This window comes from Erpetoichthys calabaricus, chromosome 11, assembly GCF_900747795.2.
Source record: "Erpetoichthys calabaricus chromosome 11, fErpCal1.3, whole genome shotgun sequence".
NCBI classification, from domain to species: domain Eukaryota; kingdom Metazoa; phylum Chordata; class Cladistia; order Polypteriformes; family Polypteridae; genus Erpetoichthys; species Erpetoichthys calabaricus.
In genome coordinates this window covers 130,032,862-130,321,219 of record NC_041404.2, presented here as the reverse complement: position 1 = coordinate 130,321,219, position 288,358 = coordinate 130,032,862, and the positions used below count along the sequence as shown (strand labels likewise).

The following is a 288,358-nucleotide window of genomic DNA, read 5'->3' as shown; positions in this document are numbered from 1 at the left end:
TATATATATATATATATATACAGTATATATTACAGGTATACAGTATATATATATATATATATATATATATATATATATATATATATATATATATATATATATATATACATACTAGCAAAATACCCGTGCTTCGCAGCGGAGAAGTAGTGTGTTAAAGTTATGTAAACATATATATATATATATATATACATATATACATATCTACATATACACATATCTACATATACATATATATACATATATATATATACATATACACATCCATATATATATATATATATACACACATATCAACTTATATATACACATACACACACACACACACATACACATATATACATATACACATACATACATGGTGCGTTGTAACACGGGCTGTGATTGTTACATGGGAGGGAGACGACAAATCACAGCTTCCCGGTTTCTAATTGGGCCTGTGATTGGTGCTTTGACGGATGCCCAGATCCCACAGTATCTCCCCTTAGGAGAGGCGTTAGGCAAGTGTAATTGAATAGCGGCTTATTGACTGAAAGGGGCTTTCATGAAAAAAGTTAGGGCTTTGCTACAGGATACACCCTCCACAAGTTAAGGAAGTAAAAATAAAGGTGTATATTTCTGTTTTATTTAAACCTTTTAAGTTTGTATGTGGGCGGTATGGTGGCGCAGTGAAAGGTGCCAGTTAGGAGAACCGGGTTCGCTTCCCTGCGTGGAGTTTGAATGTTCTCCCCGTGTCTGTGTGGGTTTCCTCCGGGTACTCCGGTTTCCTCCCACAGTTCAAAGACATGCAGGTTAGGTGCATTGGCGATTCTAAATTGTCCGTGGTGTGTGGGTGTGTGCACCCTGTGGTGGGCTGGCACCTTGCCCGGGGTTTGTTTCCTGCCTTGTGCCCTGTGTTGGCAGGGATTGGCTCCTGTATTTAGGATATAGCGGGTTGGATAATGGATGGATGGACATTTGTATGCATAGCCCCATTTGCTCGTTTTCGTTTTTTTTCTTTCTTCAGTAATATTTCAGTAAACCCGGAGCTTGTCAGTTCAAATCCTGGTACTGACACCACTGTGTGACCCTGAGGAAGTTACTTCACCTGCCTGTGCTGCAAAAAAACAAAAGTAATGTAAAAATTGTACCTCAGATGTTGCAAGTTGCTGGAATAAAGGCATAAGTCAAATAGATAAATATGTATTATACACATAGGAACTATTCATTTATTTTCAGTTAAGTCATCTGCAGCAAACCTTTATAAATGAGGGTTTCTCCTTTTTAGATAGTGCAAACTGTTTCTTCTTCATTGAGGTTTTCTCTTGGAGAGCTTTTTTCATTTCATTGAAACTTAAAGCAGCAGCTGTCAAAATATGTAGCTTTCTTATTAATTTTTCAACATTGTGTAAAATAACTTTATAAAGTAACATAAAAGGTTTAAATACTGGTTATCCTTTTACACTAAAATATTACTAAAGAGATACAAAAAAAGTAAAATGCATATGTTGTTTTTCTTTAAGGAGATTAAATATTACTGAAGAAAGTAAAAAAAAACTAAAACAGCCAAATGGGGCTATGCATACGAACTTAAAAGGTTTAAATAAAACAGAAATATATACCTTTATTTTTACTTCCTTAACTTGTGGAGGGTGTATCCTGTAGCAAAGCCTTACGTTTTTTCGTGAAAGCCCGTTTCAGTCAATAAGTCTTAAAAAGAGGTGTAAAGATATTGACAATAAGCTACGCAAACCCACCAAGACATGGAATCGTTTAAATCAAGGCGCGAGTCGAAAAACACCATCCCATACTATTAGTTAACGATTAACACATTTCTATATGTATTGTAAGCATACAATACAACTGATAATATGTTGCGCTTATTTATCTGGTGTACCGACATTTTTGCGCGTTTAACGGCTGAAATCCAACGTGGTTTGTGCCCTTCAGAATGAAAACAGTTTGCATTTACCTTTTTAATAAAAGGCGAGCTTTTAAGCCTGAAAAATCACCCCATAAATGCACACGTTTAATTGCACATGTGTTAATATGTATGCTTACACAGTATTAAAAGACACTCAACAATTAACGTCATTTACCTTCGTTTCCGCGTTTGAGTCGTGCTGTAAATCTCTTCCTTGTTTTCAGTTCACGTGATTACGTAGGAGGCGTGATGACGCGTAACGCGACTCTGCCTCCTCCATTACAGTATATGGACAAAAAAGAGGTTCCAGTTATGACCATTACGCATAGAATTTCTAAATGAAACCTGCCTAACTTTTGTAAGTAAGCTGTAAGGAATGAGCCTGCCAAATTTCAGCCTTCCACCTACACGGGAAGTTGAACAATTAGTGATGAGTCAGTCAGTCAGTCAGTCAGTGAGTCAGTGAGGGCTTTGCCTTTTATTAGTATAGATATATATATATATATATATATATATATATATATATATATATATATATATATATATATATAGTGCATTCGGAAAGTTGTCACAGCGCATCACTTTTTCCACATTTTGTTATGTTACAGCCTTATTCCAAAATGGATTAAATTCATTTTTTCCCTCAGAATTCTACACACAACACCCCATAATGACAACGTGAAAAAAGTTTACTTGAGGTTTTTGCAAATTTATTAAAAATAAAAAAACTGAGAAATCACATGTACATAAGTATTCACAGCCTTTGCTCAATACTTTGTCGATGCACCTTTGGCAGCAATTACAGCCTCAAGTCTTTTTGAATATGATGCCACAAGCTTGGCACACCTATCCTTGGCCAGTTTGGCCCATTCCTCTTTGCAGCACCTCTCAAGCTCCATCAGGTTGGATGGGAAGCGTCAGTGCACAGCCATTTTAAGATCTCTCCTGAGATGTTCAGTCAGATTCAAGTCTGGGCTCTGGCTGGGCCACTCAAGGAAATTCACAGAGTTGTCCTGAAGCCACTCCTTTGATATCTTGGCTGTGTGCTTATTGTCGTTGTCCTGCTGAAAGACGAACCGTCGCCCCAGTCTGAGGTCCAGAGCGCTCTGGAGCAGGTTTTCATCCAGGATGTGTCTGTACATTGCTGCAGTCGTCTTTCCCTTTATCCTGACTAGTCTCCCAGTTCCTGCCGCTGAAAACATCCCCACAGCATGATGCTGCCACCACCATGCTTCACTGTAGGGATGGTGCCAGGTTTCCTCCAAACGTGACGCCTGGCATTCACACCAAAGGGTTCAATCTTTGTCTCATCAGACCAGAGAATTTTCTTTCTCATGGTCTGAGAGTCCTTCAGGTGCCTTTTGGCAAACTCCAGGAGGGCTGCCATGTGCCTTTTACTAAGGAGTGGCTTCCGTCTGCCCACTCTACCATACAGGCCTGATTGGTGGATTGCTGCAGAGATGGTTGTCCTTCTGAAAGGTTCTCCTCTTTCCACAGAGGACCTCTGGAGCTCTGGCAGAGTGATCATCGGGTTCTTGGTCACCTCCCTGACTAAGGCCCTTCTCCCCCAATCGGTCAGTTTAGATGGCCGGCCAGCTCTAGGAAGAGTCCTGGTGGTTTCGAATTTCCTCCACTTATGGGTGATGGAGGCCACTGTGCTCATTGGGATCTTCAAAGCAGCAGAAATTTTTCTGTAACCTTCCCCAGATTTGTGCCTCGAGACAATCCTGTCTCGGAGGTCTACAGACAATTCCTTTGACTTCATGCTTGGTTTGTGCTCTGACATGAACTGTCAACTGTGGGACCTTATATAGACAGGTGTGTGCCTTTCCAAATCATGTCCAATCAACTGAATTTACCACAGGTGGACTCCAATTAAGCTGCAGAAACATCTCAAGGATGATCAGGGGAAACAGGATGCACCTGAGCTCAATTTTGAGCTTCATGGCAAAAGCTGTAAATACTTATGTACATGTGCTTTCTCAATGTTTTTATTTTTAATAAATTTGCAAAAATCTCATGTAAACTTTTTTCACGTTGTCATTATGGGGTGTTGTGTGTAGAATTCTGAGGAAAAAAATGAATTTAATCCATTTTGGAATAAGGCTGTAACATAACAAAATGTGGAAAAAGTGATGCGCTGTGAATACTTTCCGGATGCACTGTATATATATATACTGTATATATATATACTGTATATATATATATATATATATATATATATATATATATATATATATATATATATATATATGCACACACAAGAGGGAGTCAAGCTAAACTTAGAAAATTGGATTTATCAGAAAATGGAATGAACCTTAACAAAACTGATATTGTCATTTCTCAATGTAGTCTTGACCCTTCTCAGTGCACTTACACCACCTGCCTGGTAGTTCCAGGATTCTAGCAGAATAAAAGGTTTTGTCATGTTTTTACAACCACTTGTGCACCGCTTTCTTTACGTTGTCACTTATTCCGAATTGACGATTCGATGTTTGTTAAGCGGACCAAAAAGGTGGAAGTCACACGGTGCCAAATCTGGCGAATAAGGAGGATGTGGCAATACCTCAAACTTCAGTTTCTCCAGACAAGCCTTGGTGTTCTTAGCAGTGTGTGGCCGGTGGGCATTGTCTTGCAGCAAAAGGACTCCTTGACACAGCAGTTCCCGCCGCTTGAATTGAATAGCAGGCTTCACATTGGCCTCCAGTAAGTCCCAATAACCTGCACTAGTGACTGTAGTACCCCTCTGCATGTAGTGTTCCGACAATAAATTGGGTGAATTTACAAGAAGTAGGATATACCAGGAAGAGTATATAGATATGAATACTGATCAGTATATACAGAAACATGATATGAATAGATATATGAAATATTTTATGTACAGAATACTTTATGTAAGTAGGTGAAAATATACATAGAGTACAGTCAGAAGTTATTGATATTTAGAAAGGTCAGCTATTGAGTGGTAAGGGTTGACAGTTCAGAATGGTGATGGTATTATGAAAGAAACTGTTCCTGAGCCTGCTGGTGCGGAACCAAAGAATCTTGTAGCGTCTCCTGATGAACGCAGTGAACGCAGGAGCGTTTGTGAGGCAGACTCAGCATCTACTTTACCAAGGAGCCCTGTTTTCTGGGGTGCCTTTGAACCCGACTCTTTTAACTCTTTTAGGGCTGATTATTATTTTTTACCTTTTGCCCCAGGGCTGAGTATTTTTCCAAAACACTCAGTTTTCTAAAAAGCAATGGTTTCACACTTAAATCAGTATAAAATACTTATTTATGACAAACATCACTCTGTTTTATGTTCCATGAGCCCCTACAGTATGTAAATTAATATACATACAAGGGGGTACCCATAAATAACCGGAATTGGGAAACAAAATTGTTTTAATAATTTTTAATACTGAAACTTTAGTCTCTTTCAAAGTTCTCTCCATGTGAATGAATGCACTTGTCCCAACATTTTTCCCACTGGTGGAAACATTTTTGGAATCGCTGAAGAGGAACGTTATCCAGTGCCTGCAGCGATTTTTCTTTGACTTCCTCCACGGTATAAAAACCACTTTCCTTTGAGTTCTTTTTTTCACAGGCAAGTAGGGAAGGTGGCAAGAACTCCAAGAGAAACAAGTCAATTTAGAAATCTCTTCAGTAGTCCGATGACAATCTTTGTAAATTGCATTGTGAACTTTTTCAAGATTTTCCTCAATCCGAATTGTGGAAGGTCGGCCAGATCTTGGTTGGTCTTCAAGTGACATTTCCCCTCATTTTGAAATGCGAAAACCACTCATCAACCTGTGTTTTACTTAAAGCTTGCTCTTTAAAAGCAATTTCAAGCATCACTACAGTTCCAGCAGCTGTTTTCCCTAAGAGAAAACAAAATTGAACGTAGACTTGCTGTTCTTTATGATCACCCATCAAATAAATCGCAGAACATGTTTAGTAAGCACCAAGAAAAATGATATGGAATGGCGTACGAACAATACAGAGCAACGCCACTTGGCAGACGGCCACAGAATACTATAAATATTGCTACACATAGTGGCTAAATTCACAACTAAGTCGAGATTGCGCACCTCGTACAGATTCCAGTAATTTTTGGGTACCCCCTCGTATTACATAACCTGTTTGTCTCATCACTCATAAGCTGAAAGGCATTTTCTGGAAAAAAAAAGACAGCTTGAAGTACTTGAGGGGCTGGTAATCTGCAGTGTCTGACAGCATGTCGTGTCATTTGTGGAAGTCCAGTAGCCAGCTTGCCTCCCACGGATCTACGTCTGTGTAGTCTTACGAGTGCGACGTCATCATGGGCACATTAGCTACACCAGTGTGTTCAACACTACAATCAGCTCGGGGCCAGTCAACTGATGCAGTTACCTGTCTTTCATTTTCGATTTCCAGGTTGTTTGCATCAAAATCAGACTTTGGTAAGTCAGAGTCCGATTCAGCAATAATACGCAAAAAAATAAACGACATACACAGAGTGTTTTGCTTTGTGCATTCACTTCGCTCTCGTGCCAGATGTTGCTACCATTCTGTTGTTTACTCTACCCTATTCATGCACACCGCAGAGATTTGACGTCAAGTCAACAAGTCTAACAATCCTCTGATCAAAGAGGGTCCACCTGTAACGCAACGTTTATAGCTTTTATCGCCCTCTGTGCCTGAATGGCATGTTTAGTCGACATCCACCGTCAACACCATGAGTCGACAAAAGTCAACATCCGCCCTAAAAGAGTTAAAGGACCTACTTACTGTATAAGGTTTTGTAATTGATCCCCAGTCCTTGTAAAACTGATAATAACATTTTATTTACAGTATATAGTACCTTTCCTATGCTCCATGGCTAGCAGCAACTTTACTGTCTCAAATTTGTGTTCATTTTACCATAAACCAAACAGATTTTGAGCCCCAGTTTATTGAAGGTCTGAGCTGAAGCTTTTTTTCCCTATTGGAATAAATTGAGATTAAAAAGTGAAAGAAAACATGAGCTATTAAATGCCACTCTAGCAACAAATTTAGCATGAAGAAATAACCGCTTACGCATAATGCCACTGATATGATCAGAGTATATTTATATATATTTATTTTTATTATGAAAGAATTTCAACCAGGATACCAGTTATGCAAGATTTCCCTTTCTCACTGCTGTTAAATTAACCAAAGCCGTAATTGTTTAATCAAAACCTTTTAGAAGGGCGTGAGACAAATGCGCTTGTAATGTTAAGCCTCATTCTTTTCATGCCTGCATGAGGATCATTTTTCAATGTGGAGAACTGTTGTTTTAACAGTAAAATAATATTATCTCTGGGTGAAAAGAAACCCACAGTCAGGGTAGGGTTAGGTGCATGTCATAAATCCCAACTGACAAAGCACTTTAAACACTCAACAGGTTATTTGTTCTGATTTCTAGCTCCTCTTCAGAGCCCCTTTTTCTTTAATTTTGCCACTAATCGCTGTGTTATTTGCCTCAAAAGATAAATATGTGGTCGCATAAAAATAAAAGCAGTGTGCACATCACCAGATTGTTAGAAACTCTGGAAATGCAACTGGCGTTCAAACACACATTAGCATTAGGGTTTGTGGTACATTATACTACTGTACATAAAACTGACACTAATTTCTTTTTATTCAAAGCTAAAAATGTTTTCACACAAATGTATTCCTGCTACAGTTGTATTTGAAACCCAACTTCTGAATTCAAAACCTGTTTTGGTTGCGGTTTATGTGAAATGTACTGCATGTGCCTGTGGAGTTTATTTTCAACAAATTCCGAAGATTACACACAAGGTTAATTGTGTTCTGAATTAAGCTTACTATAAAATGAATGCTTATTAATTTTCTGACTTGAGTAAAATTTATTTTGCTTTATTATTTTATTCATGGATGCCACCAGTGGTGTATATTATGCTCACTGATCACAGCTGCTTATCCATGCAATTATCTAATCAGCCAATCAAGTAGCAGCAGCACAATGCATAAAGCCATGCAGATGCAGGTCATAAGCTTCAGTTAATGTTCACATCAAACACCAGAATGAGGAAAAATGTGATCTGCGTGATTTTGACAGTGGCATAATTGTTGGTGCTAGACAGGCTGTGGTTTGGGTATTTCTGTAGGTGTTGATTTCCTGGCATTTTCATACATAGCAGTCTGCAGAGTTTACAACAAACATCCACTGAATGGCAGTTCTGCAGACAGCAACACCTTGTTGATGAGAGTGGTCAGAGGAGAATGGCCAGACTGCCTGGAGCTGACACAAAAGCTACAAGTAACTCAGGCGACCACTCGGTACAACTGTGGTTAGCAGGAAAGCATCTCAGAATGCACAAGATGTCTTACCATGAAGTGAATGAGCTACAACAGTAGAAGACCATATCGAGTTCCACTCTGTGGCTGCAGAAGGTGTAGCCCCATCAAAACTGTACAGTGGAAGACTAAGTAGCCTGGACTGATGAATCTCAATTTATGCTGAGGCACACAGATGGTAGGATCAGAATTTGGCACCAACAGCATGAATTAATGCACCCAGGCTAGGCTGGTGGTGGTGGTGCAGTGGTGTGGGGAATGCTGTTTTGGCCCACTTTGGGCCCATTAATACCAATGAATTATTGCTTGAATGCAACAGTTTATTTGGGTCACTGACCATGTGCAGTCTTCTTGGCTACACTTTACCCATCTGCCTACTTTCAGTGTGATAATATCATCTCCAGACAGAGGAGCAGTTTCAGCGACAGACTGCTGTCACTGTCCTGCTCCACTGACAGACTGAGAAGATCATTCCTCCCCCAAACTATGCGACTCTTCAATTCCACCAGAGGGGGTAAATGTTGAACATTATTCAAGTTATTGTCTGTTTTTTACCTGCATTTTTTATTACTCTTTAATTTAATATTTTTTGCTGCTGGAGTATGTGAATTTCCCCCTGGGATTAATAAAGTATCTATCTATCTATCTATCTATCTATCTATCTATCTATCTATCTATCTATCTATCTATCTATCTATCTATCTATCTATCTATCTATCTATCTATCTATCTAATATAACATGTCACAATGCATAAGTCATCTCAAACTGGAGTCATGAACATGACAATGAGCAGCAAGCTGAAGCACAAGAGTGATGTCTCACACACACACATAGCTTTTCACAAGCACCAGAAAAGAATTGCCGAAAAAGAATCCAATCCCCAGGTTAAGTTCAACTCAGGTTCAGTTCAATTGGAGTAAAGCCGACATCCAATGAGGAGAAGTAACCAAATGTGCGAAGTCAAAGTCGATCACCCAGCGGCTGGTGAATGCTTAAAGCCAACAGTCTTCCAGTGATTCAACTGAACGCAGGAAGCCCTGAAACAACTGCAGAAAGGAATAAAGACTCGCTGCTAGACCTAAGTTCCATCTGTCCTCTCCCCATCGAGGACACATTAATATGTTGTGTGTCCTGCAACGCGTACAGTTTAAGTTTTCTGGCCGACAATACAGATAGCCTCACCTGCCAAAAATGCCAGGTTAATTTAGTTGGCTGAGGAAATACGTAAATTAGAGGACCGTGAGAGGAACTTGATAGTGATTAGACAAACCAAAATTAAATTGACTCAGTTTGTTTAGACAATTCGGCTACTTCTGGTTTGGCTTCAATCTCTGCAGGTCCCACTGTAGCACCAAGTCAGCCACAGGTCGAGTGAGTCACAGTGAGACAGGAGTCTAAGAAGCCAAAACTTAGTTCCTTGGCACCAAGGAAACCAATTCGGACCCAGAACAGATTCTTAGCAGACACTTGCAGCACCTGTGGATCCTGAAGACAATAAAATGTTCATAATTGGTGATTCCGTAGTGCGGAATGTTAGAATTCTAAACTATGTTACGTCAGTGGCTTATGTTAAATACCTCCCAAGGTGAAGACATCTGACAGATAGGCCAACAACGAAGTATTTATCTTTTTGCTGCATGTCGGCAGTAACGAAATATACTTACAACAATCTGAGTTTTAAAGGGGAACTTCATCTATCTGTGCACCAAAGTAAAAAGAAAATGTCTGAATTTAATTGTGCCTGGCCCCTTAACAAGATTATATAGAGGGGATGTGATTTATAGCAGATTGCATTCCCTTCACTGCTGGCTAGAAACCTGGTGTGCAAATAAAAGCATAGCATTTGTGAACAATTGGAATGATTTTTGGGAAAGGCCTTAATTTTTCAAGAGAGATGGTCTTCATCCTAACTGGAGGGGATCTTTTGTTTTCTCCCAAAATATGGCAGCAAAACTGACTGGCTGACTGATTAGAGCACCATCCAAGCCACAGTCATGTGATCTTAAATCACAGGCTGTTGTTTATCCCACCTGTTACTATCCTGAAGCTGTTACCCATAATCCCTGTTGTGGGGCATATTATAAATTTAGTCTTGATGTAAACCTTAAATTACCTGATAACCAAATATACAATGCATAAGCAGACCAAGAGATAAAACTGGATCCTACACCAGGGGCATCTGTAATGGTAGTCTAATTCTAATTAAAAAAAAATATATAAATATATATATATATATATATATATATATATATATATATATATATATTCATGGCATTCGTAGTCTGAATCACAATCTCATTGTATGGGTGGTTACCTGCCAGGTAACACTTGTGGTTGGTCAGCAAGTCGGCTAACATCCACCACGGTGCCCTCTTTTCAGTTGCGAGAAGCAGATCATAGAATGGTTGAAATAGTTTTACTGTCAAATAATGCAAAGAGTATGTGACACGTGTTTCGCCGTAATTCTGGGCTATTCATGCGTACACACTCACTGCATCCCCTCTCGGGAATCGAAACCTCGAACGTTTTAAACGAATTAAAACAGATTCCAGCACAACTGTAGTACTAGTTTACAGACTGCCAGGGCCAAATTCATTGTTCATGACTGAATTTGGCAACCTTTTATCTGATTTGGCTATAAATTATGATCGTGTAGTGTTGATGGGGGATTTCAATGTACACAATGATATGGGAACTGACACTTTTAACAAATGTCTTTTTTAAATTCAGTAGAATTTTGTCAGATTGTCAATGGCCCAACTCATAATCATAACCACAAATTAGATTTAATTATAACTTACAAAGTTGAAATTCAAAATTTAAATATTACTCCATTAAATGAAGTTATTTCTGATCACTACTTAATTACGCTGGTTCTGCCCTTACCAATACACTCACAGATTAAAACAAAGACTGTGTGCCATCTAGATTGTAATTCTGCTACAAAATGTATAGATATTTTGAGTAAATCAAGTGTAATCCTGGAAAACAATTTAGATCAACTAACATCAAATTATAATATGACCTTGAGAGATGCTCTGGATGCAGTGGTTCCCCTTAAAATAAAGTGATCAAAGCATATAGTGACTCACCCTGGTTTAATGAGAGCACTTGACCCCTTAAATTAAAGTGTTGAAAACTGGAGCACAGATAGAGAACAACAAAACTGAAAGTCTTTCAAATTGCATGGACAGAGAGTGTTAAAAAAAATATAAAAAAGCTCTCTTTAAAGCCTGCTCACACTACTATTTTAAAATAATTGATAACGACAATAATCCTTGTGTACTGTTCAGAACAGTAGCTAATTTAACAAATGGGAATTCACAATTACAGTGAAAAATACAAACAGACATTAGAATTACAGATTTTATTAATATCTTTAATGAGAACATTAAAAATATAAGATTCCAGATCTCAGCATCACAGTGCAAACCTCATACTAGTTTGGCAGACCCTGTCAAACCTTGCATTCAGCACTTTAGATATTTTAATCCTGTAGCAGAACAGGAAGTCTTAACTTTAATTTCTAAAATGAAACCTACTACTTGTTCTCTAGATCCAGTGGCAACAAAACTAATAAAAAGCGCAATGGATGTTCTTGCAGCACCCGTTCTTAGCATTATCAATAGTTCATTATTGCATGGCACAGTACCTGATGCACTAAAAGTGGCAGTCATCAAACCATTACTTAAAAGGTCAGACCCAGAACCACATATACTTTTTAATTATAGACCCATATCAAATTTGCTATTTCTCTCTAAAATACTTGAAAAAGTAGTCTCCAATCAGCTTCAGTCACACCTTAAACATCACAATTTATTTAAGAATAATACAGAAACAGCAGTAATGTGTGTGGTATACATTCTGATATCCTCTGATGAGGCCATATTCCCTAATCTAGCCCTAACCCTAAATTCATTGTAATTATGTTATTAGATTTAAATACAGCATTTGACACCATTGACCATTCTATTTTACTGCACAAGCTGTCCTTGCCTGGTTTAGTTCTTATTTATCAAATCGATCCAGTAAGTACAGAAATGTGCTGACAGTGTCCCATCATTAAACCATTATAAAATATGGTGTTCTGCAAGGTTCCGTACTGGGACCTTTGCTGTTTTCATTTTATATGCTTCCACTATGATCTATCATTAGAAAACATAACATTAATTTACACTTGTAAGCAAATAACACCCAGTTACAGTGATCCCTCGCTATATCGCGTTTCGCCTTCCGCGGCTTCACTCTATCGCGGATTTTATATGTAAGCATATTTAAATATATATCGCGGATTTTTTGCTGGTTCGCGGATTTCTGCGGACAATGGGTCTTTTAATTTCTGGTACATGCTTCCTCAGTTGGTTTGCCCAGTTGATTTCATACAAGGGACGCTATTGGCAGATGGCTGAGAAGCTACCCAGCTTACTTTTCTCTCTCTCTCTCTCTCTCTTGCGCTGACTTTTTCTGATCCTGACGTAGGGGGATTGAGCAGGGGGGCTGTTCGCACACCTAGATGATACGGACGCTCGTCTAAAAATGCTGAAAGATTATCTTCACGTTGGCTACCTTCTGTGCAGCTGCTTCGTGAAGTGACATGCTGCACGGTGCTTCGCATACTTAAAAGCACGAAGGGCACGTATTGATTTTTTTATCTGTCTCTCTCTCTCTCTCTCTCTCTCTGCTCCTGACGGAGGGGGTGTGAGCTGCCGCCTTCAACAGCTTTGTGCCGTGGTGCTTCGCATACTTAAAAGCCAAACAGCCCTATTGATTTGTTTGCTCCTTTGAAGAGGAAGATATGTTTGCATTCTTTTAATTGTGAGACTGAACTGTCATCTCTGTCTTGTCATGGAGCACAGTTTAAACTTTTGCAAAAGAGACAAATGTTTGTTTGCAGTGTTTGAATAACGTTCCTGTCTCTCTACAACCTCCTGTGTTTCTGCGCAAATCTGTGACCCAAGCATGACAATATAAAAATAACCATATAAACATATGGTTTCTACTTCGCGGATTTTCTTATTTCGCGGGTGGCTCTGGAACGCAACCCCCGCGTTGGAGGAGGGATTACTGTATACATTTTTTTAGACCAAATGACGGTTCTGCAATGTTGTCCTTAATTAGATATGTTAGTGAATAAAAGGAGTAGATGGATGAGAACTACTTGTCTTTAAACACAGACAAAATAGAGATGTTAATTATTGAAGGGAAAGATACTGATCCTAGCATTATTTTGTCATTATTTAACTTAGTTAGAATCACCATTGGTTTTACTGAATTAGCCCACAATCTGGAGGTTATCTTTGGCTCTGGCATGAACTGATTAAGGTTTGGGAAGATGGTGGTTTTAAGTGGGGAGACCGGAAGTGACGTAGGGGAACCGAAAGTGACCTTCTTTTGACATCATCATAGGCGCCAGAACCAGAAATTACTTCAGCCTAGGTGCCAGTACCAGAAGTGACATCGTCTCAGGCGCCGGAACTGGAAAGTGACGTCTTCAAGGATGGGTCAGACAGGTTTTCCCATGGCTGGTCTGCTAAGACAACAGAAGAAGGTTTAGTGCACCCCGCCACCCCCTAGCCTGGAGTGGAATTACCTTCACTTGGTCCATACAACCAACGTTCTCCTACTTGCACATGTGTGACAATATATATATATATATATATATATATATTTAGTATATATACTGTATAATGAAAGTGACAATGGCAGTAATTAGATAACTTTAAGAATATATAAATTGGGTTGAAGACAAATAGGAAGAAGACAAAATATATGAGGTTTAATAATGATCAAGATTCAGAGGTTTGCCTCCATGGAGAGCTATTGAAAAGAGTGGATACATTTGAAGATCTAGGACAGAGGTGGGCAACGTTGGTCCTGGAGAGCCGCAGTGGCTGCAGATTTTCGTTCCAAACCAGTTGCTTAATTAGAAACTAATCCTTGCCAATTTCAGACCTTATTTAATTTTATGAGACTTATTATTCTGCAATGTTAAGTTCTTATATTGCATCCTTTCCAAGGATATTAGGCAATTGATTTAAAGTGTAAAATGGATCATATTCAGTTTGTCACATTTTTTTCTTAAATGTTTTATTAAACCAAACAGTGCATGATGAACCCACAGAGATGTAACAAGTAGAAACAAGTTAGATGAAGAACTGCTGGCCCCTTTGTCATTTGCATCTTATTACTAATAAGGAGCAACTAAAAACACTGAATGCAGCTGTTTAAGACTAAAGTAAGCAATTAAGAGTGGGGAAGTTTAACAAGCAAGACCACGAAATTGAGGCAGAAAAATGTTACTTGAGCAATATTGGCTTCATCAGCAATAAATGGCTTCTCATTCAGAAACTGGGTTGGAACAAATACCTCCAGGACTGATGCTGCCCACCCCGATCTAAGATCAGAGTAGCCCAAGATGGAAAACTAGATACAGAGATAACCCACAGAGTGCAGTGTGGATGGAACAATTGGGTGAAGGTATCAGGAGTATTGTTTGTCAGAGGTCAAAGGTCAGGTTTTTAAGACAGTCATAAGACCAACAATGATGTATGGAGCTGAGGCTGGGGCAGTAAAGGAGAGCAGGAGAAGAAGTTAGATTTGGCAATTTGGCAGTCATGAGAATGTTAAGATGGATGAGTGGAGTTACAAAAAAGAATAGAATAAGAAATCAGAAGTACAACAAAAGTGGGAGAGACATCTAAGAAAATACATGAAAGTAGGTTGAAGTGGTATGAACATGTGATGAGGAGAGACAATGAATAAGTAGGCAAAAGTGTGATGGGAATAGAAGTACAGGGGAAGAGAAAGTGAGGGAGGCCAAAGCAGAAGCATATGAATAAAGTAAAAGAAGTTCTCAAGGGAAAGGGTCTGCCTGAGGAGGAGATCAATCAGGCTCATCAATCCTACATAGAAGTGGGAAAAGGTGAAACAGGAAGAAGATGAAGAGGAGAACAGGAAGACTAAGCAAACAAAGTCTTTTCCAAAATGTAGTTAAGAAATGGCTATTTAGTGAATTTGTATTTATTTTTAGTTTGATTTTTGGCTTCATCGCTTGGTGTATTTTCTATCTTTAATATCCTATGTTCTTGTTAAACCCCGTTGGCTCCTCATTTCCCTGTCCTTGTACTCAATAATTTTAATCTTTTGTTCAATTATTTTTGTACTCTGGTCACCTTAAATTGTCTCAGTATGCTTGGATCACCAATGGTGGTAAGCAGAAGGAAATTAAGGGGGATCAGGTATTAATAAAAACATCTTTAATAAACAAAAATTAAAACCAGGAAGCAAGTCAATCAGATGTCTGTCCAAAAAGGGAGATCAGATTTCAAAGTCTAAGGAACAGAACGTTAGGTTGTTTTCCAGAAAAATCGTTGAGAAAAGTCACACAGAGTATTCTCTGTTTATCCACAGACTTGGACAGTGACATCAGTTTATAAACTGTCACACCAATAATGTCATCTAAAGTGACTTCCATGAAGTAATAAAGCTGGGTTGCATCTTAGCAACAAGACATCAAAATGGTGACGTACAGTACATGAAAGAAAAAATGGCTTCACGTTCTAATTAATCAAACAAATCAGCACAAAATTTTAACTATGAGATGACCTACAATCTTGAAAAAAATGTTACTCTGGATTCCCTGACATTTAAAACATAAATCCACCGAAAGGAAATTATAAAAATGTATAGGGCCGAGAAAATGAATTAAAATGTAATAAAATCATGAAAATGTAGAAGTGAAATTGGGGAGTACATCACTGTGCTAAAGCTGTAACTCTGCGTCTGTCTGTCCCTGAATGTGTCACCACATGGAGCCATGTTACTAGCTAGCTAATGTATTTCTTAATAGCATTTACCTCTCTTTAAACCAGAGATGACTTTACTTCAGAAATTAAACTTAACAATACATTTACAGCATTCTTTCTCCTTGGGCTTTTTTATTTTAAGATCTTTTACTGAATTTATTAAAAACATATTGTATAACATTCCATACAATCAAGTCAAAACTTAACAAAACTAAACTCAAATCAACCTCCACCCATGAGAAAGAGAGGAAGGCCAACAGCCAGAGTAAAACTTTTGAGAGTAGTAAAGAGAGACAGGAGTCCTTCTCCCCAACATAAGTGCTTATTCTAAAATGTTATTGATTAGATTCTGCCAGGTTTTAAAAAAAGTTCTGCACAGATCCTCTATGTGTGAATTTGATTTTTTTTTTCCAATTTCAAATAGTATATAACATCGGTTATCCAGTAACTTAGAATAGGAGAGTTAGGATTTCTCCCATAGGAGCAAGATAAGTCTATGTGCCAATAGTGAAGTAAAGGCAATTCCAGCTTGTTTGTCCTCCTCCACTTTAAGCCCACCTGGGAGTCCACCAAACACAGCTGTTAATGGATTAGAAGGATTGTGACATCCAAGGCTGTCTGATAAGCATTTAAAACGTTTTGTCCAGAATGATGCTAATTTGGTGCAGGCCCAAAACATGTGGCCCAGTGAGGCTGGAGCTCGATTGCAACATTTACACGTTAGATCTTGCCCTGGAAACATTTTGGACAATTTTAAGTGAGAGAAATGTGCTCAATAAAATTTTTTAAGTTGAATACTTGAATGTTTTGCACATATGGAGCTCGAGTGAATTCTGTGCATGGGTGCCTTCCATTCCGTTTCTGAAACTTCCTTGGGCTCTTTTTAATTCTGTAGACACAAGCACTACAGCACTGTGACAGTCGGGGTTGGTTCCACACTCCTTGACAACTTCTGGGAGCCACTTGAACCTGGAACTGCCAACAATGTAGCCAAGGATGAGCCTGGCAAATGAGGACACACACAGTCAGCAATAGGTGGTGCAACTACTTAGTACTTCAATTTACAAAAGCAAACAGTATTCAAAGTGCAGTGCAGTCCACTTAATAATAAATAAATAAATAATCCATAAAAATGATGTGTATAGTGGAGGTTAATAAGCTGAATAAATAGATCGAATAAATAAACCTTTAAAACAAGGTTAAAATCATGCTTAAAAATTTTCTTTTAAAACCTTCTTTAAAAACCAACATCTCCTAACCCTAAGCCGTTCAACACGAGGAGACATCCACCAACATGTGCAGACAACCCTAGTTCACGACACACGGGGCACTGCTATTCGTTTCCCCTGACCCCTGTATTTATTTTGATTGACCTGATCACATGTGAATTTACTCTCAATCCCCCCCCCAACTACTCTCCGATCACAAGCGGGAGAAATTGTGAGCTGAAATACGGCTTGCTCTGATCGACTCGTTATTTTATTCAGATTGTGTTACATCTGAACGTATGTGCGTAAATCCGTATTATTGTTTTAATACTCCATGTTATCCCATTATCCTGTGCGTGTGATACCTTCATTATTGATGGCAGATGCTTAGTGTGACTACCACAGCACACATAATTTCACCCTTTATGCTCATATAGTTGGATCGATCCCGTGTTGGATCACATTCATACCCCATGCCAACTGCTCCAGAGTTTGATAAGTATGTACTGCACCGAGACCAATTCCAAAAGTTCTCTGTACGGTTTTTTCAGTCTACAGCAGAGTGTGAATGATGTTCATATCTACATAAATGAACAGAACTTTTGGGAAATCACACCAGAGTTTGTAAAAACTGGTCCAAATGAACTAAGCGTGAAAACAACTCCACTGAAAACACAAATGGATCAACTTCAGAACAAATTAATTTGGGGACGAAATTCGATTAGATAAACCTTATTGGGGAAATCCAAATGCATACAGCTGCAGAAACATAAAAAACAAGAGTATAGATACACAGGACAAATAATACAGCCAATCAATCAATAAATAAATAAATAAAAATAAAAAAAATAAAAATGTACTTTTTTTTTTATAATTCTGTATCTGGTTTTTATTTCTTACTACTAACTTTTATTATGTGTAAAGCACTTTGGTTAGCTTTTACTTGTTTTTAATGTGCTATATACATAAATAAAACCAGCAAGTACATCAGGTGGAAGTATTGAATTGCCCGATATCAGTGGGCAGAAAAGACCCCCAGTGGCACTTCTTAGCACACTGTGATGGAATGAGCCTGTAGCTAAGAGTGCTCCAAGGGCACCTCCTGGAGGGGATGGAGGAGATTTTTCATGATGACATCCATTATTGCTCTTATCCTCTTTTCCACAACAGCTGCCAGTGTGTCCAGGGTTTACCTGGAGATGGAGTAAGCTTCCCTGATAAGTTTCTTCAGACATTTTGTTTCTTTTATTCTCAAGTTGCTTCCCCAGGAGACTGTAGTGTAGAACACCACACTGGTAATTATGGTAATTAGACCACGAGAGGGCGACCGCTATTGGTTGTGTTGGGGACCATGGGTGCAGGGCTTGGAAGCCCAACCCTGTAGGGGCCCGTGGTCGCCACCAGGGGGCACCCCGGTGCCTAGAGAGCCCTGGACCTCAGCACTTCTGCCACACCCGGAAGTGCTGAGGGGGAAGAAGAACGGGGACACCCGGAGTCCTTCTGGGTGTGCAGCCAGCACTTCTACCACACAGGGGAGTGTCAGCGGAGGAGTGTCGGGAAGCACCTGGAGCCCATCCGGGTGTGCATAAAAGGGGCCGCCTCCCTTCAGACAGTGACTGGAGTCGGGCGGTGGTAGATAAGCGGAGTGGAGGTGGCCTGAAGAAGGCAGGCACTGAAGAGAGAGGCCTGGACTTTGGGGCATTGGTGCTGGAGGCATTGGGTTTGTGCAATGACAAATGCTGTAAATAGTGTAAATAAACGTGTGTTGGGTGCAAATACGATGTCCGTCTGTCTGTGTCCGGGCTGCTTCACACAACTGGTAGAACATTTCTAGTAGCTTACTGCACACATCAAAAGACCTGAGTCTCCTTAGGAAGTCCAGTCTGCTCCGGCCCTTCTTGTTCGGTGCCACTCTGTGGTCAGGCCAGTCCAGTATTGTTGTTCACGTGAACCACCAGGCTCTTGTAGCTCCACACCCATTCCGTGCCCTTCCCCTTAATGGTGACTGGTCTCAAAGGCTTCTTGGCACCCTGGAAATCCACCACCAGTTCATTTGTCTTGCTGATGTTGAGTTGCAGGTTGTTGTTCCTGCACCACAAGACAAAGTCCTCCCTGACTTTTCTGCACTCTCCATTATTAATGCAGCCTATGATGAATACCTTGAAATGCAGAAGAGATTGGTATATTCTACGTCCTCAATCTCAAATAATTAAAAACAAAAAATAAGTATCATAAAAAAAGAAAATATCACCTTCTAATCACAACAAACTTTGCTAAAGTCTAAAATGAGCTACCATGTAGCCTTAGAGCAGCACTTCTGTTAATTTCGGTTATCATTTCTCTTTAATGGCCTGCCAGTAAAACGTACCACCTGACAGAACAATCATAGGTTCAAAATGATTAATAAAATGTTGGTTTGTGGACCTTACTCAGATTTAATTACTAAGCAAAGAGAAACTGCAGATACAATAAATGGCAACTAGGTTTGAGTACAGAAAGCTTCAATAAGGACAATTTAAGAATTTGTGGTTGCCCAACACACAGCATTTTTTTAATTGATTTTTTTTCCTTTTCTTTTTATTTATATATTTTTTTTTCTCAACTTGCAACAGAAAGATCCTGGGCCTCTGATCTGGGCAGGGAGCCAGCATCATATTCAATGCTTGCCGCTGATGTGGAACGGAGGGAATGACAGCTACCAAGAAGCTGTCTCTTTTTATCGGGAGAGGGGGAAGTGGCAGAGCTTTAAGAGAGTTGCTGATGAACCTGATGGGTTCCTGACACAATGACAGTCTCTGTCCTTTCCAAACGCTGCCTTGTTTATTAGTTCAAGGATTTGATCTCAGCCCTGCTGTCTGAAGTCATCTTCATGACACAAAGTGAACTAATAATGAAAATAATCATAATACTGATATAAGCCGTCAGCACGATTGGCCTCAACGCTTCTTTGTTCATGCTATGCATACTTATTGCTGTTCTTATACACGTGTTCTTTCTTTTTTTGTGGAAAAACATTAAAAAAAATACTTTTTGCTCTTTTGTAATGTGCACAAATAATGGCTTCTTATGTGCAATTAACACAAATGTGGAAATGGCTGTAGTAATTTTTTTGATGTGAATTTATTGTAGCAAAATATATCTCTCTATTATATAAAAAAATCCTGGGATGAGATGAGACTGTTTTCAAGAGATTTCCTGCGAGACTTTGGCCATGAGATTTTTTCAAGTCACAGCCTCTTCGCTACCATATTCAACCATGCACACGATACCCTCACCTCTCATTTGTGTGAATGCTTTTGACAGACACAGTTCCTGCTCTCTCAGCTCTTATAAATTTTAATGGTTCCTCACTTTAAGTTCCCAATTAAAGAAGACGTATTATGTCCCAATCTTATTGAAGAGTTTCATCACGAAGGGTTATCAACAGTAAAAATGAGTACACAGGCAATCCTAGCAATGAGAAATCAGGAAGTCAAACGGATTAACGCCAAAACTGTTGATTGGTTACACGGCAAATTGGTTAAATGAGTATCAATAGACAATGCTGAAATAGTTGGTGGTGATCGTGTGGAAGATGAAAACATCAACTTACAATATCCCGAAGAATATCTACAACCGTTAACACCATCTGGTCTTCCTCTGTACGAATTACTGTAGAAAGAAGGATGTATCCAAGAAAGGTAATGTAGTACATCTTCAGGGGATAACATTAGACATCAAAGGACATCTTGATATGCTATTCGTATTAAAACGTTAACAGTTTCTGGTTAGAATAACTTTTGCAAAGACAATTAAATCTCAGAGGCAAACATTCAAAAAAGTCATTTTATTTAATAAAGAGAAAGAAACGAAATTCAGACAAAGGCAGTTATACGTTGCATTGTCACAATAGAAAGTCCAAACACAGAATCAAAATTCAATGCGATTTTAATGAAAATTGAATTCAAAACATTGTTTTTACTGAAGTTTTACAGTAAAAGTGTAAGTTTAAAAAGTATTTGTGTATTCATTTCAAAGCCAAACAGAACAAAATTGTATTAAGAAACAAATAATTCTAACGCAACATGAAACAATATTTACTTTCAAATTATTATGTTTTACTATTTTTTAATATGGTTAATTACTCGCTGTAATGTAAAATAGTTAGGTCTATTATGCAAATGTTAACAATTCCCATGAAAATAACAATCTGTTTAAATTGTACATCCACATCCCCATACACAAGCGGCAGAATCGCAATGAGACTAGCGCATAGCGCAGGCACGGGGGTTGGCGAGCAAAGCAAGCAAGGGGCAAAGCACCCTAGTATACATATGTGTATATATATATATATATATATGAGAGTGGATTGTCCTCAGCTCCTGATATTTACCAAAAGACCTTTTGGAGTTTGGGACCAAAGGACCCGGAGTCAGATTTATAAAACTTGTGCACAAAATGAGGCTTGAAATGTGTATACTGTACACAACTTCCCATGCAAATGTCAGGATTTCTAAAAGAAAACTTGAAGGGAGAGCATATTATATTTTGGGCAGCTATGACCCATCCGTGCAGAGCAATTCAGAGAAGCTGAATAATGACGACATCCCTGATTTAAGTAGGGAATGCTGCAAACCAGCTAAATGACGAGTCACACGTATAATAATTCATATCACGCAGACATTTCTTGAGTGCTGCAGGTGACACAACAATGAGAGCTTCAGATTTATCACAATTTGGCTTCAGAAACCTTTCAGACACCTTATTATGAAATAAACAATCTGTCAATACATGAGGAGGAACCAATCGAGTTATCTTCAATGAGAATCATCAGAATCAGAATACTTTATTAATCCCAAAGGAAATTACTTATGTTACAACTGTACATGAAGAGCAAATATAAAAAATGAGCATATAAAGTAAAACAGAATAGAAATATATAAAAAAAACTACAACCTGGATTCCAAAAAAGTTGGGACACTGTGTAAAATGTGAATAAATTATTTGCAAATTGCCCTAACTCAAATTTTATTCACAATAGAACACAGAAAACATATAACATGCTTAAAGCGAAACATTTTGCTATTTTTATGAAAAATATTAGCTCACTTTAAATTTGATGTCAGCAACACGTCGCAAAAAAGCTGTGATGGGAGAACAAAAGGCTGTAAAAGTAAATGGGACTAAAAAGAAACACCTGGAAGAACATTTTGCAACTAATTAAAAACTACTAAAACTGATAAAACCCCATTATTTTAATATGGCTTTTTTATAGCTTCGTTTTAGTGCAACCCTGAAATTCTGTATATACATTTAATTATCCTTTTTATCATGGCTCTGCAATCCGTACTAACCCCTACTTTCTTTGCTGTTCTTTTTCTGTTTTTCTATGGTGGTGAGCTGCGGCACCATGCACTCCCTACATTGACAGATTGAAGGCCAGAGGTCCACATGACCATCATCATGTAATTCTTCTACGTGAAGCCTGAAAACCATGAGAACTTATTGAGGTCATTTATGTTAGGTAGCATGCCCAGTAGGGGCTGGGAGGTCTCGTGGCTTCGGAACCCCTGCAGTCCTCCATGACTTTCTTGCACTGTGACTCATCTCCATTTTTAATGCAGCCTATGATGGATGCCTTGAAATGCAGAAGAGATTGGCATATTCTACATTCTCAGTCTCAAACAATTCAAAACAAAAAATTATATTAACTTAAAAAAAAGAAAATATCACCTTCCAATCACAATAAACTTTGCTAAAGTCTAAAATGATCTACCAGGTAGCACTTAGAGCAGCACTTCTGTTAATGTCGCATAACCATAAGGTCTGATTTAGATAATTTATGTTAGATAGAATGCCCAGTAGGGACTGGGTGGTCTTGTGGCCTTGGAACCCCTGCAGATTTTGTATTTTTTCTCCAGCCCTCTGAAGTTTTTTTTTGTTGTTGTTTTTTTCTGTCCTCCTGGCCATTGGACCTTACTTTATTCTTTGTTAATTAGTATTGTCTAATCTATTTTTATATTTTTCTTTTTTCTTTCTTCATCTTGTAAAGCACTTTGTGCTACATCATTTGTACAAAAATGTGCTATAGAAATACATGTTGTTGTTGTTGTAATTGGATTAATCAGCAACAGGTCAGGAACATGATTGGGTATAAAAAGAGCATCTTAGATTGGCAGAATCTCTCAGAAATAAAGACTGGCAGAGGTTCACCAATCTGGAAAAAACATCATCTGCAAATTGAGGAATGATTTCATAATAATGTTCCTCAACGTCAAATTTGAAGATTCTACAGTACATAATATCAGCAAAAGTTTTAGAGAATCTGGAGAAATCTCTGTGAGAAAAGGACAAGGCCGAAAAATCAGGCACTGCATTAAAAACAGGCCTGATTCTGTCATGGAAATCGCTACATGGGCTCAGGAACACTTCCAGAAATCACTGTCTGTGAACACAGTTCACCGTGCCATCCACAAATGCAGGTTAAAGCTCTGTTATGTAAAGAAGAAGCCATATAAACCCTCATTTACTATGCTGTACAGGTAATGAGGTGAATTAAATTTAATAGATACAGTATTATACATTTGAGTCTCTTACCAAATTCCTAGCTTGGAAGTGTTTCACATAATAATATTTGCACATATGGGTGCAATATTCCACATTTTGAGAAAAAAAAAATGTTAAAAGATATGAGGAGTAACAGTTAGTTATTGCTTATCTAAGCAGTTGGGGAAAATATTCTGGGAGGTCCATTAAGGATAGAGACAGCTCATTGTGTGGATAAGGGACTGGAAGAGAAATCATATAGTCTGATGGCTGTGGGGAGGATGGATTTTCTGTAACATTCACTGTAGCACTTTATGCTAGCCAGTTTGCTGCTGAAAACGTTCCTCTGTCCAATAGTAACACTATGAAGTGGGTGATTAGCATTTTCAATAATAGTCCAAAGTCTGGACACCATTCTCAGATCTACCACAGTTTCCAAACTGTTCTGTTTCTCTCCTACCACAGAGCCAGCCTTCTAAATCAGTTTGTTAAGCCTCTTAATGTCTACTACCTTCATGTTGCCCACCACAGCAAAAAAAATGGCACTGGTAACCACCCACTCATAGAACATCTGCAGCATAGTATTGCTGACCCTAAAGGATCAAAGTCTGTGTAATTAATACAGCCTACTTTGACCATTCTGATTTATGGCCAGTAAGCTCTTAGACCAGTCTAACTTACTGTTCCTATGCACCCCCAGGTACTTGTAGTCTTGTAATCTCCACATCCACACCCCTAATAGACAGGAGAGTAGCTGGAGATTGTGTTCTTCTCAAATACACCACCAGTTCTTTAGTTTTACTGGTGTTGATCTGCAGCTGATTTAGCTCACACCAGTCAACAAAACCGTTAATATGGCTGCTGAAGATACAGTGCCTATCCACAACAAGTGTTCACCCTATGGAAAGTTTTCAGATTTTATTGTCACACAGTGGATTTAATTTAGGAGTTTTGACACTGAGCAACAGAAAATGTCAAAGTGAATACAGATCTCTTCAAAGTGGTCTAAATTAATTACAAATATAAAGCACAAAATCATTTATCATTTAAGTATTCACCCACCTCAAGTCAGTATTTAGTAGTTGCGTCTTTGGCAGCCATGACAGATTTTCCTCTGTTCTTCTTTGTGCAACTGCGCTGACATTGTGAATGAACAGCCTCTTTTCATGTCCAGCCACAAATTCTCAATTGGTCTGAGATCTGGACTCTGACTCAGCCTACTCCAGGGGCCTCATGTATAACGCCGTGCGTAGAACTCACACTATAACATGGCGTAAGCACAAAAGCGTGAATGTGCGTACGCACAGAAAAATCCAGATACAGTAATCTGTACGTACACAAACTTTCACATTCTTCCGCTACATAAATCCCGATCAGCGTGAAAAGTAACGCACGTGCACGCGCCTTCTGTCCCGCCCCAACTCCTCCCAGAATTATGCCTCTTTAAATATGCAAACCAATATAAATAGCCTTCTGTGAAAAGACAATGGGAAAAGCATGGGGGGAAATATAAGAATTTCAGCGAATACCAAGTGGAGGCAAAGGAAAAACGTACTATTTGTTGGTTTAAACAGTGGTATAATCAACAAAAGGAAGTTGATCGAGTGACAGAGTGTCGGAGAAACTTGAAGGCTCAAGTTCACAAAGTCGCACAGTGCCCGAAATAAAAAAGAAATCACATATCAAAGTTGCCGTGAAAAGGCGACTCGCAGCCCACCGTCTGAGTGTCATATGAAAGCTTATTAGGGTACAGACAAAAAAAATAGGCACACAGTGGGAAAAAAGAACGAAATGTCAACTTTAATCTCGAAATTTCCACTTTAATCCACGTAGTTTATTTTGCCATTAAAGTAGAACATCATAAACTTCATCTTAAAATCATTTAATTTACTAGTTTCTCAAATCCCATTGTAACTAAAGTAGCACATTAAATGCTTTGTTCTGTATTTGATCTTCTATGTGCTCTATGTGTGTGAATCACTACCTGCTTCTTAAAAGGGCTTTCTCTTTCTCCGACAGGACACATAATCCATTACATTCATGATATTACAGCTCTCTGAATAATTAAAATACTGAGATGTATACGTGATATCTTTTTCATGATGATAGGAATGAAAGCATGTTATTAAACATGGGAACACGGTGGCGCAGTGCTTGTTCATGTCTCACGCAAGAGGCTTGCTGCGCCATGCGCGACCTTCAGTGAAATAATTTATCACAGCAGTACTGTCTCTTTCAAACGTACTAACCTCCAATTCCTGTCCTTACTTTTCTTTCTCCAAAAACCCAATCGCCACACAATCAGCTATGTAATAGACGTAAAGCCATTTGTAAGCTTAAAACTCTGATTCTTCAAAACTTTTAAGGAACATTGAAATATCTTCGTAGTACGTGTTTAATTATTATATCCATCTATCCTTCCAGTGTCGCGTCAGAACCAGCAAGAATACAACGCAATGCAGGAACAATCCCTGAACTAGCTAGCGCTGAGGCACCGTGTCCTCACATGTTTAATTATTAACAATACAGATTATTTAAATGAAGTTCAAGTTTTATCTGTATAATATAATCAACATATTTTGCTGCATTTCATCTTAAAAATGATATCGTCATCATATGTAAATATGCGCTTTATAAAGTGGCGCTGGTTGTGCAATATTATAACTGTAGTGCAAGTTTACAGTGAGGAGATTGTACTTATAAGTACAAACAGTTCTACAAGGAGCACTTGATGGACTGATTGAGTGTGTTTATAGTTCTTGTTGTGAAACTTTTTCTAAACCGCGAAGTCCGTACAGGGAAGTCTCTGAAGCGTTTTGCTGTGGCTCAGGCAGCATCTGCTTCATGCTGTATACCGATAATTCTCTTTCCAATCAGCTGCTGCTGTGATTCCCCACTCAGATACAGTGATATAAATACTCCGAGTGGTGCAGTGAGAGTAATATGGAAAAAGATGATCTGCTGTGGCAATCCTTAACGGGAGCAGCTGAAAGAAGAAGAAGATGCAGTGAGAATTACAACGCTAAAGCAGTTATGGTATTTGGAATACTATGGCTATTCCCTGGACCATTATATTGCTACAGGTTAATTACAATCAGATGCATTACACTAATAAACAATATGCAGTTAGTTTCAGTGTATTTACAAAGCTGCGTCAGGAATGTGGATCTAAGAAAGGAAGGGTGACCACACAGGAACAGTAGCACTGCTTTGACGCTGGGTGCCTCTAGTCTGCAAAACTGTGTGGAGAAATTGCGTACACCATGGTATGAGGTACCATGGAAATGTGCGTGGCTTTATGCCAAGTTTAGGTTTTATACATTGCGATTTGAGCGTGGAAACGTTCATACGCAACATTTCTGTGCGTACACACCGTTTATACATGAGGCCCCTGGACATTAACATTTGCGAAAGCTACAGGGTGCCACCTGTGTCAGTGCTTTGCCTGTTGGAAGTACTTCCAGGCCATATGGAAGTCCCAAAGAATAGGGAGTGTAACTCAATGCAGCAAACCCTAGCCGCACCTAAGGATACCAGCAGTGTTGTGCTACCGGACTACAATTCCCAGCATTCCCTGTGGGTATCCGAATGAGTTCCGAGACCCAAGGATGCTGCCACCTAGTGTATGGAGGGAGACAATATCCTGTATAAATTGCTCTCCCCTGTCCTACCACACTATTGGTGTCCTGGTCAGGTAAGAATCCCAACTCAAGTCAGGCTGACATGCCGGTCCTCACATGTCATCCTTCACACGTTGTTTTTAAGCCATTTCTACATACTTTTGGCTTTATGCTTGGGTTTGTTGTCTTCCTAAAAGCAAATCTTCTCCCAAGGCACAGGTTTCTTGCAGACTCCATCAGGTTCAGATTTCTCTTTATTTTGCTAAATTCATTGTACCCAGTACCCTTAAAAGCATTCCAGGGACTGCTGCAGAGAAGCATCCTCACATTATGGTGCTGCCAGCACCATGCTTCATGGTGGGACGCTGGGACACTGCGTTTTTGATAATGTGCAGTGTTTAGCTTACACCAAACATGACATTTAATCTGATGGTTAAAAAGCTCAATTATGTTCTCATCAAACCTTTGAACCTTCTTCCAGCTGACTTCAGAGTCTAATATCTAGCAGACTGTAGCTGAGATGTCATGTGCATTGTTTTTTTAACAGTGGCTTTCTCTTTCTTGCTCTCTCATTAAGTACCAAGACAACAGTTCCGGACAGGAGAGAGGACACTGTTGTGATTTTTCAGCTTATTTTCTGGTTATTTTTGTATTATAAAATGATTTCTTTTGAATTTTCACTTTACCATTTTGAATTATCGTGGGTGCTGCCATTTTCCTGCATTCTTTTCTGGGCACGTTTGTTTTCCAGCCAGTTGCCATATGTTACATTTCTGCTCAAGTATGTCTGTTGTTTTCTGTTTAAGGTCCTTTTCTATGTGTTTGTTGTTTAAATTCAAGTATTTTACATATGTCATATGTTTATTATGTTCATTTACATTTTGTTTATAATATTTAATCAGTATGTAGCTTAGTTTCTTTGTGTGGTCATGTGATCTGTTAAGTTCCTTGTACTTTGTGGGTGGAGCCCCAAGAGGCCGCCTGATGTCACTGCTGAAGGACCGCCCCCAGTCTTTGCCTTTAGGAGGCTGAGAGCAAATCCTCCATTGATTTATTGAAGTTGTTTGGAGTACTAGATTTTCTGTTTTTTGGGTCAATTTTTGTTTCTGTTCTTAGTTTTTAATATTTGGATTGTGCATTGGGACTTGATGTCCTAGGATTGTCTTTTTAGGCAACAATAGTTTTCCTTTTTTGTCATTTTTGTTCTTTTTGTTATTTCCTAATAAATTGTTGCCTTTATAAAGATTTTTTTGTCAGCCTTTTCTTTCAAGCCAAACGTTTTAATGGCTCCTTTTCATAGAAAAGCATTTATATTTATGTATATTATAGTTTTGGGACATTTCAGAGATTCTTTTGAATATCTGAAAGACACTTGCTCATTTTCAGCTTTAGTAGGCCAAAGCCTCCCTGTGGCGCTGAGAGGTCAGACTGGTTAGGGTGAGGCCTATTCTGGGCAGGCTGGGAAGGCCTGGCCTGGCTTAGCTCTTGGAGTCCTTACAAGGCCTCACACCCTTTTTGCTATAGACGGGCACTTGAATCATAACACCAGGATTGGTCAAATTTTGAATTTCAAATCTAACCTTTGTCATTGTGATTATTAATTAACTGCTAGGGGGCTCTCTTCTTGGTAGCAGTTAGGTCTTTTCACTAACTCATTTGGTCTTGTGTTTTAGTACAGTTTATTAGGCATATTTGACAACAGTCCATATTAGCATTTTGACTCTCTTTTGACCTTACTCTTTATTTTCTGATCCATATTTTTCTTACATGTTTCTTACAGAACAACACATTCCTACAGGCACAATAGTCCATGACCCTCATGCAGGATTCTATAAATCACAAACATTCTACTAGTAAGCCAGGAACAAAGATACTGTATTGGTCAAATGGGCTTACAGCTCTGCATTGTGATTTTTATGCTATTCTGTGGGATACAACAAATGCCTTTTCTTTGCTTTCATCTCCTTAAGTTTTGTGATTTGTGACATATATGTGATTTATTATTATTATACTAGACATTTAGCCCGTTACAATAACGGGCGCTAGAACAGTAGTGCATAAACATTAGTAGTAACAGTCTATATTAAATGGCAAGGGACTTTGACCTCATTCTTTTTGTTGATCGAATTTTTCTTTCTTTCAGCCTTTCTTTTGTTGATGTTTACTTGCTGAGCTGACCGTTCTTCATGGGCTGCCGCCGTGTATTGTGTGTCTTTAATTTTCTGTGACAGTAATACTGTCTTGTACGGCTCTATTCAATAAGGGCGTGCACAAAAAGGCGAGCTTCAAAAGGGCGACCTCAATTGAGCGCGGCGAATAAAGGCGTTCGTAGATAATTTAGTTCAAATGGCTCTGGAATATGTGAAGAGCAACAAAGGTGCAGATCTTTATTTACGCTCGCCTTTATTCGCTGCACCCAATTGAGGTCTCCCTTTTGAGGCTCGCCTTTTTGTGCGCGCCCTTATTGAAGGATGCCTGTGCGCGCCCTTATTGAAGGATACCGTCTTGTACGTCCGCTGGCTTGTATGTCCGTAATATGCCTTTAATCTCCTCTGACAGTAATACTGGCTTGTATGAGGCTGTAATATGCGTCACTGTATTGTGTACCTTAAATTTCCTCTCACAGTAATACTGGTTTGTATTTCCGTAAAACGCCTCTAACTTTCTCTGACAGTAATATCGCGCATCGCACCGTGCCCCGTGCATGCGCACTTCACCAGAAGACACCCATACACGGACACCTGTACGCACACAGGGATTTTATATATATAGATTATTACTAGCTGTGTAAGCCTGTGCTGTAAAAATCGTTTGTCGCTGGTTTCACTTTGTCGATGGAGTCGCTTTCTTTCAGCTACATGCTGTAGCCTTGCACTTCTTTCTTCTTGTGACTTGTTAACTTGGGGCTGCCTTGCCAGCTCTTTGAGCTTCATGCTGTAGCCTTGCACTTCATGGCCAGACAGACAGACAGAAACACACACTTCCATGCGTAGACATTTATATATAAGACTAGGGGGCTTTGCCCCCTACTCGCTACACTCGCCCAAAAGGGGGCATGCTACGTGCCAGCCAGTTCACATCTCTGCCGCTCGCGTTGTGAAGGGGGGGTTTTGAACGCACGCTAAGGAGATGCGGACAGATCAGCTGCTGCCTTGCTGCTCCTGCTGCCGAGCTGTGTGTTCTGCTTGTCGCGCTGCATGTCGATCATTTAAAAGCCTGTACAGCAGCTGTCCTTGCTATGTTCGTCCACCCATCTCCACCCCAGGGCGCGTTACACACCAGCCACTTCGCGTCTCGGCCACTCATGTTGTGAAGGGGGGGGGATGAACGCACGCTAAGGAGATGCAGATGGATCAGCTGCTGGCTTGCTGCTGATGAGCTACGTGTTCTGCTTGTCACGCTGCGCGTCGATCATTTAAAAGCCTGTACAGCAGCTGTCCTTTTGTCTCACCGCGAGACAAGGCACAAGTCTTGTTTCCTAAGGTTGTAATGTCTAGTCTCGCGTGACGTCAAAGTGTCTCTCCAAGATTATCACGTCTCGACCCAAGATTTTTTTATATGATAGATTGATGTTAATTTAATGCAGTATGTTTTGTTGTTTTACACACTCTTTTTTTCAATTATATACAGCATTTTTATTTGCTGCACTATTTTTTAAATTGTTTTTGCATTTTGTTCTTCAGAGCCATCATACATTTCTCTCATTTCATACTGTACTTCTGTTCAAGCGGTACTTTAGGAGTGTTGCAAGTAACCATTTCATGTATTCAATACAATTCAGTCTTTCCAAAAGTTTATTTATACTGACAAAATCCTCCAAAGCGCTGTTGTCTTTATCTTGAACTATTGGCCTCCAGGATCAGGATCTTCTAAAGTGAGACATAAAAGACTTGTTTGCAGTTTAATGGAGAAAAGAATGTAACAAGTCTAATGTCTCTGTAAACATTTGCAAGTGTTGTGTAAAGCCTGAAATTAGAGGAGAGGAGCAAACAGATTAGAGCACATTTCTCGGTTTGCAGAAGGTGCCATCACTATGGAAGGAAAGCTTTCACCTCTGCTGCTGAAACTGATCTCTGCAGACTACCAGTTTATGTACTTTGTCTATTAAAGTCACATTAGATGACCTAATGCTTGTTTTTCAGATTGATGATTTACAACTTGCAAAGTAAACTTGTGGCTTGTGTGTCAGCTCATCACTGGATAGTTCAAAACTATTTTGCCATTTTAGAGAACAGGAAGATTTAAACATCTATTCAAGGTTACATTGAACTGTAAAAACTAAAAAGCAAAGCTGCAACACTTCTTTCCTGGCATTTAGGTGGCATCCGGGAGTGCCAGTAAGGAAAGACTGCAGCAGTATTTTAGGTGATGGTATGGCAGCCCAGGAAGAGATTTTAACAAAGGAAGATGAGGGGTATTAGGTTCTGTTTTCTCCAGGGATTTATATATATATGATGTGAGTACAGCGAAAAATGGAGATGCTGTAGCTATACTGAACTGCTGGCACATGCATTGAATCATATAAACACACACAATCATTCATATTGAGACACATGCACACATAGACATTTGATGGTAGGTGCATACACAAGCAAAGAAAGACGACTCTTTATTCTTTCATTTTCATACATTATTGGGTCTACTGTGTCTGTGAAAACGTGAGCGCACCACCATCCAGTTCTGTGTACTTCACTCACCAACCATAATGTGCCATCTTGCATGTTCTCCATTGTTCACGTCAAGGTGATTCATGCATGTGTACTTTGTATACTTGCAACTTTACTGCTATATCAGATTCTTGGCACACATTGTGAAGAACTGCATCATGTATTATAAGTAAGGGCAGACATACCCACTGATGAAATGTTGATGCCTTTTTACAGGAAACTTGACACTTTTGGATAGCTGCTGATGTAGATAGCAAATATATACCAAATGCTATATCGTTCCCTAGAAAGTTCCCAGTCGATTGCCAGGGAAAGGTAAAATATGACTCTAGTAAGGGAAATTGTTGAGCCTTTTTCAGGCAATGGGAGAACCGTCAATAAAACACAAGCCTGCTCAGTACGGTGAATAAATTGAGACAGGAGCTGCCTTCTCCTATCAAATACAACCCAAGAGATGATCAAGAAGGCAGACACCAATCAACGTTCAGAGGGAGCGCCATGTGAGAGAATGCAACAGAAACAAAACAAAAGTGGATGATGTGACTCTGTTTTTGGAATGGGTGCGGCTCACTTATTGTAAAAATGAGTGCGGAAAGTTTTTTAATCAGTGTTTTGTGCTGCTTGTTTGCTGTTTACATAACATATTCTGCAGAATATGTATGTATGTTTGTAGTTTTTTTATACGGTTCACATATAAAAATATTAGTTAACTAGGGTGGCAAGCCCCCCTACCGCCTTCGCCACCCAACCCCCAGTTGTGGCGTAACTCGACCTTCGGCTAACTAAATCACGTAAATACAAACATTGATGTTATGAATAGATTATTTTTTTTAATAGTTTGTTCCTGTGAAAGAAAGTTTACTCGATCAAAAATAAAAACCACGACTTTCTTGATATTTTAGTTTATAATTTAAAAACGGAATAAGAATCTAAAAATCTAACAACATCACATTAAAGTTCAATAATTTCTGAAAAGAATGATACCAAACATATATATGTAGGTTTTAAAATAAGCCGATTTAAGGTGTGACAAAAAACATTACATAAAATCGTTGCACTTTTAGGCTTAGGATTTTATACTGTATATACTGTATATACTGAGGAACATAAGTATTTGAACACCCTGCGATTTTGCAAGCTCTCTCACTTAGAAATCATGGAGGGTTCTGAAATTCACATTGTAGGCGCATTCCCACTGTGAGAGACAGAATGAAAAAAAAATTCAGGAAATCACATTGTATGATTTGTAGAATAAACTACCAACTAAAGTGAGTAGCTACAGTAGGTTTGGTCCAGTCTTGCATAGAAGTGACTGTCTTGGGGGAAATTTTATACTGGTGTACTGCTGGCAACGCAAGTGGTGCAACTCCAATGCATCATTTTATATATAAACGTCTACGCGTGGAAGTGTATGTGTCTGTCTGTCCAGCCCGAAAGTGTGAGGCTACAGCATGAAGCTGAAAGAAAGCAACTCTGTTGCCAAAGGGAATCCGCCGACTTAAGACACACTGGCATAGCCGCTAATACACAAGCGAGGCGAGCACATCGGCAAAACGAAACCATTGAGGAGAAACTCGCTTAGCTGCTTGTGGCCCACCAGGCTGGCACCGCCAGCTGAACCCGACACAGACACGCGTGGGACACAAGTTCAATGCACACTTTGATTCTATTTTCTTTTTCCCTTGTGGGAAACACCTTCCCCGTTCCCCACAAGTATAACACAGTACCGGCATAAGCACAGCAAAAACAATGGATCCCTTCCTTTACTCTTTTCCTTCTCCTCCTTCACTCCTTGGGTCAAGCTTCGTTGCTCCTCCTCCCGACTCTGGCTCCCCGAGTAGTGGCTTCTGGCTCCTTTTATAACACACCCGGAAGTGCTCCAGGTGCTTGATTACTCGTTTCCAGCAGCACTTCCGGGTGTGGCGGAAAAACTGCTGCCGCACCCCCTGGTGGCACCTCACTCCAAATCCCATGAAGCCCTGCAGGAGTCCAAGGCACCGCTGCAACTCAGGGGTGTTGCCATCTAGTGCCCCGGGGGAGGTAATGCTATGGTCACGCTTGCTACCACAGTCCTCTCAGTGTGGGGGCGTCCTACCTGGGCAAGAGCCCCGGCCGCACACTACAGCTGAAAGACAAGGGGGACGAGCCCATTCGCAGAATGAAAATGTCGACTCCGCATTTCAATATTTTTTTTCTGATGATTTCAATAGGTTCTAGTAGTCCAGGATTTTTACAGCATGGGCTTACACAGCTAGTAATAATATAATGATAATTAATCACATTTATATAGCGCTGTTCTTGCTACTCAAATCACTTTGCATAGACAGAGAGGAACCATTTCATCTACCAATGTGTAGCATCCAGCTGGATGATTCAATGGCAGCAATTATTGCACCAGTATGCCCACCACACATTAGTTATTAGGTGGTGAAGGGGTGAGACATATTGTTAGCCAATTTGAGAGAGGGGATGATTAGGGGGGCAGAATAACCAGGCCGTGATGACAGTTTAGCCAGGACATTGGGATAAATTCTACATTTTCAAAAGATGCCAAGGGATCTTTAATGACCACAGAGCATCAGGACTCAGTTTTATATCTCATCGGAATGACTCCTCCATATTTACAGCACAGTGTCTTTAGGATTCACACACAGTGCCCCAAGTCTCACCATCACCTCTTCATGAAGCAACCTAAGCCTTTCCTAGATGGTCTCTAATCCAAGTGCTGGCCAGGCACATTACTACAAACTTTTGTAAAGAGCCATCTGTTGGAAAGACAAATGTGACGCATTTTATTAATACTAATATTAAGACAATAAGGTACTAATGTGTCTGATGCATTTTTCACAAAGTTACAGTTGTGCCATCTGTACCTTTGTAAAAAATACATCAGACACAAAAACAAATATGACCACAGAATCCCCAAACAGAGGTGCTGATGATTTTTAATTGGCCAAAGAAAAATTCTATTAAAAAAAATCCTAATTTTGACAGCCTGTAGGTTTTTTCAGGCTGGGATCTGGGAAGTGGGGAGGACGCAATGTTTTGTTCAAGGACAGTGAGTTGTAAACTTGGGGTTCGTCCCCGTGCACACACAAATAACACAATGAAAAACTGAAACATAGAGACTTTCTGCTAGCTTCGCTTCACTATGATTGCTGCTGCTAAAACCAGGCCGGGTCTCCTTACTGTGAACAGTGCGATACTTTTTGCACCACATTGAAATGTTGTTAAAAAGGAAAGTAATGATGCATTAATCTATTTGCTTTTTCAGTTGTAGGGCTGCCAGGAGCTGGAGTCTGTTTTGACAAGAATGTGGGAGACCAGTCCATCGCTGGGCATAATCACTCATACCCTGCCTTGTTAGCGGAACACACACATATTTGGGATGTGGGATAAAACTGGAAACCCCAGAAGAATCAAACTCCACAGAGGCAGCCCTTGAACCCTCTTCCCTGGAATGGGGAGGCCGAGAGTGTAATTGTATTCTCAGGCCCTCCAAAAGAGTCCATCAGGTGTGCCCAGCTCGTTCTTTTAAAAGCCTAAGCAGATCAGTGACATTTGCCTTTGTGTGGCTCGCTAATGGAGTTCCTGCATTCAAGGTGAAGTCACTAATTTATGAATCTGTGGCCGCTTCTTGAGCGATGTGAGTCAACGGATCAAAGGCGATGTGCCGATACCTGCAGCTGCACACCTGTCCAATTTGCCTCTTTAAATCAACACCATTTTCACGTCGGGATCATTTTAATTCCTCTCCCTCCATGCATGAGCGGTGCTTGGCTAGCGCAAAAAAATGTAAACTGCTTTTCGCCGCCTCTCTTGCCACTTTGAAGTCTGAAGTGTGATTGCTTTTGGACTCTGGCCGCTTTCTCTTGAAGGTTTTGACATGAAAAGCAGCTTCAGCTCTCAGGGTTTTAGCTCATCGCCAGTGATCCAGGACTAAACCAATCAGCCCGGTGACTGCAAGATACAATTACATGAGAGAAAGGGGGGAAAAAAAAGTACTAAAAAGTGCAGAAACAAATCTGGAGTTGCAGTCTGGCCACTTTGCTGAGTTCTCGTTAGTCTGGCCGCTGGATTAGAGCCCCCTACAATGGTAACTGGCCATGTTACACTAGCTTCTGTGTGTCTCAGTAAAGTTACTTTTTAATTACCGTAGGCTATGTAGCAAAACAGCATTTAGTGTTGGATTGGGATTCAATCCCTACCAAAGAAGATAACCTTCCAAAGTTCAAACAACTACGGTCATGTCGATTGATGTGAACGTGGGTTGTGACGAGTTGGTGTCACCTCCATGATGGCTTCCTGCTTGATAGGCCGCCTCTCACCTACTCACACATATAGAGTTGTGGTAAAAGAGACGAATTGTAGACACTATGCTTGTGTTCACTGGATGAAATGCAGCAACATATCAGAGTCATATACTGTAATAGCACAGGAAGAACCCATCCGTCTGTTTCCTGAACCCACTTGATCGAGTATGAGGGCCTCAGGGAACCAGATACTATCACAGCAGCTCTGAACACAACAGAAAGGGTACCATTCCATTTCAGGGCACCCTCACACATGCAGACATACTCCCCAGAACTGGTCTAATTGAGAGTCAGCCTATCACACGCATACTTTAGATGTGGAGGAACATCTGGGGAGCATAGTAAAAAGCCATAGTGACACTAGAAGAATGGGATGTGTGATCTGAACGTGTCACTGCTTTCATGTTTCATGTAAATGGGTGGCACTCAGATCCAGCATCTTAGGTTTAAATCCCATCTCCAGTCATTATTTACATGTTCTCCCTACGGCTGTGTGGATTTTCATCTGGGTACTCTGGCAGTTCTCCCAAATCCCAAAATCCCTATTTGTAATAGGTGGGTTAGCAACTCTAGCTTGACTCAAAGTAGGTATGCGTTGTTATAGACCTGTCCAGGGTTGCTTCCTTGCTTTTGTCTGATGCAGGTTTTTGTCAGGTTTGACACTGTAAGAAGCATGTACGAGGTGTGAAGGGTAGGGGGCACCACAGAGCCCAAAATCCCAAACACAAACACACAAAACATATTTCCGGGTTCAAATAAAGGGATTTTATTACCAGATACTTTATTCCAACAATAAACAGGTGTTTCTTCTTCTTTCTCTCTCTCCATCTCTCTACACCGCACCGCAGCTCCTCCAGTCGAGCGTTGCCTATCTCCGTTCCCAGCTCTGACTCACCTGGACAAGGCAGCACGGTCCCTTTTATTAAGGACCCGGGACTACTTCCTGTGCCAGGGCTCTGGTCCATTGGAAGCACTTCCGGGTCATACAGAAATCCCAAATAACAGGGAGTGTATATCCCTGTGGCTCCCTCTTGCAGTACTCATGGACCCCAGCAGGGCTGCGTTACTGGACTACAATTCCTGGCATTCCCTCTTGGTTTCCAATTGGGTACCAATATCCAGGGCCAATGCCACCTAGCATCCGGGGTAAATAAATATCCCCCAGAGACTGTACTTCCCTTTTATCCTGGTCAGGGAAGGCATTACAAATATGTCTGGATGGGGCACCTGTCCATCTGCCTGGGGTTTCCTGTCTGAGTAAGGAACCTTGTTTTCCTTTGACTGGGATGTTCATTCCTCCACCTGGGGAGTCTTGTTTGGGTATGGCACCTTTCTCTCCCTTGCCTGGATGCCTGTCTGTCCACTTAGAGCCTCTTGTCTGGGTAAGGAGCCATCCCCTATCCTGGTCAGGATGCCCATCCATCCCGTGTGGTACTTGTAAAGGGTAAGTGAGAAGTAATGAATCAAACAATTTATGAGAAACTGAATTTGAGGTGGGTGGCACAGTGGCGCAGTGGGTAGCGCTGCTGCCTCGCAGTTGGGAGACTTGGGGACCTGGGTTCACTTCCCGGGTCCTCCTTGTGTGGAGTTTGCATGTTCTCCCCGTGTCTGTGTGGGTTTCCTCCCACAGTCCAAAGACATGCTGGTTAGGAGGATTGGCGATTCTAAATTGGCCCTAGTGTGTGCTTGGTGTGTGGGTGTGTTTGTGTGTGTACTGTGGTGGGTTGGCACCCTGCCCAGGATTGGTTGACCCTGTGTTCGGATTCAGCAGGTTGGACAATGGATGGATGGATGAATTTGAGGTGAAAATGTTTTTTCATTTGCAGTGGAGTAAGTGGAATAAAATGCATTTCTCATCCAATGAAATTTGTGCCACGTACCACGGACCAGAAGCCGGCCATAGTTAAAGCTGTTTATAGCACAAGTAATGCTTAAATAGCTTGTAGGAAAGTGGCGCACTTAACCTAAAAGAAAAGGAGGTGAATTGTATCTCCAGAGTGGTTGTAGTTTCACAATGGTAGAGAAGCGTTTGCATGCAGTGAGCACAGAGAGATACAAGAGTCAGACTAAGTGCTCGTCGCACCTTGCCACTGTGGAGAAGGAGAAATGGCAAAGGAGTGTAGCTGTAGGGGTTTAGTGAAGTCCCGAGAGAAGAGTGTTACAAACTTGAAGTACTTACTGGAGAGAGTGCATCCATTAGAGGAAGAGAGAGTGAGGCCAGCATAGTCACTTTAGGGGTCACATGCTGGCCAATGCTGCACTTAGTAAGCCTATTCTGGGAGACGGGGAAGCTCAGCGTCAGCAGGGTCAGCAGGGTCACTCCGTGCCCCCTGAGTTAAGGAACAATAAGACATCGACAAGTATTGGACACCACAATCCCCAATGACATATAAAACCGGTGGATGAACACTAGAGGTTTTCTTTCTTCATCATGTTGAGTGTCTGGTATCCTTCAGAGCAGCAGCATTGTGAAGGGGATAGGCGAGGACAAAAGCAAAGTTCTAGAGTAGAGAAGAGGGGACTTTGACAGGTTTTTTTTTGTTGGTTAATAGTCTTTTGATTTACTCTTCCTCTGTTCCTAGGAGCAAAGGGAAGGATCATTTTCTTTTTAGTTTCTGTATAGAGCATTTATTCACTTTTTTGTACAGCTGTATTTTTACCCCTTATCTAATTGTTACTAAGAGAAAGGGAGGAGGACTGGTTATTTTTATTGTATATATTTATTGTCTGACATTTTGTTATTTTTGTTTTTCTTTGTGTGAGTATCATAGTTGACTGAATTTGATTTACTGACGCCCCATTGATTTGGATTTTGTAATTTCATTTCTGCACCTTTTGTAATTTTATGGGAGCATCTGTAACAAACAACACTTATATTTTGATGTCTGTGTCTAGGGAATCCATTGCCGGAAGGGTTTATCCATTCCCGGGAATTTGGGAATCCTGCATTTCATTCCCGGGAATCCCGGGCTCCCGGGCATGACACAGTGCACGGGCATCTCACATGTGAACGGTTTTAGAACGACCGATACTTATTTTTAATAAAACTACTGCAATATGTTGACACAAATAAAAGACTAACCTTATCTACAAGCAGTTCATGCTGTCATAGAAGTACATGTGTCTTTAGTTGTGGTAATAAGAGCGTAGAAAGCACAACGTTCTCACAGGTGGCACAGTGATAGTGCTGCTGCTTTGTAGTAAGGAGACTGTGGAAGATTGTGGGTTTGCTTCCCAGTTCCTCCCTGTGTGGAGAGCTCTTTGAGTACTGAGAAAAGCGCTATATAAATGTAATTTATTATTATTATTAACGTGTCCCGTGTGCGGTCGTCCAGGCAAGAATGCACCTTTGTGCAGAAGTACGCCAGCCGCTGAGAAAGCACGCTCTGCCTCCACTGAAGTAGACGGCACAATCATCAGATACTGATACACTTGTTTTAAACAATGCCCGCACTTGCCGTTGCTCTGAAACACCGCCATTTCAGCTTTTACTCAGGCATCCAGTTTCTTGTCACTATTCTGTGATGGCAAGTTTCTTGGCACAGATAATGCAGATGCAACAGACAGACGCATTGCAATTTCAAGTTGCTGTTCAAATCTGTTGTCTGATGAAGTGCAATCTGCAGCAATGGCGCCACCTTAATTATTTTCAACTATAACTCTGTTATTTCTTGATCGATTTTTACACGCTATATATGCGAGCTTGGCCGTTCCCATTTTCCCGGGAATTACAGCAGTTTAATTCCTGGCAATGCGGGTATGAAAAATGTCTGGGATTGGATTCCCTATCTGTGTCTTCCAGTCCTCTTACCATCAATCCAGTCGGTTCATGAAGTACCAGGGCCCAGAGTGTAGCATGGTGCCAACTCCCTCTACACAGGATCTCACATTTCTGCATCTGCCTATCATTGAGTATTTCACTGATAATCTCTAGTGAAGAAAAAGAAAAATACTGGAAGTGTGCGTATCCTGAACTAGGATGAGACAGTTATAATGTAATGGCGATAAAGTGGGGATCAGCAGCAGCGACTATCCGTGTGCTGAGATTTCCTGTGATGAAAACTCAGTAATGTGCAAGATGGTGGATTTTAGTGTATCTTTGTGTGGAAAACATGCAGCATGTCAAATTTAAAAAGAAAAAGTTATATGAACGAGAGTCACATATACTGGGGTGGTTCTTAAAATAACACACGTCAACATGAAGTGTGAATGTGGCTATAGGATGTAGCATCCATTGTTCTCCACCCAAAAAACATATAAACCCCCCAAAAATCTTTTTATAATGTTAAACATTTCAGTATTATGAAATGGCTTGCAAAACAATTTTTTTCATCAGTTTTGTGAAATTGTAGCCAAAGTCCAACTTACCTGTTTTGCTCATCAATAATGAAAAGTATTTTCAAAATGTCTGAATTAGCACAGGCCACCCTCCCTAATTCAGGGTGTTCATAACAAATGTCATGATTTACTTCATGAGGTGAAAGTACATAAAATAAACAAAAACGGTTGTTTCAAATATTTGAATTGTTAAAATGTGGGCTTCAATTTAAATGTTTAACATCTAAAAATTCTTAATTTTAAAATAAATTTGTTGTTTTTCATCTTTGGACAAGGTCAATAGAGGGCTAGATCCCTAGTGGAGAATTGAAAATCAATAATATCATCGTATTTAGAATTACTGATTACAATACCCTGCATGCTTATGTTAAACATTTGCCACTTTTAACCTTCTTGGAGTGGCTCTTAGATGGCTAAGCCAACGGTAAAGAATCAAATGTCAAAAATATTATATTCTTGGTTAGCAACCTCGAAATTGCATAAAATGACATCCCACATGTCTATATTACTGAAACCCATTTTCTGAAGTTTTATGAAAAGAAGTAACTTTAACCTTCATATTCCATTAGGGTCATGTCCCCGGGGTCAGTAGATGTGGCAGCACAACTTCAAGTCTTTCTGAAGACACCTATTGGTTTACGTGCACCAAGAACTGTAATAGTTGTTTCTGGTTACCCCCTAGTGTTCCCAACACTCCAGAACTATTGAAAAGATCTAAAGTGCCACTCTAAGTAAGGGGAATACAGGGGCTGTATGCTCTCTAGTGGTCAGGTGGTATTGTAGCCTCTAGCAACTGCCTATCATTAATCAGATACAGTGAGGGTCTTGAGCTACAATGTTATGTTGCCTGTCCCCTAGCATCTAGAAGCAGAATTGATTGATTCTTCATTTTTATCAATTTCTCTTCTCTTCATGGACTGCAGGCACAGAGCATTGATAACAACTCTGAGTTAAAATACAAGTATAAATTATATTAATTACTAAATATATAATGAGCACACATATAAATGCAGATTTATTAAAACACATGGATAATAAGATAGAAACTTATTAAAGGTAAATGGAAAACAACAATATCTCTCCATTAAATAATTGATTTACTATGCCCAACTGATAATGGTGGAGAATAAAATTCTAAAACTCAAAGTCAAAAATAAAGTCCAAGCTAACTGCCTACCTCATCCTTGCATTCTGGATTTAGTGGAATGGAGTCTTGTGCTGGCCGTCCAATCTGATGAGAGAATCTTTTCATCCGGTGATTCCAGTGTTCCTGTATCTGTGATGACTTTTCAAAACATGGAAGAGCAGACACATCCAGATACTGAGAAGAGAAACTGAATAGAGGATGTTTAATAACAGTTTATAAATATTATTTTACTTATTTTTGTGTGCAAATGGCTTACAAACAGAAATGTCGTATGCACGGCTAACAAGCAGCTCTAGTCAGGGTATACTAGACTAAAGTAGTGAGTCTTTACGTAAGTAATGATAAGTTCAGATAAATAGGCATTGTCTTAAGGCTTTATATGTTAAAAATGAGCCCAATGATAAAATTGCTGCATTTGGAGCTCCTTTGCCCACAGACTTATTCATGTGATATAAATTAGTTTGAAGTTGTTTGATGTTGGTTGCACATAGCATGGACACGTTTTCCCACTACCTCCATTTTTTCCATGAAAATGTCTAAAATCACCAGTGAACTGATGAAATTATACTGATATATCTATTTACACGGGACTAGTTTAACCTGGAGTTATTTTTACAGACTTTTTATAGAAGGTAAAAGACCCCATAATCTTTACTGAGATGTGAACGTGCAGTTACTGACATGAGTGACTCAAAAGGGACTGAAATTACAGAGATCATCCAGTAATTGTTAGTTTGATCCACCTCCTTTTATAAAACTTATCCTGTGCAAATAGGGCTTAAGATCGCTTTCACCTTTGCCTTTAACTCCAACAGAAGCGAGGCTTGCTCTTCTTTATCATTAAAACCCTGGCAGGGGTGTTTTTGGTCATTTTTCTTGTTTGTTTTATTAAAATGTGTTACTCTTTCTTCCCTGTTCTGTTATTGTATTTTATTGATGCCATTCAATGCTAACATCGTTCTAGTTTCTGGGGACACTTGCAGGACCGATGATATGCATGTGTTAGTTGACGTGTTAGGTTTCTTGGTCTGTACTTTACTTGAAAAATAAAGAATCTCTCTCATGAAAATAATTAAAAAGTAAATTTTGGTTAGAATTTGAGATTCACTTGTTAAGTTTTCATGATTATGCATGCTTTTCCCAAGTATGAAAGTTCACCTGATTGGTCAATTCCAGTTTGTCTTTAGGTTTCAGTTTATAGTTTTAATATTTCTGCCTCCACACTTCAGAAACAACATAAAACCCACTGGTTCTTCACTTTGAGGACATAATAGACTTTGGGGTTGCTGAAGTATTTGTTGTTGTAACTTCTCTTACACTGCTAGAGATTGATGTCAAGGTATCATTGTCATTATACTCACTTGGTCTGTTTCACCAGAAGTATCACCAAAGGTATATGATCAATTCTTTTCTATGGCACAGTTCATTTAAAAAACATTTTATGTAGTGAATGTATTTTGGACCCCTTGAACCAGAATTATGAATGATTTATGACTGCAAATTCTGCTGACATCTCAGACGTCAGCTGGCCTGTTGGTATTTTATTTAGGAGCGTTATGATTGGCCAGTGGATAAAAGCATTGATAAGGAACAGGAAAATCATAATTGGGGTAAGACAAAAGGTCAAAACACAGAGATAGAGAATGAGACAGATATTGTACATCTAAACCCAAATGAGAAATTAACATATTGAGGTCAAAGAAAAAGCATAAAGACCTAACACTAAGTCTTCATTGACATGCAATTTAGCTTCCTCTGTGCTAAAAAGATTCGAGGAAATTGAGGAAGTGATCCAAGAATAGGATACAGGGAAATGCACACTGCCATCTTAAACCTGATGATACTAGCACAGATAAATTTGAAAATGTGTTTGTATTCATTTTGACTTTTCCTCCACAGTGAAATGCCATTTTTGATAACTGAACATGTAGCATTTCTGAAATGTTCTCCATACCGTGTAAACTTGAAAATGCTGGGTCTCGTGTAGCAATTTGGATGAGGATAACGGGGCTTTATGAAAATGCTGACATATATTTGTCATAGGATCAGGCACTGACTTCTGTTTGTTCTGATAATTCCCTTTGTGATCTCATTTTTGTCATAATGTCATAGATCCTTGCTAACTTCTCCACATTACCTGACGGGTACTGTGCCTTGAAACGCTAGAACATTTTGTAATACTTACAGTATTTTAGCAGGTCTCTAGTTTCAAAAGGGTTTGACAACCTTATATTCTCTTAAAACTTTTCAAGGCAGTTGTACTTCATCGTTTTGCTGACAAAGAAATATGTTTTGTTTTTAACTCATCTGATCATTAGGTAGAAATCCATAACCATCTGAATACCTGTCTAGAATAAGTGTGTGATGATTTGAACAAAACAAATGTTAGTTACAAACAAAAATGAAATATCCATAACCAGTGATGAGTGAAACATCTGAATTTCTGTTATGACTATCGTTTGTATTACATTTTTGTGTTTTTTTTCTAGTTTTGTGGACTCTATATGCCTAATTTGAAGAAATGTTGGGGTGCCAACTGGTCCAAAACACAACAACAACAACAACAACATTTATTTATATAGCACATTTTCATATAATGTACAGAACAAATTTGAGCAAATGGTGCAGCTTCTCAAAACTTTTGCCTTTCTCGATTAGGTCTGTGTCGAGACTGCATTCCTCAGACTGAGATGTCATCAAATTTATGTTGTCTTGACCCAAAGAGGAGTAATTTAGCTGAATGGAGGTGTGGCTTAGGTGCCCTCACTGAGCAGCTTCTAGAAGCTATGGAAGAGTAAAGAAATGGCCTTGTTAGTGTTGGCACCTCCTGTTGCTCCGGCTGGGTACCCATGAGGGGGATTTTACTAAACTGTTTTTTTTAACCCAAGTAATCCAAATTTGTCTTTCACTAGCTGTTGTAAGTTGTTATCCTACAATGCAATTTTTTGGATTTTTTGCTTAAGGGCTTTGCTATTATTACTGTAATCAATCCCATAATCACCCAGAAAAGCATGAGACGTGATGTAATTTGCTCGACCCTATAAAGGTTGGTACATGCTTTCCCGACTTATCCAAGTTTGGATAAGATTAGCGTCTGCTGTGTGATTCTTTGAAATAAAACCTTTTTTATGATGGATTCAGAGAAGCATTTTACCAAAGGAGACATCATATGCTTAATAAGGCAGGTATCTGGGACCACACTGTGGGATCCTAAGAATGACAGGAAGAGTGAAAGCAAAGTAGAACATCCTGGACACAGATAACAGTTGGCATGGAGAAAGAACGAGAGACAGAGAGAGCAGTGGGAGAGCACAGGGACAGCTTTAGGAGTTTAGGAGAACAGAACCTTCAGATCTGTTATGACCCGCACAGCCAGAGGAGGAGAGATTGGTGCAGGGGCTGCAAGAAAAACAAACAAAGGCGACGGACGCCTTACTTGCAAAACTCCTTCATTCTGTTAATTGATGCAATGACAACATAATGAACATTAATGAATAAATTAAGCAGTGAATGTTCTGGAAGGAAACATATTGAAGCAGGTGAGTCTGTCCCATAGATGCCTTCTCTCCTACACTTTCCAAATGGAATTAAATAAATAAAAATCAAAGTGAGGCTCCCCTCACTCAAATGGCTCCTCTCATTGTTGTCTATGAAAGATGCTTGCATTGATGTGATGTTATATGTTATGTAAAAATTATTGTGCGACATCACGGTACCCATCCTTCTCATTATTGAAGTGTTTGGAGAATGACAAATATCATCATCTTCTACATGTTATGTACAAAACTATCTAGTGTATTTCTCAGCATTTTATAGATCTCTAACATCAAATTAGATTTTCACTTTGGTTTAGCCTTTCAGTTTTGGTGAAAGATTTGTTTTGATGCTATGATAGTTTCACCTCCGTCTGCCTTTGTCTATGCTTCTGCATCTCCCATTAACAGATCTTTTGTCAGGCATTCTTTCGAGAATCTTTGTGTACAGATGGGAGGAGGAAAACTAGCAGTGGAAAAGGCTGTGACTGGGAGAAGAGATGTAAACAAAAGAGAAAGCAAAGACTGAAACTGGGAAGTCAAAAGAACTGCGGTCAAACACTGTATGTGAACCAAACATCAGAATGGTGGAAATGTGTCTATAGAGCTGAAAACAAGAAGATCAAAATGGGAATCTTTAACACAGAAAGATTAATCCTGGGAATGTATCCACAATCTGAGATGGTGATGAGACTTCAGAGCTGGGTGCATGACATCATGGATCATTTTAAAGACAACATGAGAACAATGGCTTTTACTGTATGAAACCAAACATGGTATTTAAAGACAAAGTAAATGAATAGCTTTAATGAAATATCAAGGTAACAAACAAGAACTAAATATAAACTGAACCCTAACTCAATTAACATGGCAGCGCGGATACACGCAGCGGCTCGGTGGCTCTCGGCTTCGTTTTATTTGTAATTAAGTTTTTACTGTTAGTTAAACCACTCGAAGCGTTAATCCAGTATGAAAAGGCTGATTTAATTAATATTGGGAAGCGGTTCAAGCTCCACGCATCCCCAAAGCTGGACTTTATTCCACCAAAGGTACGACGGACTACTGAGGCTTTTACCATTCCCTCAATTGTGGCCGAGACGGCAGAGGAGACACCGTAAACAGAAGCGGGGCAGAAGGAGTGGCATACGTGCTAGGCTACATACTAACCCATACTGACTGGCTCTTCCCAGTCTCTTCCTCACGATCTCCAGGTCTCTCGCCAATAAGATGGACGAGATTCGGCTGAGGATCGCCTCACGTAGGGTGGACTTCTGTGTGGCAGTTATTACCGAGACCTGGCTGGATAATGACATCCCAAACGCTGTGGTGGAGCTAGAGGGGCGAGCTCTGTTCCGGGCAGACAGTACTGCAGCTTCCGCTAAACAGGCCCGGTCTTAGGTATTATGGGGCCCTAGGCGAAAGGGGGGTCCAGGGGCCCCCCTGGAAGCTCTGTGAAATGCGTGAAAATTAGACCAAGGAGTCGATCCGGGGCCCCCCGGACGCCGGGCCGTAGGCGGTCGCCTACTTCGCCTATGCCTAAGGCCGGGCCTGATTGGGACAAATAATGCTGTAGTATATTTAAGTATATATGACAATTGCTCACTCGGACAATTTGTTTTGGGGGCCCCCAAGAAGGCGGGGGCCCTAAGCTATAGCTTGTGTAGCTTATACGTAAATCCTGCACTGCCGCTAAATATAAAGGTGGAGGTACATTAATAAATCCTGGTGTACAGCTACAAACATGATTGGAACATACTGCTCCCCCGACTTGGAATATCTGGCAGTGAAATGCAGACCATTCAAGACGGTAAGAGAGTTCTCCTCCATCCTGATAGTGGCTGTTTATATCCCACCACGAGCTAACGCTAAATTAGCATTGGAAGAGCTGTACTGCCTGATTACCACAGCAGACAAATGAATGCCAATCCAGACGCGGCTGTGATTGTGGCTGGTGACTTTAATCAGGTAGAATTAAAAGCAGTGCTTGCCAGTTTTCGAGGATTTATAAACTTTCCAACTAGAGACAATAGCATTCTGAATCAAGTTTATTGCTACATCCCAGGAGCATACAAGGCTGTAGCAGCCCCACATCTGGGCATGTCGGACCACATCTCAGTAGAGCTGATCCCAGCCTATACTCCTATGATCTGCAAGATAAAACCGACTACCAAAACAGTAGAGGTAAGGACTGAGGAGGCATCTTCAGCATTACAGGACTGTTTTGAGCATACTGACTGGGGAGTGTTCAAAGAGGGCTCAGATCTAGAGGGATACACATCATCTGTCCTATCCTATGTGCAGTTCTGTACTGATGCTGTCTTGCCCACGAAGACCTTTAGGGTGTTTCCAAATGAGAAACCGTGGCTGGACAGTACAGTGAGGTCCTTGCTTAAAGCCTGGGATGCTGCATAAAGGTCAGGCGACAGGCTGGCATATAGCAAAGCCCAAAAAGAACTAAAAAAAGGAATAAACCTGGCAAAATACAGATACAAACAGCGTATCAAGGAGTATTTTGATAACAACGACCCACGGAACATGTGGAGAGGCTTAAAGACCATAACGGATTATAAGCGCAGCGATCAGAAGATCAGCTATGACCCTAGTCTCCCTGACACCTTGGACGGTTTCTTTGCATGCTTTGATACATCTAGCAGCAGGGAGACTGTACATCTCCCTTGGCTGGAGGAGCAGCAGCAGCCTCTAGTCCTGCAACTACACCAAGTGAGGTCCACTCTGAGGAGGATCAATACCAACAGAGCTGCAGGACCGGATAAGGTGTTAGGTAAGACACTGAAAATATGTGCTGATCAATTGGCAGGAGTCTTTCTGGACATTTTCAACCTTTCTGTAGAACTTGCAATGTTGCCTCAAATCCTCTACTATTGTGCCAGTGCCTAAAAAATCAGCGGTCACCTGCCTTAATGATTACTGCCCTATTGCTCTGACCCCAGTAATAATTAAGAATCCTCCTAAAGTACATCAAGGATGCCTTCCCTGCTGGATTTGACAACCATCAGTTCGCTTACAGTAGGAACAGGTCTACAGAGGATGCCGTCTTAACAGTACTTCACACAGCCCTGACTCATCTGCAGTGCCCTAACACTTATGTTAGGATGCCATTCGTCGATTTTAGTTCAGCGTTTAGCACCGTATATCAGACAATGATGAGACTCACTACAGAGAGGAGATACAACACCTAGCAGTATGGTGCTCGGCCAACAACCTCATCTTGAACACCAGCAAGACCAAAGAGATCATTGTGGACTATAGGAGGTCCAGAAGAACAGAACATGCTTCTATATTCATACATGAGGAGGCTGTAATGTGTGTGGACAATATCAAGTTCTTGGGTATCCACATCACATCTGATCTGACCTGGTGTTTGAACACATCTCACCTGGTAAAGAAGGCCCATCAAAGACTCTTCTTCCTCAGGAAGATGAGATGTGCTGGATTCTCCTCTTGGCTCCTCACAAACTTCTACAGATCTGCTATAGAAAGCATTCTCTATCACAGTATGACAGTGTGGTACGGCAGCTGCACAGCACAGGACAGGAAGGACTTGGCACGGGTAGTGAGATCAGCACAGGAGATCGTGGGAAGTCCTCTTCTAGACCTGGACTCTGTATATGCTGGAAGGGTGCAGAAGAGGGCCAAATGTATTGCTGCGGATCTCACCCATCCGGGAAATGGACAGTTTGTACCACTGCCTTCGGGAAAGCGGTACAGAAACATAAAAACACGTACCAGCAGACTGAAAGACAGCTTTTTCCCCAGAGCTGTGAAGTCCACACACATACATCTACCCCTAACCTACTCCCCCTGTAGACATGCACACGCACTTACCCTCGTAATCAAACACACACACTCGTATTCCTCCCCTGCAGACCCATGCATACAGATCACTGGTCTCTGCAGGCATACTACCTCAGGAAAAGTGTGGACTTGATGATGTTTTATTGCTGCTGTCTTTTATACTTATGTTTATTTTATTATTTATAGTGTATTGTGTATTTAAGTATTCTGCCTTGAAGCTGAGTCCTACTCACAAAAAATTTGGTTATGTAAATGCTTATTGACAATAAAGAATTCTATCTATCTATCTATCTATCTATCTATCTATCTATCTATCTATCTATCTATCTATCTATCTATCTATCTATCTATCTATCTATCTATCTATCTATCTATCTATCGCAAATCCATAAATGGGTCACAGAAAAGCAAAGAAAACGTAATAGGAGGGTCAAAAACTACTACATTCGAAATATTATTATTAATAATGAGTACTGACATCGGGTTTGGTGTGGCTACTGATTCTTAAGCCCCTAATCTTTTTTGCAAGCATATACTAGAATAATAGAGGTAAGCCTCTGTTTTTTTTGTCCATCATATACAAAATAGCCCCTGATCAATGTTACACCACAGGTAACACACACATGAAAATCCAAGGGGAATGTGCTCTTTGACTTTATATCTGTGTAAGACCTTGCATGGCAATCACACAGGGGATTCAGACTCTGATACCTGAAAACCCTAGAAACACCTCTGGATGGGAGCAAATCCTGTTGAATTTGCTTCATCTCAAGTTCAGTAAAATTGCACAAAGGTTCAGCTTTTTCATATAACTCAGAGAAATGTTGAAGGAGAAACTGAACTGTGAATGGATTAGAATGGTACAATGATATTTTAAGTGTCCCTGAGCGCTAAGGTAGCATCTATGCTTGACCGGTTACTGTAGCCAAAAATGTGACCTGAGCTCCAAGGCAGCAGTGCTAACTGTGCCAAGGTGCCCCCATAAAATAAAATTAATAGAAATAAGGGACTAATCCACCCAAAAATTACATTTTTTTATATGTTCCATACCATCCATGTGGTTTGTAGTGATGGTCAAGAAAAAAAATGTGTTGTTATGTTTTCATACAGAATGGAGATAAAAACTTTATAATGTAATAGAACCCAATGGTGATAAATGCTGTACATTGGCATACGATGTAATAAATATCCGTGGAAAAAAGAAAAAAAATCTCATATTACTCATGCAGCTGAATCCACATGTCAATCATATCCAGGTCAGAAAATCAGCACACATCATAAACGGGGAACACATTCCCATAATGACGCACTTTTTAACTGAAGATAGGACTCTTGATCTGTGAATGAGAGGAAGAGGAAGATCTTCAATTCAAAAACGCGGTATTATGGTAATGTGATATGCGCTGATTTTTTAGGATGTATGAGGGACGTTCAAAATGTTTCCACACTTTCGTATTTTCGTTGGAAACAGTGATGGCCGGAGGAGTAGTACCTGGGCATTAAAAAGCTGGCATGATGCTGGGGAAACTGCATTGCAAAGGAAGATGATTATGTAGAAAAGTGATTTCATTTGTTTTTGAAATTCTTAATAAATAGAGTTAAAAATAAGTGTGGAAACTTTGTGAATGTCCCTCGTATCTATTTATTTTATTGTATACTTTTTACAATATGGCTGGATAACTGGGAGGGAGCTTGGATTATGAGAGTTGATTATTACTGAATACAAATTCATCCATCCATCCATTATCCAACCCGCTATATCCTAATTACAGGGTCATGGGGGTCTGCTGGAGCCAATCCCAGCCAACACAGGGCACAAGGCAGGAAACAAACCCTGGGCAGGGCGCCAGCCCACCGCAGTGAATACAAATTGATTTTCGCAAATTGATTATATATTGTGTGAAATAAACAGACTCAACACACACTGAAAAGAAGGTTTGGGGCAGCCACCCATATAATATCCCTGGCTGCAAAAGGGTATGCAAATGGCACTGATGTGCATAGGTTGGAGTCCACAATTGAACTGACTTCTTAGTAAAATTATGTCAGCTTTAAATGCCAGAACTGGAAGTGACATGGTGGAACAGGAAATGACGTACTTCAGGGCGCCGGAACCAGAAGTAACTTTCTTTGGGGTAACTGAACTGGAAGTGACGTCATCAAGGGTGAATCATGCAGGTTTTCCCGTGTTTGGATTGCAGTGGCAAAAGAAGAAGGTTTAGTGCATCCTGCCACCCCCTGTGGAATTACCTTCTCTTGGTCCATACAGCCCCTTCCTACTCACATGTGTGTGACAACTGATTATATTGAATGACTCCTCTTCTTGATAATTATTAGCTTTTGCCTTTAGCACTCTTAGGAAGCATTTTAATTAAAGCCTCTTGTTCTGTGATCTAGCACAAGAACAAGTATTGTTAGGAGAACCAATATAATCTAGTGTGGCAGAATCCTGACTCCAAGGGTCCTGTTTATCAGTAACTAGCAAGGACATCAGAAATGTAACAGATCATGTACTTCTGTAAATGACAAGTGCATTTAACAAGTGTTACTACCATCTGTAAGTCAGTCATCTCTTCACAGAGTGATTCCACGTACATGGAAATAAAGGTATTCTTCCCATCCTGGACTGGCTTTATGATTTAACTTTGACAGGCTGAACCATCCATCCATCCATTATCCAACTCGCTATATCCTAACTATAGGGTCACGGGGGTCTGCTGGAGCCAATCCCAGCCAACACAGGGCGCAAGGCTGGAAACAAACCCCGAGCAGGGCGCCAGCCCACCGCAGGGCACGCACACACACACCCATACATCAAGCACACACTAGGGACAATTTAGAATAGCCAGTGCACCTAACCTGCATGTCTTTGGACTGTGGGAGGAAACCAGAGTACCCGGAGGAAACCCACGCAGACACGGGGAGAACATGCAAACTCCATGCAGGGAGGACCCGGGAAGTGAACCCGGGTCTCCTAACTGCAAGGCAGCAGCACTACCCACTGCGCCACCCCAGGCTGAACCAGCTTGTTGGTAATAATAGGATGGCTACTACAGCTCTGGGGAAAAAAAAAGTTTGCCTAACCTTGCTGCATGGTGAATTTTCAGACACAAATCCAGCAAATAAGAAGAAGAATATCAATGTGGATGCCTTGGCCTTGGACCTTACATTTCTCTCCTCTGACTTTATCAGCTCCCTCTCTGTTGCTGACCTTGTGGATTTTTACAACCAGTCCCTGAGCAGTCTCCTGGACTTCCACGCCCCTTTAACATCTAGGTCCGTCTCATTCTCGTGCTCAGCACCTTGGTATACCTGCGAGCTGCGAAAAATGAAGGCGGCTGGGCGTGTCCTTGAGCGGCGGCTCAAGGCCTCTGGGCTGACTGTCCATAAACAGGCTTACAGAGAACACATGAGAGCGAATGCAGAAGCTCTGAAGGTTGCACGGTCCAAGTTTTATTCCACCATCATCAGAAATGGCTCCAGCAACCCTAAAAAACTTTTTTCAACCATAAATCATCTTGTCAAACCTCCTTTACCTGCCCATTCTGAGACCACTGATGACAGATGCAACATGTATATCAACTTTTTTAAACAAAAAGTTGATAATATCCATTTACACCTCTCTACCAAGGATATCTTGCCCTTCCCAACTGTTGACTCATTGTCTGAGACCGTCCATCCTCTTTGCTCTTTCTCTGTTGCCACACGGGAAGAGGTGGAGGATGTCATCAGGAAAATGAAACCGTCTACTAGTTCCCTGGACCCTTTCCCCTCACCCTTGCTGAGGGCCAACATTTCTGCCATCTCTCCACTTATCACCAGGATAATAAATCAGTCCCTCCTGGCTGGCCATATTCCTTCTGCACTAAAAACTGCTGTCATCAGACCTCTACTGAAAAAATCCACCTTGGATCCTGAAGTTCTCTCCAATTATAGGCCCATCTCCAATCTTTCATTTCTCTCCAAAGTCCTGGAAAAAATAGTTGCAGCACAACTTCACGATCATCTCAAACTGAACAATCTGTTTGAAAAGTTTCAGTCTGGTTTTCGCCCTGTCCATAGCACTGAAACAGCCCTGGTCAGGGTCACCAATGATCTTCTGATGACGGCAGATACTGGTTCACCTTCACTACTTATCCTCCTTGACCTGACAGCTGCTTTTGACACAATAGACCATAACATCCTTCTTCACCGCCTGCAATACACTATTGGACTCTCAGGAATTGTTCTAAATTGGTTTACATCATACCTGACTGGCAGAACTGAGCATGTCGCCCTTGGCAGCGCAAAGTCCCACACCCACAACATCGCCTGTGGTGTTCCACAGGGCTCTGTGCTGGGCCCTATCCTTTTTACTATCTACATGCTCCCCCTTGGAACTGTCATTGGCAGACATGGTTTATCGTTCCATTGCTATGCCGATGACACTCAGCTTTACCTCAGGACTACTCCCACCTCCTCTACTGCTCCTCTGCCAACATCTACATTGTCTACCTGCCTGGAGGAGATAGAGGCTTGGATGAGGCTCAATTTTCTTCAGTTGAACAGATCCAAAACAGAAGCCATCTTAGTTGGTACATCACATCATCTTCGCTCTTCTACCATCACCAGTATTACTTTCTCTGGCCAAAATATTCCTCTTTCCACATCTGTTACTAATTTGGGTGTTAGAATGGACTCCCAACTTACTTTTGACACCCACATCAAATATCTCTGTAAGTCATCTTTTTACCATCTCAAGAACATCGCCAAACTCCGCCCATTACTCACCCTGGCAGATGCAGAGAAGCTCGTCCATGCCTTTGTCTCTTCCAGGCTGGATTACTGTAATGCACTCCTCATTGGGATTCCTGGCAAGAGTATCCAGAGACTCCAGTATATTCAGAACAGCGCTGCCAGGATCCTGATGAGGGTGCGAAAGTATGATCACATCACCCCAATCCTGAAAACCCTTCACTGGCTCCCTGTTTCATTCAGAATAGAGTACAAGGTCTCCCTTCTTACCCATCAGTGCATTTATGGACATGCCCCTCTTTATCTACAGGAACTCCTTACCCCCCATAACTCCTTACGTTCCCTCCGCTCTGTACTCACTAACACTCTTCAAGTCCCCAGAACTAAGCTCAGCAGCATGGGTGACAGGGCGTTTTCATCGGTGGCGCCGAGGCTGTGGAATGCCCTCCCTGATTACCTGAGAGCCCCACAGTCGACTGAGGCCTTTAAGCGAAACCTAAAAACTCATCTTTTTAGAAAGTCATTTTGTTAAAGTATTTTATAGACTCTTCTGTTCTTTTTTTTTATTTTATTATTCTATTTTTACTCTGTAGCACTTTGGGATTGCTAAAATATAAAGTGCAATATAAATAAAATTTATTATTATTATTATTATTAAATAAAGTCGCTGAAAAACCCACCAATTTTGCTGTGAAAAATGCTTGGCTGAATTTCAACGATTAAAACTACTTATAACACTTTGAGGGGATAAATGAAGATGGGTAAAAAGAGAATAAGTAGAAGTCGGCATGGGAGCTGTGCTTGTTTCTTCTTTCCTCTGACCCATAACAATGGGAAGAGGGAGTGGGCGCATTAGGCTTTCAACACTGTTTATTTACACTGCATACACCCAGTTTGGGGCTTAACTACGAGTATATTCGATATGTATTAATACCTCACTCCCGTCATCTCAGTGATTGTTACATTATGTTGTACTACCTAACCTCATCTCACCTTATGTTACCTAACCTCTTCTTACCTTATGTTATGTTTCCTTAACAACCCAGCAAATTAAGTTCACTATTATAAACATTTTTCATCTGTTCATAATTATTTTCAAAAAATAGAGGGAAAGATCTTGGGGAGCTGGGGTCTGTTCTAGCAGCAGTAAGCACAAGGGAGGCACCAAGCATGGGGTGGCCATCAGTTCTTCACAGGGCTCACACAGTCTGTTACTAATTCTGGACCAGTTTTGATCTGCTGCTTACTCTAAAATATACATCAGGTGGATATAAGGTTAACCCAGTGTGCCCTGAGAAACTCCATACAAATCCATAATGAATCCATGAATCCAGTTTCTGTATGTAGTCTTCTCTTGTTAAAGCAGTGGTGAGCCTGTACTGATAGCCTAAGAGACTCAACAGGAGCTGACCACCTTAATTAAGAAATCTTTGTTTCGTCTCTAAATGCAAGCTCTATCAAAACTCACTTGCAAGAATGCAAACAAAACTACACAGAAAGAAACAAAAAGATGTGTGATACTGAGAAAGAAAAATGGGATCTGTGTGACCAATACTAGTCTCCACCAGTTCATCCCTCTGAGTCATTTTACAGATGCACTTTTCAATTTAATAAAAAATAAATGAACCCAACCCAACTTTCTTCAGTGTCTTAAGATTGAATAATTGGGGGGAAAAAAAATCCCTCTCTTTTGAACAGCTGTGTTTGAATGTATACTGAATGAATTTCACACATCATTGTACTCATTGAGTCACACACACACACACATCCCAATTCACACTGGCACATGAAGATCAAAGTGGTGCATGTAAGAGCGAGGTGGTGATAGCAGGGGTAACCACATTTGTGCAGTGTGGTTTGAGCCGATTAAGTTTTCAGCTGTTGTGGGGTATGAAATGTATAAAACATTAACTGATTCGCACACCTGCACAGTATGCAGAAGTGCCACTCACATCAGGGCGAGACGTGAAAGAGCTCACCAAATCCTTCATCACTGCAGCTCCACCTCAAGTGGAAAAGAATGGACCTTCTCAGCTTTGTATTAACATGCGCCGGCAGTGTTCACGCAACGGCTGCCGTATTCCTCCACCTACAAACCCCCCAAACCCCCACCCCCACCACTGATAAGATTCCTTTTGTTGAGGATTTGTTTCTCAAGTCTCCTGAAGTCAAACTGTGGAGTACACAGCAGCTCTGAGAGGGACAGATGTTTTTTACTTCTACAAAAGTAATGGAAACTAAGCTACAAAGTTGTAAATTAGTTTCAACCAATTCCTAGCAAAAAGAACACTGAAAGTTTAGGAAATATAACACACATATACACTGTACGGCCAAAAGTTTATAGACACGTGGCTATCACGCCTATAGGAGCTTGCTGCGTATCCCATTCCAAAACCAGGGGCATTAATATGAAACCGGGTCTGTGACTGTAACAGCCTCTGTCATTCTGGGAAGTTCCCCAGAAGATTTTGGAGTGTATCTGTTGGAATTTGTGCCCATTTGGCAAAAAGAGCATTTGTGAATTCAGATATTGACGTTGGATGATTAGACCTGCCTTAAAATTAGTGTTACAGTTCATTCCAAAGGTGTTCAGTTGGGCTGAGGTCAGGGCTCTGTGCAGGCCACTCAAGTTCCTTCATGTCTTTTTGGATCTGGATTTGTGCAAAAGGGCACAATCATGATGGAACAGAAAAGGATCTTCCTTATACTGTTGCCACAATGTTGGAAGCACATGACTATCTAAAATGTCTTTTTGTGCTGTAGCATTAACTGTCCCCTTCACTGGAACCAAGGGGCCTGGCATAAACCCTGAAAGACAGCTCCAGGCCATTATCCCACCTCCACCAATCTTTATAGTAGGCACTATTTAGTTCAGAAGGTCGTGTTCTCCTGCCATTTGCCAAACCCAGATTCATCCATCTGACTGCCAGATAGTGAAGTGTGATTCATCACTCTAGAGAACAAGTTTCCATTGCCCCAGAGGTCCAATGGTGGCAGGCTTTACACCACTCCAATTGATGCTTGGCATTGTGCATAGCAACTTTAGGCTTGTGTGTGGCTGCTGGGCCATGGAAATCCATATCAAGAACCTCCTGACCCACACTTCTTGTGCTGATGTTGCTTTCAGAGGCAGTTTGGAATTCTGTTTGTGTGTGAAGTAAAAGAAGATAGGTGTCACAGGTGTCTGGTCACACTTATAGGTAATCTAACTTAGACACCATTAAAATATCAGACTATGCCACCCAGTTTTATTAAGAGACTGGGAACTCCTGAAATTTACCAATAATAGCACACAGGTTTCTTTAAATTGGGCGGTGAGTAAACACACAATGAAAGACACAACAGTAATTTCAGAAAAAAGCAACAGTAAGTTCTATTGTACAAGACAATATAAGGTACATTAAAAAGATAAACGAACATAACAGAACCTAAACATATCAGGAATTAATTTCCTTTTTTTAAAAGGAAAATACACAGTCCACACTCTAAAAGTCCGTAAAAACAAGAATTGGAGGATACAACCTTTAGTGGTGCAGAGTCCAAGTTGCTCACTGTGTTACCCCAACACTTAATCGTTCAACTGTCCATGGATGCACTCTGTTCCCCGGACACTCGTTCCCCTACAGAAGTTGTGTCAAATTGTTGACTCCCTGTCAGCGTCTCTTCGTTGTTCCTTTTTCTTCCACTCTGGGCTCCTTGTGTTGCTGGGACCTAGGCACGCCTCATTTCTCGTCTGTCAGCTTTGCTGGGTACTTTCATGCAGATTCCCTCTCTCGCTGAACCCACATCCGGCGTCTCTTTGTGGAGCTGTCTCTTCCTCCCTGGAAGTGTTGCCGTCTTTGTGCCTCACGTCGTGCCAGCCAGGTACCCTTGTCTGCCTGCAAGCCCCTGTCCGAGTGTCTTGGCAGCGTTTCCTGTGGACTGTCCCTCCTGCCTTCTGCTGGCCAGGAGTTTATATTTACTTCAGTCCCTGCTGTTGTCAGTCCTGGACAAGCAGTTTAATCAATGACACATCTAAATTGCCTGGGTTTAACAATTAATGAAAACACAAGTTAACAAAATGTATGGTTACCAAACATTAATAAGTACAGATATGCTGATTAGGAACCAATATTTCCAAGCCAGGTAAATACAGGCATCCTCCAAGGCCAGACTTCAAAGCAGTGACTCCCTTGCAAGACAGCAAATACCATTAATAAGTACAGACAGCCTTTTAACTTCTCACCCCCCCAGTCCCAACAGTGGGTGCCTAATGGAACCACCCAGTGCACAAAAAAATGTAAAAGTGTCCCCCTCTGACATCGGCACTCAGTGGACCAGTTCCGTAAGTATGTGTGGTCTACCACATCATGGCTGAACTGTTGCTGCACTCTGCCAGTTCCACTTCATGATAACAGCACTTACGGTTGACCAGGGCAGATCTAACTCATCAGAAATGTCATATGACAATGCCACGTTTAAAGTCTCTTCACTACAACCCATTGTACTACCAATGTTTGTCAATCAAGACTGCATGGCTATGTGTTTATATGTGCTTATGTGCTAAATACCTGTTAACAATGAAACACCTTGGAGGGTTGTCCACTATACTTTTAGACAAATAGTGTGCATTAAAAAATAACTTTTGTGACCTTCTACTTGTTCTTAAACAGTCCCCCTGATTGATGTTTACTTAATTACATTGCACTCTTTCATAAGTCACTTTGGATAAACGTGTCTGCTAAGCAAATAAATGTGAATGCAATGTGAATGTAACTCATCATCTAATTAGACATTTTATTTATTGACAAATAGCTTCTTCTTTTACGGATATCTGATAATTAATCTTCCATGCATCTGTAAATTCCATGGAACATTTAAACCCAATTCAAGGTTTTTTTGAGTCAGACACTTGAGCAAAGGACAAGACCCACCCTAGATGGACCACCATCCTATGACAAGGCACAGCATATGCACAATCTCATTCACTCATTCTAAGGAAATTAAGGGTAAATGCAACCAAGATTTTTCATTGCACTTTATATATCTGGTCATCCTCCTGCTCCTACTGCTACTGCTAAAAAAGAGATCATCAGCATTACCACAGGAAAGACATGTGACTTCCATACCACCTGCACTTTAGAACAGGTAATCCACCTGAAACTAAGCATGTTTGAGCCCTGCCAGTACTTAGAGTGGAGACCATCTGGGAAGATCTTGGGTTGTTGCTGTGTTGGTGAGGCGAGCGGGAGAAGTTTACCCTTCTGTCTGTGTGTGGATCTCTATGCCCCAGTGCAGTGACATGGACACTGTGCTGTAGAAACTGTCACCATTCTTTGGTTGAGACCGTGTTCCTACCTCCCTGTGGTCATAGATATTCAAGAAGAGTTGAGTCTTTCTCAATGTCCTGGCTGAATTGTCCACCATGGCTTGGTCATTCAGACTTCCTAACCATCCCCTGTCCTTTATTGACTAATTATCTCTGTTACCCTTTCACCACCTAATAGCTAATGTATGGTGAGCATACCGATGCAAAAATGGCTGCCATCGAATCATCCAGGTGGATGCTACCTATTGGTGGTGGTTGAAGTGGTTCCACACTTTTATTTAAACTGAAGGTTTAGAAAAGCTATATATAATTGTACTAGCTGTTCCCCGCGGCTCCATCCACATAGTAGTGAAACAGGACAAACTTTAAAAATCAATAAACAAAAAGGTATCGCTAGCTAAGTGGAGGAAAGTTACGCTCCAAAACACAGAGGTAGCCCAACTACCCACTCCTGACATCACTCTTCCCCGTCCCCTCGGCCTGCAGCCTCTGTCTTGGATTAGTGCATATATATCACTCCTGCAAGCAGACTATGATTCTTAGTGCGATGAGAGAAGTCGCAAAATCAACCAAAATGTTCAAGCAAATTAAAAAAAAAAAACAGATCTAAATTCGTTAAGTAGTTTTCTCGTTCACTAGCTAAGCAGATTTAAGATACGCCCCAAGGCTGGTGCATGAGTGATGAGGGCCCCCCCCCCCTCCCCTCGGCCCGCTGCGTCTCTCTTGGATTCGCGCTAATGAATCAGTAGCATAAACAAACTATGATACTTAGCGCGTTGAGAGAGGTCGCAAAATCAACCGGAATGTTGAAGCAAATTATAAAGAAAACACGATCTAAATATGTTAAGTCGTTTTCTCATGAAAAGCAGACAGACATAAAGACAGACAGACAGACAGACAGACTTTGGATTTTATATATATAAAGATTAAATTACAGTTAACATACAGGCATCAACTGAATATTGAATTGAATCCTCATCTCTGGAACCATGAGTCTTCACTATACAACTGATGCCTACTGTGGACAATAGAGGGCGCTGTTGCCCCATGAAACCCAACAGACAGATGCTCTGGACACAAGTTTAAAAGCACTAAGCAGATTTAATTATTCTTCTTAAATATAGTGCCTCCGAAGCACCACATCCACCAAATACACCACAAATCAATATAATAAATTTCCTCCTCTCCTCCCAGCAGCTCTGTCACACTCCCTGCCAACTCCAGCTTCCCTTTCTGGGTCTCCACCTGTCCTTATATAGTCCTTGACCCGGAAGTGCTTCTTCTCTTCTGTTCACGTGACTTGTCAACACTTCCGGGTCAGATGGAGAATTACATTTTTCTTCAGCTCTGAAGTACTTCTGTTCTTCCGTCCCCGTGACTTGGGAGTACTTCCGGGCTATATGGGAAACGAAAATCTCCCTGCAGCGTCACATGGCGGCACCCAAGATACCCAGCAGGGTTGTGAAGCCAAACTCCATTTCCCATGATGCCCTGCGGGAATCTGGGGCACCTCTAAGGCTGCAGGGAAGTCGCCATCTAGCATCCTGGGTGTGTCGGCCGGGTTGAGCTACTGGCCGTCCATCACACTACACATTCTTCTACCATGGCCGTCCCCTTGAGAGTAGCTTTTATACTGTAGAAATGAAAGAGAAAGAGCAAGATGTAGAGCTCCTCTTCTGGGTCGTTGTTTTCTGCTCTGAAGGTGGAAGAGGAAAACCTATGAGATTGTGCTACAACTAAATTTTTTTCCTGTGCACCTTTCAAATCAGTCCCAGTAAAAATGGCAGTAATTAACTGGAGCACGTAGCAAAGACATACAGAGAGGATTTGGAGCACTGTACCGGTGGGCTTGACAATACACAAGTGAGTCTTACGTTAAGGCAATTTGATGCAAATGAGTACCTCCACAGTTTTCTTTTTAACTGAATTTTAATTAATTTTCATCTAGCGACTTTCTTGGAAGAATACGTCTGAAGTGTCACTAATAGTGAGGAACAGTACTGCACACTGCCATCTGCATTTTTAATTATTTTATGCTTTTGTGCACACATGTCGCTGAAGGTGCCGTGATGTAAGTACAGTCAGAGGTAAGCAGCTTGATCAGCAGCTGGCCATTTTTGATGAGTGGTAGAAGTCGCTGCTTTTAATTCACAGCGTAAGGAAGTGTCACAACCATGTCACCTCAGACAGTATGACTGCTGGAAAGGAAGAGTGACACTCCTAGTAATCCCACAGCAAAGAAGACATATCTCTGCTGAGGGGTCATTCAGCAGTTAATGATGGCATTTTATGTTATCAATGTGCCTTTCCAATTCTGTGTGGGATGGTGTCATTATCAAAAACTGAATGATGTTCAGGCGAATTCTGTAATGTAACCCTGGTTCATTTTAATTAAAATAATTTGTGTTTTGTGGTTTAAAGTACAGTAATATTGTTTCACATTTTACTGTAAAATAAGTAATAAAGAAATATACTTTTATCCGACATTTACATGAATGGACATTTTCAGTTCAAGTTCTGACTTATGTAAAAAATGGAGTTACGAATATCAGCAGGAATAGAACTTGTTTGTTCCACAAGGGCCACCTGTATATTTTTAAATAATATTTTGACTCAATTGTATCTTGATTCTCATGGAATTGAAAACAATCACATGCTAAACAAAAACTCATTTACAGCAGCCTAAAGAAGAATGCATCATGGTGCCACCTAAATGTCTTTTCTATTACTGGACTGCAGACATACACACTCTGAGACTATGGAGGAGGGCAGACGTCAATGAAAAGACACCTCGCTGCTCTGCCATTGAAGTGAAATTGTGCTCCAAATCCTCTCTGTATGTCTTTGCTACGTGCTCCAGTTAATTACTAGCGACCTTGACGTCCATCACTCACTTAAGATCTGATAATGCTGTAGAACACACATTAAAATGGGATGCTGGACCAGTTACTCCATATATGCTAATTGTATTGGCCCAAAATGAGACAGTGAAGTTTTCAATGATTGGGATCAGGAGGTGAGACATGAGTCAAGAATTTGAGCCAATGTTGTAGTCAAATATCCATCCAATTTGTCATTAAATTCAAAATGCTAGTCAAAAATCAAAAGCAAGTTTGTATAATAGTAAAGATTTAGTCAAAAACAGAATTACACACCAACACTGTTTTTTCCTAATCTCGGATACTTAATGGATGAGCATGGAATGAAAGAACGTCCTATGGTCACTTCAGTGAATTCATGCATAGTGAAGTCCTGGTACCTTTTGGGGATGATCATCATGCTAGCCATGATGGTAAATGCAGAAAGCAGTGCTGCAATAGTATTAATAAGAGTGGGAAAACCATAAAATGGACTGTAGAATTTCCACAGAATATTAAAGTAAATAAGAATAATCATAAATTCCATCCTTCTTTAATGCATACAGTATTCAGGTTAAGAAAGCCACTAACTTTCCAGTCTTTTAAAAATCACTCTGTAGACAATGCCTGTTTGTCCTTTGATCTGTTATGTCACAAGTATAATCTTCTACCAACACATTATTTTTTTTTGTATACAAGCTAGATATTTTATGAAAACTAATCTGCCTAATCTTCCTCATGCTCCATCCATATCTGCTCCTGAAGTATTACAGGCTAGGTTTTATGAATATACCAGTAGTATTTTTACATTTTGCCAACACAATTCAAGGAAATTTGCAGCTTCGCTCACTTAACCCAGATCATCCAGAATGAGCACCTGCCTAGTTTACAAACTGCTAATACATACCAAACCACCATAATAATGAAAGAAAAACGGCAAGAAAAAAGAAAATATGTAAACAAGTGGGCAAAACCAAAGCCATCGTTTTCATCCTGCAGAAACACACTGAGCCCGGCTAACCAGGCAACTGCTTCCAACACCGAGATTCTCTGAGTCATCTGATTAATACAATCCCTGAAGTATGTCGAGGGTCTGCTGCTAGATTTTTTCCAAGCAAGCCATGCCTTGAGTGCCTCCCAAAGGGAAACCAAATGGGGGATCCTAACTGAATCCTTAAATTCACCTTCACTGTCTCCACTCAGTCCAAAGAAATAGTGGTTCTTCTCCACGGTCCCCCCATATTGCTGAGCTCGTCACTGTTAAGGAACAAATGATTAATCCAAAAACTATTGTGAGTAATTAAAGACAAATTGATGGTAGTAGAAACAAACATATTGGGGGCAAGAAACATTAACAAGGAAATAAACATGGACTGAGAATAAACAAGCCAGGAGGAAAGACAAACATCAAAAGGATATCACTGAGAAATCAAAAATCAACTTCGCATTAAGGCCTACTTAGAAATAAGCTAATTACGCTAAACCAGAAGTTATTTTATCTACCAAGGATGGTGAAAACTGAAACCTTTGCATATTTATAGCATTAACACTGCAGCATCATTAATGTGACGATTGAGGTCATGTGATAATGTCAATGGCATCACATTAAACTGTTCAGAACATCCATCCATCCATTTTCCAACCCGCTGAATCCTAACTACAGGGTCACGGGGGTCTGCTGAAGCCAATCCCAGCCAACACAGGGCACAATTCAGGAACCAATCTCAGGCAGGGTGCCAACCCACCACAGGACACACACAAACACACAAACACACCAAGCACACACCAGGGCCAATTTAGAATCGCCAATCCACCTAACCTGCATGTCTTTGGACTGTGGGAGGAAACCGGAGCACCCGGAGGAAACCCATGCAGACACGGGGAGAACATGCAAACTCCATGCAGGGATGACCCAGGAAGCGAACCCAGGTCCCCAGATCTCACAACTGAGAGGCAGCAGTGCTACCCACTGTTCAGAACAACATCAAAATAAAAAAATACAGAAACATGATTTAAAAGTAAGGGGTGGCACGGTGGCGCAGTGGGTAGTGCTGCTGCCTCGCAGTTAGGAGACCCGGGTCTCCTAACTGCGAGGCAGCAGCGCCACCCACTGCGCCACCATGCCGCCCTGTACACTTTATTTCAGATGTTATTTTTTATTCTTTTATTTCCTTTATGGAGTTGTTTAATTTATTTGGTCTATTTTGGCCACCATCTTGTATTTTAACGATTTACACTATTTTGGACACCTGTCATTAGGGCAGTGCCTCATGTTTTCAGGGTGTGTGCTCAGGGGTCGTGATATGACAGGCTAAAATGTTGGATGAAAATCACTTCCTCATACAAGTTGTGGATTCAAAACCCTTTTACATATCCTTGTGGTTCTGACCTTTTTCCTACCATTTTTTTTAACTTTGATTTTTATCTCATGGCAGGACTTGATGATTGTGTCTTTTTATGTCCTAGTTTTGTCCTTTTTATATTATATGTCTACCTCCTAGTGCTAACAAAAATTACTTGCTGACGTAACACCTGGGGCCTTTTGTCTAATTAGGGGTCTGCCCATCAAAAACCATCAAACAATTAACAAAATAATTAGTCACAGGTTAGAACTTAAATTTAATAAAAGAAGTAATTGACAATAATCATTGCTATGGATGGCATGCATGGGTGAGAGTTCCAGCCAGGATGGGGTAAGTTTCCATACCTAGACAGGAGGCCGGCACCTCAGAGGCACAAGAAGGAAGGTGAGGACTGTCCTGCCTTGGCCAGATGCCAGTGCAGAAGTGGGTACGCTGGCATCCCAGCAGGACTGGACCGGGGAACAATAACCAACCAGGAGACCAGTGTGATGGAAGCACAGGGGAGACAACTTATCAGGGCTGCATACTCCTCCAACACATTAGGCAGCAGCATCCCTGGTTTGTGCTACCAGTTCATACACCCACAAGGCATGCTGGAAACTGTAGTCCCATGGGACAGTCCTGTTTGGTACCGTGGCTGCCTCCAGGGGGTACTGCAGAGATCCATGATCCGTACTTTGAAGGGACATGCCTTGGCATCACAATACCTCCCAGGTCACCAATAAAAGGTGCAATTCTGCCCCATCCAGATGAGTTGGAGTCAGGTGGACGATGGACAAAGCCTATATGGTGGAATGGAAAGAAGAGAAGAAGAAGTAGAATGAGAATGAAAGAGAAAAGAAGAGAATTGTGGTTGTGTTTATTATTACGAAGAAGCCTTTTTGTTAAGGTACTTAACAAATCAGCATGACTTTGAGGATGAGCTCAGAACGTCTGCAAAGGAACCTCAATGAGTCCACTAGTGCTTGAAATCTTATTTTATTTGGGTGCTACTGTAGGTGGAGAAGGGAATGTAGACTGATTGGTAAATCCAAAAGCTTCATCCAAAGATTTGGCATGGTGCAGTGAGCAGCAGAGTCAAAGACTCCATCAAGGTATCAAGGACATAAAAATATGGTACCAGGGTCACTGGGATGTCAGTATGATGGTGGGCTACTGCTGGTTGATTCACAGAATTCTTTTATATAGCTAAATGTATGTGTGTTTGTCTGGTAAACAAATCTACATCTTATTTTTTATGTTATTATATTTTATACATATAATATACAGTACATATATATATTTTTATATAATATAATTTTTAATATACTATATATATGTATATTACAATTGCCCCAGAAGGGGTGAGGTTTCTGGAACTACCCCAGAAGGGTGGTCACATTTCTTCATTTCTTTGCTCATTCAGAGCTGTGAATGGAAAAGAAAAGTCAGTTAGTGGCAGCACCTTCTCTTGTCCTGGAGTAGAAATGCTTACCTCACAGTAGCTTTGTCCCCTAAGCATGTGTGTGACAAGTATTTCTCTCAATAATTCTTCTAAATGACATTTATGAAGCTAAATGAAAAAATACAGAACTCTAAATCCCTTGCCTATCTCTTCAGTCTGCTATAGCACAGATAGAAGAATGGCCTGTGCTACAGTAACTAAGACAGACGTTATCGTGTACAGTACATACAGCGCACAGAGTCTGCAATTGTAATGACACTGCTATCCACTGATACCCATCGGTAGTCTCTCATCCTGCAGACACACTTCATGATGAAATATTTAACCGTGAGGGACATTTCATGCTTGATCATTGACAGACAGATATGTTTCTGCATAACTTTTAAGATAAAGTATTGTAAAACTATGACATTGAAAAGAGTTCTTTGTGTTAAAAATATCAAGAACGTTTCAGTTTTTTCCCTGTAAGATTTCTTACTAATTCCCCTAAATGTGCTGTGCAGAAGTGATAGCTTTGTTACAGTGTCAGTAATCACCCTCCAGGGCCCGCAGCCTCACAACTCGAACAGCAACAAACATTTCACGTTGCCAGGAAAGAAGAAATGTGTTTGTGCAATAATCTAACCATCAGAGCATATCTAACAAAAAAAAAAAAGGATAATAATAATAATAACCTCTATAAAAGGCTGTGTCTGTCAAATATGTTTTTGAATACCTGGAACATTATGAGATCTGGGATTTCAAACAGGGCAAGTAATCTATGAAAGTAAAAAAATAGATTTAAAGCAACAATCTGTTCTATGATTAAAAATGATGGAGTGAAAATGAAGTTTTAATAATGGATCATTATTAATAAGTTTTTATGCTTATGTAGCTTCTACAACTAAGAACCATAGATAGATAGATAGATAGATAATTCATGTTACTGCCTAAACTTCGAGTTATGTTAGGTAGAATGCCCAGAGGGGACTGGGTGGTCTCGTGGCCTGGAACCCCTACAGATTTTATTTTTTTCTCCAGCTTTCTGGAGATTTTTTTTTGTTTTTTCTGTCCACCCTGGCCATCGGACCTTACTCCTTTTCTATGTTAACTAATGTTGTCTTATTTTAATTTCTTATTTTGTCTTTTATTTTTCTTTTCTTCATTATGTAAAGCACTTTGAGCTACTTTTTGTATGAAAATGTGCTATATAAATAAATGTTGTTGTTGTTTGTAACGTACATTTTTCTTGAAGGTTGTCTCTTGTTACTGCCAATTTATTTCATCGATTGTAGATTGAAATTATTTTGAACAGGACAATTTAATTTTTTATGGGGACATTCACGTATTCGTATGAAAGCTTTCCTTTTCCAAAACAACGTTAACCGTCACTCACATTTCTCCTGCCGGGTGGCACTGCACCTGCTGTGCCCGAGTCATATTTGGTAAGGGACATGTGAATGTAGAAGTGGCAAAACCAGTCTGGCACCAACCTTGGCCTCTTTGCTTAATCAGGTCCTTTCGGCACTGGGCCCTTACCCTCAGTGGCACAATACTCTGCCATGCTAACGCCAAATGACCAGGACCAGGGCCGGATTTTCCTATAGGCTAACTAGGCTTCAGCCTAGGGCCTCAAGATCAAGAGGGGCCTACATGTTAGCAAAATTTTATTATCTCTCATGTAATTTACAAACTTAAAAATGGAAGGTGAAAGGGCCTCATAAGTGGAATAGCCTAGGGCCTCTTTTCATATAAATCCGGCCCTGACCAGGACATTTTCGGTTTTGTCTTTTTCCTTCTAATTGTCCGACCTCAGGTGTTCCAAAGTTTCCTAATAATCTGTTCTACTCGGTAATTGCATAAACACTGTTAACATCTCTCCCACTCCTTTACAAAATCGTGGTATCATTTTTAGCAACTTGTTTGATCAAACATGAGCGCATATGAAGAAGCATTTTCATATATGAATATATTTTATATGACTTATAGATTGCAGGATATTATATCCTAGAGGTGTTAAGTTTAATAATTCCGAATAGACAGACATACAAAAGAAATAATGGGTAATGTTAGAATTCCTATAAAAAGATAGGCGCAGTGTATAATCGAACAGCAGGCTTTGAAACAGGAAGGTTTCTGTAGATTATTAGAAATATCAAATCAAAAAGCCCAGTCCTTGTTGTATTTGCTTCGGACAGACAGACCCTTAACATAAAAGTATCTATCTATCTATCTATCTATCTATCTATCTATCTATCTATCTATCTATCTATCTATCTATCTATCTATCTAAGTGTATTCAATTCATAAGTCGCAGCCCAGACATCGCTATTTCCGTTTTCTTTAAACGTAACTCCGGGCGATTTTATGGAGCGTACCGAAGAGTGACGACTGACCGCGCGCAGTCTCGACTGAGGTCACTCCCCGGGCTGATGCACGGGGTACAGCGGCTGTCCACGGTAATTGGACATGGAGAGAATAATCAGTTAATGACTCACTCGTTCGTGTTTAAGGATACAGGACAGGTGAGAGAGACAAGGTAATGTGACCTGGCTAAACCAGGTAATTAAATTACCTTGGCTGCCTACCTGGGATGACTTAAAATATCAGCCGTGAAATTCCGTTCTGCCTTTAAAGAAGGGAAAAAACAGAGAAAGAGAAAAAAAAAACAACATTTAATGTGAAAGTAATCGGCCTTCAAAGGTTTGAAATCTGTGACCCCTAAAACCAGGTTCAACGAAGTGATGGTGCAATGAACCCTGCAGACAATAGTCCTGCGATATGGTTAACGCGATCTGCCAGTAGACACAGGACAACTTTTAAAACCCGCTGACTAAAACATAAAAGAAAAAGAACGCTTGTCCTGGCCGCTGTAATTGAATAGCTACTCCTCGTTTTGTGTTCAGCTCCTTTTCTTCTTCTTTTTAACACTTTTATGGTGACAAAAAATACCCAGTGGTTTATTCCTCCTCATTCTTCCCCGTAACCGTAATCAGTGAACTAGTAATCCGGTTTTAGGACCTCTCTTGCTTACAGACACGTTACAAAACAATAAACAAAATAACATGTTTAAGAAACGAATACTGCAATGCGAAGAAGATTATTTCTGTAATGTGACACATATAGTAAAAGCTACTTGAAAAATGCCTCGGACATTGTGACATAAGGTAGAAATTACAAATGTTAGAGAGTACAAACCTTTAAACTTAATGTCAAACAGCCCCCTCGCAGAAGCGTTTAAGAATGGATGGACTGGCCTCCCGTCCAGGGTGGGTCCCCGTTCCAATCAGCCCGTGACCATAAAGCTCGACTAAACGGGCATAGCAAACAGACGGGTTGATTTTCATGGTGCATATTTTGTAAGTAAAACGCTTTGCAATTCTCTTTACCATATTATTAATTCAGTTAATTCGATATAAGCAACAGCAGCAGAGAAAATAATAAATGCAATGTAACTGAATAAATTAATACAACTAATCGTTCAGTGAGGTTGGGCAATTTACAAAGAATAAAAGTTTTCAAAATTCTAAAATCTTTACTCCTCTCAAATTTGAAGGTACGTTTTGACCGTTTAATTCTCGTTGTTCTTCGTTTACTGAAATCAAGAAAACAGTATTCTTCCAAAGAATCCTGTAGCAAAATATTTCCATTGTTGTCTTCTCTACATACCCGCAATCAACAAATGGACTTTTCTCTTAGTGAAGTTGTGTGGCAATTCAGGTGCTAAAAATAAAAATTAAAAGAATTTGAAAGAAATGAGTACCAAAAAAGTTTAATAATACTGAGCTCCTCAACACATATGTGAGTAACTAAAGCTGGATACGTTCTTGTATACTTTATAACCTACTATATACTGTAAACACAATACAATACAATTTATTTTCGTATAGCCCAAAATCACACAAGAAGTGCCGCAATGGGCTTTAACTGCAGGCCCTGCCTCTTGACAGCCCCCCAGCCTTGACTCTCTATGAAGACACGGAAAAACTCCCCAAAAAAACCCTTGTAGGAAAAAAATGGAAGAAACTTTGGGAAAGGCAGTTCAAAAAGAGAGCCCTTTCCAGGTAGGTTGGGCGTGCAGTGGGTGTCAAAAAGAAGGGGGTCAATACAATAAAATACACAGAACAGAACAAATCCTCAATACCGTATAAAAATAAAAATTTTGCAAGTACAGACCAGAATTTAACAGTAGATGATATCACATAATATGATTTGGTAAATGTAAATATATACTGTAAATTAAATAATGACATTTATTTATTAAGTGTATGCCTTATGTATGTATGTATGTATGTATTTATTTTAAATCACACCATTTTTACAATTTTTTTTTCAGTTCAAATGATTGAGCTCAAGAAAACGAGGGTACTGCAGGACAATCGAGAAATGAAAAAAACCCCAGCTCTAATGCGTTATTTGCTTATTAAAAAAAAGCCTTCTGGGTTGCAAAAATATACACTAAAGCTTAAAGAAGGAAAGACTGTCTTAACGCTTAGATGGTTTTACTTATTTTTCTCCATGTTGACGTACGCTTTAGTAAATATTCTTAGAGTGCAGTTTTGAACCAGGGTTGAAAAATGTTATGAAACCGCACACTTAAATATGCCGAATCACATTCAGCCAATTGCTTAAGTAACGCCACATTCTTCTCATTTACATTTTTTCTGAAAAAAATATTATTTGGAAAAATATTACGCAACGTTTCCATATTCACAAAATCATTTATGAATAATTTGACAAAATGTATTTGAGAGTTTGGCGTATTTTGGTGTACTGTTAATGAACATATGCATGAACAGTGCGAAGTGGAAATGATTTACCGATGCTGGTAATTTACGATAAATAAACGCAAATTAAATTAAAACATTTTGCAGGTTTGACTTTCACAATCAAAAATATTTAAGTTCCACATGTTTCTGATAATATATCCTATACATTTTTTAAACCTCATATCTCATTATTTTAGCACCGTGAGCCTTCCATTAACGGAGGAAGCTTGTATATTCACGGTGTACTGTGTTTCTTATTATTTCGTTACGCCTATCGATATGGTGAGCTGATGCATTCTTAATGGTTCTGTAATATACATTGGGATGTGTTGTTTCTCACAGAACCATTGCTTGAGAAAGAGCCACTTCATTCTGGGAAGACTTTTTTGGATACGAAACTGGCTCTTTTGGCTTTGAAAAGATTCCTAAAATGTGGACAAAACAGAAAATAGGTTAAGAAAACGTGAACTGAGCCTGTTTTATTGTGGACATTAAATGTCTTTTAACCCGATGGTATGGTCATTTATGCAGCCTATAACGGGTCTATTTTGTTCTGGAATCTTCATGTGGATGTTTCTTTTGAAAACCAAATATGGTTCCCCTATGGCATCACTTTGAAGAACCACTTTGGGTTTTTTTTTAAGAATGTAGAGGATATCAGGTTAAACTTTTCTTTGGTATTGTTAGTTCATTTCACAAACTTTCATGATCTTCAGTGTTTTCACCCATGAAATACTTGTTCTCAGAGTGTATCCCAATTTTTTGTTTGTTTTTTTTGTAAAAGGATATTAGGCTTGGGTTACGATAAGTGAAAAAAATACAATTAACATACAGCGAAAAAATATTGCAGAAAAAAAATTTCAGAATGTTGCACCCACCTAGATTCAGTGCATCCGCCAACAAACTAAGCAGATTCAATTAATGAATTTGCGGACTTCAGTCGATATATATATATATATATATATATATATATATATATATATATATATATATATATATATAGCATTCGTAGTCTGAATCACAATCTGATTGCATGGGTGGTTACCTTAACCTACCAGGTAACGCTTGTGGTTGGTCTGCAAGTCGGTAAACATCCGCCACGGTGCCTTCTCAGTTGCAAGAAGCAGATCATAGAATGTTGCATAGGTTACTGTCTCTCTCTATATATACATCCCATTCTAAGTGTTAAAATTCCAGGCGTGTTATTTATTCCGTATGATGTGAAAAATTCACTTTGCAATTTTTCCACGATGCCGTGTTTTATACTAAACGAAAAACATTTTTTTTAATTATTAACATACAATAAATGTTTGAGAATTTGAGTAACATTTACAAACATACCGCTAAATGGACATTGCCAGTGAGTGGGATTTGCCTTCAGTTTGATAAATTAATTTTTTTAATACATGAAAACGAAATTATCTGACCTTACTTAAACAAAGTAAAAGTTAAAAATTAGCAAATTAAAAATAGTGTAAAAGAAACACAAATTTCAGTTTCTATTCAAAACTCCTCATTTGTGGTGTTCTGCCTGAATGTAATCATAAAGCTAGAAATAAGTACACTATGTAGACGGCTAATCCCTAAAGATAGCCTCCTTGTGTGTGGAGGAAGTAAACGATAAGTCAGGCTTTCCAAGACAAAACGCACATTAATAAAGCTTTTGTGATAAAAAGTAACTCTCACTGATTGAAATGACGGTCACAGTTTGAATACCTCCACGAAAGTTGTAGCCCACCCCCACATTCTAGATGTAAGAGTTAACGTACTGCTCACGTGACTCGGAGAGGCGGCGCTTGTTTCAGAAAGCGCAGGTAAACCCGTCTTGTTCCTTCATACCTGCCTTGCTTCTATTGCTGAGCGCAGCTGATTTTTTCAACTAAATTTCTTTGCATTATATGAAATAATTCATATTGAGTCAGCACCAGGTAGGACTCGCAGTTCACAAGTTTTAATTATTGGTCAATTTCATTCTCTTAAGTGAAAGGTTATTCTAACGTGTCATGAAAAGTTATGAGCACCAAGTCTTTAAGCTTATTTCTTTGGCAGATGCTGCTCACTGATTTTAAGACATTTACTAATTTTGCAGTAACAGTGTGTACAAATAGAAACGTACATCGAGTTTTTTTTTTTTTTTTTTTTTACCGAGCTTGATCTTGTCAGTATTACTCTTAGATTACTGCTTTTTGTAATTTTGAAAACTGATTTCTGTTTTGTTATATTAGAACAAAGCAGAATCAGAATAAAGACTTGGTAAACGGATGCTTCAGTTGTCACAGATCGTAGGGAGTCCTGAGGTGTAGCTAACTGAAAACCTAGTCGTGTGGCCGATAAACAATACGCTGCGCTCTTTGGCGCCGAATCTGACCGAGAATAGCACGTAGCGGAGCAGGATGTTTAGCCCCAGCCAATTGATGTCCGCCTTGCCAACAGGGATCCTACCTGCTTCTGCCACTCATTTCTACCCAGCTTTCTCTGCACGCTTCGGCACCCCACAGATTTCCAGTCTCTTTTTCCCAAGCCCCTTATTCAGCTATGAAATTCTGCAAAACTACCTCCAACCAGAACCTTGCAAGCAAGCACTGCTGTTGGCCACTCAGGCAGCTGGATTAGCCGGAATTAATGAATATACAGGTAAGCGGAAACGTTTCATTTATAAAAGAGTGAGGTGGGGCTTCTATTTGTCTAAGTGCAATACTTGTATTTCTGTCTTTTGGCATTCTCTCATTTGTTTGTGACTAGTTCTGCGTTTTATGCATGCTTACTGATTATAACTGCGTAATTCCCTACAGCTTTAGGGGACAAATTTCAATTTCTGACCAGGCCACTATGGGGTTTGCAGATTCTTCCTATGCAAGTGTTCAATTGTTACTACTCTGGTGTCTTTCCACATCCCAAAGACATGCCAGTTACATTGGTGAAGCTTTATTGAATGAATACCTGTGTTACCCTGTAAAGAACTGGTGCTCAATCCATAGTAGGCTCCTGCCTACTGCTAATGCCACACAACTATGGGCTCCTTATGACTCAGAAAATGAATGGATGGCCATTTATTGGAATTTATATTTTCATGGGTGCATCTCAGGAATTTCAGTCTGTACCATTCTGATTCAGGTTTATGTTTCTCAAATGAACATTTTAGTGAAGTGGTTTTCCAGTATTATTAAACATTAAGAATAATGGTGTTCTGTTTTTTCTTCCTGCAATTTTGCAGCTAATCTGCTTTAAAAGCCTACATTTTTCTTCTACTTAGAAAAGTGAAGAAAAACACACACATATATGTATATATTCTATATATTATGAAGATAGAGAGAGAGAATTTATTATATGGGAACAGGCACAGGTGCAACCTTCTCTGAAGAGTAAGCCACTAAGTCAAAGTTCTTTAAAAAGAAATGGGGGAGAAAAAAAAAACTTTGTTATCTTCATACAAGGCTTTACATAATGTAAGTGAAATTAGCAAAAGTTCAGAAGAAATTGTGAGTAGATGAACATCTAGAACATTTTCTCGTTTAAACTCTTGCTTTATATAATTGAAAGATGGAGACATTCATTTCAAAAGACACTTATTAATAAAAGATTGTGACACAGACAGGTTACACTGAATGTGACAGCCTCATGCCTGCTTGATCCACCCGAGAGGCCCAGGGGCCTATCCCAGCAGTACTGGGTGCAATGCAGGAGGCAAACCTGGAAGGGACAACAGTCCACCTTATCACTCTCTTACATCCACAGAAAACGGCAGTGTATCTGAAAGAAAACCCGTGTTGACACATGCAGAATGTGCGATTCCATACAGACAAGAACCAGACATAGCATTCAGATCTGCCACGCAGGTTCTATTAGTGAGTGGGGTAAACCCCCTTCCTTAGCTGGGTTTTGGTAAATGTGGACATCTATTGTGAAAACTCTGAAGTTTGTTTGATGTATTGTATACCCCTTCATCATTGGAGATTCCAAAGTTTCTGGAATCCCCAGACGCTGAAAACTCATTCATTTGGGTGGAATGGGGATATTTATTTACTGTACTGTGCAAATTTAGGTTAGGAACTAATAACTGTATTTGGATCAAATTACCATACATTACATTGGGCCCCCTGCCCGAGTAAACAGTATAAATTCCAAACAGTTTACACTAAAGAACTAGATGGGGCTATCCACTATCAGCAATGCTTTTTTGCGAATTGCTATTGAAGCTTTGGCTATCTATCTTCAGCAACAGTTGGTAAATAAAATCTATTATAAGGGAAAAAAACAAAACAAAAAATATCCCAGTATGCAGACAACATGATTCTTTTCATTACTCATCTAAACATGTCATTGACAATTGGGCCTAAATCTGCTAGATGAAGTTTACAGGATCTCTGGGTTTGTGCTTCTTTCAGTCAGTTCAGGTGAACACCATGTTACATTTGAGTACTTTCTGTTGATTGTCTCAGAACAGTTATTTGGGATGCACAGTCACAAGGACATTTAATGATCTTTGCAAATTTAGTTTCTACAACAGAATGCAAAGTATTGAAAAGAATACAATACAGGTAGTCAGATCTTCAACTTTCTTTAGGAAAGGACAACTGATATTGGTAACATCCTTTCAAAACTTTCACTTTATCTTTTCAGAATATTCCTATATATAACACCGACACAAACAGGCAGCAGACAGATTTTGCACACAATGCACGGTTTATTTATAATTGGGGATCATTTCACCCTGCTCCCCACAGCACAGTACCTAAAACACACAGCGCCACACAGTCCTTTTTTGCTCCCAGTCCTTCCGCCTCCACTCCTCCTCAGGCTTTGTCCTCTCCTCCCAACTCTGGCCATTGAGAGATAGATAGATAGATAGATAGATAGATAGATAGATAGATAGATAGATAGATAGATAGATAGATAGATAGATAGATAGATAGATAGATACTTTATTAATCCCAGGGGGAAATTCACATACTCCAGCAGCAAAAAAATATTAAATTAAAGAGTAATAAAAAATGCAGGTAAAAAACAGACAATAACTTGGATAATGTTCAACGTTTACCCCCTCTGGTGGAATTGAAGAGTCGCATAGTTTGGGGGAGGAATGATCTTCTCAGTCTGTCAGTGGAGCAGGACAGTGACAGCAGTCTGTCACTGAAACTGCTCCTCTGTCTGGAGATGACACTGTTTAATGGATGTAGTGGATTCTCCATAATTGATAGGAGCCTGCTGAGTGCCCGTTGCTCTGCTACAGATGTCAAACCGTCCAGCTCTATGCCAACAATAGAGCCTGCCTTTCTCACCAGTTTGTCCAGGCGTGAGGCATCCTTCTTCTTAATGCTGCCTCCCCAGCACACCACTGCGTAGAAGAGGGCACTCGCCACAACCATCTGATAGAACATCTGCAGCATCTTACTGCAGATGTTGAAGGATGCCAGTCTTCTAAGGAAGTAGAGGCGGCTCTGTCCTTTCTTGCACAGAGAATCAGTATTGGCAGTCCAGTCCAATTTATCGTCCATCTGCACTCCCAGGTATTTATAGGTCTGCACCCTCTGCACACAGTCACCTCTGATGATCACGGGGTCCATGAGAGGCCTGGGTCTCCTAAAATCCACCACCAGTTCCTTGGTTTTGCTGGTGTTCAGTTGTAGGTGGTTTAAGTCGCACCATTTAATAAAGTCCTTGATGAGGTTTCTATACTCCTCCTCCTGCCCACTCCTGATGCAGCCCATGATAGCAGTGTCGTCAGCAAACTTTTGCACGTGGCAGGACTCCGAGTTATATTGGAAGTCCGATGTATATAGGCTGAATAGGACCGGAGAAAGTACAGTCCCCTGCGGCGCTCCTGTGTTGCTGACCACAATGTCAGATCAGAGTGGTGGTAACTGGCTCCTTTTATAAGGCACCTGGAAGGATTCCAGGTGCCCAAGAAGCTTCTTCTGGCAGCACTTCCGGGTGTGGCAGAAGTGCTGCCAAGTAGGGCCCTGTAAAAGTCCAGGCACCCCCTCATGGTGACCATGGGCCCCAGCAGGGTTGAGCTTCCATGCTAACAACCTGTGGCCCCTCTGTCAGTCCGGGGGAGAAACTGTCTTAAAAATACACACCCTCCCTTGTCTTTCCGCACTCTGGGATGCCCAGTCAGATAAGGGCTCCAGCAGTCCGCCACAATATATATACTTTTTTCAAAAAGCTTAATATTATTAATATGGAAAGCTAAGGTCACATGTTAAAAGGAAAATACAGCAGAAATGTAAAGAAGAGAATGGTATGGCATGGCCTGACGCTTGGCTTTACTGGACATGCACAATTGGGCAGATCTGACCACAATTTGTCCATCTTACTCTTACCTACAAACCTGTTATTAGACAGCATCAGCTCTCTTCTCATCATCCAGGTCAGAAGGTCTTGTGTGTATTTGGGGGTTGTTGCCGTTGTTCTAAAATTTAGATTTTTGAAGGTATGCCTGCTATTTTAGCCTTGCTGATACATTCTTCTGTGAATTATTTTTCTCTAAACAGCCATCAATAGTTGTTATCAGTTTACTAACAATTCAGTTGTGCACCACTATTTTGGAGGAAGATATCTGCTTATCTATGAGAGTTTTGAATTTACAATTATTCTTCATCCTCGTAACAGCATTTTTTGGATCTCCAATAATACATTATCTGCATGTTGACTGAGATTTCTTAACTGTGAGAATTGTAAAGCACAGTTCATAACTCAAAATAAAATAAAATAAAATGTGTCTGGAACTGTACGCAATACTGTACAGTGCAAAATTTATTAATTTAATTTTAAAATAAGCCTGCTGGGGTCCTGTCTCTGTTTCTGTTTTAAACTTTGGCACTTTAATCAACAACATATGATGATCTGTTTAAAAATAGGATTTTTTATTATAATCATGTTTCCAAATTGAGTAAGAGCGATGCTTTATGGTTTAATGTACGTTGTATTTTAATTATCTCACTGAAATGTTTATTGTATTTTTGACTGGATTTTATTTAATATATTGAAAGTGACCTTAATAACAGTGTGTGCCTGATAGTCTGGTTATAACTCCTTTATTGAAATACATATTTCACCCACCATTTCATTTTTTATATTGTATATAAACATTATTTAAAAAAACAGTATAAATATATATTTATTTATTAAGTTTGTAAACAATTTTTATAACAATGTCAGATTTCATTGAATTTTTATATTCCAAGTGATGTATTTGTTTATTTTTATTTTAATTATTTACTTATTGATTGATTGGCTGTATTATTTGTCTTGTGAGTCTGTATCCTTGTTTTTTTATATTTCTGCTGCTGTATGCATCTGATTTTCTTAATGGGATTAATAAAGTTAATCTAATCTCATCTAATCTGAAGTTTAATGAAAATCTTAAAGTAATTTTAAATAGTTTGTGTAACATATCAATTAGATCACAATAGTGTAGACCTTTCCTAAGCCTCTTAATCCAGAGGAGCTGGAGCCTATCTCAGCTGGCATAGAGAGCAAGGCAGGAACAAACCTGGACAGGATGACAGTCCATTGTAGTGCAAACATACACACACACACACGCACACACACACACACATAGTGTTTAAATTAAGTATGGTATAGCAAAAATGTTAAATAACATCAATGAAACTGATTCATGCAATATTCACAATACATATAGAATACTCTGTATTAATAGACATACATTGTAAATTAGGCAAGCAGCAGAGTGGTGCAGTGGTAGTGCTGCTGCCTCACAGTAAAGAGACCACAGTTTGTATCTTGGGTCCTCCATATGTGGAGTTTGTATGTTCTCCCTGTGCCTGTGTGAGTTTCCTCTGGATGTTCCGGTTTCCTCCCACTGTCCATTGACATGCAGGTTAGGTGAATTGGTAATCCTAAATCGGCCCTGGTGTAGTTGAGGTGTGTATGTGAGTGTGTGCATTTGCTCCATGATGTGTCCATGGTTTGTTCCTGCCTTGTGCCCTTTGCTAGCTCGGATAGGTTCCAGCAGACCCCCACGACCCTGTTCAGGACAAAGTGGGTTAGGCAAATGACTGACTGACTGTATATTACAACAACAACAACAACAACATTTATTTATATAGCACATTTTCATACGAAAAGTAGCTCAAAGTGCTTTACATAATGAAGAAAAGAAAAATAAAAGACAAAATACAAAATTAAAGTAAGACAACATTAGTTAACATAGAAAAGGAGTAAGGTTATATTAGGTATTCAGTCTTCAAATAGGACTTAATATAAATAAATAATAATGTAAAGACCATTCTGATAAAGCCATCTCCCAATTTAAGAAAGGAAAGCAAAACTCAGGATTACACTGATGCCAGGGAATCTCTGGAAAGGATCTTTATGGTCATTCTGACCTCTGCCAACTTTGGCTACTCTTCAGTGTTGGACCGCTACAGGCTAGTGTCCATATTTATCTGATGCTAGGCTTATTTCTGGTGAGTCCAACGTCATCCAGTAACTCTGAGGTCTCGTTCAAAAGCTAACAGTTAGAAGGAATTACCACTGTTAGGAGGTTGGCACTTTCACACATATGATATTGGCAGTTTCCATGATAAATGTGTATGCACTTGTAACATTTTTCAAACATACATTGCATATATATATATATATATATATATATATATATATATATATATATATATATATATATATATATATATCCATCCATCCATTTTCCAACCCGCTGAATCCGAACACAGGGTCACGGGGGTCTGCTGGAGCCAATCCCAGCCAACACAGGGCACAAGGCAGGAAACAATCCTGGGCAGGGTGCCAACCCACCGCAGTATGTATATATATATATATATATATATATATATATATATACTTTATATATAAATGTTTGTGTGAGTGTGGGTGTGTGTGTGTGTGTTGTGGCTAAAGTCTGAAAAGTGAATAAACCTAGCATTACCCAGGTAAAACTAATATTATCCAAGAGACCTGTTTAAAGATGGAATAAAATATGACTTTCTAACTTTACCCGGGTAAGTTTAGGTTTACCTTTTAGATAATGTGAGCTTTAATAAGGTTTGTCCAGGTCTTTCGGGTAGGTAATGGTAGGTTTATCCAATATCTGGCTGTTTTATCCATTATATATAAATTATATATAACATATAAATCGGCTAAGTCTCCAGTACTGTATGCACCAACCTGATGTTAAATTTTTAATTCAAATGTTTAATTTTTCATACTTTTTATATACTTATATGAAGAACTTCCCTTTACACTTATTAAGATTTTTTTTTTCTTATATTTGGTACTTTTTATGCTTTTTCTTTTTGCAAAATAATTTATTACAGTGTTGGGAAAAGCACCTTATAAAATGGCGATGGAGTGTCAGTGTGAGTGTATCAATATATCTATATGATTCACTCATGCTTTTAGTGGTCCTGCTAAACCCAGTGTTTAGGGTCCTGGAGAACCAGAGCATAGGTTGGTAATGTTGGGTGGAAGGTGAGAACTAACACTGAGCTCTCCGATGGTGTTAGGCAGCAGCACTATCTGTTGTGTTTCTCACTCTAGGGTTTTGTGTGTTGCCTTTTTTATATTGTGTTTTGTCCAGCTTGTTTGATTTCAGTTCAAATTATGTTAGTTGGTTAATTGTTTAAAATATGGGGAGGCCCAGGGGTGTTATAATTAGGTCAAGCAGCAGTACTTGAGGCCTAGTAAATCCTAGGTTGTCTCTGTTTGGGAGCAGCACCATTAGCGTCTCCCTAGTTTCTTCTGCCGCCCTTATGTTCTTGTTGTCTCTGACCACTTCATTTTGGTTAATAGATTTGTGGAATTAACGTTTTATAAATTCAGATTTAGTATTGCGAATAGTTGACTTTTTGCTTTGCAATTAATTGTTTGCTGATTTCTGCCTTTCATTTTCTTCTTTTCTTATTTTAGCAATTTGAAGTTTTGCACATTTTATATTATGAATTTTGACCTTTGTTCCTATTTTTTTCATTACTTTTTTAGATTTTGATCCTTTCTGCTTTGTAAGGGAGTGCTTTGAAATAATTTTGTTTTTCTTTACTGCATTTAACGTTTAAATTAAATTAAGTATATAAACGTTTTGTTTGCGGCTAGTGTTTTTTGACAGTTTCTCTCCCCTTTTGGGCAATTCATTTCACTAACTGCTGTGCCTTACAATATACCGTATATAATATACATATATTATATATATTGTAATAAAAAATAGGTAGTGGACAGAAAAAGTTTGGGGATGGCCAGCCCATGTACTGAAAAATCAGCAAAATAAAGAAAACACATCTTTATAATCTGGAGTTCAAAACCGAACTATCCAGCAGGATGAATCAGAGCACTAAATATGCTGGATTAGAGGAAGAGGTAGAGTCAGGGAGGGCAGAACAGGAACTGATGTGGCAGGTAGATAGATAGATAGATAGATAGATAGATAGATAGATAGATAGATAGATAGATAGATAGATAGATAGATAGATAGATAGATAGATAGATAGATAGATAGATAGATAGATAGATAGATAGATAGATAGATAGATAGATACTTTATTAATCCCAATGGGAAATTCAGATGGACTCTGGGTACCAGAAGTGACATCATCAGTGGATGGACCAGTGGTGATGTCACTGAGAGGCATGATCTTCAGCTGGTCTGCAGAGGAACAAGAGGAGAAAGGATCAGATGACAATGCCAACCCCTGGCCTGGCTGAGAAATAACACTATTTGAGCCTGTAAACTGTCTCCCATGCGCATGTGTGTTGCTATATATGTGTATATCTAAATGTATGTGTGATTGTCTGGTAAACAAATCTACACCTTTTCATCTCATATTGCCAGATTTTTGCAGATTTCTCATTTGTACAGGGGTGGGGGCTATAGGTAATGATTCATTCTCAGATTTACTTGGTGCTGCCACTCATGGTAGTGCCAGGTATACCTTCTCCTACATGTTTTCAGATAGGTTTGCAAAATTTATTAAAAATAAAAAACTGAAATTTCTCCTTAATTAAATATTTTGCAGAAGCCCCTTTGACAGCAATTAGAACTTTTAGTTTTCTTGGATATGTCTCTACAATCTTTGCCCACCCGGATTTAGGCAGTCTATCCCTTTCATCCTAGTAGATCCTCTCAGTCTACATTAGATTGGATGAGAAACACCGTATTTCACCATCTTAAGGTCTCCCCATAGATGTTCTATGGGGTTTAGGTCCGGGCTTTGACTGGGCTACTCAAGGACAATCAGAAAATTGTCCCATAGCAACTCCAACATTGTCTTGTCTGTATGTTTTGGGTTATTGTTATTCTGAAAGGTGAACAGTTGCCTTATTCTAAGGTACACTATAAAGCAGGTTTTCTTTAAGGTTCTCATTATGTAAAGCACTTTGAGCTACTTTTTGTATGAAAACGTGCTATATAAATAAATGTTGTTGTTGTTGTTGTTCTTGCGTCCATCCATCCACTCTGGCCATTCTTCTCAGTTACCTAACTGTGAGAAGCACCCTTACAGCATAGGGATGGTATTAGTCGGTGATGAGCAGTGGTTGGTCTTCACCAGACATAGTGCTTAGAGTTCTGTCTAAACAGTTCTAAGGTTGCCTCTTCAGACCCGAGAATCTTTTTCTTTGTACTCCCAGAGTCTTTTAAATGCTATCGTATGTGTTTTACTCAAGAGTGCTTTCCATCTAGACCTTCTATCAAATGCATCATATTCATGGAGTGCTGCTGATATCATTGTCCTTCCAACAGGTTCTCCCGTCTCAGCAAAGGACATTTGAAGCTCTCTTAGATTGACCATTGGTTCTTGATCTTTTCCCTTGCATGGTTACACATATTAGCCAGACAGCCATCTCTAGTCCTGTGGTTTCTGAGTCCTGGTGGTTTCAAAATTCTTCCATTTCCCAATTATTGAGGCCACTGTTGTCCTGGGAACACTCAAATATTAAGAAATACTTTTATCCCCTTGCCCTGATCTTTGTCTCACCAAAATTTTATACAGTTCCTTGGATTTCATGGCTTGGTTTTTGTCCTTACATAAAGTGTGAATTGTTGGACCTTACTGTATATACACAGGTGTGCTTTTCAAAACGATGTCCAATGAATTCAATTTTACACAGATTGACTCCAATCAATTTCTGGACACAACTCAAGGAGAATTAAAGTCAACAGGTGTACCTGATCACAGTTTTGAGAGCCACCTCAAAGGGTCTGAATACTTAAGTGAATGCAAGATTTCCTTCTTTAATTTTTAATACATTTGCAAACTAAGCCCCAAACCTCAAATACAGTAATACTCAACACAATTCTAGGTTTAAAGCAATAATATTTAGTTAACCAAAGCACCCTTATAATAATCACCCATCAATAAAAATCAATCAGCAATACACAATTCAGTCAAATTCTTCCTCCTTCCTTCCTTCCTTCAAGAGTGTCACCCACTGCCTCTCGACTCCGACTCCCAATGTGAGACAGCAGGCTTTTTTTCAAGCAAAACTGGGGATTGCTTCCAGTGCCAAAACATTGCCAGTTCGGAGCATTTCCATACCATGTGGAAACCAGTATTGTCCTCCCCCAACAGCATCCTCTGGCAGTACCCAAGAGTTGTAGTTCCGCACTCCAATTCCCATGCAACCCTTTGGGTGTTTCCTGATTGGGATCAGCCCTCAAGGAACACTGCTACCTTCTGTTTGGGGGTATGAACTGTTTCCTGAAATCCATGTTGAGCTAGTCAATCCATATTAGACCAATCCCAGCAGGGACAAAGAATATAAAGCATTCCGGCTGGGTTGTGTCTCCATTCCAGTGGCCCTTCTATTAAGGCATCCACTCCAGGCAAAAAACTATCCAAACGGGATGCCTATCTTTCCTCTCAGGCATTTACCATATATACAGTATATTGTGAAAGCTCTATGGGGGTGAACCAGCCACCAAACACAGACAGACACAGGGGGCACACCTACAAAAACACAAATGTTTTTTTTTTTCTTCACCTCGTGGGAAACACCTTCCTCGTTTCCCACAGGCACAACACAGTCCAAAGCACCAAACACAATACTTTTCTTTTCTTTCTTCTCCACTTCTCCTCGGCAAGTCTCATCCACCCTCCACCTGACTCTGGCTCACTGACTAATGTCCGCTGACCCCTTATACAAGGCACTCAGAAGTGCTTCAGGTGCTTGTTGCCCCACTTCCGGCTGCACTTCCACGTGTGGCAGAAGAACCACACACGCAGGCTCAGGAACAGAGGCAGCGCCCACTGGTGGCACCCCCAGATCCCAACAGGGCTGTATTGCACTCCATCTCCCATGAAGCCCTGTGGGAGTCCGAGGCACTGCTGCCACCCACGGCGACTGCTACCTAGCGTAATGGGACAGGTAATGCTCTGTTCACACTTGTTACCCCGGTCCTCCAAGAAAGAGGCGTTCCGGCCGGGCAAGAGCCCCAGCCATTCATAACTATATATATATTTACCATATTCTGACCTAAGTAAATTAATTTCATTTTTGTGGTGCTGTTTTTATCATCAAGAACACTCTAAACAAATAAATTCAGTTAAAGCTAAGATTCTGTAAGCCAATTGTAGCTTGGCTTCAGTGGATAAGTGGATAAGCCAAGTATTTCATTTTTACAACCTGCTTTATCTGTTCAATAGCTTAAGCATTTATGTAAGATAAATATTCTTGTTTTTTTAATATTCAAGATGAAACCCGGCCAGTAAAGCAAAGGCGGGCTCGAGCCAACTACAGCAGCTGGCAGCTGGAAGAGTTAGAAAAGGCCTTTGAGACCACCCATTACCCCGACATCTTTATGAGGGAGGCATTGGCACTGAGGTTGGATCTTATTGAAGCAAGAGTTCAGGTAAGAAATTTCAGTCTTCCACTAGTGGTTTTGGATGCACTGGGAATTGTGGGCAGATTTTTTAATACAATTTGTGTGTTTAGCACTTCAGAGCCAGAGGGTTCAGTCTGAAGGTCTGTGTTTGTTCTGAGGCTACCTTCTTCCTTCATTCTAATGCTGAGTAACCTTGAAGGTTGCTATGTGAATTAACATTTTTCAGAAAATTGAAGAGCATAACATATTTGAAAAATTGAAAAACGAATGCAATTATGTATTCACCGCTAACACTAAAGTCAACTGTTCAGCTTGGTTCATACATACTAATTTAAGTTAGACAAGAGGCTGTCCCAGAGGAGGTGGTGTAGAGGACACATATTCTTAACCAGATGCTAGTTTTTCATGGGTGTCTTGCATGACACTGGAGGGGTGTGAGGGGTGCTATACTGCTGATTGAATTTAGAGATTTCTAACAGTTGGCGGTTTTAGTGATGTGTGCTGGTGAGGCTGATTCTAGGTGTCTGACACTGACAGGATCATGTCTAAACTTTGCTGGCCCCAACCTCTCTTCTCCCTTCGTCTAAATGTGGATTTCCTTAAAGGAATTTATTTTTCCTCCCACATACTCTCTGTGTAGCCAAATTCTCTTCATATGGGTGGCGTTGCCATTCTGGGCATTCTCCACACTAAGTAAACTTAGATAATCACTCTGTTCAAAGACAGAAAGCAACTGTCATAGCCAGTTAAATCAAATGAGTGCTCCATTGGCTCAGTGGACTAATTGGACTTCTGAATGCATGGGTGTCTTTTCTCAGCAGACGGTTTGCACCATTTGAGCGCAGCCATTCTCTCCCTTTGCAAAACTTTGGCCTCTATGACAAGGTATTTCTTGCACCACCAATACTTGGTGAGTCTTGGTCATGGCAACAATATAACTGGGTTCATTTTTCACAGAAAACTCTGCTGTCACGAGTCATCCCCATTTATAATAATAATAATAATTTCATTTACAAAAACAGCAGTAGAATGATCCCAAATTCAGACATGTTATTATTATCTAAATGATTCTATGAACAATTTATAAAATGCCTGCACACATGGATAAAGGTTTCTAAGTCCTTGTTACTGACAGCTTGCTTTTAAATTGTAGATCATCTTAAATTTGTTCATTTATGAACAAGCACATTGTCTCCACTCAAAGAAAGCCCTTAGATATCTATATATGGTATGGTATAATGCCATTTAAACAGCAAAACATCACCCATGATTAACTTCATTATATTAAAGTGAACACCAATTTCAGAAAAAAATATTTAAAAAATAAAGAAGCTTCTGATGGCAGAGATAGATGCCATAATAAATATGTTCTTTGGTACACTGAGTACTGGTGTTGCTAAAAAATCAAAATATATTGCTTGGCAGGAATTGGCAAAGTGGTGGTAATAATTAAACTGCACACAAGAACAGAGGGCTGAAAAAGTGCCAAGAAGTGCCACCTGAAGCTTAGAAACTGTCTCTGCCCCAGAGCTAAAGGGGTTCTATTTCTATTAGTCAGTGAGACTCAGGAGTTTCTTTAGTGGTTTGTGATTGATGGAGAGAGCTTAGACCCAATATTACAAAGCAAATTCCTGAACTAAGACTGTTAGTGGTCAATAAAGCAGGAGACCAAAATTAGGCCAGCTGGCAAGCTTTAACTAAGAATAATAGGCTGAAATACAACCAACCGCCTGGCAGGAACTCTTTAAAAGATCCCTGTTGCAAAGAGCCCAAGCACAGGGTGAGTTTGCATCTCCACGGGAAGAGCGTGATTGCACGTAGAGCTATAAAGGGTCACATGCAGCTCTTGGTAGAGGTCCAAAAGAATGGCTTGAAGTAGGTGATAATGGCTCATGAACCATTCATCATAATTAGCAAGAAAAGTCTAACTGATCTCTGAAAATCTCTCTCTATGCAATACACCATTGTATTGTGGAGGTGAAATCCTCATAAAATCCTCTAGTAGAGCAAATGTAGTCATGGCTCCTTAGCCAAGATTTCTGTCTATAAGTAAAGGCATTCCTCTAATGACTGATTAACAACGCTAGACTATTGATGTGAATTGTAGTGCCCCTCCAACCTCTGTGTCAAATTGACTAGATGACATGAAATGGGATGGGTTTTTTTTAATAATAGAGAGAGAAGGAAGGCAAAAATGCATATTAGCCAAACCACTCTGGACCAGTTCATGTCTCTGACCATACTCCCCAACACCTTTCAAGTGACCGCACTGCTTTCCATTACTACAATGTGACAAGTGAACTACAGGGTTTATGGTTTCATTATTGTCTCATGTACAGAATACTGTGAGATTCTTACTTGAATGTCCTAATTAGCATACCAGCACCATGATTATCAAGTGTAACACCTTTACTTTGAAACTAGTAGTGGGTGACCCGCTGGTTGTTCTAGTATATTGGATGGCATTGGTTTTGATGAAACTGTTTTGCTGCTATGCTAAAATTAGTGGAAAACAGGCAGAAATATTTAATAACTAGCTGAATGGCGTGCTTTGCTACGGGATAGCAACAGGAAAAATGTGATCTAAAATATATAGAGTGACAGTATATGTCCTGTAAAGGTCATAAGGCAAGATTTAGCACATAAACTAATTATTTATTGAAATGGTTTACTCAGATATAAGCTGTTTTAAGCATAGAGGTGATGCCATGCACAAGGTAGGCCAGCGAGGAGAACAGGAACGCTTCGTCACCGCTCATCCGCATCATGCGGTGAGGGACCATTACTTCATGAATATAAATTCTTTCTTCCTTGGTCATAGTTTTACGGGTTTATTTAAAGAGGTATAAACTTAATGGAAGAATTTGTGAAAAAAGTATGAAAAAGAATAAAATAAAAAAAGTATGAAAATCAAAATCCTCAAAAGAAAAAATAAATTTGCTTTAACATGCCTTAGCATAACCTAACTAAATTATTTTAAAAAGATAAATAAATGACAAATTCTAAATGCTTTGTGGAAACTCGAAAATACCAAAACAAAACTTGTACTCTGCAGAAAAATGAAAGTATTTTTAATTTACTTTAAAGAAATCCATCCATCCATCCATTTTCCAACCCGTTGAATCCGAACACAGGGTCACGGGGGTCTGCTGGAGCCAATCCCAGCCAATAAGGCAGGAACCAATCCTGGGCAGGGTGCCAACCCAACGCAGGACACACACAAACACACCCACACACCAAGCACACACTAGGGCCAATTTAGGATTGCCAATCCACCTAACCAGCATGTCTTTGGACTGTGGGAGGAAACCAGAGCACCCGGAGGAAATCCACACAGACACAGGGTGAACATGCAAACTCCATGCAGGGAGGACACGGGAAGTGAACCCAGGTCCCCAGGTCTCCCAGCTGCGAGGCAGCAGCGCTACCCACTGCGCCACCATGCCGCCCACTTTAAAGAAATGTATTTTAGAAAGAAATAGAGTGAATGGGTCTAAAAAAATAATAAGAAATTTCACGCTTGGACCATGAGATTTTTAAAACCGTTTCTTAGCGAGCACCTATGGGCCCAAGGGTAACCTACATTCCAAATTTCAAGTCCCAAGTCCTCATAGTTTGGGAGATTTTGTGATGAGTGAGTCAGTAGTATTTGGCTTTTATATATATAGATTAAAGAAAAAAACATGTAAGTGTATTAGTGTCGGCGGCATGGTGGCGCAGTGGTAGTGCTGCTGCCTCGCAGGAAGGAGACCCAGGTTCACTTTCCGGGTTCTCCCTGTGTCTGCGTGGGTTTCCTCCGGGTACTCCGGTTTCCTCCCTCAGTCCAAAGACATGCGGGTTAGGTACATTGGCGATTCTAAATTGGCTCTAGTGTGTGCTGGGTGTGTCCTACGGTGGGTTGGTGCGCTGCCTGGGATTGGTTCCTGCCTTGCGCCCTGTGTTGGCTGGGATTGGGTCCAGCAGACCCCCGTGACCCTGTGTTCGGATTCAGCATGTTGCAAAATGGATGAATGGATGTATTAGTGTCTTAATGGTGATGTCTTTGTACATGGACATGAATGTGAATGGTGTGTAATAACTGAGTCCACACCTTCAAGAGCATTACCCAGAGTGCTGTGCCGTTTAACTTGATTGGTGAGTCAATGCAAAAGGAAATCATAGCAGGCATGAGCTGTGTAGGATGAGAGTATGAATATGGAATAGTTTCAATTGGACATGTGCACTAAAAGCTTAAGAGCACTCTGTGTGCTCATTTTGATCTTATGGCAATCCTGTTGTCATTTAAATGCTACAATAATATGTCAGTGTGTATTTTCTACAATAACATAATGTTTAAATGTGTAGTTCTAAAGATATATTTTGTTGCTATGTTGCCATGCCAGCAAGCATTATGAGCACATTGTAAGCCATCACTGATTTGTAATTTTTTTCACGTGAAGGAATTTTTACTATGAAAGATTATTATTTTCTCATCAGTGTTTAGGGACTAATAGTAGTAAGAGTCAAAAAGAAACATAATATGTTTTAGGATTGTGCTTGTAGAACAGAGATTTTATTGAATGTGTCTACAGTTGCCAGCAGTATTAATGACAAGTTATAAGTGTAAGTACAGAAGAGTTGCCTAGTATTTACATTATTTATCAGATAACAAATCAAAATTTTCCAACACTCTTGATCGATTTTGTCCAATTCAGCAAAACATATTTAATTCACTATCATTTCCATATAAAATACAACGAGTAGTTTCCCATCTGTTTTATAGTTTGTGGCGTGTAGGACAGCACAAAACTTTGAAGCAGTCAGAGCGTTCCCAGTGTTTCAGTGATATCATACATAGTAATGGGAATTTTACGGAAGCTTTGACATGCTGTGTCGACACAATGTACTTCAGAAAAGTCAAACGTCCCAACCCTAGTGTCTTGTGCTATGTTTGCTTGGAAGCGGCAGTGGTCTGAGTGTGCAAGTGAGTTAGTGAGTGAGAGACAGCGAGAAAGAAATTGCGGAAAAGAGCAAGAGAGAGAAAGAGAGAGAGAGAGAGAGGCTGTCCTTTTATTGGTTCGAGAGAGGTGAATACGGCAATCAAATCTGTTTCAATAGCAGAGTATTTATAAGCATTTTAATGCATAAAAGGTACATTTGTGTTAATTACATTAATCATTGCATTTAATCATTACATTTTTTTCATTTTTTAAAAATAAGTTTCATTCAGAAAGTATATACAAATACATAATACCAGTGTCTACCCAAACCACTAGAGATTTTTAATTAGTTTTCAGCCATAACGTCCACTCCAACTTGAAATTGATGTCTTTTTTATCTGAAAATTCTCAGAACATAATCATTATACTATTGTAAAAAGAACTGCTTTACAATATGTTGCTGCTTTACAGCTGCAGGAGACTTGGTCTGAATCCTGGGCTCATTATTCGTGTAAATCAAATCAGCTCCCATTGGAGACTGTTGTTACACCCACATGACCAAGACTTTCAAATGTGAAAGATAACTGCCCACATGACCACAAGGTATACTTTCCTGGCACTTGTCCCAAAATGTTTTGTAAAATTATTATTGCAACTCAAGACGTTTTTGCCCACTAGGAATTCACACCAACATCACCATTGTCTCCTCAGCCTTACTTTACCTCACTCCTTGTGTCATGGTTAAAAAAACAGTTGGTAAGTGACATTTCATGCCCATCAATGCAAAACTTTTCGCCATCTTCTCTTGTTTTAATCAGGTTTGGTTCCAGAACCGTAGAGCCAAGATGCGCCGGCAGATGAAAATGCAGGGCAAACCTGTAGAAAGGTCACCTGGGAAGGACACAGAGTGTCTCATCAGTATGGCACATGATAGACAAGAGGAAGAGGAGAGCACTGAAGCTTCTCACAGGGATGGAAAAGCAACAACGTCCACCTACCCGTGGCTTGGAAGTCAACCTAAAAATCAGTCGTCCATGGTGCCTCCACCATTTAAGAGTGTTGTTCAAGACACAAAGGAGCAAGAAGACAAGTCAAACACAGAGCAGTTTCGCTTTTCCAGCATCGCCAATTTACGGGCAAAGGCAAGAGAGCATGAAGCAGAAATCCACAGTTCTGTGTCTAAAATGGCACACGAGCAAACAATGGAAATTTCCAGACAGGAGACTGAAAATAAATAGCATGGAATGTCTTCAAAAATAAAAATAAACATTAATAATCCTGAAAAACAAGATGTCTCCAAGACCCTGGAACATTTCTGCAATGGGGATGCTGCAGATACTGAATGTGTATTTAAGGACATAATGATGAAAGCATTGAAAGTGTGGTCATTCTGCTTGTGCCACCTCTCTGAGTGTGGTGGTGCTTGGCACATGTAAAACCAGTCCTGGTGTACCAACATGAATCCCAGAGAAAGAGAGAGAGAGTGAAGGCAACTGGCAAGCAAGACAAAGCAGGAGAATAAAATTGAAATATAAGATGCATGCGAGTTTCCTTAATAGTACACAGTATTTAACATTCTCTGTACATTAAGACATTTTTTTACAGTTTTTTTAATGATGACTATGTTCTTGAATATTATTGTTAAAATGATACTGTCCCTAAATATTATTAAATATTATATTATTTTTATTGTATTTTACAAATCCTTATTTTATTAACCATTTTCACACATTCACTTCACATTTTGCACAAAGGTTATGCAGTCTGTAGTAAAAATAAATAAACGTCTCACAGCCAGATCCAGCTAGAACTGTTTAAAGAAAAAAGAATCAATTCAGCAGTGAGAGTCTCAAGAAAAGTCAATTAAAATAAAGGGAAATAGTTAATTAGCAGGAAAAACTGGTCACTAATTAAGAAAAGAGTTAGAATGAAAACTTGCAGCCACAGTAGCTCTCCAGGACTGGAGTTGGAGACCCCTGCTCTAGAGACTGCTGAGTGTGAAAATCTCAGAAGATCAGCAGTTACTGAAGTTCTCAAACTAGCCTGTCTGGTATCAACAATCGTGCCATTGTCAAAACCACAGAGATCATGTTTTTCCCTATTGTGGTGTTTGTTGTTAGCATTAATGGAAGCTTCTCATTTGTAATCTCGTGCATTGGTCAGCTGCCACGTGATTGACTGATTAGATAACTTCATTAATAAGCAGATGTACGGGTGTTCCTAATAATTTGTTTAGTGAGTGTAAACACCTACTCTCACTCATACCAGGGACACATTAAGGTTGACAGTCCACCATACCTTCATTTGTGGTATTTGCAAGAAAAACCATAGCACCCGTACAAAACCCGAGACATAAGGAGAAGATGTAGACACCACTCAGGCAGTGATCAGATATTGGATTTAAACCGAGTCTGCTAGAGCTTTGAGTCAGCAGTGCCCACCACTTGTCAGCAAGCAAATGTCATTCAGTTTCAGAGTTTTGGGAAGATAAACACTGTGTGCTGAGCCCATCTCTGATGTTAGTTTTCTGTTCCACTTTCTTTTAATAGTGTTAGAATTTATTTATGTGTTTTTCCAAAGTCATTTTGTTTTTGTTAGGTCCTGTGACAATTACCGCTCACTTTTTTTGACATTAGTTTTCCTGGCATTTGATTCCTTGCCAACATCATTTTAACTGTGATTTAGAGTTTTGTTTCGGTTTGACAATCGCTTGACTTTCTAGTTTAAGAACTTTGCATGCTTCCTGGCTTAGATTTCATCTTCTGGCTCTAAACTGAATTTTGTATTGTCTTTAAAGGAGATACAATTTATTTATTCTTTTTTATTAGAGAGGACTGGGAGATAAGCTTTGTTTAATAACAGGTAATAAAAGTCATAACCAAGACATCTATCTTAAAGCCAAAAAGAAATGATGAGAAAGTTGATAAATCTTAAATAGAATTGCAACTAAAATGCACAGGAAGTTTATTGGATAATTATAGGATGAATATGCCAACCTTTATATGGTCGCTCAAAGATAACACATGCAGCACGTCCCTGTTCCTTCTGGGAAAGTTTCTCATGACAGCAACTAACACAAAAATGAATGAAATGGTAACAGGAAATGATCTATATACGTAAAATGCTAATGTCCATCTGAGTGTCACGTGATTTCTTGCAAACTAATGAGGCTAGAACATCGATGGTGGTCTTAATATAAAGCCTATAACATAATATGTTCTGGAAATTCAAAACATTTAGGTAATAAACTACAAACTTCATTTGCTTGTTATTTTAGAACCATAGGTCCACGTTTCACTAGTTGTAAATAAAGGCTGAAGACTTTTATAGCAGACCTTCTTCTTCATCTTTGGCTGCTCCCGTTAGGGGTTGCCACAGCGGATCATCTTCTTCCATATCTTTCTATCCACTGCATCTTGTTCTGTTACACCCATCACCTGCATGTCTTCTCTCACCACATCCATAAACCTTCTCTTAAGCCTTCCTCTTTCTCTCTTGCCTGGCAGCTCCATCCTTAGCATCCTTCTCCCAATATATTCAGCATCTCTCCTCTGCACATGTCCAAACCAACACAATCTCGACTTTCTGACTTTGTCTCCCAACCGTCCAACTTGAGCTGACCCTCTAATGTACTCATTTTTAATCCTGTCCATCCTCGTCACACCCAATGCAAATCTTAGTATCTTTAACTCTGCCACCTCCAGCTATGTCTCCTGCTTTCTGGTCAGTGCCACCGTCTCCAACCCATATAACAAAGCTGGTCTCACTACCGTCCTGTAGACCTTCCCTTTCACTCTGTCACAAATTACTCCTGACACTCTTCTCCACCCATTCCACCCTGTCTGCACTCTCTTTTTCACCGCTCTTCCACAATCCCTGTTACTCTGTATTGTTGATCCCAAGTATTTAAACTCCTCTACCTTCACCAACTCTACTCCTTGCATCCTCACCATTCCACTGACCTCCCTCTCATTCACACACATGTATTCTGCCTCAACCTGCTCCCTACTATCACTACAGATCACAATGTCATCAGCAAACATCATAGTCCACGGGAACTCCTGTCTAATCTCGTCTGTCAACCTGTCCATCACCATTGCAAATAAGAAAGGACTCAGAGCCGTTCCCTGATGTAATCCCACCTCCACCTTGAATGCATCCATCACTCCTACCGCAGACCTCACCACAGTCACACTTCCCTCGTACATATCCTGTACAACTCTTACATACTTCTCTGCCACTCCCGACTTCCTCATACAATACCACAGCTCCTCTGGAGGCACCCTGTCATATGCTTTCTCCAGGTCCACAAAGACGTAATACAACTCCTTCTGGCCTACTCTAAACTTCTCCATCAACACCCTCAGAGCAAACATCGCATCTGTGGTGCTCTTTCTTGGCATGAAACCATACTGCTGCTCACTAATCATCACCTCACTTCTTAACCTAGCTGCCACTACTCTTTCCCATAACTTCATGCTGTGGCTCATCAATTTTATCCCCCTGTAGTTACTACAGTCCTGCACATCCCCCTTATTCTTAAATATCTGCACCAGTACACTTCTTCTCCACTCCTCAGGCATCCTCTCACTTTCCAAGATTCCATTAAACAATCTGGGTAAAAACTCCACTGCCATCTCTCCTAAACACCTCCATGCTTCCACAGGTATGTCATCTGGACCAACGGCTTTTCCATTCTTCATGCTCTTCATAGCTGTCCTTACTTCCTCCTTGCTAATCCATTTCACTTCCTGATTCACTATCTCCACATCATCCAACCTCTTCTCTCTCTCGTTCTCTTCATTCATAAGCCTCTCAAAGTACTCTTTCCATCTGCTTAACAAACTCTCCTCACTTGTGAGTATGTTTCCATCGTTATCCTTTATTACCGTAACCTGCTGTACAGCTCTATTTCATGGTGTTCATAAGAAATAACGATTTACTTCATAAGGTAGAAGTAATAATAAGGAAGAATAGCTGCATCAGATATTTGAAATCTGTTGTGTTAATAGTATGCCTGAGATAAGCAGCCTAGGCTATGCTTGATCATCTTCTGTGCTGTTGTAGCCTTTTGTAATACAAACAGCAACAGTTCCAATGTTGGTCCTTGGTGGAGTCACTCCTTCACCATATAGATTCTGTAGGATGGTCAAGTGAGTGGTGGTATCTTCTGGGTTTTCAAGTGGGCACTCTCTTTCCTCGATGTTCTGCTGATAGGCCCATGACACCTCCTATATGCCATGCTCTCACTTGAAGGCCCAGGTGGAGTCCTTCCTTTTCATCCAGAGACAATGACTACCCTACTCAGTAGAGATGTTTTTGAGAGCTTTGCTGGTGGGCCTTCTCTCACACCGCCATTTCCCAAATTAACTTTGATGCTGATGTGGCTATGAATCTTCTGCAGGCTACTTCAACAGGTCAGACCTTTGCTTTCCAGCCATGTTGCTGCATGTTGGCTACAAACTTGACAAACCTCAGCTTTTTGCATTCATGAGCCTCCTCCACTGCATCCTCCCAGGGAACTGTAAGCTTGATAATATAAATGAGCCAGAAGGCAGCCAACCATAGCACAAGGTCTGGTCTGAGTTTGGCTGCTGCAGTTTCAGCTGGGGAGCAGAGCCTTTGGCCTAAGTCTGCCACCATCTTTCAATCACATACCCCATCTATCTGGCAAGTGTCTTCTCTTGATGTGATGAGTCTGGCTTTACCCTTGTCTTCCCAGACAAACTTTATTGCCAGACCATGGGGTGAAGGGGCAAGAAGGGTATTGAAGCTTATCCAATGACTCCCCAGCACTGCAGCAAGACACCATAGCACCTGGTTGTGCTGCCAGGTGTGTCAGCCTTCAGTGAGGCTGGTCTTGCAGCCCAACTGGATCTATGTTTGCACTTAACCGTTTAAAACATGTAAATATTCTTGATTGTAAAAGCAAATTGTAATTTTTCATTCTGATATATATGTCCACAGAGAGCTAGATCCCAATTAAAGGATCAAAAATCATAAAATAACATCATATTCGTAATCTCTTACCTTGAAATAGTCTAAACCGATGCTCCACAAGCTTATGTTTGAAATTTACCATTTTAAACTTTCTGGGAGTGGCTCTTAAACAGCTAGTACCACTGGTTAAGTTAGAAATATCAGAAATCTGACCATATTCGTGATCAGCAACTTTAAAATACAATAAAACAACACTCCACATGTTTATATTACTGATGCCAATTTTTTAGAAGTTTTGTGAAAAGGAGTAACATTAACTCCTCATCTCTCATTAAGGGCTGAGCCTCTTGGCTAGGTTGATGTGGCATGAATTCCATGGCAACTCTTAATTTTTTTTGTCTAAGATGCCTATTGGCTTACTCTTTATCACAAAGATGTAATTTACTGCAGATAGTATGGTCCAAAAATGATCTAAAAATTGGACAATTTTAAATACAGAGCACCAAAAATAGGAGGGAACCTCAAAAACACAGCATCTTCATAACCAGACATCAAGACATGTCAAACGGCATATCATATGTGGGGGGTTTTCTCAAATGGGTGAGTCACGAGGTGCTGATGGGGAAAAAAAGCAGAGTTAATTTCAAAGCATTTAAAAGTAATTCTTAAAAACAGAAATTTAAAACAGCACCAGATCATGTCAAACTTCTGCTGTTTTTAGTAGAACAAAGTGCTGCACCCTAGGGGAAGATTTTGGTATTTCTTATATATTTCTCTATAAATGCAGGCTTTGTTTTATTGTCATATTGCTGAAAACAGACACAATAATAATAATAATAATAATTAATAATACATTCTACCACAGTGAATATAGTCTGATCCCTGTCTTCAAGCTGTGTTTCATAATGCAAGCTTGTTGGAAAATGCAATATCTTTATTTTATATAGTGCCTTTTGGTCATTATATTAAAGCAGTATTTGTATTAGAACTTTGGGAAACATGAAGCCTTTAAGTAAATTATGTTGCATTTGGGCTTTGTATACTTATAATTTTAGTCTGATTAGTTTTTTACATTAGGAATTCTGTTTTTGTAGTTTGTTTTATATTTCTATTTGAATTTAATAAGTTTTATTTTATTAACGTCTTGTTTCTTTTCTTATTTGCAATGGTGATGGACAGGCTAACAGACGAGATTAGACAGGAGTCCCTGTGGACTATAATGTTTGTTGATGACATTGTGATCTGTAGCGATAGTAGGGAGGAGGTTGAGGAGACCCTGGAGAGGTGGAGATATGCTCTGGAGAGGAGAGGAATGAAGGTCAGTAGGAACAAGACAGAATATTGTGTGTAAATGAGAGGGAGATCAGTGGAATGGTGAGGATGCAGGGAGTAGAGTTGGTGAAAGTAGATGAGTTTAAATACTTAGGATCGACAGTACAGAGTAACGGGGAGTTGTGGAAGAGAGGTGAAAAAGAGAGTGCAGGTAGGGTGGAATGGGTGTAGAAGAGTGTCAGGAGTAATTTGTGACAGACAGGTATCAGCAAGAGTGAAAGGGAAGGTCTACAAGATGGTAGTGAGACCAGCTATGTTATATGGGTTGGAGATGGTGGCACTGACCAGAAAACAGTAGACAATGCTGGAGATGGCAGAGTTAAAGATGTTAATTTGTATTGGGTGTGATGAGGATGGATGTGATTAAGAACAAGTACATTAGAGGGTTTGCAGACAAAGTCAGAAAGGTGAGATTGTGTTGGTTTGGATATGTGCAGAGGAGAGATGCTGAGTATATTGGGAGAAGGATGTTAAGGATAGAGCTGCCAAGGAAGAGGAAAAGAGAAGGCCTAAGAGGAGATTTATGGATGTAGTGAGATGCAGGTGATGGGTGTAACAGAGCAAGATAGCAAGGACAGGAAGATATGGAAAATGATTATCCACTGTGGCAACCCGTAATGGAAGCAGCTGAAAGAAGAAGAACAATGTCTTGTGCCATGTGACACATTTGGTTGCACTATGGACGTCATTGGATATGGTGCTATAAATATGGCAGCATTCGTATCACTTGCTATCCCTTGTTGGGCACACGCAGAAGAACTGTTAGTTTCCTTTCAAGTAGAAACTCGTGTTGTATTTTTTGAGATCCTTCTTTGCTTCTTGAGTCTCATTTTTGTGTTTGTCTTTGGTTTTGGTGTTTCAGTCTTTTTGCTTTCTCATTAACGATCTCTGCCTACCTAACCTTTTTGCATTTTCTGGTCCATTTATAGCTCACAATAATCCTGAGACAGCACATCTTATTACAAATCCTTTTCAAAATTAGCACAGTTTCAAAGTACTTTTGTATCAAATGAACTGTTGTATTATGAATTGCATTTCATATTTGTGACAAAGTACTACACCAAACATCCATCCATCCATCCATCCATTATCCAACCCGCTATATCCTATCTACAGGGAAACAGGAGTCTGCTGGAGCCAATCCCAGACAACACAGGTCGCAAGGCAGGAAACAAACCCCGGGCAGGGCGCCAGCCCACCGCAGTACACCAAACATTTAACAGAATTTCTTAATGAACTGTAACCAGTAACTGATTTTGCTTTCTTCAGACTAAACAAACCTAATAAAGTGAACTGAATGGTAGAGAGCAAAGCAAAGACAACAGACAAAAACTGAAGTACATCACGATGGGAAAAAGAGCGGCTTCAAAATACCACCGACAAGAATTGCATCTACAGCCTTGGGCTTCAGTACTGGAGTCACACAGATATATATCCATTCAATGCTCATACAATGGAACTCCAGCTTAGACTATGCCCTGGGTATCTTGCAGTTCACCAGCGAAAAAGTAGGAGACATAGATAAGCAAAGCATTGTGAAAAACAGCTGTTTCTTTATTGTAGCAAGTGCCACACTCAGAAATCACAGATTAGTGTCATGCAATCTTTTGAAAACAGTTGACAAACAATGACATAAATGAAAAATTAAAGAATAAGTAACTATTTAAAAGTAAAAGAAAAAAAAAAATCAAAAATCGTTATTTTTTTTCAAACAAGTAATTTTATAGTCCAGGAAGGTAATTCCAAAAAGAACAAACAGCTCATCGCCTCTTCCCCAGCAGCTCCTCTACTCAATTAAACCAGAGGTTATCCTTGTGCTGCTCTTTCTCTTACAATGAACATCAAAGAAAGGAGATGACTTCTAGCATCTGCTTTAGAGTTTGAGGCTTTCACAGGGTTTCCCAGTTCAATTAAGCACTGGTGTTATTTGAAATTCTCAAATTATAATGCATGTCATGATGCTTGCCAAGCAGTTAGGAAAACACCATATCCAATAGTTCAATCATATGCGCTCATGCATGTGAACATGCAAGTAAGTTTCACCTATTCTCTAAAATGACTTTCTAAAGGTCTTTTGGGCCAACCAAGTTCGCTCCCCTTTTCTCACAGTGGCAAACCAATGCCAACATGAAGGTCCCTTTTTTCCTGGAGATGTACAGAGACATGTAGGCCTCTGAGTCTCTCACGCTCTGGGCAAATCTCAGCTCAAAGGCGCCTGTGTGCCACTATGGAGCCCTTCCCTAACAGAACTCCACTTCATAGCACCCATTTACATCAAGTAAGGGCTTACTTAACTATTTACATTTTGATAGAAATACTTACCAGTAACTACAACAAAGAACAACTTCCAACTAATGTTTCGTTTCAGTGACACAGTCCTTTACTATTGGCAAGAACTGATTAGTGAGAGTAACATACCAAACCAAGGAGCCTAGCTTCAGAAGATCCTGCTTGTTTTGGAGATTCATAATAGAGAACATTAAGTACACACAGATGATATGTTGTTGTTGATGTTTATTTATGTAACACAACCTTCTGGTTGCTCTCATAAACAAGAATCCAGAATTGTGGTTACATAATGTTTGATGCAAGCTTTACCTCTTGAAAAAGTTTTAGAACCACAGGTGATGGTTTAATTTCAGCTGAAAGGTGGCCATGTAAGTTAAGTTTATGAAAACCTCTAGTGCTCTGAGTATTTTAGGACCTTTTGTAATTTGTTTTTACACTCTGAATTATTGTGTTGCTATTCTGGCTTCACCATCTTCTACTCATTTTTTTATGTTCTCCACGATTTTGGCTTGTTAACTGATCATGTTGTTTCTAGTTACTATGTCTATTACCAATCATGTGATATTGCAATCATGTGACATGTTGAATCATCTTGTCCCACCAATATAAGATGGTGGGGAGAGCTTCTGACAGAGCTTCTGGCATCCAATTATTGGATCTCTTTCATAATATCTCTCAATCCTTTTCTCATTAGTGTTAGTGGGAGCTAAAAGTGCATTCAAGAAGATTTAGCATTTGAACCTTTTGTTTTTGGTTTGATTTTGACTTTAGTTTTGTTTTCTTTCATAGGTTTCTGATTCTCCTACCTGTCTTTTGACTTATACCCTACCATATCTTTGCTCATTGTTTTCTGGTCACACCCCTCTATACGACCTTCTAACAAATTGTATTAATTTAATAACAGGAGGCAACAGATTTTGAGGCGTCTCCTCTTCTGGTAAAGGTAGGACAAAAAAGTGAATAGTCAGCAGGATCACATATTACATTAAAAGAAAAAACAGCTAAATATGGGTATACTGCAGTTCCATTTTTTATGACTTTACTTGTGTTCTGATCATTGATAAGGTAAAGCCAAAACTTTTATGAAAGAATCCAAAAATATACAAAAACTAGCAAAATAATTTAAGAGATTTATTTATTGTATGAAAAGTGGATTTAAGAAGAAATAATTTGCCTTAACAAATCATATAATGTAAGCTGAACACCAAAAACAGAAAAATCAGTAAACTAAGAAAGATCCAAATAAACAATTTAACCTTTAACAAATTAGATTAAATTAATAATTGCAAGAACAAAGAACATTCAAGGACCAGAATAAAATACTGTTACTATTAGACATTTAGCAGAAGCTTAATGCCAAGCAAAGATGAAACACCAAATCAAGAATCACAGAACTAATTTAGTATAAAGAAGAGGTCTTGTAAACTCAGGTCATAATTAACAAAATTAACCAGCTAAGAGATCAGGGAAGAACAGTGTCACACACACGTGTTTAGAAGACAACTAAAGGGCTTGAGTACATGTAATTCCATGCTGGACCAGGGGGTGGCGAAGTGCACTAATTCTCCCTCTTGATCTCTTACAGGCCATTCTAGAGAAATCCCGCCCGGCTCTGGGGCAGCCGACAACGTCACTTCTGGTTCCGGTCCTGCAGACATCACTTCCTCCACTGGTCTTTAAAGCCACCATCTTGCTCCCAGTTAGTCAGTTCTGTTTTGGACTCTGTTGTATGAACATGTCTGTGCTTTGGCATCAATTTTGCAGCCGGGAAAACAATATACGGGTAGCTGCCCCAAACCTTTGCAATGTCTTATGGTCGTTCTTCTTACAACAGAAAACAACAAAAACGAAGACAGAGCAAGGCAGAGAAGCAGACCTGACAGCTAAGTATGCTGCTGTCACTGCCTTGAGTGTTAATGATAGGTTTAACATTATGGAGGCAGGCACAAATCGCCCCAATGAGCAATTAATGAGCAAATAATTTGCTTCTGATTATAAATGTTAAACACGTTACACAGAGGCAGAATATCAACAGAGCGCCGTCTTCTGACATACTATATGCACACAAAAAGAGTTGCACTGTCTGATTTATGTGTTGATATCCTCACATTGTAGAAGCACATACATTAACATTCTCACCCAGCAGCATTGGGTGAAATGTGGGAACCCATTCTGAATGGGCAAATAGTTCATAGCAAGGCCCACTCTCACACACACACATCATATTTAGTAGTTTGTGTAACAACTTTATGAATGTGGAAGAAAAACCACCCAGACAACAATTGGATGCACAATTTGAATCCTGGATGCTGGGTCAGTGAGGCAGCAGCACTAACCAATAAAGCAACTGATAAGTGTCTAAATCCATCTTCATGACAGTATGTGCCAGAAGAAGACAAATTAATTCATAAAAACATTTTACATAACTAATTTTACCAAAAAACATCATCACAAGACACATTTAAGGTCCAGTATGCTACAACTTTTTTTTGCATATTTGTACAATTGAAGCACTAACAAGTAAGATGACCCACCAAGGATCAGGCGGTAATTTGATGGTATGGATGAAACTAACAGCTTTGTGAAAGATAAACCTGGTTCAGGTATCTAAAAAGTATCTGTGAAGGCTCCTCTCTTATTAATACAGCTCTGTGCATCAGGTGTGCACTTTGATTCACCAGCAAAGCTTCTAAAGTGAGTATGGAAATACGGCAGACCTGCAACCAAGGACCTAGGAGCTTGTTGGAAGATGAGTGGGTTAAACCGAAGTGCATGAAGATTTATTGACATTTTGAAAACTGGTTACTTATGATTATCCTGAAGATGGTCCATAAGGTCAGTTTACTCCTATTCTGTTATGTTGAGAAGTATTTAGTCACTTAGTTCTGAAGTGCATGAGTGTTTTTTTCCATTTTCTCCACTTTGCCATAAACAAAAAGGATGAGGGAGTTAGTAGGACTATATGGTAAGTAATAAAAATGTAAAATGTGTTCTCAGTTCAAAGACAACATACTCTAACTGTATCTCATACTGCATAATTCACTTACATACATTCATTTTGTTCTTTTTGTACCCCCCCCCCCCCCCCCCCAAATTCAATCAGACATAATATTAACCATTTCCAAGCAGGATCCCCAGAGCAAAGTAACAGCCCAGTGGCAGTAATGCCCTATAAAGAGAGGGCAATCAGTCGGTCAAGCAGAGATGTGCAGGTTGTGAGTTATTTTTAGAGAACTGCTGCCACCTGCTGAAGATTTTCTTCAATGACAAACAGAGCAGCCTGCTTTCTATATGAACAAATAGCTTATCACTTCAGTCTCCACTTACTTTTCTGAAGCCCATAATTGAAAATATTTGGAAACATATATGGACTTTATTATGTAATATATATACTGTATATTCTATGTTTAGTATTTAACTTTTACAGTATATCTGCTTGTGTGTACTGTATGTCCGCTTTTACTTAAAAGACAAATACACTGTGTGATTTTTCAAGTAAGGAAGACTTAAAAAGGGAGGCACGGTGGTGCAGTGGTAGCGCTGCTGCCTCGCAGTAAAGAGACCTGGGTTCGCATTCCCAGGTCCTCCCTGCGTGGAGTTTGCATGTTCTCCCCGTGTCTGCGTGGGTTTCCTCCGGGTGCTCCGGTTTCCACCCACAGTCCAAAGACATGCAGGTTAGGTGGATTGGTGATTCTAAATTGGCTCTAGTGTGTGCTTGGTGTGTGGGTGTATGCCCTGCAGTAGGTTGGCACCCTGCCCGGGGTTTGTCTCCTGCCTTGCGCCCTGTGTTGGCTGGTATTGGCTCCAGCACACCCCCGTGACCCTGTGTTCGAATTCAGAAAATGGATGGATGGATGGAAGACTTGAAGTGCGAGGTAATTATTCTCAGCAATCATTCCTCTGTATGTGTGACAATAATGACCGTATAAACCAAGGATATCAAACTCAGTTCCTGGAGAGCTACAGTGGCTGCAGGTTTTCATTCCAGCCACATTCTCCATTATAAACAATTATTAATAATAATGGAACATACTATGTTGCCTTGATTTTAATTGACATCCAATTTAATAATTTCATTTATAATTTTATCAACAGCCAACCAATACTGAAATACAAAGCAAGCCAAAAGATGCCCAGGCTAACTTAGATCTCATTTGCACCCGTATATTTCATAAAATCAAATCAAATCAAATCAAATAGACTTTTATTGTCAATTCACTATATGTGCAGAACATATACAGGAGAATAATAAAATAAAAAAAAAATAAAAAATCTGTTTAAAGAAAATATCTGAAAAGAAACAAATGAGGATATGAGGACTACTGATCTGCTCTGGTCTGGTGGCCTCAGAAAGACAATGAGTGACTAGTATGGCGGAATGAGAATATTAACAAGCCACAGAATTAAATAGCAGTCTTAATTAACAGCTAATTAGGAATTTACTTGAAACGAAAATGGAGGCCTACCAGAGACTGTTTGAAACTTCTGACTTAGCTGGTAATCTGTTGGCTCACTTTGTATCTCTTTATTGATTGTGTTCCAGTTAAGGAAAGCACAATTACGCAGGTCAGTCATAATTAAGGTCCTTGGTATAAACATTTAAGTTCAAATCCTACACCACACAGTGGCACTGTTGGATCTAAACAGGTCAAGGACAGCAGCAGTGACTTTCAGTGAGGTAGCAAGACCACCTTGTCATTCTTGTGTAGTGGCTGTCCTGACTGATGATCTTTTTCTGATGAGTCCAGGATAAAGCAAGTAAGCAGAGCCGCCATAATGCATTGCAAGGAGGCAAAAAGTTGCACGGGGCAGTGGCCAGTCTAGAGTGGAAACAAAGTTATATTCAGGCTGAGGCTTTCCTCATTTCTTCTTGTGACTAAAGGTTGGGTGTCACTGAAAATTTGAAATACACTGGAAGCCAACGTTCAACATTCATTCAATTGTCTAAAGTATATTATGTGTTGTAACACAAGAGTTTGCATATGCGTTGCTTGAGTAGTGTGGCTATGTTTTTTGTGTGTTTGTGTGTGTGGATGCATGCAAATGAAGATCTTGGTTAAGCCTTATTTGGATTTTTTCATCAACCTCCCTGGATTTTACATTCTTTACCCAAAGGGGAATTTCACACACGTAAACTGATGGTGCCAACACAAGAGAGAAGAGGCTGTTTAGGAAATATCAGAGACTTTAGTAACAGGGAGGGATAATTTCTTCCAGATGTATGAGTTTTCCGGAAGAGCAGACCATCTGTGCTGCTGCAGACGGTAGTGGCGACAGGTGCCGCAGCTGTTTCTCAAAGCGAGGGAAGGAAAGAGACTGCCGCTAGTTCAAGGTAAGCTATATGCCTCTCCACCCACCCCAGCTCTGAATACAAATAAGAGGAACTACACCAGTGACTGACTCTCTGAGTCGACTTTTTAAATATTAACTTAGTGTAGCAGATGTCCGCGTAAGCAGTCAAATGAAGATTTCTTTAATCTCTATTATACATTAGGAGCACTCAGAATACACTAAGGAATTGTCTTATTAAACCACAAACAGGAATCAGAATCAAAATCACTTGTATTCACCAGTACTTAATGTACAACAATTTGACTTGGCAGATTCGGAGCTGCATATAACAGAACACAGCATCACATGCAAATGACATAAATGGCATAACTTAAAAAGAAAAACTTCATACAAGTTTGCAGAATAGTACAATTATAAAGAAGATGTGCAAATGATGATGTGCAAGTGAAAGTGTAAGTGTGTAGTGCGTATGCACATGCACACATATACATGTACACATACTGCACACACACACATTCATGCAGTATCTGAGAGAATGCATGCATGAATATACAAAGAAGTCAGGCTAGGTTACTGGTTTGAGAGGGCAATGGCTCTGGGAAGGGTGAGGTGTATGTTAGTTTTAGTTCTAATTGACCTGAAGTGTAACCTCCCAGAGGGGAGGTTATAGAATAAGTGATGAGTGGGGTGAGATGAGTCCGTGGTGATCCTTATGACATGGTTAGTGAAACAAAATGTATACAGGTTTTAGAGTGTGCTGTTGCTGAAACAAACCAGGCAACAATGGAGAATGTAATCACACTTTAAATTATGGCTTTGTAAAATTGAACTGGGATTGGTTGGAAAATATTTAATTTCTTTGGTTGTACATAAGGAGTGCAATCGCTACTGCTGTGCCTTTTTAGTGATGTAGTTGGTGTTAAGGTCCCAGCCGAGAGTGTTTGTGATAGTTATGCCCCAAAATATGAAGGATTCCACCATATTGACTGCAGAATCATTCACATCTAGTGGGAGAGGTTGTAACTGCTGTTTGCAAAAGTCAATGAGCATTTCCACTGTCTTGGAGGTATTGAGCACTTGGTTGTTGGAAGCACACCAAGACACGAGATGAGACACCTCTTTTTGTTGCCATTAGTAATTAGAGCAATAATGGTGGTGTCTTCAGCAAACTTGATGATTTTAACCTAGACCTACAGTCATTGGTGTTCAAGGAATAAAATAGGGGAGAAAGTACACAGCCTTATGGGGCACCTGTGCTAGTATGGAGACAGTCAGAGAGTTGGGAGCCCACACGAACGTGTTGTTTCTGGTTTACCAGAAAACTGTAAATTAATAACAGTTCAGGGACAATGGTGCTAAAAGCTAATCTGAAGTCAACAAACAGTATTCTGGCATAAGTTCCTTTACTATCCAGATACTCCAGTAGGAAGTGAAGACCCATGTTGATGGCATGATCCACAGATCTAGTTGCTCGATATGCAAACTGATGAGGGTCAAGAACAGTAGCAGTAACAGACTTCAGATGGGTTAGAACAAGGATATCATGTTCTCCTTCTCAGGGGTGGGGTTTGATTTGTTTTCAATCCTATTTTTTGTAAAAATTGATCTATATGTACTGTATGATTACAATAAAATAAAATTAAAAAAAAGGATATCAGTACGCTATCATAGGGATTATAGAGAGAATGCAAAGTAAGAAAGATATACAAAGAAACAAAATCCTCACTGAGCCTAACTAATCAGATCTAAAGGGATGGCTCCCCAATTTGCTCACTTTCCTATCACCACGCAAGCTTGTCCTATCTCATCATAACCATGTCATGTTCCAGCCAGGGTGTGTTTCCTGGCTTATGTTTATTTTGCTTTTCTGTGTTTTACTTGTTTATTATAAAGTATTATTTTCCATGGGTTTATTATATTTATGGAATTTTTGCAATCATTGTTCAACTTAATAATTATTGACTATCTATGTATCACATGTTCCCCTGTGTCCATCATATTTTTAGCATGAAATCCAAACAGACAGAGCCACTCTAAAGACCACCCTCAGCTTGTATGTTGGGAGGCTGTGAAGCGAATCATATTTCAGCCAGGGTTCCTACCCTAACTGGGGTTCAAAGTCTTGTTTCATGTTTTTTTGTTTATGTTTGTGCCATTTATTTATATCAATGTTGTTTTTTTGATTACACTCATTATTCTTTGTTTTTGATTGTGTCTATAAGCTTCCTGTGTTATGTTCCAGGTGTTTTGTGGGTTGACCACCAAGAGATGGGGCCACTGGCCAATCACCACGAGGAACTGCCCTCTGCCTTATATATCTGGAGGGTCTTCTACAGTTCCCGGAGGCTTATTTCAAATGTGGTAGGTAGATAGTGAATTCATTTATGTTTCATTGATTTGTTGGATTTCTGGATTTTGGAACCATGTGGCTCTGTTTCTGGATTACTGTTTTTTTGTTTTGTTTTTTCTGTCCACCCTGGCCATCGGACCTTACTCCTTTCTATGTTAACTAATGTTGTCTTATTTTAATTTCTTATTTTGTCTTTTATTTTTCTTCTCTTCATTATGTAAAGCACTTTGAGCTACTTTTTGTATGAAAATGTGCTATATAAATAAATGTTGTTGTTGTTGTTGTTGTTTTAGGACTTGTATTAGTATTATGGATTGTATTACTGTTTTTGGGTAATACATTTGCTTCTTGTGCTCCTCTGAGCTTCTCACTTATTGAAGAGCCTTATGAGAATAAACTTTTATTTTATAAGATTTGATGCTTGTCCTTATTATTAGCCAGGGTTTGACTGTGATATCCCTCTCTAGTGGGCATTCTTGGAACTGCTTTTAGAACTTCTTGGGATATTTAACTGCAGTGACTGCAAATAAATGAACACATTAACTTGAATTACATAAAGTCTTCAGGCTCCAGAACTACTTGCTAAGGTGTGTTCCTTTTCAAAGCACACATGGCCACCAGTATGCATGCTTATCTAAGTCTTTTCTCAAGTTTTACGTCAGTGATTTTAATGTTCACTTTCACTTTTTCATCTCACATCACTTGACAGAGCCCTGGAGCAAATGCGTCATTTTTACTTCTTACAGCAGCATTTCACAGAAGCTTCCATACAATTTTTATTTCAGTGAAAAATATTCTAGTCACTTGGATTCAATTCATTTGCATATGGTTCCATTCACCATTCAAACCACTGCTCAGACTTTTAAATGCAAAGCAACTCAGAGATTATAAATTATCAGAGAAAAAGTAAAACTAACACACCAGAGCCAGTGGCAACACGGGAGAGGAAAATAAAATCTTCAGTGTGAAAGAAATGGCAAGGACTGCTGTGGGGGGTTTGGATGATGGATGTCAGGGGGACTTAATTATGGTGGTTTAGGCATGAAGTTTAATATCAAAGTCTAGTAGACAGCACTGTAGGATGAAGCTGGCATTGCCCCTTTTGCTATGCCATATTTTGCCTTTCTTCTTGACATCAGGGCTACAGGATATAAACTGTCCACTGTTCCAGCAGAAGGAGAGAATGTAAAATGATATCAACATAAACCTATACAGTACAACATAACACCAATATACATGCTTAATGTTTTACAATATTTATTTATTTATTTTGATATAGTTAGATATTTATTGATATTTTTAATTGTCACTGTGTTGTTTAATAATTTGTATTTGCCGTGTTGATTTATCATGTACTGGATTATTGCTGCATGTTTCTGCATCAGTTGCACTAGTCACTTTTAATGGTACTTTAAGGTAAAAAGTCAATTTTATTTTAATGTAATTAATTGGTTGATTGATTGACTGATTAGTTCATTTTATCGTACTGTGGGGTAAAATGAGAATATGTTTAATTGAATTAAAGACAAAATTTAACAATCACCAGTCTCCATTACACTGCATGATGACTGCATGACTTTTGCCCACACTGTGGAGGAACTTCTAACTACCTACCTAACTACTCTCAACAACAGACAAAGCACAATATCCCTGCTAGGCAAGTGAGCTCCTAGCAATCTCCAGCTCTGGAAAAACACTAGAAGACCATGATTTTTTAATTCTCCTGTCAGCTAACATATACTGAATATAACATTCTCAGGCCCATGCGGTGTGATTCATGGTCATGGGGTTGCCTTGTGCCTATTCCAGGGAGCTGGGACTCATTTACACATTACCACCACACACAAGTCCAGTGTGAGTTTGCACATTAACTTAATACACACGTCTTTAGGGAATGTTTGAGAAAATCTGAAATACTCGAAAAAAAATGCTTGCTGTATAAGGCAGGTGAAGAACAGTACCTGGTTTTGAAGTTCTGCCCAAAGAGTTGAATTTCATCTCATCAATCCAGAAAATATTTTTTCTCCTTCTCTCAGAGTTCTTTAAATGCAGTCATTTTCCTTTGACTCAAGAGTGGCTTCCATCTAGCCAGTGTATCATAAATGTCTGATGGAGTGCTGCTGAGATGGTTTTCTTTCTGACAGGTTCTCCCATCTCAGCAATGAAAGTCTAAAATTCTGTCAGAGTGACCATTGGGTTGCTTGTCACCTCCCTGATCAAAGCCCTTCTTGCATGGTTTGGCTGAATGGCCTACTTTAGGAAGAGTCCTGGTGGTTTCAGATTTCTTTCATTTCACAATTATTGAGACCACTATGGTCCCGGCAACACTATTTAGAAATGGTTTTATACCCTTTTTCTGATCTATGCCTCACTTCAGTTTTATCATGGAGGTCCACAGAAAGTTCCTTGGACTTCATGGCTTGTTTTTCATCCTGACGTGTAGTGTGACTTGTAGAACCTTCTATACACCAGTGTGTGCCTTTCTACATGATGTTCAGTCAATTCAGTTTGCCACAGGTGGACTCCGGTCACGCTCTAAACACAACTAAGGACAACTACAGCAAACAGGATACACCTGACCACATTTGAAGTGCCACAGCAAAGAGTTTGAATACTTGAATGAATAAGTGATTTCAGTTTTGATTTTTAACAAGTTTGTAAACGTTTCAAACACATGTTGCCATTTTGTCATTATGTGTTGAATTTCGATTAATGGACAACAATGGAAAAATGATCTATTTAAATTGATGTATCTATATTTTTATATATATTGTGGGGTGGAGCGGTGGCGCAATGGTAGTGCTGCTGACTCGCGGTAAGTAGACCTGGGTTCGCTTCCTGGGTCCTCCCTTCATGGAGTTTGCATGTTCTCCCCGTGTCCACGTGGGTTTCCTGTTTTCTCCCACAGTTTCCTCCCACAGTCCAAAGACCATGCAGGTTAGGTGCATTGGCGATTCTAAATTGGCCCTAGGGTATGCTTGGTGTGTGGGTGTGTGTGTCCTGTGGTGGGTTGGTGCCCTGGTTCTTGGGATTGGCTCCAGCAGACCCCCGTGACCCTGTGTTTGAATTCAGTGAGTTGGAAAATGGATGGATGGATGGATATTGTGACACACGTGCGATTAGGAGACAGTTTACAGGCTCAAATAAGTGCATTTGCCTGCCGGACCAGGGGTTAGTGCTGTCCTCTAACTCTTTCTCCTCTGTTACTGCAGAACAACAGAAGAACCCTCAGCCTAACCATCACTTCCGGTCCCCAGCCAACATCACTTCCAGTTCCGGTCCACCAGATCCTGATGTCACTTCCGGATCCAGAATGCCACGTACAGAACCCGTGATGTCATTTCCTTCCGCCGACCATATATGCCATTTCCTTTTTTCTTATAATCAGTTCTGTTTTGGACTTCAGTCTGTAAAGATGTTATTCATTTGCCTGACACCTACAGTATACAGGGGGATCCCCCAAACCTTTGATGGTGTCTTTGTGTTTAATTTATGAATATATAAATAACTGGACAATGTCAAAATTGTATATCCGTCTTCTTTTTGTAGTTCTAATTCTTCAGCTTTTTTCTTTTGCTAGTCAAGCACACTGAGTCTTTTGTGATCTTACGTTAAATATAGTTTAGCTACTTACCTGAAACAAAAATATCAACAACTACTCACTTGTTTAATTTTAAAATATGGATGTAGTTAGTGTGTTTTAACTTCAGCCAACTGCTGCTTTTGTTTCCTACAGAAGTCAGGCAGAAGAATGAATCACTTGTACATCTGCAGTGTTGCACATGTTGGATTTCCTCTGAAAATCAGTTGGTTTAACATCATCTATTTCCTCAGTCATTGTTCTTCCAAGATATAAATAGAAGAGTGTTTTGTGGGACCTAATGTGTCTATTGTTAGCAAATGGGAATGAAATCAGTGACAGACGCTACTGACCTGCCAGTCTTTACTCACTGGCATTCCTGTAACACAAATGGTAGTATGGTATAGATCAGGGGTGTGCAAAGTCATTCCTGGAGGGCCGCAGTGGCCGCGGGTTTTTGTTCCAACCCAGTTGTTTAATTAGAAAACAATCCTTGCCAATAATTACATTTCATGGCTTGTTAGTGCTTTAACTCTGCTATGTCAAGTCATTCTCAAATCCTAGATTTTTTTTTTCCATTCTAAAGATATCATCCAAATATTTTGAAGTGTAAAACGGATGGGTAATTCTCAATCCTTCACTTTTTTCTCTTCTCTTTCCTTCCAAGTATTTAATTAAACCAAATAGTGCCTGATAAATACACACAGGCGTAAAGGGTAACAAGCAAAATGGATAACTGCTGGTTTCTTTTGTCATTTGCATCTTATTGCTAATAAGGAGCAATTACAAACCAAGAATGCAGCTGTTTAAGACTTAAATAAGCAATAAGGGTTCAAAATCTTAATGAGGGAGATAACTAAAATGAAGCAGAAATGTTTCTAGAGCAATTAGTGCTTCTTATTAAGCAATTGGGTTGGAACAAAAACCTGCAGCCACTGCGGCCCTCCAGGAATGACTTTGCACACCCCTGGTATAGATAGATAGATAGATAGATAGATAGATAGATAGATAGATAGATAGATAGATAGATAGATAGATAGATAGATAGATAGATAGATAGATAGATAGATAGATAGATCAAACAATCAAAGGAGATATGTTGCAAGCAAATGTGAATAATAAAACTCAAAGTCATTAGAAAGGTGAGAATATCTCACAAAAGTGTCATAAGTGAAGTGACTCAGAAATCAGTTGATTTATGGCTCATAGTTGTGTTTTGACTGCACACTCAAAAACGTCACAGCTCTTCTAAATCCTTTCTTCACAGTTTTCATTACCTCACCTTCTGTGTCTTTCGTACTGGCTTCCTTTTAGAAAACCACCATTGTGCTCTTGCTCAACATTTGGCAAGCAAACTTGACCGTGAACTGTAGCTCCTATTCTGAGAAAATACAGTATGTAATTAAATGAAAATAAATCATGTGAGCTGTAAAATGTGAAATGTGTGGAAATTCAATTCCTTCTTTTTTTGTCTGTGTGCTGCTACAAATCCCAGGGCGGATGTTGTTGTTGCCCCACTGGCCTCTGTCTGTCCCACTTTTACTTCATTTCTGATATTTGGCCTTCTCTTATATTCTCATCACGAACACAGATTTGAAGTTCCTTTTTTCCCATTTTCGCTTACTAGACTTTGGCAAGGACTTTATGTTTACTAATTTTGTGGTGGATTACCTTTCTGTATTGGTTGGTGGTTTTGCATTTTGGGATCTATGCAGTTCCTCAAATCAATCTCTGTGATGAGCCTGAAATAGCAGTTTGAAGCATTGACAGCTGCTGCTGCTTTCTGATTGAATGTTCATTTTTTTCTTCAATTATCTGTATGACCCCATTCACGCTCTATGCAGACGTGTACACTGTTTGTTTAGTGGGAGTCTCTTAGTTGTTTTCTTGATATCCTTGTTAAGTTTCAGGGTGTTTTTCACTTCCAGAGAAGCTGTAATCATAAGATATGCCAATCGTGGATTTGATGGCAATTGTCCCACATTTTGTTGGAGTATGTAACAGATTCAGCATGTTATAAAGCTTTATATACATAACACATGATTCATGAGTCAAAAAACAATTCATTACTTCTTCAATAAAAAGTGCATCTTATTTTAACTGGTGACTATAAACTGGGTTGGGTGGGTTAGTTGTGGGTTGTGGGTTGTGTGATATGCAATCAAGTTGTGCCTAATCATGGGTAAGTGTCTTTCTTGTATGTGACACTAACAAACTCTCCATTTCCTCTTTAATGGATGAATGCATGGTCAGAGTTTTAATTTTTGGTCTTGTTTTGAAGCCTGAATATTCTCTCCTAATATGAGTGGGTTTTCTCTGGATTATCCAGCTTCTTTATACTGTTATGTTACAGACAGGTTTTGTTCCCAGTTTATGCTTAATTCCCCTCTTATGGTTATTATCTTTCATGTTTTAAGCAATGTTTGTTAATATTGATTGCGTAAATACTGTTTAATTTTTATGTATTATGTGTATGTACTTTAAAGCCATATTCTTAGTGTTTTGTGGGTGTAATTTCAAAAGGTAGGGCCTCCATGACTTCATTCTATGGGATCACCTTTAGCCTTTATATTGAGGTTGTGGAAATGAGCTCCTCAGAGATTCATTCACTGTTATGTGGTGCATACTGACACAAGTATGACTTTTGGATTTACTGGTTTATTGCAGAATTTCCCTTTATCTTTGGTTTGTTATTTTTGGATTATGGTTTTAGTCAAACCCTTCTCACCTCATTTTTCCTTATTTGCCCATACTGCTCATTAAATAAATTCTTTGAATTTAAAGAACAAAGTTTTGCTTTTGTTCTTCAGGCAAGAAGGTGTCTCTGCTTTCTGTCCCTTGAAGGGCATTTTTGTGGGATTGGAACATTTAAAGGTATTTTTGAATGTTTAAAGCCAATTTCCTATTTCAGGCTAAGCAGGTCTGAAAGTCTGCCTTTTGAGTTTGGGGTCTAGCTGCCTGGGGCGAGGTCTCTTACTGAAGCTGACCAGTATAGTCCTGGTCAGGTTTTCATTTATTTTGAGGCCTGTTCACTGTTTCTGAATTCATCATATGCACATTCTAATGAATGGCAAAGGCTTTCTGTCCATGGTTATGGTATTGCTTGTTTTGTGTATTTTAATGCCTTTTTGTTGTTTCTGGGTTGTTATGTGTTTTATTTCTGTTTAATTCCTATTTTTGTTTTATAATGATGTACTGTCACTTAAATTTTAGTATGTTTCATCTTCTTTGTGGGTGGAGCCCCTAGAGCCAGGGACACTGGTACATTTCCATTTAGGTACTGTCCCCGGCACTATAAAGATTGCGGTGTGTTGCAACAATACGTGACGTGATTCCTTGTTGCTCTCTGCTAGTATAGCAGGGCTCAGATGGAGTCTTCTCTCCCAGTCAAAAGCCCACCTAGTCACTTCAGCTGAGGGAGTTCTCCTTTAACTCTGCTGTATAGGACAGTTGTTTTCCACAATCTATGTTCATATTCTGGGTCCCCACTGGGGAACCTGGTTACACCCATACAGTAGAAATCATATTTTTCCAGGGTTTGCAGAAATACTGAAAAATGAATTGACCCTAATGTCAAATGTACTGGTACAGCAGCCAAAGAAAAGTTAACTGAAAAATAATGGATCAGATTCTTAAAAACGGTATTGTCCGCACAAATCCCAAAGTGAGCAGCAGACTGAAAATTACATGGGAGGCAGCAAGCCTCACCCAGTTCTTGTTCATGTTTCATGCAAAAATGAAAACAAATGGGTTTGAAATTGCTTTCTGCCTTTTCTGTGTTTTTTTTTTTTGTGGAAGGCGGCCAGTAGCATATAACTTTTTGTCCTATTGTGTTCTCTTTATCCTGCCTTGCTCTCTGTGTTGGCTGGGATTGGCTCCAGCAGACCCCTGTGACCCTGTAGTAAGGTTATAGCGGGTTGGATAATGGATGGATGGATGTTTTCTCTTTATTTAGCAATATGCACTGTAAGAGACACATGTTCTTTTTGACACATGAGCCTGTTTTAATACTCACTAATGTATCTGCCCCTATGTGTTTCTTGTATGGGATTTACTAACATGAAGGTTGTCCACCATGTCTGCCTGACTGCTTTTCAAACAAAGCCATTGAACATCAAAACCCTTCTCATTGCCTTATGCCTTCTAGTGTCTGAAACTGCCTGTGGAAATCAAATGTCAGTTTTATTTTTTTATAGAAATAAATAAGAAAACTATTTTCTGTTTTGTTTATGTGTGATTGTAGGAATTGGCAAATTGATGAGCCTGTTGGTAGGCTTCAGTGAGCTGATTCTGTTTCCTGCATTGAAGGCCAATAGTCAGGCTGCGCCCTTCCTCTTAAGAGCAGGAAAGGAGATGGACAGACCTGCGCTGACAAGAGGGAAGCCTTTTTAATTCACTAACATTAAAAAAAAAATCCAAAAAGGCATATTGCTTAACTGTTAATTGTATGAAAAATTACAAAGATTCTTAACTCATTTTAATAATTAATGTTTTGGAGATAAATGCATACTATTGTTATTGTCATGATTTATTTTAGAAACAAACAACTAATTTTTTAACACTTGTTTTGTTATTATTGTTGTTTTACCTATTATTTTGAAATTCATTATTATGTCATATCGGGTTAATTTTGTATGGAATTTTTATTGCATTCATTGGCATGTTCAGACTGGTTGCCATATTGTTGATAGTAATGACTACGTGATTGTCAATGACCATATCACGTTATAAAAGATGACGGTGTGACTTACCAGGGGCCAAGTCTTGGATTAAAATCCTAAAAGAAATATTCTTGAGAGTTCACATTGTAGTTGGGCAATAGAACTATGACTTTTTCTAAGTCTTTTAACTTTTGTTCTTTGATAATTGATTTTCTGGTTTCTACCTAGTTTTCTTCCTGATTACTAATTCACCCTGCCCTAAACATACACTCTTTTTTATCTCCTGATCAAAGTATGCTCTGGCTCTGTTTCTAAATTTGACTACATTTCAACCTTCAATAGGTATAATTTTGGAGTAGGTACTGTATATTTTACTTTAATTTTGATTTTATTTTTATTATAATTACTCAGTATTATTACACTACATATATTGTGACAGATGTCCAGGGCCCCTGCACCATATATACCAGGGGGACAAGGGTGAGAAACCCCAAATCTCCCCCTGGACGCTAGATGGCAGCCTCCCTGGGTTGCAGCTGTGCCTCGGACTCCTCCCTGGCAACCTCTTCCTCCCAATTCTGGCTGCTGAGTGGTGGTCGCTGTCTCCCTTTATTGGGTACACGGAAGTGCTCCAGGTGCTTGACTACCAACATCCGGCTGCACTTCCGGGTGTGGCGAAACCAATTCCCAAAAGGGGCCAGCAGCTCCAGCAGCAGCACCCCCTGGCGGCGCCTGTGGAACCCAACAGGGCTGCACAGAACTCCAACCCCCATGAAGCCCTGGGGGAGTCTGAGACACCACTGCAACCCAGGGAGGCTGCCATTTAGCGTCCAGGGGGAGATACTGGGTTTCCCACCCTTGTCCCCCTGGTATATATGGTGCAGGGACGTCCCGGTCAGGCATGGGCTCCGGCCATCTGTCACAATATATATACATAAATATATATCTTATCTGTTCACACAGTCCAAGGAATGGTGACAAACCTTAAACACAAATGCCAGACCTGTACTCCATTACAAGTCTGTACCAAAAGAGTAGGCCTCACTAAGCAGCCTAACTCCAAAATGGCTTGCTCAGGCCCAAGAGTGGGACAAAGGCAAAGTCTTAAAATATCTTTAAATGTATAGACATAAAACCGTAAAATCTATTAATTACTAAAAGCAAAGTTCCTTTAAAATGTAAAGGTTTTTACATTATAAGAATTCAAAACTTTCAAAACAGATGAATTATAAGAATTCTAAATCTATGAACAACAAAGGAAGTCTGCCTGAAGCAAACAAAAACCAAGACTAAATCCAAAATCAATACCTTTAATAAATGACTAAAGTCGAAAGCCAGAAAAATCCAAATATCTATTGCAAAAGACAAAAAGAAGGTAACCTCAACAGTGTATACAGTACACCCCCAAAATTTGCGGGGGTTACATTCCTAGAGCACCCGCAAATTATGAAAAACCGCGACTTTAAATGTGGTTAAAAAATGCCTTTTAAATACCTATTTTTATAGTTTAAACCCTAACTACAGTATGCCGCCAAAGCACTTTAATTTCGTTGCAAACTTAGCTTAATACATTACAGTGATCCCTCGCTATATCGCGCTTCGTCTTTCGCGGCTTCACTCCATCGCGGATTTTAAATGTAAGCATATGTGAATATATATCACAGATTTTTCACTGCTTCGCGGATGTCTGCGGTCTACAGTACGTGTTCTTCCTCAGTTGATTTGCCCATTTGAATTCAAACAAGGGACGCATTTGAATTGAAACAAGGGACGCCATTGGCGGATGGCTGAGAAGCTACCCAATCAGAGCATGCGGTTAAGTTCCTGTGTGCTGCTGATTGGCTCAGCGACGGAGTGCTGCATTAACCAGGAAGTCTAATCTCACTCATTCAGCGTTAACGTGCACAAGCGCCAACAGAAGATGCAAATGATTGCAGAAAAGGTAAAAGTTTTGGATATGTTGAAGGAAGGAAACAGCTACACCGCTGCAGGACACCATTACAGCATAAATGAGTCCACGATTCTTTTTATTTAAAAAGGAGGAAAAGCATATAAGATCTACGGCCGCAGTGTCTTTTAACCAGGGCGAAAAATGAGTTGCAAGTGGACGTTGTAAGGCAGTAGTCTGGATGGAATCTTCTTTAGGGATTTGGATTGAAGAGTGATGGAAGAAGAACAACGGCGGTGCTAAACAGTTGCCTGAAGAGGCTCCTTTAGAAGAGCTGTAATGCTATCCTTTGTTGTGCAGTAAAATTAAACCCATCGTTATCGAACAAGTCGTCGTGTCATTGTTGGTGAGTAACCATAATTAATTATTTACGTACAGTACTTATTACATGTACATAGTTTAATGTCACTGTACACACATTTTACTGTATACAATTTTTCTTGCATTGTACGTATTTATTGATGGTGGCCTGTCTGTCGTAATGGCTGTAACATATGTGATATCGGAGACACTCGATATCTTTAAAATAATATTTAGGTTTTACTGTATGTAAACTTTCATACAGTCTGTCTGTCTCCCAGCACAATCTCAAGGGTATGGAGGAGAATCCAGGAGCCAGGCAGTTATTCAAGAAGAAGGTCCCTAACCCATCAGCAGGACTGGTATCTGCTCCTTTGGGCAAGGAGGAACAGGATGAGCACTGCCAGAGCCCTACAAAATGACCTCCAGCAGGCCACAAGTGTGAATGTCTCCGACCAAAGAATCAGAAACAGACTTCATGAGGGTGGCCTTAGGACCCGACATCCTCTAGTGGGCCCTGTGCTCACTGCCCGGCACCGTGGAGCTCGATTGCCATTTGCCATAGAGAACCAGAATTGGCAGGTCAATCGCTGGAACCCTGTGCTTTTCACAGATGAGAGCAGCTTCACCCTTAGCACATGTGACAGACGTGAAGGGGTCTGGAGAAGCCAAGGAGAACGTTATGCTTCCTGTAACATTGTTTAACATGACCGGTTTGGTGGGGGGCCATATCCATGGAGGGACTCACAGACCTCTACAGGCTAGACAACGACACCTTGACTGCCATTAGGTATCGGAATGAAATCCTTGGACCCATTGTCAAATCTTAAGCTGGTGCAGTTGTTCCTGGGTTCCTGATGCACAACAATGTCCAGCCTCATGTGACGAGAGTATGCAGGCAGTTCCAAGAGGATGAAGGAATTGATACCATTGATCGGCCCCCACACTCGCCTGACCTAAATCCAATAGAACACCTCTGGGACATTATGTTTCGGTCCATCCAACGCCGATAGGTTGCACCTCAGACTGTCCAGGAGCTCGGTGATGCCCTGGTCCAGATCTGGGAGGAGATTCCCCAGGACACCATCCATCGGCATGCATACAAGCATGTGGGGGCTACTGAGGGGGCTACAAACTACTGAGTACGATTTTGAGTTGTTGCAATGAAATTTTGGCAAAATGGACTAGCCTGCCGCATCATTTTTTCACTTTGATTTTCGAGGTGTCTTGGAATTCAGCCCTCTGTAGGCTGATAAGTTTCATTTCCATCAATCAATGTGGCATCCTTTCATTCCTAACACATTACCCAGTCCATATCAATATAGATATCCAGGATTTTTTTCCCCATTGAGATCTGATGTGTATTCAAAGTGTTCCTTTAATTTTTTTGAGCAGTTAGCATATATACACATTCTGTAGAGCATGGAGGAAATACCAGGAGATGGACCATTACAGAAGGACAGGCCATAGAAGTGCATAAACACAATAGCAGGACTGGTATCTGTTCCTTTGTGCAAGAAGGAACAGGAGGAGCACTGCCAGAACCTTACAAAATGATCTCTAGCTGGCTGCTGATGTACATGTTTGTGACCAAACTGTCAGAAGCAGAGTCCACGAGGGTGGCATGAGGGCCCAATGTCATCTAGTGGGACCAGTGCTCACAGTCCATCACCATGCAGCACAACTGGAATTCGCCAGAGAATACCACAATTGGCAGCTCTGCCATTGGCACTCTGTTCTCTTCACAGATGACAGAATGTTTGCACTGAGCACAAGTGACAGATGTGAAAGAGTTTGGAGATGCTGTGTTGAATGGTATGTAGCATGACCAGTTTGACAGTGGGTCAGTGATGGGAGGTGAGATATATCCTTGGAGGGTTGTACAGACCTCCATGTGCTAGGCAACAGTACTGTGACTACTATTTGGTATCTGAATGAAATCCTCAGAGCCATTATCAGACCTTACACTGATGCAATGAGCCCTGTGTTCCTTCGGGTGCAGGACAATGCTCAGTGTCATGCGGCCAGAGTGTGTAAGGCAGTTCCTGGATGACAGAGGCATTGATGCCATTGACTGGCCCATGTTCTCCAGTTGAGAACCTCTGGAAAATTATGTATCAGTGCATCGAACGGCATTAAGTAGTTCCATAGACTGTCCAGAAGCTCAGGGGTGCATACAGGCACATAGGGGCCATACACACTACTGAGTCACATTATGAGAAGTTGGATCAGTTTATGATTTCAATTTTTGACCTTGATTTTCGGTGTGATGTTGAATTCAGCCCTCAATGGGTTGGTGATTTCAGTTTTCATTGACCGTTGTTACATCATTTTATTCTCAGCAAATTACACAGTATTACTCAGTAAAGATTTTCCGCTTCAATATTTCATTCATTGAGATCCAATGTGTGAATTACTGTATATACTCACATATAAGTTGGGTCTTGTTACCCAAAAAATCGATAATAAAATGAGACCCCAACTTATATGCCCATTCAAAAATGCAACATTTACATTTTCTTTTTATACATCTTCTTGCCTCCTCCAATCTCGCACCAGTTTCTCAGATGCATTGAATTGTGTTGCAGTAGCGCAGTTACCAATTTCTTTCGCTACTTCAATGACTTTTAATTTAAAACCAGCTTCATATTTTCTTCTGATTGAATGGTCCATTGTAGATAAGGGATGCTCTTACGATAAAGGTATATGAGGATGTGAGATACAAAAAACACAAATAAGTGCAAACGTTGCTTCGCAATAGTTTGGGTATTACCACGTGGTCATGTAGGCACAATACATAGAAAAAAAAAGGCAGTGTGCTCCGTGGTTACTCTCTCAGGTGGGCATTAGCATATCATAATCACTTGGACCAATAGCGTGAGTTTTACGCATTCAACTTATACGACCGACATTATAAAACACCAGAAATTATACGGTAAAATCAAGTCCCGACTTATCCGCGGGAGAACTTATCTGCGAGTATATACGGTAAGTTTTTTCTTGTTTCAGTTTCTGGTTTGATATTCAACCTCTATCATACTAACAAGAACAGAGGCTATTTTGAAAGCAAATGGAGTGTCTGTGTGTTCATTTTTTGACTGAGGCAGAGGGCTCTATGTTCAGGCCTAAATGTTCTAAGGGTTAACACCCTTTCAAACTAAGCTTCAGCTTTGTAAAGAGTTAGCCATCTTTATTTATTCCCTTTCACAAAGTTCTCATTAAATTTCAGGAATCTTTTAAGACAAAGCAAACTTCTATAGACCGAGTGTTGTAAACATACAGGTAAATAATATCCTTCCCTTTTTCTGTATGAATTTTCTTTTTCCATTACAGGATCACAGACGTCTGGAGTCAGTCCTGGAAGAATTTGACACCAGTCAGAATCCAATCTAGGAGGTGATGCCAGTCCATCACTGGGAATATTCACATAAACTTACTTAAGTGGCATACCAAGGCCACTTAAACATGCCAACTTTCCTTACTTGTCTGTAAAAAGTGATGTGGTGAAACCACATAATCTCACATAATCAGTGAGAGTTTATTTTACTTTATTGCATTTTTCATTGTCCATGCAGGTAGAGTTTCCGTGTCACAACTTTTTGGGTCCTCTCCCAGTTCTGATATCCTCTTGTGCAGAGATTGCCATTCCTTGTTCATCTAGCTTTACTCCACAGTATAAAGACACCCTGGTCTGGCAACTGTACACCGTCATGGTGTGAGTGTGTAACAATGATGGTGTGCACCTCAGAGTGAATTTTCATCCCATCAGATACCCTTAACTGTTTAAGTGGAATAGGACAATATAAAGCATGGATGGACAGATGGAATCTGTAATTTGTGTCACTTTGGTTTTAAATATTAGTTCACTTTGTTCAATTGTGTTGCATTGTGTATTTGTACAATGTTATGGTTTGCATTTTCTAGTATTTGCATTGCAGTCTGATTTAGTGCACTATGCAAATGAACTCTGTGGACAAAGGTCCTTTTTCAGCTCTATTATAAATGTGTTTAAATCCGAAAGGGCAAGCAGAAAATAAGAAAGAGCATTAGTACTTTAAGAGTACGATGTCCTACATTCTCACTTTGGGTATTCCAGGTTGGCTTCTACATCCAGAAGATGTTAGATGAACTGGTGATTTTAAATTTGCCTCCTGCAGGTGTGTGTGGGAGTGCGTCATGTATGTGAATGGTCCCAATGATGAACTCGTGCCCCATTCATGATGTGTTTCCTGCATTACACACAGGTGGTTCTGGAATGGGTTTTGCCTGCCTTACTCCATACTGGACTAACAAGTTTTATAAATGGTATACTGTGTGCATTTTTTGTCATATTACCATATCACCTTAAAACACATTTTGCAAACATGCAATAACAGCAGACATATTACTAGGGCATAAATGTGAAAAAACAAAATTTGAAAGCTTCCTAAGGATCCTTGTACTTTTGTAAGACACTTTATTTAGAAATATACAGTATTTGATTGGTGTAGAGTGGTGGCTCTGAGACTAAAGATCTGTGCTGGCATCTGGAAGGTTGCCGGTTCAAATCCTTTTACTGTCAGATGGAATCATACTCTGTTGGGCCCTTAACCTGAAAATTGCTCCAGGGGTGCTGTACAATGTCTGACCATGTGCTCTTACCTCCAAAGGTTATGCAAAAGGACAGTTTCCTCTTGGGACTGAAGAAAGTATATCAATGTACATATATAGAATCCTCCTAGGAGAGAGATGCCCAGAGTAGTTCCTTTCAGTTACCTGACATCTCTAAATTTCATTTTTTTTTCTGATGATTTCAATAGTTTGTAGGACCCTGGGGCTTTTTACAGCACAGGCTTACAGGGCTAATATATATATACTGTATATATATATATTGTGAGCTCGGTCCAAACACCATCAGGCTAACACCAGCACTTTCCATAAAACACACATTTATTATCTTATCTTTCCTCTCCTCCCGGTGGCTTCTTTCTGCTCCCGCTCCCGACTCTAGCTCCCTGATTGTAGGGAGGCGACCCCTTTTATTCCTACCCGGATGTGCTCCAGGTGCCTGATGACACTCTTCTGGCAGCACTTCCTGGTATGGCGGAAGTGCTGCCCTTGCACCCGGAAGCACTCTGGGCGTTGCTGGAAGGATCTTCCTCCGCCTTCCCAGGTGTGGTGGAAGTGCATGTTTCCCAGGCTCTCTGAGGCTCGGGTGCCCCCTGGCGGTGGGCACGGGCCCCAATGGTCTTGAGCCGCCTTGCTCCTCTCCCGTGGTCCTGTCCCGATCCAGGACGGTTGCCCCCTCATGGCCCAGGGGATGTATAAACCACCTCCTGGTCCTTCCAGGCATCCCGGTTGGGTCTGTCCCCAGGCCTCCTGTGACAATATATATATATATATAGTGCACACGATATATATATAAATATATATATATATATATATATATATATATATATATATATATATATATATATATATATATATATATATATTAGCACAGTGTTTTTATATAATGAGTAAAGTCAAAAAAGCAAAAATGTATGTGTTTTTTTCAATATTGATCCACCCATGATCTACATTGCCTCTTGATCAATTTCTATACTCTCATGAGTCGAGAATTAGTCTTTTTGTTTATAAATGGATTCCGTAATTGTGGTAACTCTTTGCTGGGTTGGTATCTTGAATGTTACTTCTTTGTATTTTCTAGTTTAGTACAGTTTCACAAATACACATTTAATCCCATATTAATAAACTGGATGCCTTCTTGAACAATTGAATGTATGGATGGTGGAAACCTTCTGTAGTGGGGGGAAGCCTATATTAAAACAGGAGACGGCACTAATGGCAGTATTCTATAATGTTATGAAAATTATTCAAAGTTGATTCATTCAATGTTGATTTAAAATTGCTGCAAATCGCAGTGCTGCATTGGCATAAAGCCTAAAATTATAACTGCCTCATAAATGGGATAAATTCTGCAATCAAGAAACAGTAAAAGTTATTAACACCATCCTCAGTTGTTCTCTTTCCAGCATATTCTGAATAGCACCTCAGTATGCATTAAAAAAATCACGTTTTTCCATTTCATCATGGCTTATCTCTATTGTAGTTAAAAACAATATGGAGGAGTACAACAATGTTGGCTTTTTCACAAATATAAGCTTTTTCTTTGATAAAATAAAAAGTGTCATTAGTATAATTTAGAGTTATTTGTCACCTGTACACATTTTGATGAAATTTCTATTGCACCTTTTGACCAGCATGGAACAACCTGCCACTGTCTTTATCCAGCAGCATAAATCCTACTCTGCTGGTTATGTATAACATCCATCCATTCATCTATCAATCCATTTATCCAATTTCTAAATCCACTTAAATATAATGTCATAAAGTAATTGGTAATGGTGAGTGAAACAGGGGAGTTTCCTTTTGCATGTAGTTTCACAAAATTGATGCTAAACTTCATTTTGCATGCTTTTGTGCAACCACAAATCTCCCTAAAAAGGGTGTTTTGGAGTTTTAAAAGTTTTTTTGGGACTCGACAGAAAGAAACATTAACCGGTATCTGCAACCCCAGACACGCCTTTTTGAACCATATTATTTCTTAGCAGAGTTTCTAGTTGCAACATCTCATGGTGACACAAAATAACATAATCTTACACAAAAGCTGTAATGCAGAGAGAGATAATGAAATTGTTATCCAAATTACTGTAGAGGAGAAGAAAATGCTGCATATGCAGTCATAGAGATACCTTTAGCAGGTACAAACCTTTGTACTCACTGATAAAGATGCCCTCCCATCAGCCCCAGTGTTCTTCTGTGGCTTGATGGCAAATTTACTCCCCATATCAGGGCTGCCTTTTTGGTTTCCCTCCACAAACACAAATGTCCTCCCTGATATTCTATACAGGCCAGTATTTTAAGTTGGACCAACAGCAATGCACATGCAAAATATAGTGAAAATCGATTCAGCAGACACATGGGTGATTTTATATTTCTTGGCTGGCATGTGAACACTGCGGAGGAGTTAGGGAAAAGAGATGTCGGACCTAGAAAATGGAGAGATGCACAAAGAGTTCACCAGTTTTCCTGCCAAACAGACAATATATATATTGTCTATATATTATAGAACGTATATATATACTGTATGTGTATATATATATATATATATATATATATATATATATATATATATATATATTGTGATAGTTGCCCGGACACCACCAGTCTGAGACCACATCTTTATAAAACACGCACGTTTATTAAACATTAAATAAACAATTCCAACACTCCACACAATGCACTCAGCAATAATCACCCTTCAATACTCTGTCTCAGTCCTTTGCCGCCTCTACTCCTCCAGGGAGCTTCGTCCTTCTCCCACTCCCGACTCTGGCTCAATGACTGTAAGGAGGCTGCCCTTTTTATTCCCGCCCGGATGTGCTCCAGGTGGCTAATGACGTCCATCCGGCAGCACTTCCTGGTGTGGCGGAAGTGCTGCCCTTTGACCCGGAAACACTCCGGACGTCCCTGGCCGATCTCTCCGCCATCTTGCAGAGTGTGGCGGAAGTAACAACATCCGGGCCCCACGAGGTGTAAAGCGCCCCCAGGCGGTGGCCACGGGTCCCAACAAGTCCGACAGTTTGTTCTCCTTTCCCGTGGTCCTCTCCTGCTCCGTGGCAGTTGTGCCCTCGTGGCCCGGAAGTTATTCTTGCCACCTTCCGGTCCTTTCTGGCGTCCCGGCCAGGTAATAATCCTGGCCACCTGCGACAATATATATATATATATATATATATATATATATATATATATATATATTTATATATATATATATATATATATATTTATATATATACAGTATATATATAGTCACGCACATGCACATGGGAGATAGTTTACGGGCTTGAATACTTGTATTTCCTCACCGGATCAGAGGTTGGCGCTGTTCTCTAACCTGTTCTCCTTGTCCCCTGCCATCCAGCAGAAGAATCCCCCTGATAAACCCTTCCATCACTTCCACTTTTGCTGTTCAAGATTCCATCTTACCCTGATGTCATTTCCAGTTCCCAGGATTCCAAGTTAATTACATTGCTTTCTGTCTGCCTTGTATATATATATATATATATATATATATATATATATATATATATATATATATATATATATATACAGTGGTGTGAAAAACTATTTGCCCCCTTCCTGATTTCTTATTCTTTTGCATGTTTGTCACACAAAATGTTTCTGATCATCAAACACATTTAACCATTAGTCAAATATAACACAAGTAAACACAAAATGCAGTTTTTAAATGATGGTTTTTATTATTTAGGGAGAGAAAAAATCCAAACCTACATGGCCCTGTGTGAAAAAGTAATTGCCCCCTTGTCAAAAAATAACCTAACTGTGGTGTATCACACCTGAGTTCAATTTCCGTAGCCACCCCCAGGTCTGATTACTGCCACACCTGTTTCAATCAAGAAATCACTTAAATAGGAGCTGCCTGACACAGAGAAGTAGACCAAAAGCACCTCAAAAGCTAGACATCATGCCAAGATCCAAAGAAATTCAGGAACAAATGAGAACAGAAGTAATTGAGATCTATCAGTCTGGTAAAGGTTATAAAGCCATTTCTAAAGCTTTGGGACTCCAGCGAACCACAGTGAGAGCCATTATCCACAAATGGCAAAAACATGGAACAGTGGTGAACCTTCCCAGGAGTGGCCGGCCGACCAAAATTACCCCAAGAGCACAGAGACGACTCATCCGAGAGGTCACAAAAGACCCCAGGACAACGTCTAAAGAACTGCAGGCCTCACTTGCCTCAATTAAGGTCAGTGTTCACGACTCCACCATAAGAAAGAGACTGGGCAAAAATGGCCGGCATGGCAGATTTCCAAGACGCAAACCACTGTTAAGCAAAAAGAACATTAGGGCTCGTCTCAATTTTGCTAAGAAACATCTCAATGATTGCCAAGACTTTTGGGAAAATACCTTGTGGACTGATGAGACAAAAGTTCAACTTTTTGGAAGGCAAATGTCCCGTTACATCTGGCGTAAAAGGAACACAGCATTTCAGAAAAAGAACATCATACCAACAGTAAAATATGGTGGTGGTAGTGTGATGGTCTGGGGTTGTTTTGCTGCTTCAGGACCTGGAAGGCTTGCTGTGATAGATGGAACCATGAATTCTACTGTCTACCAAAAAATCCTGAAGGAGAATGTCCAGCCATCTGTTCGTCAACTCAAGCTGAAGCGATCTTGGGTGCTGCAACAGGACAATGACCCAAAACACACCAGCAAATCCACCTCTGAATGGCTGAAGAAAAACAAAATGAAGACTTTGGAGTGGCCTAGTCAAAGTCCTGACCTGAATCCAATTGAGATGCTATGGCATGACCTTAAAAAGGCGGTTCATGCTAGAAAACCCTCAAATAAAGCTGAATTACAACAATTTTGCAAAGATGAGTGGGCCAAAATTCCTCCAGAGCGCTGTAACAGACTCATTGCAAGTTATCGCAAACGCTTGATTGCAGTTATTGCTGCTAAGGGTGGCCCAACCAGTTATTAGGTTCAGGGGGCAATTACTTTTTCACACAGGGCCATGTAGGTTTGGATTTTTTTTTCTCCCTAAATAATAAAAACCACCATTTACAAACTGCATTTTGTGTTTACTTGTGTTATATTTGACTAATGGTTAAATGTGTTTGATGATCAGAAACATTTTGTGTGACAAACATGCAAAAGAATAAGAAATCAGGAAGGGGGCAAATAGTTTTTCACACCACTGTATATACTGTATATATATGTCAGCCATTTTTATCACATTTAGTTCTGTCTGGAGCTCATATGTCTGTATAGACCTTTCTTTCAAACACATATTTCAAGTTTACGGGATCCCCAAACCTTTTCCCTTGTCCCTGTGTTTATTTTACTGTATATAAATATGTATATATCGGATATCCCTTATATCCCTATATATATACACTAGCTGTATCTGATCGTGTTCAGCTCTGATGGGGAGTGTTTCCCTCTTGGTTGAGAAAAGCATGTGGCTGTGCTATCTCTGGCAATCGTCAGCTACCCTTAAAACACACATAGTTGTGATCTCTCTCTCAAAAATGTCAAACATTACTCCTTACAAATCTGTAGATGATTATGTTTATTGAACAAACAGGTATCGCTAGCTAAGCGGTGGAAAGGTATGCTACAACACTTGGTGAGACATAGACCAACTTGGATAGAGGCTGACACATGAGTGAGGGGGGCCCTCTCTCTTGGATTTGCGCAAATAAATCAGTACCACAAGCGAACTATGATACTTAGCGGGAAAATCAACCAGAATATTCATGCAAATTATAGAAAAAAACCAATCTAAATCTGTTAAGTATTTCTCTCATGAAAAGTGGACAGACATACAGACAGATAGACAGACTTTGGATTTTATATTTACCCGTGTACCACGTGCACATTTTTTCCTGAAAATAAGCATTAGAAAATCAGGTGCGCGTCATACACAAGGAATTTTTTGCTGTAATGTTTACTTCTTCTGCTTGGGCTCTCTCGCTCGCTCTCTCTCTCTCTCTCTCTTGCTCGTTCGTTCGCTCGCACACGCTCACTCTCTCTCTCTCTCACTCGCTCGCGTGCGCTCTCTCTCTCTCTCGCTCACTCGCTCTTTTGTCATGCAACAAAAACAGAAGGGCATTTCGCGGAAAACGTGCCCTAAACTCTTCCTATACAATCACAATGCGTGTTGTACACGGGGCAAATTTTTTTCGTGATTTTCTTTGTAAAAATTAGGGTGCGCGTCTTACACGAGGGCACGTGGTACACGAGTAAATACGGTATATATATATATATATATATACACAGTACATATATATATTGTATATTGTAACATATAGATATATATATATATATATATATATATATATATATATATATATATATATATATATATATATATATATATATATATATATATATATATATATAGTAACAAGACGAGACTTCAGACATGGGAAAGGTTTGGGGCAACCACCCATATAATATGTTCCTGGCTGCAAAAGTAAAGAATTGTAAGACCAGAGTAGTTTACAAGACTGGGTCCAAAACAGAACTGAATTGCAGAGGAAGGGAGTGAAGCTTTATAGAAGATCTGGAGGAAGTGATGTCGTCCTCAGGCCCGGGACTGGAAGTGACGTGTCCCGAGTTGAACCAGTGTTTCCTGGTGGGATTTCCCAGGAGACGTCTGCAGGGGACTTAGAAAGAGAGTTAGTGTACCCCGCCGTGCCCTGGGCAGATGTGTTACCATTATTCTTTAAGCCCTTCAGCTGCCTCCTATTCGCACGTGTGTGACTATATATATATATATATATATATATATATATATATATATATATATATATATATATAGATAGATAGATAGATAGATAGATAGATAGATAGATAGATAGATAGATAGATAGATAGATAGATAGATAGATAGATAGAAGTACACTTTATCTGTCTTTTTTTTTACTATCTGCTTTTCCATTCAGGGCAAGTCCAATTTTCTTCAATACATCTAAGATACAAGAGTTTTTTTCAGCTATGAGGAAAGGGTTAGATATAGACAAAGAAGTCCTAATAATTGGAAATCATATCCAGAGAGCTTATCTACTTCTTGTTATTATTCTTTTTTTATCAAGGCCCAACTAAAACAAGCTTGTTAAATCCCGAATTGTTATTTATTGGCATATTACAAACTCTTTGACAGGTTTAAATGCCCTTAGCAAGATGCCAAATTGGCTTCCCAGGCAGAAAACAATTTGAACTCAATTAAGAGATTTGCATTTAGGTCAGCGCCTTCATTAGCATAGATAAAGCAGCACGCGCATTAGCATAGATAAACTCAGCTGTGCTATTGGTTATGAAGTGGTATCTGAGCTGATTCAATGCCAGGGTTCAATAAAAGGCACATTAATATTGTTTAAATTGAGAACGAATTACAAGTTCAAAAGGTGGATGCATTACCTTGGAAGATGCCTGGTAAAATTATTGTCATAAAGTGATGAATGCCAACTGTCTCCGGCAGGGAGCACATTCATGGTAAAGCAAAAATGCATCCAATATTTTTGTGGCTTTTTGTGTGTGCAGTTTAATGTAATACATGACTCTGTTAAACAAGCTCTTCTTCTCTGTTGCTCAAAGTGATTTTTTGGCTGTCCAAGCCTGTTGGCCAGACACTTAACACATATACTTATGAGTTTTTTGCAGTTGCTTTTGCCAGAAAATGATGACTGATTTCTTCTGCCAAGTGTATGCTTTCTCTTCAGCCTGACCCTGCAAATCTGGAATAAGACCCTCAAAGCATCTCGTTAGTTTTTAAGATTTTTCTAATTGATTTGTGCAATAAATGTTTATTGTTCTGTAGCTAAAAACACAACCCTGCTTGGTAATGAAATATTAACCTCGTGCATTTTCTGTCCTGCCATATGGTGTATCTTTAATGTTTAGGCAGGGAAGAATCAAAACTTGGCAGCTCAACATCCTAGTTTCAGAGCAGTATTTATTGCCTTGGCACTGAGCTCTGCAATGTGTTTACAATGCCTAATGAATTTACTGGCCAGGACCAACTTGCAAGCAGGAGACAGCTGCAGTTGGTCTTGCGCCTTGCTAAAAAGTCACATTTTAAATTCCTTAAATGACTTCCCACAGCTTTTATTAAATGTTTTAACTGTAGTTTTATAAGTAGTTGAGAGTATTTTAGCACCTCCTCCAGGATGACTTTCCATATTACACCTTTTCCTTCTGGAATAGGCTCTAACTCCTCAGTACTGTGATGTGAATACACTGAAAAAGAAAATTGGTCGTTTGGTGACAATGAAGGAGTAAAAACATCATAGAAAAAGATTAAACAAAACAATAATCCAAAAATGCTCCATTCTCCTTCCATTATTTACTGAGCCTTGCTCTTTCATGAACATTTGCAGATTAGAGGAACAATTACAGCAATAGATCACATCTCCTTCTCCTAGATTACCAGGTGATGAACTGGATATGGATCTAATTCGAGAACTAAAGTTATTTTTTGATTGAATTGCTTACCATCCAGGGTTGACTTTGCTTTGCGCTTGATACTGCCATTTATTATGTCCAAAGAGAACAAGAAAAAAAACTCCAAAAATTTACAAAATAGCAGAAAGCCTAGGAGATAAAAAGTCAAAGGGATTATCCAAAAAGTAGTTGATAAAAATGTGCACGATCAAAGCCAAAAGATCAAAATGAGCCAGCAAACAAAACCAAAATGTTAATCCAAAAATATATAAATAAGATCCTAGCTTGTAACAATGATTCCTTTTCCTAACTATTAATTGTTGTCAACATTCTTCACTCCTTTCTTCTTATTTTTCTATTTCCAACACAGTCCTTGAAGCAAACAGTGTACAACTATTCTCCCTTCTCACATACTTTATGACAATCTGTGTTTGGTGGCTGCAAACATAAAGCCAGCTACTTATTTATATGCATATTTGAGTAGGGTTTTTGCTAGACTCCTACATTTATTTTCATCCTGGCAATGTGACTTCCCTCAGTTCTTCTCTTCCATCTTGTGGAAAGCTATACAAGCTATTAACAATGTTAGTATTCCCTTTTTGCCTCGTAAATCTCTTCTCCTGGATCTCTCTATGTTTAACTTAACTGTACTAAGGCTAATATACCCTTTCACAAAATGGTGCCCCATCCAAGATTGTTTCCCCACAATTTCACTAGATGGTGCTGAGATAAGTGGCCCTACAATGGAAAGTGTGCACAGGAAATGGACGGAGGATGTAAGGATGGATGGATGACTGCATTTGAAACTAAAGCAGTCTTCCTCAAGGCCTTTCATACCAGCTCATCAATCCATTATCACTTTTTATACCATGACTCACCCTTACTACAAACAGTGTTTTTATGATCATTTAGAGACAGTTATGGCTGGATAATACACACTGATAAGAGAGTGGAAATGCAGAATCCAAGGTTTCAAGAGAATTCATGATTTATTTTTGTATCATGCAGTTCCCTGTCCAAAAATAGCTCTACTGTCTATTAAGATTAGATGCAATTTGAGAAGGTGAATTATTTGGAAATATTGGGATAAAAACTAGCTAAGGGAATATAATGCACCAGTCAGTAACAAATGCCTTTGCACATCTCTTTTAGAGACATAGTGATGGAACAGTTGTGGCAGCTTAGAACAGTGAGTAATCAATCCTGTTACAGACGTTCCAGAGAAATAAACATGACAGTGGCGCCTGATAACTATTGTAGGTGGTACACACAATGGATGGGCATCCCGACAAGGAGATAGGAAGATTCCTTACCCGGACAGGAGGCCCTGAGTGGACAGAAAAGTATCCAGGCTGAGAGAGGGAAGGATGTCTTAACGAGACAAGGCTCTCCAAATGGATGACGGACATCCCAGCCAGTAGAGAAGATGGTTCCTTACCCAGACAGGAAGCCCCAGATGAATGGTCAGGTATATGTATAGCACCATCCCTGGCCAGGATAGAAGAGGAGAACATGGAAGGACTGTCTTGGTAGGGGGTGTTTATTCCCCAAAATTGCTAGGTGGCAGCAGCCCTCGATATTGGTGCTCATTCGGGAACCAGCAGGGAATGCCAAGAATTGTAGTCTGCAATTTCACAGTCACCTAGAAATGCTTCCAATGACCAACAGAACCTGGCACCAATTGTACTCCCGGGTCCTCAATAAAAGGGACCGCACTGCCTTGTCCAGTCAGAACTAGGAGGAGGATGAGCAACATTCAACTGGAGGAGGGCAATGCAGTGGAAAGAGGAGAGCTGTTTGGAGGAGAGATAATGTGTACTTTGATGCTTTTTGTGAGGTATTGTGTAATAAACACCCATTTATTTGAACCCAGGACTCTCTTGGTGTGCTCGTGGGTCTTAGGGCTCTCTGGTGCCCCTGAGCTTTCACACTGTTTAAATTGACCACAGCATTTACTATATAAACTGTGATGGAGACCCACTCTATAATGGAAAAAAGAGAATGAACTTCTAAATCTTTATCAAAAACAGGTGTTCTGTTAAGCATGAAATACATGAAAATGTTAGCTGAAGTGAGATTTGGAACATATCAAATATCTGAACAGAAAAACAAAGCCTTTCATCCCCATTAGGCATCTCTCTTCAGGTTAAGATCACTTTATCTCAAGTAAAATGGATTGCTCACTTGCTCACTGTACAAACTTTAAGCACCATATACTCCATGTAAATTACTTCCCAAATTCTGTCCTGATCTGTCTGTTTTTAAGCTCTGAGTGCAATAATTCACTGTTGTTTAGATTCCTGTTAATCTTCATCCCTTTGTTAGTTTTCTATTTTTCATCTTCTTCCGCTCCCTTGTTGCTATTCTTTTCTGTTTTTCTTTGCATCAGTAATTTTGCCCTGGTTCCTTGGCATCAAGTATGTCTATTTTCTAAGTACTGTGTACTGGTTGGCAGACAGGGCTCTCGTGTACTTTGGATAATTGTGCCACGTACTAATTGAGAGTCCTATTGAAGAAACCTGATGCCTCAGCCTCAGTACTGTGGCATTGATAGTTTAAAATCATGCCCTTTAACTTCCCTTTTTGTGGTCTTCTGACCATTTAGTACTTTTGTTTTTTTAGTTTTGACTTTTGGTTTTCTTATTTTGAATTTTAGATTTTGCACTCATTTGGCTTTGATATCTATTCAGTTTTTATTTTTGGATATTTGTTTTGAAATCTGTATTTTATATTATTGAACTCTGCTTAAATAAAATTAGGTATCTTTTAGTCTTTATGGTTTTGACATTCTCTGTTTTGAGGAACAACTGTCATTTAAACACTTGCCCCAGTTCACCTCCTGACTCTGAGTTCTCTAAACTATTGAAAAGGAAAGGCCTTTAAACTTCAACCTGAAGATATCTCTGACTGATACTTCTCAGTATGGCTGTCTGAAAGTCCTCATATTCTCAGGTATCCCTATGTTGTTCATTTCTAACTGAAGAGCTAGGTACCTTAGCAACTCCTTTGCTACCTGTGTCCCATAATATTAGGCTGTTACAGTATATGACCAGAAGGAACAAACTGCTGGTTCTGTGGACTAAGGAAACTGTAATTGTCTTCTGTCATTGCCCTTCACGTATTTACTATGTCTGTGCCTATAGAGTAATACTCTTTTGGTATTATTAAATACTGTACATATGATTTACTGCTCTGTGGTTACTGTTTACCCACACAAGCACTTAACTGTGTGGGCTGTTTTGTATTGTAAGCCTGTTGCCCCTCCTGTTCCATCATAAATTCTTGATGCTGGACATTCTGTTACATTATCAGCATATAATTCACAAATCCCTGGGATTCAGGAGGGAAGAGTTTTTAAATCTGGATGTGACTGCAGTGTAAATACACCTCATCAGCAGTAGATTATATACTACTAGTTATCATTGGAACAGAAGAAAGAAGAAAGAGGCTGCCAGCAGGTATCTGATAATGTGGTGTGTGTCAGAACAGTGTCTGATCTCATTTGTCTTCCAATGGAGGTAGTTGACCTGCATTATTAATTATTTTATCTATTTATGAATCTGGTAATGGGTAGGGTACTGCAGAACACAGCAGACACTGACAAGCCCCAGAATGTTATAGAGTGAGTCCTGTGCCTGGTATAAAAACATAAGAGCCTAGTGTTTAATAAGTTTAATTAGTTTAATAAATGAATGGAGACCATCTGCTCCATTAAGCTTCTTTGATTAGCTAATCGGTTGTCCCAAATATCTCAATCAAGTACTTTGTAAAAGTTGTCACGTTTTCTTCTTCTACTACATGGCTTGGTAGTTTATTTTCTAGATCCTCATAACTGTTGGAGAAGTATTTCCTGGTATCCATGAGTATGTGATTTTTCAGGTATATTTCAGGTATATTTTTCTTTTCCCTGAAGTTGCTTAACTCTGGAAATATGGTTTTTATAAAAAATATTTATCTCCTTGGAAGTTTTCACATTTACATATTACAAAACATTGAATCACATTGGATTTAGTTTGGCTTTTTTGACACTGATCAACAGAAAAGACTATGTAATTTCACAATGACAACAGCTCTCTGCAAAATGGTCTATCTTAGTTATAATTATAAAACCCAAAATAATTGATCACTAAGTATTCACTCCCTTCAAGTTAGTATTTGGTAGATGTACCTCTGGTAGTCTTGAGTCTGTGTGCACAGGGCTCTACCAGCTTTTCAAATCTGGACACTGCCATTTCCCACATTGTTCTTTGCAAAACAGCTCAAATTCTCCCAGGATGCATGGAGATTATGTGTGAACAGTCTTTTCCAAGTCCAGTCACAAACTTTCAACAGGCTTTAGATCTGGACTTTGACTTGACCACTCCAGGACATTAAAATTGTTGTTTAGAAGCCATTCCTGTGTAACATTGCTTTATGCTTGAAGTCATTGAATTGATAGAAGAAAAATCTTCCCCCATGGCACAGGTTTCACAGGTTGCACACTGTTTCAGACTGGAGCAGGTTGTCCTCCAGGATTTCCTTGTCTTTTACCCTTAAAATCCTTCCAAGGCCTGCTGCAGAGAAGCATCCCCACAGCATGATGCTGCAAATGCTATGTTTCAAAATGAGGATGGTGCGTTTTGAATAATGTGCAGTGTTCAAACATGGTAGTTACTATGATTGTCAAATAGCTCAGTTTTGTTCTCGTCAGACCACAGAACCTTCTTCCAACTAACTGACTCCTGGCAAACTTTAGTTGAGATGTCATGTGTGTTTTTTTTAGCTGTGGTTTTCACTTTGGCACTCTTCCATAAAGCTGTGAATGGTGAAGCAGCAGGACAACAGTTTTTGTCTGCAGGTTTTTCAATCTCCGCCACTTTAGATTGTAACTCCTTTTGAGTTCTTACAGGTCTCTTGGTGGTGTCGCTCACTCATCTCCTTTCTTGCACAATCACTTTTCTTGGATAGCCTGCTCTGCGTAGATTTCGACTCTTTTCCATTTCTTAATGATTGATTAACTGGACTCCAAGGGATATTCAGTGTCATGGATATTTTCTTAAATCCCAAACAGGTGATATCCATGGAACTAATTTTGTAGCTTCTAAAACCAATTGGCTATACCTGTGATGATTTAGGTGTTTTATATTAAAAGTGGTGAATAGTTATGTGATCAATTATTTTCTCTTTTGTGTTTATAATTAACTAGCCATCCCCACGGCACCACCCACATAATAGTGAAACAAGACAGTGAGGAGGGTCCAGCCCAGCTCCCCACTTCTGATGTCACACATCCCCCTCCTCTCGGCCTGCAGCCTCTGTTTCAGATTAGCATGAATATATTGCTCCTGCAAGCGAACTATGATTCTTAGCGTGATGAGGGAAGTTTCAAAATCAACCGGAATGTTCAAGCAAATTATAGAAAAAAAAAAAAAAAACAATCTAAATCCATTAAGTAGTTCTCTCGTTCGCTAATTAAGCAGAGGTAAGGGAAACCTTGAGGCTAGTGTGTGAGTGAGGAGGGTCCCTCCCCCCACCCCTCGGCCCACTCGGATTATTGCAAATAAATTGGTACAGAAAGCAAACTATGATACATAGCACAATGAGAGAGGTCGCAAAATTAACCAGAATGTTCAAGCAAATTATAGAAAAAAATCTGATCTAAATCTATTAAGTAGTTCTCTCGTGAAAAGCGAACAGATATACAGACAGAGAGACAGACGTTGGATTTTATATATATATCATAGATTTAGACAACTTTGAAGAGATATGTTTTTACTTTGATATTAAAGAGTTTTTTTTCTGTTGATCAGTATCAAAAAATCCAAATTAAATCCATTGAGATTGAGTGTTGTGTAAAAATAAAATTCAAAAACATCTACAATAACAACATTTATTTATATAGCACATTTCCATACAAACAATGTAGCTCAACAAGGTAGATGTCAAAGAGAAAGTTACAAGAAAAGAAAAATAAATAAAATTAGGCAATAATAATAAAGAATAAGTAACAAAGAATATACAAATACAAAATCTTGAAAAACAGATACTGTATATATCAAGTAGAAGAGTAGGGTCCTTATATACAATATCATGATGTAAGTCTCTAAGAATGAGTTCAGTGATAAGGTCAGATGGCCGGGAGGTCAAAAAAAAAACAACCAGTTCGGCTGGAGTAAAAATCAAAATCTGCTAGGGTTCAATGGCCAAAAGGGCTGCCTAGTCCCCACTGGGCATTTTATCTAAAATAAATGTTCTTAAATCAATCTCCTTTGTTTCCAGGCTTCATTATGATAGAATTCAATGAAGTTGGTCTCGTGGACAGCTGAGGTACCCGACTTCCTTCCATTGTCACAGGTGGCTGTATGGTGCCTTGACCAGGTAGTGGTGGCACAAATCGCCATCACTGAAGAACCTGAAAAGACAGCAGAGGAAAGGAGAGATTAGTAAAGATCGCAAATCCCTCGAGAATATGATAATTCTATGTCTATATGTTCTATTAGGAGTACAACTAAAATGTAGCTACGAAAAAGTCAAATTAAAATAATAGGTTTTTAGCAGTTTTTTAAAAAATGTAATAGAATGTTTAATCAAATAATCATTTAGCTGCTTAAAAACTGCCTTTTCTACAATTTTACTTAAGAAAGGCAGGTTAGAAACTGGTCTAAAGTTGTCAAAAACAGAAGGAACAAGATTTTTTTTCTTGAGCAGGGGCTTAACAACTGCAGTCTTTAGACAGTTAGGGAAGACCCCCATATCTAATGATGAGTTCACTATGTCAAGTACACTATCAGCTAGCACATACTGAGACTTCTTTGAAAAGCCTTTTGGGAGTGGGTCAAGGGTACAGGTGGATGGTTTCAGTTGAGAAATTATTTTACGTAGTTTGGATAAATCTATTCCATTGAAAAAATTAACCTACTTAAAAGGGCGTTTTGGGGTTCAACAGGATTAACTTTGGGGGGTTGTGCTATATTATTTCTAATATCATTTATTTTATGTTTAAAAAATAAAGTCAAAGCCTCACATGTATTACTGGTAGTAGGAGGAATTCCATTGAGTGATCTGGGTTTAGAAGATGATCAAAAGTTGAGAAAAAAAACTCTTGAATTACCAGCATTATCATTAATAATTTTGGAGAAACGGGACTGCCTCTCAAGGCAAACTGTATTGTTATATTCATTTATTTTATCCTTCAATATTTCATAGTGGACTACTAGTTTATTTTTTCTCCATTTATACTCAGCTCTCCAGCATGTTCTCTTTAGATCAGACACGCTATGTGTCTTCAAAGGTATTATAGTGTTCTTAACAATCTTTTCAGGGGCCACTATATCAGCTGCAGCTCTCACCTTAGCATAAAAATTCTCCATCTTACTGTTAACACTGTTAGCACTATTGAAGTAAGTACTACAATTGGAGCGATCGTTTAGAATATTGGCAACTCATTTGTGAGAAATAAAATTGTGAACATATAATAACAATGTATATGACACAAAATTATTACATGTTCAAACTGAGCATGAATAAATAATAACAAATATTATTACATGGTTAAAAGAAACTTAAATCTCAAGACAACTTGTGTGTACTCACAGTTGTAGTGCGGCTTTAGGACTGGAAGGTGATCCACAAACATGGTTGTTTCCCTGCGTTTCCTTCAAAAGAAGTACTGTGAGCAGAGGCTGCCTCTGCATATTGACAAAAATAATCTGACAAAGGACTTTCATCTTGTTAGCAGAAGAGGCCTTTTTAAGCTGCTCCAGAATATTATTTGTTCTCTAAGACATTGTTACATGCTCATATTCTTTCACAAAAACATGCAGGACACTGTCCAGCATAATGACTCATCCTATGACTTCCCAGTCGACAGTTAAATAAAAAAGTTTTGAGCCCTTGCTCTACTCCTTTTTGGCACTTTCTTTTCCCTCCGGTTGCCATATTCCTTAAACTCCTCTAAGTACAATGAATACCTTCACACAGGAAGCAATGTAAAGCTATTCAAAGAAGAAAAACTAAAATTCAAATGATCTTCATTAGATAAATGATTTTTGCAGATGATGGTGCTGCTCTGGCCATCCATTCCAAGGAAGACCTCCAAAAAATCATCATGTTTTCCACATGAACAAAAGCCACGCCTGAAGAAGACGGAACAGATGATCCAGGAAGTCATTAACACTGCTAGCATCTCCATGGGTAACCCAGTGCTTCACTGGCTCTTGCAGCTTGACCATTGATGCTCAACTGAACAATTATGTTGGCAAAACAGCAACAAAGGGAGCACAAGGGACTGGAAGAACACCAATATGTTCATCAACACATATGATGAGGGTATATCAGGCCTGTGTACTCTTAAACGTTCATATACTACTTTGAGTCATAGTAACTTTGCCTATTTGGAGCATTGGCTCCATGCTATCCATCTTCATTGTCTCAGAAAAAATTCTAGGATCACATGGTAGGACTGTAAGTTGTATACTGAATAAAGATATTCTCACAGAAGCAGACATTAAAAGCATTTGGAATCCCAATGACTTCATTGGCTCAATAATAACAATAGAATGGAAGATGGAGCATATGGAGAGATGACAACACACTTGCTGAGCACTTGAAGGATGTATGCAAACATGACTCCAAGGCAGGCCATAATGGGAAGGGGCAGGGAGGCTGACACAACAAGCAGCAAAAAAGCAAGCAGAGGTAAAATGAGCTGTAGGGAGAAAAAGAATGTAGACAGCAGAAGTAAACACCAACACCTGACGACTCTTCATTTGCTTGTAACAACAAAGCAGGTTGGTTGAGCCCTGGACTATTTAGTTACAGCAGGTGCTGGAATACAGTGACAGATTGACTTAGGTGCTGAACTCCATAGTCTTTCAAAACAGAAGAATACCAAAAAATCACTTCTAGACAAAGTCTTCATTTTAATGAGAAACATTCTGAAACATTTTTTTAAAAATATGTCCATTTGTGAACATACAATTGTTTTATTATTATATTGTTTTTCACTCATCCATTGCCTAAATCTATTAATCTATCTATTTTTAGTATCTGCTTTTCCAGTTTCAAACAGCTGAAGCCAGAGTGTATCCCAGTACATTCACATTATATTTACATTTACTCATTTGGCTGACTCCCTTATCTGAGGCGACTTACAACATTCATGATACAATTGGTTACATTTCTTTTGGTTTTTCAGTTGGAGCACAAGCAAATCAAGTGACTTCCTCAACGTCACAAAGTTTTAGTAGCATCAATTATGATTTACAATCCATGTCTGGATGAGGTACCAGCTTATCGCATGGCACAGTCACACTTACATCCAGTTTACAGCTGCTGATTAAACTTATATTCATGTCTGCTGGCTGTGGAGCAAAACAGGAGTATCCAAAGAAAAACCCATGTGGAAAAAAACTTGCAAACTGGACAAATACCTTGACCAGGCCAGGATTCAACTCTGCTGGAGCTTGGGTTCAGAGGTGCTCATCAATACGTTATCATTCCACTGCTCAGCCCAATTCCGGAGTTAAAGAAAGAGGAGGCTATCTTGTAAGTATAAACCAATTCATGTTATAAAGTCTAGATGTCTGCTTGAAAAAATAATGAGATCTGTTGACGGCACGATTATATTCAGTTTTAAATGTTTACTTTAATTGCTGAAATTAAAGCAAAGCATTTCAGCATGACAGAAATATGGGGAATGAATATGCAAGATTTGTATTAAATGCTCATTCTATGTAATGGAATGTATGAGATATTTTAAGGAATAAGTTGAGTATTTTCCAAGTTGAAGTTATTTCTTCAAAATCATAGTATATATATTAATTTGCAACATGAAGTTGCATTAAGAAGTGAAGTATATTTTAGAAATTTAAAAAATAACTAGCCTGTTATTGTGTTTTATAATTGGGCTAATTCATACTGTGCTCCCAGCCTGAAAAAACTTTAAAACTTACATATTATTTACATTGTTATAGCCAAATCTGTTATTGAGTATTAATCTGTGTCTTCAGATTGTTCACATATTGCAAAACAGTGTATCCAAGTAATTTTAAGAAGGGATTAAAGTAAAAAGCAAAATAATACTTTTGTGAAACAGCCATTTTAAAAGAAGATGGGTTGTGCTGCTCATTCTCCTCCACATCACCCTTTTAAGGCCAAAGGTGTGGATTCACCTCAGAAAGTCATCACCAAGCACTGCTATTGACATTATTGTATGTGAATGCCATAATGTGAATTTCTGTTGCTGTTCTGTAGACTAGACAATAATAACTAAAAAGTCACACTTAAGATTGCTCACAGTCTTTCACTAAATGAAAGTTTATTTCATTATTTTTAAAGATACAGTGGTGCTTCAGTGGTCTAGCAAGAGAAAGATTGAGTGTGCGCATACCATAAAATCAAATGACAAAAACTGAACAAATGTTATAGGCATATATATAGTCTAATCAGGCTGAAGTTTAGTAAGTTCAGTACAGATGTTTTAGCATAGGCAGAGTGGTAGCGCAGAGTTGTCATTCCAACCTCACAGCACCAGGGTTCTTCATGGAGTTTGCACCTTCTCCTAGAGAATTTACAAATTGATTACTCTCAGTGTATCAATGTTACATGTGAGTTTACTCATTCTTAAACATTCTCCTCATTTCTTTTATGCCATATCCTTAGCAAGAGCGACTCATCACATGTTCAAAGATTTGATAATTCATTCAGTATCATCATTGTTTGGCTCTATCACACACTCTTCCTTTTTTATTTTCTCAATTTTTGTCTATAGCACATTCACATAACACGCTACGGAAAGTACATAATGCTGAGTGTTGTGAACTTAGTATCAATGTGCAGGTGGCTTGGCTCTTCCAAAAAATCTAAGATCTTTATTAAAAATACAATGCCATATAATCCATTCAGGTCAGATTCATTGTTATGTGAATTAGGTTCAATGAATCTCTCATGTGTCCTTGGTATGAACATGCATCTGTCTGTTGTTGCAAGCCATGGCAGAACATAACCTTTGAAGAAACAGAATTACAGAAACAAAAGTAGGCAGAATTTAACCTGGCGAAGGAAGAGTGTCATAACTCTACCCACGATAGCCTCTGAAAGCAGAAAAATGAGCAAGAAATGTATCCTTACCACAAAAAAATAGTACCAACAATCTGTGATAAAATGTATTATTTCCAATTTATTTTTGCTGTCACAGGCACGCCTCATGAATGTGGAAGTCACATTTTCTTAAAGTGAAATCATTGCTGTTTCAAAATAAATGTATTTAGTAAGCTTTAATGCTTTTGTTTTTCACATTGGGACTCTAATACTCCATTACAAAACACAAGAGAAGGCTAGTTATATTTTTAAATATATAACATATTAGCAACATTACCTCTCAAAGACAGGTAATACATTTTAAAATATTTGATATCTCTTGCCTTATGTGTACCTTCTGCATGTTTCCCCCATGTGTCTGATCCTCTCTTGACAGGGCTCCCTCTGTCGGACATGTTCCTGTAAAGCCTGGTTCTCTGCTTCTGTCATTTTGAGGCAGCTTTCTTGCCTCCTGTTCCCTTTAATACTTCACTGTCTTTGGAGGCGACTCTCAGCATGCCTTCTATGCTTTTACTTCTACTTGTGTGTCTCATACTGGCACTTCCTCTTTTAATTGCATCACCAAAGCCAAACTGACCAATCATATCAAAGCTAAACTGAGCAATGAGATTGGCAATTGAGACACACATAAGCAGATCTTAGCATGTATTTATATAGTAGATAGATGCTTCACTTTAGAATGTAATTTCATGTGGCAAACTAATGTATACCATGATTATGAAGAAATAGCTTTGACTTCAAAACTACTGAACTTATCCTTTAAAATAGTTGATGAGGCCAAGCTGTAGACCATTTCAGTCTAATATGTACCATAAATGCTCACATTTGAGGTACTGATTAACCATTCCTATCAAATATTATATATTTGCTTATGCTACCCTCTGTCTTTTAATGGATGAGTATGTAAAATGGAAAAGTCATTTTTAAGTATCATTCCTAAAATTCTGTTTTCATATTATTATAATTATTATTTTTAGTAGTATTAGTATTGTTACCTGTACATAGCATAGTAAAATTTTTATTTGCATGTCTGACCAAAATGCAACACTCTCTGGTGCCATGATAAACAATAAAGTAAATGATATAGTGTGTATTATTCAGGACCGATACATTAAACTAATGTATCAGCATCTGCTTGGCACTGTTACAGTCTTTATATCTTCTACAGAGTTTGCAAAATTTTAGTTCTTTTTTATTGTGGCTTACTTAATTATAAAGGTTACTATGGACATTTGTAAATAATTATAAATATTATTAAGGAAATATGAATTTTAATACTGCCATTACATAACTATGCCATGTCGTTGACTAACCTGCTTAAGCCAGACCACAGTCCCGGAGGAATTTTGGGGGCAGGAACAAACCCTGGACAGGACGCCAGCCTATCGCTGTACGTAACTATGCAGTATTCATAATTCTGATTCCAGAAGTTATTATATTAGTTTTCTTTCCTGCCTACCTGGCTGCATCTGCACTATATTAAAAAGAGAAAAAATTAATCAAGAAAAAGACTAATGTAAATGCTATATGGCCAATACAAAACATTTACAATCCTCACAGGTGGCGCAGTGGTAGTGCTGCTGCCTTGCAGTAAGGAGACTGTGGAAGATTGTGGGTTCGCTTCTCGGTTCCTCCCTGTGTGGATAGCGCTTTGAGTACTGAGAAAAGCGCTATATAAATGTAATGAATTATTATTATTATTATTACAATAATATACTTTGTTTTTTTAGCGCTATATGGGAGCTGGAGGGCACTATTGAGTTTATACTTATACAGATTAACAAAAAACACATTTTGGTTGGTCTCTGTTCTCTGACATTTGGCTTTGAAAATAAGCAGTTACGATGGAGTGTAACCCCTGTCCAAGGATGGCTGTCTCCTTGCCCTCAATACTGTTAGTACTGGCACCGCACCCCCACTACTGTAGACTGGGATCATTGGGTTAGACAACGAACGGATGGATGGATAAATGGAGGAATGAAATAACCAGAAATGCCAAATAGTACATGTAGAAAACGCGATGAGAAATTGAAAGGGATTTGGTTTATAAGACTGCAACCCCCATTCAGGTTTATTCTTGTCTTACGCCCAGTAAGACTAAGTAAAGAGTGGATTACTGAAAAACTTACATTGGGTTAACCATGCTACGTAAATGAATGGATGAAGAATTTACGATAAAAATAGGTTTTAACAAAGCCAGCTGAGTGACTTACCAAGACGCGCCCACAAACTTCGCAGAACTGCACAGATTCTGCAGTCCAGACTGCAGCGACGATTAACCCTAAGAATAAAAATTAGTACCGTATCCACTTTTTTAAAATCACGTGGCAAATAAAAGTGCTGGTAAAATGTTACACATGTGACTAATCAGAGTAACATCTAGCTGTGATTGTCATTCAAGGATGAATACATATGAATGAGGAACAACTCTTAAGATTGTTGAAGAAGTTGCTAAGTCCCCGCCCACTTGGGTGACGTCACGGGAAGGGCCCCGCAGGTATGGCTATAACACACAGTTCGCTCTGGCTTGGATGAGCTGCACTTTCAGTTTCTTCTGCGGCGGACGGAGGACTTTTTGTTCGTTTAGTTATTTTTTTTTCTCTTTTTTAAAAATATATTTTATGTGTATCCGAGAAGATAGATATACTTGAGTTCGTTTGCCTTTCGTGTTTTATTTTTTCCCTTGATTTCGCTTCGACTCCAACAGGATGGCTGCTAGCATTAAGGCACTCCAGCAGTGGTGTAAAATTCAGTGTGACGGCTACCGGGACGTGAATATTACCAACATGACCAGCTCTTTCAGGGATGGCTTGGCTTTCTGCGCTCTGATCCATAAGCACAGACCTGATCTCATGTAAGGAAAACTTGTTTGTTGTTTGAATGTGGGTTTGTAAACTATTGATCACAACGCTACTCTGTGGTAGCTGTAAAAAAAAAGACGTTTCTAAACACAGAGTTAAAACTAAAAACACAAGTGGACATCTTCGAACGGTCTGCAGCTATATGCCTTTTCATTTACATTCTGTTATATTTTTGATTCGAAAAATGCCGGCCAAAAAGTGTGACAAACTTGTAAAGAGCCTGTTTGCGCCATGTAAACTTTAGGCAAGAGTCCACATCTGCTTATCATTTAACTTCTCCTTTGCTTTCGTTTTCTCCACACTCGGTTCAAGCCTGATAAAGCTTTATGCCCGCAGTGTTCACAATACACAGGTTTCTGCACAGCACAGGCAAGTTTGCACAGCCTGGGGTGGCGGTGGGGGTTTTACGGTTGTTGTCGTATTTACTGGAATGCTGCGCAATATAATTCTTTCTGTCATTCTAATGCATGAAATCCACTCGGAGGGGGACTTTTTTTTTTTGACTAGCCGTTCTCCAGTCATGCCTGCCCACATGTTGCTTAATTTTGTTTATTCTTCCAGCATCCGTTCATTTCATTCGTTTCAACACGACATCTAACCCTTCATGTCTTCAACGGCAAAGAGCCCAAGCAATGACTAATTATGTGTAGTTTTATTTGTGTTCTTCTTAGATTGGAATGTTTCAAGTTATTCGTTAAAGACGTAGCATATATTAACTACTGCAACGTATTTTGGGCCTCTTGCAGTGATCCATGTACTTTTTTGTTTTAATCAGCTTTTCTATATGCTGAGCATCCAGTGTATTTTTATTGGTCTGCTAATGAACAAGTAGGGTCAAGAAGTTTTATTCCGATTTCTGAAGCAGCATTTGGTCATGAGACTGATATCCATTCTTAAAAAGATCATTTAGACACAAAGCTTCTCCACTTGTGTCATGAGAACAGTAACTTGCCTTCCTTTTCCTTGGCCAGTGGAGTTGCTCAGTTCTGGTTTTCATTCTTACTACCTGTTAAGTTTTCTCTGTCTGCCTGCCTAGTGTCTCTATTGTCCTTTCCCATGCTTTACTCATTCCTTGGTCTGCCCAAACCTACTTCCCATTTCCTTTCATTTGTCTTGCACGTGTGCCCTCCTGCAAGTTTTAATTTTTCCCTCTATTTCCTTTTTGTTCACTTCCACAAAGTGTTTCCCTTTTCCTGTCAGCTTTGTTTCTGTTTTTCTAGCTGACACTCTTCAGCTGTCATCTCTAAAAGGCTCCCAGTGCTCCAATTTCCTTTTTCATTGTCTGTATTTCCAAACTACATACACCCCCCCCCCCCCCCCCCCATACATTTAATATTTTTGTGGACTTTGCTGGAATTTGTTGTTCCTTTTCACTGATCAGGACTGATTCCTGACTTGTGCCTAATGAGGCTCCTCTGTAGCCCTGAACTGAATAAGTGGATTAGAAAATGAATGGATGTTCTTCTGATTTATCATTTAATAACACCTCAGTGATTGAAGGTGCTGTTGTGTGTACAGTTGTCACGAAGTTGTAAAGTGTTCTTTAAAGTAACTTTTTTTCAGTCATTGTTTAAAAAAAAACTAAAATAAAATGAGCACAGTTGGTTTTACTGATTCTACCTTCCAGTATATGGGGTAGTGGGGCAAATTGTTTTAAAGGTCTGTGGATGTGCTACAGCTGAAGGCACCATCCTTCCATCTCCTGCTTAAATCCTTTATGAAGATCAAATCCAGCTACGCCATTGATTATTCACCTGACACAAATCTTTGCTTTGCCCAACCAACAAAAATAATTGTGTACAGCATATGGCTTTTCATACATATATATTTTTTCTTTTAGCACTTGTCTTGTTGAAAAATAAATACGGACAATCTTCAGTTGTATTGCAGATGCACATAAAGAAAAACAAATTGATATATATGTTTTGCTCAAAATTGATGAACTTAGAGCATTCTGTAATGGTAATAACCATAGTAAGTTTTATTCTGATTGATTTGTTTTAGAGCTGTTCTGTCTACAAGCTCACATCGTGACACAGATAGACACACATATACACAACTGGTGGTAAGTGAAAACCAAACACCCAGTATGTGTCACACTGTGGAACTGAGAATCTTCTAAGCATGCTAAGAATATGATCTCGCACACAACTTGATAGGATATGGTCAACTCGGTACAGAGTATCATGCGTTCTAGTGTACTCTGAATAACATTGGGTGTAATCTTCCAATGCTGCAGTCCAGGCCTGTACACTGGCATGCAAACAATCATACAAGTTGTGAAGGTCCTCCGATGTAATGTCAGTCAGTTGTCTTTTGACCTGGCTGTGTGCGAAAGATGCATTGTCCAATCTTCTTCTATATGTGCATGGTTTGGGAGAGGTCTGGTAAGTGTTCCAGCTAGAGCAGTTGATGAACAGCCTCTAGTATATGTTAAACTGCATGGGCAGATTGTGGACTGGTGTGCTCTTGTTGGAAGGCGAATCTGTCATTTCACACAGGAATGGGATCAGGACTGGCTGAAACATCACTCCTTATTGAACACTGCAGTTGACGGCATCCTACACCATCATGCCAGGTGTATATATCGTGGAAGCAGCCACTTGTCAGGTCTTCGTCAGCAACATACACAACCATTCATCATTTCAATGTAGAATCTGCTTTCAGGCAGACTGACATTCTTCCGTCTAATCAGCCTGTTTGAGCCATGTGTGATGATAATGATGACAAGTGAGTTGCAGTAGCACCAGGGGAATGCATGACCATAGTCCATCTTCAAGAAGACTGTTATATATGGACATAGTGGAAATTAGTGGTGTGTCAGTGGCTCCATTCAGACTGCCATGGCATTCTTTCTGATGCGCCAGTCTTGAAGTGCATCCCATATGTTTGGGCTGCTTCAGATCCATTTTCCAGTTGTAGACACCCTCCTCTTCCCATTGTCACCAACACTGAAGTATCGCATACACCATCTACCTAATCTGTTCCACAATTTGAAGGAAGGAGCATCTGGCTTCTTGTAGGCCCACTATATAACCCTACTCAGACTCTATTAATTGCATGAATGGTACTTGGTGACCAGGCGTGACAGACTTGTGTACAGTCAGTAACACAAATGACTCTTTTGATAATGTTGAGCCCTGCCTATTAATGACTGTGGTGTGACCTTTGCTGTACTCTGTATTGGTATGGGGTGCCCCAGTGACCGTAGATCTTTAATCACAAAAGTGCCTTACCTTCTACATTTACTTGCAGGATTCCAAACTGGATTCCTTCTGTGTGTCCTTTTTCACTTTCCCCTAGTGCTGTGTGCGTGTGTATGTGTATGTGTTTTATATAAAAATAATTTGTTGTCGGGAGATAGCAAATGGATAGATATTGTTGGGATAATGTCAAACTCCTTACAACCTATCAAGGTAGGAGGTACTAACCCTGCTCGGGACACCATTTCATTTTTATTGGCAGGCACAATGCACACACATTCATTAAGCGCCAATTTGAAATCGCTATGATTCTTGGCTCTCTATTAGGAAGTGTGTGGAGATTGGCCAAGATTTATTGTTTAAGCCTTTCTGCAACCAGTAGCCATGGAAATTGAGCAAGATTGGAAAAATTTCAACATTTTCTTTTGTTAGCAACCTTGAGTATTCCTAAATCTTTTGCTAATCTGTTCATGCTTGTGTGTTGTTGATTCTTATGTCTTGATTCCATACCCGGCCAAAATCATCTTCTGTTTTTCAATAGTAATAAATCAGTACCTCCTGTATACTTGAGGTAGAAAACTCTGAGAGGTGAGATCCTAAATCAACTTTTGGGTAGCTTCTGTAGGTAAAATATGCTTGTTCTTTCCATGCAGAAGGCAGGGCTGCCATGTCTCTGAGCACATATCTTCCATCCATCCATCCATCCATCCATCCATCCATTATCCAACCCACTGAATCCGAACACAGGGTCACAGGGGTCTGCTGGAGCCAATCCCAGCCAACACAGGGCACAAGGCAGGAACCAATCCCGGGCAGGGTGCCAACCCACCGCAGGCACATATCTTTATAAAACAGAATTATGTATTATAAAATACAGTTTTTACAATGTTTTAGTTTATTTTCAAGTAGAATTCTTCATTCTGAATCATGACAAGTAAATAAATGTCAGGTTTGTGTAAGGTGTGTTTTTTTTTGTTTTTAATTTATTGCATATAATGAGACTGAGAGCGATCACATAAGGCATTTGGTTGGGCTCATTTTCTTTTGGTTTAAGTAATTACTGCTTACGATGCTATTTTGCCTTTTCGGAGGAATTCGCACACATGCTCACAATATTGTGGCTAATCTTGCCAAGTCTAATTACAGCGCATCATGCAGACGTTCATTAGCAGATTACATAGGATTCCTGTGGAGTGCCATCCCCAGCATGCTATTTATTCTATAAGCACTATTAAAAGCTGCAAAGGATGCTGCTAAACAGTCTGTAATGTAATAACATTCTTTTAAGTGTTAATGATGCATTTCCATCCAGTCTGATGTGTTGATATGTCATCAGTGTCGCATGTTAATGTGTTTCCAGTCCTCAAACTTGGGTGATATTTCACCTTGTAGGCGCTAGTCTGGAAGGAAAGACTGGCACGTGATTTATAGTTGGATCGTTTTTTTAATAGGGTTCTTTGAAATGTAAACTGCAGTCATGGATAAAATAATTTTGGCACATTAACAGGTAATAAATAAGGGGGGAAAAAACTTGTAAGTTTCAGTGATTGACATGTAAGTGATTAAAATTTTAATGTGTCAAAGTCCATCTAACTGATTTAGATACTGTGATCCTCAACTGGATATCTGGCATCAATGAGCATAAGCAGGAGAAAATCATGAATGGAGTGCCAGTCAAATACTCGCTCATGAGCTGACAAATTAGGGTCTCCAGTTAAACTAACCTCACATATTTAAGATGTAGGAACAGGCATGGGAAGAACATGCAAACTTTATAAAAGTAATGGCTTTGCCTTGGTGGTATAACACGGCACACTGGAGCTGTGAGAAAGTAATGCCAGTTACTGGGCCACTTCAGGTGTAGAAATGTGATGTGTCTGGCGAATTTATTTCTCTACATAAAGATGTGATTTTTAAAAAATCTGAGTCTGATATATCTATATATAGTGCAAGGAGCTATATCAGCGCCGACCTGACACAGACTGACACCGGAGGCACACGTAAAATAAAACGCAAAGATTTATTTTCTTCACCCGTGGGGCACGTCTTCCCTGTGTCCCACAGGTACTACACAGTCCCGCACTAAGCACACCAAATAAATCCAAACAAAATACTCTTCCTCCACTCCTCACAGGCAGCTTTGTTGTTGTCGTCATCCTCCTGACTCTGGCTGCAGGCTCTTCTTATAGCCCACCTGGAAGTGCTTCAGGTGGTAATTAGCCTAATTAGGCTGCACTTCCGGGTGTGGCTGCATCACAGCACACAGAAAGAAATCCGCAGTAGTCTAATTCGATTCATGTAAATCTTCTTAATAACTTTGTGTGTGGAAAATATACTCTGCACACCTACAGCATAATAAGGAAAGTGAAAAGAAAACCTCTTTAAAGACAAACTACATTGATTAAGCAAGGCAAAAAAAAATTAAAAAGGCAAATAGGATATAGCATAAAAACTGTTGAATATAAGTCAAGGGGCGTTATGTTCAAACTATATAAAGCACTAGTGACACCACAACTGGAGTATTTTGTAGTTCTTTTCACCACAGTTGAAGCTGTGTAGAAAAGAGCAACCAACTGCATCCCAGGACATAAGGACATGTGCTACTGTGGGAGACTCTGAGAATTACATCCGCTTAGTCTCGAGGAGAGGAAACTGTATGGGGCCTAATCCAGGTACTGTATTTAAAATCCTCAAAGGCATTGATAAAATAGATCCAGCAACTATCTTTCAGCTTAAGGGTGAATTGCATAGACAGTGTTTCCTAAACTTTTTTTGTGGTGGAACACTTTTTATAACCAAAACCATTCCAACACACACCACCTTTCTACTAACCACAAAAACATTACATCTCATACATGTCCTCAGCTCTCCGAAAGGATGGGACTAACAGAGATGCCAGTTATAAAGCAGCACCAAGATCAGTGTTCACAGACATGGCACTTAGTGAGCACTTTGGGCAAATCCCCAGCTGCTTCTTCCCTTTGACCACCACCTCCCTTCAGAGGACAGCTTGTATGACCACTATCCTCCAACCCTGTAAGATTCACTGGTGACCACAGACCGAGCCAGATGGACTCTAGGAGAGGCATCCAAAATGCTCCAAGTGCTGTGACTGCAACATCTTCTCCAGGTAGTCCTGTCCTCCTATGACAGGTCTCGACCGCCTGAGGACCTTGTCTGTCTCATGTTCAGATCCAGGTGTGCTACACTGTTATTTCTGTGGAGCACCTGAGAAGCTCTCAAGATGCACTACTGTGCTGTGGCACACATGGTTAAAAAACACTGCTCTAGGACATCAGTGGGAATTAAGGGGAAGTGCATTTAAGACTGAAGCCAGGAAATACTTCTTTATACAAAGAGTTATGGGACTCTGGAACGAACTACCAAGACATGTAGTTGAAGCAGAAACCTTAAGAAGGATTTAAGAAGGATTTGTATGAGATATTTGGAGAGCTTAGCTATTGGCTAAACCAGGGGTCGGCAACCCGCGGCTCTGGAGCCACATGCGGCTCTTCAGCCTCCTTGCAGTGGCTCCCTTTGGCCTTGACAAAAAAATAAAAACCATGAAAATAAATAATGGCAATTTCTTAATTTAACTTGTATTTATATATATATATATATATATATATATATATATATATGTTTATTTACTACTACTACTACTGTTATACATTTTAACATCTAATTTAGAGAGTTTAATTCTGCGTGGACAGAAGCATTTGCCTTCACCGCCAACGACGCTGGCTTACCGGTGTGCTTAATATGTGGCGATAAATTATCGAACAACAAAAAATGTAACGTTGAAAGACATTTTCAAAACAAGCTCTCAGCATTCACTGAAAAATACCCAAGTGAAGATAAGCGAAAGAGAGCAATTTCGGAACTGCAACGGAAAGCTGAACAGAGCAAACATACTTTCAAAAAGTGGATCACTTCTACACAGTCAACTACAGCCGCTAGTTTTGTGGCAGCTCAACAGATCGTAAGGAGGGGTAAGCCGTTCACAGACGGAGAATGCATGAAAGAATCGTTCATAAAAATATCAGAGCATCTATTCTCCGACTTTAAAAACAAACGGGAAATTGTTCAGAAAATGCAAGCTGCATTTAGAGAAAGATTCAGTGAGTTCAGAAAGGAAAAACACACACTCTCTCCTTCCCTGTCACACCCCTGGACATCGACCCATCCCTGCTGAACACATCCGCATTCACTAGAAATTGAACTGGACGACATAGCAGATAAAGATTAATGGGTGTCCAAGTTCAAATGCCTGACAGCGGATCTTGAAGAAGTCACCCGTCAGAAGGCTACTCTCGCTAAAGAGCACAAATGGAGTGATATTGAAAACCTCCCCAAACCCGACAAATTTGTTTTCGACACATGGAGTGCCATTCCCGAAACGTATATGAACATGAAAAAATATGCATTTGGAGTCCTGTCCATCTTTGGCACAACATACTTAAGTGAGCAAGTTTTCTCAAGCATGAACTTCATAAAGTCCAAATATCGCTCCTGCCTCACACATGAGAGCCTGCAGTCCTGTGTGAAGGTCAAAGTCACATTGTACAGCCCCGACATAGAGATGATCAGCAGCGAACTTCAGAAACAGAAGTCACTTTAAACAGGTGACAACAATAGCATTTAATAGGCTATTATTTTTCAGAAAAACAAAACACATTCATTTCGGACCCGGAGCTGATGTAGGTTTTTTTGTATATTCAGGTGCTTCAGTTGATTCAGCACACTGAAATGGAATTTAATGTTTACTTTTTTTAAAGCTGCTAAGCTACAGCTAAATGTTTTATTTATATTAAAGTGGGCTAGTTTTTATTTTAATTTTACACAGGTATAGGAAGGACCCAAATAGGCCTGCATAGTTCAGTTTAATTTATTTCAAAGTAGCCCTACACATGCACACTGCACTTCTGTTTGTTGTATTCCGTGGTTGTAACATGTAAAATCTAAAAAAAGATTAAAACTTTTAAAAGTTTATAAGCTGTGTTATGTTTTGCGGTTCCAGAGTATTTTTCTTTGGAGGAAGAGGGGGCAAAATGGCTCTTTTGATAGTGAAGGTTGCAGACCCCTGGGCTAAACAAACAGGCTTGATGCACCGAATTGTCTCCTCTTGTCTGTCAAATTTCTTATGTTTCTGTGATTCTTGCATAGGGGAAATTTTTAGCAGTAGAATATTACAGGACGGTATTTTATGTTAAAAGGTCTTGTTGGGAAAAAAAAATATATTCATGTTTCCAAGTTGTTTTTCATTTGGGGTGCAAATCTCCACAAAATCTTTGTATTTGTAGAGAATAATCTACTTGAATGATTTTACATAAAATCACTAGGCTTTTAACGTTTTATGGTGCTGTTTAATGGAGCCAAATTTACCTAGGAATGAGTGGCTTGATTTTGAGTTCTGTCCACAGTCCATCCTGATACACAGCTAGTCACTTTGAAAGTGGTCTCGTTCTATTCAGGGATGCTGTTTTTTCTTCTTCTTCTTCTTCTTCAGTTATCTGCCATAGGGCATACCCTTTGATCACCAGTTCCTTTATTATATCCTGGCTTCTGCTCTTCTCTTCATTTATTAGAATAATTAACCATATTTCAGTCTAGCTGCATGTGGTCTTTGGGACAAAAAAACATCCCAAAGACTCCCTAGCAATTCTCCTCTGTGAACTAGGAGAGGCGTCGGCTAACTCTTAAGAATTACCCAGTGCAGAGGACGTGGACCCACTTTGTGCTTGCTGCCCCACTGGCTTTCATAAGAAGACACTGGCGATACCATATCTTGGCTGTATCGCTGGCATACGAGTCCTATTAATCTTTGTCTTGAGAAAATACCTCCAGATAGACAATGTTTTTAGTGAAAACTTCAAGCCTTGACCTCCATTGCTGAGGTGTTTCACTTGCACATTGTTGAGCCGCAGCGATTGCTTCGTTTCAACATTGCGTCTCCATCTGTGTCATTAGCACAACATCGTCGTTGTGCAGCAGCATTTGCTGCATACATGTCCTTCGCAGTGAAGTGAGTTTCATGCAAGCGCAGAAAAAATTTTAAAAGTTTATGCATGCGCCATCTAGAGGCTGTAGTTGAGCGTGAGCAGAGTGGACTGCTCCACACACACAAGCTCAGGTCTTTCGTCTATATATGTCTAAACTGTCTTGCCATGTTTAAAGTACAGGGTGTTTGTGCAGTCTAAAAGCTTATTGACCGTGACCTGCTGGGTTTTCAACTCTAGATGGATGCCCCTTTGTACTCGGGCTCAGGATGACGGATTAACTACAGGAAGCTTTTGCCGTCAACCACAATGATTGCTAGCATGTCCTGTTACATCATTGTGTGATTTCTTGTGATTTCTGGTCATCGCACTGTTTGCGTGTTAGCACCTCTGATTTGGTATGTTGCTTCAGTCTGACCTCCAATAGAAGCCTAACTAAAATTTAATTATCATGGAATTTGTGATGAGAGTAAACTGACGTGAGCTGTCTTAAACTTTTTTTTTTTTTTTAACTTTTATTTAAAGTAACCTGCATCTCTCTATATGTCACAGCCTAAATTTTAACTGTGACTAGCCTGGCACAAGCTGAAAGACATTAAGTTAAACTGGAAATTTTTCAAGTTCAGGATGTGACTTCCTTTTGCACAGGAGTCAGTTTGGCTTCAGCCGGTGTCTGCTGTACTTTTGATTTGTTTTGGCTGCATTTCATATTCACCTGCTATAAGAACACATGACTAGGTAACTTTGGACCCGGTGAGCTTTTACATTCTTGCAATTGCAGGCCCAAAATAAAAGCAGAGTATATTTGTCCCAGACAAATCCATTTTAATTTACTTTAAACCAAATAAATATCAATGCATTTCCAGATTCTACTTTAATCCATTCTAGGATTGAGCCACTCCTGACAGCTTTTGTCTGGGTAGCACTAGTCTGTCTCAGGATACACCTCTCCCACTCTCCACCAAGGAAGTGTCAGGTCACCAGTCAACTTGACCTATACAGTCTTTAGGATGTTGAAGCAAACTCAGAGTACCAGGAAAAAAACATGAGTGGATTGGGATTCAAACCCAGGACTCTTGAACTGTAAGCTACAGTACAGCCTTTCCATAGCTGAATGAAATGGAACTTGAATCCACTATCTCATAGTCAAATGTTTTCCTCAGTCATATTTTCTGTGTAGGTTTTAGTTTCTTCCTTCTTTCTTTGACTTGCACAGATCCTTAAAAGATTAAGCACTGAGAGCTTTCATCTTTTCACTCCTGATGAACTAAACATTACGGAAGCAAGGAATTTCCTTTAAGGTCTGGGTTTTGTACATCTGTTATCTTTTGCTCCTTAACGTTGCCGCAAGGTTCACAGGAACTCCCGCATGACAAGCTCATTCAAGTTTATTGAACCTGAAGAAGCTAGTTAAACAAGGTGAGGTCAGATTAATGAGATTTAGCAAATGCCTTTTGAAAGCTCCATATGGTATGACCTATGCTTGCGTCTCTGGCTCTCACACTTAAGCCATATTACTGAATTTTTAAATTCATTAATTTTAGATGTGTGCATGCTAATCCTGGCAGAATGGTCCACTCCTATATATTAAACACTGTTTGGCTTTCTGTTCAGTCCTGAAGTTCAGGACTGAACTTCCTTGTTCTGTTGCATGAGCCACCTAACCTGCTGGTGTCCAATTTTAGAAACTGTGAAATGACTGAAAGTTAATGAACCTGAAAATTACCTAATGGAATGGCTTCGTATATTTGTACCAAAGTAATGGTCATATTGGAATTACCAAGAAATGCCTAGCATTATTGTGCTATGTCGTATTGGAACTATTAGTTACAGTGATGGTCTCATACGTAAATGAAAAATTATGTTGCCTGCCTCAGTAAAAAATTTATAGTTTGTTGCAAGAAAATGGGAGACTTTGACAGTTTTCGATTTTACGTACATTTAAGTGTACCTTTAGCATTCATGTAGAGATATCTGCATAAATGTCAGCAGTGTCCGATAAAGTAAAAACACTTAAAAGACAAGAATGCAGACCTCGCGGATCATTTCTGTGGTGGTCATCTGGAAATTGCCTCTGTCAAGGCAGCAAAAACAAAAGCGATGTGCTTGACACAGAAAATCCAAGTGTGACAATTGGAACAATGGCAGTTAAGATCAGATTAGGGCACCATGCAGTCCAGGAGATGAAATAATTTTTGTGGAATGAAAAAAATTGCCTTTTGGGTGTAATGCTGGCTGACTGAAGAAAATATTTGTCAAAATGAAGTCAGAAGGGGTGATTTTTCTTTAGAGCATCGTTATGGCTACCAAAAGTGGTATTTTCACGTAAATCTTGAATCAAACACCACAGCATGAAATGATATCACTTAACATTCCTCAAAAGAATGTGAATCCATGTTCTCCAGTACCACTGGTTGTTTTTATCATGAGGAAATCCATCATTGCTACTCTCCAAAAGCTGCATCATGTATTCTTAACAAACATCCAGTGAGGAAAGATCTCATCCTGCAATACAACAATGTACTTGCCCATAATGTTCTGCTATTTTTAAAGATCCAAGAATAGCTGACAGTTTCTCCTCCTTAGACCTTCCAGTCTGGGCCTAGCCACCTGTCCAATCTTTTATCCAGTGAAAGTCCAGCTCTTTGAGTCGTCTGAGGCTGTCCAACTGTGTCACTGTTTACACATGGCAGCAGTGGAGTTCTACTACAAAGGGGTCTCTACAGTGCATCAGTCAAAATGAGCTTTTTGTAGGCACATACATTTGATTAACATAAAGTGCTGGGCTTTTTGCATGCAGCATTTAATGTCTTGAATCATAGAGCATGTGGGTGCTTTAGTGCATGCCACTGACTCCCTGTATGATCTTGAGCAAGTCCTTTTAAAGTATAAATACTCCGGATAAATAAATTATGGAAGGAATTTTTGAAACTAATAATATAAGTAATGGAAATGCATCTGTTATTTTGGAAAACATGGCATTATTTGTTTAATTTGCTTTATTTTTGGTGCCAATTGATGAAAGGAGAGCAAAACCTTCATTTGGGTGCCTTTTTTTTTTAAATTTTAATTACTAGATGTTTGTAGTCCTCATTTCAAGTTTTGAGTTGAAAGTCTAGTTGATGTAGGTCACAAGGCAGGTTTAAGTATTTTGGTTAAAGCTGTGCTGGTGTTCTGTGATACATTGTCCAGTAAATCTATGTGGTTTTTCTAGTCATGGTGCTTAAACACATTGATTCTCAAGACCTAAGAGGAGGTTTACGGATTTGGTGAGAGAGGACATGCAGGTGGTGGTTGTGACAGAGAAAGATGTAGAGGACAGGAAGATATGGAACAAGATTATCCGCTGTGGCGACCCCAGATGGGAGCACCCGGAAGAAGATTCTCAAACCCGTTTTAATTCAGTTAAAGGTCATGGCAGGTTAGAGCCAATTCAGGCCCAAGACAGGAGCAAACCCTAGACAGGGTACCAGTAGTCTGAAGGACCCACTCACTCGCACACCCACATTGGACTTATTTACAATGGCCAGTTAACTTGCATTTGTTTGGGAGGTAATCTGGAATTCACAGGTGAGCACCCATGCAGACACAAGGAGAATGTTTGAATGGAGTTTGCACAATTAGCATGTTTACATTTGCTTCAGAAACCTGGCTTCTAAAATGCCATGTAAATGCTTATTCCGCTTAGAGAAATCGGGTTACTGGCCTCTGAGAAACCTGATTAACAGAGATGGATTTACCCACAAATAATCAGATTATGTGGCCTTGTAAACCCTTAACCGGGTTACTGTTAAGGATTTTGAAGTCTACACATGTCCATTGCACTGTTTCCACCTGTTCATGTATTTACTTCGCACAATCTTTCAGCAGCCATCAGTAGAAGTGTCCACAATATAAATTTACAGAAGTAAATATTTGGGCAGCCGTATTATTCCTCCTCCTGGCTAAAATAATCTGTCTTAATATTTCAGGAATTGCTACATTTATGTTGGTAAGATGAACATACAGTGCTAAACTCAGGAACACAATCTTGAGAACATTAGGGCAGCATGTTACAAGTAACATGTGTTACATAATCTAATTACTTTTTTAAAGTAACCAGTAACCTAACGCAATATTTATCTTATTGAAGTAAAAATTCCTTCATTGTTGTTTTTCCAGCAGCACTTGGTGTAAGGCAAGAAACTCTAGTTTCAGGTCTTTCAAGGCCTCAAGTGCACTGAACAGCAGAAAGAAAAGTGTGCTGTGGGCAATCCAGTTTCATAAACCTATAAATAAAATGTTAATTTGACTAAATACTGTATATTTTAAAAAAAAAACATAGTAATATTATCACAAGTGTCAGGCTTATTTTTGGATTCACAGTGGCTGATGATGGCACTTATGTTTGGATTTTTTTTTTGTGTACAGTGTAATGACATTGGAGTGTTTTCACAAAGGAGAACTCCAGAAGATTACTTGTACATATAAATGCTGATTTATTAAGAAATCGGTTTTCTGCCTTAACTGGGTTATTCTACTTAAACTGATTATGTGTGTTCATGTAAATGTACTCAATGACCGGCATTCCAATAATGCCCTAATTGTGTATAGCACTATATACACAGCTTAAAAAAAATTAAGAGCATACCTAATCATCACAGTCTAACACCAAGTCAGTTGAGCTTCAGGGATATCAATCTGACCAGTTAGGATGTATAAGTGATTGTGAATGAACTTCACCTGCTTTGGTGCAAATGAAAGTGACAACAAGTACACTACAGAGGCAACAGCAATACAACCCCTAAAAAGGGAATGGTTTTGTAAGTGGTGGCCACAGATAATTGCTCTCTTCTTATTCTTCCTGACTGATTTGCGTTTGGCTAGTGTCATTGTCAGTACTGGTAGCATGAGGCGGTACCTGCAGCCAATTTAGGTTGCACAGGTAATCCAGCTCCTCCAGGATGGTGCATCATATGTGCTGTTTCAAGGAGGTTTGCTGTGTTTCCTAGCACAGTCTCAAGAGCACGATGGAGATACCAGGAGGTGGGCTTTAGAAGAGTATCAACCCAGCAACAGGACTGGTGTCTGTTCCTTTGTGCAAGGAGGAACAGAGAGAGCACTGCCAGAGCCTTACAAAATGACCTATTTGCGGCAAGTTTCTGACCAAACTGTCAGAAACAGACTCCTTGAAGGCTCGACATCCTCTATCCTCTAGTGACACTTGTGCTAATAGCCCATCACAGTGCAGCTTGATTGGCATTCGTCACAAAGTAACACAGTTGGCAGCTCTGCCATTGGCACCCCATTCTCATCACAGATGAGAGCAGGTTCACACTGAGCTCATATGACAGCTGTGAAAGTGTCTGGAGACACCATGATGAACGTTATGTAGCCTGCAACATCATCCAGCACGATAGTTTGGTGATGAGTCAGTGATGGTCTTAATGACGAAGGCATTGATGCCACTGAGTGGCCTGCAGGCTCTCCAGACTTGAATCCAATTGAGAACCTCTAGGATGTTATATATTGGTACATCTGACATGACAAGTAGCGCCATAGACTCTCCAGGAGCTCACTGATGCCCTGATCCAGGTCTAGGAGGAGATCCTCCCTCAGGACACCATCTGCCTCACCAGGCTTGGTTTTGAACTTGGGTTCCTAGTATGTCTGGCCACACTGACAAAATGGGGATGGAATGAGTATTGTTAGTATTGGTTGATGTCCCCAGCTTCTCCAGCAAGTCCTTTTATGTATAGGTAGAAATTGCTGACTCATTTAGGTCATCAGTACCTTTTTTTTTATGCTGCAACCTTGTTAAGAAATGTGATAAAATATTAACCTCATCCTTTCCCATGTTTTGTTTCTTTTTATAGTAAATTTGATTCTCTCAGCAAGGAGAATGTGTATGACAACAATAAGCTGGTAAGTAGCGTTTATTGTATTATTGTGTTGCTCCTGTTTTGTTTCCCCCTAAAATTTCATTTCAGCTAGAAAGCTCCATTTTATCCTCTCTGTCCAGTGAATGTATGGGTAATACCTGTTGCTTATGGAATGGGCAGTGTTGGACTTCTCTGATTGGGGAAAAGACAAAGAATATGCAGGAGGAAGTATATGTTGCTGCCTGACTACAGCAGTGAATGCATTCAAAGAGGTTAGGTAGCAGTAGACATGTGTCCACAACCTGGAAGGATTATAGCTACAGCAGGATGGAGAACAACTGGAGCTTCCCAAGGTAGAACGTTAGCCATTTGCTGATGACAGGTTGTCCTGGTTTGTTTAGCTCTAACACCTCAACCCTAAACCAGATGATTGAATCGATACTGGTAACGGTTCTTTTTTTAATCTCCTCCCGTCACACTATTCTTTGTGGTTACTTCATGATGAACTCGAGGAAGAGAGGCTGGCAGATATAGGTTTTCTTTTTGATTTCTTGAATTTGTTTCATTCCTTGTTCTTGGTTTTTCTGGTGATCAAACCTGGAAAGATTACCAGTGGTGAAGACGTTTCTCTGGCTGGTGGGGGCCAAAATGGTTCTGTAGTCTTTTCAAACCTCATGAGAATTTACTGCCCCTTTTCAAATGTACAGTTGTGGAAAATGCTTTTTTTAACACTGACTGTAAATTTTGTGTTCTTAAGTGGGAGCATAAACCCCAACACCTTCTTCTGGAGAAACCACAGGCAAGAATAGCAATGAAGGCAAGCTGACTGTTCATTTAATATAACATAAGTAACTAATACAAGAAGAAGCATAAGTTTAAGTACTACATAAAGTATACAAGCTGTACTCTTGTCGCTATAGAAGTTTTAAGATGGTCTTTCACTCAATGATGTGCAATTCTGTTACACAACTTCTCAACAGGCACACAGTCGTTTATGTAATTCTCAGATGTAAAGAAGAGAGAACCTCTCGCTAAAATATTGTTTGTTAATTGTGTTTTTTTAATTTTTGGCTTCTGTCCATTAGGCATGACCATCCTGGTGGGAGTGCCAAGCCATGCCTCCTTGTTATGCTTTTAAAAACACTCCGTAAATAATTATCAAACCTTTTGTGGGACATTAATTCTGAAACCTTAACCTAATTAAATAAGAATGCTAAACAATAAGAAACCAAGTCAAGCAATTCCAGTAAAGTCAATACAGCAATTCAATCTGTTCGTTTAGCCTGTACATCAGAGTCCATGTAATTCTTCCAGCCAGTGCACCTCTGTCATCAGAATGGCACAGTTCATTTGAAACTATGAAAGTTTCAAAGTGTTCATTTACATATTACTATGCTTGTCATACGGTTGATTACGTACCTGCTAGACTTGAATGAATGAATGAATGAATGAATGTTGGACTAAGGTGTTCAATAATGTACATCTCTACATTAGATCATCCAAGACCTAATTATACATAAAGACCTAATTATATCTGTGGGTCAAGATCATGTAGGGCTTAGTCTGTTGCCAATAGAAATATTACTAGTATTTTTGAGTTCATGCTAGAGACCTGTCTCTAAATCAAAACGCTGGCATAGGAACTTGAAACTGGTCCTGAAATTTTCTGCTAGAAACTAGGGACAATGTGCAGGAGAGCAGTCCATTCTAGGACACCGTGACATCAATTTGTACTGGGTCAATTTTAGGCTTGTTCACAGATGCAGGAAGTAACAGGTGTACCCTGAGAATTAGCAAAATTGATACCTCATGTCTCAGGAGCTGCAAGTTGCTAACCAATGTGCCACCTTAATTTACCTATGGCTGATCTCAAGATTTGAATCCAGGCTGATGTTTTGAAAGCCATGCTGCTTTTAAGATTTGTCAGTTCTTGATTTCCAATGTCTGTATTTGAATTTCTGCAACTGCGGTGTGCAATTTTTTTTTTTTTTTTGTGCTTTGCAAATTCAAATGGCTGTGTAATTAGCTACTTCTGTGAAAGATGCTGCATGATGTGCTTTGTACGTTTGTTGAAAAATCTACAGGGTGGCCCACGAAAAAGTGGCCCTCCTCCACCGAGATGATAGGCGGCTCTGGTAATGTTGCCTGCCTTGTAGAGATGTATAGTCGCACAAGGAGATCACTTTCAGCATCTTCTGTAAATGTGAGTACCAAATTTTGATAATTTTTCTCTTCATCACATAATGCAGTTGTCTCGATGAAGGCAGGCCACTTTTTTGTGGGCCACCCTGTAGCTAATCCATTTAGTGTAGTTCTAGTCCAACATTGATCTATCATTCATTCGCTCAAGTTTTAGGTGAATATATCAGATGTTCATTTGCTGTAATTATAGGTATAAAACAGAAGTTTGACAAAGACGTTCTCAAGCCTGCTTAATTGATCTCGGTGGCAGAACCCATGCACACTCTGATGGAGTTAATTTAGGGTCTCCTTTCAACCAAAACCCATGCAAACATGGTTAGAGCAAGCAAACTCCATACAACTCTGGGTTAATGAAGGAGTAGTATTAACATCAACAACCATCAGAATCCACAGATGATCTTTTCATTAAAAGTTGAGTCTGTAAAGTGCCATTTTAAAGCTAGATCCATCTTCACTGTCCTAAGAGTTTGTATTTGCATTGGATTGGCCTCAAATCTTTCTTTTTTTACTTGATTGTCCTCAAAGTTAGGTGAGGGTGCTAGGTTAGATAATGGCTGATTACATTTACTGCTTCAAGTGTTGCTAAACTCTCTCTTTACTCTGACTTTTGAGTTCAGATGGTTACAAGTATTTCCCTGCCCTGTAATGCTGGTAATGTCTCTAGACTCTAAAAATGTGTTACCTACTGCATTTGTGGGAAATGTTGCTCTGTTGATGTAAAACCACTATGCATATAGTCCTTTTTCAATTTCACCTATTGAGTACTGGTTATTAGAGAAGAGTTCCAATGTCTTTCACAGTCTCTAGTGCTAAAAATATTTTCAAGTGTTTGGAACTGAAGAAGACAAGTGATCTAGGCAGGAAACCTACTATCTCCAAATATGAATGACTTCAGTTTGAGCTCACATTACTGAGCAGCTTGGATAGAATCTATGGTTGGTCAATGTTTAGGAGCGACCTGCTCATTGACGACTTAATATCCCCACATGTTTGATAACTTGGAAGAATACAGATGTTGTATCTTGCTTGTACTTGTTGTGAAAGATGTTTTATTAAATGGATTTTTTCAGATCAGGTTTTGTTAAGGAGTAGAAAATCTGTTGGCTCTGGTCACCTTCAGGAAGGCTTCTCCTGGCACAATTACTTGCATTTCTGATTAGAGTGTACTGAGTGGAACGTGATGCTGAAACTTACCCGCCAGCTTGGAAACTCGAGCTGCTCATTTGAAAGGCAGAGTCGTTGTTGTCTGAGAGACGGGGGGAGGGAGGGGGGGGGGGGGGGGGGGGGGGGGGAATGTGGTTGGGTTAATCTTGTGTGCATTTGAGTTGAAGACCAAATGGACAATACATTAGCGTTACAGTCTGTGGGGTGGGGGGTGGTGAGCTGTTACCTAGGTTCCATGGCACGGAGTTTCTTTTGTATGCTTTGCCACCGACATGGCCTAAAGCTGCCCTGAGCTCTTCGTCATAGGCAGTATGTTATCCTGAATATAGACAACATTGGAATGTTCGTGCAGCCTGTGACACCAAAGTTTAATATTTTTCTCTCTTTTCAATGTAATTGGAATATTCATAGGTATTTTCTTTTTTTCCATTTTTCAATTTTTATCCGTACCTAATTAATCTGGCTTAGTATCAAGAGACAAGAGAGACTAGAGTCTGTACTAGCATCATATGCCATAAGGGCCGGACAAAAAACTGTTTTATGCTCTAAACCTTATGCAAGTACCTGACATTTTCCTGGATGTATTTGTATAATACATTATGTGTGGTTAGTTTTTTTTTTTTTTCCCAACTATTTTTTCAACTATTTTTTCAATGCAGGTTGAAATGCAAATGTCCCATCTGTCATCTATACTACCTCTTTTATCAATTTCATAATCAGAAATTTGTTCTTTTGGTGTATGACTGAGTTTCATAATTTTAGTAACTCCTTGCTGGGTTGGAACCATAATTCTGCTGCTTTGTTTTCTCTTGTTTACTGTGGTTTGACAAATAGATGTTTGATGTGACATTAGAAACTGAATGGTTTGTTGAATAATTGAATCTTTGAACCCCTATTCATGGTAAAAGCCTAATTTATTAACTTGTTTATACCTGCATGAACATCCATGTGTGCTTTTTGTGGTGTTGGTCCTCCTATTGCGACTTCACAGTAAAATTCCTAAATCCTATATTTTAAATTGTATGAACAAGAATGTTAATATTTTGTGAAAGTAGACAGGGCCATTTTTGAGCCATTTTGGATCACATGATCCCAGTTACTGGTGTGGATTGTAGCCTACACTGTAAGTTGGGACAAAGCTAAACAATATTCCAGATTCTTTAACTTCGGCTGAACCAGCCTAACCAGAAGCCTACTGTGACAACAAAATTAGTCTCACCAAAGCAGCCTCAAAAGCATTAAACCTATAAATTGAAATAGGATCCCCGAATAAACTGGCAAGCCCAATATAATCGCAAAACTTGATGTGATTGAAATATAAAAATCATCTTTAAACATTGATCCATGTTTGTGGTATTCATACCTTTTATATGCAAAGAATGCAATATCACCACCTGCTTGGTGCATTATGTCTGAGCCTTTCAAACGAGAAACAAACAATAAGAAAGCAAGCCAAAGATGAACATGAAGAGTGCCTTCAATTAAGTCATAGATGGTATCTGGCAATCAATGATGAGTCCAGGTGGGAGACATTTATATTTTGACTTTTGATTGAACAGTTTTAGCGGTGCATTCAAATCCAATGTTACAATCTTAGTCTTGTGTTGATCTTAGACACCGCAAAATGAAAGTTCATGTCTCCTATGCTACTTCAATTAGAGGATTCTTGTTATTGCTGTGGTGGTTGTTTTTGTTTTATGAAAAATGTTTTCAAGTGAAGAATTTGTTATTAAAAATAGAACAAATGTTTCCTGGAGATCAAAAAAGTAGAAACATCCAAAGTAACCTACAGCGCCCTTCAAAAAAATGGAAAATTCAACTTGACTGCAAGTTAGTGCTGTCAGTGGTAAGCTGTAAAATTTGTCCAAACTGAATTACTTCTATTGTGGTCCCCCATTTTATGACTAGTTGGTGCCCATGGTATGCATAATGGATGAAAATTACCATGGGGAAATACAGTAGTTTGTATGCGTTATCCTCTGCAGATCCTGCTTATTCACTTATGGCAATCATTAATTCTCCTCAAAAGTGTGCTTTGTTCTTTGGGTGAGAAAAGTGTTTTTATTAGTGTTGGTGAAGACATGCTGGATTTTCAGAGGACTGCAGTGGCCACAGGTTTTTATTTTAAGCAATCACTTCATCAAAAGCTGGTTTTGTGTATTTTATTGAATGCCATTGTTCATGTAGCAAGTGGAGCAGTAAGGAATGATGGAGGCCTTAATATCAGTAGTATAAAGACCGAATAGCTAAGATGACAAGAATAAGTTGGAGAAGTTAACTTCCAGGGAGAATGACTAAAAAGTGTGGAAAAGTTCATATTTCTAGTAATGGACGATGAAGAGCTAGATTTCAAAATAATCCTTTGAATTCAATCAGGTTGGGGGATTTGGGGATGGAGAAAGGTATAAGAAATGTGTGACCGAAGGATCCGAGCAAGAGGCAAGTGTATGAGACACAAGTCAGACCAGAATTATTGTATGCATCAGAAACTTGGGCAGTTTAACAGGTAGACGAAAGGATACTGGATGCTACAGAAATGTGGATGTTGAGATGGATGTGTGGAGTAACAAAGCTTGATTTAAATTGGGAAAATACGGGAAAGATGTTTAAAGAGGTATAAGCGTGTAATGAAAGATAGTTAAACAATGAAGGGAAAAGAATCTTTGATGTGTAAGTGATGGGACAGATGAGAAGAGGATGACTAAAAAGAAAGCAGATGGACTGTGTGAAGCAGGGACTGAGAAGGAAAGGAGTAACAGGCAAGGAAGTATACAAATGTGGAGGAGACTGGTCCAATACAGCAACCCTGCTTGAAAGGGCGAAAAGCTTGAGAAGAAGAATTGAGTGCCACTCTAATTAGAATTTTTCCAGTTGTACATGTTCACAACTATCATTTACACATTGTGCTTAAAGTAATAGCCTTATGCGACTTAATTTGATTGCACTGTGTACACATGCCAATAAATGTGACTTGATTTGCATTAGCCTGTGAACAAACAGACGCTGCCATCTATATGTAGTAAATATTCGACTAATGTAAGCTACTGCAAGAAAACAGGTTTACCTCATAGCCGCATCTAGAAGGCTGCAATTTTTTTTTCTTCATTTGACAACTTGTACGTTCTTCTTCCTCTTTCGGCTGCTCCTGCAGCGGATCATCTTTTTTTCATATCTTCCTGTCTTCTGCATCTTACTTTGTTACATCCATCACCTGGATGTCCTCTCTCGCCATATCCATAAACCTTCTCTTAGTCCTTCCTCTTTTCCTCTTCTCAGTATATCCAGCATCTCTCCTCTGCACATGTCCAAACCAGCACAATCTCGCCTCTCTGACTTTGTTTCCCAACCGTCCAACTTGAGCTGACCCTCTAATGTACTCATTTCCAATCCATCCTCATCACATCCAGTGCAAATCTTAGCATCTTAGCAAATCTTAGCATCTTTAACTCTGCAACCTCCGGCTCTGTCTCCTGCTTTGTGCTCAGTGCCACTGTCTCCAACCCATATAACATAGCTGGTTTCACTACCATCCTGTAGATCTTCCCTTTCACTCTTGCTGGTACCCATCTGTCAAATATCACCCCTGACACTCTTTTCCACCCTGTCTGCACTCTTTTTCACCTCTTTTCCACAATCCCTGTTACTCTGTACTGTCGATCCCAAGAATTAAACTCATCTACTTTGTCAACTCTACTCCCTGCATCCTCACCATTCCACTGACCCCCCTCTCATTCACACACATGTATTCTGTCTTGTTCCTACTGACCTTCATTCCTCTCCTCTCTAGAGCATATCTCTACCTCTCCAGGGTCTCCTCAACCTGCTCCTTACTCTCGCTACAGATCACAATGTCATCAGCAAACATCTTCGTCCATGGAGACTCCTGTCTAATCTCGTCTGTTAGCCTGTCCATCAACATTGGAAATAGCAGATGGGTTGTATTGTCAATTGTTGTTTTTTTTCTGATGCTCTGGGTCTTTATGGCTATAGTCATTAAATGCACCATGATTTCATACTGATTAATAAAAGTTGTCTTTAGTACAGTTTTAATTTGACACATAATAATACAAGACTGTATATATTGAACATACAGGTGCACATAACTATGTTTGACTCACACATTTAATAATGTAACTGATTTACTCCATGCTTTCAGAGTTTTGAGTCTAAGACATTTCCAATTTGAGTTGCTGCTTTAATTCAACTAGCTTTGGGTGCTGTCAGTTCTGCACTCTAGCTTGTTCCCATGTCAGTTTTTTTTATGTGTTCATGTTGAAATGTGTGGTGTGGCCAAACATTCTCATCATGGTATATTTAAATGTTCTGACAGTTTCATTGGATACTAGTAGAGTGTTTGTTTTTGTACATATTTCTTAAATTGAAACATATTTATAACAAATGTATTAATGACTTATTGTATACACAGGCACTCCTCTTATTTGCTGTAACACTTGCTATTGCTCTGCCACTCAAATGAATTCAGTATCACGTATTCACCTTTTGGGCTGGACCTCATAAAAGTGCAGCTTCTGTCACTCTTGCTCACAATTTAACCAAACAAACAAGGAGCAAGATATCACTGTTCCTGTCCTCCCTGTCTTTTATAAATCACTACATACATTGTCAAACCCACTTAATTCAGTTGTGGGGGCCCTGACAGAGCATCTGCTCAGTGATCAGATTGACCTGCACATCACTGAGGATAATATTTTTAAATGGGTGGGTTTACAAATTACGCACAATCTACAAACAAATCCAAACACACTACCTTTAAGATGCTAATACACACATGTAATGCAGTATAAATACACACACACACACGTGTTAAGTATTCCACAAGTTTTTAGCATGCCTGTTCCTCAGAAAATTTAGAAAAATTTTGATTAGAACAGGTCATTCACCCCAACAAATCCTGCCAATCCTATCCACCTATTTTCTCTAAAAATAACAGCATGTTGTGTTTTGAAGCTCCCTAAAGTCCTACTTTTGACCACACTACTTGGTTATTTGTTTAATGAGTCTATGGTTCTCTGTGAGAAGAGAAACCCAACGTTTTTTTTGTGCAAAATTTACCATAAACCGTTTTCCAAGTGTGCTTCCATGTTCTTTACTGAACGCATTTTGAAGTAGTCGTCTTCTTCTTTCGGCTGCTCCCGTTAGGGATTACCACAGTGGATCATCATCTTCCATAGCTTTCTGTCCTCTGTATCTTGTTCTGTTACACCCATCACCTGCATATCCTCTCTAACCACATTCATAAACCTTCGCTTAAGCCTTCCTCTTTTTCTGTTGCCTGGCAGCTCTATCCTTGGCATCCTTCTCCCAATATACTCTGCATCTTTCCTCTACACATGGCCAAACCAATGCAGTCTTGCCTCTCTGTCTTTGTCTCCCAACCATCCAATTTGAGCTGACCCTCTAATGTCCTAATTTCTAATCCTGTCCATCCTCGTCACGCCCAGTGCAAATCTTGGCATCTTTAACTCTCCAGCCTCCGGCTCTGTCTCCTGCTCTGGTGTCAGTGTCACCGTTTCCAACTCATAACATAGCTGGTCTCACTACCGTCCTGTAGACCTTCCCTTTCACTCTTGCTGACACCCGTCTGTCACAAATTACTCCTGACACTCTTCTCCACCTATGCCACCCTGCCTACACTCTCTTTTTCACCTCTCTTCTAAAATCCTCATTACTCTGTACTGTTGACCCCAAGTATATAAACTCATCCACCTTCTCCAACTCTACTCCTTGTATACTCACCTAAAGTAGTAGCCTGTGCTAAATCTGGAAAAGATTCAAATCCTTCAATCTTTCCTCTCAACTTATACCCTGCAGACCTGGAATCATAGTTCACAATGTCCATCTTATTTCCTGTGAAAGGTATGAATGGTTGATTTGGGAAGCAACCTTCCTCAGCATTTTCCAAAGTAAAAGTGTCAGTAAGTAAGCACAGAGCCAACACAAAGCCAGCACTTTTCAGAACACACTTACTTCCAAGTAGCAAACAGAAAGGCATCACGTTTCATACAACACAAACTTGCAGGCAATGTTTGACCATACAAATGAGCAAGTGGGATGGGGATGACATTGTGCACGGGGGTGGGTGCATCTCCTTATGGTTATTTACAGCACAAAGTGTTATACTAAGCCAAAGTGATGCAGTAGGAAAATATGAATAAGGAGCAGGAAGTGGATGAACAAAAATCATGGTCAGAAAAGTATGTGGTCAAAACCATAAGTAAAAAATTAACCCTGCACCAAAATTGGAATATAACCCTAACTAAAATGTATTATAAAAATGAAGTCAAAGAGGAGTAAACTAGAGTCTAATACTGAAGAAACAGAATCGCATGCAAATCATTTTGCTTTCAAGACTTTCCATTCGGAACATCACAATTCTGATGTCCTACTGTGTGACATACACCTAATGAACCACAATTGCATCTAAGCAGGGGTTGCTAAAAATGATAGTGTACACAACACAACAAAACAAAAATTTGTTGCAGGAACCTTCAAAATAAAATGTTAAATTAAAAAATAAATAAATAAACAAAACTGTAAAGGAATTAATCAACTCGGAATGTTCCTTAACTCCAGCAAAGAATAAACTTTAAATGGTGTATGGAAGAAAATGTATTAAAGGAGAAATATCTTAAACGAACCACAACCATTACACAAAGGAGTGCAACCAGCACGTTTTGAAAGTCCTCCTATTTCAAAAGATACCGTGTGGGAGCTGATTTTATGATTCTAGTTTGAAGAGGATGCCGTGGTTTGATTGATTTTATAATTATTGAGACCAGTGCTTTTATACAAGTTAAAATCTTTAGAAATTAGTTTTCATTCATTTGTTATGAGCTATTAGAATTAAATTTTATTTAGAAATATAGTGTGTGTGTGTGTATAGATATATATATATATATAGAGAAATAGATAGTAATTAAAAACAAAAAAATCTGAATCATAATTGTAACTGCATACATATGAATTATTTTTACACATGGGTTTGTCTTGTAAGTAAGTGGTCATTATTAATTATTTCCTAAAGATGTACAGGCCCAGTCCTGTCATTTCTTTTTGAAATGCTGTTTGTTTGGTTGTGATGTGCCTTTTCTGATGGGGGGGGTGGGCTGCGGTGGACTTGGAGGGGTAAACATTTGGGTAATTAATCTTCATCTGTTTGACAGAAAGTTTTGTTTTTTAAAGTTTGGCAGGAAATGGTTCCCAGCAAACTGAATTCCTAACCCAAGAATTTTTAAAGTATTTTATCATTTATATGTGTTAACAGTGAAGACTATCCATGAAATATATTAAAAACACATTTTTTTTCAAAAGTAAAACCATGGGAAAATTAAGATGTCAAGGTCTTCTGTTACTTCTGTGGAATCAGACTCCGAACTTCAGGGCTGTATAAATGCTTTCCCTTGGATAAAATGTAACTTCAGAGCCCAGGCCTGAACTGGTGTTTTGGTCTTTTATCTGTTGATAAGTCAGTTTGTAGTTTCTTCTTAACTGCACTTTCATGCCATCTGTGTTGTGCCGATGAGAGGAGATCTTTGCAGACCACGGAGTACTGTTGAGTATTCGTTTAAGCATTCTTCTGTGTCTGTAATGCTGCTGGAATTCAAACCGTGTCAGCTTTGATGGCCAGTCAGCTACAATTCTTATAAATGTTTAATGCTTCCCAGAACTTCATACAGTGTTTACGTGTAAATGGAATTGAAGCCTCGTCTTCTTATTTTGCGGTGGTAGTTTATTACTACAAACCGGACCAAACACTTTATATGTGTGTTTTGTGTATTTGATCTCTTTTTAACTTAGATTTAATTTCAGAAGTTTATTACCCATTCAAAATTGGTCTTACTGGGTCAATCTTTGTTAATAAGAATATGTCAAATGTTTTTTGTATATGCAGTGGTGTTGGGATGTGTCATGTGATCTTGATTGCTGCACTTGTGACGTCACCAAAGTGTCTCTATAAATGAGTGAATTTGTTTCATTCCTCTTTTGTGCAGTTAGCTCATTTCCCAATTAGCCCCTAACGTTTTAATTGAATACAAGTTTTTCACTTTTTTGTTTTAGCTTTCATTCATAATTAACATCTTGCCCCTTTGATTCTTATTTGCCTGATTATTTTTTGATCTTCAAATTTTGACCAATTGTTTATTTCCATCTTTTGTCACAATAATCTTTGTGTTGTGTAGCCCCATGATGGATTGAAGGTTGAAGTTTGAGGATTTAATCCAGAAGAGTTCAGTTGTCCAGATTGTGCTGCCACTTGTTTAACTAAGACAGAGTCATATTGTTCATACAGTGAAAAAATAAGTTGGCCAAGTAGGGGGTGCCTCAAGGCCTTCAGACTCTTTACACAACCTCATAAACATGATTTTGCTGCAAACAGGCTGTTCTCTTTTACAACTATCCAAAAACAGTTAATATTATAATGTTAAAGTATTTGCTACCTCTTGCCCTGTGTGTACCTTCAGTGCCTTTCCTCTGTATTTGGATGTGTGAATGTATCTTACCTGGCGCTTCACTCCTTTGAGGTGAGCTTAGTACAACTGACTCCCCAAAATCTCTCTCTCTCTCTAGATAGATAGATAGATAAACACTGGCTCCTAGAAACAATGGATTCTGGCACTTCAATTAATCAATCAATTGCATCAGTTTGTGATGATGCGGGTTATGCTCCATGCTCCCATCTGGTGTTCGGGAGCCCTTGAACCCAACACCGTCGATAATGTTACCGAGATGAGCTAGAAAGTGAGGCAACAACACAGCAAGGGGATGATGAAAATGTGCAAGGGTGCTTTTATTTAAAACAATCCTCAAAACAAAGTGTTCAAATAAAGTGCAGTGTCCAAAGTTCAATAAATAATCCATAAAACAAAACATGGAGGTAAAACAATAGAAAGACAATCCTTTAAAACTGAAGTTAAAACGTTGCTGGAAGAAGTCCTTCAAAACAATTAAGCCCGGTGCTTCTTTTACATTAGCGTCTCACCTTCTTCTCCTGTTAGGGCCCTGCAGCAGGCGAGATGTGCTCTCTCTCTCTCTCTCTCTCTCTCTCTCTCTCTCTCTCTCTCTCTCTCTCTCTGCAGTTGTCCTTCTTTCTCTTTCACAGGTCTGGAGGCCCCCTGATCCTGGCTTCGGTCGCGCTCTCATCCCAGGCCTGAGACTTGGAGTCCTTGCCAACCAGGATGCTCACAACAAGAACTTCTCCTCCAAGCCTCCCGACTCCCGCTGCTGTCCCGGCCTTACGAGGACAGTCTCTCTTCTTCATTGGTCACTCCCGCTACATGCTCACTCAGCGGGAGCGACCATTATTACAACTCCCGGGTGTCGGCCTAACACCCAGGCTTCCCTTCAGCTGCCTGCGAGCATTCACTCTCTCGCTCGCCCACACCGGCTCTCTCCTCTCCTGCTCCATGCTCTCCAGCAACCTCCATCTTTGGTTCTCTTTCGTCCTTAGGACATAGCAGCTGCAGCACATCAGCAGCCCCAGGAACAATCACGGATGTGGGCAGTCTCTCACCTGTGCACTTCGGTGAGAAACGCCCACACCCCAGATCGTCCTGAGACCCGCTTTAGCCACAACTACCACGCCCCCTCGCTAAGCCACGAGCGCGGTGATTATTTATTTAAAACGGCCTTTTGAACGGGAGCTGTGGACCCACAACACCACACAGTTGTGCATTAGCAGTTAAGGTTGTCTTTTCTCTGTGGTTTCATTTTGCCATCGTGATCGCCTCCGTTGTCTATCAGTGGCTAAGTGAGTTTCTCTCTCCTCTGAGGTTTCATTTTGCCGATGTGTTTGCCTCGCTTCTGTATTAGCAGCTAAGCCAGTTTCTCTTTGCTCGGCGGTTTTACTTTGGTGACAGTCACTTTCTTTGAGCTTCATGCTGTAGCCTCACACTTCTGGGCCCTTCTTTGGGCTCATTTATACTTCACACTCAGAACGCGGATGTGCACTCATCATGGCTGCCACACGTTTCCAGCGTTCCTTTGACGCGTCCTCTGAGCAGGTCCTTAGAAATGAACGCGACGCGTGCACGAGTTGCAGTACCAGCAAAAAGTCGGGGGGCACAGTGTGGTAAAAGATGGAATGTGACGTCAGAATCTCTGTTTACTATCTACATGTGACATGATCCTACGGGATCAATGTGCACGCTTTGATATTTGATGAATGGTTCGATGTGGTGAAGCAAAATACTGACATACAGATGCATTCGTGGTGCTTTTATATTTAAGTGTTGTATATGCCTGATTGTAATGACATGATACATTTTAAAAGTGTCACATACAATCTTTTGTACCATCTTTTTTTTTTTTTTGCAACTTCACAACAGCAACATAATGTACTGCCATAGAGAGAAAAAATTAAGGACACAGTGAAAAGGTGTATTTTGTGAATTAAAGTGGAAATTTTGGCTTTAATCTTGACATGTCCACTTTAACCTCGTAGTTTACTTTATCATTAAAGCGAACCATCATAAACGTCATCCCAGTTTTTAATCGCTACGAGCTTCTGGGACTTCCTCCTGACCTGACAGCAGCAGCAAGCAGTAATAGATCACCACACAGAACACATTAAATGAATGATATTACAACTCTCTGCAAATTTAGAATCTTTAGATTTATATTTGATATCACTTTCATGATGAAATGCATTAAAGTATGTATGTTACATTTTACAGATAAATCAATAATTTTGTTTAAATAATGAAAGCTTTTAATAATTACACACATGGGGGTGTCACTGTGGCGGAGGCATAATGCTGCTGTCTCACAGGGAGTCACGTCGCTGGTATTCCCTACCTGAAGTTTACATGTTTTCCTGCTGGGTTTCCACAGTGAGCTCCGGTTTTCTTCCAAAGATATGCAGGTTTAGTGACACTAAAATGACACCTGTGTGTGTGTATGTGTATGTGAGTGCTTGTATTCAGCTTGTGATGAGCTGATTCCTCATCCAGGGATTGTTTCTGCTTCTTGCCCAATGCTAGCTGGAATGTGCGCATCCCTGGATTGATGGATTTAATCATTAACTCTTTCAGGGCTGATGTTGACTTTTGTCAAAAGGAGGAGTTGACGATGGTAGTCAACTGTAAATTGTGAAAAAAACAACTGTTATGTTTTAATTGGACTCTCGTTGCCTGAAGGAAAGTTAGATTCATTGGTTTGACTGAGATTTCTTGCACTCGTGTGAGTAGCAAGGCACAAACAACGGTAAAAATGGGACTGACATCTGGCAAGAGATCAAAGCGGATGCGTAAATCAAAATACTCCGCAGACGACATTTTGCCTATTATCTCTGAACTGGACTATGACTTGTTGGACTCCGATTTTGATACAAGTGATCGAAAACGAATGTGAGGTTCCAGGTTCAGCTGATTGGACCCCAGCTGATCGTGGCACTGACAATGTTTCGCCAGGTAGGACTGCCACTTAGCAATGATAGGAAGTAGAAACCACATTGCAATACACTGCGACCATGATCGCTGCTGCAGCTGCCCCAGCCATGCGAAGACAGAATGGCAGCAAGCCTGCAGCACATTCTTGGCAAACTGGCAGCCACAGCATGCAGCAACAGACGTTTTTTGTTGATTTCTGTGTGCAACCATTGCTTTTCAGAAACTGATTTTTGGAAAAAATATTCAGCCCTCAAAGAGTTAAACATCCTTTTCAGAGATATTGCGGTAAGGTGTCATTGGAATTTATTGGATGTTCCAAGCATGGTGGTGTAAAGTACGTGCGCAAGTATAAACCGTAAAAACGTTTGCGTAGCAGGAGCGTCCGCTGCAGCATGCGCCACATCACATGAAGTATAAACCCTTAAATAAAAGCTTCATGCTGTAGCTGGACAGACAGACACACACACACTTCCACGTGTAGATGTTTATAAGATATGTGTGTATTTATACACACGAACGGTAACAATAGTTTAAAATACTTGTATATCCATCAAGTAGTTACCCGAATATAATTTACATAAACAAGTATTGGTATTCATAAAGATCAAAATGCAGTGTGAGGCTTGAATTTTTAATATGTAGCAGAAGTGGGGATCCCACCAGTGTAACAATAAAAAAGTCTGATAATATGAAGGGATTTCAGCATAGGATTTCTAAACAATGATCTATAATGAACTACCTGATTTACCTTGGCGTGTACATATTTTACATTTATTCTGACATGTTCTGTCCAGTAATTGAAAAACTGCTGCTTAAAACCTGTACTACATGTAAAAAATTAAACATTATATATTTACTGTTGAATTAGTGATTTCCAAGATAATTCAGGCTATTACCATTTAAATCACCTCTTTAAAAGAATGTTGTTAAAACAGCTTTAAAGTCTGGTTTGCCAGTGAACCAGTCTGTTAGGTTTTAAATATTTGCTGTTGTAAGTTCTATTTGCATTATTAGCTGGTTAAAAAAATATTACTAAAGATAAATGGATTAGTCATTAATTCAAATTTCAAGTGCCAAAAACTCATGGCGCTTTTATTTTCCAAATGTGACCCTCCTTTTAACTTGAGGACTTCCTGTGTGAAATCAAGCTTTTCAGTTCTACATGAATTCTTTATTTCAGATCTCCTGTTAAACAGCCTTTGTTTTGCTGTTTTAATGGTCACTTGTGTGAGTGATTACACTTTGTTATTGCTTATGCCAGTGTACAAATCCAGAACTTGAAAATGACTCTGCTGTCATTATCTGTACTCGAAAGTTTAACTGTGAGTTAGCATTACATTCTGCAACATAGCATTCAAATATGTGCTTTTACTTATGGGATGCACTAATGAAAATTAGTTTGCCTTCACAATCCATAGAATGATACATATTCAGTGTTTGCAGATTCATTTTTATTAGATATGTTTTACTTTGGCATTAACAAATGCAACATGTCATTCCAGTGTCGTCAGTTCAGTCATTTTCCAATCCGCTATATCCTAACACAGGGTCACGGAGGGTCCGCTGGAGCCAATCCCAGCCAGCACAGGGTGCAAGGCAGCAGCACATCCCCAGGCAGGGCACCAGCCCACCACAGGGCACACACACATCCACACACTAGGGACAATTTAGGGTCGCCAATGCACCGAACCTGCATGTCTTTGGACAGTGGGAGGAAACCGGAGCACCCGGAGGAAACCCACGCAGACATGGGGAGAACATGCAAACTCCACGCAGGGAGGACCCGGGAAGCGAACCCGGGTCATTCCAGTGTAGACAAGCCAAATAGCCACTTCTTTTGAATATTGCATCGATGTTTACTTTTGCTACTTCTGTTGTTTGTGCTGGCAGCCCTCCAACACCCCGCAGTCCTATATGAGTAACTGAATGTGTGTGAGTCATGCCCCAAGAGGACTCTGAACTGTATATATTTGTTAGAAAATAAGCAGTTCCTTGGAATGATGGACATTTTGTAGAAGTACCTATTACAATCAGGGTAGATGGAGACTGTCAGTAGGCCGCTATTTGCAGTTCTCTCCAGTGATACTTGATTGGGTTCAAGTCTGGGCTGTGGCAGGTATAAGCAAGAACATTCCCAGAATTGACCCCAAGGCTTGTTGTCTTCGCTTTGTGCTTAGGGTCATTGTCCTGTTGGAAGGTGAACCTTCAGTCCAGTTTGAGGTCCAGAGAGCTGTGGAACAGGTTTTCATTTAGAACACCGCTGTACTTTACTCTGTTCAGCCTACTGTTAACCCCGACTAGTCTCCCAGTCCTTGTCACTGACAATGTTGCCACCACCGTGCTTCACTTTTGGTATAGTATTGCGCAGACAAGGAGCAGTGCCTGGTTTCCTCCAGACATTATGGTTAGAATTGAGGGCAGATAGTTCAATATTGGTTTGATCAAATCCTTTTTTTTTTTTTTTCTCCCCCCCTCCCCCCCCCCCCAACTTCAAAGGGGACCCATCCTCCAATTTCCCATCACCCACCACCTCTTGCTCTTGATTAGTGGAGAGTGGCATAGCAGGTTTGTCAGAGAAACTGGGCAAACGGCAAGTCAAAGAATAAATTTACACAGATCTCAAATTAAGCATAGCAATAGAGATTTCCTAGTAGGAACTTCCTTCACCAGCAGTGGACGCTGCAAGAATGATTTTAAGGTCACTGTGCTTATGCACAACAGGAGAGTAAGGAATGGCAAGTTAAACTGATGCTAAAATTTAACACATTATAACATGGTTTGAGTAGAGACAAGAGAGTTTTATGACCAGACATGAGGACTGTTTATATCACTGACTGACCCAGGAGATTTGATAACAGATCCACATTGTAAGCAAAACTCCTCAAAAAAGTTCAAAAGCCTTTGTTGAGCAGTTATCTTATCACATGGTCTGGTTCATACATTGTTGTCCTCTCTCTTAGTTTGGAGAAATCTGTTAATATTTGACACTAAAGATGTCTTGCATAAGGGTTTTAGCATCATGTTTCTTTCCTAGTGCATACATAAACAGAGGTAACTCCCATTTCTTATTACACCTTGCTTGAAGAAGGTGCCTGAGCTCTCTTGAAAGTTTGCATATTGTAATCTTTACTTGGTTAGCCAATAGTACTAGGGTATTGTACCGTGTTAGCCATTATGAATTTAGAGAAAATCCAAGCAAAATGACACCTTTTATTGGCTAACTAAAAAGATTGCAATATGTAAGCTTTCGAGGCAACTCAGGCCCCTTCTTCAGGCAAGATGTAATGTTTACATCTTGCCTGAAGAAGGGGCCTGAGTTGCTTCGTAAGCTTGCATATTACAATCTTTTTAGTTAGCCAATAAAAGGTCTCTTGGTTAGCCAATAAAAGGTGCGATTTTGCTTCACTTCTCATTATCCTTGAGTGAGCAGCCTAAACAAATAAAATGCATAAACTTCGGGTAATGATAATATACTTGAATTACACATTATACCTACTGATTACCCATTTTAATTCAAAAGAATACATTTTACTGTAAAATTAAGTTTTGTAATGACCATCAGCAAAACCCAAGTCACTAGGAAAAGCAGAAACAAAAAGTAATGAATCTGATGCAGGAATGCTTTCTTCATGGGCAATTGTGTATAGCATGTTCAAGAGTAAGTAACTCCAGTGACCTAATATTAATACTGTTATTACTTTGATTGATGCCTTTATCACATCTGTATATATCGTATTTTTGTATGCATGCATGCATGTATGTATAGTATGCTGTGGCCTGGTGGGAACGACAAACTGCCAGATCAAAATCTGGAGCACCAACTGGGTCATCCCGTCTAATACCAAAGAAAAATTAATCAAAATAAACCTCCATCTTGGCATGAAATGCCCAGGTTTTTAGGCCAAAACAGAAACCGACTGTGTAGGTTACTTTAATGGGAGCAAAAAGTGGCTACTTTGATAAATCATAAACTTGAGTAAAATTTTGTACACATAATGATTCCTTGACTTATTTTATATTTGTCACAGTTTATTTGTTCTATGCAATGTAATATTTCCAAGGGTGTAATATCGCAGTCTGTTCCAACTCTGCTTTAAGATGGAAGAGGATTTTCAAGTAATCGACAGAAGCTGGGACACCTGTACAAATTGTTTGCTTCAGCTTGCAAAGTTTAATTTAATTGCTGCAGAACATCTGTAGGTTGTAGCCTTAGGTTTTTCCCTGACGAAGAGCGATTTATAATATTTTGAAATTCTTTTTTTTTTTTTTTTCTTTCAGTTTTATAAAACCTTTTTCACCATTTTTAGGTTTCAATTCAAATGATTAAATTTGAAGAAAAACTGAGGTGTTCTAGATCTTTTTACCGGAAGTGTACTGTATGTGTGTGTGTGTGTGTGTGTGTGTGCGCATTTATGTTAGTATGAGCATAATATACACAATTATTTATAAATGATGTGCAGGTATTTTTTTGTATGTGTTTGTAAATAAGTAGACAACAGTGACATCATCTATTTTAACTTTATCAGCACAGTACAGCTGGGTGCTTAGTTTTAAAATTAGACCGAGACAACGAAAGGAAACACCCAGGAGCTTGTTGCTTGCTGATGGAAGTGTGTCCTGCAGGAAATACTCATGTGCTGTGGTCAAATGTTTTTTTTTTTTTTTAACAAGTATATTTTGCCAAAGTTAAAAACAGAAATACATTTCACTCTGCAATTTCCCATACTCTCCCAACATAAAAATGACAGTTGCCTCATATTTAAAATGACAAACTATGTTGTTGGCAGTTTCATAACAATTGCTTCCTGATTCTTATTCTTTAGTGTATTACGCATATGCTCAGCTGACCTAAGACCCATTCCCTGACTCATCTATTTTGCTTTCTTTTTTTTTTTTTGTTTGTTTGGAAAAACAATTCCATGTGCAAAGTGGTGACCTTTTTGTGAGGCACAATGAAGCCCTCTATGGCGTCTGGTAGCTGTTTACAAAGGAATCTGGAGCATTAGGAATGAACTGCAGTTTTAATGTGCTTTTATTGTTGTATTATAACTCTTCTATTTTAATGCATATATGTGAAAATGAATACATTTTAGAAACTTGCTTAATTGATTGGGGTAATGTGTAAAAAAATTACTGTTTATTTCCTATGGTTACTTTCAAGTTGACATCAGTTTTTTCTTTTGAACTTTTTAAGCAAATGACCCATGAAATGATTTTTTTTCACATCTTAAATTTATAGCTCATTTTCTTGTCCCATCTTCTGTTACTTGCATTATTAATGATGGCTGTCTATTGGTTCCTTTTTAGACAACATGTCCACAACAATTCTTGTTTGGCTGTTTGACAGTGTATTCACTGTGTCTGCACAGTGCGGCTTTGTTCAAGATTCGCCAAATTGCTCTTTTTCTTCTTCTCCAACTGAAGGCGGAAGTCTTTCAGCTCCTTTTTGTCATCATTTATAGTTTGACCCACTGGCCTCGTTTTTAAATGGCTCGCCTTTTTATATTATGGACTGTTAATGTGGTGGACAAGCCCACTTGTTTTGGGGCAGCATATGAGTGCTTTTTTTTTAAATATATATAAATTGTGTATTCTAAGACCATGTATTTATGATAGGTTTCAGATATTGAGTTATCACAGTTCAGTCAAGAATACAATCATTATATTAAAGACATTAATGTTAAAAATTAAGATGCATCAATTCCCCATTCCGACAGAATTTACAAAGCTGTTTGAACAAAAAGCTTATTATGAGAGAGTTCCTCATGTGTATTAAAACATTAACAAGAGCGGCAGAAGCCCAGCAGGCTTATTTTAGAACAGCAGTAATGAATTTGTGCCAAAATCTGAGAAACTTTACACCATTCCTCTTAAGGATTTTTTTTTTCTAGTTTTAGATAATGTAAGATGTAAACTTCCCATTTAAGTTATGGAGGGTAGGTTAGGGTTCTTCAATTTGAATAAAACAAGATGACACAAGAGCAATGTAATGTTTGAGCAGGTTTTTTTTTCTTCTTTTCACTACATGATCTTAACCCATCTGGTACTAGTCCAAATAATGTCAAAGAATTAGGAGTAGCTGTTAATTCATCCAACAGATAAACAGGCAAATAGTTCTCCCCAAAATGGTTTGAATGTGGGGCAGTCCCAAAACACATGTCATAGTGAGTCTGGTTCACAGTTAAAACAATAGATCATATTAGTGGTGATTTAGATATGTGCAATGTTGACATTTTTTTGAGATTATTGTTTTTTGAATTCCATTCCTTATCAGAGATTCCAAGTCACTTTCCATTCATTGCTTAAGATTGTCTAGATATTGATAGTCATAAAATATTACCAGGGTCTTTATCCATGCTAGCTAGTATGTATTCAAGTAGAAATCTTCGTCTTTTCTCGCTTCTATGTTGGGTCGATGTGCCTGATCAACGTTCTCAAAACCGCTCAGTCCTGCACCTCCTGTTCAGTCAAGCCCTATTCCTTCAGAATCTTCTTTTACTTTACCCATCAACCTCTGCTTTTGCCTCCCTCGCTTTCTCTTCCCCTGTACTTCCATTCCCATCATTCTTTTGCCCACATATTCATTGTCTATTCTCATCATGTGTCAGTACCACTTCCTGTGCTTTCTTTGATATCTCTGTTATTTTTTTTTGTAACTCTATGCATCCATTTCAACATTCTCATTTCTGCCATAAATGACCTCCTGTGCTCCCCTTACTGCTCAGCTGCATACATCATTTCTGGTCTTACCACTGTCTTAGTAACCTTAACTTTAACCTTCACCTTAATTCTTCAATCGCACAATACTCCTTATACCTTTTTTTTTCCTTTTGTTCCATCCACACTACACTCTATGAAATATTGTCGCAATTCCCTAACTTTCGCTCAAGGAGTGCGCTTGCATACAGACAACCGGGATAAGGCGAGTGTCCTGGGAAAGGAAAAGACCTGGTTTCTTAAAAACCTCAATTTACACGCTCAATTATGGTTCTGGAGTTCTTCTTTGGCAAAACACCGTGGCATCGTTAAACGTCCTCATCGATCACCATGAATTGGAAAACGAGTATGAAGTCTGTGGTAATTTTCTTTTGCTTTCTAAATACATTTAGTCCTAAAAATAACGTCCATCCCCTTTTTGCATCCTCGACCTGAACCATCGAGGATTATAGATATGAACGCTGGCTTCTGCCTCACCCAATCCGCACTGTTTTAGCATATTTGTAGCAAAGAGCTGAATGAAAACCAAACTAAAACTTCATTTATAGGTTCCTGTTACTGGATTGCTCACAACACAATCTTTTATGCTTGGCTGTGTTATTGAGCTCTGTAAGGGAATGGTGTACAGTTGTGTGCTACTTGCCTTACACCCACTCATAATGGAAATGCAGGTATTTTTACTTTAGTAGAATAAGTATTCCATTAGTCCTATTACTTTTTAAAGTAACAAGTAACCTATATAGTGCGTGTTACTTTTTAACGTGTTACCCTAATGCACTTCATTTTATGCTGCCGAGATTACCACTGTTTATCCTGCTCATCAACATAAATTTAGTAATTTCTGTAATACTAAGAGAGATTATTTCAAGCAGGAGAAGGAATAATGCGATCGCCTGAGCATTTGTGTCAGGAAATTTATTTTGTAAAAACTTCTACCCCTGGTTGCTGAAAGCTGTGACGCTAACATGTGCACAGGCGAACGGAGTGAATCGAACATGCACAGACTACAAAATCCTTAACTGAAACTCGGCTAGGGGTATACAAGGCCAAATAACCTGGTCACTCGCAGAGAAATCAATGTGTTATCACGGTTTCACTAACTACAATAATGGGTTACCTGGCATTTTTAGAGCCCAGGTTTCTGTAATTCTGTTATTTATACATATGTTAAACTGTTTTTCTAACTTGTATAGAGAAAATGTGTTATTGGAACATAATATTTGAGGTCCAGTTGTTCAAAGGATGTTAACATATTGTCTATAATATTATAGGTTTCTAAAGATCTGGGTACCAAATGACTGTCAAGAGTTGAACATTGTCTAAATTTAGAACAAGGTGAATTATGTGGTTATTTTGCACTGGAGTAGCAGAGAATATTCTGTATTATAAGCAAATGATTCACTACAAATCTGCAAGAAAGTCGTGATAGTTATGAATGGAGTACAGAGTAAAGCAAATAAATTTGAGTACAATTTAATTTGGCAGAGCTGCCTTTTAAAAATGGCCTTTTTTGTGGATGAATGAAATTGCAATTGAGTATAGAATTCTAAATAAGGATGTATTTAACTGTGTATAGACACACTCTGTTAAAGAGATGGGAGCTTTTGATGTATATTTGTTTTAACAGTTTGAATTATTATTATTATTATTATTAATAAATTATAATTAATAGTTATTAATAGTACAGAGGTCTGAAGAGATGTCTGTCTATTAACATCTTGCTTGATACTTTTTGTTTTGTAAAAAACACATTTGAAAGTTTTTTTTGTGACTGTAGCTTTTAGCTGTAGATAAGACGATCAATGAAAAGTGGACAAGTTTAGTATGACATACAAGATGACTCACTGGAAAAAGTATGCCCTAATTTGAATTAATTTTGAGCCCAGAGATCTTGTGAAATTCATACAACAGATGTAATAAATTTCCCATTGGGATTAATAAAGTATCTATCTATCTATCTATCTATCTATCTATCTATCTATCTATCTATCTATCTATCTATCTATCTATCTATCTATCTATCTATCTATCTATCTATCTATCTATCTATCTATCTATCTATCTATCCTATCTATCTATCTATCTATCTATCTATCTATCTATCTATCTAATATGCTTTTTTCCCCTATGTATGTATGTATGTATTTATTTATTTATTTAAAAGTTTTTTCTTTTGTCCCCTTTTATATCCTTCCATTAACATCCCAGGGTTCTAATGGCAGTCACAAACAGCATTGATAATAATCGTCCGGTTTCTAAAATGAAATAGTTAAGAGTTCATATTTCTTATATAAACTGAGTTTTCTGATTTAGAACATATACAGCAGATTCAAAAAGTATTCAGACTCCTTCATTTTTCATATTTTGCTGTGTTGCTTCCTTGTTCTAAAATCATTTAATTTAATTTTCCCCCACATCTGCTGGAAACCCCAGAATGGCAAAGGGAAAACAGATATTCAGAAATTAGTCTTCATACTAGTGTCAATGTGATATTTGTTTTTTATTTTCAAAAATGTCTAAAATTCTGTTTTTACTTTGTTGTTCAGGAAGCAAACTCTTTGTAGTCCTATTTTATTTTTGTTTGTGTTTTAAAGTAGTTTTTTAGACTAAGTAGTATAAATTGTTTGGGATGCAACTTTGTTTCAGTGGGGGGGACGGGACAGTGCTTTGACCTAACCACTGTGGGACACCGTCTGTCGGGGATGGGCAAAAGTAGGTTTACAGTTGTTTGTATCGAAAAAAAACATCTGGAATCAAATGAAGTGCTTCCCAGATGCAGCTAAGCCTAGTTTGCATTTTGGTGACCATAGATTTTTTTTTTTTGATTCCCACCCTTGCATTGCTGGCAGCTACATCTTGCTGTTTAGACAGCCTTGTAATGCATGTTTTGTGAAGCTTCAAATTCCATGCAGTGGCATTGTCCAGCCAGCATCATTGTCTACTTTCAAGGGACGATGAGACTAACTTTACTGTCCCTTACATCCCAGTGACTGCACATATTCATCCACTTTTCGGGGCATTATTTTCTTTTTCACATCCATATATCAGATTATTAAATTACTTTGTGTGTTTCCATTCATTATCCAAACAATAGCCCATTATTTTGGCTTGTTATTTATTTCTTCTTTTGAAGGGATAAAGAAAAGAAATAAGCTATTCATTCCTTGTATGCACTTGTCTGGCTTGAGTCCAAATTCAGTCAAGATAAGGCCTGGGTGTTTAATTGACCACTGATGCACAATTTTTTACAATGCAGTTTGGGAAAGCCAAGCAGGCTGTTATGATGCACAAATGGATAAGGAGGATATTTTAAGTGTGTGACTTACAATAAAAGAATAATCCATCTGTCCATCTTGTGAATTCATTTCTTCAGTTACAGGATACTGGGTGGCCAGAGTCTGTCCAAGCAGTACTGGAGTTGTTCCATGGCTTATATTTAATTTTCATTTTGTGGTTATTTCTGTTTTATTTTTCATGTATTTGATTTTATGTAATTTTTGTTAAACAATTTTTACCTAAAGAAATATTCATTCTTGTGTATTGTGTAGAGCTCAATTTAATCTATATTGCTTGTGTTTTGTGGGTGGATCCCTAAGAGGTGGAGTCACCATGACATCACTGCTATGGGACCGCCCTCAGCCTTTACATTGAGTTTGAGGAGAGCTTTCCAGCAGAGGTTGTGAATTAGATTGTTTTCTTTGGATTTTGCTTGTTTATTAAATCTATTTTTTAGATTTTTGTTGTGGGATTACAACAATTGTTTGCCTTGGGTTGCCTTTCTAGGCTTTCCCATTTTGTCTGTTTTTACCTTTTCCCATGTTTTTTTTTTTTTTCTCTTTTATTTTTGATTATTTCATAAATTCTTTGAATTTAAACACTATTTTGTCATCTTATTTTTAAAGCTGGACATGTGGTTTCTGGGACATATGTCCATTGAAGTACATTTTTTGTATGTGTTGAACATATGTTTTGAATATGTTTGAACTACTAAGCCTGAAAACTTTTTTTGGCCTGTACAGGCCTTGATATACATGCCCTTTAAATTTGAAGCCAGGCTGCTTGGTTAGATTTTTTTTTTTTTCTATATTTAGAGTAGGTATGTTACAGTCTAAGACGTTTTGTAAACTTTTTATATATTTAAGAATCGAAAGCAAGTAAATGTTTCCAAAGAAATCTGAACTTAATAATGTCAAATTGCAGTAATTTAAAATAGACTGATTTAATGTTCATCTTATTCTTGGCAAATTCTGCTAAATATTGGAAGGCCACTTGAACCACACTGTGCCTCTAGAATTCTACTAGCATGACACAGAGTCTCCACAATTTATTCAATGTTTCATACTAATGTAGGAGGTAAGTGTTTTATTCATTGCTAGCTGAGGGTTTAAGACATGTAGCATCTGTTTTCCTCTTTGTTATTACAAGCTGTCTTTTTTTTTTCCCCCTAGTGTTTCTCACTTGATGTGCAGGCAGTCTTTTCTATCTCCTTTGAATGTCCTGTGCCAAGGCAGATATGAAGTAACTGATAAAGTAGCTTGATTCTGCCTGCTTCTGTTTTGTTTTTAGTCATTTCAATTCAGCGTGCAATAAGAGATTAGAATGGTGGATGAGGTGAACTTTGTCCAGCTAGATATGACCTACTTATGCAACTCAGAGTAAGACGATTCTCCGTTTACATATGGTGGTACTTCCTTCCCATATAGCAAATGCCAAGATCTAATTCACCATCTTATAAATATTGCTTCTTATCTACCCATACCGATTTGCTGAGAGATTCTGCATATACTGAAGTGGGACTTCTAAAACAACAAGAAGCCATGTCAATGCTCAAGTAGGAACTAAGAGAATAACAGAAACAACTTTTCGTGCACAAGCCCTTCTGTTTTGAACGGAACGTTTTGAAAACTCACATAATTTACCTTTACTAAAACTAAAATCCTGAACAATATACTGGTCTGTGCACCTCTAGACTACTGACTTGTCTATCGGCAGAATAAGTAGCCCAACTTCAAGTAACACCATCAGTAATTATTAATGCAGCATGTGTGAACTGACGTGGACATCTGTTTTATAAAGGATGATAAACATTGCAAATTAAACTCCTCATATTGTGTCCTGAATTCTTCGAAAGTTCTGACACCCTTTTCTTAGTCTGAACACCCATACTTTTAGAAGTCAGTATCTCAGTCTTAAGGTACACTATCACTCGACTGTCCTTGCTCGCTGCTTGACTCTCCTCACTTCTGCTTCTTTGCCCGTGTTACAAAAGATGCAACTGCCAGCGAGGACTACTTACTGGATTAATAAGTTCTGATCATGTATGTCATTAGAATGTGCAAAATGGGGAGGACTGGTGAGGAAGGGTTTCAAAACCTATTTATCAGGGTCTGTCAGAGGTCGCTTTGTTGTTACACTTGATTATATTCAGTTGTACAAATTTGATTTATAGAATCGACGTACAATTTTTGACAAGAAGACTATGTTGAAACTTTGTTTTCTTCATAAACCGCACTATTGTTTGGAGTATATGGGTAGGAGAGGGTGGGGCTTAGGTACAAACCACTTTCTTTTATTTTCCTATCTGCTTTTCAGTTTAAATTTCGTTAAACATTTTTCACCCATTTTGTACAGGAGCTTCGGTATTGTCAGTGTGTTTGTCTATCACAGGGTCACTCAGATCCACTTAATGATATTCCTTTGAAATATGGGAGGATTCATTAAATCAGAAGAGTGTGTGCTGGCTTTACACTGACTGTGGACTGTAATGCGAATCGAGCATGCTGTTCAAAAAAAGATTCTGTTCAGTGTATTTTTATATAGTACATTTCCCATTTAGGGTAGTATTTTTGCGTACATCATTTAGGGAGTAATTTAGGGTAGGATTTTTGAGTACATCACTTCAAGGAGAAACAAAAAAACACACTTTTTTATGTATTCTTGTATAGCCTGGATACTCCCTCACTCAAGAACACTTATTTGTGCATGATACTCTTGAAATCTTGCAGGCTTTTGGTGTTGCAGAGGAGAAGCTGGGGATTCCTGCCCTACTGGACGCTGAGGACATGGTGGCGCTAAGGGTTCCAGACAGACTAAGCATCCTGACCTACGTCTCGCAATATTACAACTATTTCCATGGCCGCTCTCCCAGTAAGTATCAATTGTGATTGTATTCTTGAACCTAGGTACTTCCTCTGGCATATGAACATGATATCTTTTTTATTATTTCAATTTTACACTGTTGTTCTCAGATGTTTTCCTTGCATAGTTTAAATCCAGCTGTAATCTGAGAGGCCTATTCTATTCCCTGTGGACATGGCCTTTTCCAAACACTGAGCTCGATGAGCTGTAGCCTGACTTACTAATTTTTTTCAGTTCCAAAACTAATGTGGCATGCTGCACTGCTGACATGATCCATAATATGTGTAAAAATACATAAATAAATAGTCCTGCCTACACTTTTTCTATTTGTTTTCTGTTAAAAGTGTAAGGGTCACACCTGAAAACAACAAGGGAAGTGAGAACATTGTACTGTAAAGCACACAATTTATTTTAAGCACTTGCTACCTGCCTTGTGCTTCTGACAGTATTTCTTTTTTTCTGTGTTCAATTTACCCTTGTATAAAACTATGATGGATTGACAGAATGAGATTGAATGTTCACTTTTATGACCAATATAATGTCAGTTAAAGAAAAAGAAAAAAAAAAACGCTGTCGGATCCAGACTGCCAAAATCCAGAAGCATCCAGATTTGCACCGTTTATATCAACTTGTCCACAAAGAGTGCCATCTTTTACTCTGACGTGAATACATATGCCATTGAGCTTTCTGTAGAGTTTTGGAGGTGGCAATAATTTTCTGTCAAGGAGTTCAGATAATGAGACTCCTGTAAATATTTTATCTCTAGTTCTTTCTCGGATCGATTGTCTACACATAACGAATTTATAATGCCCAACGTACGGTATGTAGATTTTATATAATTTTGATATAGCTGCAAAAATGTATTGGAGGATGGCTTGGGACCAGAGATGCATATCCTTCATGCTGACTGCTATTTGATGATCCATGTTAAACTACAGCCCACCATTGGTAGACAGTAGAGGTCTACTTCAACTTGTATTTACATCTTTAGTCACAACCAGAATGAACATCCTCGAAGATCTGATTATTGTCCTGAAAATGCTGTATGGATGTAATTTATTACAACTGCCCTTACCTGCATTGTTCCAAATGTTCACCTTTAGATCATCAGCTCTCCATATGTCTGCACTTTCAGTCCTTTTTTAATTAGTTAAAGGTACAGTCAGACACTACTCGGTTTTTGGTGATCCCATGTGTTAAAGGATTCCTGGTTTTTATTTATTTATTTATTTTTAATTCTACACAGTCTGGTGCAAGATGTGCCATTACCATGGATGATTGCTGTTGCTTCTTATATGTTCTTCTGTTTGGACAGCACTTGAAGTTTTTAAGACCTAACAGCTGTTTATAATACAGACAAAAAATCACAAAAGTACAAAATACATGGAATCCATAGGTCAAAGACAGATTTAGGTGCAACGTGGAGTAGTGTTCCAGTCAAGGTCTATCAGCCAGGCTTCATACCTTCACTGTCAGCATTGACTAGGACAGAATGTTATCAGGAGTACAATAGACAGAAGTGTGCCAGACAAAACAATACGTCAGTGACCTCACTGCATACAACTGCCCTTTTGAAGTCGATATCCCAGTGAAGCAGTAACTTGATAGCGATCATGTAGACGGAAGGAAGTGCTTAAGAGAGTGAGGCCAGGCAAGGATCCAGGAGCTGACATGATTTGTCCGGTGGGAGTGCAATGGGGAGAAAGTTGTCATTTTGTGCATACTTTACAACTATTTTCCTCAACTTATTGTACCCAGGCTATGGGAGAACTGCAACCCATTTAAACTGCTTGGAAAATGCAGCAAACAAAAATCCAGGGTAAATTTAAATGATCAGTGACCCATTGTGTTAATATCTGTTATGGCCAATGCAAGGGACAACAGATAGAGCTCTTACTCAAACCACACACACACACGCACACACAAAAAGGTTGATACAGATTAGCTGGTTACCTTCAATTTTGGGGTTACTGGAAGCAAAGCGTTTTAAAGCTGGGTTCTCTTCTAAACACAAGCCTCCATTTGTTGCCTTTTATGACAGGCAGGAGGCACAGTGACCTTATTCTAATTCCAGTGGCAACCCAGTTTACCCGTGAGCACCTGAAGTAGTCTGAACCAATTGAGGCATGGACTTGATGTGCTTTTGAACAAATGGCACAGGGATGAAGGCCCTTGTGGTCTCTGAAGCTTTCCATTACACTCAAATTTATTTTTATTGTGATATTTTCATTTCAGAGTAGTGACACTCAGAATTATATTTCCAATCTGATACTAATAGAGAAATGAAAGGAAATAAGGTAATGTACATGCATAAGTATTCCGTCATTCAGAAAAATTACAGAATTGGTTAAAGGATTGAATATTTCTTCAAGGCACTCTTATAAAATATAAAAATTGTGTTAGTCTAACATCATAAAATGTAATACAGCATGAATTATTTATTTTTTATATACATATTATATACTCTCTGTGTGCATATGTAATCATCTATTTACATGTATATATGACACAGTATCTGCCAAATAATACAAAGAGTACACAACACATGATTTGCCCTTATTGGGCCTTGTTAGGTGTATGCACTTTTGTATCCCCTTACGGGGATCGAACCGCGGATGTCAGCATCTGAGGCGAAGCTCTGACACTGTGCCACGGCCGCTGGATCGCTTATTTGGCAGGGTGAAGATCGGAGTATTACATTCTTTTTTTGAGTCTGAATTATAATCTGCTTATTAGGTGGTTACCTACCAGGTAACGCTTGTGGTTGGTCGGCAGACATTCACCATGTCCTTTCGGGTTGTGAGAAGAAGTTTGTAGATCTGTGATACAGGAATAAAAAAGTGGCAAAAAAAAGTGCAAAACTGCATACACCTGACAAGCCCCACTAAGGGTAAAACACGTGTCGTGTACTCTTTGTATTATTTGACAGATACTGTATCACATATCTATGAACTGCTTCTTGCAACTGCGAGGACGTGGCGGATGTTTGCTGACTGGCAGACCAACCACAAGTGTGTAGGTGATGACCTAATAATCAGATTGTAATTCAGACTTAAAAAAATATATATATTGTGAACCACTAGGGGGCACACCAGCCGCCCAAACACCTGGCATGACAGACACAAGTGTGATACATCTGCCCTTTATGCATTGTACCTACTCTCGTTAGTCTGTCTCATGTAAGGGTGACCAAAATGAAGCCATACATGACCTCAGTTTCCTGAAGGAGTATTTGAGTCATTTGGCTTTGCTGAACAAATTTGTCTTCCCGTCATGAAAAGGTAGCTTAATTCTAGAAGGTCAGCTTAATGCACACAGCCTGTCTCCTTTCGCTCTCAGGACGAGCTACAACATGATGGTTCTCAAACTTGAGTGTGTGACCCCAGGTGGAGCCACAAGCTGGTTAAATTGGAGTCTGCAAAGATTTTTCCTATGAATGCCAATTTTTAGGCTGTTATTTTATTTATCTTCATATGCAGTACATATATGACAATACAAACCCACAGTTACCTTTTGTATACAACTCCAAAATTCACATTATTTTTTCAATCTGATTAGAATCTAATGTGTGAATGTGCTCATCAACACTTGTTCTGTGCCTTTCAATTTTTAAAATTTGTAAGTGTTTCTGCGATTGAAGATGTATATAACATATTAGGCATTATCTATTGTAAAGAACAGAAAGATTAAATTGACAGGTTATGTGCACTTTCAGGATTAGTAATGGGATACAGATCTTGCAACTTCTCAATCAAATTTCCCAACAGAAAGCTGCAGATTTAACACTTAGTAGTTGTACTGTCATTTGTACAAAAGTGTGGTGGAACTTATCTATCCATCCATCCATTTTCCAACCCGCTGAATCCAAACACAGGGTCACGGGGGTCTGCTGGAGCCAATCCCAGCCAACACAGGGCACAAGGCAGGAACCAATCCCGGGCAGGGTGCCAACCCACCGCAGGACACACACAAACACACCCACACACCAAGCACACACTAGGGAAGCGAACCTAGGTCCCCAGATCTCCCACCTGCGAGGCAGCAGCGCTTGCCACTGTGCCGCCCTGGTGAAACTTATTAATACTTCATAAAATGTACAATGTGACTTTGTTTTAAAATGGCATATTATTAATATTTCAACATTGGCACGCACATGGTAATATGATTTTACAACATACTGTATGTTTTGTCATAAATACATATTTTTTTATATGTTGTTTTCAATTAAAAGAGATCCTACAGGGGCAGAAGAAGTTTGTCAGTGTCATTTTGAGGACTTTTCATGAAATTTGATTTACAAAAATTCAAACACAAATTTTGTTACAATTTTATGTTATGTACAGTTCATGAACAACAACAACAACATTTATTTATATAGCACATTTTCATACAAAAAAGTAGCTCAAAGTGCTTTACAAAATGAAGAAAAGAAAAGAAAAATAAAAGACAGAATAAGAAATTAAAATAAGACAACATTAGTTAACATAGAGAAAGAGTAAGGTCCAATGGTCAGGGGGGACAGAAAAAACAAAAAACTCCAGACAGCTGGAGAAAAACAATAAAATCTGCAGGGGTTCCAGGCCACGAGACCAACATGAACATCTCTAAATATGATAAAATTTGTTAGCAGAGTAACATAATCTGAAACGATTTAGTTGCAAGCCTATGGAAGAAAATAATGTGTAGATGGGGTTGCCATTTATTTATTTATTTATTTATTATTGAAAATGTGGTTTAAATGTAAAAAAAAAAAACTTTGAGAAGTAGCATGTGTTTTGTGTTTGTGTATGTTGTTGTGTTGGGCTTTTTTTTTTTTGTGTGTGTGTGTTTAACCATTACATTTAATGTTGCATTTTTTAGTTGGTGGAATGGCTGGCATCAAACGGCCAGCTGAAGATGCTAAGGAGGAGCCAGCTGGAAAGAAAAATTCTCCTGTAGCTGGAAAAACATACCCTTCTGCACCAGTGATCGAGAACAAACCAGCCATTGCCAAGACTGCTGTTCCAAACAGACCAGCTCCAGTTGTGACTCCCGTTCAGCCAAAGTCCGAGGAACCGGTGAGTGTGCAATGGTTGATGCTGTGCCTCGCATAGCTTAATGATGGTGAAGTATATTTGACTGACAGCACTTGAGTATTACCTGCATATTACGCTAGTGGGGTACTGGAATTAGGGTTGGTTAGACTTTGACTTGACACTGGTTTATCTCAGACATGCACATTCCATATGTTGATTTAAACTAACATTTCAAATCATGCAAACCTTATTTTCTAGTACCTTCCCTTCCCAATTAAAAAAAAAAAAAAACAATAAAGTATAATATGTATTCATTTAGACCACAGATGGTTCCAAATATCCTAATGTAGGTTAGTTAATTAAAGAGCACTAGTTTGAGTATCTGAATGTCTTGTTTCATGTTCAACACACTCACATCTGTGTTCCCTAACCTCCCATCTTTTTGTGTTTTGCATGATGGCCAACATGTCACTTCAGTCGTCTGCTAGAAGTTTAACTAAAAATCCCACTAAAGACGTTTAATATTTATTACACATCAAAAAGCCCTTTTGTTAACTGGTAGTTGATTCAGCATGAGTTTCGTTTCTAGTTAAAATATCCTTTCATGTTCATACCTGCCTGTTTCCAAAAATATTCTGCTCCTGCCCTTCCACCTTTTTTCCTGATAAGAATCGTATTCCATTTCTGAATATCATTAGAATGTGTTTGTGAAATGTGAAATTAATAAACGGGTATTTTAACACCTACGCTACCAGTTTTTCAGCCTGTTCCCGTTTGAACCGTCTGGAAGATTGTCTGCAGGATAGCAAATGACTGCGTAATAAAATTAAGATTTGTAGTACGGCTGTCACAGTGATGGAATGGAGTAGGAGGGAGGGCGGGTAGTGAAAATGAAAATAGTTTTTGCTTTATATAGCCACTTCAATTGCAGTGTGTTTTGCTAACCCTTAAATGGACACACAGTCATCCATGAATTTACTAATCCACCTTAAAACTAGTGCCATGTGGACTGAAGTTGGTCAATGTACAGTCATGCTTTGAAATATACACATGAAGACGCAGAAAACAGAACTTCAGAAGTAAAGATTGCTGGAGATTTGGGTGAAATTTGGACATATACGGCCCAACTGGTCTATACTGGCTTGTCCAGTTGAAATGGACAGTTCATAGTGTGCTGCTCAGTAGAGATGAAATAAAACATACACTTCATAGGCACTTAACAAAGTGATCCCACATCACCTTCACTCTCTGACCAATTCATTTTAATACTGTGTTAACTTCTATAACGCCTAGCCCTAAAGATTGGCTTGGGGCATTTGCAAAAATTTACAAGTTAAAAAAAAAAAATTAAAAAATAACAGGTAAACACCTAACTAGGCAACCTCTGTATACATAGACCTATTTCTGTTTAACTTAACAGCGCTATTGTCCGTCTTATTAAAATTCAGACCTGCATGATAAACCACAGGACAAGCCACTGTTTGGTGTTTGTGTGGAGAAAATGTCATACTCGTATGCTGCATCTGTAGTACCAAATGTAAGTGTGGAAGAACAGTAATCCCTGGCTTGGCAATCATCTCAGGAGCTAAGTAGATCTCATAATCTAAAGCCCACTCAATTCACATCACAGTTTTGGGGATAGAGCCTCTCCTGATAACACTGAGGATCCACCCCTGGATAAGACACCAGTACTTCAGTCAGAGTTCTATCTAGGCTGGTTTGGAATTGCCAGTTAACCTAACACCTTTACCATTCTGGGTTTGGGAGGAAATTTTGCCCCTTGGGACAAATATATGCTGTAGAAGTTTTCTGTCTGGCCTTCTCTTAATTCAGAAAAATGTGCATCTAAGGATGTATCTGCTATTTTCTGGTTTAGAACATAATAACGATTTAGACGAGAACAGGCCATTCAGCCCAACAAAGTTCACCAGCCCTATCCACTTAATTCTTCTACAAAAACATCAAGTCGAGTATTGAAAGTCCCTAAAGTCTTGGAATAAGCTACCAAGTAGCGTGGTAGACTTAAGTGTCTATGGTTCTCTTTGTAAAGAAAAACTTATGAATGTTTGTACGAAATTTACCCTTAACAAGTTCCCAACTGTGTTCCCATGTTCTTGATGAACTCATTTTAAAATCGGTCTCGATCCACTGTTCTGATTCCTTTCATAATTTTAAACACTTGAGTCATGTCACCTCTTAATCATCATTTATTTAAAGGTATGCAATAAAGATGCAGCAGTTTTTAAATAGACCACATGATCAGTAAAATTAAAGAAATTTAAAGTTGCACCCACCTTTGATCAGAAATTTTGAAGGGAAGCCACCTCTAGTCCACACACCCTTGCTGTTTTATGTAGAAATTACACTGAAAGGCACTAATTTGCTAAAGGAGATGCTGTTGTCAGGAGAGCATCGCTTATACAGTTATGAGCGACCCTTGTTTAAAATTTGGCCAAATTCACACAAATCAAAATACTGTTTTAGCTTTTAAAGGAATATTTAACTCCATTGGGGTTATTTGTTTATGTTGTATAACCAGTATAGTTTTTTTGTGGAGAGAGAGAGCAGTGAAAGTGAAAAGGAGTGCTGTAGCTAGTTCATCAGTTAGAAACTGATCTCTACAGAACAGTTCTGTCAGGAAACTGCTATTCATATGCTTCAGCAGTGTTTTCACCTCAATGAAACTATGGGACTTTGAAGTATACTCTTCTTCAATGTAGGACAATCTGTTTCAAAGGTGAAAACAGCTAAATGTGAGATGTACTAGTGTAGCTTGTGTAGCACTTAGGAAATGATCTAAATAGTTTAATTTCAATTAGGGAACTACTATTTATATGTCACATCAGTGTTTTCACATCAATAGTTTTTAATCTCATGTTTTTATAGGGAAAATGCATAACAAAGACCATTGAATGGGACCAAACGGTGACCATCTCTGAACATTAGCAAATAGCAAAATATTCCTGCGTAACTTGTGTCACATAATCCACATGACCGTTCTCCTTTCATGTTCTCAGAATGTGCAAAACACACACATTTTTTTGTGAAAATAAATTTTAATACTTACTTTTGGTAATGCCTACATATAAGAAAAATACGATCTACACATTCCCACAATACTATGGATTTTGAATTTAAGATCCTTTTCTCCTCCTCATTCACTGGTCAAGAATCCTGTCTTCAGTCAAAGTGAACAGTATTATAGAAATGCGTCTTTCCTGTTTATCTTCCACACTGTGTTTTCTGGAAGTATTAATAGTATTTTAGAAAAACGTGCATGTATTTTGCACAGTCTGAGAATGCAAATGGATAATTAAACATGTGGCTTATGCAACACGAGTTACGTGAGAATTTTTTTTTTTTCTTTTTTCCTTGGATGTTTTTCATAAATGCTGTTTTCCAGAGTTGGTCACTATTTAGTCCTGTTCAATTTGAGTCTTTATATTGTATTTACTACATGAAAATATGAGAATACAAATTTTTCTTGGCCTACAACTATAAACTACGTTGGGTAAGTAACATATTAAATAAATAAAAAAATCTGGGGTCAAGTATGTTGTTAAAATTTCCTTTACAAAAGGCACCGAGGGATATGTGCATATTTAGCCAGCCGTGTTTGGATGAAAGGACCTTCATGAGGACCTTGAGTAAAGAGTTGCCTGCCAAAAACCTAAATTAATTGGTTGTGTTTCATTACAAAGCTTTGTGCCAAGAAGAAGCGATTTCTCTGACTGAAGACATGTTTCCTCATTTATTTATTCAAGGAAAGCTGTGTAGAATGGGACTGTTGAATGTCTGAGTTCAGAACTTTATAGATGAATACCAAATCTTAAAACTGACTGACTGAACCATTGTTTTGGACATGTGTTTTGTGCTGAAAGTTTTACATAAGCAACTGACTGGGCAGTAAAAAAACAAATTTCCCATGGGGACAAGTAAAGATCGATCTATCTATTGGAGTTTTTGGGTCAAACTCAAAGAGAAGAGTGTGAAGTCTCCTTTATATTGAGAACCCCAAATCCATTTACTAGTTACAGCAACTACTAATGGGCCTGCTAGTAGCTGAGTGAATGTTTCAGGAGATGTACACAGCCTAATATCAATGTAAAGGCAGCATTTAATTGATTTGCTCTATTAATGAGTTGTAAAACTTTTTTTTGTACAAGTTTAAAACCATACTATTATTGTTCTTCTCATATCTAAATTTACAGTTTCAAATAATTGGTTGTTTTTGTCTCCAAATGTGTGGACAAAGTAACATTTAAATTGAAATTGTGGTAGAGTGGGTTGTGGAAGAAGAAACATGGACGTCCTCATTTATCCAATTTAATGTGTTTTTTATTGAATACAGTTCAATTCAGTAATTTATTTATGTATTTTTTCAGTGTAAGCACTTCGTGGCCACCAAACTTAGTGAGTGGTCCTTGGCATTAATGACTTATCCCTCTAAAATTGGATTTCACGTTTCTCTGTTATATTTGATTTTGGCAGTGTTGGTGAGCTTATAGTTTTAAGCACTCTGCTACCCTCTAGTGGACAGCCTGCAAATCTGCAATATTTGATCTTCGAATGAAGCCCATCACCTTAGGGCCAGATCATCCACTGTGATAATTCTGTTTTCTTTGGCTGCGTCCATCCATTTTGATAATGGTCATATGTAGTGCATTCTTGCTGTGACATTGTTGTTCCAGTACTAGGTTTATTCAGAGAAAGATAGACTGGAATATTTTCACAAGAACAATTTTACATTTTTGAATAGAAAAATAAGCTTATGGAAATTATTTTTGGCTTTCTTCCTATGACAGGCTCTTTGTCTGACTGACTCCTGGCAGGATGTTGCTGGACATGACATATTGTTGGGTCAGCATGAAATGGGAATTGTGGTCTATTAGGCTGTAAACTCCCTACTGGCATCCTGGGTGGGATTCTAAGCAGGGTGCTTTACCTCGTGCTGTTCCAAAGTTGATCTGTTACCTTGCGCACAAAGATCTGTCATGCTGAACTTTACAAAGCTGGCAGTTTTTGATAGGACTTAAAGTAGAAGCACTTAAATCATGAAGCTGCTAATCAAAGACTGGGAGAAAATAAGCAGGCAGTATTTCTTTAATATAATGATTTTTATAGCATTTGAATGAAAATTGCAGTGGAAGCAAAGTGGCAAGAATTTTCAAACAAACATGGTAAAATGAAAGGAGAGGATAGCTTAAGCCTAAACATGGAATTCCACTGCTCCAGAACTCAAAGGCTGATAGATGAAAGAGTGTAGGATGGGTTGTAATATTTAAAATGGTGCTTGATGTTGAAAGCCAGGACTCTGTCAAATAAAGCTTGGTTACTGAAAGCTCAAGCTATGAAAATGTATTTGCCTCCTTCCTTATTTACTGTGTTATTTTAAATTTAATACTGAGTGTTTTTAGGTCCTCCACCAAACATGAATTTTAAATAAAATAAAATATCCCTGAATGGATAATCATTTTTTATTATTTATTTTATTGAATGAACAAAATTATCCACTGTTAAAAACACAGTGTGAAAAAGTAATTGCCCCTAAATCAGCCCAGTTTAAGGGATAGTTAGACTCTGCTGATTAAACGCATTCAACCTTGTTCAATGTACACCTAGTTTATTTTGGTCCTTAAAATCAGAGTTAAGTTGACAGCCGCAAGATTCAAAAGATTCAGAATGCCTGAATTAAAGGAAGATCTTTTGGTATGAACAGGCCTCTCTCTAAAAGAAAAACATTTCAAACAGTAGTGCAACTCCTCAGGGGTGGCAGGCAAACCAAAATTGGCATAGAGTAAAATCACGCAGAAAGTCACAAAGGATTCTAAAAAAACATTAAAAAATACTTGAGGCTTCTGTTGCCTCAGGCAAAGGTAAATAGCTCCACAATCAGAAATACTCTGGGCAAAAATTTGCTTAATTGAAAAATAGCAAAGCGGAAACTGCTTGCCATCAAAAAAGAACATAAATGCTTGTTTTTCATTTGACAGGAAGCAACATGGTGATCCTTAAGAGTTTTGGGAGGAGAGCATATGAACGGATAAAACAAAAGTGGTACTTTTTGGACATGAGCCCAATTACTATATTGTCTGTCACAAAGCAAACCTAGCATTCCACAAGAAGAACATCATGCTGACGGTCAATAATGTCATGCCGTTTTCTAAACCAGCCCAAGGTCACAGGGTGGGGCTGGGGCCTAGCCCAGTAGCATAGGGTGCAAGGCAGGAACAAACCCTGGAAAAGCCACTAGTCCATCGCAGAGAGAAAACGTGTGTGCACACACACACACACACACACACACACACTATAGGGGCAATTTAGCATCTTCAGTTCTCCTAAGCTACATGTCTTTGGACAGTGGGAGGAAACCCATGCAGATACGGTGAGAACATGCAAACTCCACACAAGGAGGAACAGTGACACAAACGGTGTCCTTAATTAGTTTGATTTAACTAGGATGAAATTGCTTTATCACATAATGCCAGTTGGTTCTGGATAGCTTTGTTCGTTAAATCTAATGCTACTCACTGTCCTTTCCGGTTCCATTTGATTCATCTAATTTTAGATATTCATTGAACACCTGCAAACATTCATGGTCACACTTGTGGAAATCAGGAAAGGGGCAAATACTTTGTAATGCCATTGTAAATGAAAGACTAGACAAAGTATTTGCTAGACAATGTCTATTTTTTCATATGAGCCCCGGGTTAACAACGACCGCCACCAGTACTGTTAGCCAAAAGGGTGCTGGCGGAAATTGGGCTACTGTTGGCCGAAGAAGGAGAAGAGGGTGGAGACATGTCCGGAGGCAGGAGGAGAGGAGGAAAGTAAAGAGTGGAACTGAGGGTAGGAACTTTGAATGTTGGCAGTATGACTGGTAAGGGGAGAGAGTTAGCAGATATGATGGAGAGTAGGAAGGTTGATATATTGTGCGTGCAAGAGACTAAATGGAAGGGGAGTAAGGCCAGGTGGATTGGAGGTGGATTCAAATTGTTCTATCATGGTGTGGATGGGAGGAGAAATGGGGTAGGAGTTATTCTGAAGGAACAGTATGTCAAGAGTGTTTTGGAGGTGAAAAGAGTGTCAGGCAGAATAATGATTATGAAGCTGGAAATTGGAAGTGTGATGATGAATGTTGTTAGTGCATATGCACCGCAAGTTGGGTGTGCAATGGGTGAGAGAGAAGATTTTTGGAGTGAGTTGGATGAAGTGATGAACAGTGTACCCAAAAGACCAAAAATGGTGATTGGAGCGGATTTCAATGAGCATGTAGGTGAAGGGAACAGAGGAGACGAGGAGGTGATGGGTAGGTATGGTGTCAAGGAGAGGAATGAAGAAGGTCGGAGGATAGTGGATTTTGCCAAAAGGATGGACATGGCTGTGGTGAATACATATTTTAAGAAGAGGGAGGAACATAGGGTTACGTACAACAGTGGAGGAAGATGCATACAGATAGATTACATCCTATGCAGAACAGTTGATCTGAAGGATATTGAAGACTGCAAAGTGGTGGCAGGGGAAAGTGTAGTTAAGCAGCATAGGATGGTGGTCTGTAGGATGACGTTGGAGATCAAGAAGAGGAAGAGAGTGAGGGCAGAGCCAAGGATCAAATGATGGAAGTTGAAAAAGGAAGACTGCAAGAGGCTAAAGAAAAGGCGTATGATAAGTTGTATGAGAGGTTGGAAACTAAGGAGGGAGAAAAGGACCTGTGCCAATTGGCTAGACAGAAGGGACCGAGCTGGGAAAGATGTGCAGCAGGTTAGGGTGACAAAGGATTTTAAAGATGGAAACGTACTCACAAGCAAGGAGAGTGTGTTGAGCAGATGGAAAGAGTACTTTGAGAGGCTGATGAATGAAGAGAATGAGAGAGAGAAAAGGTTGGATGATGTGGAGATAGTGAATCAGGAAGTGCAACGGATTAGCAAGGAGGAAGTAAGGACAGCTATGAAGAGGATGAAAAATGGAAAGGCCGTTGGTCCAGATGACATACCTATGGAAGCATGGAGGTGTTTAGAAGAGATGGCAGGGGAGTTTTTAACCAGATTGTTTAATGGAATCTTGGAAAGTGAGAGGATGCTTGAGGAGTGGAGAAGTGTACTGGCGCAGATATTTAAGGGGATGTGCAGGACTGCAGTAACTACAGGGGAATAAAATTGATGAGCCACAGCATGAAGTTATGTGAAAGAGTAGTGGAAGCTAGGTTAAGAAGTGAGGTGATGATTAGTGAGCAGCAGTATGGTTTCATGCCAAGAAAGAACACCACAGATGCAATGTTTGCTCTGAGGATGTTGATGGAGAAGTTTTTAGAGAAGGCCAGAAGGAGTTGTATTGCGTCTTTGTGGACCTGGAGAAAGCATATGACAGGGTGCCTCGAGAGGAGCTGTGGTATTGTATGAGGAAGTCGGGAGTGGCAGAGAAGTACATAAGAGTTGTACAGGATATGTACAAGGGAAGTGTGACAGTGGTGACGTCTGCGGTAGGAGTGACAGATGCATTCAAGTTGGAGGTGGGATTACATCAGGGATCGGCTCTGAGCCCTTTAGTTCGCAATGGTGATGGACAGGTTGACAGACGATTAGACAAGAGTCCCCATGGACTATGATGTTTGCTGATGACATTGTGATCTGTAGCGATAGTATGGAGCAGGTGCGCATTTAAACAGGTACACACGTCGTAAATGTAGGAAGGACGGGTCCTTGCGTGTGTTTGAACGGTTAACATTTGAATCTGATGATTGCATATAGCGCTGAACTGACCTCTCTGTACTATTGTTGCCTCTGCATGTCCTGGACTACAAAAGAAACAGCAACATGTGGGGACTGGCAAGATCGGGGGAAAAAAAAAAAAAAACATGCGGTGTTATGCGAATGAATATGAATAATGTTGCATCCGTGCCACAGTGTTTTCCGAAATGTATTATACAGGTCATAAAATGAATAATTCCATCATATATACCTATGTCTATGTTGTTTTTTTTTTTTTTTGAGACATCATAGACCATAAGGTGCATACTAATTCTGCGTGAGCAGGAACACTCAATAAAACTGAATTAAAAAAAAAAAATCAAGTGACGGTGAGATACGAAGAAGGCAGATTCACTAGCGTTTGTGTGTCATCTTTTATCCCTCCAGATCAGAGAATGTCCAGTTCCATTGCCTCAAAACACCACTCACATCTACAGTTACTCCCAGTTTCAAATAAAAACTAACAGCGTCCGATCCCTAGGGCGGTAGTATGTATCGCGATCGTGGCTGAGAGAATAAAAGTGAAAAAAAAAAAACTAACTTTCACAAGTCCTATAAATGTACACCGTCTGTTACAGACGCAAACCACATGTATGTGTGTACTGTATAATATTAACAATAAGAGCAGCTCCCTACTGAAAACGGCAAATACAGGAGGCAGACGGGATCGAACTGGGGACTCTTAATTACAAGTCAGCAAATCTTACCGCTGCGCCACGGAAGCTTTTGCTTTACCCTTGAACCTTTTGTGAAGGTGTTTGTTTGATCTTTGGACTTCAGGCTTCACACATCATAGAGTTTATGCCAACATTTTGTCATTTACTACTAAAATATGACAAACGTTTCTGTTTTAACAATGTGTTTACACAGATTATTATAGAAACGGAACACACATGAAATGCATGTGTTCCAAATAACGATGTATTATTTCCGCTCTAAAACTCCAGTACTTAATTCACTCCCAGATAATCAATTAAGGCATGAGCTGGGAGAAGTTTGTGCATGGTCTGCGGTGGTGGGGGATGGAATAGCAGGCCGCTTGCTGCTTGTCTTAATCGGCCCATTTACAGGACAAAAGACGCTGAGGGAGAGGTGTGAACGGATTTAAGGTGTGCCGGATCTACAAGTTTTTTCGTAGATTCTGGTAATTCTAGTGTTAACAAAGTCTGAAAACTCCTGTAGGGAGCACTGAAAACAGAAAAACATAGGCTGTTTTCAAGAAGTTCTGAAATAAAGGCGATAAATTCAAACAAGGAGCTTTAAAGTTGGGACAAATGTTAAAAAAGTAGGGACTGATTTAAAAATCAAAGCGCTATGAGTTTCTGACCTTTGCAATTTGAATTAATTTGACTCATTTGTGAAATATTACTCTTTAGTTATATTTCTGTAACCAGCTAATGATGCAAATATAAATCTTACAATAGCAAATATTACAAACCCAGCACAGTGGTTCACAGACAAACCCGACTTCAAAAGCTTGTTGTTACAAAAAACGGCTTTAAAGAGTTGGCTTAAATGGAAATATCCTGAATTATCTTGGAATTCATTGTACTAACAGTACAGATCTAATAATGTTTTAATTTGTGCTTTGTTTGGATTTTTAAGCAGTATTTTTCAGTTACTGAACAAAAAATCTCTGAGGATAAATGTAAAATTTACACTTGCTACGATAAATTGGTTAGTTCATGATGATATCATACTTTATGAACCCTATGCTGAAATCCCCTCCAAGCAGTGGTGGCTGGTGAAAAAAATTCGGGCAGCGGTGCAGTTTTTGAGTGAGAAAATTGAAGCAACACTTATCTATCTGGTCATTCTACATGCACTCGTGGTCCTCGTACTGTCAATGCACATCTTAGCTTGTATACTACACCTGTTTCTAAATTGCCTAATCTTCTGGCAGCGTGGCCCTTTTCCCCATTCTACAAAAACCAACACCATAATGTCCGCACTCCCACCTCAATTATCTTCCAGTAATGTTGGCTTCCGTCTGTCCTATAACACATCCACAGCATAAGTCCAATCCAAATGTTATACTGCCTGTGCTAAGAGTGCCCATTCCTTGGCCATTTCCCCTGTATTCCATAAATCCACATCATTCAATCACTAGTTCTCTCATTTTTCTCAAATCTTGCATCCCAGTTTATTTACTACACCCACAGTCATTCCCATCCTAATTTTATTTTACACTTGCTGCTAGTTGTCCCAAGTTTTATGCAAGCTTCACATTATAAGACCACAGATCTCCACATCTTAAAACATAACTCCCCTCCCAGCCTGTCTTGTACTATACCCACTGCCTTTACGATCAGTGTACTTGTATCTCCTTGAACATAAATTTTGCTGTCTTTCCTGTAGGCCTGAACGTTTCTCAGCTACTTTCAGATTAAATTGAGTCATTTCACTAATCCTGCCAACGCAGTTTAGCCTCATGCTAATGTCTAGATCATTGTTCCACAACCGTTTTTCTTTGGTGGCACACTGTTTGTAACCAAAATCATCCCAAGGCACACCACTATTTTACTAACCACAAACAAATTATATCTTATACATGTGCTCAACTGTCCGAAGGGGTGGGACTACTGGAGAAGCCAACTATCTATTGGTCTTGAGAGACTCGCAGGTGACCACACACCCAGGCAGTTGGACTCTAGCAGCCTGGAGACATGTCCGCAACACAGCGATCATGGAGCTGCTTTTATGCCAGCTTCTTCTTCAGGTAGTCCTGTCCTCCTCGGAGTGGTCTTGACTACCTGTGGAGCTTGTCTCTCTCAGGTTCAGACCCAGGTGCGCTACACTATTTCCACAGGACACCTGGGTAGCTGTCAGTGGTTGAAAAATGCTAGTCTAGATGATCATGACTACTTGCATTTTTCAGAAAGATGTTTTAGGTCTCGTAACCCCTGTCATTGTCCACAAAGCTTGTATACTAACACTTTGAAACAACAAACGGAGAAGGTAGAAAAAAAAAATGCATTACTTGCACCACATCCAGTGAAACAACTCAGTTTTCATAGCAAGAGCGGGAAAAAGTCTGTGCGTAAGCTTAACCTCAATCAGTTGCCTGCTGCTGAATTCCTAAGTCAGATTGGTCCAGTCCAAGGTCCTTTATCTTCTTCTTTTCTTCAAGTGAATGATTTCTGAAGGGATTTTTCATTAAAGAAATAACCAAATTTTCTTTGATTTCTGAAGTTCCACTTGAAGTTGCCATCTCTGTAAAGTCATTCTCACTTGTCTGTAGTTATATTAATGGCGGGTGTGAACTGTGAACTATGGATGTAAATGTGAAATAATCTAAAGTGATTGGACAATCGTTAAAAAACTAAAAAAATTCTAAGACAATACTCTGCCCAAAAAAAATGGCGCAGGGAACTGCGTCCCCAGAAAATCTGAAAACAACCAATTAAAGGGTAGCCTCCGGTCACCTGCTTGCCTAAAGATCAAGGACTTAAATGCACTCTCATTTGGCTGACATCCTTCACTCAGGAAATCTATGTATTCATGCAGAAATTAAACATACAGTAAAAGTTGGAACCAATTTTTAATGGATGTTGACATGTGCTGACACCAGGCACATTATGGAAATAAATTATTTCATAATTATTTTGCATCACCCAATAAATTTGAGTTTTGAAACTATTTGTAGGAGGGGGCAGTGCCCCAGTGTCCGCATTACAAACAGCCACTGCCCCCCAAGATTATTAAACCCATATTTGTTGTTACACTGATGGGATGCCCATCTCTGCCACACATTAATGTTCAAGCCCTGCATTATATTTTGATGTGTATATATGACAATACTTATTTATTTAAGTGACATTTGGGTAACTACTTGATGGATATACCCGTGTTTATAGCTTTTGTTACTGTTGGTATTTATATATATTTTATATTGCATTTCAGAAAAAGTCATATTATTGTGCACTTTAGTAAAGGAGTTACTTTAATAAGATCTCTTTGAATGGGATTTCTGTATTTACCAAGGTATTATAAAATTTCACTAGTTTTCGTATCAAATACAAAAATTCTGATATCTTGGCATCCTTAGTGTCAAGTAAACAAATTAAATATGTGGTTCCTTATAAGGTAGTTATCATTTGTTGCTTGGTTGTTATCCCACTCCATAACAGGAAACGGGTGACATTGTAGGGAGCGTTGACGACTTGACAGGTGTTTAATAGTATAAAAAGGTATGCTAACTTATATAAAAGTACTGTAATCCATAATATAATACATAATAAAATCCAAATACATGAGTATAAGCAAATATGAGCATATAAGACCCTTCACACAATGGATAGATAACGAAAGACACTCTATATAATGGAAGGTGTTTTGCATATATAGATATAAGAACATTTCTTCCACAGTTCCTTCCTTTTTGTTCTTTTAGAATAACCAATTAAGAGTACAGTTCAGGAAGATTATAGAAAGGCATAAAGAATAAGTGGCAGGGGCAGGATAACGGTAAGTAGGATAGAAGGACGGAACTAAGAGGATAGTAATTTAATTTTTGGTGCTTTAAGGAAGTATGGAAATAAAAAGACTCTGGGAGGGAGGGAGGAAAGGAAGGGTGCCCTAACTCTAACCCCATTAGTACACTGGTAACAGAAATGGGCCTCGCATATACAGCCTATTTTAAAAAATTGAACTTAATGGTTAATTATTTTTATTTGCTCTTGTATGTTTTAATTTCAAATGTGCAAACAAATGTCAACAGTTACTTGTCCTCTCTTGTTTCTGTTACTAGAGAGTTCTCAGGTGTGTCTGTGATACCTGTAACTCATGAACATTTAAAATTGTTTAAATTGCTTTTTTTCTCGTTATGTTTACTTGCAGAAGAAAGTATTGGTGGAAAGCACAAACAAATCCGGCACCCTCAGCAGTACCTGTGTTGTGTGCAAGAACCACGTCCACTTGGTACAGCGACACCTTGTGGATGGGAAGCTGTATCATAGAAATTGTTTCAGGTGGGGAAGATTCTCTTTTGTGTGTGCATTCTTAGCTGACTCTGCACGCTTATACCACTCATTTCAGTATCAACCCTTGCAATCTCACAATGTGAAAAAGACCAAATTCCAGCCCTTGTTGAAACTTGTTGAACGACTATGCAGTATGAAAGTGTCTAAACATGGGATGGGTGCTATGATGAAATACTTGGCTGTGTTTATTTCTTTCATTCCTAACTTTATTTTGAATATGGTACTACTTTTAACAAACCTCATTGATTACAAGTCTATGTGTTAATCTTTTTTAAATATTACTGACTTCTCATTGCATCTATGTTAGCTAATTTAGTGCAACACCCTACTAATACATTCTTACTTTGAGAAATGACAGTACATGACAGTTAACATCTCTGGTTGAGTGTTTTTCAGTATTTTAACTTTTCATTGTGATTTTATAATTGAGTGATGTGGAGCTGTCAGACAGCACCTTTAAATTGAGTTGTTTGTCAAAAAAACCCAAACTGGTGTATGTTGATACCAGCAACATCAGGGAGTGGTTTTGTTTTTGGTAGTTTAATGAACTACAAAGAACTCTTCCTGGCTCCAACTAGAAGAATACTTAAATGCTTGCTGATACTATAAGAGACAAACTCCACAAAGTGTGTGTTTGAACCAGAGGAGCATAACTGGCTCTGTATTCAGTGAAGCTATTGTGAATGTAACACTGTCAAATTGTCAGGAATCAGAGTTTTTTTTTTATTTTTGTCAACCCATGCATTATTGATGAGGATGTTTTCCGCAGGAAACAGGCAAAAATGACTATCGTAGACACAAAGTAAATATTTCGCAAAGCCTTCAAAGTTTTCCAAGAAAGGGCAAATGGGAAATAGGAAGGTTAGGTTAGGAGCACGTGCTGATACAGTGCATTGCTGCACCCACCACATGACAAACCAACTCAGGATCCCCAGATTAGGACCCGACTGCAGCCATGCAACGGGTGACACCTCAGCACCACACTAGTTCAGACGAAATGGACCAGTGTGAGGTTTTTTATGGTGGGTGGAGTGCCAATTCTGCCAACAACCCCCAAGTTGTTCCCTGCAGGTTGGAGGACCTACATGCAGGAAATAGGAAGGTTAGCATATAAAGTTTTAATTAATTGCATTCTTTTAAAGGACAGAATGTCCAAATAACTTTAGATAAGAATTAAAATGTTGGCAACAGCTCCTTTTAGTTTGATGCCATATACTTATGTTGTTTTTTCTTCTATTTATCCAGTTCTAAGCTTACTTAATCCCACCCAGGTTCATTAGTAGATGGACCTTGTAACAGAAAGCATTCACTTGATTATGTAATGTGGTTGCATAGAACGTGATATTACCTTTTAAATTTCATTCATTCATTAATTCATTTTACAAAGCTAATTAGGAAACAGTGCGTCTCCAAGTAGTGCCAGGTATAAGGTTGTTGAATTAATTAGACCAGAACAAACTCCACATTGATAGTGACCAGGCAGTGTTGGATTTGAACCCAATCTTTTGGAGGTGTTTTAAAATACCACCCAAAAATGTTGTTAATCAGCTATAGAAATAGAAATGTACATAAATATCTTTGGTAGGCAGTAAAAAGTTGCAAATAAAAAAAAAATTATATAAAAAAAAAAAAGCAATAAACCAAAGTGGAAGTGGGATATTTGGAAGTTCACCTTTATATAAGTATTTCTGGACCACAAGCTTAATGTCAGGCTCATAGTTTTGTTGTTCCTTCCACCCACTCGTAAACCTTTTGCCTTTCTGAGCAGTGTGCCATTTTTTCCCATTACATACACAGTGATGGTACCAGTCGTATCTCTTCAAAAAACTGATCACATGACCTGTAAATACATTTACATTTATTAAATTTAGTTTTTCAGTTATCCAAAGCAAGATCACCAATGAAGTCAACGTCTTGTATCCTTCCTTAACCGCGGTAATTTTCAAGTATGATGAGTTTGAATACGAGTCCCTGAGATTTGGTATTCCACAAAGCGTGTTCTCTTGAGTTAATGTGAAACATTTTGTGTTCATGGAACCAGTTGAGCCTCTACTGGAAAATGAGACTTATTCAAACAGGGCTTACTCAACTAAGTTTCGATTTCACAAGTACATTTTAATGGAACAACCCCCTGTTGTTTGGTGTGTTTGTGTCACAAGTGTGAATGTCACAACTTAAATAAACATCCATAGTGAATCACATTTGTCTCCTCAGGTGGTGACAATGTGCTGTGAAAATTTATAAAATCGAAACTGTTTTATGATTAATTTATTAATCTTTACGACTCTGCACTCCACATTGTTTGTTTTGGAGATGCTACTTTTGATGCTGCCTTCTATACTAGGTGAGGTTATTGTTTGTTTCCCATTCTAAAAGGGATGTGACAAGTCTGGTGGGGGGAGGGGGGATTGGAATAGATTGAACTCTGAACACATTTTTCTCTTGTTAATAGACAGTTCTTTCAATCTATATACACAGTATATAAAGTGAAACTTTTGTCTGTCTGGTCAAGCATCATGTAAAAACCACCTCACATATTTCTAGAAAACTTTTGCCGTTATTTCTGGTTTTGTCAACATTTGAATGTGGACTATTAAAATTTTAGATTTTCAACATGTAAATATCTAAAAAAAAAAAAAAAAAGATTTTAACTGAGACAGCCTCGTTAAAAGTTGCCATTTTCGCTGGATTGTTCCACCTTTTAAACTCAGTATCTGCAGAACACAATATGATGTGTTGTGGTTGTGCACGTATGAATTTGAACCAACTATGTAATAAAACAACAACTGTTGCATGTGTTTGTCTTGACAAAGTATTTACTGAAAGTTTCTAAACATTTAAGCAAGTTTAAAAAATATTTTTACTTGTGCCAGTCTAATAAATTTTAACGGTTGATCATATCAAAAATCTTTTCTCTTTTTTCTAAATGCTCATTTTATGAACAAAAAGGTCCTGTTCAATGTTTGTCTAGTGCAAATAATAATAAGTGAGTTAATGACCCATTTGTGATGAGATCCGTGCTTGAGCTGGAGTAACAAGTCTTTTGAGACGACTGGAGTGAAAGTGGGCAGACGCTTTGTGGGGCTCCTCCAGGAGTGCTCAGGGAGGAGTATTAGGAGGTCGTATGTGCCCTCATTTCTTAGCGATGGAGTTGTACGTTACGACTGAGGTGCATTCTACATGAGATAATTATTATTGCTTAGCAAATTGTTCTTAGCTGCAAAATTACTTCTATTTCCCTATATCCTACACTTAGGTTCACAGTAAAATTTTGCAAGAGTGTAATAAGCTCTGAAGCACTAATAATAGTAAAACAATACATCTTGTTCTGCCACGATGAAGTGATCATGTCAGATGTTTTTTATTTATTTAACGCAAGGTCCATACATTATATTGCTTCCAGGCGAAGCAGGGTAGAACACATAACGATTAGATAAATTTGAAATTTAGGTGAACTAAGTCTTGAATATCTTCAATTTGTACCTCTGTGGACAGAATTGGGTACAGTTATTCCTGTTCTGCCACTTTGGGGACTGGTTTACTGTAAGTATCTCCCCATGGAATTCTGAGACTAAGTGGATTACACAGTCCTGAGTTTAATAGGTATTTTACTGTGATTGGCATGTTTCTGTTTGGATTAGTGATCAGTGCTTGGGATAGTGACCACTGTTGATTTATTAATTTTACTTATTTGTTTAAATGATGTCCAGGTGCAAACAATGCTCAGTAATCCTGCTTGTGGGAACATACCGTCCTGGGCCTGAACCTGGAACTTTTGTGTGCACATCTCATCAAAACAGCCTAAACAAGCTTAAGTCTGCAACAGGGTCAAGTGTTCAGCCCAGTCCAGTCTTCAACTCTGTGGTACCAACCAAACAAATCACCCCTGTACCTACGCCAGCACCACGTCAGTCAACAGTGTTGAACATGAACCTAAAACCAGCTGATGTAACGTCCCCAGCTAAACCGTGGTCCTCGTCAGCTGAGAAGACAAAGGCAGCAAGGGATAAATTTTTTGAAACAAGCCCTGCCACAGTGGTCAGTCCTTCAACTAATCGGTGGTCGACTCCAAGTCTTCCCATAGACATCACCGATAAAGACAAAGCTCGATCCATACTGGCTAAAAAACTTCCTATTGAGGGAAACAATAACAACAATGCCACCATTACCAGTTTGGGTGGAAACAAAACCCCGAATGTCCAAGTTGTAAAAGCGTAAGTAATTACATCTTTGTTCTTTTTCCTCAACATGTTCATGATGTTTTCAAAGAGTTTTGAGTCTTTCATCTACTAAAGGAAGCCAAAGTAATGTAGGTTTTATTTTTCAATGTAACATCCACAACACTTTACTATGCCAGTCAGATAAATTTGTGTTGTGAGTGTCTTCATCATTTGCATAGCAAGTCCAATGGATGTAGCCCTTCACATTATGGGACAGAGTGTTATAATGGACCATGCCTGTTCAATAGGGTTGGTTTTGTTTTGTTTTGAGTCCTCAGTTTTGCAGAGCAGTCTTAGCTATCCATCTCTTGTTAAAGTGGGCACTGTCATGAAGTAGAATAGTGTTAATTGATAGATTTAATCTCCACTTTTTCATGATTCACTACTGCCAATGCCAGGGAAGATAAGTATAATACTGACTGGTTATATGGGCATTTTGTGGGATGTAAGCAATACGTACTACACCCTGAACATAATAAAATAAAATGCACACGTGATATAGGGGAAAACTCACTGAGTCAGAGAGGAAGTACAAACTACACTGGGACAGTGACTGTGCCTGACCTAGAACACTGAATCTGAGGTGGCAGTGCTACCTCCATTTCAACCTTTGCTCTGTAACAAATTAAAGCTAGTAGACCGACATCTCCTTCTTACTTACATGTTACTTCCCAGTCCAAGGATCTGCTGTTAGGCTTCTTCTTGACGCTCGAGTGTGTTCTGATATGGACTTTTTTTTCTTACACCTCCAAGTCTGGTTCTTGCCTTGTACCTGTTGCATCTAGGATAGACTTCATTTCTCAGTGTCTCAATACTGATTATTTTGGAGTTCTCCTCCTCATTCGTTGGTTAAGAATCCTGTCTTCAATCCAAAAAGTCAATCCCATGAGGCTTTATTTTTCCTGTTTTATCTGTATGCTGATAATTCTGCAAATAACTAACAATATTTTTGCAAAAAGCATGCATTTTGCACATTTTGAGAATATGACTAAATAACAGATATGTGGATAATGTGACACGAGTAACGGGAGATTTCTTTTCAGTGGAAGTTTTTCACATTGTTGTTCACAGCACTGGTTGCTATAGCCTTATTTTATGTCAAATTTCTTTCTCTCCACATGAAAACATGAGGTGTGCATTTTTTTTTCTGTGTTACCACTATCAAGTATGTGGAATAAGTAACATTTAAAGAATATCATTTTTGGGTGGAGTATTCCTTTAAAGGATGTACTTATCTTCCTTACTGACGGGATGCTGCCACTAAATTATCTGGCCCCAGACAATCTACTGCCACACATCCCATCTGTTGAAGAGCTCACAGACAGCTGCCATCCAGTCCTATATGTACAAAGCTTTCTGCACTCTACTACAATATTTTCCTGTAGACTCCGTCATGGGCACTAAGTAATTTATAACACTTTAACATATTCAAACTTTTTTTTGTTTTTTGTAGAGCAACCAAAAATTTTTATTTTTTCAGACTTTCGGGGTGTCTGTGGAGTTTATTTGGCACTCTCAGGCCTCAACCCAGGTCAATGTTCTTCACAGCTTAAATCTTACACTGCACTGGACGAAGTCCTGTAAATTTAAGTCCCCTAATTTACCACATTAATTAGAAAATGGGAAACATAAGAAAATAATCTTATTTAGATTGTAATGCATGTGAAAATATAAGCTCAAATACCCGCAACACTGCCCGGTTAAATACATCTATTCATATTTTCTTTTCTTTTAAACACTATTTCTTGATTTGTGTTTAAGGTTTGGCAACAATACTCCAGCAACGGAAACAACAAGTTGGAAGTCTGAGAATAAAACACCCAAGAATTCTACGCCCAGACCGTTTTCCGCCATTGAGCCTTCCTTTCGAATGCAGACTCCTGTAATTGAAATCACTGGGATAAAGAAACCTTCAGAAGAAACTCCAAAGAAACCTAGTAACATCAGCGATACTTCCGGAAAAGGGCTGACGCAGTGGTCTACTAGTAAAAGTAAGGTTTGCTTTTGTGACAGTGTTACCAGACAGTCTGTTGTTTGACTTTTATGTACATTTCTTCCGGGACTCGCCTTGTGTTTGTTGCATTGCCTGGTATACCACAGAAGTAATGCTAACCGTGACAGGCACTCTTGTAAAAGAATCCTATAATAACTAAATCTTGTTTTCCTGTCTGCTGAAGATACTCCTCGTATTATGGACAATAGCATTTCGGAGTCACCTTCTGACTGGAGGTCCAAACTGAAGCCGGTGCTAAAAAGAGAGGCTGTAGGGTAAGTGGACCAAATTCGGTTCCCTTATTTTTTATTTTTAATGCCTTCATGCTGCAATACACTTGCATGTCAGTAGGCACAAATAATCATATAACCCCCCCTTCCCTTCAATTAATTTTTTTATTCCCAATGATATTGTACTTGTTAATTTTTTCCCAGTTTCTTTTAAAACATCTTTAATTTCTCTCAACTGAACTTGAATGGACTTTTTCTAACTTCATTCCTAGCCTTTCACTGCCTTCCCCGGGGCCTGTTTCAGTACTGACTGGCTGGCTACCCAGACAGCAGCTTTGCTTCTCTTCCCCAGCTTCCAGAATGACCGCGAAGTTCTGCATCTGAGTCATCTGCTTTCTTCCTTCCTTTAAACCCCCTGTCCCCCCAAAAAATATCTGGGGGATCTTTGGGGAAAGATCCAGCATCTTCTGTGCCTTTTCAGTCAAAACTTCTATATTTAAGAGGTGAGGGGAAGAGGGAGTTGTAGACTTTGGAATGGGTTTGGGAGGGGCAGAAATATTATGTAATTAATGCTTTTTATCTTGCAGAAATTCCCTTTTTAATTACAAATAGTCTTAAAATTTTGATGCTTTTAAAATAGACTATACCTTGTGTATCCTATTTAGGACAAATGACTCTGAAAAAGTTGATTTTTGCTTCTTGAGGACTTATATTTATTTACTTCTTTAGGACAATAGACATTAAAAACAAAAATCCTACAGTTAATCCTAATGAAAAGAAGAGTAAAGACCACTCAACACCCAAAGTTGAAGATTCCTTAAATCCTCCACCAAAGCCTGAATGTCCAAGTGTCCCCAAAACTATTCATGTTCCTCAGCCTCCTGCTCCGAAGAAGGAAAACCAAGATACTCCATCTATTAAGCCAGAAAGCAAAACTCCAGTAATATCCCGTAAGTCTCTTAATTTTTAATTCAAGAACTAGCAACACAAGAAAAACTAATATAATATTCATGACTGGCATTGCTGAAGCCCTACCACTACAAACTCTTCTGACATTAAAGGTTAATTTTAAGTACATTTTGCAATTCACCAATATGAAACGAAAGTTGGAGGTCATGGAGCTGTGGCCCCTTTTAACTCCTTCAAACCAGAAGTTCAGTTTAACGCAACACAACCTTATTTAGATAACTTGACATTTTCACTTGTTTCTGTAAGAAACATCTTAAACTCTGATCTCAATAACCTGTCCACATTATAGTGTTTTAGGTTTTCTCATCTATTTAGAAAATTCCTCAATAACCATGTTTTCATTTCAGCATTATAGTTTTTTACTTCCCCAGAATAGGTTAAAACACAATACAAAGAAGCAATCAACAAGCTAGAAAATAGTCTTAAGTGACCATTGACCAGTGGCACGACAATGAGATAAAACCTTTCCATTATAAAGCCTGATGATGGAACAGACAGTCCAGCATAACATTCCCATCTTCTTTCTGCTATAAAGTCCTCTAAAAAGACCAGAGGTAAACTGTATGTACTGCATGTTGAAATGTAAAAGTGGCAGAGACTCAACACAAGAAGTCATCAACAATTTTTAGAGTTTGCCTAAAATTTAAATGGTTTGTCTGAATTCCCATTTCAGTGTTTTCATATAGCCTTGGCTTACAAAGCAGCAGACCCCTCTGCACTTAACACTGATGGTCAAAATCACCCTTTTTGTGCAGCACTCCCATGAAACACTGCATTCACAGTCTACCGAACCTTTTGGCATTCTATCTTGTCACATTTCACCTTCTCACATCTGTGAATTTCCAGTTCGACTTTTAATAAAAACGCAAGGTTGCTGTTGATTTGTTACTTTATCTGCAAAAAAAAAGCCAGATATTTTTTGTGTGTGTGTATTAAACTAAAGTGCAAACTAAACATGTGAGATATGTATCACTTCGCTCCAAATGCAATTTCACCACAAAACTACATTTTTGACTGAGTAGGTTATATTTCTGATTTTATACAATTCACCTTTAACTGTAAAGTTCTTTGGAATTGTGTTAAGTATGAAAAAGTCAGCATTATATAAAATAATTTGGGTAGTTTTTTTCTTCCTCTCTCTCTGATTTGCCCTATAGATAGCTCTGAGTTTCACCGAGTGTTCATTCAGAAACTCATATTTACGGTCTGTCTGATGGCACTTGTACACAGCAAGACCATCAGTAGATTCTGTAGCCCCTGCAAAGCTTTCAGCATTACTAGCATACTGGGATAGAAACATGGAATGATTACCTTAATAAAAGGATAAGAGTCTCTGTGTCCGTCCAGTTGCTGTGTCTCTGTCATTCCAATAGATGGCGCATCACAAACATGTTTAGTAATAACATGCATTGCATTTGTCATTCCAATAAACTTTGCATCACAAACATTAACACTACTTTTTTGAATCCCAGAACAATTGGCATATAACAGAGTTATATGCATTGCATGATGCACTTCAAACGTTTAAGCTGGGGTCTGCGTTGCTTACTTAGATTTTAGCCTGTCTTAGACAGGTAGCACAGCTAGTCATCCACACATATAATGTTTTACTTATATATGTAGATAGACTGGCCTAGTTGCAAAACCATGAAAATAGGAAAGTGCAGGTTCAGATTGCATTTCTGTTTGCTGTCTTACTCTGTGCATATAGTGCGACTTTTATGTAAGTGTGTTGGGTTTCAGTAAGGGCCTTATTTAAAGTAGTTCCATAAATATTATGATGCACACTTATTTGTATTAAATGCTTTTCATGGTGTGCACCTTTGTCTGCTATTTTGTCATTTCTGTGTACTTTTATCATATTGGTATGATCCATCCATTTACTTAAACTACTCATCTAGGGAAAGGTTAATGGGCAGCTGGAACGGAACCCAGAAATCACTGGGTGCAAGGCAGAAACCGTCCCAGGATAGGGCACTAGTCCATGGCAGGATGAGCACACATGGATCTGGGGAGAACATGCAAATTCCACAAAGGATTCACCTTGGGGGTGGACCCCCTAGTCTCTGTACAGTATATTGTTATGATGATTTTCCCATAAGTGAACAGTGAAGGATAGTTTAATATGCGATTTGATCTTGCATTCAGCACCAAATTTGGGAAGTGTGTTTATAAAATGCCTTATGTGTGCAGTATAATATGCAATGTTATGTAATATGTCATGTACATATATGTGTGCATGTATAAATACCAGACATAATGGATTTTTTGTTTTTTTTAATAAATGTTTTGTTGTGCATTAAAAAATGCAGTTAATGGCCCCTATTGTTGAAGAGTCATTAAAAATAATTTAATGCTGAATTACTCCATAGAAAACACAACTGCATTCCCCATGTGCCTAAAGGCTGCTGATACTTACAAGTGCTAAAGACGATTGCATCATACGTTCTGCTGTTGCATCACACTAATGCTGATAAACAGTCCCACAGTATTGTGGTGAGACACCTCTGATCCCATTCCAATTTAACGTGTTCAATGAATTACTTTTTTTAATTTGGAAACTTCTTACATGTCTGTTGATGCACTTAAGAGGCCTCTGAGGGCTGTGCCAAATTAGTGTGTGACTCTTTATAGGTTTGTTTGCATATAATGTGAGAAGTATTTACTGTGGGTTGCCATGTCTGTCTGGCCATCTTTCTGTCCGCATGAAACAACCTGGCTTCCAGTGGAGTGATTTTTAAATGTGGCACAGTAACTCATCAAGGAAATTTATCAGAAAAGTTCAGTTTTTGTTGAGATATCTCGATTAGAGCATGCTGTGTAATTTTTTTTCTCCCATTGAAAAGCTTTTGTAACTTTGAAGTATTCTGTGAGACTTCAATTACAGATTAGTTTACTGCTTCAAATGTACCTTGAGAAGGTCACCTCAATCTTGTACATTTTGTATATTTTCCTCTGTTCCTTATCCATGTGCAAGCCACTTGTACACCAGTTCACTTTCCCTGTAGTTAACCATACAAGTTAATGTAAAGTCACTTATCCAGAAATTAATGTAAGATGAAAGGTATTAAGTGTCACTCTGTGTGCGCATTGAGTTAATAAGTATGTGCTCAGCCTTTATGTTACACTAAAAACAACGAAACAGTGCTTTATTGACAAAGCTCCAGAGCTGTTCTCCATCATGGTTGAAAACGGCTAACAATTTTTGTTTGAGACTCGAGAGATTTGAATGCTCCATCAAGTACCTTTTTAAAAAATGTTATATTTAATAAATTTGAACTACAATTAGTCATAGACCCTCAACAACCAACAGCTAGGATAACTTTTACGCAACTTAAATTAAAATCTGCTGTATATGAAAGCTACTGAGCCAGCACAAGTATATTTGGGCTACATTTATAATTGCATGAAATTGTAAAGTGCTGTTAAAATGCATGGGTTTAATGAGGTCTGCATTCTATTGTTGCATTTTTATTAATGACTCACTGTTAAAGTAATTTAATAAACAAAAATGTGATAACTGACTTTGATGAAAATAAATCCTATATTCCATCTGGTTAGATTTTCTGATACTTTTTACTTTTGCTTGTCAGACTCAATGGCTTAGCTGTTGAGGTGCAGGACTGTAAATCATAAGGATGCTCCTTCAGACTTCCTTGGTTACTTCTGTGACTGTTAGTCTGTGAGGTCCAGGATTAAAAAATATTGAAGGAATTGTTTTATACCTGTGAGGTCCTTTGGAAGTGTGTTCTGTATGAAAATAGGCTCTATAATATAGTGTGCATCTATAGTGTTCTGCGTTTGTATGGTACTCTTTGTAAAAAGGCACCATCTAAAGATTGATAATGCAAAATTAAACCTTAATAAAATGACTGAGGTGATAGGGCTAGTCCAAGTAAAACTGGAAAACTTTATGTAAACCCAATATTACTAGATAGCCATTGAGAGTTTGTGCAGTCAAAAAGTTACTATTATTGATGTATTTATTTTTTATTCTAGCAAATGTAAAAGTGGAACACCCGAAAATTACATCTCCTGAACAAATCTCCAGTCCTGGACTGAAATCTCCAAAGGTAAATGTTTATTGTGAGAAGCTGACACCTTCACCCCTGCAGTCTAAACAGAAATGTCTTATCCCCAAGTGTCTCCCCTGTCCACAGAGATGTAAACTTGCTTTCTCTATCAAGGCACAGACAGCCAGGGGAGTATAGCAGTCAAAATCCTATTAGTCAGTTTAACCACATTAAGTTCTATATCTTCTTTTACTTGAGACAAACCTTTATATTCATTAGGAAAAAATGCATGTGCATATTTGGTGGTTATATATATGTATATGTATATTATTATTATTTTACTAATGCCTGTACTCAATGCAACTCACAGCATTTGAGATGCAATTGTTTACATTTCGTTTGTTTTTCAAATTGGAGCATAGACACGTGAAGTGACTTGCTTATAGTCGCACAGTGTCAGTAGTGGAATTTGAACCCACAACCTCACGGTCTGAAGTTCATAGGCTTAATCATAATATGTATATGCATATGTAATTGGCCACAACATTAAAACCATCTGCCTAATATTCTGTAAAAATCCCCCCCCCCCCCCCCCCCCCCCCCACCCCCCCCCCCCCCCCCCCCCCCAATGCCACTAAAACAGCATTCACCCATCGAGGCAAGGTACTCTGAAGGCATTCTGTGGTATCTGGCACCAAGATAGTACCAGTAGATCCTTTAAGTCCTGCAAGTTGTAAGGTGGGACCTCCATGGACACGTACTGCAGATGTTTCATTGAATTGAGGTCTGGGGAATCTGGAAGCCAAGTCAACACTTTGAACTCTTTCTTATATTTCTCAAACCATTCCTGAACAACTTTTGCAGTGTGGTATGGTGTGTTATCCAGCTGAAAGATGCCACTGTCATCAGGAATTGCTGTTGCCATGAATGGGTGTATGTGGTCTGCAACAATCTTTAAGTAGGTGGTACATGTCATAGTAACATCCACACTTAAAACTCATCTATTTAGGAAGGCTTTTAACTTAACTTAACATTCTGCCCTTTCTTTCAGTTTACCTCTCTTTCCAGGTGCTCAGGATATGTGTGTCTGTTTTATCACAAATTAGGTTATTTGTTAGGTTTTTCTTTTAGTATTGAATTTAGTATTTTACTCTGGTTTATTGTGTTTTATTCTATTTAATGCTTTATCTGTTTCATTGTTCGATTCAGGAAAACATTTGTATCCAATGTTACATCTACCCTGCTGTTTGTTTTTCCCCTAAGACTCTATGAAGCGCCTTAAGCATGGGAAAGACGCTTTATATAAATAAAATGTGTTATTATTATTATTCTGAATGCCAGGACCAAAGTTTGCTCAGCAGAACATTGCGCAGTGCATAACACTGCCTCTGCTGGCTTGCTTTCTTCGCTTAGTGCATCCTGTTACCATCCCTTCCCCGGCTAATAAATATACACACACCTGCCCAGCAACATGATCTAAAAGAAAATGTGATTCATCAAACCAGGTCACCCTCTTTCATTTGCACCATGGTCTAGTTCTGATGCTAACATGCTCATTATAGGCACTTTTGGTGGTGGATAAAGGTTAGCATGGGCACTCTGACTGGTCTGAGGCTACACAGCCCCATAAGCAGCAGGTTGCGATGCACTGTGTGTTGTGAAAACCATTCTCTCATGGCCAGCATTAAGTTTTTCATAAATTTGTACCTCAAAAACTCTTCTGAGGGATCAGACCAGACCAGATCAGACCAGACCAGACTTCTCTTGCCGTGCACATCAGTGAGCCTTTGGTGTCCATGACCAGTTCACCAGTAGCCCTTTATTGGACCAGTGTTGCTAGGTACTAATCACTGAATACTGGAAACACCACCACAAGACTTTCCATTATGAAGATGTTCTGTCCTAGTCATCAAGCCATCACAGTTTGGCCCTTGTCAGAGTTGCTGAGATCCTTGTGCTTGCCTATTCTTCCTGTTCTAACACATCACCTTCAAGAACTGACGGTTCACTTGCTGCCTAATATAAAATCCCTGCTCCTTGTTGACGGGTGCCATTGTATTTAGATAATCAATGTTATTGACGGGCGGCACGGTGGCGCAGTGGGTAGCGCTGCTGCCTCGCAGTTGGGAGACCTGGGGACCCGGGTTCGCTTCCCGGGTCCTCCCTGCGTGGAGTTTGCATGTTCTCCCCGTGTCTGCGTGGGTTTCCTCCGGGCGCTCCGGTCTCCTCCCACAGTCCAAAGACATGCAGGTTAGGTGGATTGGCGTTTCTAAATTGGCCCTAGTGTGTGCTTGGTGTGTGGGTGTATTTGTGTGTGTCCTGCAGTGGGTTGGCACCCTGCCCAGGATTGTTTCCTGCCTTGTGCCCTGTGTTGGCTGGGATTGGCTCCAGCAGACCCCCGTGACCCTGTGTTTGGATTCAGCGGGTTGGAAAATGGATGGATGGATGTTATTGACTTCTCTTGTCAGTTGTGTTAATATTGTAGCTGATTGCTATATACAGTACATGTACTCTATGTATGAACAATAGAAACAATCAAAGCGAATAAGAAATACATGTCTGTGCGCTTATTTTCTCATACCTTTGTTCAAATTATGATATTTAAGACAACTTTAAGCACCTTTTTAATATTATTACGATTTTTTTTTTCTTTCCTTTGTGCCGTGACTCCTGTGCTTTGAAGGCCCACTAGAGTCACTCGTTTCACAATCCCACACTGGTTTTGGTAATGGAGTTTGCTTTTAACAAACATTTAGGAAAATGTAAGTTTAAAAATCTCATTAACTGATATACAAACAGGGTTAATGAGACTTTACGAGATGGACTTTTTTGTAATCTTTTCCTTTTATTTAATGGGCGAGATTGTGAGTGGGTTTCAAAGAAGAACTCACAATATGGAACCAAGTATATTTAACCAGCAGGCAAGGTCACCTATTTTATTTTTTCCCCCCCCATGAACTATTTTTTTTATTTTAGGCTGAAAAAGAAGCTATTTCAGTTAAGCAACAAAAGTAAAATAAATTACAAGCTTTGAATATAACTGTCGTGAAGGAAATCCTGCCGAGTTCAAAGGGCATTTTGTAACCCTCATGAGCCTTCATTGAATGGTGCGGAAAGGCTTAATGAAAGGCAAAGATCTCAGACGGAAATGGATTTGTCTTGCTGATGAGAGTTCTGCTCTTTGCCACTCCTTCATGCTAACCAGTCCAGCAGCTGTGACAGCTGTACAGCCTTAAGTTATAAATCATTTTTTTTTTTTGTTTATTATTTCTGATACTTAAGGATGATATTTGTGTCACTGCTAGGTGATAATCCCTCTTAAATACAAGGTATTATCAAAGACCATCAAATCTGAAGTTGCCTTTGTAACAAATCATGGTATTCCAAGCATAAATATGACAACTAAGGATGATCCGTCAAAACTTCAGCCAATTTCAAGACTAAGATAAATGTTCACGACAAGGCCAACATCAAACAATCTTGTTTCAACTAAGTCCTTTATTTAACTATTAAATTATGCCGTGTGAAAAAAAATTCATGAGTGTTAAGCACATCAAGCAATCCACAGTATATTGACACCAATCTCTCAACTTCTTCTTCCTCTTCATCATTTCCCATTTTTGCATGGGGTCAATACGCTTCATCAGCCTTCTCCAAACAGATCGGCCCTGCACCTCCTCCCTAGTCAAACCCTTTTCTGTCAAATCCTCTTTTAATTTGTCCATACCCCTCCACTTTTGCCTCCCTTGTTCTCTTTTCCCCTGTAATTCCATTCCCAACACTCTTTTGCCCACATATTCGTTCTCTCCTCCTCACACATCCATATCACTTCAACCTACTTTCCTGCACTCTCTTAGATATCTCTGCCACTTTTGTTGTATCTTTGATTGTTTAATTTCTTATTCTGCCCTTTTATATAACTCCATACATCCGTCTCAACATTCTCATTTCTGACACATAACTTTTTCTCCTGTGCTTCCTTTACTGCCCATGTCTCAACACAATACATAATTTCTGGCCTTACCACTGTCTTAAAACAAATCCTTCAACACACTCCCATAATAATCCCCAAAGTTATCTGTATACATATATTTGCATATTTTGCTGAACTAAAAGACAATATATACAAAATGCACTTTAATGTATGTTGTGGTATTTTTGAGTAGGGATTTGCTGTTTGTTAGGTCTAGATTAGAAATGGTCATTGTTTGGTTGGCCACAGTGATGTATAAATTCTGGGAAAAAAGTTTTCTAAAAAACCATTCCAATATTAGGCCAGGGGGAAAGCAGTCCAAGGCACCGGATTATAGGGGTCTGCATGCTGACACAAGGAGTTGATTTGAGCATTTGAGTTTAAGATATAACCTTTTTGTTTTTAAAATATTTCATAAGTATGCATGTAATAAAAACGTGTATTGTAGCTAAATATGTGTATCTTGGAATTTATCGACATTGAAAAACGTCTGTGGTCATATGGCTTTACTCTGTTTTTTTATGTTTTTTCTCATTCTCTCACTGAAAATAAATGGCCTGGTAAATATTGACCGTGCTGGGTATGGTGTGTGACTTGTGAAATTTTCAAAGGCTTACTATTGCATTTTCCTGTAATGTACTCTTAATTTTGGAATAAAACCAGTCAGTTTGTAATGCAGGAAAAGCAAGCTGCTTTTATCACAATGTATGTTTAAATGACTAATAAATGTAAATTTATGGAGGCTGTTAATGTTTCCCTATAGTTGCATAATAACATTTTAAAATCTTTTGGCAAACATAATTCTTAACAACTCTTTTTGTTTTATTTGTTAGAATCGATCAGACTACATCCCAGAGGAAAAGATTCAAGAAGAGCTGCAAGATATTGAAAAACAGCTTGATGACCTGGAGAAGCAGGGCGTGGAGTTGGAGAAACAGCTTCGCAGTTGCGAGGGAGGTGGGTTAAGCTGGTGCTGGCATTGTATCTGAACTAATAACTGTTGGTCAGGTAGTACGCAGGTGTGGTGTATGGGGTTTGGGGTTCTTTACATGAACGTATTATAGTGCTCACTGTTGTTTGTTAATGCACAGAATATGTATGGCTACTGTATGTTTGCACTTGCCATCTCAGATAGGTCTATGGAAGGCTACAGACATAGTAAAGTATAAGAAATCAAAAATAATCGTAATCACAGACCCTGAAATAGTCTAAAATGCGAATCCAAAAAAGCTCAATGTCTTGCATAATGACATCAGTACGAGTCGAACAGCACATAATACGTACCAGGGAGTACGGAGGCAACAGCCAAAAAAAAAAAAACTGAAGTGATTTCAATGCATTCACAAGTCATTCTTATGAATACAATATTTATTACAAACAAACAACACAGAGATTAGGGATAGTCTTGTGCAAATTTTATTGATTTGCTACCTTATAACAAGCACACAGTGTCTGACATTACAGGTTGTGTAGTTGTGAAGCTCAGTATGTTCCACAAAATGTTTTACACATTTTGGTTTCAAGCAGCAACTAAACAACCATGGCTGCTCTGATGGCCTGTCATGTTGTATTATGTTATAAGCTGCTCCAAAGCAACCATGTTAAATTCACATACATTAAGTACTTGCGAATAAAAGTTATTCTGATTCAAACCAAACAATAAAGAAGAGACAATGAATTTAAAAGATTTGATTTGTCGGTATTACTTCAAGAAGGTCATCGTTAAATTCTCAAATGTAACCAACATGTGGACACTCTTAAAATACAATCACCCCAATGATTTTTCACGGTTGGTGGCCTCTGCGTCTTTGTTGTCAGCCTCCTATTCCACATCTGGGGCACAGTATTTGTTTGTTTTTTTATAAGCACTTTATAACCTTAGCCATTTATTTATTTATAGACTACCATTTGCAGTGGGGTTAAAAATATTGCTGTTTGTTTACATATAAAAATGTACCATATGCACATTCTATAGGCTACTGTTAGTAGTGAAGTCATTTGCATTGTTCAAAAACACTTATACTATTTGTTTAAAAAAAAAAAAAAATAATCACACTTTTTTAAAATTAAAACTGCATTCAGCCCGTTTGCTTAAATAAAAGAACCAATCAACCACAGCAGTACCTTCTTCATCCCCTCAGACCTTCTGGACAGCAGCCGTATTACTGTCTACTAGTGTATGGTGTTATTTTTTTTATTAGTTTATCGAATAACTGACCCACTCTACATGTGGAAGCCCTGTACTGCCACCTCATCGCTTTGTAGAGTTCTAACCACCTGCTGATTACCCCCATCCCCCACTATGCCCTCTCTCTTGGATTAATTCCTGAGAATAATTACACCTGGTATGCTTTATTACTGTATGAGATACACAGACCACTAATCACTGCTTACCCACATGGTTCCTATTTAGCTGGTCTTGTCAGATCTGTCTCATGCAAAGCTCCTGCTGTCACTGGCACCTCCTTGCCATTCTGGCGAACCGTCACATGGGTAATAACAGTTTTAACTACCATGATAGTACTAGGGTGTTGTACCGTGTTGGCCATTAAGGATGTATTGAGAAGACAAGCAAAATGACACCTTTTATTGGCTAACTACTAAAATTACAATATGCAAGCTTTCGAGGCAACTCAGGCCCCTTCTTCATTACATTTCATTCATTAATTGATTACATCTTGCCTGAAGAAGGGGCCTGAGTTGCCTGAAAGCTTGCGTATTGTAATTTTAGTAGTTAGCCAATAAAAGGTGTCATTTTGCTTGATTTCTCACTAACTACCATGATGAAATAGAAGATTATAAAAGAAAGGTGCAGGAGCCAAAGCTGAAGGTTTTTAGTGCAAATGTCTAAGTAATAAAAACTGAGGTGTATATGTTCCCTCTTGCAATGCTCTGCTACTTGTCCTCACCCCTAGGTGGTGCTCCAAGAAGAAGAGACAATAGAGTGGAACTGTATTTAAGTTTGCTTTTTATTTTCTGTTGCGCACACATGCAGACACACACGTGTATGTACAAGGTCAGGTTGCCCCTATTTTTACAAAGTGTACCTGGGAAGCCTTTGAGGGCTAGGTAGCATTCAGTTCTTTTCCATGGGGAGATGAGGTAGCCACATTGGAGGATTTCAAATGGGGTTTCAATCCAGCCTGAAGGGGTATGACCCAAAAAAAAAAGAAAAACAGTCAATTTATTACAGCTCAAGCTAAATGAGCTGTGTGCTACAGAACTCTCGACAACAGCTTCTCTCCTTCTGATGGGCTTTACGTCTCTCGAGAATTAAGGTGTGGAATGGAAATAGAGTAAGGCGCTAGGCAGTGCGGCCTGCATGGAAAAGGACAGACAAAAAAAAGTCGCTTTGTTCAACTGATGCTGACCTTGAGAAGAGTGTAAGAAGGAAGAGTTTTATTATTATTATTATTATTATTATTTTAATCTTTAAACCTTTTGCATGTCCATCTCTTATTACTTTGACACACTTAGAGAGGTAATAAAAATTGGTGAGGCTTGACAATAAGCACGGTCGATTGCTTACAAATTCATATTGTGAACTGCGCCTGTCTTTGTTTCCTTACAGCACAAGTGAAAGGAATGATGGCAAACATATTAAACAGGCATCTAATTACCCATTACTTAAACAAGCCAATAATGGCACTTAATATACTTTAGAAATGAAGATGTGGACAAATTGCAAATGAAGCACTGACTTGTAAAACTGTGTGTAAGAGGCTCACGGCTTGCTTGGTATTGAATACGAAACGCTTTGAGTGTGTCCCATTGATGTCCTTGAAACATATAATTCGAAAGATGGCCAGGAAGGAAGACAATGTAGACAGTGTGAGCTTTTGGGCAAAACTGGGTTACAGCTGTGGAGACCTGAGTTCATGGCCTGTGGCCCAGTGATCATCTACATAGAGTTTTTATGTTCTCCCAATGTTGGTTTCTGTTTTCACTGGTTTTCTTGACACATCCCAATAATATGCAGGTAGTTGTGCCTTAATCCTGTGTGAGTGAACGGGTCTCATAATGGACTACCCTCCTATCTTTGACTAGATCCTACCTTGTACTTAATGCTACAGAGATAGGCTCTGTAATAGATGAAGTAAGCTCAGAAAGCTACATTGTAAACTTTGGAAACCGCAGAGATGGTTTTCTGGTCAAAGGTTGGCTGCTTGAATATTGGACTTGAAAGGTTCAGGCACCTAATCACTTGTGGATGTATTTCTCTGTGGCTCATATCTCACTGTTTGCTTGCTTTATGATGCTGCGCCTTACGTTAACAAGAATGGTTTCTGCCTTTTGTGCTATCATGTCATCTCTAAACCTTCAAGAAATTCTTAACCATTTATAGTGCTACATAGCAAAATGAAGATGAAACAACACATTCTCATACTTGCCTAATCTAACCTGGTGCTGCATGGAGCATGCTGATGGAAACAGGAACCAATCCCAATGGAGCATCAGTTCACTGCAGGGTACACACCAACACTAAGCCAATTTAGATTTGTGCGTCAGCCTGACCTGCGTGTCTTTGGGATGTGTCAAGAAATGAAAACTGCAGTCAGAAAGACATTAGCATTGGCAATTAAAATTGAGAATGCTGGTGAGGAAATTATACTAACCACTGCACTACACACCATGGCCACTCAAAATAAAGGTAGATTGACTTTTATAAAATTGTGGATTTTGAAGTTTTCTATAGTTGCACAAGTGAGAAAGTTGAAGGGTAAAAAGTTTTTATATAAAAAAAAAAAAAGTAATTACAAATTATATGTTCGCATACTATATTACCCTTAAACTTGTTGATTAGTACAGAACTTTTGTTAGTATTGAAAATCTTTTTGTATCCGATATTCTTGTTTTTTTCCTTCTAGTGTAAAGAATGCTCAAACTTCAAAAAGTCAGAATTGGTGTGAGCTGTCCTAATTCGTGATATTAATGAGAAATATAATGATTTACTTCATTAGGTAGAAGTACTTGATAAACAAAAATAGTTGTCAGATATTGAAATGTATGCTTCAATTCAATGTTTAATGTCTATTGTCAATTGTAATAGAAACTAGTAATTTTTCAACCACTGATAGGGGTCCATGGAGGGCTAGATCCCCTTTAAAAGTTTAATAATAAAAGATGCATATTCATAATCACTGATCTTGAAATAGTCTAAAATGATATCCCACATGCATATGTTTGAAATTTGTCATTTTTAACCAACTGGCAGGGGCTAGGACCACCTGTAAAGACTCAAATATTACAAATATTATCATATTCATGATCACCAACCTCAAAATCACATAAAACGCCCTACATGTCTATATTACCCATGCACATTTTTACTCACTTTGCCCTTTATAAATCACAATCACCTTGTAAATGTGTGTTTGTGAATATGCCTCGATGCTAATCAACCTCATACATGTGTAATCGCTGATACAACAAATGGTATAGAACATCTGAAAACCTGAGGTCTGCCTAAGCTAGTTTGCCTATTAATAAATGCATCAACGGTTAACACAGGCCATGGAGATGTGATGTTTGTAAGCCTCATCTTGGCCTCACATATAACTTGTGTGTTAATGGAATGTAACGGCTTATAATTAAGAAAAGCAGCCTTATTCTCATACAAGTCACCATTTATATGGTTTGTCTGCATTTCCCTACTATATCATGGGTGTCCTCATTTCCCAGTTTCTCCAAAATGTTGCGTATGCAAGGTACAGAGTTGCTGTAAGTATATATACACTTCACCTGTCAAGTTTTCTTTCTTAAAATTCTGACGTTTGTGTGGGAAGCTTTATAAATGAGACCCCAGGTGAATTAAGTAATCTACTGTAAGGGTTATGTGGTGTGCCACAGATGTGAGTTAAAAAAATGTAGTCTGAAGTTTTCAAGCCCAGCTCAGCTAGTGCCCAGTTTTCATTATCAAACCAAGCAGATTGGATACAAATTGGTTGTGAACAGAAGGAAGGGCCTTCATCAATTTAGTGAGTGTACTTCTGTGGATTTCTTCACAGATTCAAAAGCCTTCCTCATTTTTGGCTGTGGCTAATCTAATTGGATTAAACCCAGTGAGTCTGTTTCAGTGTGCTGTCAGCTCGGTTTCAGCATACCATGAAGATCAGGTCTTGGCACGTATTTATGGTAACAATACTAACTTTTTGTTTTAGAACTGTTGCAGTGAGCCTCAGAGGTGTGACCTAGCATCCAACCAAGACTAAGACTAAAAGTGCAGTTGCAGTGTACTTCTTTAAGTCTGAGAAGGAGCAGAAAGTTGTGTACTAACTTAGACCACCTCATGAGCGGGTTTAGCTGAATTACTAAGGTGACTAATGTTACAAAATGAATTCCTCACACATAAGACAGACTGGTACAAACTATATTTTAGATTTATATTTCAGCCGAAGTAGGGTTCAATATTGAATCAAATGTTTTTATTTCAATACCATAGAAAAAGACAAGTGATTCTTGTAAATATTTATATTGCATTATATTACAAAACATAAAAATATGGATCAACATACATTTAACTGTTAATCTTCAGTAAAAAAAAAAAAGATGCAAAGTTGGACTCACTGATTAGGAAATCACATGGCCGCCAGTTCAGAAAGTACCTTCTTCCATGCTTTATTCCTTCGGAGTGGCATCTTTGCAGCTATCCTACAGATCTGATAAAGGATCTGTCACAATATGCTTTTGTTCAATAAGTTTAGGTTTGAATAAGACATTCTTTGTGTCTTACCCAACTTCTGACTAGGTATTTTATACACTTTGGTGACTGCTGGATTTATTCACTTATTAGGACAATTTGGCCGCATAATGAATGGCCAGTATGAACTCTTTTATATTATCTATGTAACTGGAAAGTAAGATACAGAGAAACAATTATGCTTCAGATATGATTCTACTCACACGTACCTCTCGTTCTCATTACTTTCTGTATACATATTTCAGGGCCTTTTCATATGCTCCTAGTGAATAATGTTTACAATAACGACATGATACTCAGTTTGATCTGCTGTAGCTTAATGATTGCCATTATTTTTTTTTATCTAATTTACTTGAGAATGTACTTATTTCCCTGGGTTCTGTCCCTTTAAATCAAGAGGAATGTGTAGTGGCATGCCATTAATTGAGAGAGGGCAAAGATGTTAGCTACTGGTTCAAAGGCCATTAACTGACAATTAGACAGTCAGCTGAGCAAAGGAAGAAGAAACAGTCAAAACAAGACTAGCTACGTATCGGTTAACCTTGGGACTGATGTTGTTCCGCTTTTCACTGAAACCGCACTTAGACCTGAGGATCATCTCCTCTTAATACCATACTGCATAGTCTGGTCTTGATCTGCAGCTAGTTGGTTTCTATCTCAGGTACACTGCAACTGACCCAGTGTGTTTATTTCTATGCACAGCTTTTCAAGAATTCCATTTTAAAAGTGATAGTGATGCTCGTGATCTACGGTTCTAACTGATTGAATTCCTCTTTGCTCTTTTCCTTCAGATGAAAAGGAAGATGTCCTAATGGTGGACTGGTTCAACCTAATCCGGCAGAAGCAGCTCCTCATGAGGCGGGAGTCTGAACTAGTTTACATGTAAGAATATGATGCATGTGATCTCACTTTAAACTGTATTTTATCTTCTGGAAATTAGTTTTTAATTAGTAATTAGTACAACCAACAGAAAAACAATTTAACAATATTTTTTTCAGCATTGTGTTCGAGATTGCTACATAGATACTGAATGCATATATGTGTGTTTATTTGTACACCACCCAAAGTAAATGCTAACACTCGAGTTTGAGACGTATATTTCTTTCCCCAATTTGCCACCTTGAAAACATTTCAATCCTAAACCATCAGGGGTCAGTGGAGCTACTGTTTCAACTTCTCTCTTTTAACACTAGAATTACCAGAGTCTACGAAAAAACTCGTAGATCCGGCCCACCTTAAAACCGTTCTCGCCTCTCTTTTGTCTTCTAAATGTGCCGATTAAGATGAGCAGCAAAAAGCCGGCTATTCCATCACACACCATCGCTGAACGTTCACTACGTTTTCCCAGCTCATGCCTTGTTTGATGATCTGGGAGTGACTGAACTGGAGTTTTAGAGTGGAACCGTGTGGCTCGTTATTTGGAACACACGCATTTCATGTGTGTTCCGTTTCTACAGTAATCTGTGTAAACACATTGTTAAAACAAACTTTTTCATATTTTAGTAATAAATGTTACAAAATGTAGGCATAAACTATAGAATGTGTGAAGCTTGACGGCCAAACATCAGATAAACACTTTCACAAAAGGTTCAAGGATGTAGCAACACCTTCCGTGGTGTCACGCTGAGATTTGCTGACTCAGAGCATGGCAGGCCTGCCGCGCCGTAGAGACCAGAGTTTGATTCCCCGCTGGGGAGGAAGTGTGTTGTTTTTTTTTTTTTTCTTTGTAGCCTCAAACAGACATAAAATTTATAAATTGGTATGCACTGTAAATCGTTAAGTTTAAAATGTCGATCGTGGTTATTTCTGTTGATTACTTCATGCTTTTTTACTTAGAGTCAGAACAGAAGCTTATTCAACTTCTGATCTGACTCTAAGTAACAGCGCCAGTATAAATCACACCCAATCTGACGCTGTTCGTTTTCAAATAATATTGCATTACTTCGACAATGTTTTCTGATTGGTACTATTCGCGTCATAAAATGATTTCTTCAAAACGTCACATACATTTGTTTTGAGATAATGAATAGATCTGCAAATTACAGGTGCTTGTTCAGTGTAATAGGAACCATAGCACAGAGAGGTGTGTACACTGCAACAAGTACACATGTTATAAATGTAGGAAGGGTGCTCCTTGGGTGAGCTATAGCGCGTCTTTGTGAAAACAGCAGTGTCAGATGGGGAGTGTCTGATGATTGCATATAGCGCTGAAGTTACTGCTCTTTACTATGCTTTCCTCTGCATGTCCTGGAGTACAAAAGAAACGGCATACAGCAACATGTGGGGACTGGCAAGATTGGGGGGGATAAAAACACGTGGTTGTATGTATAGTGATACACTGCAGAGCTATAGCGCGTCTTTATGTGAAAACAGCAGTGTCCGATGGGGTTGGGAAGGATCCTGAATGCGACTGAGAGAATGAAAAGTGATAAAAAAAACAAAAGGGAGTCGTTCATGATCGAACTCATGACCTTTTGATTCCCAGTCAGCAACTGATACTGTTGCGCCAAGCGCCACGGGGCCGTCATATGAAATGAGCGTCGATGTCGCACACTAAGGCAGTTTTTTTTTTTTTCTTCTGCAGTTATATTTTTGAATAAAAGCGCACTTGTTCTGTTATATTTGTACCTTTCGTGAAAGTGTTTCTTTGATATTTGGACTTCAGGCTTCATACATTATATAGTTTATGCCTACATTTTGTCATTTACTACTAGAATATGAAAAACGTTTGTTTTAAAAATGTGTTTACACAGATTACTGTAGAAACAGAACACACATGAAATAACGATCTATTATTTCCACTCTAAAACTCCACTTCACTCCCAGATAATCAAGCAAGGCATGAGCTGGGAGAAGTTCGTGCACGTTCTAAGTCAGTGGGGGGATGGAATAGCTGGCTGTTTACAGCTTGTCTTTATCTGCACATTTAGAAGACAAAAGACGATGGCAGAGAGGTGCGAACGGATTTAAGAAGCGATATAAGGTGGGACGGATCTACGAGTTTTTTCGTATGCTCTGGTAATTCTAGTGTTAATCACTATTTTGTGGAATTCACCTCTGTTATCATTCAGCAATCAACACAAAGTGCGTCTAAACACACGGATTACTATTTTGGTCTGACACTTATGTGCAAAGCAAAGTGTTAAAATTTAAATGTTCATATTACATAATAACAAAGTTTATAGTTGTGCAGTTATTTATGTGAAGAAGTAGTACTCTGTTTTCCTCAAAATATTTTATGTTGAACGAAACAAAAATGCTTTTAGATAGATAGATAGATAGATAGACACTGGATCGCACAAATAAAATATCACAGAGAATGTAAAGCAACTAAACATTTAGTGCTCAGCCTGGAAACACTGGGAAATTTTTTTAAAAAGTGGCATACCAATCGGTTGATCAAATAAATTTGAAATATAAATACAGCCTTGTAATTGGCTACCCCTGTATTAGGATTTTCCTCAGTCCAAAAAAAAAAGTTTTTTCTTTGTATTTATTCAGTTGCTTTCTTTTTAAATTCATTTTAGAAGCTTATCAAGTCATTTAGTCTAAGCTGAAATGTTTGACTTTTGGTGGTCTCCAACTGCATTGTTATTGTAGATCACACTTTTAATGAAGTTCCTTTAGATACATTTGTTCCTATTTTTTATTCCCCACACCCCACAAACTTTGAGATCCTGCAACTTTAACAAAGTAAAGTGAAAACCTTCCTAATTATTTGATTAGTCTCTATTTGACCATATATTTTCCACAATAATCACATTTTATCAAAAGTATTTTTTTTTCCATTTTTTTACTATGTTGCTTTCATAATAATATAAATGAGTACAAATGGAAAACATTCAGTCCATCAAGTTCACCTGGTTAGCTAATGGCTAACTTATTCAAATATATGTTCAAAATTTGCCATGGTCTTTACATTAGCTGCAGAACTTGACAGTCCGTTCTGTATTCTCCCATCCCATTATTCAGTCTGAGATGCCCTCTCCTTTAGTCTCAACTAGGTGTCCTTGGAAGTATGTGGTTCACTATTTAATTGAAGAGGTCTAATGGATCCCTTTTTTTTTTTTTTTTTTTTTAAGTTAGTGTCGTTTTTTTCGGTTGAGCAGTTCAGATCCCTTAGCCTCCCAGAGTAGCACGTGCACTTAGTATATGAATGTGCTTGGCTGCTCTTCTCTGCACAGTGTCTAGTTCCGCTGTGTCTATAAGAATTGTAGCATTGTTTTTAGTTGGAATTTATAGTGGTGTTTAAGATTTTTTATTAGAGACGCACGTAACACAGTCTGCTTATTTTTATAGATTTAATTTTGTTCGCTAATTTTTATGTTAAAAAAAAAAGGTATGATCAGGTTTTTTTTTTTTGTTTTTTTTTTTAAACAATAATCATGTGGCTTGATAGGAGGCTGTCTGCTTACTGGGACTGTCTTTTATTTCTAAATCTTTACTTCAACCCAGTTTTACCATTAATAGAGGGATTTGCAGAATCCCCCTGAAATGCCCTTAAGAGAACCCAGCCAGACAAGGAATGAACAATCTAGCCTTTCGGCACAGTAGTAATAATTACACAAAGGCATTGACTTAAGCTTTTATTTATAAATTACAGTCAATACTCCACATTTACACATTTAACTCTTGTGACTTCAAACATTCCCACGATTTTATTTGTAACCTCTTTGTTTATTTTGCATTGGTAGCTTTGTGCATTTGTGGGCTTCATGACTATGCGCAGTACAGAAAAAATTGGAGGCACAATGCAAGCAGGTTTGGGCAGTGGCTACTATTTTACTAAGCGATTCACTAGTCTTGTTCACCCTGTTCTCGCTGAACAAGACATATAATATGTACTCTCATTTAAGAATCACGTTTGTTCCCACAAGATTATACCATTGTAGAATAAGAGCTCTCTGTGCATTCGATGCATTTTTTTTCATTCGTTTGCTTAACAGAATAAAGTTTTATTGGTACAATTATGCCCTTAAAGCACAGTTCAGGGGCCTCATGTATAAACGGTGCATACGCACAGAAATGTTGCGTACGAACGTTTCCACGCTCAAATCGCGATGTATAAAACCTAAACTTGGCGTAAAGCCACGCACATTTCCACAGTACTTCATACCCTGGCGTACGCAATTTCTCCGCTCGGTTTTGCAGATTGGCGGCACCCAGCGTCAAAGCAGTGCTACTGTTCCTGTGTGGTTACCCTTTCTTTCTTAGACCCACATTCCTGACGCGGCTTTATAAATACACTGAAATTAACTGCATATTGTTTATTAGTGTAATGCATCTGATTGTAATTAACCTGTAGCAATATAATGATCCAGGGAATAGGCATAGTATTCCAAATACCATAACTGCTTTAGCATTGTTACTCTCACTGCATCTTGTTTTTCTTTCAGCTGCTCCCGTTAAGGTTTTCCATAGCAGATCATCTTTTTCCATATTACTCTCGCTGCACCACTCGGAGTATTTATATCACTGTATCTGAGTGGGGAATCACAGCAGCAGCCGATCGGAAACAGAATTATCGGTATACAGTTTCAAGTACACACTTCCTCAGCCACCGCAAAACGCATCAAAGCCTTTCCTGTACGGGCCTCGCATTTCAGAAACAGTTTCATCCCAAGAACTATAAACGTACTCAATCAGTCCATCAAGTGCTCCTTGTAGAACTGTTTGTACTTATAAGTACAATTACCCCACTGTAAACTTGCACTACAGTTATAATATTGCACAACCTGTGCCACTTTATAAAGCGCGTATGATGACGATATCATTAAGATGAAATGCAGCAAAATATGTTGCTTATAGTATACAGATAAAACTTTAACTTCATTTAAATAATCAGTATTGTTAATAATTAAACATGTGAGGACACGGTGCCGCAGCGCTAGCTAGTTCAGGGATTGTTCCTGCCTTGCGCTGTATTATTGCTGGTGCTGACGCAACACTGGAAGGACAGATGGATAGAATAATTAAACATGTACTATGAAGATATTTCAATGTTCCTTAAAAGTTTTGAAGAATCGGCGTTCTAAGCTTACAGATGGCTTTACGTCTATTACAGAGCTGATTTTGTGGTGATTGGGTATTTGGAGAAAGAAAAGTAAGGACAGGAATTGGAGGTTAGTACGTTTGAAAGAGACAGTACTTCTGTAATAAATTATTTCATCGAAGGTCGCGCATGGCGCAGCAAGCCTCTTGTGTGAGATATGAACAATCACTGCGCCACCGTGTTCCCATGTTTAATAACATGCTTTCATTCCTATCATCATGAAAAAGATATCATGTATACATCTCAGTATTTTAATTATTCAGAGAGCTGTAATATCACGAATGTAATGGATTCTGTGTCCTGTCGGAGAAAGAGAAAGAATGGAAGCACGTAGTGATTCACACACACAGAGCACATAGAAGATCAAACACAGAACAAAGCATTTAAAGTGCTACTTTAGTTACGATGGGATTTGAGAAACTCGTAAAATAAACGATTTTAAGATGAAGTTTATAATGTTCTACTTTAATGACAAACTACATGATTAAAGTGGAAATTTCGAGATTAAAGTTGACATTTCATGCTTTTTTCCCCACTCTGTGCCTATTTTTTTTCTCTGTACCCTAATAAGCTTTCATATGACACTCAGACGGTGGGCTATGAGTCGCCTTTTCACGCCGACTTTGATATGTGACAACTTCTTTTTTTATTTCGGGCACTGTGCGACTTAGTGTCGGAGAAACTCGAAAGCTCAAGTTCACAATGTCACTCGATCAACTTTCTTTTGTTGATTATACCACTGTTTAAACCAACAAATAGTACGTTTTTCCTTTGCCTCCACTTGGTATTTGCTGAAATTCTTATATTTTCCCATTGTCTTTTCACAGAAGGCTATTTATATCGATTTGCATATTCAAAGAGGCATAATTCTGGGAGGAGTTGGGGCGGGACAGAAGGCGCATGCATGTGCGTTACTTTTCACGCTGATCGGGATTTATGTAGTGGAAGAACATGAAAGTTTGCGTACGCACAGATTCTTGCATCTGAATTTTTCTGTGCGTACGCACATTCCCGCTTTTGTGCTTACGCCATTTTATAGTGTGAGTTCTACGCATGGCGTTATACATGAGGCCCCAGGTCTTTTGGGCTCCAAGACCTGCAATGCTGCTGCTGTGAATCAGGTTCGACTGTTTGAGCGGTTGGTGTTTCATCTAGGGTCAGCCACGATCCAACTGTAGTCAATGTCACCATGGCAAACCAGTGAACCATGGCCCATAAGTTGAGAAGCGCTGGTTTAAACAATTGTACAAACACCAGATACAATCCTTTGGAAAACCAGCGTTAAGTTATCAACTACTGTATAGTACACACCTCAGCTATTTATACTTGTATCTGAAATTCTTTAAGCCAGTTGTATCCTCACCATGCAAACTGCCATGTAATCAAAAAAAAAAATGTGAAGGGGGAAAGCAAACAGCATACTCTCAATAGGACTACCAGCTTAACTGAGCTTTATCATGCTAAAGAATTGTCTGTAGTGTAGTAATGTATTACAATAACTAATCTGTGAAAGGCATGCACCCAAGAACTTTATACTGTATATATGACAATAAACTTAAACTTGAATTTGAATATAGAAGCAATCCAAAAAAGAACAGGATTAAATCCTGTACCCATCACACTCTTATTTGTCATATTGGAAGGGATACAAGAGCAGTAAAGCAATACAGAAGAGAAGAAGTTTGCCTTATTTAAAGTTTTTTTTATTTTTCTATTATTCTCTTATTTTGTTTCTCCTTAGTGCTTTGGGAAAAGAAACATTTAAGATTTTATTTGTTTTAAATTATTTATTTATAGACCCTGTTGCAGTAAAGAGAACGTGTATGACAGCTTTATTAAAGTTACAATGATTCAGTAGTTCAATAAAATAGGTCAAGAGTTCCATTTTATATATATTTTTTTGCCATTTAGGTTAACACATTATTTCGTCAGATGAAGTTTTTAGGAGAGAGCTCAATAACTTGAACTTGAAATCTCGCCCTTCTAACTCATATTCATCCATTTCACATGGAAATCTCATGGGGTAGATCTTGAATGTTTTTTTTTTTTTTTTTTTTAATTTCCAACTTCAGATATAATCACACTGAGATTTTATCTTTATTCTGCAAGTTTAGATGTGATAGCAAATGACCCCTGGACCCGCTACTCTTTTCTATTCCCTATAACCTGCCTATGACACTATGGTAATATATGTCATAAAAGTAAAGAAAAGATCATTACCAACAAGATAATATAGTTAGGAAGATACTGTAAGTAACTGTTTTCAGTTGCATTCAAGTAAAAATTTGGAACTTATAAAATGCAACTAAAAAAAGAGCAATGATTCTTAAATTTACTTTGACTTTTATTTTATTGCAGACAGTATGAACCCAAGATATTTCATGTTTTGTCTGGTCAACGTCACTTCATTTGTTAATATAGATCCATTCCTGCATTTCAGGCCTATAGCACATTCCAAAAAAAGTTGGGACGGCAGTAAATTAGGGCCAGTAATGAGATTAAATAATGATGTGATTTCAAGCAGGTGATGTCTACAGGTGATTGTAACCACGAGTTGGTTCAAAAGCAGTATCCAAGAAAGGCTGAGTCTTTGAGGAGCAAAGATGGGCAGAGAATCTCCAGGTTGTCAACAAATGCATGAAGTTATTGAAATGTTTAAAAACAATGTTCCACAAAGAAAGTTTAGAATTTCATATTTCTCTCTCTGCAGTGCATAATATCGTTAAAACGATTCAAGTAATCCAGAGGAATTTCAGTGCATATATAGAGCAATGGCACAAGCCTAAACTGAACACCCATGACCTCTGATCCTTCAAACGGCACTGCATCAAGAACCGTCACTCATTAATAGCTGATTAAACGACATCGGAAAGGGATTAGATTGTCAAACCTTTGTCAAGCACAACAGTATGGAGTTGCATTCACAAATGGCACTTAAAACTTTGCTGTGGGGAAAAAAGGAAGCCTTATGCTAACCATGTCTGGAAGTGACATCGACTTTTTTGTGCTCTGAGGCATCTGGGATGGACCACCACAGATCCTTTTTAGAAGAAATGGATGCTGTGTCCTCCAGACTAAGACAAAAAGGACCATCCAGACTTATCAGCAACAAGTCCAAAATCTAGGATATGTCATGGTATGGGGTTGTGTCATTGCTCTTGGCAAAGGTAATTTATATTTCTGTGATGACAGCATTAATGCAGAAAAGTACATCAAGATTTTAGAGCAACATGCGCTGCCTTTAAGATAACATTTTTTCCAGGGATATCCATGCATTTTTCAACAAGACAATGCAAAACCACATTCTGCACACATTACAAAGGCATGGCTACAGAAGAAGATGGTACAGGTACCGGATTGGTCTGCCTGCAGTTCTGATCTGCCCCAATATAGAATATGTGGAGAATTTTGAAATAAATGCAACAACAACCACCTCATACTGCTGCACAACTTAAGACATGTTTGCAAGAGTAATGGGACAAAATAACTGAAATGCTTCACATTCCATGCCACAACGTCTTTTAAGGGTTGTGAGAAGAAGTGGAGACAATGCAAAGTGGTGAATGCTTTACCATCCCAACTTTTTTTGGAATGTGCTGTGGGCCTGAAATGAAGGAATGGATGTATGTTAACAAATTAAATGAAGTTGACTAGACAAAACATGAAATATCTTGGATTTATACTGTCTGCGATGAAATAAGCAACAGGTAAATTTAAGAATCATCGTGTTATTTTCTTTTTTGGGTTTGTATCTTAAAATATCATATGCTATAACAAAATATTATAATTTTTTAAATACTTTCAGAGTGAGTCGAATCATCCACAAAAATTTTGCCAATAGATTTACTGATTTGCCCCAAAATGGGCAAGCACAGTAAGTAAATCTTGGCTGCAAAGGAAAAATAATGTATAATTGGAATTTGTCATAAAATCCATAATGATGCATCTTTGCTTAGTTAACATCCTTCCTATCTTTCTTCAGTCACTGACTTGTCTGCTACGACCTTTCTGAGTTCTTGGTGGTCTCTTCCAACTTCTCCTACAGCCACACCTTTGCTATCTTTTGGCCTCTACTGCAATTTTGTCCCGATGGTAGTGCTATGTCAAATTCAGGAACTCTCCTACAGTCGATGTTTTCACTTCTCATTGATGTCCACTTTCATGTGGGTCTTAAGGTTGTCTCCATAGTTTTATGTATAATTTGGTGTGTTGCATGAACATTATTAAACAAGGAGTACTTACAAAGGAAGCTCACTTTTTCTGGGAATTTTTTAATGAAAACTACTTTTTCTTTTGTTGTGAGAAAGAACAGAACAGTGAAACATCAGCATTTGTAATGAATGTTAATATTTTTACACAATATTTTTCCCATTTCCTAATAATTTAAAAAAAAAAAAATCATACATTTTATGATATTACTGCAGTTTGCAGTTGGCATTTTTCTGACAGGAAGAGTGGTTTTTAGTGACAAAACAGTGGGAAAGACTTTCTGCAATATAGAAGGTGCTATTGTGTGATGGGGAGAAATATGAAATGTAATTTGGAAGACTAAACTACTTCAAAGTAAGAGAAGCAGCATCGTAGTGATTTAGAACAAGACACAATTACCTAGTCTATATAAGGGACCCATCTAAACCCAAATGGGAAATATGTGATATCATATTTCTCCTCAGATTCACTGACTTCTCCATTCTGTCCCTTCATCCATTGTGTGTTGCTGATATCCACTACAAAAGAGCTCTGCAATACACTACAATATAAATATTGACATTATTAAAAAAAAATGCTGAGTCAAGATGAAAAAGACAAGTAAACAGCATTGTGGGTGAGTGCAAACCCTTGGCCAGGGAGATGAGGCAGCTATACACAGCATCAACTGCAAAGAAAACAGTGGTGCAGCTGCATTTGAGGCAAACTGTTCATATCAGTCTTATGGATGAGATGGTGAAAACTTTGCCATTTACGCTTACATTTATTTGCTTCACAGATGCTTTTATCAAAAGTGATTTACAAAAGGAGTAAACATAATCGAGTAATATTAGGCTAGGGCCTGTTTGTTCAGCAAGTGAAGCAGGGCAGGTAACAAAAGTTGATTGCAACAAGTGAGAAAATTTAATAACAAATTTACAATCATAGATTAACCATCGATAAAACAATTAAACTTAATGTAACAACAAATCAACCAACAATATGAAAGATAACTGAGTAAAGTTTTTATTCTTATTATGAAAAGAAAATATCCACCTCATCATAAGCACCACATTATGTGGTTTGTAATCGTTCTTTGCAACAAAGTAATGGCAAAGACTTAGACAGTAGAGTACATTAGCCAAAGCCCTTGAAATTAAAGAGTTATTTTGAGAACATTCACCCAGGTAGGAATCTCAAGTTTATTGAAGATGTTAAGGTGTTAAACTGGACCATTTTAAGGGTAAAGCAAAGAAATAATCAAAAGAGAAACGCAACATCAAGGATTTCTATAGAATTGGTAAAAGTTAACTTTGTAAAAATATGTCCTTTATTTAACAGTGGGGGGAAAAAGCCTTTTTGTTCATTCATTATAAGAAACAGGCCAGGTTTATACTTCACGCGACGCGACACGACGCGACGCATGCTCCAGCGGTTGCTTCTGCTACGCAAGCGTTTTACTGTTTATACTTGCGCGCGTACTTTACGTAAATCTGGAGAAATCCAGCAGGTGGCAGTGCGAGGTATTATCACGGTGAGAACAAGTTCGGCTTCTCTGTGTTGTGAATTGCCTGGAACACCCATTAAATTCCAATGACACCTTACTGCAATTTCTCTGAAAAGAATGTTTAATGATTAGATCCATCAATCCAGGGATTGGACACGAGGAAGAAACAATCCCTGGATGGGGCCTCAGCTCATCACAAGGTGAATACAAGCACACATACACTGGAGTCATTTAAGTGGCACCAAATCTGCATATATTTGGAAGAAAACCGGAGCACACTGTGGAAACCCAACAGGAAAACGTGTAAACTCCAGGCAAGGAATACCAACAACGTGACTCTGTGAGGCAGCAGTGCTACTGCTCCTCCATTGTGTCACCCCCATGTGTGTAATTATTAACAGTATTCATTATTTAAATGAAATTAACGATTTATCTGTAAAATGTAACATGCATACTTTAATGCATTTCATCATGAAAGTGATATCAAGTATAAATCTAAGGATTCTAAATGTGCAGAGAGTTGGAATATCATACATTTAATGTGTTCTGTATGGTGATCTATTGCTGTTTTCCGCTGCTGTCGGGTCAGGAGGAAGCCCCAGAAAAAAAACACGGCACAAAAGATGGTATGTGAGACTTTTAAAATGTATCGTGTCATTACGATCGGGAATATGCAATGCTTGAATATAAAAGCACCTTGAATGCAGCTGCATGTCAGCATTTTGCTTTACCACATCGAGCCATTGATCAAACATCGAAGCACACACATCGATCCCATAAGATCTGCATAGCGGCTTTCTGTCACATGAAGATTGTAAATGGAGACATTGATGTCACATTCCAACTTTTATCACACTGCGCCCCCCGACTTTTTGCTGGTACTGCAACTTGCGCACTCGTCGCTTTAATTTCTGAGGAACTGCTCAGAGGATGCTGGGAACACCTGACAGCCATGATGCGTGCGCGTCTGCGTTCTGAGCGTGAAGTATAAACAAGCCCTTAAGCACCATCGATGGTTGCACTCCTGCCCAGTAGATGCATTCTTGTTACCTGTTTACCTTGGTTAGCAAGACCAACTCCCCACCTGGTGGTGATCATTTTAGTTCTTGCTTTACCAAAGTTTCAAAAGTATGTGGTCTTAAATTGAATGACGCATCTACAGAGAAGTGCTTGTCACTTTTGGCTTATGACTACTGGGTTCACATATGGAGATGATGATGACAACAGTGCAATATTGATGCAGGGTTTCCATCGCCTGTAATATCTTGACATTTCTGCTGCTTGTTAGTGGCACTTTGACTGAGTGACCTCTTATGACTGCCTGGTGCCATTTTCCAAGGAGACAGCTTTATTGAATGCTTCTGATTTCCGACACTTTCTCCATCTCTGGTAATATATATCAGGGACATTCTGATATGAACTCTGATTTACAATCCACGCCACAAGTTCCACAGACTGCCCTATTCATAGAGGAGCACTTACAGCGTGTGCTTAAAATGTGCAATAGAACACCTTTTTGAACTTGTATGACTCCTTGCCATGATATAAAGCTTTTTTGTATTGCCTACTGTGGACTGTTTGCCTGATAATAACTACTCATGTTGCACTGTGCTGTGCCAATGAATTATTCCTTTACTCTGGTTTTAGAGTCATTTCTTATTCAAGGGTTTCTTAATTTTATACTTATTTTTTCATGCACCATTTCTCACCCTTTTTTGTTTTTGACATAGAAGAGAAAATATACTATCTGTTAAAACACCATTGCCAGAATAGTCAACACTGCTGTAATGCACTTCTGCCTCAGCCAGTCAGCTAATGAGGACTTTTATAAAGTGGCTGACCTGTACATGTAATTCAGTCTGGCTTGTTTAGAGATATAAAATATATGCATAATGGCTGAATCTTGGTGCCAGCTTTCCTATTACAGCGTATCTGACTTCAATGTTTTTTGTAAAGTTATTAGCATACAAAAATGAGCTTGATAGAGGTGAACGGCCTCCTCTTGTTTGTAATCGTTCTTATCATCTTAAGTATTGATGAAAGCATTTAAGGTTTTATTAGATTCATGCAGAAAGCTACAGTGCAGTCAAAGCATTTTGGGATGGCAGTCACCATTAAAGGTGATAAAAGTTTTGGTTTGCCAGCAAAGTGAATTACTGTTGTTTTTGTTTTTTTTTACATATGAAGTGCTGATTTGTTCTCTCATTAAAAATACACATTGCTGGTGCATTTGGGATGGCAGAATTTACAACATGTATTAATAAATTAATTTGTGTAGTGAGTATTTTGGCATTTTTTCATCACAATCTACCTTTGCCTACCCCACCATCTAATCGGCAGTACTGTATTGATAAGTAAACAATGTAATGCTTGAACCATATTCAACATGCCTTCAATTTAGCAGAAAGAATAAAGGATCCGTTTCCACTACAAGTGGGAAAACTTGGGTGCTGGTGGCAGGACTGGCACTCCAGCCACTGTATTAAAAAAAATCCCACTGTTCCATTCCATTCGAACTAGTGTGGTGCTGTGGTGTCACTCGTTGCATGGCTGCACTCTGGTACTAATTTGGGTTCGCTGTGTAGTGAGTGCAGCAACGCACTATATCCGTGCATGCTCCCAAACTCTTCCACAGCCAGCTTAAGAGGGAAAGGTTGGATTTCCGGTGATGTACGTTTGGGAATGGAAAACAATAATGGATCTCTCCGTATGTTGTTAATATTCGGTCTTCTCCCTGCTACTTTTTTTAGATCAAAGACACAGGATTTAGAAGAACAACAACCAGGTGTGGAAGAGGAGCTCCGAAGACTAATGAATAAGCCGGGTGAGATGCAATATTACTGGCCGGGATGATTAAATTCAGGATGTTAAACTACACAGTTCTCTGATGGCAGCATATTAGCAAATGATGGATAGTCTCATCTTCCACTAAACATACAGAAATCCTAAAAAAGGGCTAGAGATTACAGAAAAAAAACCCTTCTAGTGCTTATCCTCTCTCGTCACCTCAGAACAGTACATCAGTAATGCAGTAAACCAGACCTTGGGTAGCCCTTTGCTTGAATGTATGAGTAGCGTTCGAGTGCCACGTCTCTGTAAGTTTGTTTTTTACACCATAATCTGAATAAAAAAGCAAGAAAGAACATGCGCAATAGCACTTCCATTACTGCACGTGGGTAGCTGGTTGACTATGGGTGATGTAGTCGTTATGAGGTGGTCACCATTAAACTTGAATGGAAATTTTATAGTGCAGGTTTAATAGGGAAAGGTGCATTGTTTAAATTTGAGTAACTGATGAGCAAGTTTTTATTCTATGGAAAAATAAAAATGAGCAGCTGCACAGCCCATTCAGGAGATGAGTGGTTTCAAAGAATTCACTCAAATATTGTAAATTTCACAATTATTTTCTTGATTCGGAAAATCTTAAACGAAGGTAATGTTCAGCATTCAGTCGGTGAAACTAAACTACACTGCTAATTAAATAATAAAGTGCTAAGAACCTACTGGTATACTTAAAAAGAAAAGAATCAAAAGATCATAAAACTTTTTAATTTATTGGCTCAGATAAGCTCCAGGATCATCTGGAAGTCACCAGTGCAATTCATCTTCATTTGCCTGTAAAAAAGAGAAAACAAATCAGTGTTATAACACATCCCACTTTTTTTTTTTTTTTTTTTACAAAATATTAGATTGTGATAGTCTTTTTCTTAAAATAATAATTTGGGTTATAAAGGTTTACCACATAAACATAATCTTCTTACTAAAGAAAAGTCTCATGACAACTTGCTTCCCCATGTGCAAGAGTATACCATATAAACGTAATAATCTGATGGCCTTGATTCTTTCTTTCCGTTTCAGTCACAAATAATCTGAATAACTAAGTATATTACTCCAACTGAAAGCCATTATCAAACGGAATCCACCAGAAAGAGTGAATAACTGTAACTGTCTCAATGAAACTAAACCACACTGCTAATTAAATAAAGATGTAAAAAGCAGCTGGTATATAGTACTTAAACAGAAAATAATAAGTTTGCAAATATCATTTATTGGCTCAGTTTCCCCTCTGATATATAGAGGAAATTTTACTGTGCTTCTACTGATTTCAAACACAAACCTTTCAAATTTGATCCGAATTTGATGTAACGGTTACACATAATTTCAATGACCAAGCAGTCTGAATGTATTTGGTCACATATGGTAGCTTCAGAGCAGATATATAGGCGCTAATACCAAAGCAGTTGTTTGAATACATCTCTTTATCCAGACTCTAATGAATATGGAGCTTCTTGGCAAAAGATCAAACTTGTTTACATACGATTAAGTTACTTTTACCACAGAGCACTTAAAGTCCTGTTCCCTGTGGAGCAATAGATGTTTTAACAAAATTATAAACTCACAAAGGCTCCATCCCATTACCTGGAGAGTGAGGGAGATGCCAAGAGAGAGAATAAATTGTGAAATAAAACTTAAACAGCCCTTTTCTATTTTCAGTAGCAGTGCTGATTGACTTGGTTTTGCAGGTGCAGCATGGGAAGTTTGACATTCAACTCAGTTGTCATTTTTTGAATTGCATAATTGTATTGGGTTAGACTTGTTGAGGGAAAAAAAAAATATCCAAGATGGAAATTTTGAGTTTCTCTTAACCATAAAAATTAGAAGCTTAGAAGATTTTGGAAGAACCATTATTGATAAGCACTTCATAATTCAGTCTTAGTGAGCCAAGAATTAGAAGTTTACAATATGTTTTGATTTCTGTGTGAGGAGCCGAGTCAGGGTCTAGGACTATTATGTTCATTTCTTTTCTGTGCATCCTCAACATCTCACCCAATATTTTTTTAGGGCTGTACATGGGTCGTTTCACAAGTTCTAAGCAATTGAGCAGTCCAGAATTGCTGCCCAAACACCAGGCTTATTTCTTAACATATTATTTTTTTTTTTTTCTCATAAACAGATCACCTTAAGACGGATGCGGACCGAACCCATGAAGCTGAGCTGATGTTAAAACTTGTTGAAATTGTAAATGATCGAAATGCTATTATTGATGGTCTTGACGAGGACAGACTTCGGTATGTTTACCATTTTACACTTTGGGCTTTCAATGTGTTTTTAATTTTAAGCAATAAATTAACTCGATGGTTATCAACCTTTTTCCCCCAAACGTGACACATTTTTGACAATGACATTAACCCCAATTTTGGCTTTTATTTAGCTCCTCTACCCTCTTTTCTTGTAAAAGTGGCCATCTTTGGAGGGATCCCATTAGCTTTTTAAATGCCCTTGATGTGGGAGGCTGCTTTTAAGTGAATGTGCTACCAGTAAATCCTCAAGACTATTCTGCCTACTCGCAGTCCCCAGTCATATTCATATTATTAAAGATTTTTATACAGAATATGTAGAGTATCAGTTGTAGTAACAAATAAACTTTCAAATATTAGAGAGACTTCCGAAGAATTGGAATATATTTTTGAATGTATTCTAGATGCACCAGTAAGGCACTATTCTGCCAGTAGCAATAAATGAACTTCAGGCATGTGTTTCTGAAATGACATCAATAAGCCCTGATATTTTATATGAAATATAACAGACACATGTTAATAGTGGTGAACTTTTAGTATTGGGCAAACATGTTAGCTGTCAGGCAAGGCTTTAGCATTCTTTGACTCTGTCCTGGAAAAATGAGTTTGAAAATTTTTTGGTAGGAGAATACACAATTGGTTGTGTCTTTAAGAAATACCCTGTAAGAATTAAAATGTTAGTAAACATATCTAGCTGTAGAGACAGATACAGTACAGGTCAAATTCTGTTGGAACAAAGTGCTCAGGACAGAACAAACAATTTGTTGTATCAGCGCTTTGTTGTAATAGAATTGGAACACAGCAAGGTCTTTCGGCATAAACAGTTGGCAAAGCTGACTGTGGAATGCTGTACTTAATGGCAATGTCTGTTTTCTTTTTACTAGTATCAATAGCAGTGAGTAGTTTGAATCTGTTAGTTTGTTTTTATTTGTTAAAAACGCTGCCCCTCGATAAAATCTCTGCAAATTTATGAAACATATTGAAAACTGGTTGAGTAGCATAAACACGGAGGAAGCACAGCAGTCAGCACTTTTGCTGAAAGACGAGCTAAAAACATCCTCAATCTGATCAATGTGCTCCGTAAACACAAACCATACCTCGAGAAACCTGGAAATAAGCACCAGAATCTAGCTGTGATGAACCTCCAGAGCTCTTCAAGTATAAGTAAGATTTACTTGACATTTATTCTACCCCGTATACTCCCACAATGCTAATGGTCTGCAGTAACTGTTCTTGAGCTCTGCTCCTCTACAAGAGTATGACGACTATCGAGTGAACCAAGTGACATAATCGTGCAATCTAACTGGCTGTTGAGTGGAGTTCCTGAATTGTGATTTTTGGACCGAATACAGTAATCCCTCCTCCATCGCGGGGGTTGCGTTCCAGAGCCACCCGCGAAATAAGAAAATCCGCGAAGTAGAAACCATATGTTTATATGGTTATTTTTATATTGTCATGCTTGGGTCACAGATTTGCTCAGAAACACAGGAGGTTGTAGAGAGACAGGAACGTTATTCAAACACTGCAAACAAACATTTGTCTCTTTTTCAAAAGTTTAAACTGTGCTCCATGACAAGACAGAGATGACAGTTCTGTCTCACAATTAAAAGAATGCAAACATATCTTCCTCTTCAAAGGAAACAGAGAGGAAAGCAAACAAATCAATAGGGCTGTTTGGCTCTTAAGTATGCGAAGCACCTCCGGTACAAAGCTGTTGAAGGCGGCAGCTCACACCCCCTCCGTCAGGAGCAGAGAGAGAGAGAGAGAGAGAAACAAAGTCAAAAATCAATACGTGCCCTTTGAGCTTTTAAGTATGCGAAGCACCGTGCAGCATACTTAAAAGCTGCACACAGAAGGTAGCAACGTGAAGATAATCTTTCAGCATTTTTAGACGAGTGTCCGTATTGTCTAGGTGTGCGAACAGCCCCCCTGCTCACACCCCCTACGTCAGGATCACAGATAGTCAGCGCAAGAGAGAGAGAAAGAAAAGTAAGTTGGGTAGCTTCTCAGCCATCTGCCAATAGCGTCCCTTGTATGAAATCAACTGGGCAAACCAACTGAGGAAGCATGTACCAGAAATTAAAAGACCCATTGTCCGCAGAAATCTGTGAACCAGCAAAAAATCCGCGATATATATTTAAATATGCTTACATATAAAATCCGCGATAGAGTGAAGCCACGAAAGGTGAAGCGCGATATAGCGAGGGATCACTGTATAGACAAAAATGTGTGCTTTGTTCCTTTTTTTTTTTTTTTTTTTTTTTTTTTTTTTTGAACTGACTTTATTGTAATGAGGTGTTTTTTTTTTTTTTTTTTTTTTTTTTTTTGCATTAGTTCTATAGGAAATTGGAACTAATGAACTAAGAACACTACTGCCAAGTGTTGATTCTGCAATGGAATAAAGTAAAAATAAAAAGAGTAATAATTCCAAAACTCTTTACTTTTAATATAAAGCTGTAGTGCAGAGTTTCAGCGTAGTATATGTGTACCAAATTTCAGGCTACAGGTTATTTGATTTTTGATCTTGACCTTCCTGGGTTGACCTTGGACACTGGAGGTCAATTATCACCCCGATAAGCAGATAGAAGACATCACGTAGTATATGTGTAGCAAATTTCAGGTCAATAGGTCAAACGGTTTGCGAGCTACAGGTGATTTAAAATCTTGGACAGACAAAGGGACAGCCACGGTAGCGTATTATATATAAAGAATAGTTCAGGTGACTTGATTCCTAAGGCGCAAAGCCTACTCACTCATTTCCAAATTTTTTTTTCTATTAATTTACCTTTTGTCTGTGGAGTTTGCATCCTCAGTTGTGTCTAAATATTCCAATACATGACAGGGAAAGCAAACATCAGACATTGAATACTGCTTAAATGACCATGAAAAAATTCCTGAAAAGCATAATGAGAATAAAAAGTCTTCAAATGAAGATAAACACTAAATTATTGCCATATATCATGAATACATGCTTGCTAAATCCCTATAAAAAATTAAGAAAACCAGGTTTTGTATTTTCTAGAGGAACACCAAAATGTAGAAATGGCTTGCCTGATTTTTAATGTAGGAGTTCAAAGAAAGTGGTTGGAATGAAAACCTGCAGCCACAAAGAAACTTGGGAACCACTTATTTCAAACCGCATGAACATTTCCACTTCCCCATCTCTCGCACACTCACATTTGTATTCCGCATTAAAGTTATTTAGACCTGTTGAATGACCTTACTTGCCTATATTGCTTATTATTCTTTTATAGTGCAACCTAGTGTTTTGGGGTCTCGGGTCCTAATGTTACGAGAAGTCACTGTGTGACCGTGTGTTACTTACCCTGTGTAGGTTTCAGCATTAACAAATGGACCTGTGTTCATTAGGATGTTCAGGGGGAAGGTTCCAGTATGCTGCTACCTTAAAAGGCACTACAAGTATAGCGTTTCCATACGTAAACACTGGAGGTCACGTCCTCCCACTGAAATACTCTTGAGTATTCCATTTCAGTTTTAAAAAAAGTCTATGCTTAGGCTCCATATTTTTCTGTTTTTATTAATTAATAAAAAGCTAAGTTGTATCCATAGCAACCTTCTTGGTATCATTCAACTAACCATTCTCTAATTGATTCTCCAAGGTATACTTCAGTAATAAATCTATTGTAGTACTGCATTTTTTTAAACAAACTGCCAGTGTTTTTACTCTTTCGAAAGCAAGGAGAATAAAATTACATCAAATGCAATTAAAAAGCACAATGTTTCAGCTGAATTCCATAGGGAAAGATGACTATTCTTGTTTTCTCAAGTAACTTTCAGTTACATAGCATTTTAATTTTAGTTTTGTTTTTTTTCTCCAACAGCTGCACCTTCCTTTAGTGTTGCTGAGTCTCATTATTCACCCCTGTGGTTTGTCTTTGTTACTGTGTATGATCGCACATCATCTGGGCCCCATCGGCAAGTGTGCGCTTGACAAATTATTTACAGTGGAAACCAGAATGAAATACTTCTTGTAAACATTAAATATTTAATCTCCTTACTACTTGAAGCTGTTTCATTAAGAGTAAAAGTGCTTTTATCACAAAATGCTGTTTATCCTAAATTCATTGATAAACTGTAACTTTAAATTGTTTTATTTCTGTGCAGGGAGGAGGAGGAAGATCAGCAGTTGGAAGTGATGATGCAGAAGTTAGGTAAGCTTTGTTTCCATCATGACTGATGACTGGAGTTTCTATTCCCTTATTAGACGGTTACTGTTTAATTCAAGGCATTTGTTACAGTGTTTATTTAGCAGCTGGGATTGAGTTCAAACACAGAAATCCAACTCCTACACTTATTTCTCCTCACATTTAATCATAATTTATTCCATTTAGTATTTTCTTACTGTTAACATATGAGAGCTTTGCTTTCTTATACTAAAACTCTGGATGAAGCTGACAAGGTCACATAATTAAATTTAAGTGGCAATGTGTCCCGGTAAAGCTCAGTGCAACTCAAAGACAAAATCATTACACAAAATATTTGCAGCAGTAATATTTCCAGCACATGTAAAATCTGACTGTATAATTTTGCTCATCTCCTCCTCATGAAAGAAATTAGAAGTATATCCTATATTCCAGTTAATGAAAAACTAAATTTACTTTATCAGGCATCAGTACATGACAATCCCTCTTTACTGCATTTATTTGGCACATGGTGATCATTGAATATGCACAATAGCTGTAAGCCAGTTAGCAGTTTCATCTTTTACTACTCTTCTCTCTATCATTCTTTTTGTGTATTGTTTGGTATGGGGTAGCATTTTGAATTTTTTCCATTGCCATCTTATTGAAGTAGACTGTGTAAGTCTCAAGTTAACAGACAACATTACAGACTGTCCCATGATCCCCCAACAACAGCCTCCATTTTGTCTTCATCTCTGCCTGCTGTTTGTTGCTTTACATAGATTATCTGAGACTGGTATATTGTTAATAAACTCTGTAAATAGTTTTTCAAACACAGCTTTTAATAGGGCCTAATAACACAAGTATTAACCGTAGGACGACCGACATTGTGAGATCTGTTTCTAATTTTACATTTGAGCCTTTTTTTATGCTTTATAAGGAAACTTGTTTGCTAGACCAGTGTAACGCTTCCACAACCTACAGGTTCCTGGGTTTTGTGTGTAAGATCCGAGTTCTAGGGTGGACGGCTCAGTGCCTCAATGTGCTTATTAGGCACTGAAGATGGGATTGTGCACCCTGAAAAACAATCTTCTATCCCCCAGCCTAATTCTAGCCCAAAAGCTTATCCACTCACCTAAAAACACAGAATGGAGGAGAAAACACTAAAACATTTCAACAGTTTCTCTTATCTTACTGAAATCTCTGTTGCTATGTACTGTAAAGGTCTTCCTTTAGGTCATCCTCAATGCTTTACATTAACTCCATTCCTCAAGCACATTCCCCATAAATGACAATCTGAATACCCTAGAAGTAATAACAGTGAGACATTTTCTGTTAAAAAAAGGTGCAGAGAAACATTCTCAGTTATATATAAACACTTATTTACACAAATATATTACACATATAAGATGTTTGTGAAACACAATTACTTATTAGTCTGTCACTGTCATCAATGAAAATTAGAATTAATCAATGGAAAAAATATGTGTGAATTTGGAAGAATCTTATTGTCAACTTAGATGAGAGAGTAGAGATTTGATTGTTAGTAAGGATGATGCAGCACATCCTCAAACAAGGAACAATAGGACCATGGGACAAGCCTGTAGACTGAGGCTCAGGTCTTGGCTCTTCATCTCTGTCCAGCTGACTAGGTTTGAGGAAGAGGACCAAAGACTGGATGACTTCCAATATGACAACACTCCGATCGTAATCCATTATGACAAACAGACAAACGACATGCCACCAAGCAAGCAGCCAATTCTCTTATAACCTTTTTTTAGTGTTGTATTTAAAGGTGACCCCAGTAGATTATACAAAACCATATGTACTTTTTCTCTTCTCTCCTTTGCCTTGATTTTATAAAAGTGTCAATGCCTGACCTTCAACTCTGTCTGGTTTTCTAATTTGTGGTTGTTTTCAACAAGACCGTGTTTCACAGCTCATCTAGCCCAGTGTATAAATGTATACATTTTTTGCCATATTTACAGTATATACTATATTAGTATAATTGAAAGCATAAATGACCGTGACTTAATGGCTGAAAATTCTACACACTATTGGTGCAATACTATAGTTGTCCTCTTACACCCGTGATTTATTGTCCAGTGTATTTTAATTTTAGGTTTCACCAAATTAGAGCTCCTGATTGTACAACAGAGGCATTGTACATTTATGATTAACATGTTTGACTGCTCCAGTTAGATGCATTGGCGATTCTAAATTGTCCCTAGTGTGTGCTTGGTGTGTGGGTGTGTGTGTGCCCTGTGGTGGGCTGGCGTCCTGCCCGGGGTTTGTTTCCTGCCTTGCGCCCTGTGTTGGCTGGGATTGGCTTCAGCAGACCGCCATGACCCTGTAGTTGGGATATACAGTAGCAGGTTGGATAATAGAAGGATGAATGTTAAATAAAATTATATTCTGGACATCATATTTTACCTTTTACCTGGTTTGCTTTTATTATTGAGCTATCCTAGGCCCAGCTTTAGAGGAAGGCTAGAGTAGCCATTGAAACAACCCTGCTTCCTCAGTCCCCACCTCACAAATGCTGTTTAGCAATGTTCCTCACTCACCAAATGTGAGAGGCCAGTCATTTCTGAATGTTATAAAGCATACATCCCAAGCGGCCTGGAAATCGGCATCTTTTACCAGATTCCGGCAAGTGGTCCATAATCTTCCAGAAATTGCCCCTGTTCTATAAAAGCAGCAGCAGTATAACACTCCTGCCCCCAAACCCCAAAAACACCCACTATCTGTCTATCCCTTGAGCGCAGCATCTGACTAATGCTTAGCTTAGTTACAACCTGGGCTGGGAGGCATCCACTTACTTGTGATACAGTGCTAGAAATGCGCTGTCACTCTCCATTTTTGTAGAAATTTGCATTACTCTTTGTTTGAGTTTCTACTTCTCAATAACTTGATACATTCTAGAAAAAACTCAATTCCTTTCAACATTTTTGTGCTGTTCATTTGGTGTACATTATCCAACAGTGAGCATTTTAAGATCTTGAAGTTTCTCACAAGTCAATTTGAGGAACTGTGTGGTGAGACCTCATTGTTGTGTTGTGGAGACACTGGGTTGGTGCAGTACATGCCTTGTCTGTCGAAGACACCTACACTAAAACCACTTACAAGTTAAATAAGAAAAACAACTTGCCCCTTGAAAAGTTGATGACCATTATGTGCAGACTTTAAAAATATAAGACGTTTACAAATCAGAAGAGGTCATTTAGTTCTTCTTCTTCTTCCACATTTGCTTACCTCCGGGCTATCAGATGCAGTTTTTAGCAACATATCACATTAAGATGAGGTCTCCTACCATGATGTACTAGCTCTGTAATTACTCCGCAGTTACTTTACTTGGGTGTATATGGACATTTTTAACATTTACTTGCTGGTTAATTTGGGTAATTTTCATTCATGCTCAGTTTTATTTCTTACTTACCCATGTTGTTCATCAAGTTACACTTTAAGTATTGTGACAGATAGAGGTCTCCGTGACCCCTTGAACCCTCAGACTAGACATCAGACACCAGGTAAAAGTCCAAATATGAATATTTATTTTAATAATAAAGTGCACAAAGCACTCTCCACAATACTCAATAATAAATCAATAAACAATACACAATAATCAATCCTCCACACTCCCAGATGCATTGCCACCCTTCTACCCAGCTCAGCTCGACGTCTGGGATTTCCCATAGTCCTTTTATATTCCCTGACCCGGAAGTGTTTCCCATCCTACAGTCCATGTGATTTCTTATCACTTCCGGGTCAGATAAAAAGTCCTTTTCTTCAACCTGGAACTTGCCTACGATGAACTTCCAGGTTATAGGGCACAAACAACTCTCTGGGCCTCCCTGCAGTGTCATCTGTTGGCCCCTGTGATATCCAGCAGAGCTGTAAAGGAAAACTCCATCGTCCATGATTCCCTGCTGGTATTTGGGGCACTTCCATGCAGCAGGGACAGCTCCATCTGGTGGCCTGGGGGTGTTGGCCTGGGTGACAGACCGGCCTTATCCCACAGTATGCAGTAATCATGCCAAGTCACTGATGCCATCTTACAGAACAATCCATAGAGAGTGTCCAGTTTTTACATACGGTTTGGTTTTGCAATTGTAGTAGCAGAAACAAATTAAATTGTAAGTCCTACATAAATAACAATATGTGGAAGGCAAAATGACACCTTTTATTGGCTAACTAAAAAGATTATAATATGCAAGCTTTCGAGGCAACTCGGGCCCCTTCTTCAGGCAAGATGTCAAGAAGGGGCCTGAGTTGCCTTGAAAGCTTGCATATTGTAATCTTTTTAGTTAGCCAATAAAAGGTGTCATTTTGCTTGACTTTTCTCTACATTCATAATGGCTAACACGGCACAACACCCTAGTACTACAAATATGTGGAAGGTAAAGTCACTGAAATAATAAGACATCCATCCATCCATTTTCCAACCTGCTGAATCCGAACACAGGGTCACGGGGGTCTGCTGGAGCCAATCCCAGCCAACACAGGGCACAAGGCAGGAACCAATCCCGGGCAGGGTGCCAACCCACTGCAGGACACACACAAACATACCCACACACCAAGAACACACTAGGGCCAATTTAGAATCACCAATCCACCTAACCTGCATGTCTTTGTACTGTGGGAGGAAACCAGAGCGCCCAGAGGAAACCCACGCAGACACGGGGAGAACATGCAAACTCCACACAGGGAGGACCCGGGAAGTGAAACCAGGTCCCCAGGTCTCCCAAAATTTCAAAATTGTATTAAAGAAAATAAATAAAATACATAAAGAAACATAATGTTTGCAATAAAAAAAATCTCCCTCCCACCCCTACAAGACTACTCTTGTTAATGTAAGTGATATGCAAAACAGAAGAAATGACTAAATGGAGCCATCCACAAATGTCACCAGATAGCCAGTCACCCACAAGATTGGCAAATGAAAGCCATTTCCAAGTTTGGGCCCAAGTAGAATTGGGTTATAGAAAGATTTTCAAGATTCCGGAGAAAAAGAAGGGCTTTTCTAGAGAGAGAAAGAGGCCAGTGTCAACACTGTAACAATGGTACTCAGGAGAAAGAACCTCTGCTGGTTTGGATTAAGAGTATGGAAAGATCCATGTATGAAAAGTGTGGAGTGAAAAAGGATTCCGAAAGAGAGGATCAAGGCGAGTGAGTTTTAAAGAAGAATCCAATAGGGAGGGTCATAGGGATAGTTCCTATACATATGGAGAAAGGTTCTGGTAATATTTAGGTCCTATTCCATGCTTGTATGTTTTTGTTTAAAAACCCAGTCATTTGTCTCAGTTTTTGCCTTTCCGCTCACACCACCCCAACGTTTTCAACCGACGAAAACAACCACTTCTGACAATGCTCTTCAGAACTGTAGACTCGTCAGACGTCTGGGGTGGTGCTTCAGTTTGTACAGGCGAAAACGAGGATTTCTAAAAATGCAGACTCTATCTAGTTGATTCATGCTTATTATATGGCTCTTCCCTGTTTAATCACCCTTCATGGAAGAACATTCCAACATCCAAGGCATAAAAGAGTTACTTTTCATGGAGTTTGTTGTAACTTTATGCAAAAATTATAATTTCTGTCCCGTTGAATTAGTGAATTTCAAGATAATTCAGGATATTTCCATTTAAACCAACTCTTTAAAGCTGTTTTTGTTACGAGATGCTTTTAAAGTCTCATTTCTCACTGAACCATTCGATTATGTTTGTAACTTTTGCTGCTGTTAAGATTTATATTTGCATCATTAGCTGGTTAAAACGTAACACTGAAGAGTATTACTAAATAGATAAGTCAAATAAGTTCAAATTTCAAATGTCAAAAACTCCTAGTGCTTTAAAGTTTGAACAAATGTCAAAAGGGGGGGAATAGATTTGTAAAATGAAAGCTTCCTGTTGCTGTTTTCAAGGTGTCTTGCATGAGTGATCAGACTTTATTTCTTATGCCTGTGTGCAAATCCAGAATTTGAAAATTACTTGGGCTGTCATTGCCTTTGCTCAAAAAATTGTGAGACAGCATTACATTCTTCAATATACAATTCATATACGGTACATGAAGTTTGCTGTCAGCTACAGGTTATACTAATGAATGTTAGTTTGCCTTCAAAAACCGAGCGAATGACACAAATTCAGTGTTTGCAGATTGGTATTTACCAATGAAATATGTTGTTTTGCTTGTTCTGCTAGCCATTTGCTTCGGCGATTGTGTTTTTGAGAACAACAGTACGATAATAGAGAGGTGTGCCTTGTCCTTCGAAGATTTCAAACACCAGATACATTTTTTTTTGATATTAACACATGGAGCTACTCATGTCATTGCCGATGTAGAGAAGTCAAAGAGCCACTTCATTTGAAATTTGACTCAAAAGTTTGTTGTTAGTGCCGCCAGTCCTCCCACATTCCCCAAACCTACATGTGTAAATGTGGATGTGTGTGAGGTCCAGCTTGCACTCCCACCCTCATCATGAACTCTATACGCCAGTTAGAAAACAGATGGATGTTTAAGTGTATAAGTGTTCATGAATGTGAAGCCTCCGATCATTTACTGGGACAGTGTAGGACACTACAGTACATTAGTAAGCAATTCTTCTCTTTATCTTTACACCTCCTCTTACAAATGCGTGACAATATAAGTAAAACGAGTACACCTCATCTGTTTAATGCTGTTTTGCTTTCAAAGCACACACAGTTGTGTTTGTAAACTAATTTCATAATGAGATAAAAGAGGCAATAGCCAGGGCCTATCAGTGTGTGTTTTCCCTTATGAAAAAAATGAATAAATAATAAGCACGATTCCTGGAGTCGCAGTCAAAAATGGTCCAACTTTGAACACAAAGTACTTCCAGACATGACTTCTGTTGATTTTCTTTTCAACTTGTCTCAATGTGATGCTGCATCATCACCACTGGGAATCCTTTTTTATGTGTAGTTTTACTCTACAGTTTTCTCACGTATTATTGTGCCTTCTGAATTAAGTCACATGAGTGTGACACATTACTGATGAAAACTGTTACCATTATGATTTTGAAAGTTTGGTTATCAACTTGGCCACAAAATGTGGGTTCTGGTAACATTCCTAGTAGTACATTTGTTAAACGTCAGTGGCATGTGTTTTCCATTATGCATCGTAATTTTGCATCACGACTGCAGACATGAGCAGAAATGCGTTTTGTGAAAGAGGATGCCTTTAGAGCACAGTGTCGAGTCACGACTCAAATAGGGTTGCTGGTTGACACTGTCGGGTTCTTTAGGGTCGTGACTCACTGTTACATTTAACAAGAATGGGTCGCATACAGTTTGCGCAGTGTCTTGTGATGGGTTGCCACTTGCTCTTACCGTTATAACCATCGATGTCGATTTTCTGTTGAAGATGCCAAGAAGAACAAGATTGTGATGCGAGAATAAAAATAAATGAAACCCTGCTTTACAGTTTTTTCCAAATGAGTGACTGGGTGCCACAAATTTATGCCTAGCTATGTGAACTTTGTTGAAGGGTTTTGTCATTTCAATAACTGAAATTTGGTCTTTGCTAGTTTTTTGTTCTGATAATCAGATTTTGTGGTTTAACAATTTAGAAAATCTGTGAGATAAAAAACATGCTCTGTTCCTCTTTTCAGTTGCTTTTCCATTAGAGATTTTTGCTTCATTTTTGGTTGAGCTCAATGATCATGAGTCAATATGTGAGCAAATCTCCATCACAAATGCATAGCAGGAGAAAAAAATAAGAAACAAAATAACGCTTAATTTTTGAAATATGGGTTCATATCCTAATAGCTTGTTTTCCTTTTGCTTGTCATGTTAACCAAGTGATGGCTGACGTGTATTTTGTATTGTTTACACAGATTTAAAGAAGGATGGCGGAGAAAAAGCCAAGAAATCAAAATCTCCCATAACCAAGTTGTTCAGACGGAAGAGTAAACGTGAAGTAGAATCCTAGGCGGTTGTCTTGCATATGATGTTCAGCTTTATCTGACTACACTGTGTTTCTTTTCTTTTTATTTGTATACATTTCCAGTGAGTCACAGAGTGCCGAGTTTGTGAATTTTAGTTTTGTTTTTTTTTTCCTTGGCAAGTGACATGAAACAACACGCCATCTTTATTTCTAAAATCTCTTCAGAAGCAACATGAAAAGGTGAGCGACCGATCAAAAGGGCCACTTCATCAAGTAAAAAGTTACTGACAAGTTGTTGTTTTTAATTGTGACAGAATGTCCTATAAATAAAGTGGCCTGACTGATGAATATAGCAGGAACATTTATCGCATTTTATTTTGTGCAATGCATTTCTCTTTATCTTTATCAAGTTTCTTTCATTATTATTATTATTTTTTTTTTTTTTTACAGTAAAGAAACTTCTGCACTATGTTGTATTTTAAGGACATTGTAGATTTCTATACTTTGCAAGTTTTCTTTTAAATGAGTGGCAAACTCCTAATAGTTTTTTTTAATAGTTTAATTAGTATTTAAGTTATAAGTATGTTTTTGTTTTAACTCCTTATAATGTACACTAGTTTCGAGTAGCCACTAAAAGATGATTAAAATCAAGATCAGGAAAGAGGGAATAATCAACGTTTGCAGTACGCACTTTAATGACTTGAAGCTGCAATGAGAAGCTCACTTGGATGTTACATCAGACCTGCAGCTGCCACTGAGGATGATGCTTTATGAATGTTCAATATATGATTTCGAAGCAAATTCTGCGTCAGGCCCTGCTCACTTTCCTTTTCCTGGAATTAACAAACCCTTTCTTCAAAGTGACTGCTGGTGTCTGTGCATGTGCAGTGCTGTAAGCCATTCTGGCAACACATTTTATGGCCAGAAGGTGGCACTGTGGTTGTGGGTAAGCAAACCCTGCTGTTTGTGTCTTTGTGTTCCTGATACTGGATTTGTGTGTTTGTTCAAAGCTTAATTTATTAATGTTGGACATGATAACTAAAATAATTCACATCCGGTAAATTGTTGTGGCACATGGGCATTGATGCTGCAATTTTTGTTTTTTTTTTAAAATGTCTATTTTCATATTAATGGTACTGAAAGTTTCATTCTGGTAGTGCTTGTCAATACATTTAACTTTTTAAAGTTTTTAATTCCTCTGTTTTTAAAAGTCAATCAAACTTCATTTTTTTCACCTCAGACAAAAGCTGTGTGTTCTTTTTTTTTAAACAGTCCTGTACAGGTATTTTCTATGTTTAAAGTTAAGCTAAAATGATTTGAGCAGATGGCTCTGCTTCTTGTGAAGTCATTTTTTATCTGTGTTTTTACAACTGTTTTGTATTTCTGTTCATTTATAAATAAAAGCTTTAATAGACTGTGGGTTTAAATAATTTTCTGTGATATTAAACCTTCTGTACTGTATGTGGTCTTACACAGATTTAATTTTGAGAGTTCTAGTTATTTGCATATAGTGATGAAGATGATGAAATTTAATCTTTTCTATAACATAGCATTCTCAGGCCCATGGACTTTTTATATAGAACCTGAAAGTACCATTGCAAAAAAAAAGGGGAAACCTTTGTCTAATTGTTACATATCAAGCCCTGAGTATTAAATGACCCTGGAAAGAAACTCTAAAGCAATGCAGAACCAGGGGTCACACTTTACACTGAGCCCCTGCAAACCCCCTAGGTTACGCAGCTGTGATGAAGGATGGATGTATAATAAATGCCAAGTTACTCTTCAGCTACAGCAAAGACTGCACTATTAAGTCCTATTTTGTATGTTTTTGAAAATGTTGTGAAGGAAAACACCGCATCTCTGAATTATACATCCTGGGTCAACATTTAGAAATAGGCAGCATCAGGTCCTGTGCTAGATGATGTCACTTTTTAAGAGTTTAGCTATCAAAGCATACAGACTTACACTTGGCTGACCTTTTTGAGATTTGTGTTCAAACATATTCAGGTGATTTGAAGTTTGTAGATACAGAGCTAAAAACACCATGTTGTCCACCAGGGGGTGCTTTTGTCTGTTAATGGTCTGGCATTTGGCAAGGAAACAAAAAGCTGCTGTAACTTTCACAGGACGTGTCGTGAAGTAGAAACACTTTAGGCTCGATGTGGTTCACGTGCCATCTTCGCCGACGATTCCAGTGGGGTTGCATGTATTTGTCTGCACATCAATCAAGTGATCTTTGAAAAGAGCGCTCAATGGCCCACCATCCCTGCAAAAATCACTCGGATAAATCAACTCCATGCCTGCTGATTCGTAGAGTTTGCTTTCTATTAAAGAGGGGCAGTTCTGCTCCATCAGTGTCTATTTGTCGATATAATACTTACATATGTAAGACCGTGTACAGATATGTGTGTCTAATCTTTCTCTTTCCCAGTTTAACAACTGTTTATGATATAATCACAGTTTGAGGTAAAATTATTTGTCCCTCTTGATTTCCTGTGTTGTTTCAATTTTTGACACAATATGTTTTTGGGTCTTCAGCCAATCTCTTAGATAAATTACACCTGAATGGGGAAAACAAAATTCTTTATTGATTATCCCATTTACATATTGAACATTAAAGATACATTTTCCCATTGTGACTAATAAAGCATTACTGTTGTGTGTATATATGTATGTATGTATGTATGTATATTATATATTGTGGTGGATGGCTGGGACACCCAACCATGGAAGGACCTGGGGGGAGAGTATTTTCAAGACCGTTTCTTCTCTGGACCGGCAGAGGGCAGCCCCCTTGGCTTCCAATGGGGCCACTGCTAATGAGCATGGAAACTCAACCCTACTGGGGCCAGGGGCCACCTGGAAGCATGCAGGCCTCTATTTGGCAGCACTTCCACCACACCTGGAAGTGCTGCCAGAAGTAGCTTGTTGGGCACCTGGAGTCCTTCTGGGTTCCCTATAAAGGGAGAGCCAGTCACCACCACTCAATGGCATGAGTCGGGGAGGAAGTGGACAAAGCTCATGTGAAGGAGTGGAGGCAGAGGGACTGGCTGGAGAAAGGGCAGTGAATTGTCTATCTAGTTTTATATAGCATCTAACTTTCTATATCTAGTTTTATATAGCCTCTATCTATCTGAAACATTTTTTAGTCAACAATTCTAATTCTCTTTTTTTTCTTTTGGGCAGTTATTTATTGAATGAACAAAGTTATACAGCACCTGCTGGCACTGTGATGTAAAGTAATTGCCCCCTTACACTTCATAAATGGGTCCTGCTCCTTAAGCTCCAGTGAAGCATGTTTTTGTCCAGAGCCTTTGTGATTGTGGAGTAATCGGCACTGACCTTTACTGGGGCAGGAAAAGCCTCCACTTTTTTGATTTTTTTTAATAGACTCCCGAGTGATTTTATAACCCTTGGAGTAAATATGCCAGGTTGGCCACTCACAATTGTTTCAAGCATTTTCCACTTGGAGGTTATGGCTCTCCGTGTAGTTCTTTGGCGTCCCACATCCTAAGGAATGGCTTTGTAATTCATCACAGGCATTCCTTCTGATTCTTTTTTTCCTAATTGTGTTAGGAGTTGTTTGATATTCTGTTGACTCTTTGTGCCGGTGACTTGACTTTAACGGTAAGGTTCAGATAATGGAGTTTTACAGGGCTGGCTGTGTTCAGTCATCAGACTGTAATTATCACTTTACTGAGGTGATATAAATAGGGTGCAATTACTTTTTCCACACAATGTCAGTTAATATTGGGTAGCTTTGTTAGTTGGGTACATGGAATAATATAAAAGTGTTATTTGTTCACTCAGGTGCTCTTTATCTAATTTTAGATTTTGGCATAAGAATTGAGAACAGTCTGACAAAAATATGCAATGATAGAGAAAACCAGGAATGGGTCCCTTGGCAAGTCACAGGTGAGGTCTGACCTGGCAGCCATCTGGCCTAAAATGCAAAGGCCTAAATTCCATAGCCCACTACCTGTCTGTTTTAGCCACTAATTAGTTTTTGCTGCCAATGGAGATCTGGATCGTTTGACTCTAAATTTTTGTTCTGCCACATCTGTAATTTTGTAAGTATGAGAAAGTGTTTGGATGACTTACCATATAAACTACCAGCCCTAAGACTTCAACTTTCATTTAACAAAATGGTTTGAATGAAAAATGTTTCTTTATGGTTAACACCGAAAAGTAAAAAAAAATTGCACATTACCTCTTTGAGCTACTTGTCTGAGTGATTGTGAATATTCTTGAAAAGGATAGAATGTGAACTGAAAGAGCTTAAGGAGAGAAAATAATGAATAATTACATAAGTGAAATAACAAAAAAAAAAAAATCTTTTTGTCCAATCCACTCCTCCTCCTTCCCTTAGGTGTCCTTCTTCTAATGTTAGTTTTGGTTGAAAACCTGAAAGCCTCCATTGTCATATCTTTGCAAAAATTGAGTAATTCTGGATGGAGGCAAATACTTTTTCACAACATTCTAAATTCAATGCCTGTGCTAAAAGTATTGAGTATATTCATTTTATGATTCAGTAAACAAACTGTGTGTGTATGTATATGTATATGTATATGTATATGTATATATATATATATATATATATATATATATACCGTGGCGGATGTTAGCAGATTGCTGGCCAACCACAAGCGTTACCTGGTAGGTAACCACCCATACAATCAGATTGTGACACAGACTACGAATGCCGTGAATATATATATATATATATATATATATATATATATATATATATATATATATATATATATATATATATAATATATATATAGAGAGAGATATGCAATGGAACCTCGGTTCACGAACGTCTCGGTACACGTACAATTCGGTTTACGACCAAAAAGTTCGCCAAACTTTTGCCTCGGTTCACGACCACACACTCGGTATACGAACAAGCCAGGTTCCCTTTCGGTTTGTACATGTTCAGTCTCTCCCTGTGCATTTCCTGTGCAGCGAGCAAGAGAGAGAGCGAGAGAGCGCGACACACACACACACACAGGCAGCACAAGACAGAGAGAGCCGCGCGTGCACACACAGGAGCTCTCTAGAGAAACACACACACAGGCGCTCCAGGCTCGCAAAAGAGAGACGCACGCGCACACACACAAGCATGGGAGAGAGAGGCACGCACACACACAGGCGCTCCAGGCTCGCAAAAGAGAGATATGCACACACACACACAGGCGAGAGAGAGAGCGAGAGAGGGAGGGACGCATAAGGTAGAGAAGGCTTGTTTTTGTTTTCAGTTCTATTTACAGTGATCGGTTCGTAGCCTGCATTGTTGCAATGTTACTTTTCTTGGTGGTTTATTAAATTACGCATTTTTCAAATGTTAATTTTTTCCCCTGTGCTTAAAACTCATTAAAAAAAGTGTTTTTAGCGAGCGGTTCCTAGCACTATAGCGCGAACTATTGCAGTGTTAGTTTTCTCTGTTGTTCAAGGTTTTCTCAGTGTTAATCAATGTTTTTACATTTAGTTTACCATTACGCTGTGCATTCTATGGTGTAATTAATTATATTTGTGCTTAAAAACTAAAAAATATATATATTTACATACAGTTAGTACGGTCTGGAACGGATTAATTGTATTTACATACAACCCTATGGGAGAAATTGCTTCGGTTCACGACCAACTCGGTTTACGACCAGAGTTTTGGAACGAATTGTGGTCGTGAACCGAGGTTCCACTGTACTAGCTGTGTAAGCCTGTGCTGTAAAAATCCCAGACTCCTAAAAACCATTGAAATCGTCAGAAAAAAAATTGAAATGCAGAGTCTGCGGTTTCGTTTTGCGGACGTGCTCACCCCCCTTGTCTATCAGCGGCTAAGTGATTTTCTCTCCCGGTTGTCTTTCCATGGCGGTTTCACTTTGGCAATAGAGTTGCTTTCTTTCAGCTTCATGCTGTAGCCTTGTACGTTTTTCTTCTTCCGACTCATTAACTTGGGGCCGCCTTGTTGGGTCTTTGAGCTTCATACATGCAAAAAAAGGAAAACGTTCATGTCTGTGGAATTCCACTTGAGGCTTAATGCTATGTTCCATTTAAAGTGGGGAGTCAGCATTTTCAACTGAAATTGCTTCTTAAGTCAGGTTTTCAACTCGGAAACTCTGGGCTACTCTGTCAAGCCCAAGTTTGTCCGACTTCAGGTCATGACGTCGATCCAAAATGGTGACGAACACCAAAAGCTTTACTGAGAGCTGTAGTATTCTATTGTTTATTAGCACTTGTGTCCATTTGTGCCTCGGTGAATCAGGCGTACACACAGTACTGGCTGTAGACAAGCTGCTACAATGTTCAGAGACTCAACTGCTTTTTATTCTAATGAATCAAGCACAACAAAGGTTTTCCCAGGCGCATCCATATTGGTTTTCCGAACATTTTACTGGAATGCAGTCAACTTGGGTGTGACGCCATTCCCAGCTGTGATTTCTGGGGTAAATGGGATACAGCAGAAGACCATTTCGCTTCTCAAGGTTTCTATGTAATCTTATTTACTGTATATACAGTACATACAGTACAGTATGTATATCTTCTTCTGCTCCCGTTAGGGGTTGCCACAGCAGATCATCTTCTTCCATATCTTTCTGTCCTCTGCATCTTGTTCTGTTACACCCATCACCTGCATGTCCTCTCTCACCAAATCCATAAACCTCCTCTTAAGCTTTCCTCTTTTCCTCTTCCCTGGCAGCTCCATCCTTAACATCCTTCTCCCAATATACCCAGCATCTCTCCTCCGCACATGTCCAAACCAGCACAATCTTTGTCTCCCAACCGTCCAATTTGAGCTGACCCTCTAATGTACTCATTTCTAATCCTATCCATCCTTGTCACACCCAATGCAAATCTTAGCATCTTTAACTCTGCTACCTCCAGCTTGGTCTCCTGCTTTCTGGTCCGTGCCACCGTCTCCAACTCATATACACATATACACACCAAAGAGTTCAATCTTTGTCTCATCAGACCAGAGAATTTTCTTTCTCATGGTCTGAGAGTCCTTCAGGTGCCATTTGGCAAACTCCAGGTGGGCTGCCATGTGCCTTTTACTAAGAAGTGGCTACCGTCTGGTCACTCTACCATGCAGGCCTGATTGGTGGATTGCTGCAGAGATGGTTGTCCTTCTGGAAGGTTCTCCTCTCTCCACAGAGGACCTCTGGAGCTCCGACAGAGTAACCATCGGGTTCTTGGTCACCTCCCTGACTAAGGCCCTTCTCCCCCAATCGCTCAGTTTAGATGGCCGGCCAGCTCTAGGAAGAGTCCTGGTGGTTTTGAACTTCTTCCACTTACGGATGATGGAGGCCATTGTGCTCATTGGGACCTTCAAAGCAACAGAAATTTTTCTGTAACCTTCCCCAGATTTGTGCCTTGAGACAATCCTGTCTCGGAGGTCTACAGAAAATTCCTTTGACTTGATGCTTGGTTTGTGCTCTGATATGAACTGTCAACTGTGGGACCTTATATAGACAGGTGTGTGCCTTTCCAAATCATGTCCAATCAACTGAATTTACCACAGGTGGACTCCAATTAAGCTGCAGAAACATCTCAAGGATGATCAGGAGAAACAGGATGCACCTGAGCTCAATTTTGAGCTTCATGGCAAAGGCTGTGAATACTTATGTACATGTGCTTTTTCAATTTTTTTATTTTTAATAAATTTGCAAAAACCTCAAGTAAACTTTTTTCACATTGTCATTATGGGGTGTTGTGTGTAGAATTCTGAGGAAAAAAATGAATTTAATCCATTTTGGAATAAGGCTGTAACATAACAAAATGTGGAAAAAGTGCTGCGCTGTGAATACTTTCCGGATGCACTGTAACATAGCTGGTCTCACTACCATCCTGTAGACCTTCCCTTTCACTCTTGCTGATATCCGTCTGTCACAAATCACTCCTGACACTCTTGTCCACCCATTCCACCCTGCTTGCACTCTCTTTTTCACCTCTCTTCCACAATCCCCGTTACTCTGAACTGTTGTTAGAAAACTAGAACTAAACTAACTTATAGACTAAAACTAAACTGTTCATGTTTATCTATCTGTTAAACTTCAGTCTAAGGGCTAATATATTATCATACAGAGTGAACATTAAGACCATTCCATTACCCTTAACTTATATGGGTGGAACAGAATCTTCCATTATTTATGTTAAAGTTACATTTATATTCATTTTCAAAAAATAAGCAAAAACTAAGGTAAATTTACAATTAACATTAACTTAAAGAATTTGGCTCTTATAGTACAGAGGGAAAATAATTAAAAAGAAAATGTTCATTAAATACATCACAATTTTTTTCCCCCTTTTACACAGGTGCCCATCTTGTTATGTTTGTCAAAAAATGGCAGTAATAGAAGAAATATGAAAGGGGTAAATACTTTTTAATGCCTCTCTATATTCAATGCATGTGCTAAATGTAATGAGCAAATTGATTTTATGATTCACAAAAAAAAAAAATTGAAATTGTTTCATGGCAACAAATCCAGCTGCCGTTTATTTCTTTATCATGTCGCCTTCCCATTCTGGAACTTCTTAAACATCCCGATTTCAATTTGTACATAAAGAGTTGCTCAGACAACCAACCTTATTTTTCCAATTGTCATCTTCATAGTCCTCTAACCTGTTTTTCAGTGGTGACCGCTACAGGACTGGTCAGCAGTGTCGGTGTCAATGCCTTAAAGTGCTTTACCCATCTTGTGACACTCCTGGCACTTATGCAACTGTCTCCATACACACCTTGAGCCCTGCATGAATATCAGCTGTGATGAGTGGCTCGTTCTTGAGAAATGTTAAAACACGCACATTGTTAAAATGACATGTCAGCCCTTGTCGCATGAGGTTTTAACATGTTTTGATTTATATGGAACTACTGGATACAATTTCTTGTATTAAGACATTCCTTGCAAATTCTAATATACTTATTACTTTTTTTAAAGTAGTATTTGTTCCAGTGTTGACTTTGTCGAGAAGTTTACTTACCTTTGCAGTGACATTCATGTCTCTGGTGACTCTTCCTATGAAGTCAGTAGATGAATTGGGAGAGCTTGGGGGGGTCATGAGGTCACTGGAAAGGGGTGTGTGGCGCTCCCAATATCTATACGAAAGGTCCAAGTCTTTAGAGTCCTGGTGCTTCCTGTTTTGCTATATGGTTGCGAGACATGGACGCTATCCAGTGACCTGAAACGAAGACTGGACTCCTTTGGTACTGTGTCTCTTCAGAGAATCCATGGGTACCGTTGGTTTGACTTTGTGTCAAATGAGCGGTTGCTCATGGAGTCCCGAATGAGGCACATTACCTGCATTGTGAGGGAGCATCAGTTACGGCACTACGGCCATGTGGTGCGATTCCCCGAGGGTGATCCAGCTTGTAAGATACACATTGCTGGGGACCCGAGTGGCTGGACCAGGCCAAGGGGTTGCTTACATAACACCTGGCTGCAGCAGATGGAGGGTCATTTCCGGAGGGTGGTACTGAACCGTCTGTCTGCCTGGGGGGGTTGCCAACCGGGATCCCAAGCTGTTTCGTTGTGTGGTGGGTGCGGCAACGCACTGTACCAGTGCATGCTCCCCAACTTGAGTTGACTTTGTATTTGAAGTTACTGTAAATGTGACGGTATACACTTGTGTAGAAGTGGCGCTGTTTAAACTCTCCATCTATTTTTTCTTAAATTGCTTTATTCAATGTAGGGTGGCTTTTGCCTATCGGGACAGTGGACACATGCCAACGTTCTTACAAATTTGAACAATTTAAGGTCATCAATCCACCTGCCACTCCTGTCTTTGTGATAAGACCAGGACAACTGAGTACTCCCTGTGTCTATGTAGATTTTCGCTAGGTATTTTTTTTTTTATATTTTCTGCAGAATCTTTTATCACAGGTGACATTCAGCCATTGTTTCCAACTTATTTTTACATTTGAAATATGGGCAGGTTAAGCAACTTGATCTAGAACTCTGTGATATGGAGGTAGTGACTGATCCAGCACCCTTGTGGCATCAAAATCCAATACCCTGACTACTTTGCCACAGTGGATACCACACCCTAGACTGGCACGTATGAGGGAGTGTCGGAAGGATGTGATTCGGGGTTGGAGTTCGATTCCTGGTGCTACAGGTCTGGAAAAGGGATGGATGTGTATCTGAGGAGGACAACATTAATAAAATCAATAAATTAATAACTGCGGTGGGCTGGCGCCCTACCTGGGGTTTGTTTCCTGCCTTGCGCACTGTGTTGCCTGGGATTGGCTCTAGCAGACCCCCGTGACCCTGTAGTTAGGATAATGGATGGATGGATGAATTAATAAACTGACTGTGATAGAGATATTGTTATATGGACACAGTACAGTGAAATTCTAACTTGCATGTGCAACCAGCGTGCAACATGTCACCACTCTCTGGTGCTGTAATAAACACAAATGTGGTAATTTTTTTTTTTAGAATTTTCATTTTATCGTTTTATTTTATTTCATCATGTTATTATATTTAATACGAAACACAAAGAATTGTTTTTTAATGCGTAAGGATACTTTATCTTTCACTCATTTCCTGAAATCACGTTTTCGGCTTTGGGAGGTTTATAATCAAACTAACACTCGAAATGTGATATGCCAGCAGAATATGACTTTCGAGTATTTCTTAAACATTGGGATTGTTTTCCATATTGATTCATCACACCTAAAGCATTCTTCTAATTCCTAATTTACCCTCTTGGTATGGCCATTGGACTGAACATGACAACCAAACATTACATTGGACTGTTTAAAATGTTAAATTACGCTCAATTCCCAGTTTGAAACAGACCTTAGAGACACATTGGGCATTGCAAATAGAAACTGTAGAGGTAGGAAGAACATGAAAACATAAAATTCTGTAATAAAAGCTCTTGCTAAACCTGACAGCCATCATTATAGTTGCTCATGGGCTCAAAAAACCTTTCTTAATGTTGCACAAGGCTGCTACATTTTATGCCTCTGTATTTTGAGTGTTCCCCTATTGTCTGTGTGACTTTCTCCCCCTCATTCCAAAGGTATTTGATTACTTTACAATGCTAAATTTGTCATTGTGTGAGTGTGAGTGCACCATGTTTGGAGCTGATTTCTGCATTACCTCCTGTCCTGCTTTGATCAGCAACCTGAAATGGCGTCTGTTATCTCAGATCATAGATGGCATTAGTCAGTATTTGAATGAAGCGCCCATGTGGCTGCTGGAAGTGAAGCTGCTCCAAAGTTCAACATCTGTGTCCAAAAACATGTTAAGTTGATATGGGCCATGATTGTATTTTTCTAATGAGATGTTTAACCTAAAATCGAGCTGTTGAGGGCTGATGGTGGCCATGAACACTTCCTTGGCCGTATTTATAAACTGCACGAATGGCAGAACTGGTGTCTTCATGGTTTGCCTTCTTCTACTGCTATAGTGTTGACTATTCAAAGCTACAACAGAGAAAAGGAGAACTGTCACTTTACACATCCCGTCTGCAGTCACAGACAGCTCCCTGGACAATTTAGTCTGTACTGTTAGACGGAACCGTAACCTTGAGTGACTTTACTCAATGACCTCAATTGTTTTTCTTCTAGATTAACATCAGGGTGGAGACTTTCATATTGTTTCTTTCTCCATAATATTTAGAGGACTCTGTCCTTCCTCACTAGTTTATAAGTGCTTGCTCAGGCACTGGACTATTGCAATCTCCTTCAGCTGCTATCTGACCTCTCCATTTCCTTCAGCTGCTCGACTTGTGTTCTCTGTTGTTTCATTCTTACTCTACTTCTGCTTCAGTCTCTTCACTGACTCCCTGTAGCTGCAAGGATCTCTTGTCTTGACCTACGGTTCTCTGAATGGCTCTGCTCCTCAATATCTTTAGTTTTTGGTGTCTCCATACAGTATGTATATCATTCTCCATTCTGCCTGTGCATGACTGCTGAATGTCTTTATGCCAGATGGGCTAAAATTGGACAGTGCATCTGTTTTTTTCTCTAAAGCTGTGGAATGATCAGATCTCTCTTTTGCTACTGGAATGACACACAAGTTACTCCTGTTTTGGCATCCTTTGCTAACATATTTTCATTAAATATTTTGGAATTTCTCGTCTCTTCTATAGAATAGCTGATGTTGTAATATTAAAGAGTTTAGGATACTAACTTTTGTCTTTTGTCTAGTTACATGTATAATTATATAGTAGTAGTAGTACTCTCTCTTACTTATCCTGCTGTCTGTTGTGTTTAATGCATGCACCTTTAAATGTTTTATAAGTCATCTTGGATAAAAGTGTCTGCTAAATAATTAAAAGTAGTAAGTCTAAGAAGGGTTGAAATCTAAGTAATCAACGTAGACCTTGGAGCTAACATTTGCAGCACACCACCTTTTGGAATGTATTTTGTAATATATGTAGCAATAAAATGCATTGCATTTGCCACTCCAACAAGTGGCACATCACAAACATTTGTAGTCGGAAGAAATAATGATTACAAATGTTTGTGATGCACCATCTTTTGGAATGATAAATGCAATGTATATTTCTCTGTTGTAAGTCTATTTGGTAAGGGATTCGTAAAAACTATTAATGTTTGTGAATTGCCAAATGTTGGAATGACAAATTCAATGAAGATTTCTCTGTTATAGGTCTATATAGTATGGGATTGGTCAAAAGAAGTATTAATGTTTGTGATGTGCCATCTGTTGGAATGCTAAAGACATAGCAACCTGGCGTGCACACAGTCACGTATCCTTTTATTAGTCACAGTACCTGTTGAAGACCAATAATAGTAAATTTGTTTTAAATTATTCTATCACTTGTTCTACGTGTACCTTCAGTGCTGCTCCTCTGTATTCGTGTGTGTGTGTGTGCATGTGTGGACGTCTTTTCACTGGCATTCACCCTCTCAAAAGCGTTCCTGTAAAGTCTGCTTCTCAGATTGTCGTTATTTTCGCATTACATTTTTTCGCCTTCTGTCTGGTTTTATACTTTCAGTCTTTGAAGGCGACTCTGTCAGTGAGCGTCTTACACCTTGACTAACATCTCTTCACTGGCGCTCTGTCTCTTGAAAGGTGTTCCCGTAAAGCCTGCGTCATTATTTTTGAGGCCTTCTTACCTCCTGCCTGGTTTTTATACTTGCCGTCTTTGAAGGCATCACTCTCAGCGTGCCTCATACTGTATGCTTTTACTCCTCTTAATGTGTCTCACACTCACACTTCCTCTTTCAATTGCATCACCAAAGCCAAACTGCCCAATGAGATTGCCCATAGGGACTGGACACACTGACCTTAGTGTTGTATTAAATTGTAGATTAAGGTGCACTAGCTGTGGTACCCGTCTATGATGGGTTGGAATCTAAATAATTAACAAAGACCTCAGTGTTAACGTTTGCAGTGCACCATCTGTTGAAATGTATGTTGTAACATGCAAATATTTGTAATGCACCATCTATTTGAATGACAAATGAATGCATTTTATTACTAAAAATGTCTGTGATCCACCATCTTTTTGAATGACAGAGACATAACAGCCAGGATGGACACACAGGCAGAAACACGGACACTTATACTTTTATTAAGGTAGAATAATAATTTGTATGATTTTTCAGTATGCGAATTCCAGTGTAGGGTCACTATGACCTAAAGCCTATTGTAGTAGCATTGGGCATTAGCTAAGCACCATCCTAGTCTTCTGAGAGTCACCTACCAGCCTGACCTGCATATCTGTAGAATGCTGGAGACAAGGCGTGAGGACAAAGGGACAGTGACTGATTTAGAATTTGCCCCCGGGTTCATGGGTGTTGTGCCACTGTTCTCTGCACATCAACTGCACTGCACCAATAGTTTTATTTTGCAAAGAGCCCCAGACCTAAAACTCTCCATCAGTAAAAGGATTCACTCAAACACAAAATTAGCAAATGAGAATCACAGAGCACATAGTGACAACTTGGTGATGGATTAAAAGTGGAATATTTTATAAAAATTAAATGAATGGAAAGAATTCAAATTAGAGGCTTGAATTTCCATTCTCTCGGATTTCTGTGGAAATCCCCAACTGATTTGCAAAAGGCTGGATCTGAATGGACTTCTAGTGAGCCGTGTAGCTGGTCACCCTTCTCAAGTAACGTCGTCCTTAAAGCGCGAGACATCAGGGCAGCTGTAGCAGGACGTCGAATTCTCCTTTTCTCCCAGCAGAAGTCGGTCCCTTCTAAGGCTGGCTCGTGATTAATTTAGTGCAGGGGGGAATCTAGTATGCTGCCCGACCACGTTTTCTGCGGCTTGACACTTGCTTCTGTCTCTTGTTAATCCTTCACCTTTAATTAGAGCTGCATTACTTTAAGCTTTGAAGATAATGGATCAGGAACAGGGAGAACAATTACTTGGATTTTGCTCAGATTTGTAGCCATGCAATTCATTAACTGCCACTATTTCCCCTCTCTTCTATTAAAAAAAGAGAGAGGATTGAAAATGTGCATACTGTAAGGAAAAAAAATTCTTTTTTTTTTTTTTATGGAGCACATGTATTTATAAAGAGTTCCTAATTTGGAATGTAAAGATTTCCAGAAGTGACAATAAAGGTTGCAAATGTGTGATATAAGAGTTAATTAAAGCTTGCAGTGCCATCTAATACCAATGCTTATGCTTCTGCAATTAGGAACTGGAGGAAGGGGTTTAATGTCAGGGGGTGTCTACTCGGTGGCTTCAGCGGGAGTCGGGTCTGATTTGTGAAGCTATGCTGTCGACAAATGGGCATCCAGCTGCAGACCAAGAGCAGCATTAATATTTATAAGTAAAACACTTTCTTGCGGTAAATGTGTGATGTTTTTAAATTAAATCTGAAGTGGCCGGCTTGCTTATAAATGCGTCCAGGCGTTCAACTGTCAACGAGATAGGCCCATTCCTGGCAAGGAAATATGGCAGAGAGAAAGGTTCATGACAAACTGCAAAAGTCCTTGAGATGCACTTTTCCTGACCTTTTTTTGATGGCGGATGGAGTCATTGTGCCAAAAAGGGGCTCAACGGACATCCACCCCAGTGCACAGGCTGCAAGACTAACTCCGAGCTTCAGATTTCAAAGATTTGCTTTAAGAGGCAATGTTGACTCTGTGATTGCCGAGTAACACCCTGAGTGTGGTTACAGCAACAGGCACAAGTGAGAGAGAAAGAGAGAGGGAGAGGGGAGCGAGCGAGCAGTCACCCTTAATGCTGCGAGTTTCACACTTGGAGTGCGATTCTCCGAGTCTCTGCAGTGAGTTTCTATAATTATGATCCCAGAGGTAATTTCATCAGGATCATTAGCACTGTCGAGTAAACAAGAAGCCCGCTTTTAATTATTGGCTATCCAGGCAAAAGAGCCAGCACTTTCATCAGCAGGACCATCATAATATTTCTACAACAAGCTTGTACTCCATGGAGTTGGGGGAAAAAGGCGCTGTAAAATAAGCACATCTGGTTTTGATATTATTTCACTGCCTAAAGCCTGCCTCAGCTTTGTTACTTTAAAACTCTTTTAAACTGACATGCGAATTGCACAATTATAAATTGCGTATTACTTAAAGAGCCTTAAATATGGCAGTGTATAATTATTCTCTTAGCTTACCTTAATATATTGGAATTAATTTACATTAAACTAACATCTATTTACATTACCATTACAGTAGCCTTAAGATATGAAATACTGCAAAAATTAAAGGCTAATATCAATATGCAATTGTTTATAAATATAACGTGTGTGAGTATATAAATGAATACATATAAATACACAGATCAGCCACCTGCATAATATTGTATATTCTCTATATATATATTATACAGTATATACAGTATGTATGTATGTATGTATGTATGTACAGTATATATATATATACGTGATGCGTACTCTTTGCATTATTTGACAATAACCTATGTAACATTCTATGATCTGCTTCTCGCAACTGAGAGGGCACCGTGGTGGATGTTTGCTGACTTGCAGACCAACCACAAGCTTTACCTGGTAGATAACCACCCATACAATCAGATTGTGATTCGGACTACGAATGCTATGAATGTAATTATGCGATCTCCAGACTGTCAAATAAACAAACCACACGCCGTGGCACAACGTAAAGAAGCTTCGCCTCTGACGTCTGAGGTTCGATCCCTGAGAGGGAGTGCAGTGAGTGTGTACGCCTGATGAACCCAAATAAGGGCGAAACACGTGTCTCGTACTCTGCATTATTTGACAGTAAACTATGCAACATATAATATATATATATATATATATATATATATATATATATATAATATACTGTATATAGATCCATCCATCCATTTTCCAACCCGCTGAATCCAAACACAGGGTCACGGGGGTCTGCTGGAGCCAATCCCAGCCAACACAGGGCACAAGGCAGGGAACCAATCCCGGGCAGGGTGCCAACCCACCGCAGGACACACACAAACACACCCACACACCAAGCACACACTAGGGCCAATTTAGAATCACCAATCCACCTAACCTGCATGTCTTTGGACTGTGGGAGGAAACCAGAGCGCCCGGAGGAAACCCACGCAGACACGGGGAGAACATGCAAACTCCACGCAGGGTGGACCCGGGAAGCGAACCCGGGTCTCCTAATTGCGAGGCAGCAGCGCTACCACTGCGCCACCGTGCCGCCCTGTATATAGATATAGATAGATATTATAGTAGCAAGGCAGGACAAGATAGGATGCTTGGGGTTCTAACTGGAAAATAAAACCCCACTTAATTAGAAGAAATATGCAGAAAAAGCAACAAAAAAATGACACTTCAATTTGCAGTTTTAAACAGACAATAGTCCTCTTAGTTGGACATTTGGGAAATAGATGTCAGGCTTGAATCAGCACAGAAGCTGGGTCCACATCAAAGTGCGACGCTCTACCTTTATATGGTGTGGTCCAGAAGGGGCGGGGCTTCTTTTGGTCCAGTGCCCTCAAGGGGCAGTTTCTTGAGACTGTGAAGGAAAGAGGAGACAAGTCTCTTAGCGGCAGCGCTGCTTCTTGTCCTTTAGTGATATTACTTGGGTAAGCTCTAAAAGTGACCCTCTGGCACGCATGTGTAATTATATACAACCTATATATATAATATATAATATATATACAACCTACTATTTTATATATACTATTATAATTATTATATATATATATATATAATATTAATCTGCTATATGATAAAACACCAAGGTCTGTGTGAGTATTCAGTCCCTCAATCTGATTGGTCAGTTTGGCTTTGGTGATGAGATCAGTAGAGGAAGTATGAGTGTGAGACACACCAAGAAGACAAAAGGCATAACAAGCCCGCTGAGAGAGTTGCCTTCAAAGATGGGAAGCATAAAAAACAGTGAAGAGAGGTGCAGCCACACAAGGATAAAGAGGAAAGGCACTGAAGGGACAGGTAGGGCAAGAGATAACAAATATTTTGTAGCATGGCTAGTAAATAATATATTATTCTCACCCATGCTTGGATAGTCTGGTTTTTGTTGTTCTCTCTTCTTTGTCAGTTTTGGGTCCTCTCTTAGAGACCTGGGAGTTTGATGGTTCTGCACAGTAGTTAATTCTGTTTCTGTACTCTTCTACACAGACATCTATGATGTTCCTCCTGGTATCTGTTCTCCTAATTTGGGTCATCACATTATCATGTGCTCCAACCACCACTGGAACCACTTTAGCTTTCACCTTCCACCTTCTCAGCCCTTGGTATTTCTCTCCTTTTCATATTCTTTTTTTTCCTAATATTGCTATCATTTATAACTGATATATCTATTACCACTGCCATTACTTGTTCTTTACCTATTATCACAATGTCTGGTTGGTTGACCAGTACCTGTATATCTGTTTGGATGTCGAAGTTCCAGAGGATTTTAGCTATCTTCTTCTTCCTCACCTTTTCTGGTGTAACCCATTTTGATCAACAAGCCTGCAGTCCATATTTGGCACAATAAATGATGTCTATGATTTAGTTGTGTCGTTTTCTGTATGCTATTCCTCCCTGCATCATACACCCTGCTGCTGTATGATGGACTAAATTAATAACTTAACTTTCTGAACCCACTTCTCAAAAAAGAGAAATCGCTTAGGCCTCTGCGTCGCCTTATTTCACATCCTCGCACAGAGAGGCTTATTGACTTTAAGTGACTTTAAGGGTCAGGGTTCATGGTTCCATCTCCTTTCAAGAATGTGAAATAGAAAGGGTTGGATGACAGATACATGTCATATGACATGTATAGTGAGAACGGAAGAATCATATGTTCTTGTGATATTCGAGGTACCCACCCAGACAAAACCCCATTTAATAATAGGCAGTCCTACTAATAAACAAAATAGCGTGTACTCCTTGCATGTTCAGAAAGGCTTGCTTGCACAAGCAGATCCTTCTCTAAGACTTGATTGGGTCAAAGGACAACTTCCATCTCTGGGCTCCCCACGTATATATGAGCCCGCTAAAGGAAGGGGTGATGATACCTGGAAGGGGTGGGGCTAATTGTCATCTCTAGGCAACAGCTCTGTGCTATGAAGGGAACACGAGACACGGTCAGTGATGGCAGCCACTCCTGCCCAGCAGTGGCATTATTTGGCTTAACTGAGCCCTCCGGAACATCCCTGAGCATGAATGCGTGACATTAGATTGAAATGTGCTGTGTAAGATGGAGAGAAAAATGTGTAGAGAGGAGACTAAGAACACTGTATATGCCTCCTGTCAGTTCTATATTTTACATACCATGGCATAACTAACAATCTTCTAATCCTCATCAAAAATTTTACACAAATCTACTCAAATCCTAGCAGATTATGCTTTGTCATTATCTCTTCAATAAAACATAAGCCAACATGCAGAAACGGTTCGTGAAAAGTAAATATGCCCTACAGCTTACATATCATTTAAGATGGCAATTTGTGCCAGATTCTAAGAATCGTGTATTTGATCAACTGATAATTTTGAAATTCTACCACCTCAAAATAAAAGAAACACTTTTGGCAGATTGGTCTGAAGCAATTAGGTCTGTGGCCTTAAGATGAAGGAAATGTACAGTCATCTCAGAGAACAACTGTTGCTACTCATTAATTTAGATATTTTTCAAACAGAGTGAAGTTCATTATTCTAAAAATAGAAAAACATATTTTCATATTTGCAGTAAAAATCGGGTAGTCATAATCGTGCTGAAGTTGATATACTAGAACCACTATGTACTGGTACTTCACAAGGTATGACAAACTGTTTTTATATATACATTTTGCATTTATATTTTTCCAGGTCTTTACAAAACGGGATCCTTATTATAACGGCAAACATTTCTGTAAATTCAAGATATGGAAAAGGAATTGTGTTAATGGAATATATAAAAACTCTTGAAATCTTTTTCTCCTTGCCTTTCTCAAGGAATTACTGTGTTGCATCCATTCACCAAAAGGCTTCTTCCAGACAAGCAAGTCACACAGAATTTAAACCACACAGTTTTATTGTAGTAACACGTGTGTTAAGTTTGTCTGGCACGAGTGTTGGTGGGTTTGTGAGTAGATGTGCTGTGCAAAGGACTGGCACCCAGTTGAGAGGTGGATCCTCACTTGCACTCAGTGCTGCCAGGATGAACTTCAGCTCTGCAACCCTCTGGAGAGATGAAATCCTATTAGCTGAACAAACTAGTCTAATGACCTAAACATTCACCTATCAATTATTACATTCCCTATAGTGACACTAAACTGGATTAAATGGGTTGGAAAATGGAAGGATGAATTGCTATTAGCTAAACAACCTAGCTTGATGGACTGAATTGTCATCTGTCATTTAGAACATTGTCCATGTCTTTGCTAGCAGGAGGTTTACGTTGAGTATAAAATGAATGTCTCTGCCACTGTAGCATAATTTTAATGAATCTTTGGAAATGTCCTCTTAGAGGGCCCTATCAGGAAAACTCTTTGAAGGAGTAAAACCCTGTGGCTAATCTAAACAAACTAAAATACAGAAGTGAACATTGACCATAGCAAAAAGTAACCGGTTAAAGGTGTCCATGGGAATCAAGAGGGCACCCCATAAGATAAACATGAATGGTATATTGTAAAGACCATCATGGATTAAAAACAAATAGGCTCAGACACACTTTTTAGAGGAGAAGGTCTGGGGCAGTGGTTCTTAAGTTCAGTCCTTGGGCCTAACATGGATGCAGGTTTGCATCCCAGCTAACTTTTAATTGGACTCCTACCTTATTTAACTCTTTCAGGGCTGATGTCGACTTTTGTCAAAAGGAGGAGTTGACGATGGTAATCAACTGTAAACTGTGACAAAACCAACCGTTATGTTTTAGTTGGACTCTTGTTGCTAGAAGGAAAGTTAAATTCATTGGTATGATCGAGATTTCCTGCGACGTTTTGCCTATTATCTCTTAACTGGACTATGACTTGTCAGATTCAGATACAAGTGATTGAAAACGAATGTGAGGTTCCAGCTTCAGCAGATTGGTCCCCAGCTCGTCGTTGTACTGACAATGTTCACCAGGGAGAACTGCCACTTAACAATGATAAGAGGTAGAAACCAGATTGCAATGCACTGCGACCATGTCCCACCCATGCAAAGACAACCTGGCCGTAGGCCTGCTGCATATTCTTGGCAAACTGGCAGCCACAGCATGCAGCAACAGACGTTTTATGTTGATTTCTGTGTGAAACCATTGCTTTTCAGAAACTATGTTTTTTTCGGAAAAAATATTCAGCCCTCAATGAGTTAAGCAAGCTGATTGTGCATCTTGTTTGGTTTTATTATCTGTAAGAGGTGACTAGAACTTGGTTGGAGTCCACCAGTGGCCAACTGAATTGATTAGACATGATTGATTAGAAGTCACACAACTGGGTATATAAGGTTCCATTTCAGGACAAAATCCAAGCCATGATATCCAAGGAATTCTCTGTAGACCTCTGCCATCAAACTGTGGTGAAGCATAGATCAGGGCAAGGGCATAATTGTGAAATGAAAGATGTTTGGAGCCACCAGGATTCTTTAAAAGAGTTGGTTCTCCAGCCAAACTGATTAATCGGGCATATAAGGGCCTTGGTCAGGGAGGTGATCAAGAACTCATTGGCCATTCTTACAGAGCTTCAGAAGTCTTCTGCTAAGATGAGAGAACCAGTCAGAAGAATGACCCCCACAGCAGCTCTCCATCAATCAGACATTAATGTTAGAGTGGCTGGATGGAATTGTCTATTAGGTGGAGTAGTGGGTCCAGTTCGTACCTTTGTATCAAACCACATCACACTTCTACTCTCCCTTCCTGTCCCTTTTTCCTCAGTCTCTGCTTACTCCACTTCCAGCCACCGGTTAAGCCCTTGCCTCATCTCAGTAAGATGGAACCAAAAGTAAGGTGAAAGTAAGCTGACTCATCATGGGCCATCAATTGAAATGCCATGGATGGAACAAGCTGGTGTCCGGAATCTAACCCTGAGCTGAACACTGATGATGAGGATAATGATAAATACAGGGCACATCTCCAAATTATCCCAAAGTGCACTATGAATAATATTTTAGAAATGGAAATCTGTTCTGCTTAAGCCTACTTCATCGTTGGACAATTCTGAATGAAGCCCATTTAGAGCTCTAGGTGGGGTTGTCGCTCCCAAAAACCAGGTTGGCAAAAGCAGGTAGTTAGTATTATTATCCATTGATGATCTTTGTTGAGGGTGATCTAGGGTCCCCCTCTGTGTCCGGGGATCAGTAGCACAAACGGCACTCCTTTGAGTCTATACAGTACCACGGACTTTGGGGAGCATGTGCCCCTTGGTGTATGGTGCATGCACACTTTCACTTTTATAAATAGTGTCTAGTGGGTAACAGTGCTCATTCATGTCACCTATTGATTTGACTGGCTCTTTCCCTTGGAGAGTGATAAAATTAACTGAAATCTTATAATCCTGAATGAGCAGTAGGGTGCAGCATAGAGGCCAAGACTTTCAGAAGGATGGCTACCTGCCCGATTCCTTGCTTTTAAAATCTGAACTCTAAAAGGACCACGACATTCAAGTAATGAGCAGCATCACTTTGTATTCAGGCAACAACTGCAATGTGCTCGGCCTTGAGGTAGCACTGTGCTGTAAATGGTGAGACAGATCAGAAGTAGAATATTTACTCTATTATGTATTCCGGGTTGTTTTCAGAATTTAAATTCTGGTTCTAAGAGCAGAACCCTTTAGAGAAACACATTTATCTTCACTGCCTTCATCATAATATTTGTAAAGAGGGATGAGAGCAAACCTGCCCAAGTAATAGATGGTGCAAGCGCAGCATGTGCTTATTTCATAATTATTGTAACATGCTTAAACAGCTCTAATCCAGCGATGTTATTAGTGGAGCGCCAACCATCCGTGTGAGTTTTGGCTCGATAGGATCAGGACTTCTTCAATTTACTGGGTACTAAAGTGGATTTGTGCACCATATGTGCTGGCCAGGAAAACTCCAGCCGTTATCCCTGTGCCGGCTTTATGGATCAGTAAAACGGCCCCGCAACACACATTACCGAGTTCTCGCAAATTCTAACAAATGCTAATGTCTAATTCTATCCACACCCTGGACAGGCTCAGTGGATTAGTTATGTTACCTCTGATTTACATTGGCACAAGACCCGTCTCCAATGATCTCCATAACAATCCGCTTTATTCTGATACCCCTGTTTTCCATATTTGTTTTTTTTTTTTGCACACCCATTTTTTAGTATGACATCTGAGGACGCCTCGGACTGATTTTATTGAGATGGAAAAGATTAAGGGTGTCTGCCAAATTTTCTGCACACCAGTCATTTTTATTCAAAGGTCTTTTCATTTATCTAAGCAGGTATGCATATATTTCTTTTTTAGCTCTTATTAGTTTTGCAGTTCAAGCATATTGCTAATATATCATTTATTTTGGCGTACAAAACTGTTTTGGGGAACATATTTGGTGCTTCTGTATTTTCTATATTTGATGGTCTGTCTTCTTCTATTTCTCATTTTTTAGTATGTCCCATTTGGCTAATCACAAGGCAGAATACGGCAGTGTGAACTAAGCAAACAAAACCACATCACTGCTGACGAACTCCTGCATTACAACATCTGCAAGCTTGTGTAATAAGAATGGCACATGGCCCTTCATAAAATCCTGACTCGCTGATATATAACATATGATAGTGATATGTAACATGTAATCTATACTGAGAGATGTCTATGTGGTGATGAGAGGGTGTGGTTTTGCCATGTTGCCTTTCTTCTTTGCTGGGATGTCTTCTGTGTGATGTGTATGTTCTCCCCATGCACACTTGGATTCTCTTCAATAGTTTAAAGACTGACAGTGCATACAAAGCCTATAAAAAGTATTCACCCCCTTGGAAGTTTTCACATTTTATTAGAATATTGAATGAGAGCAGGCCATTCAGACCAACAAAGCTTGACAGTCTTATCCACTTAATTCCTCCAAAATAACATCAAGTATAGTTTTGAAGGTCCCTGAAGTCCTACTGTCTACCACACTACTTGGTAGCTTATTCCAAGTGTCTATGGTTCTCTGTGTAAAGAAAAATTTCCAAATGTTTTTACGAAATTCACCTTAACAAGTTTCCAACTGTGTCCCCATGTTCTTGATGAATTTGTTTTAAAATAACAGACACAAGACACATTTGTCTTCTTCTGATCCTTAGGTTATAAGGGTTAGGGTCCCTCTTTGTGATTTACACCATCTTACCCTGCTCAAAGTGCAGCCCTTCTCTTGCTTGCCTGTGGAAGTGAACTGCTGGACCTTTGGCCTGGTTCCTTACAGTATATGTATATGTGTGTGTGTGTGTGTGTGTGTGTGTGTGTGTGTGTGTGTGTGTGTGTGTGTGTATTTCTCTCGATTCAGCTGACCAGAAGACCTGGTTCATACTTCAGGCAGTTACCCACCCCTGAAAATACAGAATCCACACTCCCTGGAGGATTTAGAGTTCCTCACCATGTCTCTTTAGGGATTCTTCTGTGTTTGTGGAGGAAGACCAAACTGTAATGCTCCATATTATATTATATTATATTATATTATATTATATTATATTATATTATATTATATTATGGGCGGCACGGTGGCACAGTGGGTAGCGCTGCTGCCTCGCAGTTGGGAGACCTGGGAACCCGGGTTCGCTTCCCGGGTCCTCCCTGCGTGGAGTTTGCATGTTCTCCCCGTGTCTGCGTGGGTTTCCTCCGGGCGCTCCGGTTTCCTCCCACAGTCCAAAGACATGCAGGTTAGGTGGATTGGCGATTCTAAATTGGCCCTAGTGTGTGCTTGGTGTGTGGGTGTGTTTGTGTGTGTCCTGCGGTGGGTTGGCACCCTGCCCGGGATTGGTTCCTGCCTTGTGTCCTGTGTTAGCTGGGATTGGCTCCAGCAGACCCCCGTGACCCTGTAGTTAGGATTCAGCGGGTTGGAAAATGGATGGATGGATGGATATTATATTATATTATATTATATTATATTATATTATATTATATTATATTATATTATATTATATTATATTATATTATATTGCATGATGTTGATATATTTATGTTTCAATATTATGTTTTGTATTTGTTGCATTTCATTTTTTAGATTATCCTTTAATATAAAATATGGGCTCAAAAGGGGACATGCGTTTAATAACTATAAAAACAAATTATGCTAATTAACTTATTTATTGGAAACATAACTATACTACAAATTTTAAACAAATTGTGATTTACTCATTACACTGGACAACAAAGATTTTTTTTCCTGAAATTTTTTCTGAAAATCGTATGGATTTTGGCCCGCCGATCTAAAAAACCACCTTTAAATGTTCACATACGGTTTAATTACAAACGCCTATTTCTGTGATTTACTCTCATATTATAAGCATGCATATACAGTACAACAACTACAACTGGAACATCTGTGGATATCTAAATGTAGTTGCACTGCTACTAGGAATATCACCCAGATAACCCAAGGGCTGTTGTTTCTTTTGTGAATGGGACAGCCATGCTAAAGAGTCTCATAATATTAGAAAGATTAGGCCGTTCCTGGGTAAAAAAAGTGTGGTTCATACAGTAAACCACTTGTCGAAACAACAAAGATATTTTTGTCTCTTCTTCATATAAAACTTGGAATGATGAAAAATTTTGTGAAAGTGTTGAATAAGTAAGATAAAGGGTTTCAATGTTTGATTTGGTATAATTTATTAATCCCTTAGGGGGAAATATTCTTTTCACGTGACCTGTCAGGGGTCAGAGTGCACGGTCAGCCATTGTACAAAACCCCTGGAACATTTTTCAGGTTAAGGGCCTTGCTCAAGGGCCCAACAGAGTAGGATTCCTTCTGGCCGGAACAGGTTTTGAACCAACAGTCTTCTAGATGCCAGTGCAGATCCTTTGCCACAGAGCCATCTCCCCGTCTTGAGACATGATGTTTCCACAATTGACTGATCCTAAGTTTTGTTGCTCCACATATCAGACACATCATCAATGGCAAGCAGTAGAAATTATCTGAAATGTTTTCAAGGATGGTGTTAAGAATTTTCTTGGCAACTACTGGTCCAGCTGGTTGATAGCATGCTTGAAGCATGACAAACCATGAAGTATAACATATTGCTAAAGATTCATTTTCTGCATTCACACTTTACAGCTAATCTTGTTGCAGTTAGTGATGAACATGATGAAAGGTTTCACCAGGACACTGAATGATGGAAAAGTGGTATCAAGGAAAGTAAAATCCATCTATGCTGGATGACTGTTGTTGGAGACTGAAATCAAACACATCAAATGCTAAGTACAAATGATCTGCAACAAAACATTTTTAGCTGAATTGAACTTAAGCAATGTGTCAGCATCATTAAGAGATTAAGACATTAAGAAATTAAGACAGACTGTGTGCAGAGGGTACAGACCTATAAATACCTGGGTATGCAGCTGGATGATAAAGAGGACTGGACTGCCAATACTGATGCTCTGTGCAAGAGAGGACAGAGCCGACTATACTTCCTTAGAAAGCTGGCGTCCTTCAACATCTGCAATAAGATGCTGTAGATGTTCTATCAAACGGTTGTGACGAGTGCCCTCTTCTACGCGGTGGTGTGCTGGGGAGGCAGCACAAAGAAGAGGGACACCTCACGCCTGGACAAACTGGTGAGGAAGGCAGGCTCTATTGTAGGCACAGAGCTGGACAGTTTGACATCCGTGGCAGAGCAACGGGCGCTGAGCAGGCTCCTGTCAATCATGGAGAATCCAGTGCATCCACTAAACAGTATCATCTCCAGACAAAGGAGCAGGACAGACTGAACTAAACACTCTAAATTCAAAATGGTTAATTCATGTTTCTTCAAATTCAAATTATGTTTATATTGTGCTTGAAGCTATCTATCATAATCACCAAAAAATTTTTAAGAAGCAAAACATTTGGAAGAAATCCATTCTCCAGTGCATTTGGACACATCTAATATAGTTATGGGGTGGATTATGAAAAAGGACCCAACCTTGAACAGCATGCTAGTCTGTCACAGGACACACTTACTCACATGGTACTATTACAGGGTCACTCATTAATCTAACGTATATATCTTTAAGATGTGGAAAGAAAAATAGAGAATCCTGAGAAAAATCCATGCACACACTGTACAAACATGCAACTCCACAAGCAGTCACTGGGGTGGGATGCAAACTCGTATACATGGTACAGAATACCAAGAACACTGTGTTGTTTCTTGTGTGACAGTGATGATTCTGTCCTAAGTACTAGGAAAGGTTTCTGAGTTATGTATCAGGGTGTGGTGAGGTTTGTGGGGACTCAGCTTAGTATTCATGAGGGCTCATTTGTATAGGGCGGTGAGATGCTAGTGAAGACTAAGTCAATAAATTGCATGTTTATTGAATTATAAACTCTAACTAAGCAAGACTGACCAAATGTTTTCCTTTCTGTTTAAACCTTCCTAGCCTAATGACAGACTATTGGAGAGCTGGTCACTTTTTAATTTTGTCTGTACTTGACAGAGATCGACATTCGCCTTTCTCCACGCAAAGTTAATGTCTCCTTCACTGTAGAATAAGGACAAACATGTCCTAGGCAGTGAAGGCATGATGAGTTCACTGCTCCAAGGTGACTGTTCATAGGTGTTAATTAGTCTTCTCCTATGAAGAATGTAAAATTTGGTCACAAGTTTCAGGTAATCCCCAAAAGAAAAGAGATTGTAAGCACAAGTGGCCAAAATGACATTCCTGTGCAGAGTTGCTTAGGTGACAATCTCATCATATTAGATTTCCTCAAAGCAGAACTGCTCCTTGAGGACAGCCAATCATGGTTTGGGTTTGTAGTTAGGATGAACCCTGGGTGCCTCCCTTGGGAGATTTACAAGGTAGTGTCTGCTAGGAGAAGACTCTGGTCACAATGGAGTGATTATATCTCCTGGATGGCATAGGAGGAACTGTAGGAATTTGCTGAAGATAGGAAGGCCTGGTCTGTTCAACTTAGCATGTTGCCATTATCACCATCACTAAGACAAATGACTTAAAGAGTGGGCCAACAATCTTGTGCTTTAATAAAGAGAATGACTTCTTTTAAGACATGACTTCAAGCTGCTAGATTTTATCTGATCATCTCTGTGACTCCTAAGACTTTTCATCCCACAGGTGTAACTGCATGTTAACGTTATCAGTCATTCATTCAAGAGCTCAGTGTGAAATTCCTCTTTGGTGAAAATCTTGATTACCAATGGAAGCTAATTAGTATATCTCATTTTTGCAACGGTAGCATGTGTGTATTCTTGAAAAATTGAAATGTGAAATCATCTCATGGAGTATAACAGTGATGCCAGTTTTCAAGGTCTTGTTAACAGAATGCCATTTTTGAGATGCTTTCAGACACATTTTGCTGACAAGACTGTCAGATTTGTTTTGTTGGAACAATACAGCATTACATGTGAACTGTGCAAAGCATGCTTACTAGGCTGACAGTTCACAAACAGATGGAGAAACCAGTCAACACTTTCTGCCATCTTTCCTTCTCTGTCTCTCTCTCTCTCTCTGTAGTAATTCAAAATGAGAATGAAGCAGTTAAGGTTATATGGGTGACCTTAGATGACTAGAGAGTCCAGTCCTCAAGCCATAGATCTTCACAAAGTGGGTACAGGAGCATTCGTCTTAGAGCAGCTCTCATAAATCTGGTTTCTCCCCTCTTTCTTTTCAGTGCCATCCTTTGTCAGCCTCATCAGACAGGCAGTTGGTCCCAGCATAAAATATTACCTGGATAATGTCACCTGGATAATTATTTGGCAACACAGGGGACATTCTGTGGCTACTGTGATCTGGCTAGTATTGTTTATTCTGTAAGGTAGCTCTCTACAATGATCATAGTGAACTATGTGATTATCCTCCTAAAGAATAGATAGTACTGTATGGACTATAGTGTTTAATACAGTTGTGCAAAAGGTTCTGCCAGCTTAGAGACACTCACAAAAATATAATACATTGTCAGGCCATCTTAATCCAATTCATTATAGTGAAGGGCGGGACTTACCTTGACAGCATGAGGTGCAAGGCAGGAAAGAGCCCTGGGCAGGGTGCCAGTCTACTGCAGGGCCCACTTATACACACAATCACACAACACCAGTGGAATCACCAATCATCTTTAAGAGCACATCATTGGAAATACGGGAGGAAAACCAGAGTCACTGGAGAATGTGCAAACTCTACATGTCAATGACTGGACCCGGGATCTGTGAGTCAGCAGCATTGCAAACTGCACCATCTTGGAAGAATGCAATCATTTCAAATGTTGAAAGTCAATGGTTTTACAAAGAGCTGCCTTTACAAACCATTGTCTATGTCATATAAACTTTTAATTTATTGTTTTGCCCAGAAATCTGTCTGCTTAACTGTCTTATGATCACACTCATTCTATGAAGCACTGTATGTAATACATATTTATTGACAGTTTAAGTTAAAAGTCTTATTTACATGCTTTATATTTTTTTGTTTTATAATTGGCAGAGTAATTCTTCTCTTCATTACTGTTGTAAATTGGGGACTTGGATAACAACTGATAGAAGGTGCTATTTAAAAATGAATTTTGATTGGGTGTTGCTAAAGCGCTTCTTTTTCATATTATTTTTGTAGCTTATCAAATATTAATGCATAAAAATATTCCTCTATTTTGTTATATTGTCATTGATTTCAGTGACCAGCAGTTTTAAATTGAATTCAATATCTAACTAAAGTCCTCTTCGTGCCCTTTTGCTGTATAAAGCCAGAGGAGATGTCAAATATGACAACTGGATAGCTGATCTCGTCACCCTGAGTATGTCAGATTACATGATTAGAAATCTCCATTGATGGCAAATTACATGATTGTGTTACGACTTTCTACCATATTTCCAAATTACCACAAGCTCATCCTGTTTTCTGGCAGCCAGCATGGTGCTACCCGACAGAGCCTGGTGCTGATGGGGAGAGATTTACAGGGACAGCGAATTCAGCTGCAATATTTGTCCCTTTTTTCATTCTTCCATTCTTTCATGGCTTGTAAAACACAAGACATCAGACAGAGAAGCCTCACTTCTGTTTGTGTGGTCCAAGCCACTCATATTCCTTAGTCCTGCATTGTACTTCTGGGTGAAGGTTCTTTGGTTGTCAGCTGTCATGCACACAGAGCCGGCCCCTACAATTTAAGAAAAAATCAAACCTGTTTGATTTTGCTAAGGTTAGTTGTAGGGTATGTTAGTCTTCACGACTAGAGGTCACAGAAGTGTATTGTGTCTGCCCCCAAGTTGCTAAGATTATCTAAATTAAACCTGTGACTGAATAATTGCCTGCAAAGATCGTATAATGTGACTTGTTACACAATACTCGATCATTTTTGTCTTCCCCACTTCTCCTGACATGATGTCTTCCTCAGATCCTCTTGGAAAGTTCTTCTCTAGCATTCACTACATAATAAGCAAAATAAAAGACATATTTACTCTAAATTAGAATGGTCATTTTTATACTACAAACTATTAGAACTATCAGAAAAAATACTGTTCTTCTTTATCAAATGGTACTGTATAACACTCTATGGCTTGGTATTGACAGAGTTCATGTTCATATACAGCCTATACAGGTGGAGTGGTGGCTCTGAGGCATCGATTATTGTAATTCCCTACTGGCAGGTGCCCCTTCTAATCTTATATCACAGCTCCAGCTTATTCAAAACTCAGCTGCAAGAGTCCTGACACGGACCAGCAGCAATGAGCACATCATACCCGTCCTGCTCCGTCTTCACTGGCTCCCTGTGTCTTACAGAATCGAATATAAAATCCTACTAATAACTTACAAAGCCTAAATAACCTCGCGCCAAACTACATCAGTGACCTTCTCCATCACTATGTGCCTGCCCCCCCACTAAGGTCCTCTGATTCTGGAAATCTTGTTATGCCCCTCAATAATCTACACTCCATAGGTGACAGGGCCTTCAGCTGTATAGCGCCCAGACTCTGGAATGACCTACCAAAATTAATCAGGTCAGCTGACTCCATGAATTCTTTTAAAAAACAACTCAAAACTCATCTGTTCAGGAAGGCTTTTAGCTCTATTTGACTTTATTACCCTTCTCTCAGTTTACTTCTCTGTCAAGATGCTAATGTAACCTGTGTGTGGGTGCTAGACCATCAATTATGTTGCCTGTTTCTTTTTTTTTTTCAGAATTCACTGTCGTAATCTTCTTTATTTATTTATCTGGTTTGTACAATGCTATATACTGTATACGCTGCCGTTCTTTATTATATTCTGTAAGTGCCTTGAGCATGGGAAAGGCGCTATATAAATAAAATGTATTATTATTATTATTATTAGGGATCTGCACTGGCAATCGGAAAGTTGCTAGTTCGAATCCCGCAAATGCCAATAGGGACTCTGTTCTGTTGGGCCCTTGAGCAAGGCCCTTAACCTGCAATTGCTGAGTGCTTTGAGTAGTGAGGAAAAAGCGCTATATAAATGCAAAGAATTATTATTAAATAACAGAAGGTACTTTCTCAGGTTCATCCTTCATTGTTTTGTGAAGTACTTTAAATAGCTAAGGTGGTTATTTGTGTGGTGGGTGCAGCCATGTGCTGTATCAGCACATGCTCCCAACCTTTAAATAAGACTCATTATATTTATGGTGCTATATACTGTACATTATGCTTGTTTTTGTACTATCTGATATCACACCTCTATTATTAATGAAGTGTTATATCAACTTCGGTCTTGATTTTCGTTCTGAAAGTGCTTATTTAGACTGCTTGGTGGCACAGTAGTTAATGTTGCTGCTTTATGGAGCTGGAATCCGGGATTTGAATTCTGCACATGATCACTGTCTGTGTGGAGTGATGAGTCCGTGTGTCCGGACAAGTTTTTCTCAGGGTAGGACAGCATAGAGATGTGCAGGCAAGTTTTAATGGCAATTCTAAATTGATCCAGTGTGAATGAGTGGCCATTAGTGTAAAGTTAATTATTTATTATGCATGCATAGACCTCTAATGCAGCATGATGGTAATAAATGGTACAGGAGTCAATGTGTTAAAGTTTTTCTCCAGTACGTACTTTATCACCTAAGAATACCATTAAAATATCCTATCACAATATTGAAAGCAGATAAACAAAACAATTATTGAAAGTCTCTCCCCTCATTAACAAGATTGTCCATGATCACTGTATAAAGCATTTTTCAATACCAGTCATTACACAAGAAACTCTGAATATTTTTATTAAACAATAACAATAAGTAAAGCACGTTAGCTAACTGGAGACATCATCAGGGGTGTGTTCTTGCTCGTATTCTGTTTAATGCTTGCATGGACTGGGTGTTGGGCAAAGTTGTGGGATCCAGCGGCTGTAGGGCATCTGTTTGTGAAGAAAGATCCACTGACCTTCACCTTGCTTGACGATGCTGTGATCTTCACTGAGTCAATGGAGGCTCTGATCGGGGCTCTTGAGAGACTGAGCAAGGAGTCTGTGTGTTTAGGCTT

The 288,358-nt window shown here is 39.1% G+C and overlaps 2 protein-coding genes across 2 annotated transcripts; both read left to right on the top strand.

Moving 5' to 3' along the window:
• The first annotated feature begins 72,856 nt into the window (after positions 1-72,856).
• On the top strand, positions 72,857-90,941 carry si:dkey-43p13.5 (visual system homeobox 2). The gene is made up of 3 exons (XM_028812581.2): positions 72,857-73,269; positions 84,300-84,457; positions 90,168-90,941. The coding sequence occupies exons 1-3, from the start codon at positions 73,029-73,031 to the stop codon at positions 90,585-90,587; spliced, it is 819 nt and encodes a 272-aa protein (XP_028668414.1). The 5' UTR covers positions 72,857-73,028; the 3' UTR covers positions 90,588-90,941.
• A 52,674-nt stretch (positions 90,942-143,615) lies between these two features.
• micall2a (mical-like 2a) lies at positions 143,616-257,816 on the top strand. Its single transcript, XM_028813908.2, has 16 exons — positions 143,616-143,991; positions 159,056-159,104; positions 186,558-186,699; positions 191,551-191,747; positions 205,292-205,422; positions 209,145-209,648; positions 211,416-211,645; positions 211,832-211,922; positions 212,607-212,827; positions 216,846-216,919; positions 221,666-221,789; positions 228,324-228,414; positions 242,030-242,103; positions 244,234-244,348; positions 248,483-248,529; positions 256,352-257,816. The coding sequence occupies exons 1-16, from the start codon at positions 143,846-143,848 to the stop codon at positions 256,444-256,446; spliced, it is 2,331 nt and encodes a 776-aa protein (XP_028669741.1). The 5' UTR covers positions 143,616-143,845; the 3' UTR covers positions 256,447-257,816.
• The last annotated feature ends 30,542 nt before the right edge of the window (positions 257,817-288,358 follow it).

Bases quoted from the DNA above. Each gene is read 5' to 3' on its own strand.
- si:dkey-43p13.5 (XM_028812581.2), top strand. From the start codon at position 73,029: ATGTTTAGCCCCAGCCAATTGATGTCCGCCTTGCCAACAGGGATCCTA. The intron at 73,270-84,299 runs GTAAGCGGAAAC...TTAATATTCAAG, and splicing joins CGGAATTAATGAATATACAG to ATGAAACCCGGCCAGTAAAG. The intron at 84,458-90,167 runs GTAAGAAATTTC...TGTTTTAATCAG, and splicing joins TTATTGAAGCAAGAGTTCAG to GTTTGGTTCCAGAACCGTAG.
- micall2a (XM_028813908.2), top strand. From the start codon at position 143,846: ATGGCTGCTAGCATTAAGGCACTCCAGCAGTGGTGTAAAATTCAGTGT. The intron at 186,700-191,550 runs GTAAGTATCAAT...TGCATTTTTTAG, and splicing joins TTTCCATGGCCGCTCTCCCA to TTGGTGGAATGGCTGGCATC. The intron at 216,920-221,665 runs GTAAATGTTTAT...TTTATTTGTTAG, and splicing joins CTGGACTGAAATCTCCAAAG to AATCGATCAGACTACATCCC.